At 41.7% G+C, this 288,358-nt stretch overlaps 2 protein-coding genes across 3 annotated transcripts; one reads left to right on the top strand and one right to left on the bottom strand.

Annotated features, from left to right (window-relative positions):
• Positions 1-43,345: 43,345 nt before the first annotated feature.
• On the top strand, positions 43,346-68,057 carry STK24 (serine/threonine kinase 24). The gene is made up of 9 exons (XM_086482047.1): positions 43,346-43,381; positions 46,368-46,476; positions 46,592-46,749; positions 51,962-52,147; positions 52,387-52,532; positions 54,697-54,820; positions 55,759-55,827; positions 62,267-62,403; positions 68,021-68,057. The coding sequence occupies exons 1-9, from the start codon at positions 43,346-43,348 to the stop codon at positions 68,055-68,057; spliced, it is 1,002 nt and encodes a 333-aa protein (XP_086338173.1).
• Positions 68,058-76,330: 8,273 nt separating this feature from the next.
• FARP1 (FERM, ARH/RhoGEF and pleckstrin domain protein 1) lies at positions 76,331-245,518 on the bottom strand. Of its 2 annotated transcripts, none has more exons than XM_086482045.1 (26): positions 245,348-245,518; positions 146,970-147,074; positions 142,328-142,370; positions 141,206-141,284; positions 138,680-138,777; positions 134,736-134,850; positions 132,760-132,907; positions 129,988-130,083; positions 128,351-128,514; positions 126,643-126,711; positions 125,818-125,902; positions 123,379-123,619; positions 109,091-109,278; positions 107,134-107,223; positions 104,812-104,945; positions 94,014-94,095; positions 91,070-91,307; positions 88,644-88,774; positions 85,741-85,809; positions 83,672-83,761; positions 82,469-82,551; positions 81,987-82,099; positions 81,347-81,510; positions 78,751-78,858; positions 77,527-77,678; positions 76,331-76,412 (listed from the first exon to the last, which is right to left on the bottom strand). In XM_086482045.1, exons 1-26 carry the CDS (start codon positions 245,516-245,518, stop codon positions 76,331-76,333), a joined length of 3,138 nt encoding a protein of 1,045 aa, XP_086338171.1. The 2 variants fall into 2 exon arrangements, with proteins under 2 accessions (XP_086338171.1, XP_086338172.1); XM_086482046.1 differs by having other exon boundaries at positions 109,091-109,281; positions 125,827-125,902.
• Between the last annotated feature and the right edge of the window lie 42,840 nt (positions 245,519-288,358).

The following is a 288,358-nucleotide window of genomic DNA, read 5'->3' as shown; positions in this document are numbered from 1 at the left end:
AAGCTCAATGGTATTCATGGGAGAAAGGAAAAGGTTCACTTGTAGCCCACTGAGTTTTTCGCTAGCAAGCCAAAAAAATTTACTGCAGTGGAACAACCATGGAGATACTAAAGCTCTACCTTTTTTAAAAAAGAAGATTGCGAAAATTATTTAGAAAACAATCTAAATAGAAAGCTTTGGTACTGATTCTTGTGACTGTTATTTAATTTGACTTTTGACTGAGGTAAAACTCAAATGAGAGCTTGTACATTTCTTAGAAAACTACATACCAGTAAACGGTAGAAACGTTTTCATACTTCCTGAAGTTAAAACCCCCTAATTTAAACTCCATTCCAGCATTAAGGAAACTAGCAACTCCTTCATGAGCAGCTAATAAAAGAATTCCAGTAGTTCATTTTCTATTCACCATCCTTCCCGTGTTTCATTGTCCTTGAGCTGGTGTATTTAGTCTACTTTCTCGGGGAAGCAATGTGTGTGTGTGTGTACAAATACATGCCTGCATAAGGCTGTTCACTGATGTAATCCAAGTTTGTCTGAGGGGTAGAAATCTCAGAGCCATTTATTTTTCTGTAAGTTCCAGGAAAACAAGATCACATAGCATTAGCTCAGCCTATACTAGACAACAAAGAATATTGCTAAGAGATATTCATTATTTATCTTAAATAAGTAAGTTCTAAATAGACCAAATCACTTAGAGTTAGAGCGTTGTGTGATTTAGTACGCTGTTTGCTTAGCTTTACTGACTTGGCATGAGCAGCTGGATTTGCTGAAGCCTTAGGCCGCAAGCTGTAAACTTTCACCTAGGTTTACAGAACTCAAGCAAGACAAGGCCTCCAGAGACAGCACAAACCTGAAGATAAGGAGCCTTCAAGGCTACAACCACCACCAGCAGCTGCAAGCAGTCAAGATAACGGCCTGCCTGGAGACAGGGGAATAGGAAGCCAGTAAGGAGTCAGGAGGTGTTGGAGGATCTGAGGCCAGAATCGCTGTTGGACCAAAGGGCGCGTGAACAGCACATGAAGATTGCACGGAGGGTGGCTGCACAGCCTGTAAGAGTGTAAATGCCCAGGGATTTCTTTGCTCAGGGTCCCTCTCCAGAGGCACTCAGCTTGAGTGGACCCTGCTGCTGCACCATTCTATTACACTATTTATTTTTGTAAGATTCAACATCCGAAACTCTGCTTCGGGAAACCTAGGGTTTGGGCTGCGCTTCTTTAACAGATACCGTAACTATAGGAACAACTTCAGTGGGTGTTCTAACCATCAACAAGACCATTAGACATTTTAAAGTGTTTGCTGCAGTTAGGAGATTTGTACAAACTCCCTCCTGAATTACCCACTGAAAAGTAATTTATGCTGTGGTGGATGCTCACCCCTTTCTTTAATTCGGTTGAAAAGACAGTGAACCAGTCTCTTGTGGGTCCCAGACCTGCTGGCCCACAGGTTTCAATAATTTGAGTACTTGTGAAATGCTCTAGCTTTTTGTGGGGAAAAAAGGGAAAGAATCTTAGGGCATTCCATAGTGCATTGGAAACTGTGTGACAGAGCTCTTGAATCTCAGCTTGAACAGGTGAAATATGGGGAACACAACATTGCCGAGTTCTTATCTGTTTTGCATGGGTCCAGGGTTTCTGGCCCCACATTGCGTGGGTTTCCCCTCTGCACAAGCACGGGGGACGCTGGACTGCCGACCCACTCCTCTTCCATGTAGGAGGCATTGCACAAACATGCCTGCCATGTCAGTTTAGCGCTTTTGCAACTTCTGACAGGAAGTCAAGTGCTTCCTGAAACCATATACCTCAGCAGAGCGATAGCATTACTGTGACCTTTCTTAAAGTGCCTAAGTGAAGGGGAGGCAGGAAAAGGGCATACCAGAAAGTGTCTAAGGTTTCTGCCATCTTGATCTATCGCCTCACGCCGGTTTCCTTGTTTTAAGCGAGCAGCCTCCCAGCCTGATGCTCCCCTCGCTTCACCTGTTCTGCCTCACCGGCAGCCGGCCCCTCGCCCAGTCTGCGGGAGGGGAGAGGCGGGCCTTTAGCTGTGCGCCGTCTCCATCGAAAAAGCGGAGGGCGAAACCCCACAAAACCCGCAAGGCCGCGGCCCCGGTCCCGGGGCGGGCCCCGCCACCTCCCGCCCGGAGAACGATGCAAGCCCGGCACCCGGGAGCCGGCACGGCCATTGGCGCTCAGGGGGCTCGGGCCCGGGCCGGCGGGTCTCCGTACCCCGAGGTACGTACGTGGCCGGCCGGGCGGTGCTCGGTGCTCAGAGCCTGCCGCTCCCGCCGCCCCCTCCCCGCCGGCCATTAGCCGATGGCGGCGGAACCGGGCGGAGCAGGGCGTGCAGGTAGCCGTGTAGGAGGGGCGGGGCGGGGCGGGGCGGGCGCGCGCGCGCGCTGCCGTTGCCGCCCCTCCTCCCCCCTCAGGTTTGTCATCGTGTCACCGGCAGGGCCCCGCGCGACCGCACTAGTAACGGCCGCCCTTCGCGCGCATCCGCAGGAGGAGAAGGAGGAAGAGGAGGCCGAGGCCGGTGCCGTTGCATCCGTGACGGGGGCCTGAAGTGCCCGAGCCTGGGACGGCTGCCTTCCCACCGCCGGCGCACAGGCGCTGCTCCCTCGGGGGAAGGGCGGGAGGAGGAGGAGGACTGTGTGTGTGCGAGAGTGTGGAGATGAGCTAAGCCTTGTCCCCTGAGGCTGCCCGAGGAGACCCGGCTCCCTCCCCGCAACGTCCGTGCCGCCGCCGCCATGGCTCACTCCCCCGTGCAGACGGGCCTGCCGGGGATGCAGGTGAGGACCAACCGCCTCCCCCTCCGCCGCGGGAGGGATGAGCCCCAAGGGCAGGCACGGACACGCAGCCCCGGCAGCGGGCGGGAGTGGGGGGCGAGGGATGGGCCTTCGCCGCCTCTCCCCGCGAGTGGGGATGTGGGGGGAACGGCGTGAAGGGGCGCGGTGCGTGTTGGTGAGGGAGTTTCCTGGGGCGGAGGGACGGGGTGAGGGAAGAAAACGCTTCTTTGCTCTGTCTCGGCCCCGGGGGCTGGGTTGGGGGGGGGAAGGAGCGGGATCCCGTAACCCGTGGAAACGAAACGTGCTGTCAGCACTTCGCGTAATGCCTAACGAGGTCCCTCCGCCCGCCCGGTGAATCCCTCCCTCCCGCTCTTCTTCCTCAATTTGACCCGCCTTTGCTTTGCTGCAAGTGCGCGGAGCGGGGGGGGGTGTGTGGGGTGTGCGTGGTTTGTCGTGTCGTCCCGGTCCGTCCCCCCCCCGCCCCAGTAGTTCTCGGTGTTTTATTCATGAGGTGAAGGGGGTCTCTTTTCGGTCCCGTTATTTTGAGGCGATCAAGGGAAGCATACATTAAAACAGGGCCTGAAAATGTTGACCTTCAGCGCATGCTGCAGTGCCCATCTCTGTGGTGCTGGCTAGCGGGAGTGCTGAGGTGGGTGTTCGGGGATCGTGTTTGGCTCTAAGAGTTGGTTAGCTGCTGTTGTTAGACGATGGGATTTGCTGGTTCTGTGTTGGAACTATGTTTTTTGAATAGCTAGTGTGATTTTTCTGGTGACTGAGCTGGCTTCCCCCCCTCCGCGTTTTTCTTCATCCAAATGCAAAATACTGCCAGAAAAACATTGAGGTCATTGGTGTCTGTGTGTTGTTATTCTAATGTTTCTCACATCTTATTAGAAACTTCTCTGCCTCAACCTCCAAAAGAAAAACTTATGAATGTCATGTAGAGTTTTCCTCAGTTTATCTCTGAATTGAAAGTTTTTGTGCTTCATTTGGTTTAAGTATTGATTCACTCTGGTTCATTTTTCAATGAGTCAACAAGATTTTAAGTCATGAATCTTTTTTTTTTCTTTGCATAACCTGAGGATTTGACTTTAAATTGTTGTGTGCTTAGGCATAGCATGAATTGTGTGCTCAGGCATAGTACTGGATGCTAAATAGAGTGCGTAGGCCCTCACTCTGAACTGATTAATCTATTGCTCTGTGGTACCGCTTTTGAGCATGTGAGTTCACCTTCCAAATAAGAGCAGTTTGCCTATTGCCAGAGACAGAGAAGTTGGGGCTTCTTGCTTTGGCTAGGGCTAGATTAACGTTGCATTTTTTATCCTTTTGAAACAGGTTAGAATAAAGATAACTGTCCACTTTGAAACAGAATCTGTAATATTTTAGAAGCAAAAAGCCAGATTTGTAGCTTCTCAGAAGTGAGAGAATGGAGATTATTCCAGCAATGTGCATGTACTGTTCATGTGTGTCACTGCATGATCTAAGGACCTGCATTTTTTTTGTTGACTTGATTTGTTATGTAGTTTGTAATACTGTTAGCTGTACTAAATGAGTAGATATTCATGGTTTCTGTTAGTCAACTTAATTTGTGACTTTTTTTCAAACCTCTTTTTATTCTGGACAGTGGTTTGTTTTTTTTTCCTCACAAATTTTTATTGTGTCATTATGAGAGTTTCTTAAGTGTGAAATTTAACAGTGTAAAAAACAAACAAAAACCCCTACCAAAGTGAAGACTTGCTTGATAGGTAGAGGCATAAAGTTTGTCAGCAATGTGAATACTTCTTGCTTTTCTGCACCCGGTTCAAGCTGTCTATATCCATTTCCATTCTGTTAGAGTATGTAACAATTTAATGATGGTCTGTTTTCAGTACACGATTCTCTTTGATTTTACTTGCAGATAAATGTTTAAAGACTAAGGTACATACAATGTGTGACATGTACCTAAATAAGACAAAGGTTATGGTTTGGGACTTTTCAGTATGTAGAAGAGAAAGGAACAGAGCTTAATTCTCTGGGATATAATTAAATTGCCTAAATCACGGGACTATCTTTACTTTTTCTGTAGTGTGATCCCTCCTCCCCACCTACCAGCTTCTGCAACAAATGGTGTAAGCAGTGTCAGTGACAAGACACGCAGATTTCTCCCACATTCTTTGCTGTGCTTACACAAGAGAGCAGTCAGTATCCTGGTGTGAACAAGAGTAACTTCTTGACCCACAAAAAAGTCACGTGGAGGGACAATGCGTTATTAATGCTGTTTGGCCTGAGCAGAGTAATGTGTGAATAGAGCAGAGGAATGAAGGATTGATGTGTGTCTCTGAACAACATATCTGATCGATGTTTGAGGAGTGATGCATAGTGTGAGTGGGTAGAGAGTGAGCCAAAGGAATGAAAAACTGTGGAGGAAATGTAGGATGGTGCTGGAAGGTTGTCAAAACCTGAGATTTGCTGTCTGCTGCAAAGTGGGCACGTTGTAACCTGAATAAAAATGGAGTTCGGTTTTGACCTAAATTTCTATGCGTGCAAATATGTTTGGACTCAAAGTTTGTGCTGCCCTGAGTTGGAGTGTGTGGTGTGAAGGTGCGTCATTACTAAACTGAGAGTATGTTGTCTTCCTTCTTTATGCTGTATAGCCGTGTCTTGGGGAGAAAGCTTGTTTGTCTGTAATGCATGAGATTTTGGAAGGCTGGCTCCGAATAAGCGTATATGACCTTGATTTTCAGACTGGCCTGCATTTCAAGGCTGTGGTGAGGTTCTATACTTCGTTATGGAAATTATATTTTAAATAATACTGTACTTATAAACTTCTGGTAAGGGTGCTTGGTGAACTGCAATGTATTTTGAAGCGTGTTAGGGGTGTGTTGAACCAAAAAGCTCAGCAAACATAGGCTGGCAGAGAAATCTTAAGGGATGAAATGCAGTACTGCAGTACATCAAGCTGTTGGATATGTGGCAGCAGCCAGTTTTAAGGTAATCTTTAACAATGAAATGCTAAAATGAATAGTGATTTAATGTCTTTCTCCTCACTTTCCCCACTTAAAAAGTTTTGAGGTTAAGCTGAGTCTGCTTTGCTTGTATTTTTCTTTTTTTTTTTTCTGAATTTGGAGAACCAGAAAAGCAGTGTTTTACCCTAGCTTTCCTGTGTACTTCTGTGTGAAATAACAGTGTAGAACAGATTTTATTAACTTTAAAATGAGCCTTATATTATGGTAATAACAATAAGAATACTTTAAACTCCTCCTGAGGAAAGAAAAGTGTCTCAGTCAGCTTCAGATGCCAGAGAAGCGAGAAAAGCCCACAGGTGGTTTGCCTTTTGGGAGTTAGCTGTGTTCAGGCAGTAGAGTGCCACAGTTAGAATAGATCTAGGTATGACTTCTAGTTGTAGTTCTAGGTGCTTCCATAGCAAAGGTAATTAAAAGTTTCAGGTGAATAAGAGTTTCAAGTACATTTCTGTGCCATAATGAACACTAGTACTGATGGAGTGCAGAGTTACTGATTAGAAAGAATTATTGTCACCTTCTTTTTCCTGTTTCAGACTCCTAAAGGGGGAAAAAACCAACGAAAAAACCCAACCCCGCCATCCCCTAAATGCCCTGAAGCCCTGAACATTTTTCTTCTCCCCCGAAAATAATTTTCTGTGAAGATTTATTTGTATTTTTAGGTGTATCTATATGTCAGCTTAATAAAATTTCTAAGGTGCTTTTGAAATTCTGTCATCTTTAAGCCAAAGCTGCTTCTGTGTGATAAAAACCTTTCTTTGTCTTCATCCCCTTCAGTGTTTTTGGTAATAATAACAGTGTTTATGCAGCAAGGTATTTTTATGCATTCGTCATTGTTATTTTCAGTACAAGAGCTACAGGTTCTTCATCCAAAATGTAAACATTGACATTCACACTGTCTTGCTTCAAGAAATGTTAAAAGTTTAACTAAATTTAAGTGGCAACTTGACAAATGAACAGAAAAGAAAGGTTGGTAAGTACAAAGGCACCATTTCTGGCTCAGGAAGTGTTTGAACTGTCAGTCTGCTGGAGACTGGAAGAGTGTTTTGGGAAATACTGCTATTCGCTTGTCTGTTCTTGCGCTGTTCCCAAGATGTTCACTTTTGACTGCTGTAGGAGAAGTGTTCTGGCCTAGATGATCCTTTGCTCTGATCCAGCATGGCTGTTCTTTTCTTCTTACACACTGTATGTGTTACTGTCTTCCCTGTTATAACTCATTCTGCTTTTACAATAAACTACTGTAACCACTTTGTGTGTGAGCTCTGTTTTTGGTAATTGCAAAACATTAGGTTGCTAAATCAAAGGCTCTGGAAAGGCCATTAGCCTCTGCTGCCTTCCATCTGCAGCTTCTGTGTAGGAGATTAATCTTCCCCAATTGGAGTGTTTTTGAACGTTACTGTTTTAAGTTATAGTTTGATAAACACTTTGCAGTAACTTTCAGCACTTAATTATTTGACAGATCCTTGGACCATTATGATCATGGCTGATCTGTTTTAAAATATCCTGGGAATTAGATGTCACGCTTCTGTGGCATATTACAAGCTCAGTACTTGGGTACAAGAACAGGAGAGTTTTAATTTGTGAAAACATAGTCAGCATCTTCTTGCTCTGTAGGTCAAAGGCTGTGTCAGGGCTATGCAATAGATGTATGGAGCTGTTTTAGAGAAGTCAACTCTTATCAACAGTGGAGCTATTAAAGTTGCTACACATGACTTCCCAGTATCTAGTAAATATGTGAATACTAAGCTTTTTTTCTCAAACACCCCCAAAATCTTGCTATTAAGCATGTGTGGAGGAGTTTGAGTTGGTTTCCTTTGGATGTGCTACTATGGGTGGTTTCTTGGTGGTGTGCTTTACTAACTTCCTAGGAAGTCGTTGTTGCAGAATTTGGATAATGTTATTAAATCCTGGTGCTGTTAACTCAAACTGTATAGTTAAAATGACTGCAGTTATGTTTTCTCAGTCTTTAAGCTCCTTTGTTCTTTTCTTTCTGTGGCCTTTGTAGGTCCTTTTCTATTAGGTGGAAAAGTAACTGGTGACTAACCGTCGTGTATAGACTGCTCTGGCGAGCATTTTGAAGTACTCAGTCTGTTACTTTTTTGGATTGACTTCATCACTTCATGAATAGCTGAAGGATTTATTAGGACAGCTTTTCGGAATAAGGATTGACAATAGTGAATCCTCATTTTTTGTGAATCTCTGTGTTACACTGTTTCAGCCCTTCTGTGGATTTGGAGCTACGCTTTTTAGACATGCTTTCTAGAATTCTATTTAATTTTAGATGTTTATATAGAGGTAAGGTAGGGTGTTTATACAGAGGTAGAAGAGGTAAGGAAAGGTACTCTTGATTTCCAAAGGCTGAGCTTACAAAATGTAGTTTTTGATTTTTGCTCTGGTATCAGTCATATCCAAAATGGTTGGCTGTCCTTGTCAGTTCCTGAGTGACAAATGTCAGCATTCATCTTCCTGTCTTAACTGTTGTCTCACCATTAGTGTCAACAGCCTCTAAACAGGAAAAACTTATTTCCAGCAGTGCCCTTCTAGAACGGGTAGGTAGACACTGCTTATGGCAACAGTATCTTTCGGGTACCCTAACAGACCACTCAGGCTAGTCACATCTCATGGCAAGTTTCACGTACCAGTTTCATGTTTGAGTAAGGTGCCTTTTTAGTCAGCTGTCACCTTTTTTCCCCAACAAAGAGAGACAAAAGGTTACTGATGCAGTGAAGACATTTAAATACTGGGGCTTGTGTTATGGGTGGTGTACAAGGCTTTGATGGCAACTTTTACATAGCGGCATCTTCTGTGTTTCTGAGATAGGAAATAGATATATGTATCTTAGCTACATTTTAAAAATTTGCTTAAACGGGGGGGTGGGGAGAGTGGTGAATGTACCAAACACTGATGAGCAAAGCCAGCAAGGCATCTAATATAAAACACTGCGTCCTAGAATAGTTTGACCTGGCTATTGCTTTTGTGATGATACACCTGTCTGCATTGGTGGAGCACTGTTTAATTAAGTGGTGCTGTGTGTGGCTAAAAGTAATCATTTGTGTGGATGCAGGTATATAATCAAAGCCTCTTACTTGTAAGCTATTTAAATTGAGGACTTTGAGTTTGTCCATATACATCTGCTAATCTGGGGTAAACTTAAGTATATGTGTATGCACCTGACAATAACAGAGATGATACATTAGGAGACATCACTTCAATGTACTGAATTTGAGATGTAGAGGGAGAAATTCTATGAGACAATGTTTAGTTTTATGAGAAGAAGGTGTAAAGATAATAAAATTACTTTATACCACATGAGAACAGTCCCAGAACAATTTTAATCTTGGGTTTCCTAACCCATCATTAAAATCATTTCCCTTTCCCTGTAAGGAAAAGTTTTTATGGTGGTCTTCAGCTCCTATATTCAATTTATTATTATTTTTTTTGGTACAGAGAAGCTTAACTGCAAACAGAAACTTCATTTTGACAAAATTGCTAACTCACTTAGGCTGATGTGTTTGGGTTCTATGCATACTGCCTCTGTTTTATTTCAGTTTCCCACTAACTGCAGGAAATAAACTTGTGTATTGTATCAGTTATTCATATGTAGTGTATATATATTACTGAAAGCGAAAACATGCAAGCTTCAGAGAAAGATAAAATGCTGGAGAGCAAAATTTGAGGCTTCTCGTTCCTGGAAGTAGTTTCTCCTGATGTGAAACCACCTTGTATGGGTGTTTGGGGAGATTTTTTGTTTGTTTGTTTGTGGGTTTGGCTTTTTTGTTTGTTTGTTGCTTCCTGCACCCCCCACCCCCCACCCCCTGCCTCACCCTGGCTTTAATAGCCCAGGCTTGTGGGAGGGCTGCATGGTTTGAATTTGTGCATTTTAACCAAATTTACAATATATCTCCACTGCTGTCACTTGTGCAGCTAGCTTTGTGGGGGTAAAAGTAAAAATGAAAGCTGTTTAATACTGGACTGTGTTGAGGTGAATAGGCTTTAGATGGTATTTGAAAGATTGCAAGTGGTGATACAGGAAAAGCTTTGCAGTGCTGCTTCTCAAACGGAGAGTTGTGTGAAGAAGGATGACATCAAATTGCCAGCTGTTTACTTTGACTGGCTTTTAGGCTTGAAGTTCTCTGGGTACTTGAGAAAATTGCCTGTATGTACTTGTCTGCTAGATTTCTCTTCTCTGGTCTTTATAGAAATTAATTTAAAATAAAAAAATGACGTGCAGCAATTTTAAAAAGAAATTCATGTATTTGCACAGTAGATTTAGCAGTAAAAATAATTCTTGGTGTGATGGAAATAGTGTGTCACAGAATAGCCGAGATTGGAGGGGACCTCTGGAGCACATCTAGTCCATCTCTTGCTCAAAGCAGAGACAGCTAAAGCAGGTTGCTCAGGACCACAGCCAGCCTAGTTGCACATACCCCTAAGGATCCACAACCTGCTTGGGCAACCTATTCCAGTGCTGGACTACCCTTATGATAAGAAAGGTCGGGGTGTTTTCCTTAGGTGTTTTTTTTTCCTCTTTTCTTCTGAAGTTTAAATAGAATTTCCTGTATCTCAGTTTGTGCCCATTGCATCTTGTCCTTGTGCTGGACACCACTGAGAAGAGTCTGGCTCTGTCTTCTTTACTCCTTTCCATCAGGTATTCACACACAATGAGATTTCCACACACCCCAGCCTTCTCGTCTCCAAGCTAGACAATCCCCACACTCTCAGCCTCCCCTGACATGTCTGATCACAGAATGTTAGGGGTTGTAAGGGACCTCGAAAGATCATCTAGTCCAACCTCCCTGCCAGAGCAGCTTCACCCAGAGCAGGTTGCACAGGACTGCATCCAGGTGGGTTTTGAATATCTCCAGAGAAGGAGACTCCACAACCTCTCTGGGCAGCCTGTTCCAGTGCTCTGTCACCCTCACAGTGAAAAAGTTTTTCCTTATGTTAATGTGGAACCTCCTATGCTCCAGCTTGCACCTGTTGCTCCATCCTCCTGACACTCATCCTTTACGTATTTATAAACATTAATGAGGTCACCCCTCAGTCTCCTCCAAGCTAAAGAGACCCAGCTCCCTCAGCCTTTCCACATAAGGGACATGTTCCACCCCCTTAATCACCTTTGTGGCTCTGCGCTGGACTCTTTCAAGCAGTTCCTTGTCCTTCTTGAACTGAGGTGCCCAGAACTGGACACACTATTCCAGATGCGGTCTCACCAGGGCAGAGTAGAGGAAGACGAGAACCTCTCTCGACCTACTGACCGCACCCCTTCTAATACACCCCAGGATGCCATTGGCCTTCTTGGCCACGAGGGCACATTGCTGGCTCATGGTCTTCCTGCTGTCCACCAGGACCCCCAGGTCCCTTTCCCCTATGCTACTCCCTAACAGCTCAGTCCCCAACCTATACTGGTACATGGGGTTGTTCTTTCCCAGATGCAAGACTCTACACTTGCCCTTGTTGTCTTTCATTAAATTTCTCCCCGCCCAGCTCTCCAGCCTGTCCAGGTCTCACTGAATGGCAGCACAGCCTTCTGGTGTGCCAGCCACTCCTCCCAGTTTTGTGTCATCAGCAAACTTGCTGACAGTGCACTCTGTTCCCTCATCCAGGTCATTGATGCTCTAATCCTTAACTGTCTTTGTGGTCCTTCACTGGTCTCGCTCCAGCATGACCATGTCTTGTACTGGGGAGCCCAGAACTGGATGCAGCACTGCAGATGTGGTCTCACCAGTGCAGAGTAGAGGGGGAGGATCTCCTTCCTTGACCTCCTGGCAATGCTTTTCCTAATGCAGCCCAGGATACTGTTGGTGGTCTTTGCCATAGTGGCACATTGCTGGCTTATGTTCACCTGGATGTTAAGGACCTCTCTTTTAAAGTCACTTGCCAACCAGTCTGTCCACAGCCTGTACTGGTGTGTAGTGCTACTCCTCCAGAGGTTCAGGACTTTGCATTTGCCTTCATTGAATTTCATGAGGCTTCTATTGACCCATTTCTCCAGACTGCCAAGGTCCCCCTGAATGGCAGCACAAACTACTAGTGTATCAACCACTCCTGCCAGTTCTGTGTCATTGGCAAACTTGTTGAGGGTGTGTTTTGTCCAGGTAATGAGTGAAGATGCTAAACAGTATTGACCCCTGGGTAGTGACTGGCTTCCAGCTGGACTTTGTGCTGCTGATTTCCTAGCCTCATCCCTGTACCCTTGGACAATGCTTCTGTATTCCTCCTGGGTCACTTGGCCCTCCCTCTACCTCTTGTATGCTTTCTCTTTATGGTTGAGTTTAGTCAGGAGTTCCTTTTTCACCCATGCAGTCTTCCTGCCATCTTTGCTTGCCTTCCTGCATCAGAAGGATCATTCTTGAACTTGGAAGAGGTAATCCTTGAAAAATCAACCAACTCTCCTTGATCAGTCTTGTCTCTAGGACTGTTTCCCTTGGAATTCTTCCAAGCAGATCCCTGATCTGTCCACACATCCTCGAGCCCTTCAACAGTAGGATTGAGGAGAAAACCACCTGGGCCTACGTGTTCTTGACCCTCACCTTCAGGGCCACGTAGTCATGCTTGATATGCTCCAGGGTTCCCCAGGCTATTTCAGTGGTGCCTGATGTGGAAGAATAGCATGGGGTAATAGTCCAAGTGCTGAACAAACCTTAGCAGTCTCTCCAGATTGTCCTAGGTTGGAGTCCCTGGCAAGCACGAAGCTGTCCTCAACAGCAGGTCAGGTCAGCAGTTTGGGACCTCCATCCCTCACAGGGAGGGAGTCTGCCACTTGTAGCTTCCTCCTGGAGTTGTCATAAAACGAATGGTTTGTGTATCCTGTTTCCATATTAAATAGATTTACTTGTGTAAGTAGTACAAAACTTTGAGCAAGAAGTTGATGCACCTTCTTGTTAAAGAAAAAAGTTGTTTTGTTCCTTAATGTGGTAGGTTATGCACCTAACCTGAGATGTCCAAACTTCTCAATTGCTTCTGATGAATACATATGAAGTAGTTGGTGTTTCTGTTATGATCTTCCAAAACTAATTTCTGTAGGTAGTTGACATTTTTGTGTGAGAGGAACACCAGATAATCACCACATGTTAACCGTGAACAAAGGTGTATTAGTGGTCTCGGAAACAACGTCATGTCTATCTCTTCTGCCTCTATTTTTATCTCTTTATCAGTTGAAAGAAGTCTCAGTATCTTGTTTAGAATGTGAAAGTGTGGTGATGTGCAGTTATGGGGCACGGGAAGAAACCATGAAGACAGGTCCTTAAATGGTAGTGGCCTTAAAGTCTTCCTCTCTGATTTCAAGTGTTTGTAATTTTGTACTATAGCATACATTGGCTGTGCTGTAAAACTTAATTTGTGTTTGAAGTTTTGACTTGGATGCAAATAATTTGGGAACATATCAGCTGAATGGGGTCAGATTATAGGCCTATCTAGTCATGTTTTGTCTTTGACAGCGGTTATTGGAAGATGTCTAAGAAAAAGTGTAAGAAAGCAGTAACTTGTAATACTTCTATGGCATTCTTCCACAGCTTCTGCTAAGTTTTACTGCTCAAGGATTTCCAGAGCCAGAAGTGATTATCTTGCCTCTTTCTTCCATTAGTTCTCCAGTCCTTAATGATTTTTGTAGGGCTTACTGTCTACAACATCCTATTACAGTGTGTATCCAGGTTTATCTGTGTGCACGTGTGTCACGGTTTGAGCCCACCCAGCTGGCAACAAAACCACCCCTCAGCTGCTCACTCACCCCTACCCAGTCCCCTGTGGGATGGGGAGGAGAAAATACAACCAAAAGGCTCCAGGGTTGAGACAAAGGACAGGGAGGGCTCACTCACCAGTTATGGTCATGGGCAAAAGACAGACTCGACTTGGGGAGAACAACATCAATTTAATGAACAACCACCACCATCAAGGATAATGAGAGATACAACCAGGTCTTAGAAACAACGCACTTTCCCCCCACCCCTCTGGTCTTCCCGGGCTCAGCTCTGCTCCCTCTTCCCCCCCAGCAGCGCAGGGGGCAGGGAATGGGGGTCACAGTCCGTCCGGCACAAGGGGTCTCCGCGGCTCCTTCCCCCTCAGGGAGAGGGGCCCTCGCAGCCCTCCCCTGCCCCACCGCGGGGTCCCTCTCCCGGCAGACAGCCCTCCACCCACCGCCCCAACGGGAGTCCTTCCCGCGGGGCCGCAGCTCCCCAGAACCCCCCAGCGCGGGTCCCTCCCGGGGCTGCCACCCTCCCCCCGACGGGCGGCTCCAGCGCGGGCTGCCTCGGAGTCGCGGCTGCTCCGGGCCCGGTCCCTGCTCCTCCGGCCCGGGGCCCTCCGCAGGCTGCAGGCCAACCTCTGGGCCACCGCTGGGCTTCAGGGGCTGCAGGGGCTCAGCCGCCACCCCAGCGTGGGCCGCGGGGGACCCTCTGCTCCAGCACAGCTCCCCCTCTCCTTCCTCACTGACCTGGGTGTCCTCAGGGCTGTTTCTCTCCCATCCCCCTCCTCTCTTCTGCTCACCAACAAAGACAGATGAACAAAGAACTCCCTCAACAGGTTCTTTAACTTTTAAATAGTTACTCGCAGAGTCACTATTGGCCTGGCCTTGCCCAGAGGTGGGTCCGAAATTGGAGCTGGGGGAGCTTCTTGAAGCCTCTTACAGGAGCCACCTCTGTAGCCCCCTCTGCCTCTACCAAAACCCCATCAGACACCAAACCACCACAAGATCAACAAGATTAAAAACATTCTTTTTATCTCCAGTTGCGGTAGCAGACAGCAGGTATTTTATTTTCACCAGAAATCTCTGAACCTCTTCAGATGATGGTATTTTGCGCTCAGTCTTGATAGAGAATGAGGATTGGACTGACTAATTGGAAATTGATTTGGTGAAATAAAAACTGTACAAAACGAGGTGTTGAAAGATGATTGTTTATTTCAAAAGCACAGGCATAGAGAAATTGGAGATCTGCAAGTAAAATCAGTTGCTCAAATAAGCTTGAGAACTTGAATACTGAGATGGCTTGTAATTTATGTAAGTTAAAAGAGAAAAATAGGTTTTTAACCCCTTTTTTCAATAACTGGATGAGTAACCCTTCATAAAAGGAGGTTAGAAATAACCAGAATGAGATGCAGAAAAAAACTTAGTTAAAGCTGTATCTTGGGTCAGAATGCTTGTGGATAAAGTTTGATCTGACTAGTTTGAATTTCGGTAACACTTTCCCTTGAGTTATAGGGGCAGTTAGTGCAGATGAGAATTAGAGTTTCATAAAAACAAAGACATTGTAAGACATGTGTAGTCCTGGCTATGAGGAGAGTACTGGAGAGGTGATGTCAGAGTGGATGATACTGCTGTTTTCTCCAGGATTGTTCTCAACAGCTGGTGACTGAAGTGAACTTAGCATAAAAAAAGGCAATGCGTGCTGATAAAATTTGCTGATGCTACAAAATTTAAAGGCACCCATTTTACTTGAGAGGGCATTTCTGAAGAACTACGTAACCTTGGGGATTTGAATTACTGAACAAAATAGCATGAAGTGCAAGGTGTCATAAGCATGCATTATTACAAAGAACCTTTGCAATAGGCTGGGAGCTCATTAGTTGGAAATGCACAGAATTAGGAAGAGGTGAGTGGGTTTAGTTGGTCTCAGCTGAGTTTGAGCCATGTGGCCGATTTGAACAAATAGGACCTGAGAATATATCGGACTATCTTTATTCTGAAGTGGACGACAGTGATGTTAGGTACCGGGAAGAGTTAATTTTAAGTGCGGTATGTTTTTCTTGCTGATTAAGGTCAAAAGGAATGAATCCAGTGTGGGACAAGTACAGAAAGAGTGAATGGTGGCTCCTCTTATGGTGAAAAGTAGTGGAATTTGTTCTGCATGGCTAAATGAGATGAAGACTGAGACAGGATGGTTGCGACTGGCGTTCAGAAGTCTGAAAATCTATTCAAAACAAAAATCCAAGCCAATTCGAGTGATTGGGAAACTGAGGAAACTGAAAGTTCTGTAATTATTAGATCTAAATGTTCCAGAATTTGTTTTTGATTTGCCACAATATATATTCTGTGACACACTTCGAAGGAAATGTTTTAATGGTAGAGATCTAGCTCCTTATCAAAGAAGGTATGAGGTTTAACAAAGCTTCTGCACTTGGGTCACCACCTCCCCATGCAGTGCTACAGGCTTGGAGAAGAGGGGCTGGAAAGCTGCCAGGCAGAAAAGGGTGTTGGTCAACAGCCGGCTGAACATGAGCCAGCAGTGTGCTCAGGTGGCCAAGAAGGCCAACAGCATCCTGGCCTGTATCAGCAATAGTGTGGCCAGCAGGAGTAGGGAAGTGATTGTGCCCCTGTACTTGGCACTGGTGAGGCTGCACCTTGAATCCTGTGTGCAGTTTTGGGTCACTCACTCCAAGAAAGACATGGAGGTGCTGGAGCGTGTCCAGAGAAGGGCAATGAAGCTGGTGAAGGCCCTGGAGAACAGGTCTTGTGAGGAGCGGCTGAGGGAACTGGGGTTGTTTAGTCTGGAGAGGAGGAGGCTGAGGGGAGACCTTATCGCTTTCTGCAACTACCTGAAAGGAGGTTGTAGTGAGATGGGGGTCAGTCTCTTCTCCCAAGTAACAAGTGATGGGACAAGAGGAAATGGCCTCAAGTTGCACCAGGGGAGGTTTAGATTGGCCATTAGGAAAAATTTCTTTAGTGAAAGAGTGGTCAAGGATTGGAACAGGCTGCCCGGGGAAGTGATGCAGTCACCATCCCTGTAGATGTTCAAAAAAATGTGTTGATACAGCGCTTTGGTACATGGTTTCATGGGCCTGGGTGTGTTGGGTAGACAGTTGGACTTGATTTAGAGGGATATTCCAGCCTAATGGTTCTGTGATTCTATTATTCCACATATGGCTAAAGAGCTGCTGGCAGGTGGCCCTTGTATTTTTATCCATATGAACAACTGCAGTACACTGTGGCTTTGAGTAGTGCTGGCTTTTTAGTGTCTGGAGGTAAAACATAGAAGTTTTTAGGCAGCCGCGAATGGGATTGGTTTGTGACTTACTCAGATGCCTTTGCAATGATGTAATGCTTAAATTCCTGTGGCTAGCAAGTGGAACTAGGCGGCTTGTGTGGATGGATTAGGCAAGCACAGCTCTCTACAGCACATAATTTCAAATTCTAACACAGTATGTATGAAAGCATAGACTAGTTGTCTTCCAGAAGGGAAAATATCTGATGCAAGTGTTAAAGTTATTTTTATTCATGAAGAATTCTCAGAAAAGACTGGTTTTGAATATTGACAAAAGAACATTTTGTGGTGCATGAGGAGAACCACTACAATTTGGTTCCTAGTTTTGTGATCTCTTACAAATGATGCCCCTAGAAGCACTGTTGGGGGCTATTGTGTAGCTAAAGGATGACTTTAGTTGCTGGAAAACATGAAATGCCCTGGTCTGGTTTCTAAGTGGGAGATATATTAGCATATTATGTTTGTAGTATTTAATAGTGTGTAATAGTATGTAATTATCATTATGTTGAAATTAAAGGAGGAAAACCAAGCTGCTTTTGGTTGAAGGGACTTGGATCTCTTGGTCTGCTCCTTTTGATGGCCAAAGGGTAATAAAACCTGGTGTCCTTCTGTTTGTTTCCTGAAACTGACGCTGGATAGAAAAATGGGTCAATAAGATGTACATTAGCCCCTAACATTCTGTGATTCTGTGAACTTCTTGGGGCTGGTGAAGTCTTGTAGTACACTTAGAAGAGTCTTTTTTTCTTCCGTCTGATGTCACCAGTGATCTGTTTCTGGGAGGATTATCTGAAAATGGTGATGTCTTGTAGCTTACTTAAACTATGAGAAGTAGTTGTGTACTCATAATTTGTGCCACGTGATGATAGAATCCAGACCACTCCACAAACACACTGCGTGCAGAATTCTGTGGGTTTATCTCTGGGCTCAGTCAGTCACAGCTACCTGGTCCTCGAAGCACCTAATTCAGCTGTGAAATTCGGATACCTCCAGACAAACTAAAATATGTTCTAGACTATCTTCCTCTCATGGCTGCATGGGTTAATTATGTAACCTTTGAGATGTGAGAGCAGAAATAGACAGAAGTATACGTGGGAGACGCTGTATAAGCTAAATCTAATTGTTAAAGAGAAAATGTTGGCTCAATGCTTTTCAATAGCAATTTAGAAATTTTCATTCCCCTCTTTATGCTTCTACAAAGTTTGGCTGTGTATAAACTGTGTGGTTTTATGCTTATTTAGGCATTACAGAAAAAGGGTCACACCAGAAAAATTCAGTATCAACAATGTATTTTCACTTAGTTAGCATGAACCTCATCCTTTTAAGAACAATAACAAGTCTTTGAAGTGTTTGTTTTATTTCTTAAGGGAAAGGTTCTAAGTAATCCTATCCCATTTTTCTTCATGACTATTTCCTCTACCTAGAACTTTTCCTTTGTAATTGTAATTTATATGTATTTTTGTTAGCTGTAAATGCCCCTTACTGTTAGATGAAGAAGATACCCAATGGAACTTACCATCTGTGCACTGAAAGTGAGATGTCTTAAGAGCAGCAGTAGCTAGCTGAATACTTGGCAGTGGAGAAAACCCAAATATGGCAGTGGTCTGCCAAGTCTTGCATTCGCATGTTTAGGTGAGCACTTGTAGTTTTCATGTGACTGTTCAAATCAAGATGGCTGGGAACAAGATGCTTTGTGGGAGTGAATGATTTTACCCAACTGAGAGAAGAAGAGAAAGAAAAATAAATCCTGTTCACAAAACCTTGGAGTCAGGGATAAAGAGGAAGCATGCAGTTCATGCAGGTGGTCCTTAGGAGAAAGTTGAAGAGGATTGCTTGCCACATCAGAAGGAAATAGTAGTCTGCGCACTGAAGAATGGGAAGAAAATCCTTAAGAGGATGAGATACATGAAAAATTCAGGAAAGTGGGACCCTAGGTTAGAAAAGGTTAGACTAAAGGTTTATATTTCTTGGTAGTGGTATTTGATCTATTTTGGTTTTAATAGAAACCAAATCTTTGTAAGGATCTTTCATTCTCGGTGCCTGGGTACAGTTTATTGGCAAAGAAAAACAAACTGAGGTAGCAGCACTTTCTGATGCCAGATAGGATAAAACCCCCTGTCACAGGGACGGTGTTAAATTTGTACTTCATATACAGGGAAGCATAAATGTTGCAGTGTGTGCATATAAAGGATGTAGGAAGAACATGTTAGTTATAGAGATAGAAAGAGAATATCTGGATAAATAGGAATGTGTAGAATTTGAAGTGTTTGTTGCCTTTAAAAATGCCACATTTCATTTTAACATTACAAATACTGAGAAACTTTTCTCTTATTTTTAACAGACTCTGAAGGCAGATCCAGAAGAACTGTTTACAAAACTGGAGAAAATTGGTAAGGGCTCTTTTGGTGAAGTTTTTAAAGGAATTGACAATCGGACTCAGAAAGTGGTTGCTATAAAAATTATTGACCTAGAAGAAGCAGAAGATGAAATAGAAGACATCCAACAAGAAATCACAGTGCTGAGTCAGTGTGACAGTCCATATGTAACTAAATATTATGGATCCTATTTAAAGGTAAGATGCTCACAGATGATGGTGATTTGATTTGATAAGTCATTCTTTTCCAAGTTATCCCGTCGTGCCTGTTTTCATTGGCAAGGTTTCAGTTAGACTTCAGGTGAAGAAAAATATATTTTTGTCCTTTCAATTCTAAAGAAAGAATGGCTTACTGTATTTTATAAAATATGTGACAGAACTTAATAGGGAAGAAAGCATATGTCTTTTGCTATTTCTGTACAAAAATAAATTAATTTAAATAACATCGATTTGTTATGTTTAGATTCTCTTAATATTAGGAGAATGTAACTCTAGCTGTTGTTTAAATTCAGAAAATATAACCTAACTCTGCATTTGAATTGTCAAAACATTAAAAACAATGTATTATCAGCTGTTCCGTGAAGCTTGAAAGTTTTTGTCAAGGTCTAATTAGCGGCAAAGCTCAGGATACTTTTCAAAGGAGACTGAACCTAGCCTTGATCTGAGTGATTTAAAAATTAAAATCTAAAAGTTAATTTATGTGCCCATTAGCAAACAACACATTAGCTGTAAGTGAAGCTAATGCAAGGGGTTTCCATTGACTGCCTTCTGAATCTGTTTCCCTTCCCTCCCCCTGCCATATTAATTAAGTTTAGAGTTCAGTTTGAATTGTGCCAGATAGAGGTGGTCTTTGGTTTTGGGTTGTGGGTTTTTTTGGTGGTTGTTTTTTTTTTTTTAATTGGATGGATATGGTGATTTATTGTCTATAGAAGGTAGTCAAAATATCTGGAAGCTTTTGGTACTACTTTTTGTCTTTGGTCAGACTTTGTCCCCATCTGGATAGCTTGCTCTTTTGTGACAGTGAGATGGCAATCTAGGTAAGAAGATTGTTCTCTTGACAGGATTTGAAGTTACAAGTAGGCAGAAAATACTTTAAAACTAATTTTCAGGCTGCTTTTGTAGAAGCATTCTATTTATCAGCAAAGACGTGAAGGTTCTGAAAGGGGGACCTTGTTTTATCTCTGTATTTCTGAGATTGCCAGTTAGTTTCCAAGTTAAAAAGGACCTTTCCTGAATCCAGGAGATGCATTACTAAAGGGACAGATAGTTTTTCCTTTCTCCCTTGTGCTCTGAACCAATTTACTTGGACATTGAAGGTTTTGGGAATGCTTTCAGACCTGATAACCTGTCATCAGTACTGGACTTAGAAGTTATGTGTAGTTTAGATCTCAGAAGCATCAGGAGGCACATAATTGAGCGCCATAAATTGGATAAGTTTTTCATCCTGGCTTTTATTACTACTTTTAAAATTTCTCAGTCTAGGTTTGGTAGTTAAGTGAATTATGGCAAAAAGGCAAAAGTGGTATATCTCTTCTGAACTGTCTCTCTGCTTCAGGTCTGTTCATTTTAGAGAAGGAACTGCAAGTTCTTATAGGACAAGATAGAATACAAGAAAAATAGAAGTTGGATGGGAGTGCCACCTAGTAGTTATTAAGAAGTATAAGAGCAATGTGGCTGAAAAAGAGAATTGAGTGTCCAAATTTGAACTGAGTGAATGCCAACATTTTGTGAAGGTAGTGTGGCAACTTTTGCTTTTTCCTAATTCAAGGAAAGGAGACTGTAGGGCTTCATAGCCTGAATGAGTTTAGCTGGATGGAAGTGTCATTAGTGATCTTTGTGCTTATTGTTGTCAGGAGGACCCTCTGAAAATACTTGTGGCTTCTGCATCCCTTCTATCAAGTGCAGTTGCCCATGAATTTTCCAATTTGTGTCAATTTTGTTAAGATACTGCACTAAAAGTGGCTATGTATGACTCAGTTACTTTTGGAGGAAAGATGAGCTCTTTCTACAGGTAATTCAGTTCTTTGTGAATGTATGTTTTGCAAGACACTTGGTACTACAGAACTTTTGGTCTTGAAAACAAAACACTAATTTATTTATGCTGTTAAAAATTAAAATGTGTGGCTTATTAGGTGATGCTGAAGTGACAGAATCTTTGCAAAGGAAACATTTTGCAGTTCTGTTAGCTTTCTAAAGTAAGAGTCAGGTCTTGTAATTGGATAGTAACAATGTGTTATCGTGTATGTGTGTGTATACACACACACACACTTAAAAAGGACCATATTAATGGTTAAATGAATTGGTTAATATTCCTGGCTAGGAATCTAGTTTTATTTTGAAAGAACAACCCCATGTACTAGTACAGGTTGGGGACTGAGCTGTTGGAGAGTAGCATAGCGGAAAGGGACCTGGGGGTCCTGGTGGACAGCAGGATGACCATGAGCCAGCCATGTGCCCTGGTGGCCAAGAAGGCCAATGGCATCCTGGGATGTATTGGAAGGGGTGTGGTCAGTAGGTTGAGAGAGAGGTTCTTCTCCCCCTCTACTCTGCCCTGGTGAGACCGCATCTGGAATAGTGTGTCCAGTTCTGGGCACCTCAGTTCAAGAAGGACAGGGAACTGCTTGAAAGAGTCCAGTGCAGAGTCACAAAGGTGATTCAGGGGGTGGAACATCTCCCTTATGAGGAAAGGCTGAGGGAGCTGGGTCTCTTTAGCTTGGAGAAGAGGAGGCTGAGGGGTGACCTCATTAATGTTTATAAATACGTGAAGGGTGAGTGTCAGGAGGATGGAGCCAGGCTCTTCTCAGTGATGGCCGATGACAGAACAAGGGGCAATGGGTGCAAGCTGAAGCACAGGAGGTTCCATATTTACATAAGAAAAGACTTTTTCACGGTGAGGGTGACAGAGCACTGGAACAGGCTGCCCAGAGAGGTTGTGGAGTCTCCTCTGGAGACATTCAAAAGCCGCCTGGACGTGTTCCTGTGTGATCTACTCTAGGTGGTCCTGCTCTGGCAGGGGGGTTGGACTAGATGGTCTTTCGAGCTCCCTTCTAACCCCTATCGTTCTGTGATTTGCTGCAGATCTTTGTAGTGTTTGCAAGCTAGGACTGCCATATGTAGTTCTAAGGATCTGACTCTTGTAACTCTGTTTCTGATAGTGTGATAATCCATCACTAAGAATGTCAAACACGTTAATTTTCTATGTCTTGAGTGATTAGGAGGCATTATTTCTTCCATGACTGGACAGTTTAGCACTAATTACAAGAAAGATATCAATGTTTTCTCACAGGATGAACTTCTCTGAAGTAAGCCAGTGGGAAAATGATAGGATCTTAGGTTATATTGCCAGCCACTGCAGTGATTATTATTCTCTAACACCTGTGCAGCATGATGTGTGCTGACCATGTGTCTGGTGAATCTTGGATAGAAAGAGGTACTGTTTATAGAGAACTCTTAAATGGATTTTTTCTATAAATTACTTTTGGCAGACAAATAGCAATTCGAATAACAGTTTCAGTCTCATTCTTTTTCCTTCTGGCTCTACATCAGTCTTTGTTTCCCTAGGTTTCTTGCATATCCTTCTGTGAGTTGAAGAGGTGTCTTTTATTAAGTAATAACTTTTTTCCGAAGTACTCCCATGTCAGTTGTTAAGTAGGAGTAAATATCGTCTATGAGAACTTCTTGGTATTTATTTTGTTATAACAAGTTTCAGGATACTGGAAAAGAAAAATTTCTGTCTTATTTGGGACACTGCAGACCTGATGATTAATATTTCTAGAACAAGTTTATGTAATTACAGAATACCTGCTCTTACGTCCTTTAAAATATTTGACAGATTTTGAGAGGCATTCTGCGTTTTCAGCAAAGGTCGTTACAGGCATTGCCATGAAGACTTATACATTTTTGAAGATTCTACAGGTAGCCAGAATGTTTTGGGATTGGTTGGTTTTAGGTTTTTTTTTTGGGGGGGTGGTTTTTTTTGGTTTTGTGTTTGTTTTTTTTCTAAACACCCGAATCATCTGTCTTTGAGAAGTCATTGTATTGGTCTTCATTCTCTCTTATTCCATACCTGCGTCAATTAAGCTACATGATTATACATGACAGTGTGTTAAGGGACCCGTTGCTTGAAATTTTAGAAGGCTTATATAATACTGCTATACTTGCAAGAGAGGCTTCTTGCTGTCTTCAGATGATGTGTGTGAGAAGCTTGTCAAGCTTTTGGTGTCTACTGCATGATATACATGCAAGTACAACTTGAAATGAGTATTATCATTTAATGAGTTAACAACAGTTACTTTGTCCTAGAAATTTACATTTAAAAAATAATAATTTTTTTGGTAATACTTTTTAGAGTAGGGTGATATACCCAAAAGCCTTGTTAAATTTTCTTACTCTTAACGTTTTTTTATATATCCTAACTTCATCTTTTCAGAAATGTGTTTTGTTTTACAGCAGGTTTTTTTTCCATATCCAGAGACTAATCCATATCTGTTCGTTGTGAGGTATGCTTTAACATAATGACTCTTAAATAAAAAGCAGCTTGTTGCTTGCATAGGGCAAATCTTCCATTCTCCCTAAACATTGTTCTTTACATCTGTTGGAGGTTTGTGTGCAATTGCTGTGGTCAGAGTTCATTCAAAGAGAGTAATAAGCAGTATTGAAGTGGGTACCAGTTTAGGTTGTCATCCTGAATATAAATTAATTTGCGGAACATCTTTTTGTCAGAAACCTTAAGGTCTGTATGTAAAAGAGAAATGCAAATACTAATTTCTAAAGCTACATTTTTAAATATGATGTCTTCTGGTTCCCATTCCATTGGGGCAAAGGGCTTTTGCCTGCTGTGGGTGATAGCAAGTAACTAGAATGTTGCTCTTAAAGCATATCGCAGCGACATGGTTTATATGGGTGTATGTATCTTGAGGGATTGCGGTTCTTCATCTGCCAAGTTGTGTTAAAAGCCTGTATCAACATTCCGTAATGAAGTAGGTTTAACAGGTAAGGTAGTCACTCTGTTATCTCTCCCTCTCTGGGAACTGTATCTATCCTGGCTGTCTTCCAAATGAAAGTTCATCTGTTCTATCTATGATCTGATCAAATGCTTCATGGATAGAAGAATGATAGTTCTTTTTAGATCCTTATAAAAGTAATTCATGAAAATTCTCCGGGTCTGTTTACAACTTTAGATTTTAGGTCAGAGCATCCACTGCCTCCTTTGTAATGGAACAGGGATTCTTTGTGTTTCTTGTTAGATTTGTTTTATTTATTTATTTATTTTTTTAATTAAATTGTCTGATGTTGTTTGCTCTCTGTTCTCAGTTTTGCCATACTGTAACTCTTTAAACGTATTGCTATGCTACTTAGTCTAAATGTTTGTCTGTCTAGAAGTCTGTCAGCTCTGCTTGTTGCATCTTATTCTGCTTTACCAATTTTTCAAGAGCTTAGTTAGATTTGGGTCTGAAATTGTTTCTCCTGTCCTTTTTAGGCTGAGTTGTTTGGAATCTGTTTTATTTCCAAGATTCAGATGCTCCTCTGATAATGTCTCTTCAGTTTTGTTAATAATTTTAATTACTGCTTTATTGTAACTTCATAACACTTTCATATTTCTTTGATCTTTTATATAGAAATATATGAGGAAATTAATTTGCCTATAAATGGCTGAAGAATACAGTTTCTTGGCTTTTTTCATGTATGTATGTCAAGTGATATACGTATGAAGAATAAAGAATCTTGGCTTTTTTTGCATATATGTATACATATGCACTCTCAAAGCTGAGTTTATATATGGAAAAAAGCTGAGATCAATGTGGTTATATATGTATGCATACATTAAAAAGTTTGAATTCTTTGTATTAGGCTACTATATGAATATAATGGTACAGCAAATGATCACTAAGTAGTTTCAACATCCAATATAACTAGGTATAAGTGATATTGAACTGGTATTGAGCTAGTATTTTAGAATGTATTTGAAAAAATATTACTTTCTCTAAGCTCATGTTACTTCATCCTTGAGATGTATTTTTCTAGCATACTTTGTAGCTTTTGAGATACCCGCTTTAGAACTGTTTAAACTTCTTGAGCCGATAAGAATCAGACTTCTTGTTTATGTACCCCTGTTGTGGTTTGAGCCCACCCAGCTGGCAACAAAACCACCCCTCAGCCGCTTGCTCACCCCTACGCCATCCCCTGAGGGATGGGGAGGAGAAAATGCAACCAAAAGGCTCCAGGATCCAGAGGAAGGACAGGGAGGGCTCACTCACCAGTTATGGTCATGGGCAAAAGATAGACTCGACTTGGGGGTAACAGTGTCAATTTAATTTAAACACCACCACCGTCAAGGATAATGAGAGATACAACCAGCTCTTAAATACAACACACCTCGACCCCCCGCCTACCTCCGGTCTTCCCGGGCTCAGCTCTGCTCCCTCTTCCCCCCCAGCAGCGCAGGGGGCAGGGAATGGGGGTCACAGTCCGTCCGGCACAAGGTGTCTCCGCGGCTCCTTCCTCCTCAGGGAGAGGGGCCCTCGCAGCCCTCCCCTGCCCCACCGCGGGGTCCCTCTCCCGGCAGACAGCCCTCCACCCACCGCCCCAACGGGAGTCCTTCCCGCGGGGCCGCAGCTCCCCAGAACCCCCCAGCGCGGGTCCCTCCCGGGGCTGCCGCCCTCCCCCCGACGGGCGGCTCCAGCGCGGGCTGCCTCGGAGTCGCGGCTGCTCCGGGCCCGGTCCCTGCTCCTCCGGCCCGGGGCCCTCCGCAGGCTGCAGGCCAACCTCTGGGCCACCGCTGGGCTCCGGGGGCTGCAGGGGCTCAGCCGCCACCCCAGCGTGGGCCGCAGCAGACCCTCTGCTCTGGCACAGCTTCTCCTCTCCTTACTGACCTGGGTGTCCGGATGGTTGTCTGTGTCTCATCTCCCTCCTCTCCTCACCAACAAAGACAGATGAACAAGGAACTCCCTCAACAGATTCTTTCATTCTTAAATGGAGTTATTCGCAGAGGAGCCAATTGGCCTGGTCTTGGCTAGAGGTGGGTCTGAAATTGGAGCTGAGGGAGCTTCTCGAAGCCTCTTACAGGAGCCACCTCTGTAGCCCCCTGCACCACTACTGAAACCCCATCAAACACCAAACCACCACACTGCTGCTCTTTTACTCAGACAACTTCCCATTCTATAGAATATTTTAAGAATTCTTTAAAAAAAAAAAAAGTTTGTTAGAAGGACTGATGCTGGTAAGGTTCATAAAGGATAGCTGCTGATAATTTTCATTTTAGTCTTTATACCTGTGTGTTTTTTTATTTCATGTCTAAGATATACCTACTGCTGTAAGTCAAGCTGGTGTTTGTATAGACCACAAGAAATCAGAAAATAGCTTCTGGTTAAATTTTATGAATGACATGATATACCCTCATGACAAAACACGTGCTACTTCTATGAAGTTTGATTAACGGAGCTCTGTAGAACAATGAGTTCAGGCAAATGAAGCCTAGAAATAAAGATTTATTTTTGAAAAGCAGTGATTCTGAAAGTAATCTTAGTTTATTTTGGGTAATCAGATGAAGATGAGGGTGGTACGTGATGCTGTGGCTGAGTCAAAAGAAATATTGTATTGGCTAGGGCGTTGGTGTACATGGCATCAGTGAGGCTGTTCTTGGAATAATAAGGCCAGTTCATAGTGTGGCTGGAAAACTGTTAATGCATTCAGTAAAGAGCTTCAGGAACAATTTGAGGTTTGGAAAGCCTATATTCCAGAGAAAGACTGAAGTTCAGGCTTGATTTTGTTTATCTAAGAGAAGGTTTGGAAGTCACAGGATGTGTCTGTATGAAAACTTTTCCATGTGAAAGTGTTGATAGTTCAGTGCTTTCTAATCTGTTGTGCCAAAATACGACAAGATGTAATTGCTGAGTGGTCAAGCTAAGCAAATTTCATCTGGTAATCACACACACTTTTTTAAAGGCAAGATAGCTTAAATATTGGAAAAATTTATACAAGGTGGATTTTATGACACTTGCAGTTTGTTTTTAAATCAGTATTTGCTGAATTTAAAGAAGCCTAAGCTTCTGTGCTTTAGGAAACTCGAGGACATTGATGTGGGTATGTTGAATATTCTTGCCACAGCAGTGTAGGTAATGTAACTTTGAATGTGGGTGTTTATATGTGACTTCAATAAGTTTTAAGTCAATGCCCTTTTGCTTCACAGGTTTAACTGGTTTACTTTAATATTTATGAGCATCTCTGGACTGATATAACCTTAAATGTATGCTGTGGGTCAGCCAGAAGTTAATGGACTTGGTGCATTCTGTCATCATTTAATGATAATAGCAGGCAGCCCATGATTGTCAGAGTGGGAGAGCAGAGCAGGGATTCCTGCTTAACATTAGGACTGTAGAATCCACTGCAACAGTGGCTGCTACCTCAGCTCAGGGAGAAGTGAAATATGTCAGTAGTTTCTTTATGTTCCATCATTTGTGTTGCGTGCCCAGCCCCGTGACAGCAGACTTGACTTTTGCAAACTGTAATCACTGGATTTTGGATGGAGGTTAGGCACATGTAAATGAAAAAAAGCTGTAACTGTCTCTCATTTTGTCTGGTACAATTGCAGCCATGTTGTCATCGCTGCATTTTGTGAGGGGCTGAGGCAATGGAGTGCCTTCTCTGTTCTCTTCACCAAAGCCAGATGGAATTACCCTGTCCTGTAGGAATTCCTGCAGCTGAAATGCGAGGGGGTGCAGGGACTGCAAATTCTCTGCTATTGCAACAGTGTTGGGAGCAAAATGAGGCACAGGTTCGTGTGAGGCAGTCCCTATTCTGGTATGCTTGCTTTTCTTCTGAAGCCCCTGGTGACCCACTCTGTTATCACCGGGCAGCACTCGCCTCCAGAGGAGTTGAACACTTGTTGTCTTCATTCGTCCGTAGTAAATGTGAAACCAACATCTGGCTGGGCAGCCCTGAAAGAGGTAGCATGAGAGTTTCTGTCATAGTTCTGATAGGCTTTCAGATTTAGTGGGGTCTACTAATTTAAAGAACAAGTTGGAAGCTTCCATTGGTACCTAACAACCCCTAACAGCCGTAAATAAGACGAAGGTAAAAGGCTGTGAAAGAACCCAGGAACTCATGTCTATCTTTAGCACGAGTGGTTTTGCTGTGAGGCTCTGTTTTCATATTTAACATAGTTTGGTCCCTTCTTGTTTCGGGAGTTTTGCAACTGAACTTATGTTACCCGTAGTCCTTACTACTTGTGTCTTTCCCCATAGCCGTTTCCTGTGCTCTTTAATGAGAAAGGAGTCCCTTGTTTGCGTTGTCTTTATTCAAAGATAATTATTTTGAATGTGAATTTAGAAACTTTTTATTCCATTACTTCTCTTCAGCAACCCAAGGGATTATTGTCACTTTCTGGAATCTGCATCATATTATCCTATTCTTCTGAATCTGTGGAAAAACCTACCTAGTAAACAATGGTTACTTCAAGAATTTTCCTGTTTATCAGTGTAATCAGTTACGCACTGTTACTCTTTTATGGCTAAATAATTCTTACTGTACAAGTGTATCAGGATTAGGAGGCATCACTAGCAGATCTCAAAAAAACCCTTGAGAGTTTGTAATAACTGTTTTGTATTATCCAACATTTAGGTACTTAACCATGTCATGCTATTCTGATCTTGCTTTAAATAAAAATGTAGAAAGCTCAATTAAAAGTGTTCTTTCTTGGAAGTAATAAGTTTGTGTTGTGCTGTTGTTGTGGCCTTAAAAGCTGCCTCTGTATTGCTCTCATTGCTGACTTCTGTATGTTATGGAATACTGTGTGCATAATTTCATGTCTCAGTACCTGGCTTTAGGCGGATCTAGCAAGTAGCTGCTGCTGAAAAAGGCAGCAACAGTGTCTTGTTCCCCATCCTGCTTTCATATTGCTGCCATTTTACTTGTATTGGATCTGTTGACTGTAGAATGACTTGGTTCACCTGGGAAACAAATTTTGCCAATGCCTTCTCCTGCATGCTTCAAAAATCACCTAGCTCTTGAAAAAAGCAAACCCTAAACCCTTATAGATTAGCCAGTTCAGACCTGTGGCTTCAAAATCTCTAGGGTCTGGTGCAAAAAAGTATAAATAATGGTGGAGTCAGATGGTGCCAAAATTGGGAGGTGAGGGGAAAAGAGAAGAACCACGTTTTTTGGTAACAGCTTGCTTCTAGGTTAGCTATAACATGAAGCCTTGTATTTAGTTTGGCCGTACAGATCGGGATGACAGCATTGCTTTATAACAGTATGTAATATTATGTCAAATGTCCTTCTCCATCTTGTGTGTCAACTGCTACGCTTTTTGCTGCAGGCCTGTAAGATATCTGAAAAGGGAGTATTAATATGATGTCTAGGTGCAAGCTTTTTGCTGCTGGTGCTGAAAGGGGAAGTCCAACACTGCCCTGCAACTGGCTGCTTCCTCACCCTAGCAGGAGGGACATTTCAACTTTCAGTGAAGAGGGTCAGCTCACTGATTAGGCAGGGGAGTAACTACCTTTTTTCTTTCCTCCCCCCCCCCCCCCCAAGGATGCGGGGGATTGTGGACTTTCGATTCAGATTGGTCTAAAGTTTTATGGGAGCACACTACCAAATCATTGTTTATTAAACTTCTTTGATCAGACAATTCAGTAATGCTGAAAAAGGCACCTGTTTGTGCCCAGGTTTAGGTGGAGTAGTTCCATGGGCTAATTCCCCATCTTGTTGCCCAAGTAGGCTTCCTGGCACAAGGCTTTTCAGCTAGAATGTGACTAATGGCACTGTCAAACGGCTGCCAGTCTATCGATCCAATGTTCTCATGAAGCTCTAAAACATTTCCCATTTCAGTTGAAAACTTCTTCCTTTACATACCTCTGTCATAATCTTGTGCTCTTACACAGTTACTATGTTTGTGTCATATCTTTAATGTGAACTCTAGGTAGTTTGTATTGCTCAGTTAACTTTCTTTTACTTCAACATACTTTGGCATTTATACAGTTCTTTGTGTCGAATGAATTCTTCTAGGTCTTGATATGGTCTGTATGGAGATAGTTGTATTAAAGCAGAAAAGTCAGCCTTTACACATATAAGGGAATATTATCTTATGGCACATTATAGAGTATGTTAATAAATATATTAAAATGGTTGAATGTAGAACTTTCAGCAATTGTTACTTGAAAAAAGTTGGTTAGACTCAGAAGTATTGAACTTCAAAAGGAAGGTTCTACAGTGAACAGGTTTATGGACTGTATTAGTTCTAAAACATTGTATTGTAGTTCGTGTATTCAGGAGCCATTGTTTTCAATGAAATTCTTAAGGTTCTTTCTGTCTATTTTTTTCATTATACTACTAAATTTATAAGCTGTTGCATAACAGTTGGGATATAAAAATGGTCATTTGGAGGTCCTGAGGCTTTTCCCCCGCTACTTTCTTCAGCAATTCCTTGAAACAGCAATTTGTAAAAAGAAAACAAAAACATAGGGGAGGAAGGCAGTATGGAAATGATGGGTGTGAGTAGAAAGTATTTTTAGCAGTAGAAAGTGTTTTTAGCAGTAATTAGAGGTCAGGGAAAAAGTGGAAAATGATAAGAGGTTTGCAGAAAAATTATGTGTTTTGCAGGGATTGGAGCAATGAGCTGGGAGAAGTCTGAGTTGGGTCATTCTAGGGGCTGATTCATGCAACTTCCTTAGTAGTAAGGGTTTTGAAGAAGGATTTGCCTGTGAATATCCTGTAAAGGAAGGAATGGAATTTAATAGCAGTGTCAATGCAAAAGGTGAAGAGAGAAGAGATTTACAGGCTGCTGAACAGAGATGCAGAAGATCTTGGAAGTTGTATATACAAGTGGTAGAAAAAAAGGATTAAACTGATGAGTGGATTGATATTTGTGCAAAGGAGAAGTAAATTTGAGTTGTACCTTTCGTTTTGAGTTTAACTGGATGTAATGGCTAAACAGGAATAGATGTCAGCATTAGGGCAGTTGGGTTATGGACAGTTGAGGTGAAGGGGTTCTTGTGCTTCGTATTTTCTGTTGAAAGTTTGTTTCTGGTCTAGAGAGGACAGTAATTCATAAACCCCCTGAATGTTATTGATGTGAACTACTCCAGTGAAATAGGTTTAAGATACATAGGTGCAATGAGGGTGGCATTTTGTTAAAAAAAAAAAAGAAAAAAAAGAAAAAAAAATTACTAATCTCAGTATTCATTGGATGCAAGGTTCGTTTGTAAATTGTGCTTTTGTTGTAACGCAGTTTATCTGGACAAATGAATTCTGTAAGCTAATGCTGATTTACTTTTGATTCCAATTTCCCATTTTAGGACTCTGTACAGCTTATTAATAACCTTTTGCTGTATCTCTCAGTAAAATTCAGTTCCATTTGGAGCTTTGATTATAGGTTACATTTTTGTGTTTCTTGCCTTCTTGGTGATAATCCGTAAGAGGTGAATAGCTGAAATGTTGGGGTTGTCATAGAACCACCTAAGTCACTCATTAATTTTCCTGTGCCTCTTTAAATGGGCTTCCTGAGAAAAGATCTGCCACAGGTTGCTGTTAGGGTGTTTTCGGTTTTTCCCCGCACCCCCTCCGTAAGATAATGACTTGATAAGCATGGTTATGAAGTAGTTATTTGCCTGATGGACAGGGAAGGGAGGGATGACTATTGTCAGCCCCACTAGGTAGTAAAAACCTTAACAGTTAAAAGGATGATGGTTGTAAGGGACAGGGCTTTTCACTCTCCCACTGCTGTTTTTGTGTCACGAGAAAAGGGAAAATGGCTGTAGGCAGGTGGGAAGAGAAAGAGTATGGACTCGTGTACACTTAGTGTTCCAAAGAGGTGGTAACCTGCTCCTTTAGGATGTGAAATGTATACAGTTCTTCAGTTGTTGTCTAAGTTTCTTGTGTTTTCTAGCTAGGAACTGGTTTTGCAGCCAATACAAGAAATACGTGTATTAATCTATTTGCTTCTACTGTAATATACTTCGGTAGAAGAGTTGTAAACCAAGATTGCCCATTAGTTTGAAGCTCTGGGAAGTCATGTGCTTGTCATGACGTGTCTAGGCTTATGACAGCTGGGCTATAAAGATTCATTTCTGTGGTGGAAGGGCATGTGCTCAAGAAATGTGCTAAAGGGGCTGTGAATATGGACACTGTTAGAGATGACTCGCACTAAGGAAAACGTGGAGCTCGTGGCTCTAGCATGTTGGCATGCAAACACAAAAGTCTGCTACATGTTCTGCAGAAGGAACCTTTTATCAGTACTTTGACAGAACTTTTTTTCTTTTTTTTTTTTTCCTCCTGGCAAGTGGCTCTGCAAGCTCTGTTACAAATAGCTTATGGCAAGAAGAATACATTTAAGGCTTAATTGTATACTGTCGTGGTAATTGTGAGAGGTAATTGTTGAAAAGTGCTGCATTAGATTGTAGAATACATTGACTAGTATGTATGTCTAGAAATGAAAATGTGGTATTTTTTCTTGTCATCTGGAAAAGGAAGGAGTTTCAGGGTGTTGGAAAAATGATTCCAAAGGCAAATGGCTTTTTTTAATACATATATGCGTGCATAAAATACTGTATACTGAGGTGGTTCTGCCTAGTCTGAAAAATCATGTTGCCTGTGTTTTTCGTGGAGTTGATAGTGTCCAAACTGGAATGAACAATTCTTTTCTTAGTCTCTGTTCTGCGTTGGCTACCCAGCAGATGCATTTATATTTTTTTTTCTTTGTGGTTGAACATGTTAGATGGCTGACAAACCTTGATTAAAGGACATAAATGCGCCACATGCAAAACCACAATGATTTCTTTGATTGCAGGGACCTTTTGGCCAGCTTGCAGTAAGGACTTGTGTTTAGAAGAGAACCTTTGGGCTCATCTGTATCTCCCTCCCCTCAAAGGGATGGCAGCCCGAGGACAGCTAGCATTCATCCTGACGCCAAGAGACTTCAAAGGAGGTAAGCGCCTCAGAAATGCTCCCCAGACAAAATACTTCTCATCAGTCCTGCACTTCAGTGTGGTAATATACTTTAGTACAGCGTTACCATCTCCTAAAGGTTTTTGTTCATGGCTTCCTCGTGAAAATTTCTTGAGAACTCTGTGGGGCCTCATCAGCTGGTTGCAGTGCCCTTAAGATTCATGGGGATGTCCATTGCTGTCAGTAATCCTTGTCCATTTGCTTAAGACTGTGCCCCCAGTGTAAGGGGGAATTTTATACTTCCTGGGTTTGTACGCAGGCGTATGCTCCCTTCCTTCCCATATTTTGTTTTTCATATTTTGGATGAGGTTCAAACTTGAGCTTTTCTTGGTTCTTGATCCTTAAGATTAAAGTCAGGGAAAAGAAACCCCAAACCCTGCTTGTTCCACACTGTTTTAAAAGGCTTTTTTTCCAATGGATCTCTGAATGATTCCTTAACATCCAGATGATTTCCACGTAGTTCTTTGTGTGTTTAAATCTCCAGTGAGCATTATCCCAGAAGAGTTCTGTGGAAATAAATTACTGCATTTCATTTTCCTGGAGGGAAATAAGTTCTTAAGATTTTTTTTTTTTTTTTGTTAGAGATGCCACCTAGATGCAGCACAACTGTTGATGTCTTCCAATGCCTATTGAATAGTTATTTAGTAGAAAGAGCAATTAAAAAAACCCCAGAAGTTTACTTTGACATCAGGAGTTTAAACACAAAAATCTGATGTTAGCTTATTTATTTATTTTTATTGGTTTTATATAAGCAGACTTTTCAGGGGTGATTTCCGCCCCTTCCCCACATACCTTCAGGTCACTTGAGCATACTCAGCTATTGATCTTGCTATTCTTATTCCAGAAATGGACTAAGAATATGACTGGAATTACAAGGAAGAACTTCCTTGTGGTTTGGTTTTTTGTTTGTTTTTGTTGGGGTTTTTTAGATGAGAATATTTGGAGATGTAGTAGACCATTAGTAAATATGAGTTATATGTTTGCTGAACAGATTTTTTTTTTTTTTTTCCCCTAAGAGCGTGGATTTGGAGAGCATAGTTGGCACTCAGACCATTTAAGCTGTCTGTATCTGTTAATAAATTCTGTAAAGTTTTGCCTTGTTTTTTCCATTTATGATGACAGTATATTAATTAGCTATTAGTTTGACTTCTTTAAACCTAAGAGAGAGCTTTTTGATCATGTAGAGTATTTTAATAGCTAGCCTTCTTACTGGGCTCTACTGTGTAAATACAAAGGTTTGTAGATTGTAACTTAAATGTGTTGAGGTAGTAAAGAAGTGGATAATCCTATAAAGTAGTATCCCGTCTAATTCTAGACTTAAATAGCTTTGGAAGAGGTTTACCGATGGATATTATGAACAACTTGCAGATCCTCCAGACTTAAAATGTTTACAGGTCCTGGTGATGTTGTTAGATTAAATTGGCTTGGGTTTTGCTTCACTACGTTCAAATGTTTGGTGATTGTTTTTGGTTTTTATAGGCTTTAGGTTGGTTTGTTTGTTTTTGTGTTTGGCTTTTTTGCTTCCCAAATGCTGAGGTTTCTTTTACAGTAATCAGCTTCCTTAGTTTCCTTGGAAAATTTTCTTTTGTAATCCTCTACACTTTCTATGTTGTTCAACTGTAGGAATGTGGATTTTTTTCTTAATATGTAGTCTTTCCACGATGTGTCCTCCTTCTGGTGTTCAAAGAGGCAAAATGAATACTCAATTTCAAAGAAGAAAGCTTTCAGAAAATGGCAAATCTTTTTCTAGGAGTTATTCTAACACTTTTTTTTTTTTAATCTCTACAAGGTATTACTGAATGTGCCAAAATGAGCGGTACCACACTGCAGCTTGTGTAAATCTTACCAGGTTCATTCTGTTCCTGTAAGAAAAACTAAATCACAAATATAGTTTATTTTTATTAATAGGTTGCCCTCCCCTGTGAGCAAATGAGAAGGAAACAAAGGCATCTTTAATTTCCTTCATTTGAGCGGCCTTTTAGTGTCAGTGAAAGTGGAGGTGGTTTTGTTTGTTTTGTTGTGTTTTGGGGTTTTTTTAAAATAAGCTTGGTCTTATGCCTGCTTCTCTAGGAATTCAGCAAGAAGGAGTAGAAACAGGGCTGAGAATTGCTAGACTGCTTTCTAGTCTAAAATAAAATATCTGTTGATGGACATACATTCTGATAAAATGAGAGACCTAGCTATAGGTGGTAGGTGTTATATTATTAGAGGCTCTGGAATTAATGAAATACTTGAAGAATTCCTTTCAATGGTAAATCTAGTTATTGCTTTGTGTGGTTTTCCTGGAGGGAACCGATACTCAAGCAAGTATTCTTTGTCTTTGGGGCCTTTCAAATTGATAGTAAAATTCAATCATTCATTTAAGAAGCAAAATCAATGTTAACTATTCTCTTTAGTAGTATACCAGATGATCTACTTCAGCATGGCTAGATTTTTGCTTATACTTTCTTGATGAATAGATTATCTTAATCTGTATTTCATAACATCTGCTTTTGCTCCTCTTATACTCCAAAATGTCAAAGGAGGATAGTAATTTCCAAGGTTAAAGATTGCTAGTTCACTGCAGCTGTTGGTGCTATTTTTCACCTTTCTAAGAACACTGGACAGTACTTGAAGACTCTGCTCTAAAACATGGACAGTTAACTGTGACAGGATAGGGGAAGGGGGAGGGAGAGGACAGTTTATCCAGAGGATATCTTTGGTGGCAAAGGCAGCCTGGGTGCCTTTAGCCTTGTTCTCTCTTGTTCTTCAAAGCCAACAGTTGTCTTCTGGTGCCATCTGACTTTCAGGTGCTCTGAAACAAGTGTCTTTAGGAAATACTACAGTTTGTTTTTATTTAATGAAATCTGTAATGACATAAACAAATAGCTTCCCCCTTTGTAAAATGATACACCAATTTATACAAGCTTGTGTTGTAGTAATAGGTGGAAATAGATGGAAGAACATTAGCAGATGAAAAGACTGTCAAACAGAAGTTCAAGTGAAGGATTAACTGCATAATGGAACTCAGTATTCTTCTTAGGAAGTGTTGGAATGATGGTGGCATCCTTTTTTTCCTTGTAATGAGGCTCGAGAATGTTTTGTTCATCAGATATGGAAGAAAAATAGTAGTACTGAGGTTGCCTTTAAGAACAAACTATACTGTCTTAGAAGGGTGGCATGGAATTGGTGCAGAAAGACTTTTTTTTTTCCTGACTTTGTCTTCCCTGAAGGTGGTTCCAAAAGCTTGTAAAAACATTATAGCATTTCTTGATAGCTGTTAAACTCTCATAGGACCCTAGATATGGAGTGGTAGAGCTGGTTTGTCCATTTGCAATGGAAAGGGCTTGATTATTTACTACTTTACACTAACAGAGTTGGGTGCCCATGGTGTTCAGATTTTGGAGAAACTGCAGTGAAAATAACTTCTTTGCGATAAGTAATTCTATCCTTTGTCACATCCCTTTCGTCTGTCAAAAGAGTGATTATAGGACATGGAGCAATCCAGCTGGCATCTGGGTAGGCTGTGTGAAGTTCAGGGGTGCATTGCATACCTCCTGGGCAAGGATTGCATACTGGAAAGAATGGAATGAAAGCAGATAGTGGTGTGCTATTCATTTTGCAATGTTAACATATGGCAGCCCTGGATCTAGTTCTGATAAGTTTTAAATTGAACCAATAATATATATAGATAATATTTATAACTAGTCAAGAAGTGACAAGAAGTGAGGCCATGAGGTAGGACTGGGTGTATTTCTTGCCAAAACCATGTGTTTGCTGAACAGCAGTAATATCCTCCTTGTGCTCACTTTTGGCAAGTGGTATCTGTTTTAATATTAATCTGTGGGTTTAGAAATTCAACAGTCAACTAACAACTGGAAAGTTTGCACATCCTGATGAGTTTCAAGAACCTAATGGCAATGCATCAACTCGTAGGTACCTTCTCTCTAAAGCCTAAAATAATAATTTTCTTGTTATATGTATGTGTTCTTTTTTTGTGAAAGGATAATCTCCAAGGAAAGGGCATTTAAAATATTTCTTGATGTCTTGATATTTTCAGATTTGAGACTGTTGGCAACATTTAGTGGTGCTGTGGAAAGGCTTGAGGTTGTCTAAGGGGAGCAGGAACCACAAATACATAAATGCCATTTCCTCTCACTGTCTCAAAGCATCATTTATGGCATTGTACAAAACTTTTTTTTTTTTTTTTTTTTCTGATCGATCTGTATCTTATCTCTGCGTATAAGCTCACAGATGTCCGTGTGAGTTAGTAAATAATGAGAACTCAAATGCCAGGTTGTGGCTGTTCTTCATCCTGTAAAACAAGTCAGTGACTACTGTTGTGACTCAGTGTTGAAAGGAGATGGTGAATGAATAAAATGCCTGAAGCTGAACTTGATGATTGTGGGGAAAGTGTTTTGAAGTGTTTAGATATATGAGCGACATACTCCTTAGGGTGTATTTCTCTTTGGTTAATAATTTCTTCCTCTTTTTATGAAGGGTGTTGAAGTGATAAATGTTTTCAGATTCGTTTTAAACAGGTGATTTTGTGCTTCTGTCTTCGGTGGGTTGCATAGCTTCTTTTGGGGCCGGGCCGCCTTTGTTGGGGGGTGATGAGAGAGCATCTTTGGCATTATGTGATTCTGCCACCTGGTGGCTTTGACGAGCAGCATGGACTTCAGATGCATAGTTAAAAGCACAAATGTGAAGAAATAATGAAAAAAATTCTTCTATCCTTCCACAACGGGCAACCAGTGGCCAAGGTTGCTTTAAGTAGGTATAGAAGACAAGTTCCATGATCTCTGTGTCATGTTTTTGAAGTCAGGCATCTAAGAATCAGTGTGTAAGTATTTGAGAAGCTTCTCGTTGCTACAGCTGTCAAACTTCCCTGGGTGTTTTTATATATGAAGTTAACAGAAGACAAATCTCCAGGAGGAGTCGTAACAACCTGTAGCAGGAATGCACCTTAGAGAGGTTATCCTGTTGCATACATTGTGCGCCTCAAGGTTCTTTTAATCTGGTTTTGTATGCTGGAGAATCAGTATAAATATTAATACTAAATTTATACCAGTATTGAAATATGTCTCTCTTTGTGGCCTGTATTACTTTGGCATATATTCAAGTTAAACTGAACTTTTTGTTAAACAAGGTATCACACATCGCATTGTGCAGTGCCTGTCAGTTTTGGAACAAATTTGTTCTTTTCAGATTAGTTGAGGTGGTTCTGTTTTTCAGTACTGCAGGTTTTTCTGCTAATCCAGTGATGGTGAAACTTTTAGTATATGGATCAACTTTAGCTAGTTCTTATTTTGGTTAGCAAATCTGTTGTGTTATTTCAATCAAGTATGTATTTTCTAGCTTGTGATTGTTATACAAGTACTTGTAAATATAGATTCTAAGTGGAATTTGGAGATGGCTTGTCTCCATAACTAAACAAGCCTTTTTATACGTATTTATAAATACGTTCTATTCTGCTGCTAATTATGTACTATAAATTTAAGATGGGAAATTCTCTTTCTCACAATAGGTGAGGGGATTGCTGCTAATTGTGTACGATAAATTTAAGGTGGGAAGTACCCTTTCCCACAATAAATTTAAAATGGGAAATTCTTTTTCTCACAAGAAGTGGGGGGATTTTATTTCACTTACGAACAAATGTGTTTACTGTTGTACTACTGTTTTCAAATTGCATTAGTTGACTTCCTTGATTTAAGACTTTTAGTTAAATTCTAAATTACTGTGCAGGTCGCTTGGTGCTGTTACTTCTGAGTCCTTCTAGTCTTTCTCTTTCGTGGCTCTTATGTTTTCCTCTGTAACCTCTCTTTCCCTCAAGAAAGGTGATTTAGAAACTTTTTCATCAATACATACTGTGGCTTGATTGCTTTAGGTCAGTCTCTCCTGTATAATATCACAGGACTAAGAAATGTCGTGTAAGAAATATATAAATACAAAGCATCTCTAAAGATGGGCATCTCCATTGTTTTTGAGATGTTTTAACAGCTTTGTAAGGACTTACCAACAAATGTTCTGATCTTGATTACTTATTTCTGTATACGTCTTCTGTGGTCCTCTGATTTTGGTTAAAATGTACTTCTGAGACTCTAGAGGAGTTTTTTGATGTATGGCCTTTTTTTTCGGTGTATAGTCCTTGATTTTTACATATTAGGAGAAGTTCTTTACCTGCTGTAACTGCACTTATTTTGCAAATACTTTCATGGTATTAACAGTGATTTAGTGGAAAGTCTTTCATTAGAGGTGAAGCTGCTATTGTAAGGTTTCTGTGCAGTTCCAGAGTTAAAAACAGAAGTCAGACCTCAAGAAGAGCAAAGTAGTTTGGAAAGGATTTACTGAAACTCTGACTTTCTGTAACAGAGCTTCTTTTAGATTCCAAAGCTTTTCCTTTCCTCTGTTTTCATGGCATCAGAGTAAACATGTTCCTACTGTGAAAAAGGAGATGTTCCATGTGCCCTCATTAATGTGCTCATTATAGAGAAATAATCCTAAATTTGGATTGATGACTCGCCATGGCTTCACTGTATTTGGAAGAAGACCCAATGCTGTGTTGTGACTGAAGCTCAAAAGAAGAAAACTGGTCTTGTTTCAGATCTTAAAACGGAGCACTGCATGTTGCTAGTCTGCATGTAAGCATAGTATCTTATTGAAAACACAAGTGATTGTGTAATATGTAATTACTAATCTAGGCTGTGGAAGAAAATTTAGTGCTTTCAGCGTTCTGTTTGAGAGGAATAGTAGGGAATATATACAGAAGAATGTGGTAAGTATAAGCAAAAAAAGAATTTGGGCAGCTTTAAAAAGGAAAGTGACAGTAGGTGTTAGGGAATGTTAAGCATGCCGGTGATACTAGGGAAGGAAGGAAAGGAGGAGGCACGTTGCTCTGGTGATGCCAAAGTCAATTGATAGTGGTGCTCTACTTGCGTTATGCTGTTGTTAAAAAGCATAAAGTATATATAGGGTACTGGCTCTAAGGCAGAGTATGTATTAAGCAATTCATTAAAACTCTCTCACCCAAACTAATTACTAATTATCTACGTTTTCTTGTTAAGCAGTGTACGCAGATGTTAAATAAGAAAGCTAAAAAAAAAAAATTTCCAGCAAGAAATGACAGTAAGATTCACTACAATACTAATTGCATCTGTTCAGATACTTCATATGAATGAGGAAAACTTAAAAAAAACCCAAAATATCCATGAAGTTGAGTAATAGTTCTGTGGCAAGGGGGAGGGGGGAACCATAGGGAGTTAAAAATCACCTTGAATCCAGGACTACAGATACGAAGATGCCATAATTGTAATAGGTTGCTATTGCTTAGCTTCACACTGGGATACAGATACAGTGACGTGTGTGTTCCCTAACTACATTTCCATACTTTACTTGTTTTAAAAAGTAGTATTACTGAGTTTATTGGATCCATGGCTTTTATATTGTAAATTCATTCATGGGGCCCCAAGCAGCTGATGATAAAAAGTTTCAGGAGCAAAGACTGAGCAAACCAGGAAAAGAACTGGAAAGGATAAATGATAATTTTAAAAGACCATGAATTGTATAATTAGCAATTGTGTTACATGATTGTGTAACTATATAATTAAAATAGTATTTGTAAATTTTTTTTTAGTTATTTTCTGCTACCTCTAATTTCTAGTTTTCATCTGAAGAATTTAGTAGCTAGTTTTATGGAGAATTTATCTTTTGGGAAATTGTATCGTATCTCAAATTGTTAGCTCTTTAAATCCACAAGGTAATCGAGATGATAGAAAAGGGAAGATGCATCTCTTACTGACTTCTGGGTGAGTGGGTTTGTGTGTGTGTGTGGTCCTATTTTTGATAGTATCAAGGGGTTTGTTTGTCCTACCTTGTTCTTTCTCACCCGGGCATTTGATAGTAGCGATACATTTGACATGCTTGTGTTTAAATTCCTATTAAAATTCAATGTAAGTTTTGCAGGCACACAAAATTTGAATATTCAGGGAATTTCACACAGCTTTAAAAGACATTATCAGGCTGAAGCAAAATATGTATATAGATTTTTTTGATGGAGTTCAGGAAGATTTCTGAAGATGAAATGACTTGTTGTAAGACACTTCTCAGAAGCATACTTGTTCTGGAACTGTTAGGACCTGGAGCCTTGAAAGGACAGGCAAAATCTGAGAAACTCTTAGGAGCGAAACAAGTATTTCAGTACTATTGGGGACTCTCTTAAGATCAGCTGTAGTTCTTGGAATATCTGTGGTGTCTGCAGAAAGTAAGCATTATCAAAATGCTGTATGTAGGCACCAAGACATTATATTTTAAAATTACTTTTTCTCCCTAAAAAATGTGTTCCAGCTCTTTTGAACTATTTTTAACAAGACTCTGTTAACAGTCAAATAATATTAGTTGACTCCGGAAGAAAGGTATCTCAATTTAGCTGGATCTGTGTGTTAAAAGTAGTGGATGATGAAGGAACTCTAATGCAGGGTCTTACCTAAAAATAGTACAATTTGTGTAACTGGAGGCAGGGAGGGAGGTCTATGTGCGTTTACCTACAGAAGGTGCATTCTGAGACCAGAGAGAGGACAGAAGGACAGAGGACAGCTATAATAATGACTAAAAGGCTTAAGTGAGTGCTAAGGGCTAGAATTTTCCAGTTCCTTGGGGGATTTAGAAAAATTTATGTTCTGCAATGCACTTATCACTTGTCTAAAAATTGTAATCCATCTTTATAGGTGAGTATTCAGAGTCTTGCCTGCCCTGACTGCGAGCTGTTGTTTTTACATAGAGTTTTATTTTGCAGGATGAAGTAAATGAATACTGTTGCTAGTATGTGCTCCTTGCTCTGAGACACCCCTATGTTTTTATACTAGAAGTCTTGTTTGGTACATAGACTTAAAACTAGCAAACCATAATACAGCTTGATAATCGTAAAAACTAGAACGAAACCCACTATATGTTCCATGCAGCAATTTCATTTGAATATTGATCTGGTAGATTTATGGCCTTACGTAAAACAATGCTTCAAGGAAAAGGTGGACTAACTGCTTCTCGGGGTGTATTTGGGAATAAGGTGCTGCAAACAGCAGAAAGAAATGATGGGGAGCAGTCGCTTTCCTAGTATAGTGTATAGTATATCTTGTGTTAAACATTCCTATATATGTATCAAGCTTTTCCTTGAGAATATAGTAGCTTGATTTTTGTTGTTGTTGTTGTTGTTAACTTTTGTTTTACTGGCTAAGCTAACAAATTGCTATAGTCATCTTAAATAATCTTTATTACTAGTTTGCTTCATCTTTCTTGAACACAGTTGTCCAACATTCTGTACCATGTATCAGATGTGTAAGCATTAGTGGAGAAAACTTACCAATAGTATTCTTAGGTAGAGACAGATGACTATTCAAGAAAATGAAATGACGGAGAGATGCAAATAATAAATTCTAAATTAAATTCAACCTAGATGGGAGTCAGACTTATTAAAGAAAATATTTTTAAGTATCTGTACAAAAAATCAACAGAATCAAGACTTTTTTTTTTTCCTAAGGAAAGGAAATACATTTTATGTAATGTAGTTATTATTTGGTATTCTGAATGTCTATAATCTGAGTTTTAAAATGTAAGTTTATTCTTCTCCATTTTCATTGAGCGGCCCCTGTCTCTCTTTTGTCTCAGAAGACTCTTTTGCAAAATGTACTAAAGAGTGTGACAAGAACAAATAGGTGGGTGGCTTTTGAGAGTTAATATGCTGGTGAACTTGGGTGCAGAATACTTGTCCAGTTCTAGTTGGCATAAAGGAAAGAGGTTTCCTTCTGCTGCTTGACTCTGACAGGTATTAAAGAGAAGTTTCTTCTTCCCTGGATACTGTCTATATTCTAGTAGTGTTAGTATCAGTACAAAAAAGAGGTACCATGAAATTAGCTTGAGTGTGACATTAAGAGTATGCATCAGTTATTTGGAAGTAATGAACTTCTAATGTCTGTGCTCTTTACCCGTTGGTAGATGTGAAGTAGCTTTCCTTTTGTTAATTTAGAGGAACAGAATTAAACTTTCTTGAACACACACAATTGTGTAAATAGCTTGTGACAGACTAAATTAATTCCTTCTCAGATGTGACTAAAAATAGCACATCTTAAAGTATAATCCAAAGATATTTTTGAGGAACAGCTAAAGGTTAGTGGTGTTTCAAAGCTGTAGATTCTTTCTTTAGCAAAAAGAATGGAACAAGTCCCATTAACTTAATGGTTATATTTTTTTTTAAAACTTAACACTTTTTTTGTTGTTACTGTTTTTGCAGGATACAAAATTATGGATAATAATGGAATATCTGGGTGGTGGCTCTGCCCTTGATCTAGTAAGTAAATTATGTATGTTTTTTGTTATTTTACCTCGCATAATTATTTTCCTATCTTACAGTTCTGGAGACTATAATATGTTATTTGGCCATGACAATGTTTGCTTCCAGTAAAAGAGAAAAAGTATTTGTCAATGCCAGGAAAATGTTATTTTCCATGAGGCAAGACTGATTATTTGTATAGATGGAAGGGAACTAAGCAACATAATATTGGAAGCAGGATATAAACACCTTAGAATGCTAATCTTCAGTCAGCCAGAGCGCACTAGTGGCTGAAAATAGTTATTTCTGTCTCTTAATTCTGCCACTACAACTCCTCCTAGTGTATAAATTTTAATGTATCTTCCCCACCCTCCCCACCCCCAAACAAACAAACAAACATACGTTTCCCTGTTTGAAGTCTTACTGAAGTCTAAATAAACAGAAACATGATTTGGACTGGTATTAAAAGATGTATTTCGGAGAAATAGGAGGAGCTGTGGACTCCCTCAGGGGTAGAGAGGCCTTGCAGAGAGGCTTGGATAGACTAGAGAGCTGAGCAATCACCAACCAGATGGAATTTAACAAGAACAAGTGCCACATTCTATGCCTGGGACAGAGTACCCAGTTTTGAATCATAATTCGAAAGGTTCAGTGCAGATTGTTGACTGGATGCTGTACATTCACTTTAGCTATTAAAAAAACCCAAAACAAAACCAACCCCCCAAAAAATCACACACCATCTTATATTATTGTGGATTTTAAAAATACTATTACAGAAATAAAAATGGATGTTTTAAGTATGTGAAAAGTGTCATACCAATTGAGACAGAATGTCTCTGTAGCATAGTTTGCCATTCTCAACTGGGACAACTAATACATGCTTGAGGAAAGAGTGAAAGGAAAAAGGCCAATGTAGAGGGCTTCTGCTGGTGACATCCAGAAGACAGGAGGGGGTAATAAATGTGCACTTCCTGCAGTTGTACTGCTATATTCTAATTGTAATTACCTTTTGGAACACATTTATACCACATCCTGTTAGAAGGAGTTCTGTGGTTGTGTAAAAGTTGATAACGTTTCCCATAAAGATATTTTTAAAAATGTTTGTTTATTGTTGTGATAGTGTTTTCCTGACCGAGAGCAATTAGCAACTGGGTTTGCTTTTATAAATTAATTACTACGTTCTTTTTGCTTCAAAAAAAGTATGAGAGCAGAAAGAAAACAAATGTTACCATATTTTCTTGTCTTTTTTTTTTTTTTAATCACACGCATTTCACTTGTGTGATGACCACATGTTTATTCCCTAAGTTTGTTGCCTAGAAATAGTACAAAGTCTTTGGTCACATCCTAAAATGTTATTTGAAGATATGTGCCACAGAACTGAAATAATCTTGTAAGCGTACATTAAGCATCTTGTGTGTGTGCTTCATTAATTTTCAGTTTATGTTCTGCTGCATGTTTTCCTGGTTCTAACATGCACATTATGGTTCTCAGCTGGAATCTGGTAGGACAACTGGCACACTTTTTATCATGTTTCTGTACTTGAGGCAAGACTGAATGGGAACCTTGAATTCCATGTTGGAAGTGTATACGTGTCATGTTAGCCTGCTGTTTTCTGTCCTTGAATATGCACTGGCTTTTTTGAAAATCACTCCTCACAAAAGAAAGTACTTTTTAATGCAATTACATGTACGTTCTTGTTTTGAGTGTAATTGAGGTTGTGGCTGAGGTACAAGCACTAATATTCTCAGCCTTAGTCTGTTTTCACTAACTTCTTCCTCACTAAGGTGAGCTAACATCTGACAAAAGAGGTTTTCCCCCATTTGATGTGCTGCATCATGTTACCAAGGCTGGCGTTCGCAGCCTAGCCAGAGCAAAGCCTTGAGAATGTCTTTGTGGGTTTCAGGGAGTGGCAATATCACGTATGTTATGAAAGCTAAAGAAAAGCAAAAAAGATGGTAAGTAAAGCTGCAAAGGTAAAACAAATATGTTGTCTGCATTATGTGAAATCTTACCTCTGTTCCTACCGATCAGCTGAGGATTTATGAAGGATGTAATACTTTAATTTTTATCTGAAATGCTTTCTTTCTCAGAGTGAAGCTTACATCTTTTTGATTGTGTTTCAGTGACTGCTATTGCAGACTAAACTATAATACTGGAATATTTCCAGTATTAATTGTTGTCCACAAAGTTTCAGTGTCTCACTCTCAAAATGCCTTTATTGGTTGAGAAGCCTCCCTGAGTGGTGACCTTTCCTCTGCCCCTTTAGAGTTAGTGACTTACTTTTATAATTCGCATCAGTTGTAAAGAGCTCTGAAATCTTCTATCACTGCTGTTTCTTCTCGTCAGAATTAAATTACTTGGAACCTTTAATTCTAACAGTTTGCAGATTTATACCTTCAGTCTTATATCAAAAAAGTGAACTTTTTTAATATGCAGTGCTCTGTCAGTCCGGCAGTTTGAGTGTGTTTTAGTGAGCTTCATAAAATCCCTTGCAGTATATAGTAATAGGGTATGTGATTGATGCGATACCTTCTATGCCTTAGTTTCCTTCTCAGACTTTGAGATTTGGGTCCACATAGGGCCTGTGGAGTTGCACATGTAAGTTTAGTGTAATTTTAATAATCAGATTACAAGGGGGATGCTTTTCAAATGCAGTGTGTTTAACTATAACCTGACCATAAAGCAATAACTTGAAACCATGTCTTTACGGAGCCTTTAACAAACTTTTAAAAGCATTTTAGATAAATGAAGTATTTCTTTGCCTGTTGTTCATAAGGCCACTGAGTTTAGAACTATGTATTTTTTAGAGAATATTCTGGATTGTATGTCATGTTATGAAATTATCAAATTGGAAGTTTTGAGGTGTGACAGAAGGAGTTTTATAGTCTTATAGTCACAGTGTTATTTCTGCGCTCTCTTTTTTCTCCTTTTTTTATATATATGTATACAGACACACATACACACACACACATGTATATATATAAATGTTTCTTGTGTCTCCTAGTTAGAACCTGGCTCACTTGATGAAACCCAGATTGCTACAATACTGAGGGAGATACTGAAAGGACTTGATTACTTGCATTCAGAAAAGAAAATCCACAGAGATATTAAAGGTAAATTGTTTTCTATTTGTATTGTAATAATATTAGAAGAACTCATGCAATATAAATGAACACCCTTCCAGTGTCTGATCTCTTAATTTCCGCTGTTTCCTCTTCTTTATTCCAGCTGCTAATGTGTTGCTATCTGAGCAAGGAGAAGTAAAACTAGCAGATTTTGGAGTAGCAGGACAACTAACAGATACACAGATAAAGAGGAATACCTTTGTGGGAACACCATTTTGGATGGCACCTGAAGTAATAAAGCAATCGGCATATGATTCAAAGGTAAAATATTTCAAGGCGTTAGCCCAGGTCCATTCCTTTTTTAGCTTGAAGTACATAGGTTCATCTTCAGAATGTAGCTAATAACTTTGGCTGTGTCTAGACAGGTGTACATTTAGATGATACCTAGCAGCTAAAAGCTGTTGGCAAGGAAAGAAGCTTTCTTAATTTATATCCAAGCCTTAAGTTTCTTAGTGTATTAAGCCCATCCAGATGGCAAGGAATATTACGATATTGACAAGTACATCCTGTCGCCTTTTATCCCACTCTGTTGATGAGTATTTTTGATGTTTTTTTAGAAGAGAGCAAATATATACAAAATGTTAATATGCTTCCCCCTGTTTTTAGAAAGTATAGTCAGCAACACTGTTGAAGAATATGGATTTGGTGGGTGTGAAAGTGATGTTTGAAAGTGCCAGTATTCATCTGTGGAAGAATGTGCTGCATAGTTCTGTGCTACTCTTTATGTTCTTTTAGACATTCTGTACAGGAAGAGTTTAATATTTAATATCAAATTCACTTATTCGTAGATATTTACATTACACAGGATTTTGATTTAGCAGAGTGGTTCAGCAACGTACTGAAATCGCAACACAAGCACAATGTATCAATTGTAACATACACTTGGATCACAGTAGAAGTGCGATTCCCATTACCTGTCTCCATAGGCTCACCAGCATGGCACTGGGTGTCCCCAGTTGCGAGGAAGGAATATGTGCATTGAAGCCAGTTCAAGCGCATTGCTTTTTTCAAAATTCATCTTGTTGGTTACGCTTTTATACTTCTATTAGGCTGAGCTAAGGTTACACCTGCTTGCTGCCCCTCCTGCCCCCCTCTCTCATACTGGCCTGGCTAGCTCACTAAGACATTGCGCTGCCGATTGGGTTGGGGAGGGCTATTTGCACAACCAGATAACCCACTGGTGCAGCTGTGTATCTGAAACACAGGGCACCCTCAAGTCACACTTGTGTTGCGATAAGATGAGCTTTCTTTACGGTAATTAGAAGCCATTCCTTATGTTTTTCTCTGAGCTCATCTTTCTTGCCAATCTCCTCTGATCCCCTTGTAGGGATTTGTTGATCGGTCCCATCTCCATGCAATGAGACAGGTTGGCGTGTGTCTCTTCACCCTCATGCATGTAAGGAACTCACCAGTACTGGCCTAGACTGTTTGTAGTATTACTTCCTCCCCTGTTTAATATCTTTCTGTAAAATGACTAGCAGAGCTCTGTAGAGACATTTCTCAAGAGGAATGTATTAAAGTCATAGTCCCAGTGAGGTGCAAGCAATTCCCATCATGTAGTTGCTGTGTCAGAGTTCAGTGTGCAACTGTGGTTTGTTGGACATGTTCATTCATTTTTTGTGGAGGAAGGCCACTAGCAGTAGGAAGTTACACATTTATGAGGAAAAAAAGTAAGTATTTATATATGTGTGTGTGTGCATGTGGATATCTATGCACGTGTACACATATAAATTTATTTTTTATACTGATATATATATATACACACAATCCATCTGTGACTGAAAGTCTGGCAGAAGAAAATCTATCCATTTATATGACTTTAATACATTCCTCTTGAGAAACTGAAATTCAGGATAAATTGGAAATAATAATGCTCAGTTGTTAACATTAAGCCTCATCTTTGCAAGTGACATTTTTCTTTCATAACCAAGAAGAGCTTTCCTGCTAGAGGGAAGTTACTCACAATTAGACTTGAGAGCTTAGTTGATACTGCTGTTATTAAGATAGATGAAACTCAGACCTCATACACTTATGCAATCCTCTGTGCCCAAATTCATAAATTTGATGGTATGCGAATTGACGCAGATTTTTTTTTTTGCCCCATACTTACTTGCAAAATTAAGTAACTAAGCTCTTAACAATAGACTACTGTCTGAACAAGGAGGAAGGAACTTGTTTTTAGGCAGTGTAGCTAGGATAGTGGAATGGGTACATGCATTGCAGCTATCAGCCTGCAGTCCTGTGTTAGTCAAAGATAACCTGGCATTTCAACTGAGCAGACACAGATGGACTAGAGGGTCATTTAGTAAGGATAGCAGTGATCAATGAAATCTCTTTTATATCCAGTACCTGGAAGTAGATCTGTTTATACCGTAGCAAAGTTCCAAATGCTCTGTTCAGAAGTAAAACCAGGCAGCTTGCTTCAGATCTGTCTTCCTGAGAATAAGTGTTCTGCTTTCACTTCGAAAGAAACAGAAAAAAACAAACCATAAATATTTTTAATTTGGTATTTTGTCCTTTGGAACAGACACTTCTGTGAAATTTTTTTCTTTCACCTTTCTGAGAAGTTTATTCATCCATTCTTTTGACTTTTAGGTCTGTTATTTCAGCATAACATAGAGAATTATGATGCATTACATCAGATTACTTGAGGCAGATTTGGCAATAGGATTTGGATCTAGAGAAACAGCATTCCCTAGAAAGCATAGCACATTTTGATGATGGAAACCTATGAAACAAATATTTAAACAATCCCTAATTTGTATTGTGGCATCGAGTAACAATGAGAATCCAATTCGTCAGTGAAATTAAATGGTAGTGGATCTAGCACTAGTCTCTGCTGCATTACTTGATTTGTCCCTCTAACCTGGCAGTGAGCCTTTGCATGTGCATGACTTGGAGAAGTTAGATTTAGATCAGGCCTTCTTGACCTGCAAGTCATGGCTCACAAGAGAAGGTCTACAAAGCATTCCAGGTAGAAAAGTGCTGTAAGTATTTCAGAAGCTGCCTGGACCAAATACTTAACTGGTTAAATCTTATTCTGGAAAAGCTGAATAATACTGTTCTAGACTGCATTTCTCTAGTTGGTGAATAAGAATGATACATAAGACAGTGTTAACCCAGGAAAACTATATTCTAATGTATTAAATTTCTGGTGGTTGTACTACCTTGAATCGAAGAAAACTCAATAACAACTAAGTGTTATTAAGCAGGTATTCTTTATTGTGGCGCCAGGCAGCACGGGGGATAGCTCCTTCCATACGTGTGGGCACAAGCATTAGGATTCTTGCCTTATATTTACAGCTTTTATACATATCTATTACATTTCTAATAAAAGGTTGGGTTATTCTAATAATTTCCAGGAATTCATTAACATAATTTCCTCCCATAGTCCCGCCTCAGTCCACCCAAGTTATGCCTCCATTGGTGGTCATTGGGGATGAAGATCTGAGTCTTCCTCATGGTTAAACTCTTGAACTTGTCCTGTGGTGCATGCCCTGTATCATCCTGAGTCTTTTCCAGACTGCAGAACCAGCTCTTGCTAGCTGCCCTCCTTAACTCTCCTGCTCAGTCCTTTGTGTTCCTTGAGCCCCACAGTCTGATTGGAGGATTCCACTTGGTGTCCTTCACTTGGCTAACTTTGCTTCCTTCTTATCTCTAAAGGCTAGTTAATTAGTCATCAATGGATACATACCTATGCATACTTCAATATAAACCGGCCTTATTCTTTATTACAAGCTAATGCTTGTTGAGGAAAAATCATGTGCGTGTGTCGTGGTTTGAGCCCACCCAGCCGGCAGCAAAGCTCCCCGCAGCTGCTTGCTCCTCGCCTACGCTATCCACCATGGGATGGGGAGGAGAAAATACAACCAAAAGGCTCCAGGGTCGAGACAAAGGACAGGGAGGGCTCACTCACCGGTTATGGTCACGGGCAAAAGACAGACTTGACTTGGGGAGAACAACATCAATTTAATTTGACGACCACCACCATCAGGGATAATGAGAATTATCCTTGAAATACAACCAGGTCTTAGAAACAACACACCTTCCCCCCACCCCTCCGGTCTTCCCGGGCTCAGCTCTGCTCCCTCTTCCCCCGCAGCAGCGCAGGGCGCAGGGAGTGGGGGTTACAGTCCGTCCGGCACAAGGTGTCTCCACTTCTTCCTCAGGGAGAGGGGCCCTTGCAGCCCCATCAGACACCAAACCACCACACTGCCCTTTTACTCAGACAACTTGCCATTCTATAGAATAAGTATTTTAAGAATTCTTTTAAAAAGTTTGTAAGAAGGACTGATGCTGGTAATGTTCATAAAGGATAGCTGCTGATAATTTTCATTTTAGTCTTTATATCTGTGTGGTTTTTTATTTCATGTCTAGAATATAAAATACGTACTGCCGTAAGTCGAGCTATACCAAAACCCCATCAGTCACCAAACCACCACAGCATGTTAAAACATCTTCCTTCTATGCCGATATTTGAGTCTTGCCCTGTATTTATGTATTGTACTTGAATATGGTGGATAAAATGCTAGTTTATAACAACTCTACCATTACTTTTAAAAAATATTTCAATTTCAGGATCAGTTATAACTAGTGGTGTAATAGTATTGATTTTTAAAAGTTTTAAAACTCCAGTAAGGAGAACTGCTTTATGCTGTAGAGTAAAAACAATCAAGGAACTCTGTATTTATAGGAGAACTGCTTTATGCTGTAGAGTAAAAACAATCAAGGAACTCTGTATTTATTTTACGTTGTTGACCACATAAACCAGACCCTGATAACAGAAAAATTTTACATATGAAATTATTTACAGTGAAGTTTTAAGATCTACCTTTGCAAATGTGTTGATTTTGGCTGAGGTAATTTTCTTCACAGTAGCTAGTACGGGGCTATGTTTTGGATTTGTGATGAGAACAGTGTTGATAACGCAGGGATATTTTAGGTGTAGCTGAGCAGTGCTGGCACAGCATCAGGTCCTTTTCTGCTCCTCACCCCACCCCACCAGCAAGCAGGCTGGGGGTGCACAAGAAGTTGGGAGGGGATGCAACTGGGACAGCTGACCCCAACTGACCAAAGGGATGTCCCACACCATATGGTGTCATGCTGAGCATATAAAGCTGGGGGGAAGGTGGGCAAGGGGGATGCTGCTCAAGGACTATCTGGGCTTCAGTCAGTTGGTGGTGAGCAATTATTTTAATTTACATCACTGGTCTGTCTTGGGTTTTATTTCTCTCTTTGTTATTTTACTTTTCATTATATTCTTATTTATTTTCATTTTATTTCAGCTGTTGTTATCTCGCCCACAAGTGTTCTCACTTTTACCCTTGCAATTCTCTTCCACCTTTCCTGCTGGGGGAGGAGTGAGTGAGTGGCTGTGTGGTGCTTACTTGCCAGCTAGGGTTAAACTATGACAGTAAGCAACACTGTTGCTTCTGTTTTTCCAACATAATCTTAAAAGCATTGTTTCTTACAGGCGGACATCTGGTCATTAGGTATAACAGCCATAGAACTTGCAAAAGGAGAGCCACCTCATTCAGAATTACATCCAATGAAGGTTTTGTTCCTCATTCCTAAGAACAATCCACCAACGCTGGAAGGAAACTTCAGTAAATCCCTCAAAGAATTTGTTGAGGCCTGCTTAAACAAGGACCCAAGCTTTGTGAGTTTCATCTGTTTGTCAATGTATGATAGAGAACTTGACTAGTTTACACAAATAACTGCCATTCAGCTTTTCTAATATGGGGCAGCATTTATTTATTTTTTTTTTAAATACTGCATATATTTCAAATCTCATTTGTATCAAGATTGAGGTCTGGATTTCTGAATCTTTTTATAGTGAGTCACTTCTCAGTCTCAAATGCTGTAAAAAATTCTTTTTTTTTTTTTTTTTTTTTTAAGAGACCTACTGCAAAAGAGCTCTTAAAACACAAATTTATTTTACGAAACTCAAAGAAAACTTCCTACCTCACTGACCTTATTGATAGGCACAAGAGATGGAAGTCTGAACAATGTCATGACGACTCCAGTTCTGATGACTCAGATACGTAAGTTTGATGAGTTTGTAAAATATCCTTTCTAGATATAGGAGCCAAGTAGTTATTTTTAGCACATACATTCCTGTGTTCTGTTATTTACAGTTTTTCAGCTTAGCAGCCTTGGTAAACTAATGAAACCTTGATTTCAGTGTTGCAAGGGATTTCATGCAAAGAGCAGTCACTGAGGACTATTCTTCTGGCCCATTCTGTGCTACCTTCTCTTTTATGTAGGGTCTAGGGTCTTTCCTAGACCTAAAGTCAACTGTTACTCCTGTTGTGCGAGCAGAAGGTAGGCCCCACCCTTCATGGCCAAGTAGCAGCGTGCACATGGCCGCCTAAGGAGTGGAGTTGTCTCCTTGGTGGCAAGTTGTCCCTCATTTTGGCTATCTTAGTAAACAGACAGAAGCATATCCTTCTGTATAAGAGAGGGCTAGTGCACAGTGCTTCCGTGATAATGGGGTTTTGGGGTACAAACCATATTACCTGGTTTTGGGGTTTTTTTAATGAGAGGGTTTGGTTAGGGTTTTTTTTAATTATCCTTCCAGGAAGGTTGGGCCATTACAGCATGATAGTCATGAAATGTCAAATTATTTGTTGGAAAAGGAGAAGTATTTTAAATATTTCCGATTTCTTTCCGTTTTTTACTACTTTCCATCAAATTTTGATGGAGCTTTTCAATACGTTCATGAATTGGTTTCCCCAGGAAACCAAATTACGAATAGTTATGACTCACTTAAAAACTTAACTTTGTTAGTTCAAAAGTAATTTCGAAAGCAGTGTGTATCACTGCTTCACTTCTGAAAATCAGTGAAGGGATTGCCACAAGTTATTCACATTTAATTGCCACAATTAAATTCCTCATAATAAAGAAAATGCAACTCTTCCTCTAATTCCAGTCTGTGTGCTAATAGCAAGCGTCAGGCTGGTTATGATTTCTTGGTTGCCATCACAGCTGTATATTTGTCGTGCATTATTAATGGCTTCATGCCTTCCAGCGATCACTGTTCCAGCTAAAACAGGTCTGATTTTGAAGCTAAATTACTAGTCCTAAAACTGATCTCGGATCAGTTCAGTTAGTAACTTTGAGGTTATAGTTCCTTGTTCCTGTGGAATATCAGACTGGCTTTGATAGCTTGGCATAGGAGAGAGGTGGAACTAAAATGGTTTTTGAGTGCTTGTGAGATAGTTTAATGTCTTAAGCCCACTTTCCCCTCCCCTGCTTCCACAGCAGCCCTTGTATTAGATGTGATAAAAGGGTGAGTTGATTTGGCATGCTGGAATACTAACTTTCCAAATTGATTTATATTTTTCTGTTGGATTAACTTACTAGAGCTAATGTATACAAGGAAGGTAGACCTGCCTCTTTCAGGGACAGGCAGAAGTTCTGTGTGACTTCAGGCAGAAATCTTGGACAATTTTCTTACACTGATCACGTGCTTTTTGACTTGGTAGGCTGCACTAAGTACTTTTTCGATGATGGCCACTAGATGCACTTTTAATTGGTTTTCTTGCAAATCAATCGTAATTCACGGATCAGAAAGAAATAAATTTAGAGAAGGATTTTTATGGTAGTGAGAGGAGGAATGTAATGCAGTGGCTGGTTAGCATCAGCGTAAATATTTTTGTTCTTTTAACATTGATTTACGGGGATGTAGTTTGTTAAAGCCAAGCTGAATCTGTACTTTTTTAGCCAATTTTTTTTCAAGTGCGAAATTTACCTTGCTAATGGGCTGGGGATGAACTGTCTTCCTCAAATGTATTCTAAGCTGTTGTCTTAGCTGTTTTTCTAGGAAAAAAAGTGAATTAAGTCTTCTAATTTTTTCCCCACTTCCTTAATGATTTGAGATACTCTGCTAAAGCCAGTTTTCAGATAGCAATAAAACACTTCACGCTAGTTGTTTATATAATTTGGGGAAATGTTTTGAATCTGCAATGCCTCTCTTTTTGAAGTTAATTTAACATTTAGTGAAGTATTTTGGATTCATGTTTTTAATTTCCCCAAAAGATAAATTACATTACTTTTCATACTTGTCTTTATATTATTGGCTCGCACAGTAGTATCCTGATTTTGGACTTGACTGTAGTTACTACGTTTAGCATGTATGTTGGATGAAGATGGACAGTAAGCTGTAGGTAATAAAACTTTTTTTTTTTTCCCCCCCTTCCCTTGAAGTGATCCAGATGGCCAGGCTTCAGGTGGGAGTGATTCAGGAGAGTGGATCTTTACAATAAGAGAAAAAGACCCCAAGAATCTAGAGAATGGAGCAGCCCAGCCTTTGGAGTTGCAAAGAAATAAGGTGCTCAAAATATTGACTGTATCATACAAGGAGATAATTCTTGCTTTAATAATTTAGTGGGGTAATTTTTATTTTATACCTTTAAAAGCATTTAAATTGTAGAACTTCCAGAACTTTTGCTAAAAATTCTACAGTTGCCTTTCACAAAACATTTTGAGTAAGTCTTGAAGTTTGAGTATTCTGTAAATGTGTCCTTTTTCTGTAATTTGTGAAATATGTACAAAAATACTTCTGTAGTTTGTGGAATATTACCCCTAGAGGAAGATCAAGAATATTTTATTTAAAAAATCTTACTTCTGTAAAGTAAACTTAAACCAGTGTAGTGCAAAGCTAGGCTGGGCTTTTGGGGAAGGCATTCTGGTCTTCTAAGAAAAAAAGACCACAATGCAGCAAAGAATAGAATGTGCAACTGTCCAAAAAAAAAAAATCCAACCCAGAATAAGGGATGTTTAGGAGCTGCTCTGTCATATTTTTGTAGCTTGTGTGGCTAGGGCATGTGGTTGCTACCCTGGCTCTGAAAATTCTGTGTGTGTGCTTTTACCAGCCCTGGAGAAATACAAGAACAATATTGTATGATATGGTAGGAACCCAGTAAATATCAGCATGTCTATGATTAGTACATGCTTGTTCAGATGGGGGGGGGGGGGGGGGGGGGATGGAGGGATGTTTGGATGTTTGGTTGTTTTGGTTTTTTTTTAATTTTGAGCTTGCATGTATTTGAGGTGCCACAGCCTCAAATTTTAATTCAGCCTCCATCTTCCACAGTGCTTTAGAGCAGTCTGTTGTAGAACATTTTACATATTTGTACATACATAGAAACAGATTTTTCATAAAGTGTAGCATGTTGGAACTAATTTTTTTTCTTTAATTAGAAGCAGAAAAAAATGAGGATGCTTTTTTCAGAAATAAAATTAGTCAGAATTTTGTTTTCTTTAAAGGGAAAGGATATCCCAAAGAGGCCTCTATCCCAATGCCTGTCTACAGTTATATCACCTTTATTTGCAGAGGTAAGTTGTTGCTTTAAAACTTAACAATCCCAGGATTTATGTCTCTGAAAAACAAAAATATGATGAATAACACCGAAGGTTTCTACAACCTATTTGGAACTTGTCGTGTTATAGTTGTAGCTGTACCCTTTGCTTTCATGCTTGTCTGGTTTCGAGATCTCTGTTTTGCTTCTAACAATACTTTATATGCATGGTAGCAACATCAACCGTGCTAGCCTAAAGCAATGAACACGAAAAACAAAAAGGTATGTAAATGTTTGGATTGCAGCATTCAATTTTTTTACACTGCTTTATTATTTTGTCTGTTGCAAATTTCAAATTTTCATTGTCCCAAGATATGGCTGTGGATCAGATCAGCAGGAACTTAACTTTTGAATTACAGTGTTGAAAACGTTTTTGTGTTTCCATTATGAATTCTGTATTTTTTTGTATTTGTTTTTTCCAAATACTTGAAAAGAACTTAAAAAAAAAAAAATCATATGAAGGGGGAGCCAGGTATTTATGGAGACGTGATTATTTTAAAAAGTTGATAGAACCCTGAGAAACAAAAACGCACCTCTCATCCTAGCTTTGATATGAAAATATTTTATTTAAATAATGATTTCAATCATTGTAACTGTTGCAGAAATAAAGTTAAAGAAATTGTTCTAATAAAAGGTTGTTGTCTTAATTTGTTCTAATGAATAAAGTCCTGCTTCAGAGGATTATCATTGAATTTTGCGTGCTGCTCATTAAGAATACTGAATGTAGTAAAGCAATTAAACATTTAAAGGGGATGACCTCTGTATTAGTTATTTAGACTCTGGTATTAAGTCAGCCTGTCATTCTCCTATGTAAAGTGGAGGAACACTTTAAATGGATTTTTTTTTTTTTTTTTTTGGCATTTTCCATTGCAGTTCTTCATGTATTACGCACTTGCTTGCCTCTGAGAATTTTCAATTCCCTACACTTTCATCTCCCAAATGCTTTTCTGGTTGATATGCATCTCCTTTAGATCTTCCTTCTCCTTTTCCAATACCAAGCATAACAGAGGTCCTGCATCCATTATCTTCCACAGTCCATCCTCCATTTTTATTTTTTCTTTATTTTCTATTTTCTCTCCACCGTGCCCTTTTTTACCTGTCTTATAGATATCTCTGCTCTGGGTTCTTCCTTCCCTTGATAGTGCTGACCAGTTGCTGTGTCATTCTTTGCCTTTCTTGCTTCATGTTTTCATTTTCAAGGGCATTCTTTTAATTGCTACTTGCTAGTCCCTGTGGTTATCTGATTCCCCTTAGCACTGCTGCAGAAACACAAACATTTTTCACTGCAGTCCTTAAGATGGAAGAGGCAGATACGACATTCTGTAAGTGACTGGCAGAAGTCTGTCAATCGTTAGCTCTTGTTCTTGGGGGGGACTTGAACTTACCAGATGTCTGCTGGAAACACAACACAGCAGAGAGGAAACAGTCCAGGAGGTTCCTGAACTGTGTGGAAGAGAACTTCCTGACACAGCTGGTAAGGGAGCCTACCAGGGGAGGTGCCTTGCTTGACCTGCTGTTTACAAACAGAAGGACTGGTGGGAGATGTGGTGGTTGGAGGCCTCCTTGGGCTCAGCAAGCGTGAAATACAGAGTTTTCAATTCTTGGTGAAGTAAGGAGGGAGTTCAGCAAAACCACAACCATGGACTTCTGGAGGGCAGACATTGGGCTGTTCAGGACACTGGTTGAGAGAGTCCCTTGGGAGACAGTCCTGAACGGCAAGGGGGTCCAGGAACGCTGGACATTCTTCAAGGAGGAAGTCCTAAAGGTGCAGGAGCAGGCTGTCCCTGTGTGCCAGAAGACGAACCAGCAGGGAGGATGACTGGCCTGGTTGAACAGGGAGCTTTTGCTGGAACTCAGGGGGAAAAAAAGGAGGGGTTATTGCTCTTGGAAGAAGGGGCAGGCAACTCAAGAAGAGTACAGGGATCTTGTTAGGTCATGCAGAGGGAAAATTAGAGAGGCAAAAGCCCAACTAGAACTCAGGCTGGCCACTGTCATGAGAGACAACAAAAAACGTTTCTACAAATACATTAAGAACAAAAAGAGAACCAATGAAAATCTCCATCCTCTGTTGGATGCAGAGGGGAACTTTGTCACCAACGATGAGGAAAAGGCTGAGGTACTTAATGCCTTCTTTGCCTTAGTCTTTAATAGTCAGACAAGCTATCCTCAAGGAAATCAGCCCCCTGAGCTGGAAGACAGGGTCTGACAGCAGAATAACATCCCCCCGCATAATCCAGGAGGAAGCAGTTAATGTCCTGCTTTGCCACCTGGACATTGACAAGTCCATGGGGCCGGATGGGATCTGCCCAGGAGTACTGAGGGAGCTGGCGGAGGAGCTGGCCAAACCACTCTCCATCATTTATCAGAAGTCCTGGTCAACAGGGGAGGTCCCAGAAGGCTGGAGACTTGCCAGTGTGACCCTCATCTACAAGAAGGGCCAGAGGGAGGATCTGGGGAACTACAGGCCTGTCAGCCTGACCTCAGTACTGGGGAAGATTATGAAGCAGTTCATCTTGAGGGCGCTCACATGGCATGTGCAGGACAACCAGGGACTTGGGCCCAGCCATCGTGTGTTCGTGAAAGGCAGGTCCTGCTTAACCGACCCAATCTCCTTCTATGGCCAGGGGACCCACCTAGTCGATGAGGGGAAGGCTGTGGATGTCATCTACCTGGACTTCAGTAAAGCCTTTGACACCATCTCCCACAGCATTCTCCTAGGAAAGCTGGTGGCTCATGGCCTAGACAGGTGCACTCTGAGCTGGGTTAAAAACTGGCTGGACTGCCGAGCACAGAGAGTTGTGGTGAATGGGATTAAATCCAGCTGGCGGCTGGTCACAAGCGGTGTCCCCCAGGGCTCAGTATTGGGGCTGGTCTTGTTTAACATCTTTATCGATGATCTGGATGAGGGGATTGAGTGCTCCCTCGGTCAGTTTGCAAGTGACACCACGTTTGGTCTGAGTGTTGATCTGCTTGAGGGTAGGGAGGATCTGCAGAGGGACCTGGACAGGCTGGATCGATGGGCTGAGGTCAACTGCATGAGGTTCAACAAGGCCAAGTGTTGGGTCCTGCATTTGGGTCACCACAACCCCATGCAGCGCTACAGGCTTGGGGATGAGTGGCTGGAAAGCTGCCAGGCAGTAAAGGCCCTGGGGATGCTGGTCAACAGCCGGCTGAACATGAGCCAGCAGTAGTGCCCAGGTGGCCAAGAAGGCCAACAGCATCCTGGCCTGTATCAGCAATAGTGTGGCCAGCAGGAGTAGGGAAGTGATCGTGCCCCTGTGCTTGGCACTGGTGAGGCCGCACCTCGAATCCTGTGTGCAGCTTTGGGCCCCTCACTCCAAGAAGGACATTGAGGTGCTGGAGCGTGTCCAGAGAAGGGCAATGAAGCTGGTGAAGGGTCTGGAGAACAGGTCTTGTGAGGAGTGGCTGGGGGAACTGGGGGTGGTTTAGTCTGGAGAAGAGGCTGAGGGGAGACCTTATCGCTCTCTGCAACTACCTGAAAGGAGGTTGTAGTGAGGTGGGGGTCGGTCTCTTCTCCCAAGTAAAAAGCGATGGGACAAGAGGAAATGGCCTCAAGTTGCACCAGGGAAGGTTTAGATTGGCCATTAGGAAAAATTTTCTTTACTGAAAGAGTGGTCAAGCATTGGAACAGGCTGCCTAGGGAAGTGGTGGAGTCACCATCCCTGGATGTGTTCAAAAAACATGTTGATGTAGCACTTTAGGACATGGTTTCGTGGGCATGGTGGTGTTGGATAGACGGTTGGACTTGATCTCAGAGGTCTATTTCAACCTACTGATTCTGTGATTCTAAGATTGCCATTTACATTCATCTCTTTAGCTTGTAGAGGCTACAGAAAAATTTTTCCTCACACGCTTTGTTGTGTCTTTTCATGCAATGGGAGAAGGTTTTTGGTCTGGTATTTGCTGTTTGGTTCATACCTGTGACTCCTCTTCCATGCAACTTCTGGTGAATAGCCACAACTGTCTCAAACTGTTCCAGAATTTCATTGCATGGTTTCCTTTTTCATATGAGCGTGGCTACTATGTGCTGTCTGGAGTGAGCCTTATGTTACATTTCCAGTGTTCCATTTGTTTAGCATTCAAATCACAGATCTGCACCTTCAGGAATTATTGCTAGCTAAATTAGTGAGTTACTCCATGGAACTCCTCCAAAAAGGAACAAAGCTGGCCATTCAGAGCTTTTTGTCATGATGGAGGCTTCAAAGCTTTTGGCACAGAAGACAGGTGTAAAACCCAACTGCTGTCCGTAAATAATCTTACAGGGGAAGGTTGTGTTCTGCATCCTTCTCCTTCAGTTGAACTCTGGTACAACTTCAGAGGCTTGGCTGAAGAGTCTTGCTCCAGTATGGGGCCCTCACACTCTGTGTTGGTGGTAGTGATCTCAGTGCACTTTAGCAAAGCAGTTAAAAGAACAAACAAAACACACACACACTCCAAAACAGAAAACAAAACACATCCTGGAAAAGAACGAAGTTGTCATGCTTGTCAGTTTTTTGTGGTCTTCAGTGGCCAGCTACTACCCTGGTTGTGGGGAGGTTTTTTTGTCCTTATCAGAGGACACTTGCTGAGTACCATATGCAGTGACTCGTGCTGGATTCCTTTTTGAAGGCAGGAGATCCAGAGGCCTCCTTTGTTGTATTGCAATGTAACTATTGTATGCTTCTATCATCTTGTCCTCAAGCTGTGACTTCCCAGTTTAGAAAGGGTTAGTTATTACTGGGAAAAGAAAAGGCATTTGTGTCTTCTGCTACCTATGAAAGATCTCACTCTTGAGCATCCTGGATATAATCAAAAGAGAGCACAAGCAGCAGCCAAAGAAGACAGAATTCTTCCTACTGCTGTGGTTGTATCCCAGCTGTCGTACACACACAGAGTCCTCTTGATTTTCTTTTGCTGAGACCTGAGTAATTCTCAGGAGGGTGCCCTAACATACCTGTAAGCCATCACTAAATGTGGAACCAGAACGTATTTCCTTTATGTTTTCCCTTGCAAGACTCAGGTTCCTTTTTAAAGAAAAAACCTTTCCTCAATGCTGATGGCACCTCTTGAGCTGTAGTTCCTGACACCTGTTGAGGGGCCACTTCAGGAAGTCTGAAAGTTTGCTTGAGTGCTTGGACATCTCTGAAGAACTTGACTGCCACTTTGTTCCCTCTGGAATGTCTTGTACTACACTGAACTCAAAATTGTCTTAATCTATTAATTTTGCTTTCTGGGGATCATGCTTGTTCCATATGACAATCCTCTGTGCCATAAATAAGTAGGGCCAGAAGTTTATGCATGCCCACATTATATCCCAGAAAATGGCACAGCCTTTCCAATGGTTCAAGCTGAGCTTTCTTCATTATTGGCAGTAATGGCATAAAGGCAAACTGGTTATAGGTCCAGCATTCAGAGAAAACTCCTCATTAATTTGAATAATTTTTAGAGAAATATGTAGAAAAATATTTCACTGTTCTTTAGTTCTGTGTAGACAACTCAAACTCTTTAGTCCAAAGCACTCATAAGCCCAGTCAGCTTCCAACTGGAGTATTGTTTTCACCAGTTTTTTGTGGTTTGTTTTTTGTTTGTTTGGTTCCCCCCGCCCAAGAAATAACTTTGATTCTATCTTTCTTAAGACGATGCTGCAAAGCAGCTCTTGACAACAGCTGTAGTGATAAATGTGGAGAGAAACTTGTAAATGCAGACATCCAACCTGCTGGGGAAAGTCCAGTCCCTGAAAGAAGGCCATGCCTTCATTCACCCTTACTGTAGTAGCAGGACACTTTCTTCTAAGGAAGCCCAGACTCTGCTGAGATTTTTGAATGTTCTTTAGTGAGTCCTGAGAAAGAAAGCATTTTACCAGCCATACTCAGCGTGTTATACCTGCTCTTACGTAAGCAAAGCACTGAGACTTTCCCTCTGAGCCCTCAGTTCCTGCCTAATCATGGGATCCTTTGTTTCAGGATGGAGGTGAGAGAGTGCTCAGAGTACTCTGTTGATAGAGTTGACAGGGCAAAACCATCCGTGCTTGCACAAGTGCACCTGCAGTGTATATGTATAAGCTGTAGGTGAACACGTTATGTATACTAAAGCAAGTGCACGTATAAGGAGCACATCTTGAAACTGAACAGCTACAGGTAAATTGAGCATTTTTCTTGGGACTCTGTTGTGATTTTTGAATGGGGACACACTGAAAAGGATATGTGAATGATTGAAGACTTATGAAGATGAATGACATCATGATGACTACTGCAAAGACTAATTTCAGGGTGAAAAAAAGGTCTTCAGGATGTGGGGGTGTATAATGAAAGTCAAATCCTGACATTGTCAACACTGGTGGTCACGTCCTAACAAGCTTTTGCATTATATTGTTTGTGAATATCTTATTAATGTATCTCTTCCTGTTTTTCTTGCAGTTGAAAGAGAAGAGTGAAGTGTGTGGTGGTAACACAGATTCCATAGAAGAACTAAGAAAGGCAATTTATTTAGCTGAAGAGGCTTGTCCGGGCATTGCAGATAATATGGTGTCACACCTTGTGCAGAGGCTTCAGAGGTAATGAGACTATTTCACTAGGTGTTACAGAAAATTGCAGATCTGTTTCTACAAATATTTGACTCATGTTAAATGGAAAGAATTAATTTCTATTTATAATAGAGGAAAAACCCACTTGTGCTTACAGTTAGTACAGTTGTGTTTGCTTAGTAGAAAAAAACATAGTCGGATCAGCAGTTCTAATTTGTAGCTTCAGGTGATAGCCCATACGTACATTCGTCCTGTTGGTGTGCATCTTATGTGTCAAATGAGACTGGACAGCCTTTTCCCTGTGCATTCCTATAAGGGACATTCCCACTTCTTTAGTGTCTGGGTGTATGTTGCAGGGGATGTCCAGTGTCACTCTGTCACTTTTTTTTTTACCCACTTTTGATAAATGGACTTTCAGTCCCATAGTAGTGGTTCCTTGTTCATTCATTAAAGATAGTCTGTATGGACTTTTGGTGGTACCTCCAAATCCAACATTTTGTATTAATTCAAAACGCTGAATTTCACAAGAGATTTTCTATCTGCCTAGGTTAGGAATATGTTCTTAACAAACACTCAATTTGCTATTCTTTTAATGCTACACAAGAAAAGATCAGGGGTATAAAGTTCAGACTCACTGGTTGAAGAGGCTTTAAATGCACCCTTGAATTGAGGAGTCCACAGCTGTTGTGAAACTACACCATCCAGGCTGGATTGCTTGGTACTACAAAAAACTCATGGCAATGATTAATCATGGACTGCTGCCTTGAAAAAGATCACTCTGAGCAGGTGTCTCCGTTATACTGTCTCTAACCACAGCTTGGTAAAGTTTAAGAATTCACATGTCTGAAATTAAAGCAGAGGATTGCCAGGCTGACACTTTGTCATTCAGTAAAAATCAGTGCCAAGAAATCTGTAAGCAACCGTGTTGCTTGCTTTCTGGGCTGTTAAGCATGAAGCTCAGTCAGCATCTCTAGTGCTAAAAGGTCACTCCTTGATGCCAAATGTCCCAATTCTCCTTTCAGTTGATCCTGGCAGGCTTGAAAGAGTTTCTGGAGCATCCATCTCAGTTTGTTTCCATTAGGGATTCCAAAACTGACCTGTCTTTTATCAGCCCAATATTTCCGTGTCAAGTTTCTGTCAGCCTAGTACAGGGTCCTTCTGGAACTGGGAAACTTAAAGACTTTTGATACTGCAGTTGAAGCTGAAAATAACCACGTGGAGACAGGTCTTCCACTGAGTGCTTCTTTGTGGATGCTGGAGATCATCTTATTTGTTCCTGTCACAATAGCAACAGTCATCATTTTTGTCCTAGGAGACAGATTCCAGAACCCTTTATATACCTATTTAGTATTTGGTTTTCCTTCTGTTCTGCTTCCTTGGACTATTGCTTTTTTTTCTCGGTCATAATGTAACAGTGAGGGCAGGCACTTCATTTTCTTTGAAGGAGAGAAATATTCATAAAGAATGTTTGTTGATGGGTCGCATCTGGGTGAACTTTCTCTTATTCCAGGGATGATACTCAGCTAGTATGTGATCGTGACTAGCACTCCTTCCAGAAATTGAGTGAAAGAACAGAATCACAGAATGGTAGGGTTTGGAAGGGACCTCTGGAGATCATCTAGTCCAACCCCCTGCTAAAGCAGGTTCACCCAGAGCTGGTCACACAGGGCTGCATCCAGGCGGGTTTTGAATATCTCCAGAGAAGAGATTCCACAACCTCCCTGGGCAGCCTGTTCCAGTGCTTGGTCACCCTCAAGATAAAGAAGCTTTTCCTCACGTTCAGGTGGAACTTCCTGTGCTCCAGTTTGTGCCCGTTGCCCCTTGTCCTGTCACTGGGCACCACTGAAAAGAGTCTGGCCCCATCCTCTTGACACCCACCCTGTAGATATTTATAAGTGTTGATAAGGTCCCCTCTCAGTCTTCTCTTCTCCAGGCTAAAGAGCCACAGGTCTCTCAGCCTTTCCTCGTAGGAGAGATGCTCTAGTTCCCTCATCATCTTAGTAGCCCTCTGCTGGACTATCTCCAGTAGTTCCCTGTCTCTCTTGAACTGGGGGGCCCAGAACTGGACACAGTACTCCAGATGTGGCCTCACCAGGGCAGAGTAGAGGGGGAGGAGAACCTCCCTCAACCTGCTGGCCATACTTTTCTTAATGCACCCCAGTATGCCATTGGACTTTTTGGCCACAAGGGCACATTGCTGGCTCAGGGTCAACCTGCTGTCCACCAGGATTCCCAGGTCCTTCTCTGCAGAGCTGCTCTCCACCTCGTTTGCCCCCAGCCTGTACTGGTGCATGGGGTTATTCCTCCCCAAATGCAGCACCCTACACTTGCCCTTATTGAACCTCATGAGGTTCCTCTCTGCCCAGCTCTCCAGCCTGTCCAGGTCTCGCTGAACGGCAGCACAGACTTCTGGTGTGTCAGCCACTCCTCCCAGCTCAGTATCGTCAGCAAACTTGCTGAGGGTGCACTCTGTCCCTTCATCCAGGTTGTTGATGAATATGTTGAATAGGATTGGACCCAGTACTGACCCCTGGGGAACACTGCTAGTTACAGGCCTCCAACTGGACTCAGCACCACTGATCACAACCCTCTGAGCTCTGTCCTTCAGCCAGTTCTCAAGCCACCTCACTGTCCACTCATCTGTCCCACACTTCCTAAGCTTATCTGTGAAGATGTGATGGGAGACAGTGTCAAAAGCTTTGCTAAAGCTGCGGTAGACAGGTCTGTAGCCTGTTACTGCAGATACCCTTGCCTCTTCCAGATGGGTGGATACCATCCATCCCTAACAGGTTATGGTTGAGGGAAGTCCTGTTGGCATAAAAACCAAAACCCTCATGATGGCACCAGCCACGTAACCAGGAGATGCTGTGCATTATTCCTCTATTTCCAGCTGCCTCCTTTTCCCCAACTGGTAAGATGGAGGAAAAGATAACCTGTGCACCAGAATTTTTCACTTTCACCCCCAGGGCGTTGTAGTCTTCCTTGATTCTACCCAGGCTGTCACTTGCAGCATCATTCGTGCCCACATGAAACAGTAACAGTGGGTACTAGTCTGTACTCTTAATAAGCTGTGGCACTCTCTTGGCTACATCTCTGATCTTGGCTCCGGGAAGGCAGCACACCCCCCATGACTCTCTGTGAGGTCGGCACATGGGCCTCTCAGTGCCTTTTAACAGAGAGTCTCCCACTATGAGCACTTGTTCCTCCTTCTTCTGGTACCCACCGTGTGCTGCTGGCACGGTTTCTCTATGCAGACCTTGCTTGTGGTTGCCTGTACCTGTTAAAGCTTCATATCTGGGTTCTGTTGTGATGCGGGAGGGCGGGTGCCTCACTCGCAGTAATGGCTGCTACAGCCCCGCGGTCACTATCGCTGTGCAGCCTTTTGACTGCCTCCCGCAGCTCTGCCACCTGACGTGAGGGATCCCCAACCCCTGCACACCCTGTGCAGGTACTTCCCTTCCCACCAGGTGAGGGGTCAGGGCACTCGCCTCAACCCGAAATCTCCTTCCTTCTCCACGCTCCGCCCGGGTGGGCGCTCCAGCCACCTCCGGGGTTTTCCCTGCAGGAGCTCTGGCTTCAGCTCTGAGGCGAGTGCCCGCCATTTTGGCGGAGACCTGGAGCACTGCCCGGGGCTGCTGACCTCCGCGCTGGCTGCCGGGCCCTCCCCGCGCCAGCCGGCCCGCCGAGCCGAGCCGAGCCGAGCCGAGCCGAGCCGCTCCCTGGGGCCGTTTAACTCTCCCGCGGTTGCTCCTGGCAACGCCCAAGCCCCCGTCAGTGACGTCAGCGCCGCTCGCGAGAGCTGCCGCGTCTCCGGGCTCTCCCTCGGGTGTCCCTGGCGCCGGGGCCGCCCCTGCCCGCCGCTGGGTGGGCGCAGCCACCGGGCTCGCCGCCGCGTCCCTCACCGGCTGAGGCAGGGTTCCCCCACTAAGAAGGCGTTTGAAGCGTTCCGTAGCTTAGTAGGAGTCCCTCATGGATAAAGCTATTTTAGAGCTAGTGAGCTTCTGAAAACACAGCTCTTTCTTGGTTGAATGCAAGAAATACGCTCTGTTACACGGTCAGCTGCGATTGAATGCACCCTCAGCAAGTTTGCTGATGACACCAAGCTGTGTGGTGAGGTCGACACGCTGGAGGGAAGGGAGGCCATCCAGAGGGACCCTGACAGGCTGGAGAGGTGGGTCCAGGCCAACCTCATGAACTTCAACAAGGCCAAGTGCAAGGTCCTGCACCTGGGTCGGGGCAATCCCAAGCACAGATACAGGCTGGGGGCTGAGTAGATTGAGAGCAGCCCTGCGGAGAAGGACTTAGGAGTGCTGGTGGGTGGAAAGCTGAATATGAGCCAGCAATGTGCGCTTGTAGCCCAGCAAGTCAACCGCATTCTGGGCTGCATCAAGAGAAGTGTGGCCAGCAGGCTGAGGGAGGTGATTCTGTCCCTCTACTCCACTCTGGTGAGACCCCACCTCGAGTACTGCGTTCAGCTCTGAGGCCCTCAGCACAAGAAAGATAGGGACTTGCTCAAGTGGGTCCAGAGGAGGGCCACAAAGATGCTCAGGGGGCTGGAGCACTTCTCCTATGAGGACAGGCTGAAAGAGTTGGGGTTGTTCAGCCTGGAGAAGAGAAGGCTCCAGGGAAACAGTGGCCTTCCAGTACTTAAAGGGGGCTACAGGAAAGATGGGGAGGGACTTTTTTATCAGGGAATGTAGTGATACGACGAGGAGTAATGGTTTTACATTGAAAGAGGGGAGATTTAGATTAGATATTTGGATGAAGTTCTTTACTGTGAGGGTGGTGGGGCACTGGAACAGGTTGCCCAGAGAAGCTGTGGCTGCCCCCTCCCTGGCAGTGTTCAAGGCCAGGTTGGATGGGGCTTTGAGCAACCTGGTCTGGTGGAAGGTGTCCCTGTCCATGGCAGGGAGGTTGGAGCTAGATGATCTTTAAGGTCCCTTCCAGCTCAAAACACTCTGTGATTCTGTGATCATTAAGTCATTCATTGTCCCACTTACAATATCCTCTCAATTGGATGGCTAACTACTGAACGTGGCTCTTCAACAACACATTTCTCATGAGATTTTCCTTCTCCTTCTGACTGGTTAAAACTGGATTTCCCAAGTTGGTCTGAATGATTTAGTTGGGACCCTTGGAGGAGCTGTCCAGTAACTTGTGTGAATCCATTTACCTTCCCCCTCCAGTTTTTACCTCTGATGTTTTACACAGTTTATTGACACCTTAACATGATTAAAAGGTATGCTTCTTCCTTTGGAAACTGCTTAGACGAAGAAATTCAGGTTTCCTGCCACAGTAATGTTTTGGAAAGGTTAATGACGTAAACTTGGCAAGTAGGAAAGTTGGAATCACTAAATGTTGTCCCCAGTATACAGGATTCTCACAACATCATATATTTCTCAGTAACACACTTGAACACAGGTTATTCCTCTCGATGAGAAAAGCAGCGATGCTCTAATAGCCTGTATTTTATGCGTTGTTCAGCTCTGCGGCTTTTTTCTTGGAAGGTTACAGCAGTGGTGGGTGAAATTCTGCAAGGGAAGAGGCTGGAACTTCAACAGCGTAAAATGGAATAACTTTTAGTTGCTGCTTGTTGCAGAACACCTTTTTAAAAGTTGCGACGACAACTATTTCTTTTCCTCTTCAGATATTCACTAGCTGGAGGAAGTGCTTCATCCTACTGACGGGCTGTTCCTGACTTGTCTAAGACAACAGAGATCCCACCGTGTCTGCACTGAAGGCGTGCACCCTAACGTTGTTCTGCCCCTCAGTCACGGGAATGTCCTTCGGTGGAAGGACATCCCTAAACGTGCAAGAGTGAAAAGGAAGTCTCTCAGATGGAGGCAGTCTTTTTCAGCTCCTGAAAGCTATAATTTTTTAAAATAATAATGCATATATTCCAGGGAGGTGTCTTTTTGTAAAATCTGAAATGTATATTTAGGTTTGTGATAGAGAAATTGAAGCTATTGAGAAACCTCAGGTATCTTGCTTTAAGAATTCCACTGGGAGATGGAGTATGTTTGTGGGAATCGTGTACAGGTATGTATATAATGTCTTTTTTAACGGAAAGCCTTTCGACGTGCATAAGGAATCACTGTGTACAAAACAGTAAAGTGCTTTTGTAGATAATGTTAGTGGGGTAAATATTTGACAGGCCATAACTGAGTATTGCCTTGCCTTTATTACATGTACGTTTTGAATTACGTGATAAGTGAATCTTGGTTTGATCTTTGTATGTGAAGGATTTGCCATTGAAAGAGTTAATCCTGTACTATGGAACCTTCTGTTCGTACCTCAGCAAAGACAGCATTTTGTTCTGTTTCTCCAGTATTTCTTCCTTTTTATCTATATTCTGAGCGTGACTTTCTAATTATGGTACTACTACTGGTTGTTTTAAATTTACTACACCTCGTCTCTCTGAGCTTTAAATTATTGTTTCTCCTAAAGAACGAGCTCTTTCATATTTTCAGTTTTAAATTGTGCCAATGCGAATTCTGAACCCTATGTATTGTTCAGTTTTAGTAATAGATGTTTGTGAAGCTTGTAGTGAAATTCAGATACAATCTTTTTTTCACCTGAACGTGTTTGAATGCTCACACAAATAAATCTTTATTACCTTCATCTATTCTGAAATATCTCATTAAGATGTTGGCTCTGAGACAGTGGCAAGTATTTCTTCATCATGCCTGGTTTTATCATTAAAATTGATGTCTTGCAGCGTAAAAGAAAAATTATCCATAGGTTCAATATTCGGTCTTGCTGCCTAAATCTGTGCATCTCTGTACCGAAAGCGATAGGCGTTCGACAGAAAGACTGCAGCGCTGAGCCCAAGTGGCGTATGCTGTGTCCTGTTACTTGTCTCCCCGGAAAAACGTTACTTCTTGAAAATTCTGAACTTTGTGCTGTTCCTGCGAGCGCTCCTAGGTAGCTGGCTTAAGGTTTTGTAGTTCTTGGAAGCAGTAACATTAGTTACACCCGCAGCTGATTAGGTGGCTTTTTTTTTTTTTTTCCCTGTACTTTGGTTTGTTTCACCAAGGCTGTATTCGAGTGCTGCTTATTCTGGTAGCTAAGAGAGCATTTTTGCATGGTTTTAATGAAGGAATTGATGATTTTGTGTTTTGGATGACAGGTAACGTAGCTGTTTAATTTAAGAAAAATATACAGATATGAGTCTTGGACCAGAAAGGATTAAAATTTTAAAAGTACAGACATGTCTACTTAGCTTGGTACAAAAAAACCCAGGTTCTCTAGCCAGTTTGGAAGCTGGTGAGGTCTCTTTGCAGGACTTCATGTCACCATGGTAGCCCTTATTCTATGCATATTAATAGCCTTAATAATTAACTCAATCATTTAACAGAGTACACTGTCATGCTGACAGAGCTATGGAACTTCTGACCAGGTTCTTGCAACTTCTGCACTCCCCCTTGTAGCCATATCCTTAGACACAACACCTCTGCCAGCAGGATGAGGGATCGGTGTCCCTTGATGGCTGAGGGAATTTGAGGCAAATGGAACAGCGCGTACATTTGAGCACTGGTTTGTGACTCCTCTTTGACTGATAGCTTTAAATATGTTGGTTTGTGTGCTCTTAAACATTAAGGATAGGATTACTTACCTTGGGGAAGCAGACTTAGCCCTGCCATGGGGAAGTGGGCGTCTGAACGCAGCGCGGTGGGAAATGCACCTGTTGACATCCCAGTGTCAGAGCGTGCAGCTGCTCGATAAATGTGTGCTGGTACAGCCCATGGAAATAAACAGCTGTCTTGTTTGCATTTGAAATATAAATGGAATAATGGAAGCTTTTCCCCAGCTCATCTGTTAATGTCAGGACTTGAACTTAAATTACTTGGAGATGCACAGAACTCGGATTTAGTGGGGAAGCTAAATTTACGGTGCTGGCTGGAATTTCAAGAATTTCTCAATATCAGAGAATTAAATGCAATTCTAAGGTACGCTGGTTTTGAACAATCATTTGAAAAGTTATACATACTTATTTTTGAGTTGCATTTTAATGGCATTCCATGACCGTATGTTGAGGAAATACTTCTCTGATTGTGGCAGAATTTGCTTGGTGAATGTGTCCCTTGGTTTAGGAGCTGAAGGTGAGTCAGACCTACAGCAAGGGCACTTGGCCCAAAGGCTGGGGCAGTTGGAAGAAGACAAGACCTCATTTATGGTAGAGATGTGTATTTTTATATGTAACATATAGATTATTTAAATATAGACTTGTGTCTTAAACTGAGATTCACTGAAAAAAAAGTGTGCTGTACCTTGAATGTAAAGTTACAAGCCTTTGCTATTGAAAAGTATTGATGCTTTAAAAATCAGATCTATATTGGTAACAGAAGAGCAGCTTCGTTTGAAAGAAGCATGGCCTGTTTCTGAAAGAAGGGTATCGATGTTTTTGAGAGGTTGTTTCATGCTAAAAACATCTCTGTTATAACGTTGCACTGTGATTTTTCTGCGCAGGTAGTACTTCACTCAGTCTTGAATATACTAAGCAACAAGCTGTCCCTATTTATGCAAACATTTGAGTTAGTGGAACTGCTTTTTTTGTCAGGGATTTCAAGATTAGGCAGTAAATAAACTCACTGTTTAAAAAAAAAAAAAAAAAATCAGTCACTTGAACTGAAGGCTCGCTTTTTCTAATCAGATGTGTGATCTATTTTTTTAACTTAATTTTCCTTGCAGCTGCACTTTGTAGTCGATGACCTGTTTAGTAAAGGACGACGGCACGATCGCAGTAGTGCAGGGCGCGGTGGGTGGCCTAACAGAGCAGCTTTTCTCCCAAGTGCCGCGGCTCCTTCGCAGCCCCCGGCGGTTTGGGTGGGTCCGGGCGGATGAACCGGGGGTACTGCGGAGCGGTGTAACTGCAGGGTCCCGCAGGGGTGGACAGAGGCGGGGAGGTGGGAGCGCGCGCACTGGTGCTGAGCTGCGAAGCGGCTGGCGTGCTGCGAGTTCACGTCCCACGTCATCCGCCGTAACGCCTTCACCTGCCTGCGCTTGTGCTCTGCGTGGGGAGCGTCTCGTTTAGCTCTCACCATGTTACGTGGTGGTCCGTATTATTATTTTTTTTTTTTTTAAACAATGATGTGGTACCAGTTTGTAATGGTTTTACTTTTAAGGAAACATACTTTTGCCTTCAAAAACGTCACCCCTGGGAGATGATCAGAAGTGCTCATAAGCACAGGTATAATGCAGGGATCGGTACAGCTGCAAATTGTTTTTGTAGGTTGCTGGGGAGGAGCTTAAAAGTACAGCACAAATCCGCGAGCTTGCTCTTTTTAGCTGTGTTTTGCAGCTGTGCTAGTGGTTGCACCGAGCACATGCAGTAGGCAAGTTGTATGTCATGGTTTTCTGCCTTCTTTCATAGCTTGGTTACAGAGGACAATTAAAGTGTGTATCTTGTTTTCTGTAATATTGCTGCCTGTTTATAACCGTGTATTTAAACTTTACTTTTGTCACTCTACACCAACATAATAAAACTCCTTGTAACCTACACGACCTAGAAATAAAGAAGGAAAAGTTTAATGAAATTTTGCCATCTGAGTGGTCAGTAAGGTGAGATTCGGGGGGGGTGGGTCTCCTCCCAGGAGGGGATGCTCTTGCGGGTTTCTAGCTCAGTTACTGCCCACGTGTCAGTAACAGTAAGCAGAAAGTTTAATTGTAATAATCTTAGACTTTGTGCAAGAGAAAACTCTTGTTTAAACTCAAGCACCACCCTCTGAGTGGGAAGACTGAGAATACTTTTTTCTGTTGGGCAATTTAGTAAGCTTGTATCTCACAGCTGGCCTAACCATGGGGGAAGTTCCGTTCTTGATTAAGCTTTTTGTTTTGGGTTTTTTTTTTGTTGTTGTTTTGTTTTAATCTATACAAACAAGTGATTGCTAGTGTCGTGTTTGTTTTGGTTACGTACGTGCAGTTCTGTGTCAGTGTGCCCTGTGGTAAGCCAATGTGCCAGTTTACAGATGGCAACGATTTAAAACCCGCCTTGCATTCCTCATGCTGCCAGCCCAGTGAAACTGGGGACGCGCTCACATCCAGCCGCATTAGCTTAACCCCAGCCAGCGCATCCTTAATTCCCCACGTAACCGGCGGCAAGCGCTGCGGCAGCTGCGCTCCTGTAATTGCATTTCATCGCTATTTTCTCCTGTTAAAAAACGTACATGTGCCACATCACCCTTTTTTTTTTTTTTTTTCTTTTTTTCTTCTCTACCAACTTTTCTGTGTCCCTGGGGGAGAGGGGGGGATGTCTGCATGCGCTGGGAACTAGAGTTGTGTATCTGCACACCCGTGATGATGCTGGATGGTCGTGTTCCTGAGGGAGCCCACATAATTGGTCCTGTGTAAAAAAAAAAAAAAAAAAAAAAAAAAAAAGGTCAAAATCAGGCTTTTCAGGTCCTGCTTGTTTCTCTGCTTGGTCTTGGCTGATGGAATGGTGGGATATTGCACCTGGTTTTGTCTCTGAAACAAGTTTTTCTTGCAAGACCTCTTTTCTCTAGTCAGAGACATTTATCAAGCTCTCTGCAGTCACAGCATGTGTTTCCCTACCTGCTCACTTGTCCTTCTGTCTTGTCATTTTTGGTTGGTTTCGGCGGAATTTACAAAGCCATTGAGGTCTCAACAGTGTCTAATGAAAATTTTGTGAAAATAGGTAAGCCTGAGGTAGGTATGTTAATACATCTTAAGGAAAGTTACGTGAGACAGCAGAGAAATGACGGTGATGCTTAGTCTTGTGGAAAAAAATCCACAGGAGTCCAGGCTTTGCTGATCCCGTTGTGCGTGGTGCAACCTCTGATGGCAGTTAACGTTCCCGTTTTGCTTTTATTTTTTCATTATTTGATGCTGGAAACTGATTATTCATGGTGGGTAATAACAGCAATGAGAGGAAACATCTCAGAGTGCCCAGTTTGAAGCTCTGCCACTAGTGAGACACGGGAGTGGTGTACTGGGTCATGGCTGCAAGCCTGGCACACCGTGACACGCCGCCTCTCCACGCATCGCTGCATTAGCTGGACAGCAGCGTGATGTGCATCGGGGTGAAAAACAAGGGGTTGCGTATTGCAGCGTTCTAGTAGCTGTGAGTTTTATTCACACACATAAACTGCAACTGATTGTAAGATACGACTGTCAAGACAGTCGCTCTTATTGTCTTACCATTATTTCAATTTTCGGTTAACCTTGGGAATAAAGAACTAGAAAAATGCTGACCAATGACAGCAGGTCAACTGGTTCCATTTTGGAAAAAAAAAATAAATCACACCGGTAAAGAAGGAAAAAAAAAAATCTTATTTTAAACCTCAAAAATAAAAATATACAAAAAGGTGAAAATGACAAATCAGGTGGATACTCTGAAGTTGCACCCCCAGCCTAGCTAGGTCTCTGCTGCCATGATAAATAGACCTGGATCTTGATCTTTGCTTTAGAAGTTACAGAAAAATTACTTTCTAAACCTACTTTGTATGAAAATGAAACATACCTGGGAAAAGTGTTCTCTGATTTCAGGAATGTAAATAAAAACCTTTCGTTTGAGGGCTCAGAGTAAACTACTGCAGCAGATAATGAAGATTGCAGCCAACAAGCCCCAGTGATCTAAAATAAAATTCCATTTCAGCTGACTGACTTAAGGGCATGACCCTCTATAAATTCCATTAAAAAAAAAAAAAATCCTTTCACTGTTACAGGTAACAATTGTAAAGGACAGATGCAGGGCCCCAGCTTGTAGGGCTTTGTAGCTATTTTATAGCTCAGTAATAATTTGGGGGGAGGGGGAATATGGTCTGCATCCCTTTACTGTGCTTTGTCGTAACATTATGTGCTGTCGCTGCTTTGGTTCTGCTTTTCCAGGCCCATAGGCTGCTGCCGAGGTGTTGTTAGTTAATCTATGCCGTGTTATTTCCCCTTTTCATCACTATATGGATCATAGGTCACATTCCTGGTCAGTCTTGAAGCACAGTAGTTCCTGTACGTTACTGGTTCACTGAGGTTGTCAGGTTGGCTTTGGCCCAACAGAGCAGGGTCATGGGCTTGGAACGGACAAGCCAGTGGGACCTGCAACAGGGAAAAGGTCTTCAGATTCTTCTACCTACTTTCTAAGTTTGTCCTTCATCGTGTCATCATAAATAGATAGCGGTGATGCTGTAGGGTAGGTGTGATTATTACATCTGTACTGATAGTCAGGGGAAATGGGTAAGGAAAAGAGCAACTGCAACAAGTTACCTGCCCAGGGGTTTGAAGGTTTCCATACAGCTGAAGGAAGGAAGTATGCTGAAATCCTTGTTTCCCTTTGGAAATCCAGGGTGGCCTGGATTTGGCCACCGGGACAGCTGCTTGTCCTAAGGGCTTAGGAGCCCGTCCTCTTCTTGGGAGGAGACACGCATGTATCTTTGTTTGGGGGTGGGAACAGAAAGGCTTTACTGTCTTGAAACAGGCAGATGTGATTGATAGTATTGTGAGGTGTTTTATTCCCTTTTGGGGTGAGCACAGCTGTAAGCCACTTTATACATCGCACACAGGTAAGCCATTAACAAAGTGAAGAGCCAGACGAAGGAAAAGGGGTGGGGGAGAATTGTCCCAGCCTCATTTGCCAACGCTGCTCGGCTCAGGCCCCTCTGCCTAACACCATCTCCCTCAAAGGCCTGTAACAGTGACAGATGTGTTTCCAGCACGTCAGACTTCTGTTAACGGAAGTTTTATGTCACCCTCGTGATGAAGCGTTTCTTAAAACAAGGAAAAGCATCTAAGCAGGGTAGACTTAGTGCTGCCAACCTTCTGAGTGGGCCAACAGCTTATCCAAAATACGGTGCTAGCTCACGTTAAAGCCGGGTATATGCAATGGGCATTTCCGCTCCTGGTTGTACCTGCCGCTCTCTGTAGGGTGAGCAGGGGCAGGGAGAAGGAGAGACTGAAATTCCAACAAGAATGTCGGATGAGGAGCAGGCAGGATGGAAACCTGGGGCTTCAGTAGTACCCCCAGCTTGGAGCAATTTCGTCCGTGCTCGTTACCGAAACAGTCTGCGACTTACTTAATCACAAGTAGCTGCGGTTCTCAGAGCGTACAGGTTTTCTTTCAAGTTCGTAAAACAAACAGCAGAACGTCACCACAGCCTTTAATTTCTTCTTGTACATACCATTCACAGTACATTACAGCCCAAATAATATTGCACTGGATTATTTTAAAACCTTTTCATCTGGCAAGTAGTATTCACTTTTCAAAGCCAACAGATGAACAATTTGGTCAACTTGCACCAAGAAAATGGTTAGATAAGAACCCTATACTTTATTTATACCACATGGATTTGTAACCCCAAAGGGAAATGAGAGCGAGCTGTAAACTGTTTCCTTGTTAAAGACAGAAAATAAGTAATTCCTTGCTGATTAAATGTAGAAAGACTGGGAAAAAAAAATGGAATCTGAAAGTTACCTCATTCCTGTTAGACTGCTTGCTGTATATATAATTATATTCTATACTGTGAAAGTCCATCTACATTTAAAAATCCAGCAGTCTACAGATTAACATGGTAAAAAAAAAATAACATATTTTAATGAAAAGATAAGAAATAGTGTTTGCCTCAGAGGAGAAAGTTCAGATTGTGAAGTCAGTTTTTTTTTTTTTTAGGTGCAATCTTTGAGGCAACAAAATATCTTTTGGCATTTGGCACTCTAATAAGGACAATATTTTAATACTGGCACAAGCTAAAAACAGCACAGAATGACAAAATACAAGACATGAAACGAACGCAGCCACTGGGACGATGGTAAGGTAGTCTGAACATATGGAGAACTTAAACAGTTTTGCTGAGGAATTGTGAAACTTTCTGCAAAACCATACTTTTTTTTTTTTCTTTTCTTTTACCAAATCATAAGTTTTACTAAACTTGGAGGGAGAAAAGAGTTTCAAATGTCCTCTAGAAAATCAGCAGCTGCTGGACAATCAACACGGTAGCTTGTTCAGCCGTCAATAGGCGTGAGGCTCTTTATGACTCAGAGCTTGGGTGCGTGAGGCAGAGCTGGTGGCACTTCGGATCACTTCCATCCATCTGTGAGGAGACACAACAGAACGGTCGATTCCTAAGGAAAGACTTCTTGAAAGATACAGCCTGTGTTATCAGCTGGGCAGCTGCATTTTCAGTGCCTACAGGAGCATCTTGCTGGCCACTCTACTCCTAAGTCTACCCAAAGGCAAGAGGCTCGAGATCCAAACGACCGCCAAATGCATATATGGAAGGAGGTTTAGAGAGGATAAATGGCGGGAACGCGACGCAAAATTCAGGAACGTAGTGGGTTTACTTGTTCTGCAGACACCAAATCTCTTTTTTTTTTTTTTTTTCCTGGACGGTGCAAGTGATGAGCGGTTGAGACCGACCGCTCTTAATTCGAGAGTGAAAAAAGGTAATTTAGCTGCAGTTCCTACTTATTTTTCCTAGAACTGAGAAAGGGCTTTTGTCTGTTTTCCTATTCTCATTATTTCATCACCTCTTTCCCACAATTCACTTTCTTTATAGTTTTAAGACTCGTATGGCTAAAACTTAATAATAGCTTTCTTCAATAAGAGAGGACATCAAGATTTTTGATGTGTTAATGCTTCATATAAAAGAGCTGAATTAGTTCCCAGTATGAACAACCTCAGACAACAATTTAGGAGGAGCAGTGCCTGTTTCCTGGCTCCCCGTGTATCTGAAATTCAGTGGGAGGTGTAAAAATTCCATGCTGAAGTAGCATAAATACACAGCAGGAACAACCGCTTCTGTGAAAAACGAGAATTTATTTCAGGGGTGGGTTTTCCATCCAGTTGTATCAGAGGGAGTGAAGTTATTCTGAAGAGCTACTGAAAAGTCCTGTGATCTGTTTACGTGCTTCCTGAAGGCTGAGACATAAAGCTCCCCGTCCAGTCAGCCCGATCAATTTTGACTGGGTAATTCCAGGTTTTGTAGTGATTGCTATTACAGCAACCACATTATCAAAACCAACCCCTTGATTCTACCATTATCAGGGTTAAAACGTCTTTTAAAATTTCAAAGGGTTCTTGCTCTACTTGTGCTGAACTACTTGCCTGTATTACTGAACCAATTTACTAAACTTTGCCTCTATTAACCTTGTTCAGAAAACACTCCTGGAATTTACAAAATTCCCTCTCACAGAAGATCGACTTACCTTTCAAACGTGTATTCACTTTCAGCCCTGAAGTAGTACACGTGGGATTTGAAATGTAGCTTGAACACATAATCTTTGTGAATGTTTTCAGATTCAGAAGGAATGGTAAGTGAATATCCCAGTAAAGGAAGGCTGGCTAAAGGATGATTGTCCTGAGAAGAAAAGATGGAGAATGCTGTGAGACCAAATGCCCTTCAGTAAAGAGAGCCCAAGTAAAACAGAAACTAGATACACACTCATTGAAAGGTCATCATCGTGTTTCCACGTGTGGGTGGAAAAAACCAGCAGCTTTACACAACTGCAATGAAGTTAACTGTCTGGGAGTTTCAGCGTGCCCATCTTTGTAGACCCTTCTCATAAGGATCTGCTGCAGCATTTCCTCATAAGAACATTGTTGGAAATCTTGGGCTTTCACTGCCTCCAAACTGATGAACATAAAGCTCCATCGTTTGGCATCGGCAGAGCGCCATCCGTGTCCATCCTAAGCTTGCAAACACCTACTCCTTTAGAAATGTAACGGCCACCCTGCAGTACTCATTGCTTACGTCTTTTTACTTAGTCTGCTGTGTAGGAACAAATCATTTTGTGCAGAATAGCCTATAATTCATTCTTTTATTATTTTTTTTTTTTAAGTGCAGAAACTCTGTCGTTAAGGATTTCTCTAGCAGTGAAAGCACAACATAGCAACTGGAATTATTTTGTTCTTATGCCCTGCTTGAACACAGAGATTCAAAAGTCCAACAGATTCTAGACAGGAAAGCCCCTACTTCTGCAGTGAGATGTTTGCTCGGGTGGGTTAATCACTGGCCGCTGTTCTCTCTTGTTTGACTTAAGCATCAGTAATGGTAAACAAAGCGTGTACGTCACTGTTAAGTTTTTAATTGTAATAATCTCAGAAATTGTACAAGAGAAAACTCTTGCTTAAACTCGCACCACAATTTCTGAGCCGTAGCGACATCTCTTGTACTTTCAGGGATGACATATACTGTGACCGTGGAAAGTTTCAGGAAACAAGCACGCGCCCTTCGCTTGACAGGCGAGCAGACTGACAACAGGCTCTGCTCCGTGCTCCAGCAGCAGCAAAGGCTGTGCAGCCGTGACCACTGCACCTGCTTCTCTCGCCTCCAGCACGGCACCCGTGACCGATGTCTGCCCTTCTCTCTGCTACTGCTTTGGAAAACCACAAGGTCTTCTCCAGCCACACGCGCTTGTGCAGTCTGTTACCTGGTGCGATTTATAGAAGAACATGCAGAAGTTGGTGAACACCACCCAAAGCTTCTGCCACCCGTTGCTGTTTTTGAATTTTCTTAGGAGATTTCCAGACAGCTGGTTCTGAAACAGATCAAAAGTAGCCAAATAAAGCAGTGGAAGGTACCCGCAGTTTAATTATTGTAAGAAAAAAGTTATCTGCTTTTATCTGGTTGCGTGTGACCTTGTTGTGTGTGAAAATGTTTTGGCTGAATGGACCTATTTTTCTTTTGCATTTTTCTACTACGAAGTAGTACTTAATGTAATATATTTTTTTATTTGTGGCTGGGTACTTCCAAAACCTTCAAGCTAATACGCTTTTTTTTTTCCCCCTAATTGAGGTGGCTTTCAGTAATACATTACTAAACATCAGTCTTGTTATCCTAGTCTGTCTTTGTTCTTTTCAAATGATACTTAAATAGAATAATGGAAACAAAGTCTGACGTGAATTTGCGATGTAAAGAAAAGTTATGACATACTTTAGAATTGCAGACAGAGATTGAGCTCTCAGTACCCAGTGAGTTCACACGGTAACTTTTCAAAGATTTCAAAAGCAAGGACCGTTAACCTTATTCTTAGCCAGATTTTGGATGTTTTAACAAAAAGGAGGAAGCTGTAACCAAGTACAAGTATTTAATGGCTGACAGAAGAAACTACTCTTCACATAGTGATGATGTAAAGTCCAGCATCATTGTGCCTTGCCAATGAAGGGGCGTTCTTAGTGAATTATTAATTACTTCCCATTCCTTGCCAGGGCTCTGACCTAGATCAAAATGGCCGTTTACATCATTCTCATTATACAATGCAGAAGCTAATCACTTACTTAATCCGTAAAGCTTAATAGTCAAAGTCTGGTGGTCCTGATGTATCTACTACAAATGAAATATTCTTGAAAATAGTCTGTTTTCACCATATACTTGGATATACATTAAAGCCTTTGCTTTAAATCATCCCATTCTCTGGTATCTGGACTGCTGCCTCCTTGCCCTAAGTTACAGGTGTACTCCTTAATTTTCTGTTACCTCATTACTCTGGAGGATATCATAAAAGGACAGGCTTTGCATTCGGTACCAGCAGACATATGAAATGGAAACAGGCCGCTGATCACTGATCAGTCCAGCAGGTAGGGAAGTACAGTCACTGACAGAGAGAGGATCTTCTACCATGAGAGAGACAGAAAGGAGGGAAAGACACAAAGAAAATAAACGATAATGCTGAAGTGAGAGCCACCAACAGAATGATGTGAGCATGAGCGTAACCTGCCACGCATGGAACAGCAGTGGAGCTGAAGATGTTTTCACAGAGCATTCACGATATGTCTCCAGGGTGTGTTTGGTCTTCGCTGCTTTATTCGCATTGATTTGAGGCAGGGGGAGGAACAAAAAACAAGGAACAATGAGCACTGATCTCAGACCAAAAGATTTGGTTAACTAAGTGTTTTAACCCTTAGTCACTGGTTTAAATTTTATATCTACTTATAATAAGCTCTCTGCTTTAGGAAAAAATATGAGACCTTGTTCCATGCTGAACTATTCCTCCCTTGCAGGATATGAGGGTATAAAGAGCAGAAAATCGACCTGCATGGAATCGAAATGAGGCTTTACAGTTGGTGCTTTCTAGTACAGAATAATTTTCTTTGTCACATTTCAGCAACAAACTCACCATCTGTTTAAAACCAGAGGCAGTTACACAAACTATGAATACAGCCTGTCCTTGCTCCTCTGTGTTCTGCATCGGTACATCTTCTCTAGAACGAGGGTGGCCTGATGTCCGAGGGCTGCTTCGTGAATGCAAGTCGACTCGGCTTTAAGGTTCCTTTCACCATTTTCACTGAGCATAAATTTCCATTTGATGAAGACTGCGATCAAGTACTCAGAGCTCCCTGGAGACTCTCTCGGGTGAAAGAAGAACACCTAAGCAGGCTCACCACCTCATCCTAAAACCTATGCTGAACGAGGAGTCTCTTTCCTTTTAATCTTTGAAAAGTCAATGTCTGCGCCTCATCTGTCGAGTACAGAATTAAGGAATGTGTATCAAACTGGCTTAGCTGTGATCGGGGCGGGGGGAGGGGGAAAGGATTTTTACACTGAGGTGGAAAACGCAAATAAAGAAAAAGCAGATGAGACTGAGCAATGAGACAAGGTTCCAGAAAAGATGGCTAGGTAAAGAAAGGACGTTAGTAATACACGTAATTAAAACTCTGGCTGCAGCAGCTAAAGACAATATCCTTTCAGCTCAAGCAATGACTTAATGCCTCTGTAACTGAAAGCATTAAGACAGGTTGACCTGCTTGAAATTTTCAAGGGCATCAGCATTTTTTTTGGACAGTTACTTCTACAAAAATTACTGCTCTAACTGATTTTACAGAGATGCACTAAGGGAGCGGATACGTGTTTCTTGACTGATGGTTTATGCCATCATTTGAGGATACGAGAGTCAGCTTAATAGGTGTGCCTGAAACTTCCCCAGAAGGAGACAACAGAATAGTGCACTTATTAAGGAGGAGCAAAAAGGAAATTGTCATTCAAGAGTGAGTCTGGAGCTGCAGTTCAGATCGTTCTGCGGCAGATACCTCCACAGCAATACTAAAGTCGATCATTGAAACACTGGTATTTCTGTGCCAGCAGACGTGCACCGTAGTGTTGCCACGGTGTGGTGACTGACGTTCGAGTGAGGTGCGGGATGCACTGAGGTCGTCCTCAGATTCCTGGTCTACAGTAGTTTCATCAGGAGACTCTATGAAATGCAGGGAAAAAGCATCTTTCTTCCTCTATGCAACAACATATATAATTGGAAAAATTAAACAAATCAATTCTGTCCACAATATTGTGAACTCGTTTTAAAACACACTTTTAGAAATAATTTTGTGCAGATACGAAGTAGGTTTTTTTTTTTTTTTCACGTGTTTCTGCAAGTCTTAGAATCAAAGACTAACTACCGTGCTTTGTTGGTGCTTTTAACGCCTTCCAAGGACAGGCACTGCCCCAATCCAGTTAAATAGTTCCTGCAATCGTTACGCTTAAGTCATTTCTCTATTCAGTGAAACTTTCTGCTAACATCAACAAGAACATTAAAATAGCACATATATAAATATATGTATATTCATCAGCTATCAGTTTGACCTGCGGCCAGCAGTTGTCACCACTTTGCTCAGAAGCAATCACCAATGGTACTGACCGAAGTGAGTAAAACCTACTCGAGCATTTACTTACTATTGTCAGGTGGGCTGCTAGCCAGTAACTCTGGAGCAGGGCCGCTGCTTTTCTCTGCCAGGTCTATTGCCATCTGAATGTCCTCAGTCCATTTGTCCATTTCGGTGCGGGTACTAAAAATGAAAATTCATGTTTTATTCACTTTCATACAGGCTGAAAGTAAACTCTTAAGAAATCATCACAACCTGAGCTTACTTTTCATTGAAATAAATAAATGCACACAGAAGATGCCACGTTTTTTTTCCTAATAACCTAGTTTTGGTTCCGACTTGTACAACTGCCACTCTATTTTGTGTGTCCCCTGTCGTGTCCCCCTCTGCCTTTTTTATTTTTACAAGTGGCTTTCACAGAAGAATATACCTTTGAAATTGTTTTAGGAGCAAATCCAAACAAAATGACGCCTCTCTGTTTTTCTATCTGTCCCACTGTGAAAGCTGCAGAGAAACAGAGTTTACACGTGTATGTTGGCTCCACTGAATTACCTTGCAGCAACAACGATGGACTGGTGTTGACCTCGTAGTGTTAGACAATGAGGAACCCCCCACTCCTCTTCACTTTCTTCTATCTGAGAGATAAAAGCCCAAACGCAGTCAAATTGCAGGAATTTCATATTCCTTAAGGTGAAACAGTGAACTGAACGAGCTCTTACCATTGGAGAAAAGAAAACTACAAGAAAAGTCCACAAATAACAATTTCGAGCTAGGTACTGAGAAAGAAATGGTGGCTTGCAAGGTGCACAACCAGTGAGTAAGTTCTGCGATAACCTTTTAAACCAAAAGCACGGCTTTGTCCGCTTTGCTTCAAAAAAACCCGAAAGGACAATAGTGGTATTTTTATCAGAAGAGTGATTCATCATACAAAAGGATACGTTAAAGGCTGGGAGCGCTCTGGACACCGCAGCATAACACAGTTCTATTGTGAACAAAGGGACATCAATAATTGAGTGGATTCCTAGAAACACTAGATAAAACTTGAAGCCTTGCAGGTGTTCAGAGAAATTCAGTTACTGTGGTAGTGATTACCTAGCTGAATTCTCAGGAAACCGGTACGGAATAGATAAAAACCCAGAAGAAGTTCCAATGAAAATAATGTGGGGAATGAAAGCATTTTGAAACTAGCAAAAATATGTTTGACATCATACAAGAAGAGGTAACTAGGTGCTATTGGCTCAAATTGGCTGTTTTCCAGACGAGTTGCACCAAGTGCTCCAAATGACATATCGCTGTCAGTTTCCCAGTACTTTGGCTTTAAGATACAGAGCTGAAAGCATTCGGAGATGGGTTTTTCTATAGAAACGAGATTGTCACTAATGTTTACTCGCCTTGCACAGTGTGTCTATAAGCAATTGGTGATCAACTACTTGTAAGAATCACGGATAAAGTTACGGTTTAAAAAAACAAAGAACCCATCTCACAAGGAGTTTGCATCATGAGGAAGCCACCCCCAACAATGCCTTTTTCCCCCCGACTTTTGCTATATAATCACCTTTGTGTACAAGGCTGCATGAACACATGCCGAACCCAACACAGCCCCAGCAGGCGCTGCAGAAGGTAACCACAGCTCCTCTGAATCGGAGAGCGGCCCTTTGCTGCTGCTTTCAGTCCAGCAGAAATTCATCAAGCCATTAAGATGGGACCACAGATGGCCATTTAAGCATGAATCCTTTAAGTTCTCACAATACTTACTGTCATGGCATACAGTGGAAGGTGTCCGTGGACTTTAAACTGATTTGATGCTGTCAGGCCTCTACTTGTGTACAACAAGATATCGTTAAACTAAAAAGCAAGAATAAGCATTATTAGAATGATGTTGGCATGTATGTATGTAGAAAAAAAAATCAGAATGGTAAATACAGGAAAGCTAGCCAGTACTGGCTGACTATATGGCAGTCCCAATGCATGAATCCGAAATATCAGCTTCCGCAATACTCCAGTACCTAGTATTAGCACCTGCTATTTTCCCTGCCTTCCCTCCCAGCTAGTCTCAGGCATGTTGCCACAATTTTCCACTGGATATCTTCTGATGCCTTCTAATATTCCCTTTGTGATTTCTGGGTCAGAACTAACAAGCCACAACAGCAGTGAAACCAAGTACTACATTTCACACTCTGCTGCTCTTTGAATCTACAGGAGATCAGTGTGTTACACCAGTATTTTCTTCTGATTTGTCTGAAAAGATAAGCAAGCAAGCCCAAGCGAGGTGTGTCCAACTGAACTCTTACAAAGTAACTGGCTATCTATTACTCCTCATATTCACAAGGAAGCTGAGGGACCTGTTTTAAGGCAGATGGCTTTAGGTTAGAAGTATCAAGGTGAAGAGACTGAGTATCTCCATTTATAGAGCTTTCTCCACGTAACAGCAGTTGTTGAAAGCAAGCCAAATGACCACCTGCGATCTGTTGCCATGAAATGAATAGCATGTTTTCAGTGTGCCACCTGGGTGGGTCAAAGGATATTTTTCTCAAACCAGACAGTTGAATCGAGAAAATGATACTCTGTGGTGTGAAACAGAGCTCTCGCCACGGAGGTCCACAATCCAATAATTCACAAAACTACGTGGATCAGCCACTAGAGGGGGACTGAATTTTGCCAATGATTACACATGTATTAGGAGTCCCAGAATACTGACGCCAGATTTTACCTCCAAAAAGATTCTGGTGCTTGAGACAGACCAAAGACTTCTTTGACAGTGCGAGCAACTGACTTGAGAGTCTAGTCTTAACTTCTTAATTTTTCATACAGGTACGATATCAAGGCATCATCTGGTAACAAGAATTGTGGTGTGCAAGAAAATACACACCATATTTATTAGGCTTCCTCTTTAGTGCCTTTAAAGGCAGAGGATAATCCCACCCAGGCAGATTTCGTGGTTACATCTTTGGCTCATTTGAAAGATTAAATGTGAAACGTTTTGTAAAACCTAGCACACTCACAAGCTTTTCTACACACCCACAGGCTTCACCTTTTGCATACAAGAAGCCAAGGAAGTATTTTCCTGCCACACTGCAATGGTTCTTTAATGTTTTGCCCTGTTAACAGTGGCCCAGAAAATCTATGCACTCTGCTGGGCATCCCAGTGCCTTGGCACCACGGGCTCAGCAGCAGCAGGGTGGGAGCAAGTCAGCTGGCTGGGAAGAAGAGAGAGGAGGAACCATCTGGTTGGCTCTTGTGGATCAGAGACCGAGTGGGATCACTGTGTAACCTGAAAATGCTGCGAGTGATGGTGGGAGGAGATAACCTTTCCTAGTGCAAGAGCTACAAAATGCATCTCCAGGCAAAGGCAGGTCCATCAACATGCTGGGCACTCGTGGGCTGGAACTGGATGGTTTGTGGAGAAACCTGGTTCTGTGATGCATCCTCAGAGCATTGTGTGGATTATCGTTCATATAACCAGGAGTTACTCTTTATCTTATTTTCTGGACATGACCACTAACCTTGGTGCCACTTTTAATTTTATGATGACTCTGCTCTTATTTAAGACAATGTGCTAGAAAGTATTAATTTATCATTATTTTCACAGTGTCATATAAAAATAAATAGTTTTATCTTTGTAAGAAGCAGTTACAAAGAGAATACTGGGTTTGTACAGCAACATAAGTTCGTAACAACCAGCTACATAGGTGGTGTATTATGTTAACTTAAATAAGTCTGTTTAAAAATACTTACTGTCATTCACAATTTGAGTCTAACAGTACGTCTAATAGTTGCCTATATTTACATTTCATTATATAAAGAAAAATTGTCTTCTTGCTTACCAGAAAGAACATCCGTTGCTGTAAACCTTTTCCAGACAACTTACTAAGACTGCCCAGTCTAATGAACTCCTGTGGGAAACAAATACAAACCAAATATGTATCTTCTGCAAAAATTATGACCATTTTTTTATTATGCAACATAAATATGACTACTTGGTCATAGGACTGACTTGACTATCAGTCACCAAGACTTTCTATTTTCTTTATTAAATACGTTAAAAATATTATTTATAGGACAATGTCTTTCCAATCCAAATCCTAATTGTCTTTCATTCATTTTAAGAAAGTTCAGCTAAGCAAAAGTTTCTTTACCTCACATTGACTCCTTCAGATGGCTTCCTCTTCCATCAGTTTTGAATGAGTATTTTTCATGGTACAAATAATGTAAAAACTAATGATAAGTTGGCCTGTATGTTATTGGCTAGACACTAGTAAGCTTCTGTTGTGCATATGGCATACACAGCTCTTCCCTGAGATGTAAAATCAGCTACACAAATCAACATCACCATCAGCAGCAGAAAAAAAAAAAAGGAAATTCATCTGGCAGCGTGAGTTATCCTCGTACCATCCATGTCATGTGATACAGTACATTAATTCAGATCAAACTGTTTAAGAATAAACTGTTTAGACATGGAACTATAGGAAAAGTAGCACATCTGAACTTTCAAAATGCTGGATTTCCTGGGCTTACTGTGAATTATACCGTAACTCACCCTTGCATTTATCTGAAAATATAATTTTTCCAGTCACTCCCTCCAGCTTCTGTCAAGAGGTTTACCGTTATTTATTACAGTCTTTCTAAGGTCATTCTGCTCATAATTGTTCATGTAAAAGGAATATAAAGCATCAGAATCACTGGTTGTCCAAGATTAATCTGTTCAGAAAGACACTCCAGTCACCTTAGGGTTGCTGAGGCGTACGGTCCCCCTAACCTGCACTGCGTTAAGGGCTAAGGGGTAGAAAAAGTGGCTGAAGGTGGTTATCCCTGTATCATGGCAGGCTCATGTTACCAGAGAGGCCACTGGAAGCTGTTGTTGGCCACCAAAGAATATTAATCATAATTACTATTTATACGGTACCACCTAATAGTCATTAGCAGGTTTAGCACCACCACGGCAAGCGCTGTGCGAACACAGCAATCGAGAGCTGCAGGTCGTTGCAATCTGCAAGGACAACCGACCACGGCGTGTTTTAAAGCCCAAGGTAGGAACCAGCTTGGTGGCAGCAGAGATCCCAGTCTGGGACAACATGAAGAGGGTGGTTACCTACAGCCTCCTTTAAGACAGCTGAAATCACTGGCCTCACATGAGACTTCTCCTCTGGGACAAGGAGTTCAGCCACGGGTGACAGTGGCATTTGCCTCCCAGCCTGGCCTGCACTGGGGCAGGGACTTCAGTCAGAGCCAGAGGAGCAGCCAAAGAGCTGGAAGCACCAACACCTTGGGCACATGCCAGAGCATAGTGGCCAATGCTTTTTGCCTTGGCAGGCAAACAACCTCTGCCCCCCGTCTGCCGCCTTCTTGAACTTCCTAGGACAGGAAGACTGCTCGGTCTTTAAATAGAAAAGGGTAGCAGAAACACCCGATGACAGCATCTGATTTCATGTGATAAGAGAGATGCATGGGCTGTGAAATGTCCTGAGGGGTTTGCCAAGGAAGTGACTGGTCTGTGGATCACTGGAAGGAGGCATGAACCACGGCAGCTGCTTGGGAGAGGGGGAAGAGGCAAAAGCGAGGGAGCGGAGAACAGCCACAAATCCAGAAATACCTGTGCTCGGCACTGCCTTCCCAACGGCACATCAGCTTCAAACCCCTTTTTCTAAATGTTTGAATCCTTAACTGAACTAGACCTCAGCAAGCAGCCTCTCTGCCACGACCCTGCTGTGGCACTAGACATGAACAATACGTCACGGCAAGCAGAGCCCAGGCCGTGGTTCTCTCCGAGCGCTGGTCCGGCCATCCAGCAGGAGCGCGTCAGGGCTGGACGGCCAGACTGCAGGGCAAATTCACGTGCTGCTGTATCTGCAGTTCAATGCAAAACTCATCTTTTTTTCCAAGCTGTTTTCCACAAATGCAGAAGGGGCGAGAACAGGCTAGGGATGTATTTTCCCTGGCATTTCAGTTGCCACAAGTACTGTTTTTGTGGATTACACACAAAAGTCAGGGGGATTGGGGAGGAAATTACTTCAACAACAGACAACTCTCAAGTTTGCAGGCACAGATATGTGCACCTAGAAAAGTAAAAAAGGCTACAAATACTACACTGAGGCTTGTTTATTCTGAAATAAGCCTCTGTTCTTAAAAAAGCACAAGAAAGGTGTTGGTATTTTTATAACACAATTAGAAGTATTTACTTAAGGCAACACTGTCTCAAAAAATATTGCCTAACGTTAACATGTAGACTAAAGAGACTGCTTGTCCCCAGGGCCATGAGTTTCAAAGCTAGGCATCATGAAAGGACTGAAGGTCCTCCAGCACAATTGTCTTACTTTCCTTCAAACTGCCATGCTCTAGCATCGAGGGTTGCAAAAAAAAAATTAAAAATTAAGGGCAGCAAGAACTGAGGAAGTATGCAACTGCTCAAGCTCTGAACGCTGTGATAAATATGAGATTTTTACCACCTCTGTTGTATTAGATGTTTGGAATTGCCTACAACTGTCCAAATCTATACAAAAGATAAACCTAATAAAATCAGTAAAAAGCTAATAAAGATGATTACCTCTTCCTGCTTTAAAGGCTGAGGTTTTCTATGGTATTATTACGTTTACCTTTGATAGTTTTTGGTGAGAGAAAAAGGTTTGTATGAGCAAAGGCAATTTCACAGATGTTCCTAATAAACAGGTTTCTAAAACATACCTAATGCTTTGAAATAGTATCAGACCTTGGTCACAACTCTGCTACTTACCCTTCCTGGGATCACCAGATTGTCTATGCCTATCAAGTCTTTCTTGAGTTCATGCAGCTTCTGGAAGTTCTCCATCTTTATCATATTGCCGTGGAGCTGAGCCACCATCTCAGAAATCTCAGCCAAAGCAGCTAGATGGACAAAACCATAAAATGCTTATTAAAAATTTATAAGAACGTTCAAAAAGAAAGATAGCTTTTGTCTGCAGCAGCCAGCTCACAAACATCACCCTTCTTGTGTTACCCTTCTCCTTCACAGTGTAAAGCTACTCAGGCAGACTAAAAACTCCACAACTTCTGGACACCATCTTACGGAGTGGAGGAGAGGGTGGAGCATTGGAATGAAGAGAAGCCTATTTCCTCAACCAAAAGTTTGCTCTATTTTAGCCACAAGAACTTTGTAGGAATAGTCAAGTCAATTCAGAGCACCAATGAATGGGTTCTCCTAAAGGACTCAATTTCCTACACCTCCAATTAATCTAGGGATCTTCTCTATGCTTGAAAAAAAATGCATTTTCCCCCCTGCTTGCAGCACACACAGCAAATATGGTCAGGTCCATATTTGAAAACACCAGGAAATGGCAAGAGTCATCATTTCAGATGGTAAACACAGTAACCTTGGGGTTTGTCCTCAGTCCCAGCAATGAGAACAACTAAAAGGGCTTCACGTCGCTGACTCATATCACAGCTCTACTTCGTTCTCTCCAAAGACACTACGAACAATGAGTGACCTAAAACCTGGGAGTGATTTTTCCTAAGGAGCATCTCCATTGTCGAAGGGGATATCTGCCGTGTGAAGGATCAGGTGGGATACAGGAGGAAGCAGGCACCAGGAAGTCCCACTCTGTGGTAGCAGAAGCCAAACCAAGTGCAGGCTGCCGCCCATCTGCTTCCAGGGTCTTGTATTTTTGCTGTGCCAACAATGCAGTAAGTCAACCCAGAGAACTAAGCTGAAAATCACTTCACCACTTGATCTCTTCTGGGGGACCAGCTCATGGACTGGCTCCCTGTGCCATCGTGTATGTGAGCACCAACCTTGATACATTCAGGCAGTCTCTGAATGGGCGAAACACAATGACTGATTTTCGTGCTAGATGAGAACATACAGCCATTTGTGTTAGAAAAATAAAGTCAAGGGAACAGTAACAGTGGTTCTTTCTCCCTTCTTACAACATCGGTCAGTGCATAGTTCATCCACCTGTTAGTGGGAGACCTGTGCTCTCTGCTGAGATTCACATCCCCCTCTCCCATTTTTTTTTTTTGCTTCCTTTACACTCTGACTTTTCACAAAGATCTGCAAACGCCTTAGTAAGAGACTGATCCCGGAGTAAAGGTGTCTCTGAGTCACACTGCCCTTGTCATGCTCTCTTATTTTCACCCCTGAATCCTGTGTTGGTATCCATTTCAAAAGTGGAGGAGGAATCAAACCTTGATGGCTGCTGCTCTCTCTGGGGAGGTGGGAATGGACACACATCGCCCTCATCATCTAGCCTTGGCTACAAGAAATGAAGGCACTGCTCACTGCGTTCCTTGAGATCATTCAGGCAGTAGCTACTTTTAGGCAAACATCTGTGTCACACACCGCTTCAGTGCCACAAAACTCTGTGGCATTTCCTACCGCCACAGGTCAAGTTACCTCCGCATTTTGTGCATTGCCTGCTGTGGGTCTAATCACACGGCACCTAAGGGAGCTCAGCCAACCCCTTACAGCTGGGAGCAGTCGTGCTGGCCACTGCCCCCTGCCCAAGTCCTTCTGTGCTGCTATCTTTAAATGTAGACAGCTTACAAGGGGGGTGGGGGACAGGGGTAAGAGAGGAGGAAAACAAATCATCAGAAAGAAATAGCAGGCAGTGAGTTCAGACTACAGGAGGGAAATTTCTTTACATTTGGAACACCCCCCCGCCCCCCCATGTAGGCAGCTTTGAGTTCCTGAAACAAATCATGGAAACAGTAACAGAGCAAATTGTAGGTCTGGAAAAAAAAAGACAAATAACATTTAAAGCCGTAATAACAGCAGTCATACTGGGTCAGACCAAGAGTTCACCTGAGCCAATATTCTGTGTTTCTAGCGGACGTCTAGGGAAAGCTCGGAACAAGACAAGCACATATGGGATGTTCCCTGTGCTCTCTCCCAACCTTCCAACTGTTTCCAGGTCAAGCAACTTCCTGAGCTGCATGCCATTTCTGTGTGTTTAATAACCCCCGGCAGATTTCTCTTCCAAGTACTTGTCCAGACTGTGGCACAATGTGTATACAACAGCAACCTTAATCCTATCATTTCTGGTCTTCTGCGTGCTGGATTTTGCAACTCAATCCTCTTTCAATGTAGGCTTATAAAAAAGGTATTTTTTTTTTTTTCCAGCCATGCACCTCTAATGGATTTGGATGCCATTCCCCAGCTCCAGCAATTAGTGTCTTTTCTCTTACCTCTTGAATCCCTGAAGTCTATGTGGCTTGGTGGGTAGTGTTTGCAAAGCCTCTCCATTATCTGCTTGTAGTGCATAAGCCTGTGTAAAGGTCTGAGAAGGAAGGTATTGAGAGGCAAGTAGCAGACCTTCTGTAGCTCAAAATCCCTGCAAAAGGTTTCCAGCTTGCGAGAGTTCTTGATTCCGTTCTCCAGTTCAATTAAAATCTCATTGTGCTTCCACAGGTGAACTGTCAGTTGCTTATAGGCACAAAGAAAGAAAAAGCATGTGGCAGAGCTGTTAGCAATCACTGTGAGACGTAATTCAGCCCAAACCTATTCCAGTGAAAAAAATACAACTAGCACAGCAGTTTGGAATTTGCAAACAAAATCACTGTACAGCACAATGGCTCTGATATTCACTTGAAAAAGAGAAATGGCATTACTCGATGGAAGTACACCCCCCCACCCCCTCTGCATTCCCTGTAAAACAAAAGTACATGAGTTAACAAAACTAAGTCTGATACCAGTGAGAAATCCAAAGGCACAAAGATGACACAAACATAGCTCATGCAAGTAGGTGCAACAAGGAGAGAGCTAGACTATGTGAATGCAGAGCTAGGAAATAAAATGGGATTTTCTAGGAGAATGAAGGGATTTAGTTGCCCCAGTTCCCTTAGGCGCTTTTGGGGAAGTGAAATACAGACAGATGGACTTGTAGCTTCTGCCCCCTTGTTATTAATGAGAACTTGCATCTCCTGGGAATCTGAAACACAAAAACTCCTCTGAGTTGTCCTACATCCTTGTTCTTCATCCTTGGATTACGTCCTCTTCTCCTTAGGGCACTCTCTAAGATGATCCCACTGGCAGCAGGGGAGTTAGGCACCAGCAAGTGAATGAGGTTTGCATGAAATACGTAACTTTATTTAGGTCTCGGTATCTCAGGCATTCACGACTCTCGTTTAAAACAATTCATCAGTAAATTAACACATTTGTGTTTTGCAAAAGGTAAACTGGTTCTTCACGATGTACAGAGCTTCTCTAAGGAGCCAAATAAAGTCTCCCAGTACACGGTAGAAAATTAACCAGCAACAAAATGAAACTGGTAGAATATTAACCAGCAACAAAAAAACCCCGAATGCATCTGCTGAATGGTTTCAGAGGACAGTTTGGCTTAATGTAAAGCTCATGCTTTTCGACACATTTCCAATCAACTCCCTCTCTCCTGTGATTTGTGACGCCCTTACCAGAAATACCTTCCCTACAGCCAAGCTGCTTCCTCCACACACTGCATATTCACTTTACAAGCCTGTAACCAAAGCAAAGACACAGCAGACTCCCTGGAATACTACAGAGGCTGCCCATTAATTACTTGCTCTTAACCTCTTTCCTATGTTAATTAAACAAGGAGTGTCAGCTTTCAGGTCTTTTAACAGGTCTCATGATAAATGTGCAAAGTTTTAACTAACTATATCGTTTCCAGCATGGTTCTTTAAGTCAAACTGGGCCTTGCGTCTTTCCTCCAAGTATCTGTGCTTATCAGTGGTGGTGGTTCCCAAAGAAAAGAGGACAAAAACTAACGGGAAAGGGAGAAAGGCGAAGGTGAAAGCATGCCGACATGTCTAAGTTATGGTAAGGACTGTATGCTGCCATTAAACTAGTGCCACAAAAGGACCTGCAGACAGCGAAGGGACAGACAATTCCATGTTGCAAGGTACTGAGAGAAGAAGCGGAGGCTGTCAGAAGCAAAGATTCTAAAAACTATTTGTGAAAAGGTGCGCGCTTCTGGAGAGCAGGGACGGAGGTAGAAAAGTTCCCCCTGGATTTCTTCTGATGCTTCACAATTGTGTCTTGAGGGGAAAAAACAGTTCCTGCTAAGTACATGGCAGGAAGGGTACTGCTGCCTTATTGGTGACAAAGCTGTCTGTGTTGGGGACTGTAAAGCAAGATTTCTATGTTCTCTTTTTCTGATTTGCTGTATAATCACTTGCATGCCACTCTCTCCATCCCTCTCTGTCCTTCTGAAAGATAAGCCTAGTACTAACTAAGGTCTCAGGAGAGTTGTAAAGATTAAACTGCCCTTTCCTCCAGCCAAGGACTCAAGGGCTGCTCCATTTACTAACTGCAGAATGCTGAAGTGGAAATCGCCACGGAAAGATTTATCAGGTAGTTTCAAAAGCACCTTGTGATCCACGCGCCGAAGCTGCAGTGCCATGTTTTGCCACACACTGACCTGGATGCCTAGCTACATTAATAACGTGAGCTGTGTGTTACCCATCCATACTGTAAATGTCCGTAGGGTTTTCACAGGCTCCCGTGCTTGCTTTCCACGCTCTTTGTTCAGTAACACAATAACATAAAGCATCAAAAATACTACTCTGGCCAGACTAAGAACAGATGCAAAGTCTGCTGAACATTACACCTAAATTTACAGTTCATACATGTATTTTTGCTTTTAGCTTTAAAGGGATCAAAGGCAATTATTCGCATTTATTAAAAAACTTTCAATTAACTTGGCACCATAGTGCACAAATGTAAGTTTCCCAAATCAAATCAATATCCAGGTTACGGTCACTACTCATGCAATATCTTAACACTTACATTTGCATGCACAAGTAGGCACACTTGGTGTTTGAACAGTCTCTTCAGCCATACGAATTCTGATGTTTTGCCTTCTTATTTGAAAGAAAAAAGAACTGGAAATGAACTGTACCTGAACTTTTCTTTTTGTTGTTCCTATATTTGGAGAGGGGACTGAGGAAAGGGGCTGGACAATTTAAAACCAGCTTGCAATTCTGAAATCTCAGGACTCACCAAACGCTTGCTACTTCATCAAAGGAAACTTTTATAGCATAAGCCTTGATTACAACTGGCAAAAGCCAGCACAAGAGGCAACATCACATGGAAACGAAAAGCACAATAATTCTAATCCGTGTCAAAGCTTAATAGTTATAGGATCATTCTTACCTTCATACTCTGAATGTTCTTTAGCATAACATCTCCGATTCTTTGGTAATCTCCTTTAATGTGAGCATTAGAGCGGCCTTCCCTGTCAGCAGCAGAAATATCACACACTTCAGTCACGGAATAAAACCACATAATCACTTACAAGCACAGAAAGGAACTCAACAGCTCATTTCTTTTGAATTCCTGACCCCATGCTCTTTTGGCCCAGGAGTGTGCAAGGAATCTTCCTGACAGACATGTAATTCCCAGGTACGGTACACCCTTCACCCAGCCTGGCTTGCACTTTTATCAACAGAGAGGGCAGGCACTTAACAGAAGGATCAGACCTTTAAAGAAAATTGCAAGCATTTTTAAACACACCAGAGAAGGCTGGAATTGTCTGGAGAAAAAGGAAGACATCAAAATCCCATCACAATATGTGGGCTTAGAGCAGAAGGATAATTCTGTTCAGAAGCAAGGATTGCACTCTGGCATAGGACCCACAGGTGTTCCTCCTCTGAAAAGCTTGCTGCTTGTGCGACGGACAGTGGGCCAAAAAAATAGCCATCTAGCACCTGGGTTTGACTCATAACTTACATACTGGCAGGAATTTTCTCTCAGTGTGTCACTTTTGGTATTAAAAACGCAAACTGCTCCCTCCCACCCAGCCAGCTGCACTTGGGTGGGTGCTCCATTTGGGAGAAACCCAGCTCCTGATGAAAGAGATATTCCTGCTTCTAAACCAATGTGTGAGACAGGCAGGGATACCACACTCTGACTGAATCCAAACACAACTTTTAGAACACACAAGAGGAAAAATAATGAATGTGAGAACCTGTTACAGATCTGTTCCAACCAAGTTAGGTTTTCAAAGGAAAACCACTAAGGGGGGGTGTGGGGAGAACCACCATCCCCCTCCCCTTTCCATTTTCTAATACTGCATCCAAGTCTCCCACCGCATGGCTTTTTCAAAATTTGTCCTCAATTGTTAAAATTCAGTTCAACTCCCACATCTGAGTATTGGGAGACAGATCCAGTCCTGGTGTGAGCAACTGCAACTCAGTCAAAGAAATGCACTACCTTGGAAGAGAACGGAATTATAAACAAGCTCTAAATGAACCCAAGCATAACAGGACGTCTGTTCTGTGTCACTGCTAAATGGAGATACTGTTTTTCAACCACTTGCAGTAATCCACACTTCTAAGAAAATTCTGTGTGCAGTGAAGGAGTAAGTGGACAACCAGGTGGTAAATCTGTCCATTCCTTAGTATCAGCAATTTAGCCAGAGAGGTCCCACACTCACCAAATCATAGAGGATGCAGCTCTTGTTAGGAATGTACTTTCACTGGTAAGACACATTTTTTATTTAAAAAAATCCATGTTATTACATTAACAGATGCATATTCAGACATGCATTTCATTTTGTAAAGTTAAACATGGTTATGTTCATGCTGGGTAATCTCTCTGCATGTTTTTCTAACTGGAAAATGTGGAGGGCACAGCTTATGAATACTACACAGTAACATCTATTTTACCCTTCAACAGACAAAGAGACTCAGCTGATAAACAAGGGATTGCTCCATGTTCATTTGAACAATATTAATTTTCATAGGCTGTCTTTAATTATTTCCTATTATGTTAAGTCTCCCAGGCACTCACATGCCTATTTAAGCAAGAAAAATACAGTTCTCAACAAGATTTTTTAATGTTTTTTCTGAACCCAAAGGTTACACCGGGGTAGGAAGCTGGGTTGTGTCAATGGTAACTTTAATTAGTATTGCCAGTTTTGCAAAAGCACTACATTAGATCAACACTGCCATAGCCAAAACACACCCAAGAAATGGTCTATATTGCAAGGAACTGCAGAGGTATGTATGGACATTACAAGACTACAATCTCCACACTACCTGCAATTTTTCTCTCCAGGAAGCCTCTGCCTGTCAAGTCGTCTCCCCCCTACACTGTTCCCTGCCTTTCCCTTCCCCCATGTCCTATCCATCCAGCAGCTCTCCCCACTGAGAGGCTGTAAAAAAAACTTTCCAGCCTCTAAAGCTCTGCTCAAAGTGGCGCATAACAAAGTGCCCCCGACCGAAAACCACAACCATTTGAAGTCCAAGGCAGTAGCACCGCACTGGCAGGAAGCAAAGGAAAGTCGTCCTCCACCCGTGCAGCCAGCATGCAGCTTCCCACCCCAAATGGTTCACGCTGCGCTGCTGCACACAATCCCAGAAATGTCAAAGCCAGATGAATTTGTGCTGCTGCCAGTAACGACGTGGTATTTGGTAATTATCTCTAGAAGAATTCTTGCTTTATGTGCTATTCTCTAACTCACTGGCATTGCCTTGATCCTTTTTTTATGTCTCTACTTCGGATTTAATCTCATGGACTTCAGCAGTTTGGTACCTTTCTGATTTACTGCCAAGATAAATATTAAGTACATCATTACACACTGCTATTTCTAAATAGCAATTGCTTTTCTGATCTCAAGACTACAATACAGGTTGGCTAGAACACTCATTGCAAACTTCTACTAGCTAGCTAGCTAGTAGAAATTTGACCCCCAGGCTACCAAAGTCATAGTGAGTCCCTGACTTTGTGAACTTCAGCTAATATTTAGGGCAGTTGTTCATTGAACAGTCAGGTCCTTATTTTTCCTGTAAGTTGGCCCCCCGGCCCCTGTTCAGCACAGCCAGCACTGACTGCTTGCACAGCATCTCATCGCATCAGTCACACACATTCCCCTTCATTGGCTTTGGCCACAGACTGGTCTGAGGCTTTTTTTTTTTTTAAACAGTTTGAGGGCTTTCAAATCTTACTCCACATCTTGGCAGAGTGACAAAGAGGGAGAGAAGGGGGTTCCCCAAAAGCAACAGCCTCTCTCCAGCTGCTGACTGAACAGAAGAGCTGAATCACACCAGAGCCCTCAGCCTGGGCCAAAAGAGATAACGTGCTGCAGGCAGATGTGTACTGCTGGAAGAAATAAAACCCTAAAAAGATCCAGAAATGCGATGGCCAGGTATTGCTCCTTGTTCCAGTCAGTCTCCATGCTTTGGTTATTTATTTATACACAAATGCTGTCTCTTTCAACAGAGATGATTTTCCCACTGGGGGTGGTGCATATGCATGTAGGATGTGATGTTGAACAGAGGGGTGGGCACAGCTGAAGCCAGGCACGGGGGAAAACGATAGCTTCACACCTGCCTCCTAAACCCCACCCCAGCTCTCTGCTGGACTCCACAGTAATCCCTATGCTACACTGCCTTCTTCCCCAGCTCCTCAAGATGCAAATCCCAAGTAAACAAGAAGAAGAGACACACCAAGAGACGAGCATCCAAATGCAGAGAATATTAAAATAAAAACCAAACATTGGACCCATCAGATGGTCTCTTACTGCTTCAACAGCAGCAGAGAAGAGAGCTCTCCCTGTGGTGTATGTTTTGAATAACAACACTCAGCTTGCTGGGGGTGGAAGAAGCTGCTCATTTGTTGTGCATCGATGGCTAAATTGTTCTTCTTACTCCTTGTTTTCACGGGTCACTGTTTGAACATGGTATCTATCTGCCAGTGACAAAGGACAGAGCTCAGGGACCAGGTTCTTTTCATCAGGAGCTGATTTATGACCCCCAGCTCCACAGAAGATGTAGGAGGTGCTTTCCCCACACATAATGGGCCCTCACTCCACTGACATTGTGTGGGGAAGTCTAAAGCCACTGAAAACCATGCTGAATAGTGCAGATATTATTCTATAATAAGCTTATTTCCCATTTTTGTCCAAAGAGTCCCTTTGCTTTTACAGTAATCCAAGTGTACAATTACAAACAAAGAGGAGGAGACTGACTGTGGTGGTTTGGTGTCTGACAGGGTTTTGGTAGCAGTGGAGGGGGCTACAGAGGTGGCTCCTGTAAGAGGCTTCAAGAAGCTCCCCCGGCTCCAGTTTCAGACCCGCCTCTGGGCAAAACCAGGCCAATGGAGCCTCTGCGAATAACTCTATTTAAGAGTGAAAGAACCTGTTGAGGGAGTTCCTTGTTCGTGGTTCTTTGCTGGTGAGGAGAGGAGGGAGATGAGAGACAGACAACCCTGCGGACATCCGGGTCAGTGAGGCAGGAGAGGGGGAGCTGTGCCGGAGCAGAGGTTCCCCCGCGGCCCACGCTGGGGTGGCAGCTGAGCCCCTGGAGCCCAGCGGTGGCCCAGAGGTCGCCCTGAAGCCTGCGGAGGGCCCCGGGCCGGAGGAGCAGGGACCGGGCCCGGAGCAGCCGCGACTCCGAGGCAGCCCGCGCTGGAGCCGCCCGTCGGTGGGAGGGCGGCAGCCCCGGGAGGGACCCGCGCTGGGGGGTTCTGGGGAGCTGCGGCCCCGCGGGAAGGACTCCCGTTGGGGCAGTGGGTGGAGGGCTGTCTGCCGGGAGAGGGACCCCGCGGTGGGGCAGGGGAGGGCTGCGAGGGCCCCTCTCCCTGAGGGGGAAGTAGCCGCGGAGACACCTTGTGCCGGACGGACTGTGACCCCCATTCCCTGCCCCCTGCGCTGCTGGGGGGGAAGAGGGAGCAGAGCTGAGCCCGGGAAGACCGGAGGGGTGGGGGGGAAGGTGTGTTTTCAAGACCTGGTTGTGCTTCTCATTATCCTTGATGGTGGTGGTTGTTTATTAAATTGATGTTCTCCCCAAGTTGAGTCTGTCTTTTGCCCATGACCATAACTGGTGAGTGAGCCCTCCCTGTCCTTTGTCTCAATCCTGGATCCTTTTGGTTGTATTTTCTCCTCCTCATCCCTCAGGGGATGGGGTAGACGGGAGTGAGCGGCTGCGGATGCATTGTTGCCAGCTGGGTGGGCTCTAACACCGACTTCTGTACGTGATAAGAACTACAGTACAAATTACTAAAAATGCCCACCAGCTCGACTTACAGGGACTGGGCAAGCAGCTACGTTGGATTTTCAAATTACATAAACGTCTCAGTGGACATAATTGAAAAATAAATGGAAAGAAATCTCAAGTCAGCCCATACTATCCTCAGTCACCCAGGAATGGTAGTAGAAGGAACAGAAATTTGATGGGGATGGTGGGAAGGCAAAGAAGGAGAGAAAGATATCTCAACAGATTCCCCCCCCCCCCCCCCCCAGGTGAATATAAAAAACTTTGATTGCAGCCCTTCAATTGCAGCAAAAAAAAAATGGTTGCCGCAAATGATATTTACAGTGTGTGACCTTCTGTTACATGCTTCCTTCTGGATACTATAGCTTGTCTTTGAGCACTTAGACACTTTTGACTTTTTAAGAGTATTAGTAACTGAAGTTCTAATATTGAGAAATACCTTAAACATTTCCCTTACAACTGCTTTTTAAATAAGAGGAACATTTTGTAAATGGAAGAGAAGAGTCGATAGAAGCAAAACACCCTTTTCCTTGCTCACACCCTGCTATATTACACAGCACCTCTTATTGCCCTGCCCATTCCAGATGATGCTGAAGCTGTCTTTTCGGCAGTACGTTGTGCACAAAACACTGCTCAGAGCCTAAGAAATGTACTGCTGAAACCACCAGAGCTTCCCAGAGTCCCACCAAAACTTTAGGGAATGTGCACACATTTGAAGACTTTGGGCTGGCTATCCATCCCTGTTGCAGGAGAAATCACATTGACTGCGAGCATGTCTCAGTAATGCTTTTAAACGGTAAGAGATCACAGCAAGTAACACCATTGCATGGGAATATACTGAAAACACAACAACATTTCATACTTTGCCGTGGCACCTCCTCAGAGGTAATCCTGGGCACATCCTGCTGGGAGAGCCACAGAGCTGAAAATAACATAGCTCTGGGTGTGACTAATGGATCCTGGACGAGCTATTTCTCTCCCACCATTTCAAATTTATTTGGGTGTAGCACGGCTCTAATCCCCAGAAGTACCCAACAGTGACTTCAGCAATGCAAACTGTCCTCTCAAAAGCGAGCGCAATGCACTGGCACCAAGCCCCTCTTAATGTCTTTGTTTCAGGAATCCACACTGCCTGACTGAAGTTTGTATTACAATACATACTTCATTTCTGTACACAGGACAAAGACACTTTCAAAACTGTTCTCTTCATCCCTCTTCACTAGGCACGAAGGACCAGCTGAATAGTCAGCACTCCTGCATTTGAGAAGGCAGATAAGGATTGCTGCCTTGTTTATATAAACTGTTTATCAGGCTGTTCTTCCTGACCGCAAGTACTACTTCCCAAACAAAAAATGGTTAATAAATCAACATTTAGCTCATCTTTCTACACCTCCCTGAGTGCTTTTTATTACAGGTTTTCAAACTGGCTTCCATGAATCCTGATTGAGCCTCCTCCTTTCATATGCTAAGATCCAAGAGCGTTTTTTGCAAATTACCAGCTGTTCATTTCTCAGCCGCATCTGGTAGTGCTGTGGTAGCAGCTTTCCTCAGAAGTGCCTGTGAACTGGGTGTCAAACTACTCGCTTCCCTGGGAGAAGATGAGTCTGCCTGCATTTCTGGAAAGTACGTCACAGTTTTTCTTCCTAGCACATGGATAAGGCCCAAAATGCAGATTCATACTACCTGATAGGGCTTCCTAGGGCAGAAATAGCTATCCTGACTTGCCCTAGCATTGCTCTCTCCAGTGCTTAGTGGTTGACCAAGGGGGAGAAACTTACGGTTCTCCATTTGCCACCTTCTGTCAGAATTTTCAGAAACCAGTATGGCAACTTGCAATACAAACATTTAAAGGGGTGTGGAAAGATGAGCTCAGGTTTTTTTTGGCTGGAAAACGGTGCTTGTGGCCCAAATGAATAGCCTATTAAACAGCGTAGACAAATGTAGGAGCAAACCCTAACTGACTTCTCAGATTCGACTGTCCGGATGCCAGCATGTCACGCTTTGCCTGCACTACCCACACCTCTTCCTCCTTGCCATAAAATCTCTCAAGCCCTGGGAAATAGGAGCGAGCTTTACGTCACTGAGATATGCCTCTCATATTTCCTCACAGCAAAAAGGGTTGGGAACTCCTGGCCTTGCATCCAAAGCCTTGCTAAGGAGCAACCTGGATGAGTCCTGGCAGCCAGGACCAGGACCTGGATGCCCGGGTTCCAGACACAGCTCTCCTGGCACTTGCTAACAGGACAGCCTGACATGCATTGTTCCCTCTCTCACATCAGGCAGCTTCCAGCTCTTTTTCCCTCCTCCTCCCTTGCTGCTAGACAAGGCAGATCCCCATGCCTGCCTGCATCCACCAAAGGTCATCCTTCCTCTCCTCCAACTACAATGCCTCTACAGGTGTATTTTCACTTGGTCCCAGGAACATGGTCATTTCTCCTGAACAGAGGGCTTAGCACAGTCAGGGCAACCGAGGGGATTCATGGGCTGCTTCACTGGCCCTGCAACAGCACCGGCAGGGCAGAAAACATCGCCCAGAGCATGGTATGACTGCACTTAGGATGCTGTACAGTAAAACTACCACCAGGAACCTGCTCAGTTTCATGGCCAGAAAGAAACTCTGGCTGTGAAAAAAGCAGCAACTTCCTATATTCTGCAGTTGGGTACTGGTGTCAGTATCAGTTTCACGTCTTGTTAAAAACTTTATCACTATGCAGTAGACACCGAGACGTGCTGCTCTTAGGAAATACAGTACTAAAGAGAAAAATGGGTGAATTTTGTAAAGAAACAAATCAGACGTGACAGAATCTAACTGGGTCAAAAGGATACCAGCCCTTAAGGTGTTCAGTAGCAAACAGCCTGCCTCTGATGGCAGATTCAAACAGTTCAGAAGACTTCAAGCAAGCCAGAAATGCTTTTAATAACATGCACAACCTGAGCTTCTTTGAGCCAAATACTAAAAGTCCATAGATGTTTTAACAAATTAAAACCACAGAGACATCTAACAATTGTTACGTGCGACCCTCCCCGGCCTTGCTCTCCTCACAGCTCTTTTGCGGAGCATCAGCTTCAAAGCGACCCAAGTCCTAAGAGACCAGGGAATGGCATCCCGTAAGAGTTTCCAACATGCAGCACAAAGGTTTGAAACAAACCTTAGACAAACAGACTGATGCCTAGACAAAGTGAGCAGGCACATTACGTTGATAAAACCCAGCATCCTTCTCACTGGGAGAACACAGATGACTGGTTGTGGGAGGCTCTTCCTCTCAGACAAGCTCCCACAACACACCTGGGTAGCTAGGGGCTTCCAGTAGCCGGATGAAGTCCACAACGCTTTCGTTCAAAGGCCCTTTTTTTTTTTTTCCCCAGGACATGCCACCCTCTGATGAATGCAGAGCACGCTCATGTCTCAGGACCAGCATCCCACCTTCCTCCCCCCTCCACCTGCCTGGAAATTTAAAAGAGCTGACACAGAAGAGTCAGATTTAAATGAGTTGGCTTGAATCCTGCCCACACCTGCCTGCAGCAGTGCCACCGGCTCAGCCAGGCCCATGAGGAGCTACGCAGCTGATGTAGAGGCTGGGCAGCGCTCTGCACTGCAGTGGCAAACACAGCCAAAGCCCGCTGTCTTAAAACCACCTGGGGCCAAAGACAGAGGTACAATCATGGTAGTACAGACACTGAGCTAAGTGACCTTGGCCACACTGCTGAAGAAATTCCCTACCACATTGCCACCAGCTTCTTCTACATGCTGAGGGGCTGTTAATTTTTGTCACTTACTGTTTAATTAAACAGTAATCTCTATAGGATAAGGTTTATTGCTTGCAGCTTATCTTGGCATCTGTGGCATTATATAAAAACACCAACACCCAAAATAACACCTGCCAGCAAATCTGCCTCCCTTCCTAAGACACGTATTCAAATCTTCCCAAACTTTAAAAAACAAATACCATCTACAACACTGGTATTATGTTAGGTACACCCACGCTGTTGGTTGCAAATTAGATGCAGACCAGAGGCAGGAACGTGACTGCTTTTTTGTCAAGTGAATCAGAGCAGCCAACAGAGAATTCCCAGTGGCTTTATGCTAACTGTGGAAGGACATGCAATAGCTTAGCTGAAGAACAAGGTGCCCAGCTGGGACAAACTTATCTCAGCAGAATATTTTTGAACAAATTTGGATTGCAAAGTAACTTCATAGCAGATCATCACTTTGTATCATAGGTTAACTGCAGTTTAAGTATGATATTAGGAGCCTTAAACTGAGGTTTACTGCTCTGTGAAACCATAGCCTTGGGACACAAGGAAAAGCTGAAAACCAAAAGACTCGCCCAGCTCTAAAAGAAGCTAACTGAAAAGGGAGAAACAAAATAAAACCATGGAAGGTCTAAAAGCCTAAATATTCTTTCTTTTAATGGACCTCCCCCCACTTACTACAATGCCACCTTTCCACAGAAGGCTGTTATTGCAGCATCATCCAATTTCTTAAAAACATCACACCTGAACAGCAGGTTGGCATCCACCTGTACCACCACCAGCAAACAGAAGGATATAGGGGGAAATCTCTATTTCAACACATGCCCCAGAAGGCTCGCTAGATTAGACTGGTCTGATAGACAGCAGAACTCAGCCCTTTACTAGTTGTATAATTTTTTTTTTCTCACCTTGTAGTCGTAACCCCAACCAGTTGAGGATTAACCTCAACTACTGTTAATCCTACACAACGGTTGGAGAAATAATCACTATTTTATAACACTTGAAAGGGCCTTCTCGGAGTACCTGCAATAAATGTTCCTTACTGGAAAGCAATTAATTGCAGTAAGAATCCCGAATGGATTAGAACAGTAGCAGCCCAATGAAAAAAAAGGAAGACAGAGGCAGAATTGCTGTGCAGCACATGCCTTAGGACTAACCTTACATCAAGCATCAACCACAGAGTCCTGGGAGAGGATGTCAGCTCTAAGAGGCAGCATCACACTCCCCTCTTCTCAGAAAATAGCTGCTAATTCTGGAACTGTGCAGGGTGAGTTTGGATAGCACTAGTCTGCAATGTGTTGTGCTCTCATTCAATGACCTTGCTCATCATATCACAAGAGCTAAACTCATGCACTCTAAGACTGTGGTTTGCCTTTTTTTTTTTTATTAATTAAAGAGGCATTAAACTGATTAGTGCTCATCAGGTCTGCCTCCTCTGCTTTCACGTGATATTCCATTGTCAATTTTCTAACCGAGAAGGAAAAGCTGAGATCCCAACACTGAAGATAAGCTACCAAAAAATGCCTACACAGACCAAGACAATCTAGTCCAGACAGGTCTAATCAGATGAAGGACAGAGCTTCTGTCTGCTGCCTCTGCTCAGATATCAGTGGTCAAATGAACGGAGTTAAGAGTCCTGCCAGGGAAGAATTACTCACTTCATAGTAATTTCACAAAAATGCCATGTTTTACTGTCACTACTATGCTAAAGATAGATTATTTTTAAGCCTAGTGTCCTCTTTCAACACTCTGTCAATTTGTAGAGTGCACTGTAGACCCTGAGAGTGTCAAAGCTGCAGTGCTGCAGAATGGGAAGCTGGTCTCTGAAATTCCCCCCAGCCTACATCTACTTGACAGAAACAGGACTTGGTCCTTCACCGCTCCCTCTTTATTACTGACGAGCCTTGCTTGCAACATGTTCTTCGGAAGAGCTACCATATAGAAACACTGACACTTGGCAAGACAAAGCTTCATCCAGAATCATGATTTCATTTGCATATGTTTGTACCTGAGATATCCAAACGACAGTTTGTCAAGTAAACACGAACAAAGCATGATTCAATACACCCAGCCTCTTAATAAACAACACCTGGGACTTTCAGAAATGAATCATTACAGTAGATCACAAAGAGCTAGCAAAAAGAGAATGCAAAAATGCTAAACTGCATGAAATAGCACAGCTAAATAACAAACAACAATCTTACCACAGAGCAAGTCTCTGCTCAATTTCCTTGAGAAAACCAGTGTGAAATTTGTGCAAAGGTTCGAAGTTGGAGAAAATGAGATTTTTCAGTGTTTCGGGCATGCAATCCTCTTTACTCACTGCATTCTGAAACCACTACAAAGAGAAAAGAAGCAAAATTATCAGGGGGTGGAATGCAGTATGGTCATTTGCTGTCTTTATATACCTAACCCAAATATATCTAACACAGTAAGGCTCTTGCTGGCACTAGGAAAACAACCCAGGCTACGCTGACACTCCTACATGCCGAAGTGGTGCTCTTATCAGCAGTCAGGCCCCTCATAGTTAAAAAAAGACACTCCCTTCCCCTTTGCCATCACTGATCAAATCTTGAAAATTCTTTTCAAGCCCAAACTGGTTCATCAATACAAACGGAATTTGCCAATGCTGTAGGTGCAAGAGAATGAGCATTGCAACACTTGCAAATGTCCCAGTAAACCCCAAAAATATGCTCTGCGTTTTCTTTTGCTGAGTTCCGTCTGAAATCCCTTGGACAGGAGTTGGTACAGTAAGCACTCAAGCCTATGTTGCTGTGTGCAGATAAAGAACATCATGCACTTTACAAAGTGAACAAGTAGAAGGACAGCACTTTGCACTTCCAAGGCAAGATGCTGGAGGGTCAGTGCCAAACACTGTTAAGACTGCAACAGGCTCCTGCTCAGTTTTGCTCTGTATTCTCTTTATTTCACCCTAATAGACCTATGGCTGACATAAAGCCATAGGACTAGGGGGCTTGCCAAGGTGGTACAGATTATTCTCTTCAACATGATAACATTACTCCCTCCTCGCTGCCCTGAGGGGTTCCGGCTATCTATGGTTGACTTCCAGCAGTGCCTAGAAGGCCGTTGGGACCACAGAAGGCTGTTACAGCAATCTTGATTGATACTCCATCAGTTGGAGCTGACCCAGATCTGGGATAAAGACAGATCCTTCCCAAGTCTCCCTCTCCCCTGCTTAATCTCTGCACTGAGCACAGCTAAGGTTGAAGAACTGCACACCTACCAAGTCTCAAAATTCATGCATGACACTTTTTCCTTCTACCTTTTCCAGTGATGCTGGCTACTTGTTCACTCTCAGTGTCCTCCTAGGCCAGTCATCTGTGGAGCACAGCTGATGGGCCTGATGATTAGCTTAGAGCTAGTTGTATGGCTCTTGGTGGCACAGAAAAGTCAAATTTGCCTAACCACAAGAATAAAGGCCAGGGTGGGAAATGGGGTTTAGCTCTGAAGAACTATAACTTTCTGTTTCTGCAGCCACTGGGTGAAATAGAAGACAAAAACAACACATCTGCTGTTGAGACTGCAGCAATGAACACCGTCCCACAGAACCTGGCCTCTTCCCTTGTTGGCCTGGTTTCCCAGAAAGCCAGGGAAAGTAGGTATCTTGCTGCCTGTAACCACCGTGCTGCTCCAGCCTGCATTGGATAGCGTCAGATCAACTGCATCTGCCATGCGGTCTCCTGGAACAGATGAGAAGCTGGGGAGAAGGCATCTCTCCCTGGCTCCCAGCTGGTACCAACAGACTCTTCCCTGCAGCACATCCTCCTTACCACAACACTTAACGCAGGAGATGGCAATGCACCTCTCGCAGAGTTTCACACACTGGGCGATTAAAAATGCTGGGAGGTCTGGAGCTGGCAGCCCTGCTGAAATACTGTGAGGGCCTTTGGATCCAGTGCCCTTTTAGAGACGATTGTTATTTGAGGCCAAATCTTGCACACATTACTCCTGGAAGTTCAATAAGATGGTGTGTGCGCAAAGGCAGCATGTATTTGCCTTGGTGATTTTAACAATCATGCTCTGATCAGATGTCACAGATTAATGACTTGTTTAACAGACAGTTTCTCTTACTGAAAACCCAGAATCGTTCAAATAGGTACTCCACAATATTTCATGTTAAATGGAGAGCATTTAATCCAGAAGAAAACATTTGTATGTCCCCCTAGGGAGCTACCTGAGTTTTAAGAGAAGTCACTGAAAACCCACAGGCATTTTTAGTAATTACAACCATGAAGTATGAGAGCAAGAAAAAAAATAACTGAAGTGTGTCCCAAGTTCCTCAACCTGATACAGCTTCATAGTGCATGTTACTAACCACAGTGCAAATCTCTGCTTTCTGCTTTTTGTGTTAGTTCTTCCCTAGAGCTGTACTCCCGTGTACTGCAGAGAATACCTACAGAATATAAAAGTAGCATGGAACAGCTAAGATGTTAAATGGAGCAGATGAAGTACTACTGCTGACGACAGCTTCACATGTTTCATGAGTAATGCTCAAGTAAACATACCGATGTGATGACTTCAAGGTCCTTCAGGTATGTTCGTTCTGTGGTCGCGACTTCTTTAGCAATGAAGTAAGCTTTCTCAGTTGGGAATCTCTGCAAATTGGAAACGCATTAGGTTTTCATCTGCTTTTATGGAGTTGCTTTCTGTAGGAAAAAACTGCAGACAACAATCACCAAGAGAGTTACAAACTAGTGACCCTTGCTTGTGGTTACTGTGACTCATACTTGAATGTTGCTAAGCCCTGAAGCCCTGAAAACAATCCTTCCTCGCAAACACAAGAGAACAAGCACTTTCTATGAGTCTTGAGAGACTTTTTTTCTGCCAAGGTGATTTCTACAGCTCTGGGGTGCTGATGTTCCTTTCAGCTTATTCCATACATCTGGAGCAGGACGTATTCTGAAGTTCACAAAGAAATCCCTTGCAGGCCAGATAACCATTTGAATAAAAATTGACAAATATCAAATTGGATAAAATGACAAAAATTAGTGTCTGATTATTACAAGTTTCATTGTCAGGATAAGAATCCACAGTAAAATTACTCTCAAAAAAAGTCAAATCTGTAAGATTTTTCCAGTGTGGCTGGACAACCTAACAGTGGCAGAGGGGAAGGCTTTCAGGGTAAGCTACAGATTTCAAATTTCAGGAAAAAAAACGCAGACAAATCATCCTGTGTTATCCAAGAGGCAAAAGTAGTTTTGACCTCTTAATTCTGAAGAGCCAAAGGATCCCAACTGATCTTGCTCTGTATTGCTCACGAAGCAAAAAGCAAGAGCAAAACATCCATAGATCTTCTGCTTCACATTTCCTCCCTGAAGATCAATGATGCAGACGATGCACTAGAAAGGGATGCAAGGGAAGACTGCGTGGGCATTTCCTTGTCAGTATACAACCCCATAGGAACCATCATCAGCTGGTATATTGCTGTAACTTGGACTGACACAGATAATCGTTGAGTCTATTAATAGATTCTTGACTTTTCTTCTCAAATTCCTCTCACATATTTTGCTAACTATGCACAGTGGGAAAAGAGATCTTCCTTACACATGCTCCCACTTTCCAGCAAAGCCATCTAAGTTCCTACCTTCTTCTTCCTGAGATGCTCCAAGCTCAGAAGCAGCAGGCGACAGAAGGACAAGAGCAGCCCCCCTCACCCTGCAGCACAGGAAGGATGAGCCAGCAGGCACCCAGAACACCCTGGCTTAGACAGAATCACGTCTACCTTCAAAAAGCGGTTTTGGATGTGATGCTCCCTTATGGCTTTGCTGCAATGATGGGCCTGAGCCAAACACTCCCAGCTGAATGCTGCCGGCTGTGGCTCAGACAGAGCGTTTTCTACTCCCACAACCAAATGCTCCCAGTGGTGCTCCCAGCAGAGACAGATTGGAGAGCCTGGGTTGGACATTCCTGCAGAGGCTCAACACTGTTCCTTTTCCTTCTGTCCCCTGGAAATTTTCCCTCCAATAATATGTTGGAGTTGACAGTTTTGTTACTACAAACTACTAAACTCCATTCCTTAAAAATAAGCTAGAGTTATAGGAGACGCTGTTAAAACAAGCTCTTAAGGTTGCAACCAACAGGACTGGCCCAGATTTATCCCACATTAACCTCAGGGACACAGAGCTACCCATCTTCTCTCTGCTGCTTAAAAAGGAGCTGGGGCCCCTAACTCCTGCACCTCTGTTCAGGAGAATGAATCCAGGGCACTGAACCCTCAGCTACAACAGTCTGTGTTTCCGGCCTGACCTGCTCCAAACTGTGAGTCTGGCCTCAGGAGCACAGGGATGTTCTTGGACACACTGTGACTGAGGACAGCAGATACCAAGCGGCCCAAATCAAGTTATCTGTGTGAATCTATGTTGAGGAAGGTGCAGGGAGTCTAGATATTAGTCACTTTGACAAACAACAGTAGTTGCAACACAACACAGAGAAGAGAGCCAAGGCCAATTGCCTCTACCTTACCTTTTTCTTGACCTCTTCCTCATCATCAGTCCTGATGCATGATGGGTCATTCAGCAAAGGGCTGATCAAGGGAGATGACTGCTTGGCATCAGGGCTCAAGTTTGGAGATAAAGACATATTCGCCACTGATGGTCCTCCTTGGGAATTGATGGAAAGCTCTGAAAGGTGAGGGCTGCCAGTCAGAGAACCTGCTAAAAAAATTGTAAAAGAAAAGTCAGTTAGGACAGGTTCTCTCTAGAAAGGACCAAAAAGAGTTACAACTTTAAGTTGCAGCATGTGAAATTACACTACAAGACACAGCCATCAGGGTCCTCAAACTAGTCCAAATGGACTTGAAGCCAGAGGAACCGCATCCACTTGCATTAACCAAGGGACTGGAGCGTTCTTTTAGCTGATGAAACTGGCTGAAATTAGTGTCTCTGTAGGGAAGGGATCAAGGCATACATGACTGAGCTACAATATTTACTGGTAAACATCAAATTAATACCAAATTTTTCACCATTGTAACCCACTCTATGAAACAGAATAAATACAACAACAAGGGAAGTCATCCTAGGAGTGCCATTCTTTCTAGCAAAGTAGAACTTCAAAGACTCAAATCAGTACTTCATGGGGAGCTACAGGACACAAGTTAGAACAAATTTATCTAGTGGAAGTCTAGAGAAAAAGAAACATGACTTTCTACAGCAGTGTTGCTGCTAAGACCAGTCAAATCTAATGTGAAGGGAGAAAACTACTAGTTCCCCAATTTCTACACACAACACAAGTATGTATATTATACCTTGTAGGTCTTTCCATGCTCCTCTGATTGTTTGGGATGGAAATGCTAGCATTACATTTACATAAGAAAAGCAATACTTTTAATGCACAAAGCATGACAACTTTATATTATCACAGATATAAAGTCCCATTTAATTTTTGATTAAAAATATTAAAGAATTAGACAATTAGTTACACTTCCATGGATTCATATACACTACATCAAATATTACTGAAATCAGCATTTGTCTTCTGGGAGGCAGCCAGACTACTGACTGCACAAAGGAAAGAGTTTGCCAAAAATGCCCAGTGTTCTCCCAGTTATCCCCTCCTCCAAAGCTCTGAAAATCTAAACCTGTTTTGGAAGATGGATCTGTCATGTGGAAGAACACTTACAGTCTGTACCATTTTGGCATCACACATTAATATCCAACAAAAAAAAAATGTGACAAGCTCTTGATTACCACGGCTAATAGGCTATCTAGGATTAAATGTAAAACACATACATTGCTGTATATAATTAAGGTCAAATACATTTTACTATCATGTGTTTATGTCCTCCCTAGATTATGATAGGTAAGCGTTCCTGTTGCTACAACACAGCTGAGATACTCCAGTAAACAGAGGCACCAATAAATATAATTAGGCCAGTAGTAAAACCTATTTATTTTCTGGAAGAACTCAAGATTTATTGCTAGAACATGAATGTTTTCCAATTCCAAATCAGTTCATGTTTAATATGTCATTCCTTTGAAAAGAAAAGGAAAAAAACAATAGTTATCAGTTTACGTAACCATGACAGTTATGTAGCCTATTATAAATCAAAGTCAAAGTAGTATTTGTCTGAAATAAAGGTCTGTATTATTACAGCAAACAAGAAAGGATTTACCAACAGTTTCACACTAAATCAATGTTCAGTGAAATTTGAAAAAATGCCACAGCTTGTTACACAAATGTCAATTTTATTGACACTAGCACACAACTGTATACAGTGTTTTCGGAAGAAATGGAATTCATCATTGAGAAACAGTGAAACAGATTAATAGCAAGGTTGTAAGGTTAAAAGTACTTAACTCTACATTACAAAAGACATAAGAAAAGTGGTATTACCTCAAACGTGGAAACAAAGAAATTCTGGCACTATGCCTGTCATATGACAGCGAATAAATGATTTGCACCTCTGTGAGAAGTTCACAGGCATTATAGTCTAGGAGTTAAATAGCACCTATCTGTGATAGATAGATATATCGACATATCTACCTACCTATTTATAATCCTAGCTCTAACTTCTGATGTACTGGAATTTTTATCAGTACAACTCCAGCATTTCAAACTATAAAATATCAAATAGACAATGAATTAAAAAGACTTCCTAACCTACACTTGGAAGACATGATTTGGGAAAAGTATTATAGAAAGTATCACAATAAAATGTGCCTGGTGGCTCACAGCTTTGAGTATATGCCCCATTGATTAAAGACTTGCACATCAGTACATCAGTGACATTCTGAAAGTTATTTTGCAGCTAGTTGAAATGCTACATCCTCCTTGTGGACATGAGCAGTGACCAAATCCAACCATCACCACCTACAATCAAGAGCTGAGTTACACCCCATCTGTCACTATGCTGAGCAAGTGCAAATTAAAGCTAAGTATAAGAAAGTGGCTATATTACAAAAGGGCCTCAAAACGCCGTTACGTTACCACATTCTGGGGCCTAATTACAATCAACACAGTCATAAAGATCAACACATTGGATGTTGTTCTGGTAAAGGTGGGAAACAAATTCATTCTGCTGTGAGAAAGTCAGTAAATCATGAAGAAATGAAAATGGAAAGTCTTCTCTCCCCCATCACCAATCATGTGTCATGCTGATGGGTCATGGCAATGCTGCAAAGTGCCTGTCTCTTTTTCATGGAGGTGAGGAACAAATAACCTGCATTAACCAAACAGTCTTTTCTCTGTGTTTCATCTGACCTCCTGCCATGAAAGAGTATATTCATACAGGCTCTACTCATCAACTACATACTGCGGAATATAAACAGAAGCAGAAGGGAGAAGACCAATCTCATTTACAAGGTACTAAAATTCCTCACATTTTACCCTAAAGGATTCCTTGATTGACAGGCAATTATTAGCACGTCAGTTGCCAGATATCAAGTGGTACTGCACAGTACGTCAGAGGCCTGAAACGTTTGCAGCTGGTAACATGGAATTGTCTTTGCTCCTACTTCAAGTGACTTTTATTTAGATTCAGATTTGGGCCACCTTTCAAATATAATGGAGCCAGCTATATACACACAAAGCAGGAGACAAGTACAAAAGGATGTTTATCTAAGGATTGCTTAAGCACATACTAAAACTATATCCTTGGTAGAGTGGGTAGGAATTAAGCATGTGCTTCAGTTCTTTCCTGAGCTTGGGTTTAAGAAGAGAAACAAACACTGGTTGATGACAGTGGCAAATAATGAGAATGCACTTTACCACGGTATGCCAAATTAGCTCATCAGTGCCAAAATACCTGGAGTGACTCTTAGTTCCACTGAGCTAATTTACTCTCCAGACATCAGGGAAAGGTGCTGCAGTAGGGAAGGTGACAGAAAAAGTAAACCTTGGTTGAAACCTAACTTTAAAAAAAAAATAATCTATGAAATGACAACAGCATTTTACACAGCCACAAGACATGAAACTGCAGGTTATTGTCCTAGTTTTATACGTGTCTCAAATCATTCCCCATCAACATACATGTTCCATGTGCTAAGTAAAATAAAGACAGTGGCTAAAATCAAATACTTAATAACTATACCTCTGTCAAAACACACATCACAGTGGCTTGCTGCAATTTGGTGGCGGGAATGCATGGGAGTGCTGGCAAGGGGCAGCTGGGCTCTGCGCTTGACTGGCCAGCTGTGATCCATCCCACTAGCAGTATCTGCTTTACTCTAGGCTCCCATCATGCACAGATGTTAACCCATAGGGACTAGTGCTGAGGTTGGCATCTACAGGGCCTTGGGCTGGCTGAGCTTTAAAACACGGCTACTACCAGGGACAACACAGTTCAAATCAGTACTTTTCAGCTGATGAAGAACGTCTCTCCCAGAGGTGAATTCAAATCATAGGTGAGCTGAACTGCCTGCTGCCTCTTTCTTTGTTGACTACATAGACAGCATAAGATGATCTGAAATCCCTGGTTAGAGACTTTAACCTAACATGGGAGGGCTCCCCTTTTTGTGAGGAAGACAAATGGGACTCAGTGTATCCTGAAGATACTCCTCCTCTATTCCTTTTGTCCTGAGACTGCTGAAGGACAAACTCAGGCCATTTAGTGTTCTGCATCTGCTTCAGAAGAAACCGTTCCCATCCCTACACACTGTGTTTTAACAGCAAGGAAGAGTACAGCAGAGTTAAGATGCTCCTGCGTATGTTCCTCCTCTGTGGAATACCAAGAAGTGAAAACGACTCAATTATGGAAACTGAGAGGAAACATCAACCATTACTGAAGGTGACTGAAATTCTGCTGGAAAACTTCACGTACAGCTGCAGTGCTCACTAACTCAATTTTTAAGGGTTATATTGTTCTCATGGTTTATATTTATCACTAGAAATTAAAATGTGTTAAGAACCAGAAAAGTGCCTTTCTCAATATCTGGAACGTTGCAGGGCTTAATCTCTCTTAGGCCTGCTCCACAGCCTGCTCTGCAGTCAGGGGAAGCTTGTGACATCCTGATCCCAGTTACTCTGCTTTAAGGGCAGGTAAGTCTTTTCTAAAGTCCAGTCTGGTAGATGAAACCCAAGCTGTTGCCCCTTTGTCCTTTCCATTACTGAGCAGAACACTTCTGAAGGCTCTTTAATAAGAAAGTATCTGATAGAGCTGCCGCTGCTGTGGCCACACAGTTAGGTCTAGCTTAATTTTCCATAGTCACAGTGGTTGCATACCTCTAACTTCTACCTAAAAGTTTTGGTCAGAGAAAGAGGCATAGTACAAAATGACATGTGGGACAGACAGTACCAGATGAAGTGGCAGGAATTTTCATATGCACCTCACTAATGACTGAAGTACCTTAGATTAGAGCTTAATAAGGGTGTCCATCCCTTCCCTCCCCAGCTGTGAACCAGGCACAGCTGCACTGCTGAACAAACAAGAGTTATGGGACGGAGATTCTGCTCTGCTCTACCTCAATGCAAGAACAAAATCCCACTGACTTCCACGAAAGCTCGAGGAGGACCAGTTCATCAAGTTGCACTTCTCTTCCCTATTAAACAAAACAAGCTGGAGTGCTGGATACAGTTTGTTAGAATTAAAGATCTTGAACAGTGTTATACATCAGCCATAAATTTATGTACAAACATCCCTGAACGCAGTGCCAAAGAATTTGAGGAAGAACGGGAAGAAAAAAACAACTTGGGAAGAGATCCCATGTCACACATAACCAATAACTCTGCCTGGATTGAAGAGAAACATGACAGGGAGAAAGGTTCGCTTTGACTGCACAGCTCCAAAATGTGTGCCCATCGCAGGAGCGGCAGCGAATGACAAGGATTTGAGAGAGTGGTGCACCTTCTTAATGAACCAATTTCCTCATATTTAGGACAAAGCATCAGCCAGCAAATGGACAGAACAATTAAACCAGTGACAGTTTTACAGCAAAATACCAGTTAGAATGAGTAAAAGCCTTCAGTACAGGTAAAACTAAAAATAATTTAAAAAAATAATTAATTCCATGCATACACAGTTAAATGGCTTGACATGCTTATAGTCTCATCAAGCTTGGTGTTGGTTTAGTAGCCAGCAATCTCTCCAGTGGTAAAGGTCCATGCTTTATTGGATATACTGCAGTATTAGACAGTGGTGAGTGTGAAATCAGACAGTAACTGCTGTTGGCCTACATGAGGGTATACTCATATCTTAAGAACAAAGAGTGAACATTACAGCCAGAGAAGAATACAAGGTCACTGGGCATCAGTCCTTTGTCTAGCCTTGATCTTTCCAGACAGAAATAGAGCAACCTATAGAAGGATTCCCTGCTGTACCCAGGGTTAGGGTTGGTTTGCTTTTGTTTTTCTTTAAACCAACATGACATGGTGCTACAATAGAACTGAAAACGTTCAGCCCCCATGTAAGCTTGTGCCACAGATACTGTCCATTTCAACAAGATATCTCCCCAAGACTGCAGCTATGGCAGACGGACTCGATCATTGTTGGGTGCAGCCTTCACTAGGAAATGAAGGGCAATCCAATCATGCTCAATGTTGCCCAAATGCCTTTGAAAACAGATCTTCTTCCCCCCTCCCTCCACTCTTCCACTCCTCGACACGGTGTGGTTTCTCAACTTGAGACTCACAACCTCGTGGGTGGTTTTCTCCAATTCTGAGGTGAGGAGTGCTCTATGAGACAGGATCAGTGTAATAAGAGGAATTAGGTACTCCCAATACAAATAGGTATTTCTGCAGTAAAAGGACATTGAGACAGTGCTCCAAACAATGCAAGGAACAGAAGATACACCATGCTTTGAGGATAGACAGAACATTGAAAAGGCTTTTTCTCCCAGAGAGGTACATGCTGACAAAACAGTGCATACAATGAAACAAAAATGTTTCTCTTTAAACAGTATTAAACAAATGACAAAAATGAGAATGAAGTCCCCAGCATTTTCAATTTTAAAAATTAATTTTGACTATTGAGATTTATTTAAAAAAAAAAAAATAATCTATGCATGTGCACACACAGAAATCAGGAAAGGGCTGGATAAGTGAAACACTGCCAAGCTTATGGACTTTTGTTAGTGGGTCCAGGTGAGCTTTTTAGCAGGAAAGGGGAAAAATAAGGTTTCCACTGATCAAAGATTTTTAAGTACCTCATGGAAAAGCAACAGGCATGAGCTCTAACAGTCACTGAACTAAACAGAGACCTACCTCTGATCTTGCTGTAAACCATCAAAGGCAAAACCCCCTGTTTTCTTCTCAAAACAGGATTTGCAGCATTTTAAAGAAAGCATCTAATCTAATTTTAACAAGCTTGAAAGCTCTTGAATCAGAAAGCATTCATTTTCCTTCAACCTTCCATGTTCAATCAGCGATAGCTGTATCATTACTGGCTTTAGAGTTAATTTGTATCAGCAGGAACTGTGGATTTTTACAGTTCTCAGGGGCCAAAACTATACCAAAAAATCATCAATAAAAATTACACCTTAAAACTCAAATCATTCTAGAGCAAACTAAGTATTTACCATCACATCATGCAAATTTATGAACCTAAGGTCTTTACCCCCTTTACTGTAATAACACCACCATTACTTACACTCATACTTGTGAAAAAATGCCTGTGAATACACAGCTCAACCAGGCACACAGGCTTTCCAGATCTCATAACATTTAAAAGAAAGTGCTCACTGCTTTTAATAACAAACAACATAAAACAAGCTTATTCTACACACTCTTTATAGACCACAGAATTAAAACAGAAAACAAAATGCTCTAAAGAACTGCTACATGTCACCCAAACAAGGCTTTTTATTCATATGATGCCTTTGATTTTTAAGTAGAAGTTCTGTATTTTAAAGTATGAATGGCACCACACAGCCTAACCATATCAGGGAATGCAGAAGATGCCTTTGTTCAGGATCCACACGTTGCACAAGAATTATTTCCTTCATAAATAAGTAAATAAGACACACACCCTTGCCTAGGCATATTTCAGCAACTATAGAAATTACTGAAATAGAAGAGGAAAATGTTTGTTAATTTGAATTTCCCAGGATTTAAATTTCCTCCCTTTCTAGAACCTGACAGCACAGACAAAAATTTTTCCTAATGTAGCTTGACTGAAACCAGAGTCTACTGCTAACCACACCTGAGAAAAGTTACACATCAGTCTAATCTTTGGGCCCTCCTGATATCAACACTGCGTATCAGCCACTTACAATCAGAAACCCCAAACCCATCATCATCAAGTAGAAGACACCAACAAGCAGCTGGGTTTCTTACAAAAGGACTGTTCTCCTACCACTTGTGTTGGACAGCAGCTAACAAAGAAGAAGATGTATATATTAAAAATTGTTCCAGAAGATTCGATTTCCCTCATGTATTTAGGGTCTCTCTTATTTGGTATGGAGAAGAGGAATGATCACCTACACGAAGAGGAAAGAGATGTGCTAAAACGTACAGAAGCTGCCTTAAGAAACTACACTGTTCAGAGAGAGGAAGCATTATTGAAAAACTAAAAGGGCTTCCTTCACTTTATACGTGCCTGAACATGGAAACTCTTTCCTTCACATTCACTACCCTTTCCAGCTGGTAACAACCACACCGCTGAATGGATGATCTCCAGCGGCCCACATCCTTGCGCACAAAGGTAAGTGACGCTCAACTCCTTCACACGGGAGGGGAAGTCAGGAAAAACCTGGGATTGTTAATTTGTTTCTCAACAATTGCAGCAGATAAAATTTCATTCTAAAGTCACCTCTGACAGCAGTCCAATGCCTCATTATGACAAATGAGACTAGTTAAACAAACATGACATTTGACAAAATTTATAGGTCAGACATCCTTTCTTCTGTTGAAGAACTCTTCCAGAAATAGCCACAATTCATGCTAATTGCATATAAGTCATACTGATGAGATCTGAATCACTGGTTTTCAATATTCAAAATCAGGTCTGCTTCATCAGTTCAACTGATCAACACAATTCTTGTTCTACGAGTACCCTAAGAAACTACTGGAGCTTTAAACTCTAAGAAAAAAAAGTGGAAAGCACACCATGCCAAAGAGAACTGTAAATAAATAAGGCTAGACATTTTTAGTGTGCTTAAGACATTTCTTATTCTCCCCTTTTCCTTTGTCTTCCCAACCCTGGAGCCCCCCCGAAGAAATTTCTAGTTGATTATGGAGACTCTGCAAGTGTGTTTACGGTGGGACAGGAGACGACAGAAAAGGAAGAGCTATAAACAGGTCTTAGATCTAAGCCATTTTCCATTTGACTTTCTCTGGTCACCACCAAGTAATTGTATGTACAGATAGAGGCCAGACAAGAAGTTCTGGCATGAATACTACCACTTCAGAATGAACACAGCTTCAGAATGAATTACTTCAACTAATAAAAGTAGCTTCACAAATATCTGTGCCAACAGAAACTAGCCCTACAAATATTCAAGGGGGAAAACACAGTCCTGAAGCAGTCTGGTCTAATAATGCTAGCCCCATTTGGTGATCTGGTTCACAAATCATTGGTTTTTTCACCCTTTGCTGGGTTCTAATGATTATGTTCTGCGTTGCCAATGCTGCTGCTCTGTTGAGGAAATTCTGTCTAATTTTGCATGCCCTTTAATCTTGAAGCAAACTGGTAGATTGATTTAATTTTTCAAATGATTAACATGCAATTCTTTCATTATGCTCATCCATCTACTTTATAACTGATCTCAGCTCTGTATAGCTCACATCATGTACATGTAAACACAGCAAACCTAAAAACTTTCAGTTGCACTTTGACATTTTTCAGCTACAGACATTTCTATTCCAGCTTTTCTTTGATATAATTTATATTTAGCATGCACTACAATGGTTAATGGGATGCTATGTGTTAGACAGGCCTACAAGCTATGGGGGATTAAAGACAACAGCAGCACTAGGAGCAAATCATCTTCAGAGAACACCCCTCTCTGTCATGCACAAGGAATATGGATTTAAACCAAAACCAGTGCAGTCTAGGCCATTCAGGTATCAACCATTCAAAACTCCATACCTGCAATATCCTACGTAGGTCCTGGGTCCTACATCAACTTGCCACTATCCACATTTCCTTCACCCAGCCAAATTTATTCCCAAATTTTATATCCTAGGTCACTGAGGAAAACTAGATTCTAGAAAAGGCTGATATGAAAAAAACCTCCAGGAGAAGATCCTAACAGACCATAGCAAGTTTGAGCTGCTGCTGAGCATGATAAAACTTAAAATTGTCTGACACAACTTTTCTGCTGTCATTGTAGAAGATGACTGAATGTGGTCAAGTACTTGGAATAGCAAAGAAAGAATCAGAATGCCTTTTATCTATAGACTAACTACATCTGCACGTTACTTTGGGACAAACCCCTAAACTGCTTTTGCAACTAGTCTCCATATTCATCCAACTATGTGGACAGAGTTGGTTCAGCACAGTGATAAACTGCCTGAAGAGCCCAACAAGAGGCTTCTTCGACACCCTGTGGAAAGACAGGAGATTGAGTGGCTTAGGACTACTCATTCAGAGTAGACATAGCTGTTCAACGTTGCTGGGATTCAGCTCCCTCCTTCGCAGCAACTGCCTAAGGATATCTGCGAACTTGATGAGTATGGGATTTAAAAATTAATCGTTGAGAATAAAAAATTTATAACGGTGAATCAAAACTACCATCAGCCATGCTGAAAAATGTACTGGAACTGGTGGGAGAATCAAATCTTTTACTTAGTCTATAACTACCTCTGTTAGACTGGAGACACAGGTATGCTTAGACCACTGCTGTTGACCAGTATACGCAGATTAATCAATGCTTCCAATGACTAACTTGAACTGACAGGCTCCTCCTCCCATGTGTGCTTTGTGAACCAGAATAAGAATTCCCCCATCTCATGTAATTCACAGGCTTGCCCCAGAGGTTTCTGTTCTTTCCTGCAAGGTCTCTCTGTATTTGTCTCACAGAAACAAACTCCCAGATGAATTCTAAGGGACCAGATCCTGTATGAAAACATCAATTTAGAAATGCTCACTCATCATTTTTGGCAAGCACTCAGATATGAACCACATGTCTGGTGGAGGAATTTGGCCCACAGTCTGCTTTTAATTAAATGCTTGTCTACTGATATTAAATGGAGCTTCAGTGGCATAAAAACACTGCAAAAATGATTCATCCTAAATGAAATTATTTCCTATGTAATTTACAAACTATTTCCTCAAACTGGAATAATTCCGTATGCGTTTAAATGACAACCACTTAAACATTTAAAGTTGAAAAAATGCTAGGTGACAGAAAATAGAGAAAAATCCTCATATTTCATTTCTGAGGATAATATTCAAAAGGGAAAAGCTGTTGAGATGCTTTATTAGCAACTAGGCTAACTCCAGCTACCAGCAGGTCTGTTCTGACAAAATCATAAATCCATTACCTTTGTAGGCATATGAGAGAAGAAATCAGGCCTGAAAACAGTAACTGAAAAGATGCAAAATACTAGTAAACACCACTTAGAACTTTTTATATTCACTTAAATCCAAACAATATGAAATCTATTCACTTTTAAGTAGCAGAAACGACTGCAAATGCTTTTGTTGAAAATCCACTACTTGAACTCTAATTTTACTGGCTAGCAAAGCAATTAGTTAATTTGTCCAGATTGCTATTTCTTCAATGTGTAACTACTGGTACTTTTGCTGCACAGGCAGCAAAAAAAATCAAAAGGAGACTCATGCACTCACTCCCCATGCTCACACTATCGTCTAACACGGGCTTCAACTACCTATATTTCATCTTAAATATTGAGAAGTTCAAGGCAATTATTTTACAGCTATTCTAAATCCAAAACACAAACCACCTTCTTTTAGAATAATATACAAGCAAGCTTTTCCCTAATGATCAATCTCGCCGTTTCTAGATTCATGCTTTAAACTACAGGAACAAACAAGAGCATTCCCTGTTACCAAAATATCACTGCCTAAAGAGATGCTTTAAATCATTGCTGTTCAAAAATGAGGTATCTAATCTTTAAGAAAACCATCACACTAAAGGAGATGAGCAGATTAAAACCTACATTTACACAAAGATAAATTTTACTGCAAAAAAGTAAGGTATATAACAAGACATGCCTAAATACTGTAGTTATCTTTTTAAATATCCTTCACTCAGATTAAACTCTGTTTAAGTGTGCATAGACCAAGGCATTAGAAAAATTAAAAAGACTTCTTACTTTATTCTTTTTGTAAAAACAATCTTGAAAATTTTATATTGTCTAGATTTACAAAGTCCTGTAACTTGTTCATCAGTACTTATGTGGGTGCACGTACTGCGTGATGCAGACCACTGCAGGTGACCTGCAGTTCAGTCAATGCTGTTGTTCATTACTTAAAATTCTCAGATTTAACTCCCTTCCCCCACAAGAAAAATATATAACAGTTAAAATTAAGGCCAGTGTTAAAGAGCACATCTTGTCTCCCAGCTCTAGTAACTGCGGGACACTTTCCATACAGGAGACCTTTCATCTGTATTTTCTTAATTAACTTGGAGAAACTAGAACCAGATTTTATTACGATACAGCCTTAATTCTCGATACTTTTAGCCTGTGAAAAGGAAGCTTACAAAGAATTGGTCTGTCATTCTGCATGTGCCAGAATCTCACTACTCTACGTACAGTACATAAGACAATGAGCCTGGACCACAGTTAGTTTCATCATTCTCTGTGTCAGGGGATGAAAAATGTATGCGGTGGCACTATTAAAAAAGTAGCCTAGACAGACTAATTGGATCCTGTACAGATAAAGATTTTTCATGATCAAAGCAAAAAATAAAATTAAAAGCCACCATCTCCAAACCCCCCATCAAAAATCACCCACAACAGAACTTTGATGTCTCCATAATAATTCCGCTGAAAGAATAAGGGGAAAAAAAATCTCTTGCAATTAATCTTTATACCACACTGATAAAGGATAGAACAGATTGCCTTGCAAATAATACTCATACCATTCTTCATTAGAGCTGTTTCAACATAAGGTTTTTTTCACTTGAATTGTATCTTTCATCTTGTTCTCTTTCTTGCTCAAGGAAGAGTCTGGAGTTTCAAAATCTCCATCTCCAAATGAGCCTGTTGAACCCACTGAAGAAAAATCTAATATTGCCATTGTTCCTGTATACATGCCTAATTTGTATCCTCGGTTCATCAGTTAAGATTATAAAATGGGTTATGAAGATGAGTAGACCAAACACATTCTTGCTATGAAAAGATTTTCCAGCATATTTCAAGATTTAAACAAGTCTTGGTCTTGAATATCAAGCTGCCTGCATTTGGCTGTAAGTTTGTTGTTTTTTTTTTCTCCTAACTGTTGAGGCACTCATAAATTGCTCTCCTTATATGGGAGAGAAAAATATTTGTAAAAGACATACAAAAGAGCACAACGTACCTACTTAGTTTCGTTTTTGTTTGTTTTGTGAAAATAACTAGGTCAAGCGTCAAGGAAGCTACAATATATACCTAAAATATGACTTCATACAAAGAACAGGTGCGTGTATAAAGTCTTACAAAGGTACCTAAATCAGCAATAATTTTCCTCTCCTCCTGCCTTTCAGAGGAGACACATTACACAGTTAAGCTTCACTGAGACTTATCCTTATTATTGTATTTCTAGCATCCCTTCCCTCTGGCAGGGCAGTACAATGATAACATTTGAAATAGACCATGCACTGAATTATTACCAGTCATTTGTCATGAGTCCCAGAAGATGCAACCACTCTAATGAGCAATCACAGTATCCACTGGTCTCATACACCCCGGTCCCTAGCAGCTGAAGACCTGCACACCGTCTTCATCACTGAGGCCAACAGACACATCCTCCTCTACCTCCTCATCAAGCTGAAGGCTTCCAAAGGAATACTTATTTCTAGGCATGGGAGAGGAACTCAGCACAATGGGATTTCCAAACACCAGGGGGTGAGTGAAGGGGTTAATGATTTCTGAGTCAGAATCGCTAGATTCTGTCCCACTGCTGGTGGAGCCCTCCATCATCTGGACTGCAGCCATGTGATCCATCACGCCACTGGCATGCAGCGACTGCATGACTGGACTCTGCTTTGACTGTGCCCCAGCAGGCATACCATTGGCCATCATTTTGCCTTCTGGAGAAGATATCTTAGCCACCCCACCTCCTTTACAATATCTCTCTGATCTATACTCCTGCCCAGGGGTTGAAGATATCTGGCTTAGGATAAATGGATCTGTAACCGATTTATTGCAGAGATTTGGGGTTTTCTGTGTATGCCGTTGAGCACCCGGAGAATACCTGCCATACCCATGGCAGCTACTGGCATGGCTATCACCCTCCCCAGTCCTCACTCTGCAGTCATGCCCATTTTCTGAGACATAACCCTGAGAGCCAGTTCTAGTCAGGCTCATGTTAGGGCTTGACCCTTTGCTACTGGGAGGCAATGAAGTGGCCAGTGGACTACGGCTCCCTGGCCCTCTAAACATTTCGTCAACCAGCGAGCTGTGCCTTGGCATCCTGGGGCTTCCCCCAGCGTAAAAGGTGAGATTAGCTGGGTTATCATCAAGGTACTCTTCAGAGAGATACTGGGAAGACTTTATAGAGGCTGAGGAATCCCTATATCTAGTTCTATTGCGATTTTCATCTCTGTAGTGAATATAGGCACCACTGGTCAAATCACCCTCATAATTGTCATTTGTTTGGGAATATGACCGGGTTATTTGTCCTCTGAGGAGATCATACTCGCTATCTACATCACTGCAGTCAATGAAAGGAATGGAGGTGCTGCTGCCATGAGCAGCCCTGGAAGCTGGACCTGTGCTTGGTTGCTGTGATTGAGGTCTGTTCTGCTGCATCCTGTCCTTAGCAGACTCCTCTTCTTCCTCCACTGTTGACACCACTGCTCCATCCACCTTTCTGACTTCCTTTGGGCTCTTTTTCAAGGAAGGGCTCTTGTGCTGTCCAGTGTCTTCTGTTGCAGCTTTCAATTCCTTTCCTTGCCGGCAGCTCTGCACTGCTGCAGCATCATTGTCGTCTCCATAGGCAAAGCTAGAGCTCTGGAAAGATAAAAGAGGAAAGGCACAGGGGAGACGAAGGAGGAGGGAGGGGTGGGAGGGGAGAGGTTTGGGAAGGAAGGGAGCCAGAGGGGAAAGGCTACATGTAACTACACACCAGAATTTTGCACTGCATCTGCAGCAACACAGGAGTCTCTCGAAACCAGAAGAGGTAACCCAAGCTTCATAATGAATTAGAATTAAACAAAGAAAAGAGGTCTCTGATCTTGAAGAACAGTAAAATACATCAGCTAAGCAAGGGAAGAGAAAGCAGACAGAATGTGGTGATATGTAAAAAGGGGTATCTGAGGTGTTTCCATGCCCTAAGGCAGCCATCAGCACTCTAAGAACATCAACCTGTTCGCACTACTCTTAAGAAGCTGGAGGAAAAGATAAACACAGCAGACAATTCTGCACAGCCTACATTTATATACGCTAAAAAAGCCACGTGTGGACTTTTGAGCACCCCATATTCAATCCCTGGAGCATATCAGCCACTAGTTCATGGGCTGGCTTTTCTGCACACATAAATATGTCAAATCTGCCCAGTAGCCACGCTCCATCTACCTGAGCTTCTCTTAGCAATATTAAAATGCTAAAACATATTTGAAATGAGCTGCATTTATAACAGAACTCTCTGAAGTTCTTAGATTTGGAGAAATGAGAGAGCCTGTGAGTATCAAAAGGAAGCAATGCAAGGAAGGTGAAGGTTCAGGTAGCATTCTTAAATACATTAACCTAGTAGCTTGCTCCTGCAGTTTAAGCTCTACCTAACGTAAGGTTATGTGATTAAAGGTTTGCCTCCACAAGCACAGATGAGCACAGAAAAACACTGGCAGGTGGAGGAACCCAAATAACCTAGTCAGGAAAATGGAGCTCCCTGACCCAGCTCCTCAGGGGGCTGTCCCAGGAGAGCCACCAGCCCATGGTCTGGGTGTGTCTGGGTCTGGGATGCCAGCAACCAGAGAGACCAGAGCACATGCATATCGGTTGGGTGGGTAGGTCAATGTGCAATTGCCAGCAAACACTAAACTCGACTACTTGATGAGTAGGATAAGAGAGTCGGGAGCCAATTACTGGAGCAGCCATAAGTCAGCAAGACACCGGAAAGACCATGGGGGCTGGGGGTCAATTACTGGCAAGTCCTCAATCTGTACCAGCTATTGCAGAGACACATTTGCATGTGCATGTGTCTGTGCATGGGGTAACTGGGAACCAGAGGATTCAAGTGACAGTTACTGGACAGACTGAGTGTTTAAGGTGAATTACTGGAGGAATCCATAGCGTGTGTGTGTGTCTGTACATCTGAGTACCAGCAACTGGAGTAGGGCCACGTGCCCCAGGGGCTTGCATGTCCAGGTACCAGCCACTGGGAGACCTGGAGGTCCAGGGGCCTGCCACTGGATAGACCGAGTATCTAAGACCAGTTGCAGGAGGGATCCATATTGTATATACGTATATGTATTTTCTACCAGTAAACTTTCATCCTGATCAGCCAAAGAGCAGAACAGAGTGAGGCCACTGGCACTGTTTGTGCTTGTGGGAGTGCTCTTTTCTCTTTGCGTTTACCTGTGTGTATGTGCATATATATTGTTTATGTGCATTTATAGGACTGCCTGTAGTGAATACATGCTCAGACTTAGTACTAGCTGGACCTGGGAACATGCAGCTGCTGCAGCCTCATCATTATTGGGCTGTGGGATCTGCAAACTCCTAACGCATAACAGCTATTAACATAAGACAAATACATTAGGTTTCTACCAGAGATAATCGCTTAGAAGTCCAGAGTTCTAATTCTTCTGAGGAAATAATTCTCCTCACTGCTTAATACAGAAAAACACCTTGTCAGGGGCAACCAAGACTCCTCAGTGAAGGAAAAGAATTAAACTCTTCCCAGATACAATCACCAGCTACAACCTAGGATCCCAGCAGTAACGTTATGGATTGCAGTTTTTCAGATGGTCGTTAGTACAGCTCAGGCAAGCTCACTATTTGTATTTGTCTGGAAGCAACGCTGTTCCACAGCGGAAGTGAAAATGTTCCACTGGCAAAACCTAAAACTTATGACACCTAGGGCTCCTCCGCTCCCAGTTAAATGGAAAGCTAGCAGAAAACTATGCTCCTAGAGTTTCAAAACAGCAATCAGTGGAGGGTAATCTAACAAGAAATGTTTAAAAGGCATGATCCAGGGTTTCATCAACATCACTGACTTGTTTTGGCACCTCTGTATGCTGTTCTGAAGGCTGTGCAGTCAGACTCCTGATGGAATGAATCTTGCTGTGCTTCCTAGAGATAAAAGGAAAATCACAGTAAGAAGCCATTTCATTTTTTTTCTACAAACAGGAATCAAGAGACATATCTCCTTTAAAACAAAACCTTTGAATAGCAGCTTTCATAGAAGTTTGCTCCAAAACAGACTGCTGTTCCTCCTTTCTGTAAAATTTAAATGCGCTATGTGTTGCAAACATACTGTTGTAAGAAAAGGGAGAGGCACTGAAGCAAAAATGGCCTATCACCAGAACGTGAGTCATAAGCAATGAACTGCTGTCACGGTCTTTGTGGCATTTTGGCCATTACTTTCAGCTCACCACGAACAAGATGAGTTCAGACAGAAGAGGCTCTAGCAAGTTGGAAGCTTTGCCTGGAGACCTCTCCCTTCAGGTTGGCTATACCTATTCCTGTTACTTTCAGTTTTATTCTGAGATGAGTATGTCTGTTTACACACATTAACTACACCCCACTGCAGACAGTGCAAATCAGTAACAGAGGAAGTGATCTGTGATGGTAGGACACTCACTGCTGAAAAACAGACTGAAGACTATATATTTTAAGTAAACTATAGGTTATGCTAACTTCTGCCAAAACGTTCAGGACCAAGGTGAAATTATACAAGTGATAAACTGTCAAACCAACAACGAAAGAATTTTTATTTGGACTGGTGCCAAGATCTTAGAATATACCTAACTGGAAATCATGACCGCTCTTTGACTAAAACACATTGGGATAGTTCATTTGTTTCCTCTCACCTTTCAAACTGCACTTTTTTGTGCCCTCCTTCTTTAACATAGTCAAGAACTTGCTTCTGAGTCCGACCACTGGAAGAAAACCACAGTTAAAATATTTAATACAATATACCACTTGGTCATCATAAACAAGTCTGTGGCCTGAATATGAAGTCATGGCAACCAGAAAAGCATTTGTCACTATCAGCAGAAATTCACATAAGATCATAAGGAAGGGGATCTCAACAGATACGGACAAATTTTTATCATTTTGCATGCTACTTGCCTCGTTTTTTTTGCTATGGAGTTACTTATTGCTGCAATTTGAGAATTGCTTAAATTCAGTTGTGTGCCCTTTATAGGGTACTACATTACTGGGAAGTCACCACAATAGAAAGTGAAGCAGGGTTTAAGTTTTCGTCTCACGAACAAAACATATTCTTAAATCCTTTTGAGTCAAATACCAACTTTTCCCGGTATCAGTAAACCCTGGAACCAAGATGAAAACTGCTGAAATGCATTTCATAACTCAGTTGCTAGCATTAAACACATCAACTAAGCATATATACATTTTCTGCAGAGATTTAGGCTGGAAATCCATTTCTCCCCTTCTGCTACAGGCCATGAAAAAGCAGTGAGAAAGTCCAGCATTTTCTATTGTGCAAAGTTATAAACTCTAAAGGGAACTGAGAGCAGTAAAGGAAACCCACGCCTCAAGAACACTCAATAGAGCACCAAATCCTTCCCATTCATTAGAGGCTTTCAACTAACTAAATTACCACAAGGCCTGGAGAAAATTACTGAATTATGTAGCACAGATCACAGTGAGTGAAGGATGTAGCCAAAACCTGCTCCCCAAACCAGGAGTTAAGTTGAATGCACCTACAGTCTTCTATTTACTAAGGCAGAAACTTAACAAGTTATAGCTTGTTTACCCTAACATAGGTCCTTCCATCTTAATTAATTTACTTTGCAGATAGGAAACAAAGTGGGAGGAGACTTAGAATGGCCTTATCTACCACGTTCTTGTGCAAGGCAACTAGAGTGTACAGTTTACAACAGCAAAGACGGTTTCTGGCTGTTCAGCTTATATCAGCTTCGCAAACAAAACAAACTGTATGAATAAAAGGATTTCCCCCCCCCCAGCATACACAATACAATATCTACAATGAGGCTTCTGTCAGGCTAAGAAAATAACCCAACTACTAAAAAACTTCTCTACAGCTCTAACAATATCACAGGTAGACTTGGTATTAGCATAGGTGGTCATCTCACATAAATGCTCTGCAAGCATAAAGACAAGCCATTGGTTTTAACTGCATAAAGATGGGTTTACCACAGGGACATGGAACGAAAATACAAATCTCTACTCTGATACAAAGGAAAGATCCTATCACAGAAGCAGAGGATCCAAAGACTGCAAAAAAGTTGTTAGCTAGTGTTGCTTAGGACACAGATGGATTTTCTTATGTGAAACCAGCTGGAATCTACATACTTTATATCTTATCTCCAGAAAGCTACTTTACAACAGCTACTACAAAATTAATGCAGGCTTTTTCCCTACAGTGTTCTTTGCACTGATCTGGCTGAGAAGATGCAATGGAAAATATAAAGAAGCAAACTACAATGTAAAAAAGGGGAGCTGAAAGTAACAGGTTTAATCCTAGACCATTATGGACGTGATTTTGAAATGGGAAGGCAACAAAAGTGGAAGGAGGAACACAGGTCTTACCTGAACCTAAATGATGAACCTCTAGAAAAAAGAACGGGTTTAGGCTTTGGTTTAGGTTCCTCAAAAAGCCTGAAAAAGGCATGATGCTCCACACAGATCTTCCAGAAAGACTTGCAAAAATCTCGACTGGCCATAAGGAATTCCAGGGTGTCCTGGAATGAACTCTGAAAATTGATATAGCATTTGCAACATAAGCAATCAAGCAGAGATGCATTGACAAAGCAGGCACTACGCTACAAAAAATAGATTTTCCCCAACTCATTTGCTTTCAGGTTTAACAGGCCCTATCCTTCCCACTCTGAGACATCACTGATCTGCCTGGCAGTTATCAGAGCTATTGCTCAAACTTCTTTTCATTGGCAAATGACAGAAATAAAGCAGTGGCCTTAACATTAATGAGAAGAGGGTGATTTACATGCTATAACTTAAGATTTGATGATGTAGTACTACAGACGCAGCAAGCAGACAACTCTGTGGCATTCAGTTTACATTTTCTTTGCTAGGGCTGCACACCTGAGATGCCAGGTTGACGCGTGCAGTACTGTGGTGGTTTGGTGTCTGACAGGGTTTAGGTAGTGGGGAGGGGGCTACAGTAAGAGGCTCCTCGGACCCGCCTCTAGCCAAGGCCAGGCCAATTGGCGCCTCTGTGAATAACTCTATTTAAGAGTGAAAGAACCTGTAGAGGAGTTCTTTGTTCTGGGAGAGGGGAGTGGGATGTGAGAGAAATAGCCCTGCAGACACCCCGGTCAGTGAGGAAGGAGAGGGGGAGCTGTGCCGGAGCAGAGGTTCCCCTGCGGCCCACGCTGGGGTGGCGGCTGAGCCCCTGCAGCCCCTGGAGCCCAGCGGTGGCCCAGAGGTTGGCCTGCAGCCTGCGGAGGGCCCCGGGCCGGAGGAGCAGGGACCGGGCCCGGAGCAGCCGCGACTCCGAGGCAGCCCGCGCTGGAGCCGCCCGTCGGTGGGAGGGCGGCAGCCCCGGGAGGGACCCGCGCTGGGGGGTTCTGGGGAGCTGCGGCCCCGCGGGAAGGACTCCCGTTGGGGCGGTGGGTGGAGGGCTGTCTGCCGGGAGAGGGACCCCGCGGTGGGGCAGGGGAGGGCTGCGAGGGCCCCTCTCCCTGAGGGGGAAGGAGCAGCGGAGACCCCTTGTGCCGGACGGACTGTGACCCCCATTCCCTGCCCCCTGCGCTGCTGGGGGGGAAGAGGGAGCAGAGCTGAGCCCGGGAAGACCGGAGGGGTGGGGGGGGAAGGTGTGTTTTCAAGACCTGGTTGTGCCTCTCATTATCCTTGATGGTGGTGGTTGTTTATTAAATTGATGTTGTTCTCCCCAAGTTGAGTCTGTCTTTGCCCGTGACCATAACTGGTGAGTGAGCCCTCCCTGTCCTTTCTCTCGACCCTGGAGCCTTTTGGTTGTATTTTCTCCTCTCCATCCCTCAGGGAACGGGGTAGGGGTGAGTGAGCGGCTGCGGGGTGCTTTGTTGCTGGCTGGGTGGGCTCTAACCACGGTAAGTACCAACAGTGAACATAAGCAATTAATTAAAAAAAAAATCTTCTGAAGATAATAAAAACATATGTTTGATCTGCGAGTAGAAATTTACCAAATAACCTTTTGTCAACTTCATCAACCCCTGACAAAGACTTACATTCACATCAGGTCGTAGTTTGATAAGAAAACGTTTCCTCTTGAAGCTCAGCTTTCGAACCTTAGCCCAGTTGAAGGCATTGATCTTGGTGTGACCCTACAGAGAACAAAGCCAGCAGAGTTTAAGCATTCCAGATCTAAATGGAGAAATCTAAACTACTAAAGAAAGCTTGTCATAAATTAGTCACCTACTGACTTCACTTTAAATGATGATATTTCTTACCATTCATCCTCTGCTAATGCAAACCATAAGCATCTGGTGCTGTGATTGAAGGCAGGTACTTACGCTTAAACTCTTGCATATTTATAAGACTAGATATACTGAGTTGATGAGAAAGTATCTGACTCAGTACCACTGCACAAAACAGGGTGGCCCAGCTTTTGCTCAGATGATATTATTTTGTTCCACTATGCAGACTCAGTGGACTGAGTTACCTCCCAGATGTGCCTCCTTTTCTTTCCACCAGCTACAGAGAATGCAGGGAATCCAGACACATAATATGTCACCTCACTTTGATGAGGTAGATTTCCGTCCTCTCTGTCTACATGGCAAAATAAACACCCCTCTAAACACTATTTAACTGGAGGAAAAAACCAGCAACTGAAAGTTTTGTATTGGAAGTATAAAATACTGGGAGTATTTTGACTTTTTATAGGCAACAAGAGAAGTAGGAGGGACCTAAATAAATTACTCTCTGAAGAGTCACAAAATGCTTTTCCCAAGAAAAGCAACCAAAATCCAGAAGCAAACAGCAAGCCTGAGAGAAATTATCTTCAAAATACTACAATTCCCAGCCACTGCATCAGCCCCTACCCCTCAGAACCCTCATCCTTAACCTGTTAGAAGGTATTTGAGATATTATTTTTAAATATTCATTACAGCAGTTTGTTCAGTAAAGACTTCAATACAAACAGGCCTACAGCACACAAGTTTCAGAGAGCTACTACAGGATTGCTAAATGCAGAAACCCACGCCGATTTGGGACCATCACCAGACGGATGTAGGAGTAATGACAGTGTGATGATCTCTGCTAACTCAACCTGCTGTCTAAGAATCACATAATTAATCTGCCTTAGAATATTCAGCAGCACTGACAGTGATTTCTAAATAAATGGCAGGCTTTACAAGAAATCTATCTGATTATGCTGTTTGTGAATGAACCTTTATTTTCCTTGAGGTGACTCTAATGAGGTCTTCATATTTCAATTTCTATCAGTTAGATTCAAAATAAACAGATGAATTTAAGGCTCTTGCCCTGTGAAGTGCTTGAAGGAAGCTCTGAGCCTACCGCCAGATGCCAATTGCTGGGCAGACTCCAGCAGGTCAGAGCCTGACTTCCTTTTCAGCATTCAGCCTTGGAGTTTGATCCAGCAAAGTTTCCAAGCTTTTCTGAAAGTTGCAAAAAAAACCCTGTTTTGAAAGTCCCAAACACATTAGGACAAGAAGAGATGATGGAATTTTAGAGCTTTACAAATCAGGCCTTGGGCCTTCAACCAGCAGCTACACCTTTATGGAAGGATCCCAGCTGCCTCCTGGGACTCAGTGAGGTCCATTGCTGTTTTGTGTGGACACGTACTTTCAGCTGTAAGACAGTCTTAATTTATACGGCTTTGCAATTCATTAATTCAGCTGATGAAAATACTGTGGGGGAGCAGGGGAAGGGCCTGAACATACAATTATTTGAGTTATGTTAATTTCTAAGAACACCCTCGTGTTCTCACACTTCAACCTATGCTTCAATTTTAGGGTTTTACTAGCAACCCGTTTAGTTGATCAGACTTTTATAAATTATTATTATTATTATTATTTTTTTAATTTAGATCACAGTGCATTTGGGTTAGACATATTTCTAGGTTTGTTTGTTGCTGTTGTTTTTCTTTATAAAAGGACTCAAAGTATTTTATAAGGTTGGAAACACTAATATTTTAACTATAGTCAAACAGTTAAAACGAACAGTCTTTTTTGACAACTGTAAAACCAGACATTTTAAACAACAGTCACTGTTTTTAACGCAGAGTGAGGTAAGCAGCATTTTTGGATGCTAGTAGACATAAGTTCATCTGAAGCGAAAGCAGTTTACACCAGCTGACTACCTGTAACTTCACAACTGTAAAAGCCCCATTTGCTATTCACTTAAGGGGAACTGCAGAACAAGAATTTGATAAATTTACTAATGATGCTTCATAAACATTTACAAGGCTGACTGGGGTAGGAGACGAGAGGAAAGAAATCTAAGGAAAATACTTTGAATCTTTCAGGGAAAGAAGTAAGATTCAGGGATTCAGCAACAGTAGAATGGCCAAGGCTAGCCAAGAAAATTCTAAGAACTCTGACAAAGTAACGCTACGGAGAGCTTACATTCACTGCCTACATCCTTCTCCATGCACTCCAGCTGTCTGTTGTTTTATGTGCCCCTGCTTCACACCCATTTAGTACGCACCATGCCTGCAAGACCTACCTGCTCCTATTATGTAGGAGGTGTCAGCATGACCGACTTGCAAATTGTGACCTGTGGATCAGTTTGCAACTTGAACAGCACAGTGTGGCTGCAGATAAAGTTCTACCCTGTGCATGCAAATAAGGTAAGAGTCCCTGGAAGAGAAGGACCTAATGCAGCTATAAAGGGTTTAAAGTCGTTGTTAGGAAAAATTTGTAAGTCCCTGAATTTTCTCAACCAAATTATTTTGATATAGCTGAGGTCCTGAATTCTTATTGCTGTAAGAAATCACTCTGCTTTATTAAGTACAAAGTCACATCCTGAGAAGCTCTAACCTGAAAAACCAGAATGCCTGTGTTGGCAACAGCCAGGTTGATTTTTGTCCCTTCCCTGTCCTTGGCTGGATGCAAGCGTATTCCATACATCTCGAGCCGACGGGCAATCTCCAAAAGCTGGAAGTCAGACTCTGCTGGTGTCTGTCCCCTTGAAAAGAAAACAGAGAAGACAGAAAAATTTTTCACACCTTTTAATAGAGATCAACAGGACCTCCAGAGAACAAAGAAATGTTTCATCAAAGTGATTGAAACCTGTCAGAGGTATAATATCCGTATGGTTTTTCTGTCCCCAGATTTATATCCGCTAGAACAACAACTTTATCTTATTCTAAACCAGTAATAAAGAACCCACTGATTTTACACTCTATTAGAAATTTTGACTGCTCCAATTCTGAGACCCGTGATACAACTATGTTTTGAACCATTAACTTTAACAGAATTCACTACTTCTGTTTGTATTTTCCACTGGAAAAACATTCTGTACTCCTAAAAAAAAATAAAAATCATAAATAGAAGTGTGTTAAGGACATTGTTCACTGTAAAAGTGAATGTAATACCAAAATGAAGTAATACAGAAGACGTGAAAACATTAACATAAATGTTGGGAACCCATAAGCACTAAATTAATCGTGATGATATTATGCAAAAGTTTAGATTATTACTGCTATAGAACTCCCTCCCACCTATATCTAATTAAATGTAGCTTAAAATGAAACTGTTCAAGTCTTGATGTGTTCTTGACATCCAAAAAATACCTTTTTATGCCTGTGGTGGTTTGGTGTCTGGTGGGGTTTTGGCACGGTTTTGGTAGCAGGGGAGGGGGCTACAGAGGTGGCTCCTGTAAGAGGCTTCGAGAAGCTCCCCCGGCTCCAATTTCGGACCCGCCTCTGGCCAAGGCCAGATCAATGGTGCCTCTGCAAGCCACTATTGAAGAGTAACAGAAGCCGTTGATTTGGTCTCTTTGTTCTGTTTTGTCTGTGTTGGTGAGCGAAGGGCGATGGGAGAGAGACAACCCTGCAGACACCCCGGTCAGTGAAGAAGGAGAGGGGGAGCTGTGCCAGAGCAGAGGTTCCTCTGCGGCCCATGGTGGGGTGGCGGCTGAGCCCCTGCAGCCCCTGGAGCCCAGCGGTGGCCGGAAGGGTGGGGGTGGAAGGTGTGTTGTTTTTAAGACCTGATTGTATCTCCCATTCTCCTTGATGGTGGTGGTTTTCATTAAATGTATGTTGTTCTCCCCAAGTTGAGTCTGTCTTTGCCCATGACCATAACTGGTGAGTGAGCCCTCCCTGTCCTTTTTCTCGACCCTGGAGCCTTTTGGTTGTATTTTCTCCTCCCCATCCCTCAGGGAATGGGGTAGGGGTGAGCGAGCAGCTGCGGGGTGCTTTTGGAGCCGGCTGGGTATGCTCAAACCACAACAATGCCTTACTCGTAATTCTTTTAACCATCTTACTACTACTACTCTTTTCTCCAGGCCTTAGGATACCAATTGGAATCATCAACTTGAATCCTATTTCCCCAAATCCCTAATTATGCAAGCACTTTGTGCTTCTCCTAAAACTATCATTAAACCCCTTCTTCACCCATCTCTAAATACAGCATGGAAAGGTGAAAAGGCAATATTCAATGTCCTTGAAATCAAAAAGACTGCTGTCAGAAGTGCCTGACTAATCAGTCATCATTTGCAATCATACCTGCATGCACGAAATCAGCAGTGAAGCATTTTGTATGAAATAGACTGTAAAATAATGGCATGCTTGAATGAATATCAAAATCAATTGCTCTTTAAACAGCTTGTTATGATGACAGAAGAAAGGCAGGAGTAACCTTCAGGAAATTCATAGGCTTGAACATTTTTTGAGAAGTAACCTTTGAGAAACTAAGAGGTCTAAATCTCTTTTGTACTTATGATCTAGCATGTATTCACAGTTAGAACTACTCTAAGGAAAAGAAGGCCAGTAACAAGAACCAAAAAGTCTTACATGTGGCTACGGTGAAATTCCATGATTTTGTCTTCTAGTGCTTCTTGCTGAGGTATATACTTGTTCTTCGCTAAGTGTTCACGATCTATGGTTTCATCAAAATCCCCAATCTCAGCTACGGAGAATTTTAAGAAAAATCCATTAAAACATATTAAATCTGAATTATTTGGGCAATCCAAAAGGTGCAGACAGCTGGGAAGAGGGCAGAGAAGCAAACATAGTTCTTGCAAGCTGTGTCATGGTTTTATGATTCAGATTCCCACTACATTATCTTCCACGCATTCCTCCCTTCTCCTCTGTGTTAGTATCCGATACGTGAGAAGGAGCCCAAGGATTCCTCCCATCTGCCACAACCAAGTAAGTAGCTGTTGGATGTCAACTGAACAAGTGAAGCCATCACAGTGCTGCCTTGACTTGTGTGCAGGATAAGTGTGGGGGTGACAGAGAGGACAGCACTAATTCGGAAGAACTCATCCATCTCTCTGACACACATCATGGCACTGAGATGTCTTTCCCTGGAGTGGCCAAGCACAAGCTTCCTCCCCAGGCCCATGCTCCACAGTGTAATCGTTGGGTGAAAATCTGAAAGATGGTTTTGTTTGCTTGTTTGAACGCAGGCACGTATTCTACCCCATGGAGTTATGAAACATTTGTCTTCCTCTAATTTTGCAGCAGTTTTGAGACACATTCTGTCTCCCTCCTCCTCAAAGTTGCTCCCATCTGCTGCAGTTATTCAATACCGTGTGTGCAACAGCGTGTCACACCCACCTTCCATTTTGCAGCCCATTCAGTAAGATTCCTTTTTTTTTTTTTTGGGGGGGGGGGGGGGGGGGGCGGGCAGCAGGCAACCTATGTGTGGGTGCCAGATTACTATCTTGTTACCTGCTATTCTTGGAATGCCTCTGAAAATCTTGCTATTAGCTTTTTCACTGAACAGCGTAGCAGCTTCTGCCCTCAAACCTGCTGGACCAATAGCAACACCACTACAACAAAGGCTACTACCTTCATAATATCAGTGAAATTAAAATGTAGCACCCTCAAAATAAATCCAGGCTGCAGTCAGACCTGACCTAGTGTTGTGGTTTAACCCCACACAGATATTACAGACCCAAGCTCAGATCCTTGCCTCATCCTCCTCCTCAGTTCTGCCCATGTAAATAAACCCTCAATCCAGTTCTGTCCAAAATAAGCTGATTTAGAAAATATAAAGATTTCATATGATGTTTAAAACACTGCAGGTGACTTCTGAGAAAAGTTTGCCTGGGATCAGATATACCTGGAAATGCAGAGGGGGAGCACTAACCTTGCGTAGGCAGGGAAGATGAGGACCAAAGCATCTATGAATGACAGAGCAGTAACCTTTCAGTCCAAATTGCCTGCGGCCGTATGATGACTTTTTCTACTTTGCAGTTCAGAGGTGGAAAAGAATTGATAACTGAGACTGTCTGACTTCCACCCCCTCCCTCATCCCATCTGCTCTGTATCATTCCTCAAGACAGCAGAAATACTACAGAATCTTTGAGAATTCTCAGAAACAGCTCCCTCACTCCAGTTTTACTCGCCCCAGCGTCACAAATCTTTAGGGTCCGTTTTTAACCCTAACTCAAACGAAAGGCAGGTTTATCTTCTTTAATGAAGCCATAAGCCTACCTAGGTTTGCAACACCTCAAATAACATGGGCCTTGATTCTTTAAAATGCAGTCCATACCCTGTACATCCTTGTATACAGATGGACTTAAACCACCTTCTATAGGGCCTTCTTAAGAGCCAAGTGTACAGAAGATGCTTATTTCACCTCTACATGATTTCTAGAATGTTCTCTGCACTTGTCAACTGCAAATCCATTATCAAAATTGTCCTCCTGGCTTTCAAGTTACTTCTGAATTTGTTCTCTCTGACCTCATACTCAACAGCTTTTACTTCTCTCCTTAGCCCTCCTTTTCCACTTCAAATGCCTTTCTAGTAGCACTTCCTCTAGAATGATAGGGAGTTTTGTTTTGAATATTGTGAGCCTCACATATAATTCTTCTTTAAAATCTCATGTGTTTTAGCCAAAAATTGATTTCCACTGATGCTTCCTTTTCTCTTATCTTGCAAGTGCATTACACCACACTGTATTCTGTCTGCATTAGCACTTCTGATATGTCTAATGCTTTGTATTTCAGCTTTTTTTCCTTTAATCGGTCCATCTTCTTACTTCAGACATGCACTTCACTGCATTATTTGCAGTATCAAAGTGTCCTCTCACTTCTAAACACCTTCTACAATACTTTTAAGGTATTTTTAAATGGAATGTTTCAAATCTAAATTTAATTCTGTAATATACATGTTAATTTAACAGAAACTTATTTGCTGTCATATTATGATTTCATATAAATAACATCTATAACATTGACATAAGCTTGTATACATAATATAAGGGCCTCCTGGAATCAGACATCCCCCACGGAAACCGCTTGTAGGCACAGCTTCGATAAGGCATACAATACCTAGCCTCCTGCATTTTCAATCTTACCATTTTGATACCATTACTCTTATCAGCTGTCTAGTTTTATTTTTGTTGCAGACAAATACATAGTATTTTTTTTTCCTACTGAATAATAAGCTAGAGAGAAGGCAGCCATGTGGGTAAGATACAGCTATAGTCTCTTACCAGAGAAAATTTTTACAGATGATGTTTGTGAGATACAAGATGGATAAACAGATGAGACAGTCACAAACTTCTAGCAGAAGTTTCTAGCAAACACTGTTACACAAAAAAAGGGAGAGGGGAAAAATCATGAACAGCAAAAATGGTCCAGCATGCAGTCAGGAGATGGCGAGGGGAAGCAGCACTGCAGGCACACCATGAAGCACTTGCAGTTCAGATTCTGTTTCACTTCTGCATGATGAATCTCGCACCTCTCTCCTCCTGACGTGATGGAAAAACTCCATTTTTCAGTACAGAAGTATCTTACCTTACTCTCCCTGTAAGGGGAATACTACTTGATTCCTAAAATCCCAGTTCAGAATCACTCTGCACCTCAAGCTTACAGGTAAAGCTACTCAGTCACACTGGGCAATGATGACCATGGCAAACAGGAAACCATACATTACCCGCCTTTCCAATAGCAATTGATGAGAAACTGTCCTGACACTTAGGCTATGACAAAGCATCATGAGATATATCCGTTCATCACTAAAGAGCTTCTGAATGTCTTTGTTATCTGCAATTTCTGTAGAAGCATTTCAGTGGAAATATGCAATACTGAATTGTACAATGACCATTCAAAACAATGGTCTGTTATGACCATTATACATGCTACTAAGTGGTTTTTCCTAACGTTATTCTCAAGGTGAGTATCCATAAAAGCTTGAAATAGAAACATACGCTGCCTTTCAAGTGAGCTGGAAGCTAAAAGAAGCTTTGATGTGATGAACAAAGTTAATGTATCATTCTACTCAACGGTCTTATTGCGCATACTTTGCAATTAAAAAAAAAAAAAAAAAAGCTTAAAATCTGTTGTTTTTTCCTTCCCTATCAGTTTCCTCTTAGGACTGTGATTTAGTCTGGCATTCTAAGCATGTTTATTTACTGCATTCTCTAGACAGCATACAGATCTCCTGGAATTTGAATGCTCTGCTGACATGATACAAAGTGTAATAAAACAGGAATTCAGAAGAATTCAACCTGTCTGCCCCTGCCTGCAAAGTTTGCTTTTTAAATGATCCTAGGAAGACTATCAAATGCAATGCTTTATAAATGTAAATTCAATGTCCAGGAGCAGATTTTTATTTGAAAGAGTAAATTATCTGTATTTGAATGCCATTATAGAGAAATACAATAAATTGTCCATATGGCTTAAACCTGTCCCTACAGCAGCTACTAACAGGTAACCCAGCAAAGCATGTCCAACGAATCATCCTGTTTATCCTCCTGGAAAGGAGAAAAAAAAGGAACTTACACTGTACTATGTGTGAGATTAAGAGGGCAGTGCTGGTATCATTACACGTTAGCCTTCCCTGTGCCAGGTCCTGCTTCACTTGCAATGCAAATAGGTACCTGCAACACAAAAATGAACAAAGGAGTTACACAAAGCACAAGGGGAAAGAGGGAAAAGTATTTCAACGCCAACTGTGGTTTTGACTACATGTTCCTTTCACTTTTTGGAATCTACAGAAGTGATCTGTAGTTCCTAAGTTTAGAGGCTAAATAAAACATAACAGATACTCTATCACAGCCAGTAGAGTCTTACATGGTGGCTGCTTTGCAGGACCAAGATATCCTTCTCTCTCCTTCCCTCCTTTGGAACCAGAGCAATGAGGTATGACAGTGGAAGCAAATGTGACAGCTATTAAGTGCTCAGCAACTGCACAGCAAGCAGCACTAGATAATGGAGTTGCTTGTAGCTATGAAGAAACGCCAGATAAACCAGTGATTTAGAGCTATCAGTTAATTCTTCTAGAATACAAGGAGAAGTCTAAACTTCCACCTTGGCACTCGCCTGAAAATGAGAAGCAAGATCTTGATCGAACAACTCTAGCTAGCTCTGATACTTTTGCGGCCCCATTACCTGCACCACCTGTGCACCATTTTCAACATTGCCTCCAAACCATCTCAGCCACATAGGGCAATTCCGCATTGACAGTTTAAATGCAGAAACAACATAGGTCCACGACATTATTTCAACATTTAAATTTCTTTGAGCTTCAACGGGAATTAAAATTCCTTAGTTCCACTCAGCATCAAATTATTCCCCAGAAAAAAATGAGCTAGCAGTGGGCATTTCTCCTACAGCTGGTATGAAACCTGAACTAGTTAGACATGTTAACAAGTCTTCCAAAGACTGCAACTCCTCTGGAGAACTCATACTAGGATCTCAATAGTTTTTAACATGACTAGATTTTAATAGGTTCAGTGAAAAGCTTTCATTCGAAGAGTGAATTTCTGAATAAGGAGATGTAGGTAAAATAAATGAAAAGGGCAAGCTGATTTGAGGAGTATGGAAACATACACAGCACATGAAATAATATAGCAGATCTAAATAGTGTCCTTTTGAAACCTGCAGACATCTGCCTATCCATACAAAATTCACCCTAGTAGAAGAATTTAGCACAAAAGTGTTGTATTCCCTGCTTATGAAAGTGATGAAGCCATTCCCTGTGGATACACTTCACATCCTACACACTGCTGTGTACATATATTCAAGTTCTCTAGCATACACATCTAAAATCTAACCAAGTCATTAGGATTCAGAGACACGTCTTCAGGTGCAGAAAGAGATCACCAAAAATCAATTTACAGCACGCATACTAAGCAACTGATATGCAGAACATATATTCAGAAACAGAAATGTTTCATTAGGCACATCATGTTGAGAGTTTTCATTCATCACTTTATTGTTTTTACTCAGTCTTTTAAGTAAATATTCCTTCTTCCTACCCCACTTTTCTCTGTCCAGGCCAGCAAGAGATATCAAGAATTTCTTGTTTTCCATTCCATTGCTCAATTACCAAAATAAAACAAGACAGAGAAAAACACAAAACATCACAAATGTGGACCTGCTCTTTATAAAGCAGGTCATAAGGACACAAGAGGTCTTTGTAAAAGAGGACTTCATCTTGTGGGAAGATTGAAAATAAAAACTAATAGTGAAAATACTGAACCAGAATGGAAAAATTTAATTAAAAATAAAATTGTAGATCAGAAAAGAGTTTAAAAGTTGCAGTGATAAAATACTGCAACAAAACAACGCTTCTGACCATAAAGGAAGGACCTGTTAATGAGGAAGAGCCTTAATAGGTCCCTCATACACATATTTACTCACAGAGAAACACGACTCTCTATGACAATGCAGTGTGAAATTCAGAGCTTAAGTGAAGTTTTTGAAATGCGCTGAAAATAAGCACACCTTAAAGGTTCTCTTTCTGTATGTGTGTATCTTTCTCTACCTTCCTCTTTTCATTTTATCCCCTCTCCTTTCTATTTCCCCATCTCCAAAGTCACACTTTCCCCTGTACAAACCTTCAGCATTGGCTATACAAATAAGGCCCAGTGCTGCTGCAACTTTGGCAATTCAACATGCAAAACAACTCTCTCCCGAACATGGGTGCAGAGTCACACATGCCCTCAGCAGCGGAGCACCCCAGAGCGCCAACACATGCCTTAGTCAGGTCCCTTCCCACACCACTGCCAAAGAGGCTTGGAGAACTCTGTTGCCGAATTGCCTTCTCTTCAGGGTGAGCAAAGCTCTCCCAGGACCCCAAATGCAAGGTGGCAAAAGACCCCTGCACTTTGCAGAACCTCTCTCAGCACAGACTGCAACCAAATCTTACGGCCTATTTTTCAGGTGCATTCAAGGCTGGGGCAAATAACATCAAGCTAATACTAAGAAGCAGCCATCCATCCTCACCCAATCATCTCAAATCCATCTTCTCCTCTCTGTCCACCAGAGATTTAATAAAAAAACAATAGTCACGCAGCTACTAACCTTGTCAGTTCCTCCTGCAACTGAGCGTGGTCAGGTGGGAAGAATTTTACCACAAATTTTACAACAACATGCTTCGGTCCTAGTGGAAATGTCAACGGAAGTTAGTGAACATCAGTAACACGCTGGCCAAGTTTTATTACACAGCATCATGTACAAGGGATGATTCACAGAACCTGCAGTGCATACATACATGCTAACCTCCTGTCCTTTGTTGGTTTTCAGGTTATTCAGAGATTGCACAATAAAATTTACGCACAATAAAAGACAGCAGTAACTTGGTTGAGGGATACTGTGCCAAAAACTTGAGTCTGTTTTTAGTAATAACATCAGTATTGACCCAATAAAATATGTGTGTCTATTTTCCTTGCTTCAGAACAGGAGGGAGCTAAAATACACTCTATTTTTCAAGTCCACTAGCAAATACTATTTCTGTTTTAACAGCAGCATATCTGTTCTGACTCTTAGAAGTATGACCAATACATCTCTCTTTCCCGAGAGGGAGAGGTGCCAGAGCATACACTCAGACTAATATGACCAGAGAGGCACCTAGGAAAACTTAATCTCAATGGCAAAGCTCAATAAATGAAGAACTTTGCTGATATTTGACAGAGAAACAGAATCACCAAAACCTTTCCTGTCAACTACTACTCTTCCCAGAGCTGATGGCTATTTACAGTTTCCTGCCCTTTCCCAGCACCCACCATAACTTTCCCTGATGGCCCTATCCCAACTGCTTCCTCCTCCTGGTCTCAGACAGATTCCAAGTTCTGCAGCAATCCTGATTACTGCTGCCTCTTGGCAACGTGTCCTTCCTTTAATCCTTCTTTTACGGTACTCTTTTTTTTTTTTTCTTTACAAAACTGTTCCCTCCGTTGCCATCACTGCCTCTTCTAGTGACTGACTAAACTTCAGCCTCCTCCTGGGTCAGCCCCTTCACATGTTCGTGTGACATAATTTCACAGCACACACAGTACATCTTTTAAGGACAGACCAGAAATTAAAAATAAGCCAAACAAAATTCAGTGAAGAAAGTTGAGAAGATAAAGATCCCAACTGACAGAGTCTTAATTTATTCAAGTACTCTCAGACTGACAAAATAAATGATAGCAAGGAAGTACTTACTTCTAATCTGTTTCATAACAGGCTTCAAAAGATCAAGCCACACCTGAAAACAAAAGAAAGTGGTGTCATCATCTCTGAATAAACTACCACTTGCAGAGGAGCATTTTTCACTGCACTACTTAGATTGTCAGTTACTTACTTATTTTTTCTAGCCTGGTCATCATGCTCTCCCTAATTATATGTAGTCGGTTTTCTCCCCAAAACTCTGAAAGATGCTCAGGAAACAGCACTGTTAACAGGCTGTCACCATGGCAAAGCTTTTGAAGCAGTACAGATTCAGAGAGCTTGGAAAGGAGTGAGGAAGTCTCCCCCTCACTTGTCTCATGTACCAACAATGACAGCATGTTTGGTCAGGAACCATTCATTTTGAGGAAAGAACAACTGAAACAAGGAGTTCAGAAAAAGACAGTCCTATATTGCCATTGTGGTCCTCACCCTAATTAATCGTGCCTTTGAGCTGGGAACGCTGGGCAAATGGAGAAACGAGAAGAATGCAACCTCCTTCTTGGGAGGTTTTGGGGACCTAACAGGAGTACTACTGTGAGGCCTGGGCATAAATGTGGAGCTCCCTTGCTTGGCCCCATGGAGATTAATGAGTCTTACCACCAGCACCTGGGGGAGGAATGTAATCTTGGGTCAAGGTCGTGAGGCAGACAACAGCATAAAGCACAGGTGGGAGGAAGCTTACTTTTGAGCTGTGTAATATTTTCTCTTTTCTATAAACCAGAGAAGCTCAGGCCTAGGCTTTTTTAGTTGGGGGCAATGTAACTTCTGCATATAGTTTACTTTCATCTGTTTTTTAACAACCCATTTTTCAAGATGGTGTGTGGGTCTTCAGCTTTCAAAAGAGAAGCAGTGGATGGAAATACAGTTTTCAGAGCCTAAAGCCCTGTTCTGCAGTCTCAGTCACAAGGGCCTGGGCAAAATGTGATGAAAAGCCAAGGGACAAGCATGCAGAAGGTAAAAGCCAGATGACTTGCAGGGCCTGGAGAAGTGTGACAGCTCACAGTCCTCGGACAGTAACTACCTATGCTCAAAATTCATATTTTGTTATCTCACTAAATTGCATGGAGCCTCCCCTGGAGATGTCTGGAATTTGTAGAGGAACATCCTACAACCATCACAAAGGTTAAAGTCCTTAAAAACCAAATGAACAGTTGTCTTTTAGAAAAAGATTATGTATTGAAATGAATACATATTCAACCTTTAATAATTTTAGATTATACAGAGACTGAAACATACTTAAAATATTCATCTTAGAAAATCATTTGAGAGGCCAGGCAGGAACAGGCCTGCATTGCTGCTGTAACTGCTCCAATGCTGTTCACTGTTTTCATCATTAACTAATATGAGTGCTTCCAATTAGCAAAGACCTCACATTACTCCCCTGTCACACTTACTAATGTTTCTCAATGGAATTCTTTTTATGTTTCTCAGCTTATGGAAGTCTGGGTTTTTTTTTTGGAAGGGCTAAAGAAACTTGGTTAGCCAAGAATAGGAACACAGTGTTTATCACACGTTAAACTGGTCCTGACACTTTTTGGCATTTCAGTAATTTAAAACTGGTTTGTTTCAGAAAGTTGGCAGGTACATAATCTGCAATGAAGGTCAGGGACTTTGCCAAGTTTAGTGGAGGAAAAAAAAATCTTGAATATGATACAGACAGTTTACAAGAATATGGGAGCAATGTATTTTACTTGACACCAAAAAAAAGAAAAAAATCTTCTCTCTCTCTCTCTCGGGAGTTTATGATACAGCATGAGCACACAAATGCACCATTCCTTTCTCCACCTTCCCAATCATCCTACAAGCAAGTAGCAACATCCTTGACTGGACTGCTGGATACTAGAAATGCATGTTTTGAACATGCATAGGGAGAAAGGTGAGGCAAAATGAAGACCTTATCGCTATCATCAAACCCAAGCAACCGAAACTTTTGTATCATGTAACTCCCACACTGTATCTAAACACAGCCAATCTGAGACTGGTTTATAAACTGGGAATGAAAAATAACGTGAGGATTCAATTAAGATTCATGTTTTCAATTTTCTCCAGAACTACAAAGGCTAGATTATTTATTTCTTAAACGAAGTCTGGCATTCCACAACAGTGACTAGATTTCAGCAGCTGGAGAACTGGGGCAGATATCAAATGTAATGAAACTCCGTGAAACCCCAGACTGGGCAACAGTGCCTCATTTCTTCTTGTCCCAGCAGGAAGCGCAGCCCTCAGACCCCACGTTCATCTCCCATGAAGATCTTGTCTGCTACAAGCACAGCACACTTGAATGTATACAACTGCCAATGTGTCAGATATGAGGTCTGGAGCCTTGCATGTTGAAACAAACACAGCTGAACTGTGAATATATGACTTCACATACATACAATTATATCCAAACAAATATGCTCTAAATATTTATTTTTCCTTTTACATCGCACTCTACATTGGAAAAGCAACTTCAGACTATATGCATGTAAAATATGAGTGTGTTTTATTTCCCAGACACACCATTAACTGCAGGTTTTTTTATCTGCACAATGCTTGAGTTCTACATTATGGCCATTATGAAGCTCAGAAAGTTCTAAATCCCACAGGAACATTCAACCTCAACTGCACCATATAAACTGGTTACTATAATTTAAGTGTAAATATTACTCTCAGAGTGCTGCTCCACATCGAAACAACAATTCATAATCAAATCTGCTTCAGAGTTTCTGCGAGTTGCTTTTAGTTGGTTGAAGGCGTTACTTCCACTGAATCTCACCATTCTCGGTGGTGTGACTAGATGTGAGCAAGACCTGGGGATCTCCCCCTTTTTCAGAAGCAAAGACTGGAACAAGCAGAAACATGGACCAGAGTTCTCATATACTTGGCTAATATTTCCCTTTGCAAGAGTAAGGGCCAGGTGAGTTACCATGCTCGGATCCACTGAGGCATTTTGCTTTAGGTCAAACTGGCAATAGCCATAGGGGGTTTTCTCCACCTTCCTCTTCATCAGAACCCTGGCTCCCCCACTGTGATCGTCTGGATGTATTTCCAGCCAGTCAATTCCTGCCTCTGCAAGGGCCTCAGGCACTGGCAGCACCTCAATCTCTCCTGTGTTCAGTCTCAAGCAAATAAACCACTTTGTTTTCACAAGACTGAAAACTGTTGGTTTACTTCAGGTCTCTGAGCAAAACACAGAGGGGTCATCTATTTGAAACTTAATGACCTGTGAAGTAGAGAAGGTTGATCAAATGATCTTCTCTATTTTCCAGAAAACTTAAACACAGTTGTATATACACAAGATTTTAGGATTTGTGTCAGCTTTACATACATAAGGAATGTAAGTATGTCATTATTAACATGGCTACATGGACCCTCTGTTGTAACAGTACTGTACAGTTGCACTGTTTTGAAGAGTTATGTTAAGCTTTCAAGTTACCTAAAGCATTAGCCAAAGTTATCTGGCAGAATACGAAACTTTCTAGTAAACTGTGTTTCATGTGAATCCAAGAGGAAATTGTGAAGTGGATCATTTTTAAAGATCTATGTCCATTTAAAAAAAATTCCTCTTTAATTATAGTTAGCCTAAAACATTACGACCACCAGTGTTCAGTTTTAGTGTCTACGTAAGCCTGCACTAAGACATGACAACAGATTAATGCAGCAGCAGATAAATTCTCTTTTGTTAAAAAATATTGCTCCTTACAAAAATTTTACGTAGATAGAAAGAAAATAGGTTTTGGTGTGTGGTTTTTTGGTTTGTTTTTTTGGGGTTTTTTTGGGTGTGGGGTTTTTTTTTTTTTTTTTTGGTTGGTTTTTTTTTTTTCCTCAAGTTGCCCAAAGTCATCTTCTTTACGTCAGCCAGGTTACTGGTGCAGAATTCACTGAACAGACAAGAAATCCAGTATATACCAGAATATACCGGTCAAACAATCCAGATAACCAGTACACATGCCAGTAGGTCATACAGTAAGTCTAAAGTAAAACAAACCTCACAAAGAAAGTCATTAGAAGCTGAGAAGTCATTAGCCTTTGGCTTTCTCTGCTACACGATACTGTTTCCATGCTAGAAGTATTAGCGCAATGCCCAAATGCTGCCAGCAGCTGTTTTCAAGAGCCCAAAGTGTCAGGACCAGGATGTGTGCCTGTGCCACACAGCTCCCCAGACAGGACTTCCATCAATTTATTTGAGTTTTTTGGTTTTGCTTTCCTTTTTTATTAACCTTGTTATATTTCATCTACCCATTTTCTTGCCCCACGATGTTTTTCATGGAACCATGTCACAATCACTGCAACTTCTCTGTCTGCAGAGAAAGATTATTTCCACACTCCAAATTAAGCAGGACTGTAAAATCAGAGTTCAGACTCTGCAACAGTCCAGCCTTTGGCTCCTCTACTGGAACTGATAAAGAGAAAATGCTTTTCCAACTTGCGTATGAATTGGCTGTTACTTTCAACACAAATGAAATCTGACAGGAGTAACCAGGTTTTAAAAACATTTCTTCAACTCCAGCAGGCAATAAAACTTTTTTTTAAAAAAGTCCTTTTTTTCTTTTGGAGATTGGGGATTAAATATACCTTCTAAGCAAGGAGCAGAAGGAGAGAATACAGTGTGTATGTAGAGGAAAACCAGCTGAAAATTAATCCTGTTACATACCATCATCTTTTTATGATCTGGAAATTCAAGGCCAAAGTAGTCGCCTTCAACAAGATTCAGGTGGTTGCAAACAGCATCATGCAAAACTTTCCCTGGAGCTCTTTGCTGTAAGAAGAAAACAAAGCCTAGGGTTACAAAGATGCTTTTAATTAGTGGCAGAAAAATTATTACCCTAAGAAATTGTCCAGCAAACAACACTGTCAAAACAGTTTATAAAATCAGTGGATATTCCAACCATACCCATAGGGCAGCTGACAATAATTACACCAGTTCTAAAGCTACAGAAAATATCCATCCACCCCTGAGTGGCAGCTCAGAATCCATCTTTAATCCATTTTTATTTTTGAGGGAAAAATACCATGAAATAGAAGAGGCAGAAGAGGGGATATAGTCTTCTTATGTCTGCCAAGGCTAATTTCTACTGTGAATTTCACAAGACAGCTATTTCATCCCATGGCCCTTCAAGCTGTGTCAGGAGGTGCTTTGTACCTCTGTGTATAACATACCGAAAACAAAACGTTCACCAACAGACCTGTCATACAGAACACAAGGGTCTGAGGGTTTGCTGGACACCACTTGATAGGCAACAGGCTCAAGTCCTGGTTTCTGACTTCATATGGGCTTATCCTGAGCCTCCTGCTGTGAGGCACTGAGGCTGGTCAAGGCCCATCTGTGCTACCCTAACAGAGTTGTTGAGTGATTTGGAGAAGTCAAGAGCAAGCATTTCCTTCCACACAATGAAAGTCTTCCCTCTATAAAGACCAGATGTTCTAGCCCAATATTAGCTCCCAGAGCTGCCACTTTACTGATTGTAACGATTCTTCTCATCAGCACGTCAGTTGAATCCACACCTGCAGCAAATACTGTAAATCACAGCTCACCAGCAAGTCTTCAGGAAAAATCACTATTTCTGTATAAAAAGGCCAATCACTGAAACAAAATATTTTTGTTCCTTGGACAAATGCACCTATTTTAACTCAAGAGGCACTGAAAAACAGATCTCCGCTCACTTCAGCACAAGTAATAACCCATTAAACTGCACAAACTCCACCATTACAAGAGACTCATTTGACCCTGGTCAAATGCCCTTGCACTCAACCTACAGATTGGCCCTTTCCCTTTCTGCCCAGTAAATGATTACTAGAGCAAAACAAAACAGCAGCAACTGAGCGAAGAAAAGAAAACCATTTGAGATGGGTAGTCCAGACAACCTGGCTCAAACCTGAGCCTGAGGCCAGGTCCTGGCATCTCCAGGCAGTGCTTGTACCAACAGGCTGCTTTGTGAGAGGGCAGCTGCTCAATCCTGCCTCCTCCCAGACGTGTCACCATGCAGTTTAGTCTCTGTTTCACCAGGATACCAAAAAGTAAATTCCCAGGGTTTTTCCACCTAGGGTCATACTTCAGATGAAGTACAAAGCATCTTTCCAAAGGCAATTTATCTAACATTGTCTAACATGAATTTGAAAAGAAAATACCCAGTAGCGTGGCTTACACCAGAGGAAATTAAAAGGATGACTTTTTCTAGGGAAGGCACAGGACGTATGTGCCACCACAATAGTGCTGTCATCTCGGTGATGCAGGACACGATGACCGAACCCTTCAATGCTGGCTGGTTTTGAAAGCCAGAAAGGAAAAGCCAAGCTCACCTCCCCAGGAACTTGCTGAGCAGGTTTTTGCCCAACATACTCCCAGTGCAGTCTAACAGACCTATGCCACCAGGAAGCAATGTTCACTTAGATTATTTCATTAACTGTTTGTTACTGTTAGCTGTAACAAGCATTAGCCTCATGAAAACTGTCAGAAAACACATGAAGAACAATTGCAGACAGAAGTACTAATTTTTTTAAAGCATTCATCAAAACCAACTTTGCAGTAACTAAAATAATTCATACCAAAATGCCAAATAAGACGAGATAGAGAAGGCAAGGAAGAAAGGAACTAAAAAAGGAACATATTTTTCTACACGGAGGACTTTTGATCTGATGCCATGCCATCCAAAATAAGGCTCAAGTGCAAATATATTTGAATATGCTCACTTCACGTTCTCCAGCTTCATTAAACCAAAAACATCCCCAACGACCACTGCCCAGCCCACACTGGTCATTTTGCGTTGCATGTCAGTTCTAACAGAAAGCTTCCTATTATTTTCCACTCCATCTATCACTGTATGTAGTCACACCCAAACATACATTGTCTCTTAATGAAAGAGCTTCCCAGTAAGTGCATTTCATTGGAGGCAAAAGACTAATATTAAAAAGACATTAGATTGAGTATAATAATGGTATTAGTTTACTGCTCCGAAAATACACCTACAAATTATTTAGAAACTTCAGGGAAATGCTCCTGCTCCCAGACTAGTCTCAGACCTCCACAGTTCGGCAGGGGCTGCTAGAGAGCAGAAGGACATGTTTATCAGCCACCGTCACAAAAAGAGGCACAGGATGTTTGCTTTCATCGTCATGCACAACCAGAAAAATGGAAATGTGCCTGTGCATATGTATGTATATGTCTTACTAAAGTCTCTGATGGACTCCTGTCTGACAAAGACAAAACTCAACGTTCCTCCTGGGGAAAAAAAAAAAAAAAGCGCACCTCTGGGAGTGTGGAGATTTTTGACCAACAAGAAAAAAGGCAGAGCGCCCACCTACATTAGCACACTGCCCAAGGTTAGCTGAGGAAAGCAAGCCTGTCTGATCTCAGGCCATGAGTAAAAGCATCTGATTAAAACCTGCTGAGTGTTTTCATAAAGTTTTTTTTGTTTGGTTGGCTGTTGTTTTTGGGTTTTTGGGTTTTTTTGTTTGTTTTTTTTTTCCTTACAGGCATTTAGACGATGGAACGGCAGTCTTGTAGCATTTATGTCACTTGGCATTTTGTCTGAAGTGTGCCTCAGTAACATGAAATGCTTCTTACTCAAGTAGTTGTAAATAAGATTATTATTCTAAACTCATCTTAGCTTTGATCAGTCTACCTCAAAATAAAATCTGACAGTTTATTCAATGGAAACAATGTGCATATAAAATCTGCTAAGATTTAGAGCCTGATGACACTCCAGTTTTGCAGGACCAGAAGGAGAAGTACAACATCCACAAAAGCAGGAACTCTCAGGTCTCACAGAGATGTTGATCCAGTGCAGTTCCATGACATCCCTACTAAAAAATTTAAACACAGTAAATCAGAATCTCAGTCTGCCGGGTATGGAAGCAAACCAGCAGTCACTCAGTGCGCAGCAAACACAAGCTGACAGAAGAACCATTCAGGAATGAGTGTGCCACACCGATGACATCATCTGTAGCCAACAGTTGCGTCTGACTTGAACGTGGTTACACGGCCTATGGGACAACACAAGTCTTCCACAGAACTTGGAACTGTCAAGCACGGCCCTGCTGCCATGCCTCAGACAAGTACTAAGCAAGTTTCATTGGCTCCCATCCCACAGCCCTGCGGCTGCACCAGTGGCCAGAGCTTGGCCACTTTCCCTGCTCCACGCCAGCACCAGTCTGATCCATGGGGGCCTACGAGCGCCCCAAAATAGCCACGCATGCATGTAAGGGTGGGGAAAGGCTGCACTATAGCTTATGTTATAGGAGGGCCTTTCCCTGCTACAGTGAGAAAGCACAGGCCCATTGCACGACCGTCATGAAAGCCTCATACACTGGAATGAGGGAAGGACATCAACGTGGCCAAACGTAGAGGACATGAGAAAGGAGATGCAGACCTATCTCCTGCTCTCCCTGAGCATCATTGAATGAGGGAGGTAAAGAACTGACACAAAGGTGAAGATCAAAGGAAAAGGACAACGCATGCAAGTGGGACATCGACATGGAAACTGCCACAGTGAAGGCTGACAGCAAGACTCTATCTTCAGACCATTCACTACCACATATGCCAAGCTGTAAGGCAGTGAAGGAAAGGAAACAGAAGGGTATGGTATACTGGTGGATACAATCGGGGGAAGGTCGCATGCAACAGCAAGGAGACGGGAAGCAGCTGCAATGGGTGGCAGCCCTCTGCTCCTGTTTCTGTTAACAGCCAGGTTCTTGTATAATCAATGAAGAAATATTGCAGCTCCAGAGGGCAGTTCTTCCTACCCCAAAACAGCCACCTGAGCACTCTGGCAATGAACTTTTCCTTACCAATACAGTTGTACTCTCTTACTTTTCACAACAAGGAGCCCAGACACCTGTGGTACAGGGTTCATTTTAGATGAGGTGAATCACAGCCGTACTGACAGCAGGGAATTACTATTATTCTCTTGAGGTGGTATTTAGTTACACCAAAATAACATTATAATTTTATTGCAGTGAAAAGAAGCTCACTGATTTCCAGCTACATATCCTTATTGCTTAATGCATTTTGAACTGGCCTTTCATTTAGCTCTGTGAAATCACATTTTAAGAGTCACTTTACATTTTCAGGGAACATCAGGCCACAAAGTTCTAAATTATGAATAATGTGCAACGCCACATTTAGCTGCAAGCTATGAAGGTACCCAGCCAAAGTAGCCTGCTTTACACATTATGCATTCAACATTTTCTGTCTGCTCATTATTTTGGTCTTACTCAATTCACTCTCCCTCTACTCCCACCAAAATCCAAAACAGTACGTTGCTTATGATCTTCCAATGGTGAATACTTTAATAGGTTCAACAATTCTTTGATGTTCCAGCAACCACCAATCATTTAAAAAAAAATAAAAATCTCTTCTACACACTTGTTTAGACCATTCTTTGGCACAGACTGCAGTACAGATTTTTTTAAAAAAGAAAGTGCATAGCAATATCTGGAAGATATCCAGGACTTTAGAAGTAGTGACTTTGGACACATTCCCTCACCCCCAGTTAATTTAGCAATTATTTCACTAATAATCTACCAAAAAAAAAAAAAAAAGTGTCTGTTTAGGATCAAATAGTGATTTTACCATTTTTTATCTGTCCAGCCAACTAATCTCAGATCAAGCAGATCTTTGATTAAAAGGTTTTTGCTTGTCTGTTTGTTTTTATATTACTAAGCTGTAATACCAGGTTAAACAACAAAACAAAACGAAACAACACAAGACCAAAATAAAATAAGCACTTTCTTCTCTGAACATCTGAAAAATAGAAGTCCATCAGTGTTTTGGTCAAAGCAAGAGACAGCTTCAGGTGGAAGCACAGACTACTCTGTTTTCCTTCTCTTCTTCCTCTAAACTGCTGCAAATGGATTAGAAAAAAGTTTGTTTGTTCATTTTATTTACAAATACTTAAATATTATATTGCACAAAATTTAAACACAAAGATTAAAATTTTATTTGTTCTTTAGTAGGTAATCACCCAGAAACCCCCTCATACTTCAGATCAGTCTGATTCCCACATTATTTTTTATACCCCAGTTTAACAACTGCACTGAAATTATAGTGAAAACTTCATACAGTATTTTCATTACTATTTCTGAAGTCATACACAGTCCTAATCAATACTAAAAATAACAACCCCACACTCTCATAGCATAAATTCTCTCAGTTAGTCAAAGCTGTCAAAAATTATATATGTATCTACAGCTCTGAAAGAAAACCAACCAACAAGTGTTCATGATAAGCAAATAGTATAAAAATAACCTCAAAGATGAGACTGAGCAACAGGGTTCTTAAATAACCCTGCCAGAAATTTATACTTCAAAGAAGGCTTGAAAACTACTCAGAGGAGAACAATGCTGTCAGCATCCAAAGACAAATTTCGTATTTTAAACAGTTCTCCTTTCTGGCGTAAAATGAAATGCATAATTCATATTTAACAAAGTCTATTGCTTGAAGGGTAGGATGAAAGCAAGAAGCACTGGTCTGAGTGCTGCTGCTCTGGACCTAACACTGCCAAGACACTTGGAGATCCTCTACCCTTTTTCTCCTGTCCTCCCTTTCACAGCGTAGATGTTAATCCTATAGGAAGGATTAGGTGACTATAAAAATAGCTTCAGAGCATAAAGATAGCCCTTACACCTGGGTTTTCTAGCTTTTACTTTGCTGTTCAGCTTAAACTGGGTAGTTAGGAGGTGTTGGAAGAAGCATGATTTGTCATCCCTACATATCAGGTCAAAACAAAGAAGTGACACTTTTAAACACAGCAGCCACACACTCCCACGACTACTTTTAAGCATGCAGATCCCCACTCTGTACCTACAGCCACCAAGTATCCCCCCCGCCCCCCCCATTTGGAGGGAGGGTGTAGAAGAGACAAATTTTCATGATAACCCAAAGGCACCTCATTCCTTTTAAGATATTTTCCATTTGAACGGAGTTGAATGCTCCACTTCTGGCACGTATCCCACACGCTTTTGCACAGACTGAGCACATACCATCAAAGGCAGGATCGAGGCCAAGTGCAGTAACAGAATAAGTCTCTTATACTGCCTTAAAAACAGGCGATTGATCATCTGCTCTGTGTGTACAATAAGACTATTTAGTGTTCCTTTCTTTCAGGATTTTAGCGGACTGCTTTCCCACTTTACACTCACGACATACGCTGTATTCCCTTTAATGCCAGTGCTTGCCTTCCACAGTGCCTGGTGTACAGTTTTACCCTTCAGTTGATTTTGCTGGTGGTGGCAGCATCTTTTTTAAACAGTGTGATTGTAAGGTATGGTGCTTTTTACTTCAGATGTATTTTACTCCAAACACCTGCCCTTAAAAAAAAAAAAATGCAGCAGCAAAGTTACACTTCTTTCCCCAACCTGTCAGCTACAACAAACAAGACTACTTCAAAACTGACTATTTTAGGAATGTGACTGCTAAACAAAAATCCACACAGCAAACAATTATCGGGGGGGGGGGGGGGGGGGGGCAAAGAAGGATTTTAATAACCATCTCATTTACTTGCATTTCTATCACAGTCTCCAAAAGAAACTTGCAGTTTTCTACAGTTGAACAGACACAGATTTGTTATTGTAACCATGCTCTTTGATTTCTGATCATGACAAACTGGCTTATGTCAAAATATTTTCTACAATAGGCAAAAGCAGAAAGATTGCTCGAACTAGACTTTAAACTCTCTTCCAATGCCCAAAATCAACTTAAAAATCAACTCAAAATTGCCAACAGTAAAATTCAGGTGAAAATTAAAACACTTAGCGAGAAAAGAAATAGCTAACTAATCTTCTTAAATAGTGTGGAAGGAAAAAGAAAAATATTATCTAGGAAAGCTAATGTAAAGTTTTATGATGAGGCTATTTTCAGAAGTGCTTGGCTAAACTTTTTCTTACAGCAGAGTCAGACCAATACAAAATTCAGCTATAGTAAATCCTGATGTAACTGTACCTCTCCATAATTACAGTACAGTAAAGCTACTGGAATTGGAAGCTCTGCTTGGTCTCTTTTCACTTGGCTCATAAAATCATAGCTTTATAACTCAATGGGCAAATACCACCTGTGCTGTATTATATATGCCATTCCAATGTGCAAGTGAGAAAATACAAAAGGAGAAGAGATGGGCTGGGTACCTTCAGAACTGAGCCTTTCATACGCCAGACCAACCTGTCATCTTCAGGTGGAATGACCCAACAATTTGATTTCTTTGCAGTTCTTACAAATGCAAACTGATATTAATACTGATTTTATTTCCCACCTTTAAATTACTCTAATTTCTAGTTGACAAGGAGTTTGTCACTGCAGAGCCAGCAGCAACCACCACAAAGCTAATGGAGCCCTTTGTAAAGAAGAAGAAGGGGGAATAAAGAGGCAGATTCTTCTAGTCCAGAGAATTTTCCCCTCTTGTGGTTGTAGGGACAAAATCCCACAGGAGAATTTATTTTGCACATCCATCCCACTGTCATCAGAGCCGAAGGAAATCTGGAACATCCCATTAGCTAAACACCACGAACCCTATAGGCCAAAGAACATTCAGCCTTTGGTCACTGTAGTCTAAGTACACATCTGTTTATTACAAAAATGTTATTCATGGTGAAAAGCATTAACAAAAAACTTCATGATTAGTTTCCTGATCCACTGGTTCCTTTAGCTGTATTTACAGCATTGTAACTAGCTGTCATCTAACTCTCAGTTAGAAAGTATAACTGACCCTGTCCTAGCTTTTCTGTACTGATTTTTAAAAAAACTACATTTGATACAAACACACCTAAAAATCACTTTATCAACTTAAAATGGATGCTCTGATCCCCTCTGCTAATGAATCCAGATTAAAAACTTCATTGTTGTCTGCCTAACAATCCTCTAAGAAATTGTCCAGATGGGCACAATGCATGCCTTCATGTGAAATGCGAATGCTGATCTTAGTAACTCCCCAAAAACCCTAACCCCAAAAAAACATCAAACTGTAACAGCAGGTCTTTGCACAAATTAATTAGTCCTCCTGAAAAAAAAACTAAACCTTGTTTCTTGTAGTACAACATTACCACTATCTTCCTTCAGATAGGTGTAAAATATTGGTGGGAAATCAGTAGTGGCACAGCGAGTCCTTTGAGTAACTGCTAAAGGCTGCAAAATTTCACACACCAACCACTCAGTTCTTGGAGACTTCCAGCAGGAGACTCTTGCCAGAGCCACTGTTACTAAAACAAAATTACTTTCCTTGAACATTGTTTCAAGTGCACAGCGTGGACAAGAAAAATGAGGCATCAAAAGAACAATGAGAAAACTTACTAAAATGTCATCTTACTTCCTAAATTAGCTCCTGCAAATGCTGAGTCATCCCTGCCTAATGTTACCAGCAAAACTAAAAAGTGGTTTATGGCTGTTCTTTATGCCAGTAGCAAGGCAAACATCCACTGCTGGAAGAGACTATTTTCCTTTCTGAAGAGTATCACTGGCATGATGTATTCCAGCTTCAGAGCCTTGACGCTGAATGGTGATGACTTGCAAGAACCAGAGCCAGCTCATCAGGAATTTCTGATCTTGAAGTGAGTTGCAGGGCAGATGCATTAAACAGTACTTTCCTCACAACTTGAAACAAACCACTTTGCAAATCAGCACATAAGAGAAGTGGAGGGCAACAATACTTTCGTGCTACGTGGCTTTTCTAAACCAGGCGCATGCTAAAAAAGCTTCCCTGAAAAGCTATGTCTCACTGAGAGGTGAGAAAAGGGAGGGACTCACCCCAAAGCCATCACAATTATGACACCAAAACCCTTAATGGAGACCCAGGGATGCCAGCAAGCACCTCTCTGACAAAGATTACCTCTGAACTATCTATGTTTAATTGACAGCCAAGTGTAACTGGGCAGATATCCCCATCTGGGATAAGCTACACCTCCACCATGAGCCTCTGCCCACAGAGATGTGCCTAACGGCTACGGGCATAGCATCCTGCAGCACAGGGATGCCCACAGCAGAAGCTCAGCCTGTGTACTGTGGGCACGGGCTTTGGAAAACACACCACAAGATTAATTTTCAGAAACTAGATGGGAGTTTGATGTGAAGCTGATAGAACCTCATTTTTCAGAATGTTTGCTTTATGGAAACCTGTTTTACTGAAGTTCAACTCTGGAAGCAAGTATATACCTGTCAAATTAATGTTGGTATTACTTTCCCTCCCTGCAAGCAAAAAACTGAATGAGTTTAACCCCCGGCCTCAGCGCTATTTAGCAGCACACTGTGCTCCTTGTTTCTTCAGAAGAGGTGCAACTGAGGCTCAGAACACTCATTAAAAATACCTCAGATTGAATTTCATAGCCCACAACTTTTGAAAAGGAATATAATGGCACCATTCAGTGCTTTCAGTGAAATTCAGCAGCGTAGCAGCCAGCGTGTAATCAGGGATGGAAACCCCAATCTCTGTGACAGCCCGCGCCCCTTGCCTCCCACTTTACACTCCTCTCTGTTTCAAGGCAAAAATCGTCTAACCCCCTTCTCTAGTTTTCTTTTTTTAACATTAAGTAGTGCTTGAGAAGCAAATAAAATCATTTTATTATTCAGACCACTTTCTTCTCTGGTCTGTTTTCTTTGCCTGCTCATTTTCCCTCATTTTGTTCAGCCATAAGCAAACACTTCACTAGAATGAAAGAGTACACAATTTTAAGGTCATCAAATGTGAAAACAGATCCCTTATATGTAGACTGGAAAAATGTAAATACGGAATGTTATGACTGTATGCGAGTTGTTAATTATAAAGCCAGATTGAGATGCAGTTATTTACTATTTTTATTTGGATACATTTTAATTTAGCCACAGTTCTAGTAAACCCTTTCAAGAAAATAATTTAAACACAAGAACTGAGACCTGAACCACTCCCCCTCCAAAAAAAAAAAAAAAAAAGAAAAAAAAGAGAAAAAAAAAAAGTTTGGGCAAAATATTAAATCCTAAACTAAAGCAAAATCCTAAATCTAAAGCAAAATCAAACGTAGCAGGAAAAAGCTTCTGATAATCCCTGTTCAGCCCTACACCAGTCTCAACATCCCTATTAATCTGAGCAAGAGCTGACACCATCCAGGATTGTATGTATTTTACTTTTTACTTTACTAGGGGAAGGAAAGCACATTTTAACAAGAGGATACAGAACTTTCCATGACCAGAGTGCTAACTTGAAAGGACACCCTTAGATGAAGCCTTCAGGCCGTGGCTGCTGCTAACCTATAATGTACTCGCATTATACCCTAACTCTTGCCTTCTGCCAGGCCACTGCTCCAGCTGGATCTAGTGCTCCTACAGCCACAATGCAAGGCAGAGTAAAGAAGGCAACTGTGCATGAAATTTAAAGAATTAAGAGTTTCTGTAGGATCTGCTTGGTACCAGCCTGTCTTGCAAAACCAACGTGGACTGGCTAAGGAAAAGCTCAGCTGCAGCATCCTACAACTACTCCAGACTGGATGGGGAGTAATCCTGTATTTTACATATGAAACTGAAACAGAGATGAGCAAAATTCATACCCATGAAGTGTTTTCATGGAAACAAACCCTCCAAGTGCAAAACATTAGTCTCAAAAGCTGTCTCATGTTTAAGTATCTGAAAGGCAGGAATTTTGGGTTGGGTTTTGCCAGCCAGGTTCCCAATATGCCATAGTTTCTTGTCCAGTCATGCAAGATCTGCCACCAACCTGACAGACTCAAACAGCTTGGTAACCTTTGTATCATGGATGTATAGGAAACATATTCGACATTTCTCTAAGCAGCCTCAAAAGACCTTAAGACTGAATACACTGGGAATCTGAACTGTGTTTTAAACTTGCAAAGGAAGACACAGGAGAAAAAGTGAGAACTGTCTACACACTTACAATATTTGCACGGAAAGCTCTGTGCTTTGTACATGAATGCAAAGTACTACCTTTGGTGGGACACAAACCTGAGTGTAAAAAGAAGAATAAGGGCTATTGGTGTAGTGGGTGTTACGATAATGGCTGCTTCTACCAACAGATTTCAGAGGCACTTTGTAATGATGTAGTCAAGTCCAATTTTCAAGGAAAGATTAAAAATAACCACATCCCTTTTTAATACAGCTACACAGTTTTTCAGAGAGATCCTCAGGAGCTTTTCTGTTCATTCTTTGCAGGCTGCGTGCAACTTGCCCTATCTCCTAACACAGCAGACGCTTTGAAAAATCCACCCATGAGTCATTCCAGCTCTCTGAAAGATGAAACTGCTTCTGGATTGTAGAAGTCTGATGAACAGTTATGTTAGCAAACAACACTTAACTGTAGCAATCATTGGGGAGCATAGAAGAGTGATGCTGGTGTGCACTGGAGAAACGGTGACTTAGCCTCCAGTCACTTCAAAATCCAAAGCTCCTGGGACTGACCCATATGTTGAATCTAGCATTAAACAGCAGAGCAGCGCAGAGCAGCACAGAGCAGAGATCTGCTTATACATTTGTGGCAAACCAGGGAAAGAAGGGATTTGTATCTGCAGGGCAGGGGGAGGTGGAAGGGGAAGAAAGGCCAGCAGGACTTCTAAGCTGCACATGATGTCTGTTAACAGCATGTGGTCTGAGCTGGGTAAAAAGCCTCTGGTCGATCTTCAGAGTGCTTCCTCCTGACTATGAGCAAGGTTTTACTCTTACCTGCATTGAACTTGGGACATTCAACTTTCACCCGATTTCCCAGCCCTCCTTCTGCGCATGTGTGTTCACATACATGCATGTGTACCTTATAGAACTGCCTGTGCCTGCAGTCAACATGCAATACTTCAGAGGAAAACAGCTTACACCCTTCTGCTACATTGCTCATTTAACCATACAAAACGTTCAAGCTAAAGAAATTCCTAAGAGATCTGCTTTCTGTCACTCAGGTAGAGGCCTCAAATATCAAAGGAAAGCAACACCGTGTTATTATCACAAATACATTAACACAGTCTCTGAAACACAACATTTATGGCTTCTATTTTGTTTTAATGTGCAATACTGTTTTCTTTTACGCTCCATTTAAAAACATGTGTTGTACAGGCTTAGTTATTGTGATTTGGGTTTTGGACAGAATTGTTAAAATAAATTTTTAGGCGCAGCAGATTTACAAAGGCAAATGAGCCGCTCGAACGTTTTTTTCTTAAGGCTCGAGTACAGCAGCGCCATACTAGATACCACTTGGATATAGATGAGCTTTATCAGCAACAACAGGCTCCGTGGGAAACAAACGTTCTCTGTTCAAGACACATCAAAGAGAAGTCTTTGGGGATGTGCTATCAGAAGTCAAACATCAGGCTGACACAATGTGACTTTTTGGACCACATTTTCAGTCTTAGGTTTTAATTCATTTAACCTTGAGGATAATCTGTGTAACTAGAAAATGATCTTATTTTATCTAATTCGTGGTGTTTTGTTTTTTTTTTTCTTAGTGCCAAAAACTAAGTCCTTATGTGCTTAAAGACGGTATGTATCTCATTTTAAATTTACATTTACAAATACACTTTATTTAATGTTAACGTTCAGGTAATTTCTAGATTTCCTGGGCTATGCAAGAGCAATACTTTTTTTTTTTTCCCCAATGTAACAACATAATTGGATGCTACAAAACTCCCCAACAGAAAGCAAAGGGAGATAAAACTAAGCAAAACCACACACAAAGACAGCAAACCACTGCTGAAGGTGCCTCCAGACGGAGGCTGAGCCAGTGGAAGGATGGCTGCACCTCTAACTGCCAGAATTCAACACCACCCACTGTTGCTTACCTGAAAGCAACTACCCTTTCCTGGCCAGGCACATAAGCAGAAAAGGCAATGGGCTTCTACAAAGCAGCAAGGGCCCACCTGCCCAGTACTGCACTGGTAAGATTAGATCTGCCAAAGCACTGAAAAGGAGGACATAATTTTTTTCTAGGAACAGTTTTAACAGAATATAGAAAACTTATGATAAGTATCAACAGCTGCTTCTGTTAAATGTTAATTGTTTAAAAGGCGACAAATATCTGGAGACAAAAGTCAGCAGTGTGTTGCTTAGAATTTACTACTGATCATCTACTATATTAATAGACTTATCAGAAAGTTGCTCCAGATTTGTTTTTTTCCAAATTGGAAAATACTTTTGTACCTATTACAAGACTTAATAAATATCCTTCATCTTTGCCTATTTATAAAATGTTCGGGTTATCCACATTCTGATCAGCACTCAAGTGAAGTTCTGGGCCCGCATATACACATACTTCAGTCATCTCCACCCAAACACTGTCTTGCTACCAGCTTCAGAAATTATCTTTCTTCATCATAATTTAACTTAAAGAAGTCAGACTACCCTGTCAGACTCAGAATAAATCTCCATAGGGAAAGAACTTCTACATACAGAAGACCACAATGACATTGAACCATGATCACTGCTTGCATACTTCTTGTACTGGCCTTTTACTCACTTTTCATCTCAATGTCTCCTAATGCTTGACAAAGAACACCATGTGACTAAAACAGGGAGAGCTGTAACCCTGATACAGCATTAAGGAGCCAATATTATCAGACCTTGCTTTTTTTAAACTGTAAATATTTCTTAAATTGTTGGTACCAAACAGCTTGAGACATCCTGTCTACTCTTGAACATCAAACAAGGTCTTGGCCAGGAGCATGGCACAGGCTTTGCAGGATGAGAAAGATATGTGGAGCCATGTGTCGCTGGCATCCTGCTGGCTTTTTCATTCTTATCAGCTTATCAACACTCCTCAGCAGGTTCATACAAGCTGAGCAAAGGCAGTGACTTCCGAGTCCCAATGGGAGACTCCTGCAGAGCACACACTGGGGGAGCTGAAGAGGTTGACCATCACGCCCCAGGTAGGCCTAAGACCTGGCGACCAAAACAAGGTGCTGCAGTTCTGCTTCTAGCCATCCAGAGATCACACCAAGAAAAAAGTCTTCATGTTTGTAGTGAAATAACAGGTCTAAAACCACGCTGAGGAAGTGCAAAGACTAACAAATACAGAGGCTTGTCACCACTGGAATTTAGATCTCATCACCTCTGCTGGTACCAAAAATCTGAAAAAGCAATCAATATGTATTATGGGTATTTAACAGCACAGACAATTTGCTCCAAGAACAAAGTGAGGTTTACTCAGGGACAGTATGATATAGACATTAGACCAACAATGGGTTTAGTGTGTGGCTTTTGCCTGTGGGACTGTTGTACCCGGACACAGTCTTTGCCTTGGAGAGTACTAGTAGTTGCTGTTAAGAAAGCAGCAAATGCCAACAGCCAATACCTCCTGTTGCTCCCATATGCTGGCACATGCCTACAGCCACAAGCTGCCCCTATTTTCTCTCTGTAGCCTACAGGCAAAGGGGAAAGGGCTGAAAACAAGGATGTGATCCAAAACAAGAATTCAGTCCCCTCCCAGATAATTCCTTCCATCCAGTGTATTACAACTGTGAACAATTAAGGCCAGGAAAAGCTGAGTTATGGTGACCACTGTTGGAAACCATCCATTCAGAGGGCACACATTTTCTTCTTGAGTATAAAGTAACATGATTTCCTGGCACGAAAACAGTGTTCTCCCCCTCTGGTTACATCCTAACCAGGAGACATGTTTTCATGTTATCTACTAGGATAGATAATTTCCCCCATGACCCTCAGAGCCTTGCTTGGGTTGAGATTCATCCCTTTATAACTGCAACTAAGCATCCAGTTGCCCCAGACTTCCTTCACGGCAAAAACGAAAGAAAGGGTACTTCCAGAGAAACACTCAGGCCAGCCAAAACTGAATAGACGAACTTGGCCTTCCTCTCTTCATTGCTACTTTGCTTCTTGCTCTGGATCACGTGATCTTTAACATGGTGGTGTGCTTATTTCTTGTTATCATTAACATTCATGAGGTATTTTGTCTACTGTGCTGTCAGGAAACAGGTAAGTGCTTACACAAAAGATACTATGCATATTAGCTGACAACATCAGCATATTTTAAACAGTCTCCTGATACTGAACTCAAATGACCAAACTACTAAAGACAAACATTTCTAAATAAATAAATAAATAAATAAATAAATAATTTTAAAAAGTAATTCATACCCATTAAGCAGCTCTCACCACCAGCTATTTCAGGATATCCTGACATTAAATCAGATATTTAAGGAAGAGTTTACATTTCTTTTTAAGTGATGCTGAAAATATCTGGCTATGTGCCCTTGCTGGAGATTTATAATTAGGGTTAGCATTACACTGAGTAGTTTTAAAAGCTTGAGAAATCACTAGATCTATTAAGGTCATTTCCCTGACATCACATGTGGATCCAATACTGAACATAAAAATTCCACAGACCACATGTTTGCCGATGCGCAAAAAGCCACTCATCCTGAAAGCAGCGGAGACATGAACTTACCCCATCAACTGCACTTCAACAAAAGCATGACCGACTTTCTTCCACTCCCAGTGATTACAATCAAGAGAGGACACTATTAAAATCCATTTCGCTCCTCATAACTGCTGGCAACAGTGTCCCCAAATGTTCCTAAATACACTTTTAACTAAGGCAACACGTGCATTAAAAGCAACAGATTTCTGTCAGGGCTGAGCTGTGGGTTGAGTGGGCTTATGCAGAGCACTCCCACAGCTGCACCAGTGGCCACGGTGGAATTCAGCTGTCGAAGTTGTGTGTTTAGTCTAAGCTCATCATCCGGGTTGTCTCTCTGCAGTCAGACAAGAGAGAGGTATTGTAATAGAAAACTGACCCCATCTGGAGACAGATGCATCACACTCAGAGGGTGAATTGCCCACTGAGGGCACCTCTCATTCCACTGACAACTGGGGAAGCCTTTCCTGCTCCCTGTGAATCTGATGTTCAAACAACTAAAATCAGGTGAGATCAATCTTACTCTAAAACTTCAGCACAAGTGAGGCTGTATGGTCTGGCACACTTTTTGCTTGCAATCTTTCCACATGCCTGAGGTACAATACACATGGCATTTTCTTTTGGGGCAAGAGGGGCAAATAGAAGATACATTCTTACAAAGCTGTGTATTTATTTTAAGCAAGATAATGGTCTCGAAAGAGCTTAAGGCAACAACAGCAGACAAAACAGAAATTAAAAGAGCAGCATTGAGAACGTACTACAAGAAGGACAGGTCACCAAAGCTGAGCTACAGCGCAGGCTATGAGCAACAGTAAAATCCTCCATTTTCTTAATGTGTTGCCCAACACTTATGAACTAGAAGCAAAACATAGGTCTCATGTTTTCTCACAGTAAACATAACTAATTCCATTCAATATCATGTTCAGTCCTATACTGAAAAGGAGCTCCAGTAAATTTGTTACCTAAACACACACACTGAGCAGTTTTCTACATCTAGAGCACTGATGAAAGGAAACTCGAGACTCAACGACACATTATTCAGTAGCACTATCCCAATCAAAAGAAGGACTTCCATCTTCTTTCAGACTTCAAGTGATGGCTATAAGAAGACTCAGAGTCCAACAGTAGCCTAGTGAATAAGGATTGAATTTTGACTTAGCAGATCCATCCTGTAAGCTGCTGAGCACCTGCGCTGAGTGACCCCCCCCCCCCCCCAGCCCTGTAGACCTGTGTCACTGCTCTTCAGGAACCGAGCTGCCTGCAAGGCCAGATGGCTGGAATGGCTCACTATTTCCCAGAGCACACGTGGTCCCACAGGCAAAATTTTGCTAGCTGAATATTCCTCAGCAATGACCTTCAAGACAATGAGGAAACTCAAATAGGAACAATGTAAATAAAGTGCTTTATGTGTAGGCTGCTGCTTAAGGTCTTAAAATAGATGCCAAATAATGGAACAACATGTCTGTCTAATAGCCATACTTTTCTAGTTATGAAATCTGACATTATCAAGTAAAAGAAACAGTTAAATAACTGATTGTCTCTGATTCCAGTTATCTCCATACTGACAGATCAACAAGTAAATTGGAAAAATACACCTTCTAAAAACCGTTAGATAGCTATATAGTTATATTGAAAATACACATATGCATGTTTTTTTTTTTTTTCCTTCATCACTTAGAGCAACAGACTGAAAAACACCCATGGCACGTACAACGCATGCAGTTACACAAGGGTTGATTTATAGCCCTGTTTTAATGACTGTATTTGCCAAAGGCAAAGATCTGCTTACTGTTATTTCTAGCAATAGTATACTTTACTAAACAGCCAGTCTTGTGTAAAAAAACTAAACAAAATACAACAAACCCAGCATAAAACGTTGCTTTTACGTTGCTGCTAAGTGGTTTGTGAAATCTGTTTTTGTGATTACACTTAAGATGTTTTATGCGGTCACTATTAGCCAAGTATCCCACACAGGGGTGGGAAGGACCTTGAAAGTACTCACAATAGGCTTGAAATGCTACACTGTAAATCAGGGCTCCAAGGATCACATAAGTCCATATACCATAAATAAATAAAATCAAGCAAACAAAACAAAGCTTTGCTTTCTTTGTTGAGAATGTCTGAAGCCGTCCAAAGGTGACAACCAAAATAGCCTAAATATTCAGATCCCTACAGCAGTATGTCTTTAACAAAACTGCACCTCTAACCTCTAAATATTTGTAGAAATAACTCTCTAATAATGCAGTAACACAGTTGCATGCTAGGATAGCAAGAACCATGCTTCAGAAAGAAAAATACCACTCGCTAAGTTTTCAACAGGTGTCATAAGCTACAGACTTGATTCTGCAGTTAGAGCAATCAAGGTAATACACCACATACATGATATCCTACTATTTCTGCTGGCTTTTACATGGAAACAACAGGCACTATTCATATAGAATCACAAGCCACTGCTACAACACCAAATATTTTCAAACTGTCAACCACCTCTACAAACATGGACAGAAAATTTCAACCAAAATTTCGTGCTCAAACTCACCTTTCAATACTTACTATTCTCCTTTACTTTTCTTTCACTTCTCTTATTAAAAAAACCCAGAACTACAGGCATTGGTCCCTTACAACCCTGCACCTTGAACTAGGAACTCTTAATGTCTTCACAGTGTCTCCTAACTCAAGGAAAGGCATCACCATGTCTGAATTACTTTGTGAGTTCTGTTCGCACCAAACAGCGGGTTCCTTACACTCAGCAACATAGTCTTCTCTTGTATTTTTTTTAAAAAAAAAGCTTTGCAATGGTTGCGCTGTTCACTACACAGCTGTTTTTTAAACCCGTGGTTTCTGGTAACAAAGGCAAGAGATCACTTTGTCCATAACTGGAAGGCTAACCTACTGTAGCCATTGCAACCCCAGCTACTGCCCCTTCCAACACACGGGTGCCCAGGAGGCAGCACATGCCTGTGCTCACCAGTCAAGCTGGGGAAAGCCTGCCCCCAGGGCATCAACCGTGCTAGGGGCACCAGCCTTCACATCAAAACTCTGCCCAGAAGTTACTTACTGTTACTGTAAAATTGGTTTGTGTCCTTAAACCAAGAATGAGCACAGGGGAGGCAAGAGGGCAAGGCTCCTAAAATCCACTAGGACTTGGTGGCAGCCCTCTCTTTGGAAATTCCCCCTACACTATCACAAGGCCAAAACCACATCTGGAAAAGGTTGTTCTACTTACTTTCTGACATCTGTACATTTATGTTTTACCCATAGTCAGTGTTGTTACAGAAAGGCACACACTATCACAGACAAGCACATTCCAAAACCACACAGAAATAAAAAGAAGAGGCAGCCTCTCCCACTCCATAACACTTTATTTGCAGTTAAAAGTTCACATCTAGTAGAGTAAAAATTGATCTCTGATTACGTCAGGACTGAAACAATAAATATTACATTTCCTCAGCCTTGGAAGCATATCTTCTTACTTTCTTGACATTTGTTTATACGGTTAAAACAAAGAAACAACAAAATCCCCAACCTTTTAGCCAAGCACTGCCACAAAAAGAGAGAACAGCTACAGCTGCTCTGAGTTGAATCCGAGTTTGCCTAGTGTTTGCACCTCAGAAGTATGAATACCTGTAACAACAACAATAAAGCAACTTACTGTAGATTCCCCAAGAGATGAACAGAAGTCCAAGCAGAAGCTCGGATAAGGGATGAGAGCTAATTCACAGCACTCAGTTTCTGACCTATCTTCATTTTTTCATCTTACAAAAAGGTGAAGCCTAAAAGCAGAGCCAGGCACAGGAGTGGCAATAACCTTCCCAGCTAATCCCAGGTGCAGGGACTTAGGTAGGTGATAAATTTTTACAGGCGCTGCTGGGTAGTAAGTGGATGTCACCTTGCCACCCTCTCCCACTAGGGCTAGCAAGCCTCAGTGGCAGAAGCACCCCAGATTCCTTTCCCTACAAGGTCTAGTGACCCATACATACCATAGCAGTGTAAAAGTAATGAAGGTGTTCCTTCACTGAAGGTGGAGGGGAGAGGAGAAGGTGTAAAAGCATTTCAGAGACCTGTGCTGAACATGAGAGCTGAACACCAAACAAACTGTATTCGGGGTGGAAGGCAAACAGAACAAAACAAAAACAAGCATGCACAGTATATTTTAATATTCCTTAGTTTGCCACTTTATCTTCAAAGCAGTAAGTCTTTTCTCAAAGAGAAAAAAGATGCCTGAAAAAATTAATTAAAAAAACCCTTTATGCCTTTTTAAACAAAATTTCCAGATAGCTATTACCATCTTCTATGTGCAATTCAAAATAGAAGCAATCCCCCCAAAAGTAAAACAAATTCTTAGAGAAATAATTCAAAATATGGTAGTCAGTGAGACCAAGATATCCCAAATGAATATTTTTGACTAAGGCAGCAGTACTTTTCTCAAATGCAAGTGAAATCCAGCTTGTCTGTTCACATACTAACGTTCCTAAATGTAGTGATCATCATCCAGAAAAACACACAACCCCCCACCCCTCACTATTATTATAGGTTTGTTTTTTTTTCTTTTTTCTGTAAAACCTCAGCAAATCAATTCCAGAAAATCTGTTACTGTGAACTGTCATGCAACTAATCTAGGTATAGTCAAAATACACCAGACTGGTGAACATGGAATAACATTAATATAGATATTTAAATGACTAATTATCTGCATAAGAGATGACTCCTTAAGACCTTGCAGTTACCATCTAGACACGTAGTAACACAAGCAGCAGCTGGCCACCTGGACTTGATGATATTAAGGGTCTTTTCCAACCTAAAGGATTATATGATTCTATTATATGATCTTTCTTCATTTTGCCATTTCAAACTTGTGTCTTCAAAGTCTTTCACTGTGGACATCTTATTCTGCCAACGACCAGCAATCAGGAACCAGATTATCAGAAGTCTGTTATTAACAGAGAACAAACAGCCATGTGAAAGGTGTCTCACCCTCAGGCATCTCACTTTTCACCTTCCTTGTCCAAAACCGAATTTGAGACATACAGCTGAAAGTCTGAGATGGAGGCAGAAGCCTGCATAGAGCTAATCTATCAGAAACCTAACTGCAAAGGATCTGACACAATGCCCCATATGTCCACAGGCATTGCTTTAAGTGCATCAAACAAGCCCAGGACACTGACAAATTTCAAACAAAATCTTTCAGGCAATTGAGGTGCAGGTCTTCAGCTCAATCAGCATTCAAATCACCACTGAAAGCCCCAAAATGTCAGCCTAATTTTCTTACTCTTAGTATTCGAGTTTGAAAAGCCTGTTCTCAAGGTAAGACTGAAATGTGAGGTAATATAATCTGCAACGATTAGCTGTGACAATCTCCAGAGAATGCCCATTCTGCCTGAACATTTACATCATTTCCACTATAACTTGGCATACATCACCAGTTAAACTAGTTACACGCTAGGTTAGACTACACCACCTGGGAGGTAACCAGCATACCTTCCCCACTTTATTCTCATACTGCCATTAAATCGCTTTACATATTAACTTCCATTTAATCTTTAGAATGAACTGTTAACCAAAAGCATATGCATACTTTTGATTGCACTGCTTCCTAGGGGCAGCGTGACCTTATCTCATTCTAGACAATGCTACTTTTACTGTAACTGAATGAGTCAACATTTCAGCATTACACATGAACGCACAAAATCCCTAAAATTTGCTCACATCAAAGATGTGAAAGAAAGACAGGCCTCTGTGTACTGGGGGTGGTTTACAAGCTTAAGATAGCTGGAGGCTATACTGATTTAGTGCGATTTTTCTCACAGTTTGCAATGAAGACGATGATGTTGACCACACCTGAACAAAAGCTAGGTGTCCGGAAAGAGAGCAAAAGCAGAAATAAAACTCAAGGAACATTATACACTCCCATCAGCTGCAGCATGATGTTAAAACAAGAACAAATGGGTATTAGCCTGGCTATGAATATGTTTAGACTAGAAATTAGAAGAAATTTTATAACTGGTTAATTAGTGAGGTTCTGGAAGAGTTTTCCATAGGGAATACAGAGGGCAGTAAAGGTAAGTCCATTTAAGATGGAGCCAAAATAAATTTCGGATGGGATTATATAATATGGCTGCTTGTAATAAGAGAAGACTGTGCTCAGTAATCCAGAAAATCAAGTCCCATCCTATATTCCCAAGGACAACATAAAGGAACCAAGAAATGCCAACTCATGATTTTGTCATGAGCATGGAATTTTTCTTCTTTAAGCTCCCATTACTACTGCTGATGGGAGAATCTGTTTTAAATTTAAAGACTGAATAAATAAAGTATTAGCCTGGGGTTTGACGAAAAACACTTTTAAAATATGAACTCTGTAAGCTCAAAAACCAGAAGGCAAATAAAAAGAACAAAACATCTGTTACTTCTTAAAATCTCGTGGTTTCTAAGCCACTGGGGGCAGAGGGAGGCTGATTCATGATTTCTGAACGCTTAGGTTGACAATTCAAAGAAGCAAAGTGTGGAGTCCAAAACTTAGCACACAAAAGCACTAGGATGCCTAAAAATGGAAGAGTGTAGACACCTAATTTAAACATTCAACTTTCAAATAGGACTTCTTGAACTTCTTCACTGCTGCTTCTGAGCAGGAAGCAGCTATGAGCTTTGACCACAGCCCTCTGGTTGCTCAAGAGCTCGCTCTCTGCCTGTTGTCCTGGCCACAATGTTTTTTGTTTTTCAGCTGCTACGAGGTCTTCTCCCTTGGTTTTGCCTGATTCTCTGCCAGCCACAGTTCCTCCTCCTCTAGAAGCTGGTCATTTCTAAGCAGAAGTCAATGGTCCTATTAAGGAAAACCCTTTAAAATTATGCTGATATGTGAGGCAAACCACGGCCTCAATCCTGTTACTAGTAGATTCATAAAACTCCAGCTAATTTTAATAACTCCAGCACTTTTCAGGGTTAGGATCTCCGTTTTTAAAAGACAACTTACCTCTCAAATGTTTACTCACATTGTTTCTGCATACCTGCACTCAAATTATACCAATGTAGTGCAGTAATATTACAAATAATTATTAGTTACAATTACAAAATTAATTTCTTTTATTCCCAGCAGACTCCTCAGAGCAATTTGTTCAGTCTTCAAGGCAGGATCAAACACAAGTATTTGGCAGAAGTAATGAGGATGACTGAGAGTTCTCATTTGTTTTTCAAGATGTGAACAGACACAAGTTTCAAGCACAAATGGTGGGTTGCTGAAGAACTCCTTTCCCCTGTATGCTGTCCTGCCAGCAGCACTTCCACAGCTGCTGTGGCTCTCTGATCTCATCCTTTCACATTTCCCTGATACTTTTCCAGCTTTGACTGCTCTGTCTCTTTATACCATCTGCTACCTTTGACATGACACATCAGAAGAAGCAGGAATCTCTTCCTAGGGTATAACATCAGGACACAGTAAGACCTTACCACCACCTTGACAGCCTAAAAAAAAAGTGCAGTTACAAGGGAAAAAAGAAAACGAATAAAACCCAGCTGTGCACTCCGCTACACTAACAGCAGGAAGCCCTGCATTATTTACAGAGCAGAACTGCTTCAACAGTTGATGAGATTCTTGATGGGGAGATCAAACCTCCAAGACTCTCAATCTCTCTTGTGCCAAACAACTCCATTTTGGTTTGAATACAATGCAATACAGGTGCCATGCCGTAGGCTTTGCACTCAAATTACACTTCATGAGTTTGAAGGCACTTTGGACTCATGTCCAAGGAGAATGTTTGTCTAAATGAAAAGAGCAGTTCAGGTACTGACACCAAGCATGGGAACACATTCTTATGTACTGCAAAAAGAAAATTTGGGGAAGATATTTCAGGCAGCTTTGATAAACAGGGGCACTAGAAAATTCCTTTTAAAAATGGGCTACATAAAAAGATAACATTGCAGTGCGTCAGTGGTAAAAGAATAAGCTTGTTTTACACTTGTTTTCTTTTTTAAAGCTGCCAAGTCATACCCAAACTTTCCACCTTTTCCACCTTTACCCTACCTTATGTTAATGGGCAATATGAGTCAGGAGGTAATGAGTATCAGCCTCTAAACCCCTTCACAAATACACTCCACCTGGGTGCAGACCTTGGCTTTGGTCTTCTCCATCCTAACACAAAGTACACTTCATGCCAAATTCAAGTTTAGTGAGAACATACATCCATGACCTCTGGAGCAGGGAGGTGAGCTCATGACTGCAACTGAAGCATTTTCACCAGCAAAGTCCAAAGACAAACCCCTCAGCCTGCTCTCCCTGAGGCCACAAAAGCACAGACGAGCACCTAAAACTGTCTTGGTTCTTTCTGTTGACCGGGTTCAGGGTCCCCACTCAGTGCAAGGAATGACACTTAACTAAAGCACTCTGTTCTTGCTGGCCAACATTTCACATGGCTAACTCCAAGTGTTTATTCCTCTCCAGGTGCCTAATGCCCAGCAGAGCAAAGCCAAAGCTTCTCAATGAATCTGTAACACGGATTTGTTAACTAAAGAACCAGCAATGAACAGTGTCACGCCTGTAAACAGAAAGATTTACAGATTTACTTTCACCTTTCGGCTCCCTTCTGTATTTTCAAAGGTAATTATAAAAACTGAAAACAAGATAATTTTTAAACTTCTTGTTAGTTGGTATTTGCTGCTTACTGCTTGTACATGAGTGAAAGGTGGCCATTAGGACATGGTCTGAGACATCCATTCCCCTCAAGCACTGTGGCTGCTATAGCAGAATTGCTGCTTTAGACGTTGGAAGCAGTTGCTGACCTTGAATTTGCAGGAAAAGGTTAAATATTTTAGTAGTAACAAAACAACTGTTCCATGAGTAATAGTTTTATATTATTCCAAGGGCCATGATTTTGTTTATAATTACTCAGAAATAACTTTTTCATAACATAAACTCTCTTACTTGTGCACATCTCTACAGCTGCATTAGCCTGTAGTGCCTGCAATCCAGAAGATGAGAATTCAAATCCCTTTCCATATTTTTTTTTAAACATTGTTTCTGAATGCAGTTGGAAGAAAATTACACAAGCATAACCCTGTCTGTCCTCCTTCCAATCCGATAAGCAAACTACAATACCTCTAGCAGAATAACAATCTGCTAACATCTTCAAGAAGTCCTTAATCTATAATTAATGTCAACAACCTTTAAAGTCTGTAATTCTTGCATCTCACATTCATATTTTAAAGGCACAGTAGTTCTGAGTTACGCTGGGTATGGAGACAGTTGAAAAATTAATGAAATAGCATGACATTCAACAGATAGGAATATAAATAGCATTGTTTTTCATAAGGTAGGAACTAATTTTTTCTTTAAAAATAAGAAAAAAATTGTTAAACACCACTTGTTAAAGTTACAATCTCTAACCTTTTAATTTTACTTTGTCTGCACATCTATCATCATAATAGTTTGTATGCTAGTGTTCCTCAACCCATCACAGGCATTGGATGATGCTGTGAATTAATTTTTCTCCATCAAACCTAATATCCAGCAACGCATTGGTGTGCTGTGAATTTTTAAACACACAGAATGACTTTCTGAGTCATGCCCACTCACTTTAAAAATGCAGTCACATTTAAAAAGGAACTAGTTAAGCGCATTTCAAAAAATATTCAACTTGACATTGGCCACTCTTTCTGCAACTAATGCCTACAGCCCATGAAAGTGTTGCTTTGGTAATGAAACCATCAGTCTTTCTCTACCATCGTCTTTCTTCTGAACTCTGTTTACTTGGAATTATGTTGTATATGTAAAATCTCTGCAACCCAAAAGTTCTTCAATAAAATAATCTTTTTGTCCCTGTTTGAATCTGTGTACTTCTAAGGAAGACTCGGGTTTACTCACAATGCTTGCAGGACTCAAAGTCCTTACAAGAACGTTCTATCACTGAGCACAGGGCTCTCTTGCCATCAGTTAAGAGAGGGCAGACACTTCAGCTCTGCTATGGAGAGCGATACTCAAATCCCAGTAAAATATAGCTTTCTCACTGGGGTAAGACACACAAAAGGACAGCACTATATTCCAGTCAAAGAAGAGGTATCAACATTGTCGTAGCATTTGTTGTTGAACCATCAGTACTGGAAAAAATAACTGGATACGGCCAGCAGCAGGCAAATTTTTTAGTCTTTACAATACTCCATCACGAAAATTTGAAGATGGCAACTCTAGGTAGCCACTACCACTGAAGGAAACCGGAGACAGATGAAAAGGGTTAAGTGTTAGCAATTCAGTTTGGATTTGGTTTGGATGCAATGACACTTGCAAGCAAAGGCACAACTGGCAGGTATACAAGCCGTAAAGCCTCCAAATGCTTCTACATTTATTTGGATAACTTATTTTAAGCAGTCAGCACATGAAAAACATGCTATGTGCCATAGAAATAGGTAGTGCCATCTACAGTTGGGTTTGTCAAGCACTTTCTGTTATTAAACACTGTTTTCAGTTACTTTTAAAATTTTGCTAGGTCATGGTCCACACTAAGCAGATTTTCTTTGGGAAGTTTCAACCACAGCAGTTTAGGCAAACTAGTAAAAATGAGAAAAGGGAAACATCCACTGTTTCCTCATCTTAACCAGTCTTGCAAGTATTTCTTCAGTTGGTATCGAGCTTCTGAGAAAGGGTTTGAAATCTGGACAAGGAATAGCCTAAGGTCAGAACCGCTCCAGGAAGAAGTATACTGTTTTGAGAAAGTCTAATTTATGGAATAATACACCTGTATCAGAACCTGGAATAAGGCTGCAGACTTAATCCTACAATGTGCTTATGTTTGAATGCTCAAGTTAAGAATGGGAATATTCTTTTAGATATTTTTATTCAACTGTTTCAGCTTTATTTTTTAAAAAATCACTTTTGTGAAAACTCCATCCCAGTGAACCAAAATGCCTCACAATAAAAGAATCAACACAAACACACATCTGCCTCCTCCCACCAGAAAACATCCAAAAGATTGATTGAGAGCTGAAGACAGTGAACAGAGTGAAAATGATTATCATATGATCGTTTTCCCTTTGACTCCAACATTGTCTTCTGGAAGGACTTAACGATCTCAGCTTCTTACAGTCTGAAACTAATGTAGGATTTAGCTTTATGACCGTGGAATCTACTGCATCATCAGATGTTTTGGCAGTAGAAAGGGGCACACACTGAAATGATTCTGAAGCTGTCATTTGCATATACCCAGACAAGCATGCAAAATCAAACTGCGATATTGTTCAAAATCCCCTAGGAGTTCCCACATTTCGAACTCTCTCTCTCCCTGCAACTGCACTGCTGTGTTCCATCAAAAGTTATCTCGATCACAGAGAAGCTTGCATCAGTAATTCCCAACAGGGACTGCAGTTTGTTGGTGTATCATCTCTTGAATGCCCAGGAGAGCTGTGCTGGAATGCCTCACACCTGAACATCCCCGCACCTATGGCAACTGAAGATCTTTGTGTGTGACAGTCACCCTGAAATCAACCCTAAAACCAGAAAAGGGTGAGAGTTGAAAACTTCCTTATACAATCTGAATACAGAGAGATTACAGTGACAACGATTTCTTTAGCAATACGTGAACAGGAGACCAAAATTAACTTTAGCTGTACTGCAGATCAGAGCCAGGAAGTTTTCCCCTTGTCTGCGTGCCCCCCAGCTCTGAAGGCACAAGCTCTGCCAGCTCCTAGGCTAGCCCCAAGTCCTGAGGCTTGCCTACCCCAGGGACAGCATGTGTTATAAAAAGAGCCTTCCTGGGGGTTCACCTTCATTCAAACTTTCCCAAATCTTCCACTCCTCAGAAGGACAGCAAGAATATGAATTAAAATGTTCTTTTCCTGATAGATTACACCCTGCTCTCAAAGAACTTGTAGAAATGTTAATGCTCCTTGGATAGGATTAAACTGTCTAGTCGCTTCTTCAGAGGTAAACTGAACAAGATAGCGTCTGCCTGCTGCTTAACCAAGAAGAAACAATCTGTCAGGAAGAAAATGCTCCTTTCCCTTTGACAGGATGATGTTCAAATCTGAAGGTGAAGCCTTTTCCTGTGCTGAAATAGATCTCAAACACTGGCACTTGACAAGTGTACTCTATCAAAGCAAAGACCATTACTGAATGCAGTTCATTGCTAGTTCTTCTTTGAGAGGCAGCGATGATCATAACTTTGCAATAAAAACAAGAGTCAGAAACCATGATCCCCAGCGCTAGCCTCTAGGAAAAATCGTGGTACCTACAACTAGGCAGAACCAAAGCCAGGCAAAAAAGAGCGAGCTTCTGAAACGGGCCTTGAGGTTTGCTCTGTTCTTACACCTGTGCTGGTGGCAGCACCTCTCGGGAACAGCTGGATTTGTGGCCACTATCATCCCCAAGCTTCTGCTCCAGGCCACCTCCGTGCACAGTGCCTGTCCCCAGTGCGTCCAAGTGGGTTTGCTGGACGTGGGTGCTGCTTGTAACAAGCAAGCTTTCTTGAAATGAGTTGGCCCTTTTAAGCGTGTTATACCCATTTCTTTCTGCTGAACCTTCTGCTTTGTGGTGGGGTGACCCCAGCTGGTAGGTAAAGCCCCACCCAGTCGCTCTCACCTGAAGACAAGAGATTTCTTCTTTTCCTTCTTAGGCTGGTACTTGGGAGTTAAAGATACATAGTGGCGACACGCAGAGTTAAACGACTGAGTTGAAGTATAGAACTCCCCATACCTTTTGGAGCAAAGAACAATCTCCAGAAATCTGTAGTGTATTTTATTTGTTGGAAACACAGATCCATATTTCTCTTACATCAAAACGTTTAAGCATAAACAAGATACAGGCTTGTTAAGTCTCACATGAAACTTGCAGTTGGCCTCCCACAGCTCTCCAAGCCATGCTTTTTACATAGCGGCAAAACTATCATTTCCCTTCTGCTCCACATGGCTGCCATTTGGGCTGTGGCTCCTTGGCAAGGCCTTCACTGAAGGAGGTATTTTCTGAGCAACATACTCTCTGTTGCCATGTGGAGCTTCTCTTCTGCAATCTTATTGTGCCGAACAGCCTCCCTGCCTTACTGTATGACTCTCTGACCTGGATTCTCTCAAACTGAATTTTAGGCAAGTTCATCAGTCTGAAAAAACACTCCTTTGGAGCCCAGAAAAATAATTCACTTATACTTCAGCTGTGTTTGAAGCACTGCTGCCAAAGTACAGCATCATGATTTTTATCATACAAACCAACTGCATACTCAACCATGAAAAACTATAACATTTCTGCAGCATTACACTCTACTTCACAAAAATACATGTATTTTTTCCTACAAAGACCCTATTTTTAACTGGGTCTACAAGTCATTTTTCCTCCCTTCTCTACTGTTCCAAAAAAAGAAAAAAAAAAAAAAAAAAGAAGTCGTCTGCAAAGTCTTCATCAATACAAATTCTGCCGATAAGGACTGTAAATTGCTAATTAATCTGAGGACTGCAACTTCTTTTCCTATTGGACAGCAATCACAAGCAGCATAGTATCTGCGTGCACTTCTGTTAATTCATCAAGAAAGCCACCACATACGAGAAACAAAATTCCTGGGTTGAACAGCTTTGTCATCCCTATTCTACTACTACAGGAGGAGGGAAACTGGCAAAGAGCCACATTTTATGACTTTTGGGGCCCTAAGCCCTTAAGTGTGCACTAGCAAGCTTTGTGGTATTCAAAACTGCCACCAAGGAAGCAGTTATGCGTTTATTTTCCTTTCTCTTTCAAACATTCATCAGGTCTCACTGTGCCAAGGACAGAATCAGGCACAAAAAGAAACATCTCATATTCACCTTTATCAATATCACATGAATCTTTCTAATGATAAATTTAACATAATGAATGAGATAAATGTCTTATTCCTCACTCAGCCGTCAAGATGAAAAAAATTACTGTCAAATACTTCACTAAGATGTATGAAGATCGCTCAGGTAGGGTGCAAAGAAGATAATATGCCATGTTATCCAAGCAGAAATGAAGAAGATTGACTGGGAACATTTCTGAGCCTGGATTATGCTAGACTTTTCTTGCCCCTGAAAGTACTCTGAATGGCAAACTAAAACACGCATAAATATTTAACATAAATTTTGTGAATGGCACATCAGAAACACTGAAATCTCACCTTCCTATCAAAATAGGAAAGAAGTAACGTGTTCTAGAAAGTCACCTCAGTTTCTTTCCTTGTAATCTACCCCTCAAAAATAAAAGAATTCTGCTAATCAAATAAAAAATTCAGAGTTCAGACTTATCCAGATTAAGCACTTTTTTTCTCCATGGTGTTTGAAAACATACATCAAAATGCACTCTTTCTTCATTTTAGGATTGTATTGCCAAACACCCCTGCTGCAGGCATGTGGTTCTCCCCTTTCTATCTTGCCACCTTGTCTCACCACAGCTTGTTAGAGAACCTTCCTCCAGGTTCCCTGGTGGAGGCTGGGAAGTGAGACACAAACGCAAGGAAATTCTCCTTTATTATGGCTTAAACACACTTAAGATTGTTTAAAGGGGTTGTTTTGAAACCTACACAATAAAAAATCAGATTAAAGTAAGGATGAAGCTGTAAGTTAAAGAGAGTATTTTTAGCAAATGTAGATGTATACTTTTCACAATTTAAAGCAGACAAAGCTTTCCAGGTAAGCTCCAGGGACAAAAAGAAAAGCAAATGTCTTACGTCTGCAGAAAATACTTTCCTTCTTATGCTTTGATCAGTCTATTTGCCTCCCTTGCCACGTAGCAACTACCACTTTCTTGCCCTTAATCAAGCCATTGGGGGACAGCTGCCAAGCCCAGATCCACCTCCCCAGTGGAGGGCAGGCACTGCCGTTCTCCAGAGCACATTTCTCTGGGCACATCTGCTCTCCGAATGGGCAAAACAACATACACATACACCAGCTTTGTACGCACTGGGTTTTTTTTCTGATGGGTTCTGCCCTATTCTTTCGAAACAGGTAAACCAGCATTCTCCTTAGCTCCTCAACACCTTCAGCTTTTCTCAAATAGCAGAGACAAAGCACCAGAACTTCTGCCCCAGATGAAACCTTTGCATCCCCCTTTGGAAAAGTGTACCCTAAGAATTTCCCTTTCCCCCTCAGCTGGCTGGAGTAAAGGCAGCACAGTCCCAGTTAAATAAACACTCTGTACTTATGTGTAACCAACGCACAGCAGCTCCAACTCAAGGACAAGTTACACTTCTCACAACAGCAAGTTAGCAGAGATCAAAAGAGATGATAAAGTACTTAACTTTGCCACACTAGCACTTGCTCACTAAAGCTCATAAGTTACTGAATTATTTATTTGAGACAAAAAAAAGCCCTTTACATTTGAAGGTGGCAAATGGCCTCATTTCCCATGCTGTTAATTCAACACCCCTAATCAGCATCTCAGAGAATCTTTATCGACCATAAAATGAGGTTTCACAGATTTTACTTTCTCAACTGAGTATTATTCCTACTATGGGGGATTAAAAGTATGTAGCACTATTACCCTTTCTTTTCCCACCCCAAAAGCTCTTGCAATTCACTAAACTCCTTATAACTTAATTTCAAAACACAGTATCTCTTAATTTTGTTGCATGTTTTTTCCTTCCTGGTTCTACCACATTTTCTTTCTAGCTTCTGTACCACATTTCCGAATGGCTTTGTATTTTGCATTACTCCTTTCCTCCTCCACTGACGCCTGTTATTCCACAGGCTGTGCATTCCTACCTATACCGTGGCTCCTGCTCCTTTCTACGTGTCCCCTGTAAGAGGGTTCCTCGCGCAGATCCACCAGGCGAGACCCCCTCACGTCTCCTCTCTCCCCCATGCCTTGGCAGGCACAAGCCTGATCCATTCACACTGGCCAAGAAGCAAAATGCAGATACTGCAGGCAACTTAATGGCTATTCCTACAAAGCAGGCAGCTGCCAGGCAGGATGTTTACCTCTCTCAAAAGGAGCTCCCTGCACATTCCCAGATGGTGTGGGCGTCTGGAGGAGGAAGGGGAAGGTAGCAAAGTGCAGCACTGATAACCACAGGCTGAAGCTTTTAGAAGAACCTGGGCCAAAGGATGAGGCAGTACCAGGCCAACCAATGGACCACAACAGCTTCTGAGCATAATATAGCAACAGAAAGATGCAGTAAAGGCAAGCCATGAGATGCTGCAAATCCTTGACCACCTGAGACACTCAGCTGTGGCTCTCATGGACCTTTCCATGTGAATCCTTTTGAGTTCAGAATGGCGCCACCCACTTGGACACCACCAGGCTGTCCAGACACCTTCTCCAGCTGTCTGAAGGAGTGCTAAAATCAAGGGCCTAACGGCAGCCGAGGTTAGGAGGACTCTAAGGAAAGCCAGTGCCTCTGCAAGGGCACCACTCCATTCCTGGCAGTGATCTCCTCCTCTTTTCTCCTCTTTGCTTCTCCCAGCGAGGTCACACCTAGGCAAATGGGAACACATACAGTCTTCCTCATGCCATAGTTGCACTGCTTGAAAAATACCAGACATCTATGAAAACAGGGGAGTAAATTCATATTTATCCACCATCCAAGGGAGTAACAGAGGAAAGAAATCAAGTCTTTCCTCCTCACTTAAAGGAATCACTATGTGGATGCCCCTGGTGAGCCCTATCCCACTCTGCCAACTCTCATCCTTTTAAACACGTGTCCTGGTGATTTTCCTAAAACTCCAGGATGTGAAATCATGTGTCGAATACATTGATACTTCATTCAGAAAAAGAACAGAGTCTAGCTTGCACAGTTCCATGTGGAAGATTAAAAGCCAAATCTAAAAATCTCCAAAAAACACAGATAAAAGGGGAATTACTTTTCCTGCTTTTTACGTTTTTAAAGCTTATTTTCTGACGATTGAATATAACAATATCATGTCCTTTAACCGACCATGAGAACTCTATCTCACATGGCCTATGACTTGCACATACCTGCTCAGAAGTTTCTCTCCACCAGTGCTCAATCACCCCATGTTCCCCACAAGCTCTCTGAAGAAAGAAAGGTCACTCTTTCCACGCTTGCTCTAACTCACTCTAGATTTGCCTTCTGAAAGGGATAAGAGTAATAAAGCATGACATACCAGGCTCTTTCCTATACTACCCTCCGCCCCAACTGACTTTCATGCTCTTCATCTGTAAACAGATGCCTCTTCTCCATTTCAGGTAGGATCTTACGTTTTGATAAGAAGGAACAGAAGTTGTCACATGGTGAAGCAGAAAAGAATTTCTTCCCTAGCCTTCTCAACTTGGCTGAACCTCAGTGTTTTAGAACTTCCCCTGACTGCTGTTCCCCACACAGTGCAAGTCAGATGCAGGTCAGCAGACTGGGAAAAGTCACATCGGAAGGGAGATTATTGGTTATCCTACATTAACTGCAACAGCCCTGAAACTTTCCAACACAATTCAATCTGAATTGAGTCTCTCGATTAAAAACAGCTTCATTGTGTCCTCTAGCACTTGACTGAGATTCATGCAGAAGCATTGCAGGATGACACCTTTCAGAGTAACACTTGACTAGATGCAAACTTTGATGAATCTTGTTCACATAAGCTAGGCTCAAGTGGCCTAGGGGCTGGTGCAGCACAGCTGAGACAATAGCAGTACTGTGTATCACAGTTCTTAAGCTCCTGCCCGCATTTTATACTGCAGCCATTTGATTAATTTCACAAAGGAATTTTAAAATATAAGTGGTGGACATGCACAGTAGTTTATTACATATCACTTATAATCCTCCACAAAATACACTGCCTAATATAACATTATGAATCTCCATTATCTGTAATGGCAAAGTTCCTGCACTAACCCACTGAGTACATGCTGATTTCGATCCAACAAGGAAAAGAAGTTAAATAGCCAAGCCAAAGAAAAACTGGAAAGCCTAAACAACGCATCATAAAATCAACAATTACCAAGTCAAACAGCCACTGACAAAAAAAAAGGGCTGGGAGGGGAGGGTGGCAGCGTTCTTTCTTTTGTTTTCTTTTTTAAAACAAGGAAAGAAAAAAAAACCTGCTTAGAAAACTGACACCTACACGCAAACGCTGCTTCAAAGCTTTTAGCACAGTCTCCCAGGGCAGAACAATAGCGGCTCTGTGCTCATAACCAGCTCAGGCTGTTCCAGGCAGGAAGAGGGTGCCCTTGCCTTTTACAGCAAGTGTATTTCTCTCTGATACTTGGGTCTATGAAATCTGGCTCAAGCTTTTGAAAATTCATAGTCTCCAAAGCAGGACAATGGGCAGCAAGTAGGTACTCCAGTGACAGAAGCTGCGGTTAGATGTTTTAGGAACATTTGCCTACTCCAGTCCTGCTTAGTTTCTGCAGCAGTCAGGCTGGGAAAGAGGCAGAACCACATAGATAAGGCTGCATTTCAAAGTACCCCTTGTTCCTCCAATGTCCTTACAGCGCCTGCAAGTGAGCGAAAGGATAACTGTGAGCAACAGGTACTCTTTTATCTTGCTAACTAAGAGGAAAGCACGGATCTGGCATGAGAGCTGTCTACCTGTTAAAATAAAAAATAAATCAGCTGTCTGCTTCCAGGTCTATTAAAAAAAAATCTTAAAGTAGGCCAGTTACAGAGGGTTGGCTTATTCCATTCAGGGAGCTGCCACAGGATCTAACATACTCCTCTCCACAGGTTGCCCCAAGGAGGCCTGACCTAAATAAGAATTTATCAGATGCCCCAAGATCAGCATTAATCCATTCAGAGCTTTAAACATCACTCTTGAGCTCTGGGCTCATCTCAGCAACAGAAGTCAAAAATATCAAATGTTCTTCTGTGAAAACCAGTTGCTCTCAACCAGGAAAATAAAGAGCAGGGACAACAATTATGGCAAAGAGCTGAAAGCATTTCTTGCAGTGAGCTAGGCGAGCTGCTCTGGCTTCTGCCTCATTTTATGGCATGATCAGAGAGGTGCTTGTTGCCTGACCTGCATCCCTGCCGTGCACCTTGGCAGATATGGTCCCATTCCATGACTTCTGGTGGAAAAAGCCCAGGGAGAGGACTGCAGAAGTCTATAGCTCCACAGCTCCATCCCTACACAGGTCTGAGCAGCCATGAGAAGAGGGCAGATGAAAGCAAGCCACTGGCTGGATGAACTCTCCAGGCAGAAAGGTACTTGGTACCATTGTTTTAGTCTGGCATGCTGTGTAACATATATAAAAGTTCACCACACGATTATTTCAATCAAAAGCGTAGTTTATGTTCTCACACGAAGAAATACCTTGTTTCCACATATTGCCTCCACACCCAGAATGATTAACTGTCTGAAGTAAAGTGCCTAGGCTTTAATTCTCATGGTAGTTGGTTTTTTTTTTTAAAGATACCCAGTGACCTCCGGTAGTCTTACAGAGCACAGTAATGCTCTTCCATTTCTTAAAGAGGACGGTGGGAATACAACACAATACAACAAAGCTGTTTACATCAGTTGTAGAAGTTGCATACAACCATCCTGTTTGCTAGGCTCTTCAAATCTCAGAGCACTGTGGTTGAAGTACTCCATCACATTGGAAATGCACCTTTCTCTAAATAAACTCATGCAAGTGTTTTCCCCCAAAGTAGTAGATAATTTTAGGGTTGTAAAAGACTTCCAGGGCTGTTTCTGTACCACAGTGTAAAGAGAATTGATGAGGAAATGCATATTTAGAAGATTTTAATGCAAGTTTTGCACTACTGTACAAATAAAAGAACTGTAACAGTTAATCCGTAAGGGTCCATGACTTGCATGTTAAAATGGAAAAAGTTGCTAACAGGACAAAAACATGATCAAAATCCTTCCTCCCAAATCTAAAACCCTCAGGGGAATGGAAGATCTATGTCAAATAAGTTATTCTAGACACATACTTCTACACCTTGCAATGTAAGTGGAGATTATGGTGTGATACTATGCTAAATGCTCCAAAAGGGATATTAAGTTTTGACCACCATCTACAGAAAGTGTAAATGATACCAAAAAAAATCCCCACCAAACCAAAAGAAAAAAAAAAACAAACCAAAACAAAACAGAAATAATGGTTCACCAGAAATATTCTGAAATTACCTCTTTTTCAAAAAACTTGAAATCTTGTTTTAGTGAACAAAATGGTAATGAAATCCACTGAATTTCTCACTAAATTTAAAACATTCATTTGCTCCTGACTTACACCCATGCTGCCTACTCTCCATTGGGATGCTCCTTGCCTCCATATTTGAGAAAGAGCAACTGGCACAAAAGAAAGTGATTCAGTTAAAACCCTATTTGGAAAAAAAAAAACCAAACCCAACAGGTTGGGCTTTCTGCCAAATGCCCATGGCTTCTCAGGACAACTAAGCAAACAGCCTTATTTCTGTTAGGACACCTGCAACAGCAGAAATGTCATCAAATCCATAAACAGTTACTGACCTGCCAGAACAAATGTCATAAAACAAAATTAAGGTCCATCATCCCAGTTAAAAGGATTTCTGAGAGCGATTTACAACGGCAATCTATATACGCTTACTCGGGGCTATATGTGATTAGCAGCGCTCTGTCACAGCTGATCTGGTATCTTACAGCCCTCACTGTGCCTAGGGCTTCACAGGGTGGGGAGCACATCTGCAGGGCGAGCAACCTGCACTCCTGTTAATAAATCCCATTCCAAACAACAACTTCAAAGTGCTGCTTTACGTCTCCTTGGAAAGAAAAGCTGAGTGACTTCCCTTCAACTGTACTCATCTGCGGTGAATTTTGCTATCAGTAAGTCAATGTGTAATTACAATCACCCATCCATAAAAGCTGGAGGATGGAAAGAGAAATAGGGACGTGCCCTTCTTTCTCAGGTGTTACAGAGAGAACTGGGGATTTTCCAAGAATCCAGACACCAGAGAGCAAGAGCGATCGAAAACCTCTGGCCGTCATTTCTACCGATATGTATCTGGACCCACACATACATATACATGCGGATGGTACACTACGGCTTCAAATGATAAAAGGGAATTACCAGATCAAGATGGCGTTCTGAACACAACAGCAATTGAAGCACCAGAGGCATCTCAAGTGATGCAGTCTGGACTCGGCTCCATTTCTTGGTCTATTCACCCAGGCAAAATCAGCTTCTGGATAAACATCAGAGAGATGCTTATCGCAGGAACTCACCTACTTTACCACTTCAATGGAAAATCAGTTGCCCAAAACCGCTGGCAGTTTAGGAAGCAAAATTTCCCTCTTCCCCTGGATTTAGGAGAACCATATCATTGTCAAACACCTTCCAAAGACTGGTATCTCTCATTTAGAAGCCTGTAAAGGAAACTGCAAGGAGCTAGTAATTAGCTCGTCAGTGTCAAAAAAGCCCAAAGGCTACAACCCAGAGATTTCCAGAGGAAGTCATTATCCAGACATTCACAAGTTATGCAGTCCACCTTCACAGCAAAAGCTGAAAAATAAAGGCTGTAAGTGAAGTGAAGGAAATGAAAACAAATTAAAATAGTTTAGAACAGAAGTGCTATAAAAATGTGAGATACAAGTTGGCCAAGTATTAATATTTTTAAGGTGATAAAGATAATACTGCAAATTTATCAACAGAGAAGAGAATCATCCTATTTCAAAAAGTTCTCTCAGCATGAAAAAATTTTACATGGCCCATCAAGCAAACACTAAGTCATACAGATTTCTCCAGACTGGAAAAGTAGGTGTCTGTTCGAGGATAATCTGTACAAAACCTGAAATTCAAGTGCACTGATTTGATCCCCTGCAGATTTAGAAAAAAGAAGTGAAAAGCCCAAACAGGAAACTGAAAACACCTTTATCTTGAATTGAAGAAGCAATTCAAACTGAGCACCATGCCAAAACCAAATAAATACTATTAACAATATAGAAGGTTTTGTTGTCTAATAGTGACAACAAATGCAAATAAACTCTGTAAAAGCAGAGCAGATTATTTTAACACTTCACCACACTTAAATTGCCCTAGAGTCAAGGGTGAAGGAAGGAGAATATGCGCATCAATTAAATTCCCCCTTATGCTATCAGCCAAGAGCTTGTGGTTTCTCGTTTCACCCAAATCAGAATTTTTCTAGGAAAGAATGTGGAGGAGTCATTAAAGGAGAAAGGTCAGTGGTACTGGCAGAAATGCAGACAGAAGGAAATGGAAATCTCACGAGGCAGATGTAGCAATGATTGTAAACGGGTGGCATTCTCACCACTGTCTCATCTGAAATGACTGTTTCCTTACAATTCAGTAATACCCAAAAAGCATTCCTGGGAGAGGTGGTATGGAATCCATACACGTCACTTCCTTGACATCTTTTATATCCAATCTACCCTGTGTACAAGCTAAGAAGGTGTTTCATCTGCTGATCTGGGAAAAACCGTACTGTCTTTAAATTAGGGTTCTTTTTTTTTCCCTGCCCAGCACAGCCAGTAATAACAAAAATTTTTTTTAAAATTAGGATTTATATAGACTTTGCAAAGTGCTTAGATCTTTGAAGAACACAGTTCACTCACTAAGCCATACAGACTAAGAAAAATAAGAAGCAGCTTAAGAGAACATGAACTCGCAATTTTTAGTAATGCCTGCTGAAGCTGCCACACAGGACAGCCTTTTCAGCACTGCAGTTGGGTTTTAAAAATGCAAAGCTACATAATTCCAAATGAAGACAAAACTCCAGGTATCAAACAGCATCTTATCTCAACTCCACAACTTTCTTTCCTAAGGCAGAGCCTAGAAAGGACCAAGTAAAACATCCCTGTAAAAGAACACAGAAATTTGGTTCTTATCCAAGAGCTGAGGTACCTGAGAGATCAAAAGGAAATCTCTCAGTGTAAAACATGATTTGCAGACCATGTCACCAAGGTATATTTAAGTAATTATTTCTTCTGAACAGTTTGAATACACAGAACAAGAACCTCCCATCAAAAAAGCGTTCCATAGTAACTACACGCACAAACTACTTTACAAACCACAAGCTGGAAGGTGAGCGGGGTGAGAGGGAACAACTTCAAAACAGAAGTGGAAGAGGTGGCGAGATTCTTCGCTTCCCTCCAAAAGAAACCAAAGCAGCTGGAGTGAAGGGGGGTGGTGGTAGTAATATCAAAACAAGTACATAGTGCTAGCAAAAGGTGAAAAAAATGCTGTCGATTAAAGCCAGTCCCTTTGCAAAGCGCAGTGCAGCCGTTTTCTTCTACCACAACCATTTGAAGCAGTTATGCTATGAGGAGAATGTTTTCCGCATCCCATTCCTGTTCTCACAAGCTCTGGGCAGTTCAGCAAACACTTACCTGCTCCGAGTAAACATAAAATAAAACTGATAAAGGGTTTGTTTGATTTTTGCTCTGACTAGCAACATCGAGTACTAATGAAGTACTAAAATAGTTGGACCACCTCAGTTTACTTCTCCATGTTAATTAGCAGTCGAGGTCAACACAAGAAATCTTTCATTAAGGATATAATACCATGTGATCTGACCCACTCTGGATGTAGTTACCCATATGCTTTCACTGATGACAAAAATCAATCTCTCCCCTCACATGCTCGCATGGCCCATCACCATCCTCCCCAGGCTGAGTCTCACAAACAGCCGCCCAAAGCCCACCCTGACCTCCCGCAGAAAGGAGCGGGCTCATCCTGGCTGCCCCTGCCGCTGGCACCTACACCCACAGAGCAAGTCGGTGTGCTGGGACAGGGCGCCAGCCTAACGAAAGGGAGCTCAGGGGCAGGAAAAGCAGGGAGGAATTAAGTTTTATCCTGATCAATTCTCTGATCAATAGGAACAGTAACCAATTTACAGAATGAGTGCACTGGTAATTGGCCTGTGTAAACGAAGGGAAGAGAAAGGGGAAAAAAAAAAAAAAAAACAGAAGGGTATAATAGTAGCTCAAACAGGCTGCAGCAGTTGCAGGCAATCATCAGTTGCTTGAATTTATATGGCACACTTTCATGCAGAGGCATGATCCGTAGGAGGAAGAGGAGGTGTTTGTTTTTTAAATTAGATGAAGTGATACAGTTGGGGAGTATGAGGGGAGAGAGAGCCATGGCTTCCCCCTTGGTGGGGTGGTTGCAACAGCCAGGGCTGAGCAGCAGCAGTGGGCAGTCATGCCAGCAGGCTTGAGAGGAATGGAGGTATCAGGGGAACTGCAGCCTCACTCAGTTTTCATGAGCACAGCAAAGTGAACGTTCCCTCAAGTCACAGGCTCAGATCTCAAACAAAAAAAGCCCCTGTTACGCGGTCTTTTTGCAGACCACCATAAGCACCCTGTTTCAGTTTTAACATAACAGTTTAGCCCATGTGCAACAGGTTGATGTACCAGGGTTACACACTGTTGAGAGGCACTGAAGCCCAGCAAAACCGTGCCTGGGACTATACACCCATCAGGTTTTGTAAACTCAGGCCTGCAACAGTGTGTCTGCTATTCTAAGGCATGACTCACCCACCAGCCATGCAAGGAGCTGAGCTTATTTGTGTTCCCCATCTCCTGGGAAGCGGGATCCTGGCACATCCCAGCAACTTTTCCACTCTGCTCCCAAGGTCAGAGCTGGCACGCCAAACCAAATGGCATGCCTGAAAGCACACAGACCCGGGGGCCTGCCTTTCCAGTCCCTAGAGCAACAGGTATTTTCACCTGTTTGAGCAAATCCCCACATGGCCTGCAGCAGAGGAGGCACGTGGACTCTACCTCCTCCCCTGGACAGGGACTTGGGTACACAAGCTACCCCGGGGTGCCTGTTTTCTCAAGCACACCTCCCTGCAAGGCCGAAAAACTGTTCTCACAAATGTAACCATCCAGCCTACCTGCAACCAGGAAGACGCTTTCTAACTTAAAAACGGTTTATCAGCTGTACTTAACCACTCTGACCACTGGGACAAAGCCGTAACTGTGCAGCTGCGATGCTGTGCAAACTCATTTTGGAAGGTACAAGTACAGAGAAGGGGGTAGCCTTCATAAACCCAAGTGAGATGTCAACACAGGAGAAAGTGCAGATTTTCTCATGCTGCGTTGCCATTAATCCACAGGGACCAAATGTGAGATGGAAAGAGAAAATTTAGATGGTGCTTACAATACATACTTACATATCATGTCTTGAATCTTCCACCAAAAGTGCAAATCCAAAAAGTAATTTATTCAAATTTTTTTTTAAACTTACCAGGCAACTAGGATGGCAGCAATATGAATCATATTTCACCTAATGACCATGTGACAAATAGAGTCACATGCTATTGTTAATCTGTGGAGCCTTTATTAGTTCTTTGGACAATTTTTAGCAGCAGAGGAATCTAGAAACTACCTGATAAATTTTGACCCACTCTGATGTACCTGCTTACTGCTCTGCAACTTTCATAGTAGTACTAAGGTATAGCCTACATCATTGTTGTAAATTTACAGGCACATTTTATTCTTTGATAATCTTTAGACTTATTCTAAGCACATTTTATTTGTGACTGCAATGGAAGTAAGCAGCTGAGCTAGCAGAAAATAAATCGGACCAACTGTATGAACTGATCCAGCAGCTGAGCTCAAATGAAAGTTCTGCCTTCTGCTTAAAACAACGTAGGAGATGGTGAAAATCACTTGTAAATGTGCAGCAAAGCAGAAATTATCTAAATGCCAACTATGTGAGATTACCTGTACTACCACAGGTATCTTCTGCTGAACAGTGTTTGCATGATCAGTTTTTACTGTAGCAGATCACACTGGCATTGCTCTGACAAAAACCACTCAAGGTGCATGGGAATTCAACACACGAGGAACATCCGAGAGGCTTGGCATGCTGTGTGCATGGACCGAATACGCTTATTTCTACAGAATCTAAGATTTCTCTTGGTTTCTCACGACTGCAAAAATACCTTCACTAAGGTATTCAACTAAGCGTATACCAATGCAATGCCATATTCCAGAGTCTGAGGTAAATGGAATGCTATGAGGCTTGTTAGGTTTTGTTAAGTAACTACGGTACGGAATTATCAAAACACCAAGTAGCATAGCTGCAGCTACGCTGACACACCACTTGGTCAAAACCAAACCAGTTAGGAGTTATGTCCACTTAACACTGATAGCTGTGTGACTGAAGTAAGAGCGGCCAGTGGCAAGACACTGCTATAGGGGTAAGGACTTATGCAAGTGAGAAGAAAACTAGAACTCCTGCTGGCCCCCTCAACAATAAGGAAAGAGAGACAGAACAGCAGCTAGAGGGGAGTAGAGCTTCAAATTTATCATAAACCTGTAAGAGGAGAAGGAAGGTGGCAGTTCACCATCATCTTCCCAATCTATCAATATCTAACAGTTCCACTCTATGAAACTTCATAAATCTGAACTGCTGTTTTACAGTATGTTGAGTATGTATATTATGGTGTTAGAGCTGTTTTGCCAAATACAATTTATAGAAGGGCGAGGAGCCCTTCTGAAACCATCAGATCATTAGGTTATGATACATGAGTTGGGCGTAAAATAAGCAGGTGTTTGACATCAGGTACTGTGCTTTTGGGAAATTCAGCAGTATGTTTGAAAGGAAGACTTAACTTGCATTCACAGCAATACAGTACTACTTTTAACAAATCAAGTAATTAGCAACTCTATATAAAGAAGGGTATCCCTAAGTGTTCAACATCAAAAGCACTCCATTCATTTGCAATTTAAACACCAGAATTGGCAAAATCCTGTGCAATCTCTGCTCCCATTTGGAGTCAGTGGAAATGACTGGTGCATAACACCTTTCAGGGTCAGATTCAAAGGAAAAAGCATTCATCTGATTTATGTTACCACTTTGCTTGGAAAATACTTAAACTTCGGAAACGACAGAAGGAAAACCAATACCGAATTCATCGCAGAACTCCTCATTTTCAGGAAAGGTGTTCTGGGAACATAAAGTGAAATGCCACAAAAAAAGCTCCTCCACATTTCCAACATGCTGCTGTAAACTGCAAGTTCTTGTGCAAATCAAGGGAAATCTTGAAAACTCTTTGAAACTATGAAGATTCTCTGCTGAAGCTCCTATGGGTCAAGCATCAATTATGTACCTTATTACTGACGTGGGTCCATTATTAATTCCATCTGCAATATCCCATATGCTCATTTCTCCCAACTTCTGCTTTACCCTTTTCACTCTTCTTCATGTAGACAGTGCCCACCTTGCCTAAGTCTCCGGAACAACCATTTTTAATACAGTACATAAAATAAGAGAGTCAAAGATATAGATTTTTAATTTCTTAATAAGTTAAAAATTTACACCAGCAACACAGAGCCATTCTTTTCTGTTTGGAGTACTTACTTTATATCTGACCTGTTTTAACTATGGTTAAAATCAGGCTGAAAAGTCTTACATAGCCTTTTCTGTTTTGGGAGGTGCTTGGCACACCTTTCTGCACTATAAAAGGCAACAATAACCATATGAGTGTGTTGTATATCAACTTGGATCCTAATGCTGTGGAATACCACCAGGAATACTTCTTCAATGACCTTAGCAAGTAGATACAGTCACAGAAAAACTCGAGACTAGCAAAGCAACACTTCAGTCTCTGTACAGGCTCATGAGACAGCAAAAGGAAGGAGCCAGAACGGTGCAGGTCAGCAGGTCCTCCATTATACCTCTCCAAACTGCAGGGAGAACAAACCAGACAGCAGGAGTTTTATTTTAGAAGACTTTTTCTGACAATCAGGGCATGTTATATATTCCAAAAGGAAAGGGTCCAGCTTTTCAAAGAGTGAAATTGCCAGAAAGGGAACCCAATAACACTTCCACTCTGAAGGGATTTATCCTGTTTCCATCGTTAGTATTCCACCCCTTCCTTCAAAGACCTCAGAGATGGCAGAACAACTTGTGACGCCTGCAGCCTGCCACTGAACTGCTAGGTTTGGATTCATGCCTCAGAGGCTCAGGACTGGCGTAACTGAGTCTTCACATTTATATTTAGCTGTACAACGAAATTCAGCTGCAAACCCAGAATGTGAAATCACCAATGCAGAGTCTACAGACCTCTCATTCCTTACAGTCTTCACCTTTACACCAGTGGTTATTATTTCCATGGAGGACAGCAATAATAATAATTAAAAAACCCTTCTAGAACAAGACAGCAACATCAAGAATTTCTGTTATTGACAGAGTATTTGTCCCGTCTCCTTCATCCCGGTTTTGAAGCCAATCTAACTTGCTGGGATCTTGCACTTCAGGTTGCCTGGCAGAGCTGATGGAAAAACCCCCCACAACTTATCTACCATTGTGTAAAACTCAGTGATTCCCCTCTGCTTCTCACAAAAACATCTGGAAAGCAACACCATCCAAGAAGATTGCTCGAGGGTAGGAGGGCATGAGAAGGGAAAAATCCTACTGAATATTTGTGCTATATTTAAACTCCAGACCAAAGCTTACACTTGGAGTGAATGTCTCTCTGCTGTAGGAATGCAGAATTCCAAGCACTGAACAAGGATGTGCTAAGCTGTTCACAACATGCCCCTAAGCAATGGCATTATTGCAAGCTTGTAAAAATGGAAAGTACAGTGCCTCTATCTTCCATTGCAATTGTTGCAGGATCAGAAAACAGGGAGCAAAAGGAAATTTCAACAGTGCACTGGGGGAAAAAAAAAAATCTCAATTTTCAGCATAGAAAGTTCATCTGTTTGGCAGAAATACCTCCTACAAAGAAGGTGCAAGCAGAGCAGGGAGGATGCAGTAAAATCAGCGGAACTCAGACAAAATTTCAGAAGATGTCCTAGTTTGGAATTCAAAACTCACATAAAATCAGAGCAATATCAGAATCAATTGTCAGTGAAGGCAATAAGAGCTACAGATACTTATCTAAGTCGGGGAAAGAACACCCAATACATGTGGTTACAATCATTTTACTGTTTAGGTCCATAAATCTATGCAACCATCTTTTGAAAAACAAACTGGCTTTATTTTCTTAGTACTATCTGACCTCAACATGTTATTTGTCCAAGGTGCTGTTTCCCTCCCTCAGCCTAGCAGGAGCAAAGGTTTTGTTCACGCTCTGTACAAAGTGGCACATAGGAAAGGTCAAGACAGATACAGAAAGCATATTCCCAAAATGAGTAGTTCAAGTAGTGAAAATCCTTGTGGGGACTAGTCACCACATCTAAACTCATTAACATTAAAATTAGGTCATTACCAAAAGAGCAAAGAGCTTCTCAGTCTGAACTGCCAGTACTACACATTGCATCTGAGACTAACAGCGGCCCAGCCTGTTCACATGAAAGATAAGAGAAGTTAATGCAGCTTATTACATGAACCAAACAGGTGGGAGCTACACCGACTCTCAGGATTAGGGACCCTGTTAGGAGTTAACCAGTAAAGTTACTGCCGGAGTTAATTGCCTTTTTGTTTTCCTGTATGACTGGGAGGCAATGACTTTAGTCATTGCCAATTCAAGATAAAGATATGTCTGTGAGACACCTACACGATACCCCAGCTAAATAGGGTACCAGAAGGGATGTACCACTGGGAACACAGAGGTGTGGGCTGATGTTCTCTACTGAGGAGGATAAACTCTTTTACACAGAGTTCCTTGCTGCTGCAGTCACAGTGCTATTGCTATTTTCACATCTAACTAGGCTACACTATGCTGTCAGATGCAGCACAGACACGCTCTTGTTCATACCAAGATGACTATCCTTACAGCAACGCAAAAAGTATTAAACAACCACAGATATCCTATATGCATCAGAACTCACACTGTGGAAAGTGAAACAGCAGATTGTTCTGGTTTCTTTTGCCTCTCTGTTTTTGCAGTGTCTCAAGTAGTGCCTAATCTGAGGTCAGAGGGCTTAATGTGCAAGTTCATACGTAAAGACAATGTTTCTAAAACGTGCCTCAGATAAAGGAGGAAATACAGGATAAAGCTGTATGGTTTAAAACACCACACTTTCTTCTTCCTTTACTACTTTTCACATCAGCAAACAATCATTACAAAATTATGATGACATCTGACACTTGGTATACACTAATTGTGGCCCATTATTAATTTTAAAATTCATTATCTTCATAATTTACAGGACTTTACTCTTACCCAAACTCGTAAACACCCGATTACCTTCCAAATCAAAAGCCTTCTTGCCTTAATGTGTCTAGTGGTGTCTACAGAGTCACTCACACACCTCCCTCTGTTGGACTTAAGCTTGTTTGGTTTTACTGAAAATAGAAAAGGGAGAGAGTAGTAAAGTCAATCTTGCAGGCATTCTGGTCAAGGTGGGAAGGTTTTACTGGACAGAAAGGTTGGGTCTCATGCTAAATTTTGGGGGCTTAGAGCAGTGTTCAGGAATTTGTTTTCAAATGAGTTCCACAAGTTTGCTCAGTTTGAAATACAAACTATCATGAGAGACACATCCTGCTTGCTCGATTCACTTCTACAGCTGGTTGAATAAGCCCTTCCAGCGCTTATAAGATTGCATGTTTCCAGTATATAAAAAGCTGGCTCAAAGGTTGCCTCTTCCCAGTCACTACGTGCACTGCACACCCAAATAATATTTCTAATCTCACATCCAGTTATACTGACACATAACGTTCATCAATATCAATTATGCTGTACAGAACTTGTACAACAGTATCTAACTTCTATTAGAGTTTTTCGGTGAACCATGTCTTTCGGAGCATTCCTAGGTGAGGCGGTGTTGCTTTCTGCTGTATTTGTTTTCACATGAAGTCTCTTCTGAGCCACATGCTAAACAATTAGTGATGTGAGTTTTCCTGGTGTAGCAGGGAGAGTTTTAATTAAAACCTGCCTTTCTACTCCTTACGCCAGTAGTGTACATACTATTCTACTGCAAAGTCTAGTAACGACAAATGACAAAACCTTCCTTTTGTTTTCTATATATAACGAGAGAGAAACCACAATTGCTATTCATGATTATTACTGCAATAACAGGATGCAATGAGTTAAGTTGGTTCTATTTTGTTCATTCTTAGGAAGACATGCCATTGATCAACCTATTGCAAAGACAACTAAATTACCATATTTATTTCCATATTTAGTAATGTAAGTAGTGTAACATATTGTGTCATTCATAGCTGGATTTCATGCAGCTTAGAAGTTTAAGGAAAGGACTCACCTGTACGCGGAAGATTAGTTTACATTAAGACTGGCCTAAGTTTGAAACACATTAGTTGCGAGTAATGAGTCAAAAAAGTCGAATTCCTAATATGTTATCAGACTAACAGGAGCCACAAAAGAGCAATACAAGATAGAGAGATATCTGGTCTTTCATTAGAGTAAAAGTTTTCAGCTACGTTTAACTTCTTCAGATTCAGAGAGGTTTACAAATGATGAAGGCAAACACGCCCTTGAAATCCTCCTTGACCACAGCTTTAAAAAGTATACCAGAGCAAAGGCATCCCATTCTGTTTCAGTGATGTTTTTAACTTGGACCTTTGCACAGATAGTCTAACGCATTTACATTTCAGACAGTGGAAGAAAAATATGTGTAACTCATAAAATGCTTCTGTGGCAAAGTCACAGGGGAGGTGCCAATAAAACACTTCTCCCTACCTCCCCTGGCAACGTAGAAAAAGTTGAACAAAACAAAAGTATGTCAGCAATTTAGTGTCAAGCAGTTTGGAAACTACCTGAATCGGAAAGAAATTCAGAATGGCTGCTCCAAAACATATGCTTCCCCTCACCCTTAGATTTAAGGGTGCTTATTACTTTATGCAAATTTTTCTTTTGTTAACTAGCTGCACGGGCCTTAAGAGACTGCCACAATACCAAAAAAATCATAGTAAGGTGTGATTTGACAGTATGATGATATGCACACTCTGTCGTGAGCAGGAGACAGCAGTTTACCAAGTCATTTTCTGATGAAAAAAAAGCTTGGCCACCAAGAAAGGTCTCAAAAAACAACAGCCAGAAGCAGATTTCCAAGGGACAATCACCATCTGCTTCCAGCCAATATAGCCAACAATAATTTACATCATTCTGCAAACTGTGTCAACTCAGCTACTTTTACAGCATTCTGATTTTTTGTAAAAGTGCTGGATTTTGACTTGGTTTGCTCCTCCAGTTTATCTTCTCTGAAATGTTCAAAGTCTGACGAAAAAGGGCTGGTAGAAAGGACCTACATACATGGAAGAGTGGACATGAGAAGAAATACCACGAAGGAGGCTTCAGCTGCCAATATTCTTCAGCTGCCAAGCTTTTACCTTAGTACTTTCCTTTATTTCTCTTCTGCATAGTGAGCAGATGGATTCACACTTCAGTATCTGGTGGTGTCACAAATCAGTGAATCTCATCTTGACTGAAGTCTTGGAAGCAAGAAACCAATTAATTATTTAAGCTTGCAGAAGCCAGACAACCCAGAGAAGTTCTGCCAAGCAAAGATGGAAGAGAATTTATGGATGTAATTGTGAACTTCTGATAAACTGACACTGGTTGGAAAAGGTCTGGTTTGTTTCAGTGATGGGAACAGGTTTCAAACAAGTACCAGGAAAAATTGTGATGGATGGCTGGAATAATATTCAATTCCAGCTTCTTTCTACAGGTGTCTCAAATCCTCATCTTTACCTCCAATCTTGCTGTTGAGTAATCCCTGTGCAACATTTAGGATAGGTCCACCTGCTGCTTGTACTTCAGCTGCACGCCAGCACTTTCTCTCCTTCACTGCAGTGTAACGCTTCGCACTGTGTTGTTTCTTCTGTTACCACAACTCAAACATCACTTCAAGCTTTGTCTCCTAAATGACCTCCTGTTTTCCACAATGAGCTTTTTTTATCTCTTCCTTTTATTCACTCTTGCAGCTCTTTTCCGAAATGTCTGCAAATTAACCAGCTAATTTCTTCAATGCTGTGCACAAAAACCAGCCTGTACAACATTCCAGTGGTATTTCTCCAATGCCAAATGCAGATATAATACAGCCTTGCAAGACCTGCCTAGCATTATCTTGGTGATGAATCCACGGATCCCATTAGGTATTGTGATGGAAGAACAACACTTGCAGCTTCTCCTCATCTGACTATCAACCATGATTCTGCATCGTGTCACACTGGCTTTTTGTTTTCTACAGACTATAATGATGAGGGTAATATAGTGCTTAAGTTCTATATAGCAGACATCTGTGGAATGAGATAGCAGGTTGCTGCGAAACCTTGGGCCAACTACCCCACATCTGCTGTGCAACAGGAGATGACTGACCAAATCGTAGACAAAGCTAAAGATAAAACCAGTTTTATTATTTACAGATGCCCAAAACCAAACCTGATAAGAGTCCATAATGATTAACAGCCAGCTGCTGAACAGAATCACAGCAGTCCATAGTTCATAAGGACCAAAACCGCAGTGCTGCTTCACTGGGAGATCAGAGCAGCAAACAACAGCTACCACAGGCTCAGCTTCCAGCAACTTGTGCAGAGGCAGAAACCCCAAGTCCTCCCTCAACGGAGCTGGCTAATTCGAGTTCACTTCTACTATCTGTGCTTTCAGAGTCCTTGCCTCTACCCTAAAATGCCTTTTCCCATCTCTTCCATCATTTCATTTCATTTCATTCTGTTGTCTATTAGCTTCTCCTTCATCAAAGTCAAGAAATACAAAAGGGTTTTGCAAAGAAAATGTGAGCACACTAAGAAATAATTTACGTAATCCTAGCATCACTAAACAAAAAGCCCCCTGAGGTCCTGTTGATACATTTCAAACCTTTTCTGTGTCAAAGGTGCTTACTGAGATTGCTCCTGCACCTTCCAACAGGTGACTTAACTAATACCTACCAAAAGTGTGCTGTCAAGTAAAATTCAAAGACAGATGGCCCCCGACACTACTAAGTCTCATCTGGAGCAGTTTAATGGTACAGCTTCTCATGGGGAAGACATCAAAGGAGAGATTTCACCTTCTGCAGGTGCAAATTTCATACCTGTCATCAATGCAGCTATCTTGAAAACCTACTCTCACAAGCTACAAAAGTCTTGCAAGTTTATGCAGTGTACACATAGACAAGAGACATGAAATTCTGCACATTAACAGAAAGAAAAAGCAGCTTCACAGCAGTCACCACTTATAGGTCCTAACTGATATAATTCACATAAAAAGTAAGAACATTAATATTACAGAGGTTTGGTTCCCCCCTGTATATTAACAGCATGTGTTATGGGTTTGCTACAACCTTATTTCAAAATGTTGAAGGCCCCATTGCCAAACTGTTTCTCTGCCTAGCAGTTCGGTTCAAGAAGAAAGCCTAAAAAATCTTCTGTTATTATTTGCAGACACAAAAAGGTTTTCCTGTAAGCTGTTTCTAATACTAATTTGTGCCTGCGGACAAATGCCTATAACTCTGTACCATAACATACCATAAGTCTGTCTATTTAATTGTGATGCTGATCTGCTCTACAAACTGTTCTCCTGACAAGACAAGCATCCAGTTTAAACATGGGTGGCACAGCTCCTGAAGAATGCTAGAATGGATGTCCTCTTTATATGGAGAAGTTAATGGGAAGAGGTATTGAATAATAAACAACATTGGAATAGCTCCACTCTCCCTGCAGACACACTGATCTGAAATAAAAGTCACTGTATTTTGAAAATAATTATTTCCCTCACAAAGCTCAGCAGTAAATCTGGCCTTGAAAGAACTGACTCTTCTCAGCTCGTAACTCAAAGAACTACAGAATATGAACTTCATGCAAATAAGTTGCTCAAAAAAACCCTAAAAAGTTGCTTGCCTTGGTAGACACGCAAAAAAAAAAAAAGTCTTCTTTTATCAAAATGTTAACCCAGACTTTACTTTGTCTTTTTACAACTAATGAGCAAATCCTTTCAAGACTGATTCTGATATGGTGGGCTTCTGAACAAGAGCTGTAAGTAGCCCCTTTCTGCTCCTTGCTGGAACACAAGCATGTGGGGAACCAGGGACAGGGAACAGGTCCCTGTTTGCTTCTCCAAGGACAGGTAGCTGGAGAACAGCTAAGGTTTAGAACTAAGCAAGTATTGGAAAAAAGCTAAGCAGAAGCAGTTTATTCGCAACAAATTGCTAAAACCCTTGAAAAAAAATGAGTAAATTGTGGCTCCCTAAGCACAGTTCATTCCTTGGGAGTCCTGCAAGGTTGCTCAGCAACATACCACAATTACTGTGGGTCAAGTCCTCAGGACATAATCTAGCCTATTGACTTTAATTCAACTACCTCTGGCATAAGGTACTGCCAACTGTGAGCAAGAAGAAAACAAACAATGCAGACTGGAGAACCCTCAAAAGATGTTAGGAGGAAGTTTCATAGTTTCCAAATGTTTTATCCAAATTGTTCTGATCGGGTCAATTCAAAATCTGTGTTCTACAGTCCTTCTTTGAAAGAAATAATTCAGAAACAAATTCTACTTTAAATTTTATAGGAAATCCAGAACCAAAGTCTACTGATGCAGCGAGACATTTTTGAGTTCAAACGATTTTCCAGTACTCAGAGTCCTGCTACAGATACTCTGTCAAAAAACCCAATGCCTAATCTTGGTGGAGAATTCTTAATAAAAATACTTTCCAGTCTATCAAGCACAGTTGTTCATCACAAGCTTGACCACAAAGTCACCCTTCCCTCTTGTGGATAACTTGACCCTTCCAAAACCCATTCAGCTAACAGACTATTGGTAAACCTCCTGTAAATCACAGTTTGAATATATCACACATGACTCTCCAACCTTTCAGGAGGACAGAACTGTTTTGAGATGTATTCATATGCTTTTTTTAGGGAATGACAGCTATAAATAGGAGCTTAGGCCTTGGGATGGCATAAAGTTCCACTGATTATTCAGCTTTCATATGTAGAACATATATATCAGCTTTCTGATCCAAGCTGCAGCATGCACAGTGAAAGCAGCAGTAGTCAACAATCCTTCTGCACAAGCATTCCTGGCAGAGTCCTGAAAATATTAGCTTTACTATAAAAGAGGGAAATCATACCAGTTGGAGGAAAAGAGATTTCTTCAGAAAACATTTTCTCTCCCACAGGAACTGCAGTATGATTCTTAAGCTCAGGCTTATAAGGAATATTAGTCCACCCACTGAAATCCAGGGGTTGGAGGCTGGGGTGGAGGATGTTCCCCCTCAGAAATTTAAGAGTCAATTTTAAACCTATTATTTTATTACAAATTCACTTCCAAATACTTGCTATTTTGCTACAAAACCTTTCTTTGGGATGAAATCTGGGTTTGAAATTCTCTATTTAAACCATTGACAAGAACACTGATCACAGGGAAAACAAACCCACCACCTTACTGCATTAAACTAAGTGTGTAGTTGTGGATTCAGGGTTTTTGATGGATACACGTTTAAAACCAATGGCCTCAAAGCTTGAATAATCCTAGACCATGGTATTTTACACGGGCGTATGTAATAATAACATTCAGCACAGTCCCCTGGACCTGGTAGACCATGGATACTGCACCCCAGCCTGCTTATTGACAGCAGCACGCTGCCATATGGCTGCTCCCTATCAAACCTCAGTTAATTACTAAATGACATTCAGTTTCCTTAACAGAGATGTTTTCAGAAGAAATCAGCAGAAGCCATAGAGAAAACTTTGAGTATAAACTCATAGCAGGATGCACAGATGCACAACTGCACATATGTACAGCTGTAAACACATACCTATTTCTGCCTTGGCCCACAGGGAAGAACCACAAACATGTAAAATGCGAGCTTCAAAGCACAAATCAAGTGACGAAAGCAGCATTTTGTTTGTGTCATTACTAATACAGGCATTTAATTATCTAAACTAGTTTCTATGAGGGGCTAGCTTGCCGTTTGAAGTACATTCCTTTCAAAATGTATCCCCAGTCTTTCTGTGAAGGCTAATGGTAATTTTATCTCTTCTGAGCCTTGCGGTAATAAATGTTGACAGCCCCAGATGCCAGGTCCTTGGTGAGAGCATCTGTTTGTTTATTCAGGATTAAGTTAAACTACTTAGCCACCATTACAGTAAATCCACCTCTCCTACAGACCTTCTTAAGAGTACCGAAGAAAATAATGCAAAACCACACACTGTTGAGAGATCAGTCGCCTTCAGAATGCTGAGAAATCTATGGCAATTTATTCTTGGTGTGGAGGGGTGAGGAACAGACCGCACCAAACATCAAGTGCTGCTTGAGCAACACTGAATCCCCCGCAAAACAGAAAAGAAAAAGGCAGTGCGAGCTACTCTTTGTCTTGATTTCATCACATCACACCTTGATACCGTGGCAGACTTTCAACAAGGGACTGTAAAGCTTGATCCTGCAATATTTGTCCAACAAGGAATGGGTTTATATATCTAAATAATTATGTTCAGTTATATGAAAAAAGGGCTGGATGCCTTTTTTTTTTTCCCTGAGGCAATTCACAGTAGACCTTTACCATCTTTCAATATTTGAAAAGTAAAGACTTTTAGATTTAATTTCCTCTTCTTTAAGGGTGTGAAGGAATGTTGTGCTCTTACTGACAGGAATGCAATTTGAGACTCCAAATTACCAGACCTGTAACACAGATGCCATTGCTTCACACTAGCAAAATATTCTCATGTATCGTATAAAGATCTAAAGCTGTCAGCGCATCAACATGTAATAAGACTATGGGATACATATTAAGCAGTCAAACAGCAAAGAACATATTTGAAAAGGGGATTTTCAAGGCATGCTGCACTGTAATCTATTTAACTAAAAAAAAAAAAAGGCTGAAGATGGCAGAGTTAGCTTCCATTTTGCCATTTAAGGCAGTTGTAAGATTAGCCTTTAATTACTAAATGATGGTGTAAAAGCATGAGACAGCTCCTGCTCACCAGTCGTTTCTGCAGCACAAGCAGAAAACAGTCTCTGGCTACGCTTCAGAGGATGGGGGGGCGAGGGGGGTGGTAGGCAAGAGTATCTGCACACTACTGGGTTGGAGTGCTTTTAATTGTACAAATAGATTTTGAAGGCTTTTATTCCTATGAATAGGCAATGGATGCTTTACAGATACAGTAGCATGGGCTGCAGGATCAAGAGAATCTGAGTTTGATAAGACTGCAGCTTGGGACCTGGTTGAGGTACCCAGGGACCCCTGACCATACCGGTGCCTCTCTGGATTACTGTCCTCGCTCTTCCCTGCCTCATGCCACCAGTGTTTCCCCACCCTGAGCGGGAGCTGATGTGCGAGGAGTGGCTGGCTGGCTCATGGCCAGCTGGGTGTTCTAACACCAAACACACAGCTAGAGGTGGGTGGCAAGACCACCAGAGGCTGCATCTCTGTGCTTGGGAACTCATCCTCAGCCCTCCGAATCAAAGCAGGGAAGCCGCTACACTGATGCTGCTCAGCAAACAGCTAAAAATCTCCCGGGCTGTGCAGAGACTGAGCAGACTTTGTGCATCCTGAGGCAGAAGCTGCATCAGCTCCGTGTGCTGCTCGGTCCCCAGAGGAAGGGCTCTGCAGTGGGAAAAGCCGTAGGAAGCGGGCTGAGGACCTGAGGACGGGCTGTCAGGAGACGCTCTGAGGTCATGGCGGCAAACGAGCAGCTTCCTCTCCGCAAGATGCTGCGCAGCGCTTCCCCCGCAAGTTCACTGAGCAAAAAATGATCGCAGGCAGGAAAAACACGTGACATTTAGTAACATAAATTGACAAGTTCTCAACAGGAATGAAACTATTTTTTCCACTTTGTTTCTTTATATAAACAGTACTTGATTTTTAACGTGCAAAAGACTGACAGTGCACAAAGCATAAAACAGATAGCGATCTCCGTAAACCAGGATGGCTGTTATCAGATTGGCAACATAAGAGGCCATTGTTTGAGCTAAAATTACCTCCCAGGTCTTGCGATACGATCCAGCAAAGGACACTGTGTCCCACTGCAAATAGACACTGCCTACACAGACATCCACAGGGCCAGGAGACAGAAGTCTGAGAGAAGTGGAGACTGGACCACTCACCAGGTTTACAGAGCCAGGCTGGCTTATCCTCAAGAGACTGATTTGCACTCCAGACATGCAGCAAACACTCAGGAGAAAGAGAAATACTGAATACTTCTGGATTTAACTATGCTTATGGAGCACAGGTTGTTGATACTCTCTGATGTTCAAAAAAGACAGCATTTTGATTATCAACACCAAGTATGGCCTTGAAAGCTTGAAGTACCTGCAAGCCCTTATTCCAACAGGTAAAGGAGCACCAGTGAGGATGCCACCCACTATCCATTGATTTCACAGTACTACTCAATCAGAAACCTGAAGGACGGGGAAGCTGTTAGCACTTGCATACAGAGGCCAATTACTTCTACAGTCATCCTTTTCTGCAGCACCATTCAAGACTTTCCTGTAGGCTCCAGAAAACTCTTTTTTTTTTTTTCAATACTTGTCTCACATACAAATGTTTTTGAATGTCACATATCTTCCTTGATGCTTTCACTGTCAGAACAACTTGACGCAAATCCATCAACAGGTGTCTGGAGTACCCAAAGTAAGTTGTAATACACAAGGTCTACAATTTTGGGAGAAAACCAAAAGCTTAAACAACTTTCTTTTGTTGAGTTTGCCTTTAAAGGAAGAACACTGGAAATTATTCAGGACCTTCTATTTTTAAATTACACTTTAAAACCATGTAGTATCTTTGAAAGAAATCTAACCTGATCTGAAAACAACTTGCAAAACACTTATGACCCCCTTAAGTACAACCTGAAAAAGAATTGCTGCTTATCCCATGCATTGACAGCTGGGCCCTGGAAGCAATACAAAATACACTAAGGAAAACCATTTAAAATATAGTTTGCAATGCAGTATTGGCAAATTGCATTATACCACCCATGTCTAGGCTGAGAGCCAGCAGTGGGCAGCGGACAGGACAGAGTTAGGATTGCTGACAGGAGGGGAAAGCAAAGATGGGATAGAAAGAAGGTGAGCTGAAGAAACCTGGAAATCTGAGCTTGCTGCTGAAGGGATGCTGCTACTGCAGAGATGTGAAGATGGGAGCCAGGGACTGGTGCCTGTGGGAATGGCAGCTATGGCTCACACACCCTAATAATTATAATCATTAATAACAGAAGGATTCCAGGCATAGATAAAATTTGCTACATAAATCTTATGCACAACAAAGTGTGCGTTCCTTATGTTGGGATCTTATGCATGCATTACGCCCTACAGGGAGGCAAAAGGAAGACAGCCATATGCAGAGGGTCTTTTCTCATGGCAATTTAATGGGCAAGCACATTATTTGCGACCAAAATGGTCATTATTCCTACTCCCATAGACTGAACAATGGGGAAGACAGAAAGGTTTGCAACAAGGTGGTCACTCACAACACATCTTGTTCATTACTTGTTTTGAGTTATGTCACACCACAATATTTAAATGTACAGTATTGTGGCACGTTACATTTTTCATTACACAGAATCCATGGAGTTTTGGCAATAGAAAACTGAACAAGGAACATGAATAAGCAGTTTATTGAAGATATGAGTGCCTTGCCATGTAGGAAGTAGCTTGTTTAATGACCATAAATGCAGTTTATTCTAAAATAACAGCTTTTATTAGCAGCAGATGGTAGTGCTCATAGAAGTCACTGACTTCTTTTAATTTGCTTTATTTGAAATCCACACAGCATTAATTTTTCCACACATGAAATGCAAGTTTTTTACTCACCAAGGTTTAATTCTGCTATCAATAATCTCTGTTATTTACTGCAGCACATCTTCAGTAATTAAGTGTCTTAAACTTCTCTTTGTTCTGCTAGGGATGGCAAGCCAGTGAATGAGTTTTCATTTAAAGTGTGCGTGGGAGGTGAGTAGCGGAGGAGAAAGACAACTTCTTCCTGAAGGTTAGGGGAGAGGATTAAACAGAAAATGCTCAGGAGAAAGTCAGACTTACTCAGAGTAATTGAAGGGAGTCAGAGCAGGGCTCCTGGCACTGAAAGCACTGTGTGACAACAGAAAACCACCTCAATCCCTTCTACTCCCACTGTGCATTAAAGAAGTGAAATGATAACAGCTTCTTCATCAGTGCTTGAGAGATCTAGCGGTGAGAAACACCTGGAAGAAGTCAGTGGTGAGGCTGCAGAGGGCACAACAAGGAGCAGCCCGCTCCATTGTCCCCTGTCCCACCGCAAGCTGTGGACAACCTTCGGCAGGGGCACTGCACAGAAAAGCAGGGTGTATCCCTAAGCTTTGTGCTGCATTTTGCTTATGAAACCCTTCTTGCCCTACTGGCTGCAATAAACATTAGCTGTCTGATTTGAAGACAACTCACACTCTCACAGTGTCAGGGAACTGTATTGCCCAGCAGGCCTCAATGGGTTGGGACACCAGGAGAAGTGGGGGCTCCCTATGGGGCAGCAGGGCAATGTCCAGCAGCCAGGGCCTGTCCCACCACCCCAGCCAGGAGCAGGGCAGCCAGCGGGCACCATGGCAGCCTCAGTCAAGGCTGGGCCAGGACATGGCCTGGGCTCACAGGGGCCCATGGCCAGGCCAGGCTTCGGGAAGAGGGAGACCAGCCCTGCTGGGGCATGGCTGGGGCAGAGGCTGATGGCCTGGGCAGCTGACATGGGGTCCTGGGCCATGAGCAGGGACAGCCAGGTCTGGCAGTGCCCTTGGGGCCCTGGCACACAGGCAGAAAGGAGGCACCCTGCCCTGCTGGGCCAGCCAGGGCTACAAGATGGAGACGGCGCAGGGGCCAGGCCCAGGCAGGGTGGGAAGAGCTATGAGATGCTTCCCAGGCACTGAGAATATGGACAAGGCTTGAGATGCCACTTGGGCTCACGCGGGCCGAACACGGCTGCCCCTGCAGTCCACAGCAAACCAAGCTCAATATTCTTCCTATTTGCACCAAAAGAAAATGCCAACGGGTTGTTTGTTTTTTAAACTTAAAGTCACTTACATTTATTTCAGAGCTAACGGACAACCTGTTCCCCAGGCCCTGATTCAGCAAGGCCTGTCCGTAATGTCAGAGGCCTCTGCATTTTATGGAGCTACTAACGTGGCCACATTTATGTTCGCGCGTCAGCACATGCAGCACACCAGCATTTAAGAATGTCTGTGATATCAGTACTATACTACATAATTATTTAAATATGTAGTAAAATAGGTCTTGCATATGTAAGGAAATACTATAGATGAAATACGCCTCCTTCCTGTCAAAGGCAACAATTTCTAGAGAATAAATTAAGATAACTGCATTTTTTAAATGCATTTGCTGCATAAACGGAACATACCCATGGACAGCTCAATTTTTAACTGTTCAACATCTTTTCTCAGTTAACAGCGAGTCGAAGGACAAACTTTCTTGACTGTTAATGACGAGAAAAACTAACAACCGCTGTCCTGCCTCAAGACATCCACTCCTCCAGCTGGCCACGAACTAAGCGGAAATTCCAGATTGGGAGGCAATTATTTATATATCTGTCTCCATCCAATCCCCCCTCCAAACCTTAAATTTGCTTCTGATTAAGTGGGAATTAATCCTGCCTGGAACACTTTAAAGACTGCTGTATCTTTACACTAAGGCTAACACCAGCTTTTGCTTCAGCCAGACTTGCAAGATTACTAGCAAATTTAATTTTATTGTGCTTGAGAGAAAACAATTCTCTAGTTTTGGGGTGAGCTTTTTTTAAACACGCCATAGCACTTAAACCAGAATTCACATTCCTGCCTACTATAACCTGCTGTTGCAAATTTAATGAAAGTTTTTTCATGTTTAAAAAGACATTTTTGCTACTAACCATTGAAAAAACCGACAAGTACAAGAAAATGGCATTTTCACTGTAGGCTTTGGCTCAGTTCTCCATGAGAAAAGGATCTCACTAAGAAGCATTCACTATCACATTTTTCCCCTCAAGTCTTTTATGTGGATAAACAACAAAACTCACATAATCTACTAACTAGATCTTATACTTTCGGACTGAAATAAATGCTCCTTCTTGTGTAATGGATTAAGATAGACCGACCAAAAAAAAAAAAATCTCTTCTTAATTCGTTTCCCTTGTTGATACAGAACAATTCCTCATTTCATGCAGAAAATGTTTCTTAAAGTGATCCAACTTCAGATCAGAACAAAGTATCATCTTTTCATACAGCTCTTGAGAAAGGCTTCAGTATGTACAGTAACATTTGAAACAAACGATACTTAACCAAACAGCGGTTATGTTCCAACATAGGGTTTTTTTTTAAAAAAAAAAAAAAAAAAGTCTATCTGGGGCTTTAATTTGAAAATACCTCTTTTCACCTGGTGGTTTTGCGAAAGAGAAACATCTCTTAAGCCTGTAAACATCAAGCATTCAAATGCAATTAGGTGGTCTATACATAACAACAGGACACTGTAAGTCACTGCTGTAATACTTAACTATTGCAGTTGAATCCCTCAGGACCTATAATACACAACGTGCAGACAAGAGAGGCCTCTTATAAAGCATGCAGTATTTCTTACTTGCATTGAGCAGAGCTCCCAGAGGAATCCTGAAGCAGAGAGAAGCAGCCACAGCTCAGGCAAGCAGCCATTAAGTGAATCTAAATAATCAAGAGCTGAGATCTAAGCAGGAGATAACAGGTGAGAAATGCCAGACTACTCTGATTTAGCTTTTTTCAAAGAATGAGCTACAGAGGATGAAAGTTGCCCCCTGTGTTCAGCCCAGCAAAGCAGTGTGAATGCTTACAGGGCAGACATGGATGAATGATTTTCTAAGGCTGTATGATAGAGCTGGACAAGACATGGCCCATCAACAAGAGAACTTGCCCAAAGAACAACAAGGGTCAGACCTGGCAGCAGCTGTAGGGACCTGGCAGACATGAGGCAGGAGCTAACAGGTACAAACTTCAAAATATCACCCTGGATCTGAAAAGGAAGCTTTTGGAGACACCAGGGACAGAGCGCGCTTTGCAGCTATCCAGTGACACAAGTCACCTCAAGTAACAAATTATTTCTATGAAAAAAGGTGGGTGTTTTTTTGTTTGGTGGGGGGTTTTGTTTGGTTGGTTGGTTTGGTGGGGTTTTGTTTTTGTTTTTGTTTTTTAATTATCTGAGGCAAATGCATGTGTCGAGTCATATATTTGGGACAATCCACAGACGGTGACAATTGCAATTTTCCGATGCTACTATATGCTTTCGCCACAGGGCAGGAACGGCGATCAGATACCTTCACTTCTTTTACAGACCAGAGCTTTGCTCTAATACACGCAGAAGTGTCACTGCAGATTTCATGCTCCTCCCTGAAACCATCCAACCTAGTGGGCATGTTGTGTGCCTCATTTACTGTGTCTGCAGCTGGTAAATCTATGCAAACAACTCTACTTGCTAGAAGAATTATCATGGTAACCCAAACAGCTTTGTCTTGGAACACCATTACCATTCTTTTTTTCTCCAGTGGGCAACAACTCAGTCGTGCTCCCGTATGTCTCAACAGTCCTTCATATTCAGCTGTTAGTTTATGTAGGCTAACAAAACATGTGAAGGTCTTTCTAGTTTTTCAAGATGGGACCTACTGTCTTAGAACAAGTCAAAACCTAAAGCTAGACAAAGAAGTATAAAGAATTTAAGTGAAGTGGAACACATTGGCAATATATGTATCATTTGAAGATTCATTTTCAATGAACCAAGTCAAGAGATTTAAAACCAGACAGAGTAAGGGCCCTGCAGAGAGACTGCATTATGCATGTGAGTTTTGAAAGGAATGGAAGACAAGCTAATAAATAAAGCTAATAATCAAAACGGTGATAATGAGACTAAAGAAAGATTGAAAAGAGGTTTGGGGAAAAAAGGATGGTAAATAAGTAACAGAACCTGCTTATTGTATTTTTATTTTCTGTCTAATCTCTGAAAATGAAATGTTCTGTAAGACAAGGCAGCAGATGCAGAAAGGAAGCAGATATGCAGACAAAAGTAGCAGATGCATAAAGGAGTTACTGATGACTTGTTCTTTCTCATCTATACTGCTAGCATTTGGTTCTCCTAAAAACAAATAAAACACTGCTCACACTAACACAAACGTTTAGGACAAGAGATGTCTTCTTCCTTGTCAGGACTGAGTTGTAATGTCTTTAGAAATCTGGCCTTTAAACATTCCCTGACTGAGAGCAATTTGCTCAGTTTTGTCACTCTGCCCTCTGGTAAAATAAGTCACACGCAAACAAGAACATAATGCTGAGTAATCAAAGCATTTAGGGTTGTGGCATGCAATCCTTTCCTTTCCATGATAACCTACACCTTTTGATTTTATCTCTATACTCTTGTTTTCTGTATCCCTTCCTGATATGCTATAGGCTACCTCTTCCTCTTTTAGTGACTAGGTATAACAAAAGCAACTGCTGGAAGCCTATTATCTAATTATCTTGTTAGATCCTGCAAGGACTGTGGTGCTCCATATAAACAGATCACATAGGTTTTGGCCTCTCGGATCGCTATTTCTTATCTAGCACACAAAACATACTGTCATATGTTCTCTAAATGTGCTGGGTGTTTAAGCGAGTTGTCAGAAAAGCCTGTTCTTTGTCATTGTCATCACTCAGGTTGTTTTCAGCCAGAAGTATCTCCCAGTTTACTAAGAGCTGCAGCGTTAGAGTGCCTCACCAGATTGGGGCCAGGATGCAGCCCTGTATCTCAGCAGCTCTTCCAGGTGTCGGTGGCCACTGATGACACCAGGATGAAATCACTGGTTTCCAGTGTTGGAGCTGGCAAGGCATGTCCATTTCTACTGGTGGTCACTTGCTCCTCTGTCTTTAGCTTAGCTTCTTGCTCTGAGCCTCAAGAATCAGAACACATCTGGATCACCATCAAATTACTTTGGGTTATTGACTATTTTGAAAAGCACATCTGAATTTGGTCACTGATCATCTATCAGAAGACAGAAGAATTATAAGGTACAGGAAAACTGCACCCAGCACACGGTGGTGGTGCCCCTACACGCATGGACAGAAAACAGAGAAGCACTCCATATGGAAGAGCTGTCATTTGTAAAGAGCCTCTTATAATCATCCCAGGGAGCTCTACCCTTGAAATGCTGACAACACAGGCAGCACGAATATAACACTCCAGTTCAAAACCTCAGGGTTGCTACCAGATCAACATGCTCTCCCATCGCTCTGCTAACTCCAGCTTGCTTTGCCATGCTGATATTCTTTGAATTACTGAACTAGATGAAGCTGACCAACAATGTAAGGTAGTTGAAAGAAATAAAATCTATCATCTCTAAACTCTATGAAAGTGCCAGGTCCTGGATTTTTTTGAAAGCAAATCCAAAAAGAGTTTGAAAGAATCTGAATGCATTCTATCAGCTTTTAAATCTCTAACCAGCAATTTATTGTCTCTCCAGAAGGATGAACTAAGTAAAAGGAAGGTTGGTTTTGGGGGTTTTTTGAGAGAACAATACAATGTGCTATTGTTTTCTCCCTTCCATGTACCTCATCTACTCTCCAGCGCAAAAGAATAAGCTTCAAACACTTAAAATGTATCTATTCAACCTTTACGTTTATGTCGATTCTATTCTTAATTTTCAGAAATACTTGGAAAATACTTGTGAAACATCCCAATACAAATTCTGAACAGGTAATTGTTGCAGATAATAAAAATGACACTATTGGACTGTACTTCTCATGAAATAGAGACTACTCTATTGTACTATATATAAGCTAACCTATATTTCAATACAGCCTTTGTGTCCAGTCTGCCTGCTTGTAATAGGCTAGAAGACAAGCACACAGTTCAAAGCATGATCCAGTATGGCAAATCCTATCAACAGTCAATCCATTTCAATGCCCTGGCTCTGATGTGACCCTGCAGAGGAGAGCAAAGTCTTTAGCCACCTCCTAGCTAGTTATGATCTACCGAGCTTGGAGTCCGAGAGAACACAGATTTCTTCTCAGCCTCCTTAACAGAACTACTTTATGCCCTGGCATATTTTGATTAAACTTTGATTTTTTTATTACAATTATCTCAGCTTACATAGCTCTTGACATGGTAAAAACACTACCTAGCTGTTAAAAAATCATTCTTGATTTCTTACCTTCCTGTAGCAGCAAGTATTTTAATGGAAAAAAATACAGTAATTTTGTCAGCTGAGCTTTCGATTAGCTAAAGGATTTTTAAAAGCCTAGCTATGGCCTTCAAATATGAATTCTGGGCCAAATTACAGTTTAGGTAAATGCATCACTAGAAATTTAGCGCAATGGATTTAATGCATATCAAACACTGGAAACACACAAGGCTCCTTCCAAAGCAAAGAAACAATGGTATGCTTAGACACTTAATTAGCAAGAAATGTCAAGGTAAGACCATTAAACCTTCATACTCTCCATCCTTGTTTCTGCTTATTTTTGTGTTAAGTGCTAAATGTTTACAGCCGATATACATTGCTAACGTGACATTAAGCTTTGTGGCAAATGCACTGCTACTATCAGCACGTACTTAGCACTTGGTTCTCAGCATGTCTTTAAATATCATTTTCTGCCCATGCACCTGCAAGTCAGTACATACATCTATTATTATATGGAACTGCCAATGTATTTGCACATAATTGCATTTATCCTCCTGTAGTAATATTTATCTGACAAAAATGTGAAAAACGCTTATCTAAGTTCTATATGTAATCAAGCAGCCCAGGAAATACTAACATGCTCAGCATATCCAATTTTCTTTAAAAAATAAAGTTGGTACACTTTGATCAATGAACTCTCAAATAGGCAGTTAAATATAAGTTTCAGTTAACTGAGTTTTCACAAGTAAATGATGGGAGAAATTCTGTTATGACCACAATATGGACTTTTTTAATACCTGTTGGTAAGGAAAGTGTTTTGAAAGCAGCACAAGGCAAAAGCAAAAATCCCAGCCTCACCCCTTCAGGCTAAGCTATCTTCTACACTGAAAAAGCCATTTTTGTGGAGCAGAAGTACATCTGACATAGGCATGGACGAACAAACAGTTTTTACATGGGACATTCTCATTTAGCACTTTTGTCTGATCTTCCCCTGCCTTCCTTTTCCTCCAGAGTAATCCTCCTTTCCTGACTGGTGTCCTCATTCCTTTTGCTACATTCAGTATCTTCAAGAACTGCAGTGTGGCTGTAGCTGAAAATCTGTCAGGAATAAGTTTCATAGTAAGGCACGGGTTTCTCTGGGCTTAAAGCCATGAACGGGATAGAACTGAAAGCACAGCATACTGTATTGTTAATACAGGAGAAAGAAGAAACAAAACAAGTAAAAAATTAATTAATAAATATCTTCTACTCTTCTCCTTACTCTGTTCCACAGCTGAGCTCTTCATCTACACAGGCAATGAGGATCTCAGACTCTTCCCTTACCACACATCCACCTGCCCTTCATCCCACTGGGTGCTGCCAGCCTACTGACTACAGCAGAATGGGGGACCACAGCACATGGATGCAGAAGCGCTGCTCAATCCAAAACACAGCACCACGACAACTGCTTGACCCTGTAACACCCCATGCATAACCCCACTCCGAACTACCGTATTCAGTGCCTGTGCCTCCCTTCCTTTCCTCCGGAATAGCAGCCAGACAATTCCAGGGTAGGCAGTTGCAGATACTTTTCTGGGTCCAAGCAGTGCCTCTCAAAGCTCCCCTAGCTTAACCCTGCTCCTCAATCCTTTCAGTTCTTGCTGCTCTCCCAGGCAGGTCAGTAACAACCTCCAGGCCCAGCAGAAGGACAGACAGATGTTCTCCTGGAGAAGGAAACAAGGAAACGAGGAGGAGAGATCTTCCAAGCATAACTATCATCCAGTGGTAGTTCACTCAACAAGTCAGGCTACACAATGGCAGAACAAACTTTCAGCACTGAGAGGACAGGCAGTAAAAGCCATGTCTCCTAGGCTCTTGGAGCCCACTTCTCACTAATTCTCAAGTTTCAACATTGCAGATTAACCTCACCAACTTCACATGCACGGCAGAAACTCTCTGGCCCGTAAAGCAATTCAAGGAACTGATTCAGCTTAAACAAAAAAACAGCCTGACAAAAAACAAGGGGGGAGTGCATTATTATTGGGGTGGATTAAATCCTGATCTGCTTCATTGATGAAACAGCTTTGCTGGCACAACAGTATAGGTAGTGACCCCAGAAACTGGCACACCAAAAACATAGCTCCTAAGATATCGTCACTACCAAAAATGGGAAGCTTTTCCATAAGACAAGCTCACAAATGACAGATCTTTACTGTAGACAGATCTGTACAGCAGATCGATTTGTTAATATTTTATAGAATCTGTGTTTGTACATGAGGTACACGTAAAGGTCAATTAGGATAAATATCCCAAATGTGACTGCAGAAATAAGCAGTAAAAGAAAAAAATTATAAAAACTCCAAACACTCGAAACTATACATGCACTGGATTTTACTAATGCTTTTCAGTGATACAACAGGGCAATGCAGAATCAACTGTAGGTCAAAAAACATGACCTCATTTTCTGCATTCCAGCTGACTACTGCGTGATCCCTAAGTTTCTGTTACAAATTATCCAGCCCTTCTTCAAGTTGAATGGATACACAAGCCGACTTAAGGCTTATAAGCAGGGGTTTTGATTTGGATTCTGAAAATTGAAGAGGTAATCAGCTTTAAAGAAGAGAAACTGAAACCTAGTTTTATCTTGCTTTTCTAGTTTGTTATAGCCAAAATCTGTTTTCTGTTCCTTGAGAAATTACTTCTGTAAAGCAAAACAAAATTTATCAAATCAGATTGAAACACAGTGTCTACCTGTCATGGAAGCTTCTCTACGAGCTTATCTGTAATTAGACAGGTAAGTGCATACATGCTTTATACAGGAGAAGGAAACAGAAAAACACAATGTAACATTCTAGTCCTGTGTCATGCTTTTTGTTTATAAGGATTCACGTAACTGGAAAGCAGTGGCAAAACCCAAGAAAGTCTTTTAGAGATTTAAAACTGAACAGATTTTGCTGGTAACACAGCTTACGAAACAGAGGATCAACAGCTGACAGGCATTTCAACAAAAATCACATCCTATATGTTACGATGAGCACAATTGCAGAGGCCATGTGATGATTCTCAGTGCTAATCCTTCCTTCATAACAGCACGTGGAACTTACTTGTTTTTCCATGTAGAGGAAATGTTCTTTTAACAAATATCACAAATATTGATTATCTAGACGCTAAGCTTCTCAAGAAGAAAAGAAGGTAAACTCCTTCTGAAGAACTAAAATTCTGCTTTATTTCAGCACATAAATACTTTAAGTTCAATCACTGAAATCAGAGAACTGTCTTCTGGCAGTAAACTCTATCGGCACAACCTTTGCTGGGAAATGTTGGGGGGTTTTTTTAAGTCATCACTAGGCGTGGTGTCTTTGAGAGCTGACTTTAAGAGCTCAGCTCAGAGCTTGTTTCCACAATCATGTTACCATTCATAACCAAAATTCCTGGTCTTATTCCTTCCCTTGTTCCCAGTTTCCCAAAGAGAAATAAATCCTAACTTCATTTATGTAGGGGCTAAGGAGAAACAAAGCCCAACTTGTTTCTAAAGGACTTTGAGATAATTTGTTTTGTAGGTGCAAATTCTCCATGTAAAATACTGTGTGCCGTGTCCAAGAACCCTCTCCCAACATGAAGAATAAGCTGTATGACTTTTACAGGCTTCCCGGAATATGAATAGTGTCCACAGATACTCTTGTTAAAGGCAAGCAGTTTTCAGAGCAATAGAACTGATGCCCTACAGACTTCTTGCTACATACTCTCACATTCTCCTCACCACAAAAACACGGGGCCATAGAATCATAAAATGGTTTGGGTTGGAAGGGACCTTAAAAATCATCTAGCTCAAACCCCCCTGCTATGGGCAGGAACATCTTCCACTAGACCAGGTTGCCCCATCCAACCTGGCCTTGAACACTGCCAGGGAGGGGGCAGCCACAACCTGTCTAGGCAACCTGTGCCAGTGTCTCACCGCCCTCACAGTAAAGTTCTTCCTTACATCTAATCTAAATCTCCCCTCTTTCAGTTTGAAACTGTTACCCCTCATCCTATCACTACAGTCCCTGATAAAAGAGTCGCTCCCCACCTTTCCTGCAGGCCCCCTTTAAGTACTGGAAGGCTGCTATAAGGTCTCCCTGGAGCCTTCCCTTCTCCAGACTGAACAACCCCAACTCTCTCAGCCTGTCCTCGTAGGGGAGGTGCTCCAGCCCCCTGATCATCTTTGTGGCCCTCCTCTGGATTCACTTCAACAGATCCATGTCTTTTGTACGCTGGGGGCCCCACAGCTGGACACAGCACTGCAGGTGGGGTCTCACTAGAGCAGAGTAGAGGGGGAGACCTCACCTCCCTCGACCTGCTGGCCACGCTTCTTTTGATGCAGCCCAGGATGCAGGTGGCTTTCTGGGCTGCAAGTGCACATTGCTGGCTCATACTCAGTTTTTCATCTACTAGCAGCCCCAAGTCCTTCTCCGCAGGGCTGCTCTCAATCCACTCATCCCCCAGCCTGTATCTGTGCTTGGGATTGCCCTGACCCATGTGCAGGACCTTGCACTTGGCCTTGTTGAACTTCACGAGCTTTGCATGGGCCCACCTCTCCAGCCTGTCCAGGTCCCTCTGGATAGCATCCCGTCCCTCCAGTGTGTTGGCCACACCACACAGCTGGTGTTGTCAGCAAACTTGCTGAGGGTGCACTCAATCCTACTGTCTGTCACCGACAAAGATGCTAAACTGCTCCGGTCCTTTATGGGTCTTGTCCATAATCTCCATGTATCCCCCCAACGGTGATAACCCACAGCCTATGTCTCACAATCCAAGTATGTCCAGTTCACCCCCAGCCACAGCAACCTCAGCTCTTGTTCATGTTCTCTCACTGCCTTGTGAGTCAGAAGCAGCACTGAGTTGTGGCTCAACTGGTTTCCCGCCAAATCATACACAACACAACTTCTGAGCTTATCTTACACCTTTTTCCTCAGATGGGGTAGTCATTTATGTGTCTCTCCTCCTCCAAACCAAGGTTATCAACGAAACTGGCCAGAGCTTAACTGCATTGAGACCTCACTCTCTCCACCAAATCAAGATAGTTGATCATTGGCATCAAAAAGCTCACTGGAAGACAGATGGATAGACAGAGAAACCCTATAAGCTTCAGTTCCTTGGGAAACTAGGCTAAAAATAGCTGATCTCAAAATCTCAGGGAACAAACTGAACTCAAATTAACATAAATACCAACTGGAATTTTAAAATGTATTGGCTCTTGAATATCAGCTTTTAAAAAATGGTGTCTCAAAGGGTCAAAATTAAAACAGTGTTTATATATAGCAACAGAAGAGCATTAATTGACTTAAAAGGTCCACAACCAGAACAGGTTACAGTCTAGTGTGGCATCAGTGCAGATAAATGTAGGATGCAATAAATTACATGACTGAGTAGGGACGTTTAGCACGTCTCCTGCTCATTCCACTGATCATTAGCTAGTCAGAGTGGGTACAGAAAACATACAGACTTCAATTCCCTTTAAACAAAAGTGGGTACTTTTTTGGGGTTTTATCACTTGCTTCCTAGATTTCCAAAAGGTTTTTAAAATTTCTTTCAGTTCAAAATGTTAGAACCTAGTAGTTTTAACCACAACAAATTTTGTCCCAGATCTATCAAAGAGTTATGCATGACGCTGAATTTATTTTAAAGCAAAATGTTTCACAGGCAAAGACAATCTTTGAGTTAATATTTGCCAAACTTGGGGCTTGGTTTTCTTACTGACAGTGGATGACTCCACATAAGACTTGAGATTCACAGTGTGGGGAACACCAAACTGATGTTTCTTCATGGTGATGTTTCACGGCAAAATTAGTGCCTACTGCTTCCCAAACATCCTCATTTCATCTCCTCTACTAGGGTAATTTCAAATAAAGTACATCTAGAATCCACACGCCGAAACCTTCTTTCCTCCTCTTCTCTTATCTCAACAATAAAATAGATCAAGCCTATGCAAAGTCCTCACAACCCCTTCCTCCAGGCACCTCAGGAATTTTGATGTTATTTCCCATCAAAACAAAATAATAAGCACATTGGTCTAAGTCAAATGAAACATTAATAATTCTAACTTGACCAATAGGAAATTAGGACCTTAAATACTTCTTTCTGGCTTAGTCATTTACATCCAGCTCTCAGAAAGACCAAAACATATTCAAGGTATCAGTAGGTATCCTGATCGAGACTGCCTAAAAGTTTGTCAGACCAGGGGTGTTCTGAATTAAAACAAACAGCTCAAGCTTGGTTCTGACTCAACAAATGTAGTGTTTTCCACAATTTTTCTTTGCAAAACTTCCAATCTACTCAAATATCTAGATAACCAAAAGTGAGAACCGCACGCAAGCAAAGATCTAATATTACTGCCTAAGACTTCATAGATTCAGAGAACAATAATTTTATGGTGAACTGAGAAGAATTCTATTTCATACTAAAAGTAGGCTCCCCTGCGAATAAATATGCCTCTTCCCATCTTTTTCAGACTCAAGTCAACTGAATGTCGACTTATTATCTGGAATTAATTTTCACACATTAGATGGTTAAAGCAGGATCAATCCAACTTCACTGAGGGAGGGGGAAAAAAAGTGGTGAAATAGAAATTTTGAAATTCTGCTATTCTCCCCCATTAAAGTCACAATGAAAATTCAGGGGAGCCTGGTATGCAACATCTTCAGCAATGGAAGCACTGCTGTGCCTTTGTACCTGTTGAAAAGGAATTCCAATAATAACTCAAGTGATTGTGTCCTGGAGAACCTTAACACTGAATTCTTCCAAAGAGAAAAATTGACAGGGGAAAAAAGAAAATCACACTGTCCATGAGAAAGGAAAAAAGTGACTTGGAACAGCACTTGGCACAGTTTAAACAATAGAAAGCAGCAAAGAAACTGTATAACATTAAAGATGACACTGGAGTAAACTGTACATTTTTAGTTTAAATACATTCAAAACGTGGGAAAATCATTATTAAACTATAAGTCACAGAAACATGTGTTTTGATTTAGTTTGTGTTGCAGTATACAAACATGAAAGACCATTGCCTGTACTTTCCCCCAGGGCTTTTCTGGAGGAAAAAAGTGCTGTTTATAACATTTATGCTACAATCAGAGAATTACAAAATAACTTAGGATGGATGTAAGCTCTGAAGATCATCTAGTTCAGCCTCCCTCCCACCCCATCAAAGCAGGGCCAACTTCAAAGTTAGATCCAATTTCAAAGTTTGGTCAGGTTCCTTAGGGCCTGTTCATTTAAAGCTTTGAATATCTTGTCCGAGGATGGAGACACCACAGCCTCTCTGGGTAACCTGTTCTAGTGTTTGACCACCTTCATGGGGGGAAAAAGGTGGGGTTTTTTTTGTCATGTTCAACTGGCTCATGTTCTCATGTTCGTAACACTGGTTCATGTTCAACTTGCCATCCATCAGGATCCCCAGGGCCATTTCTGCAAAACTCTTTCCTATTCCTTGCAGGGCCCGGACTTTGTCCTTGCTGAACTTCATGAGGTTCCTGTTGGCCCATTTCTTCAGCCTGTAAATGTCCACCTAAATGACAGCACAAGCAACTGGTGTATTAACCACTACTCCAAATTTTGAACTGGTTTCAGACTTGTTAAGGGTGCGTCATGCCCCATCATCCAGGTCATTAAAAAGGATGTTCAACAAGTCAAATGGTGACTTGGCTCTAGCTGAACTCTGTGCTGCTGATCTTTGAGCACTTTTGAGCACAAGTAGTTCAGACAGGTTTCAGTCCTTTCAGTCCAACCGACCATCTACCTAACTTGCACTTCACCAGTGTCTCTGAGAACGTTACGGGAGACAGAATCAAAAGCCTTGCTAAAGTTGAGATAAACAACATCCACTACTTTCCCCTCATCCACCATGCTAGTCATCTCACTGTAGAAGGCTATCAGGTTGGTTAAGCTTAATTTCTCCTTTATAAATCCATGCCGACTACTCTGAATCAACTTCTTGTCTTTCACCTGTTCAGAAGGGTTTCCAGAATTATGTGCTCTATCGTCTTCCCAGGGATCAAAATGAGGCTGATCGGCCTGTAACATCCCAGATCTTCCTTCTTACCCTTCTCAAAGGTAGGAGAGACATTTGCTTTCTTCCAGTCCTCAGGAGCCTCCCCTAATCACCACAATCTTTCAAGAGTGGCCTTGCAAAGATATTGGCCAGCAGCTTCAGAACCCATGCATGCATCCTATCACGTCCCATGGACTTCTGTATGTCCAGCTTGTTTAAATGTTCTCTAAATTGATCCTTCTCTAGTAAGGGTAAATCTTCCTTGCCCCAGATTTTTGCACTGGTCTTAGGGGCCTCACGGACTTCCCAAAGGCAAGTCTTACATCAGTGAAGACTGAAGTGAAGAAGTCACTGAGTACTTCAGTGTTCCCCATGTCTATTGTGATCAAGTCTCCATTCCCATTCAGCAGCAGGTCCGTATTTTCCCTAGTCTTCCTTTTGCTGCTGACATACCTGGAGAAGCACTTCTTGTTGCCCTTCACATATCCTGACAGATCCAGTTCCAGGTGGGTTTCGTTTTCCTTAAGCCCATCGCTGCATACTTGGACCATGTCTCTATATTCCTTCTGGGTCTGCTGCATCCGTCCCTGCATCCAACTCTTGTGTGCTTCCTTTTTTATGTTTCAGTTAGTCAGGAGCTCCTTGTTCATCCATGAAGGCTTCCTGCCACCTTTGGTTGATTTCCTGTATATTGGGATGGATTGCTCCCAATCAGGAGATCTTGATTTTTTCCCAAAAAAAGCAACTAGGATGTTCTCCTCCAAGTGTAAGAATGGTCAATGCCAATGTGCAGGAAATCCAACAAAGGTCCTACTAATTCAAGGACATTAAAACCACAATGTTTGCTTTCTACTGTGCAACTGAATTTTTGGAAATATCTATTAAGATTCAGGGCATTATCCAGTGATTGTTTAAGACAAAATGTGCTCTGGCAGAAGGAACCAAGAACTGCAGATTCCCTTCTCTCAGTTACTTAATTTGTTTTGCAGCATGTGGGTTTTTGTAGTGGTGTTGTTTTAAATGTTGCACAGACCTTGAATATCTTCCTAGAGTGCCCCATCCCATCCCAGCCCCTGCCCAGAGTTGAGAGAAGCTGTCCTGAGAAAATTGAGATGCTAGTGTAAAGCCTGCCCAGCCAAGTCAAAAGCAAAGCTGAGAGCTCGTGCTTGTGAGTGTGTGCTCTCATATGGTTCTCCATCCACAAAAAAAGGGAAGAATAACAATCCCTCATGCCACTTAGGTGATATAATGATAAATTAGCTGCTAGCTCTGAAACAGCAGTCAACCCTTTATCCAAAATGTGTGCCCTCCAATCACAAACTTCATGACTCTGCTCTAGAGCACTGTGACATTAGGAGCTTTCAAAAGAAATGTTAACAGGCACAGTAAAGCTGTGCTTAGAAAAGCTTTTTTTCTAGCTCACAACTCAGAACTGGTATCTCAGCACAACCAAAAAAATAACGGAATAAAATGTGTTAGTTTAAAATTCAGCGAGGGCTCTGTTTTTACATCACATTTTGAGAAGCAGGAAGATGAACAAGAACATGATTAAGATGATGCACAGCACCTCATAACACAATTTCTGCAACTTCATGAACTATTTTTATTGAAAAAATTCAGAGACAAATTCAGGGTCAGGCAAACACCCTTAATGAAAAGCACTGTGCATACTGTAAAAAACCCAGTACAGTAACAAGCGAATTAAAATGGTATCATTGTGTGAAAATATCATGAAACTTCAATAACAGGTGGAACAAACGTCTCATTTATATAACCATAGATCATCACTCTATGCAGGCCCTCTTTTTTTATGTAAAAGCTTATGTTCTTTGCTCTAGCTTACGTCACCCAGCAAAGGATTGAAGGGAAAAAAAAACCCAACCAATCCAGCCCTGTCAGAACGTAATAGGACTGTGATCTACTTGCCTAACAGGTACCAGTGTAAACTGCTCCTGTGTAACCAGAACAGCTTTCCCATGACTATCACTTCCAAAGGAGACACAATTCTGAACTTGGTAGCAGTAACCCGAACTACTTCTCACCCACCATGTGGAAGAAGAAGAGTCAGCCCAGTAACAACTCCTTTCACAGGCAAGAGGCAGAAGGATGCCATCACTTTTGGGACCCTTGACAAGGTGGGAAAGGCATCTGAGAAAGGTGAAGAATCTTCATGTGAATACACTGCATGTACTGCAAGTTGAGTTTTTTAATTTTTAACTGTCATATATGCATGCATTGCCAGGAAGGTTGGAGAAAGTTTAAAAGCTGGAAGAAGAAAGATTTTCATGAACATAAGAACTACCAACATCATTCTTAAGTCTTTCCCACTGGATGTTTAAACTCCTGGGTTTGCCAAATCTGAAAATATTTCTGCAAATACTTCCTGGCCAGAACATGATCTTTGCTTAAATGATACTCAGATGCATTTCCTTAGAGGGAAGTTCCTCAAGTGGTTAACACGCACTTAATGGATAAATAGTTCTTTTCTTTTTCTTTCCTTCTCATTTTAAGCAGTGCAAGCCAGATGAACCTCTGGAAAAACCTACTATACAATACAGACACAAACCAGGGCAAATGAAGAAACTAAACCCTTCAAACAGTATGACAATGGAAAGTGATGAAAGACTATACTGCTGACATGTCCACAGTAAGACTTTATTACTTTAATCATACAATCCTTACAAACAAAACTAAACTTGATTGCTCATGACTATTCTAAGTTAATTGGTAGAGTTGGAAGTCCTAAATATGGCCTAAAACTCATACCAAAGTCAGAAGAAAAGTAAGGTGGCTTGAGCAATAAAACATTTTAATCATTAAGTGGGTTTTTTGTTGGGACTTTTCTGTGTTTTTTTTTTTTTTTTTTTTTTTTTCTTTTTTTGAATAGGACCCTTCTACTTTGCTAAACCCACTGCGTGGCTTGGGTTAACATAGTTTAGCTCTCATACAAGTTTTAGAAGCTAGTTCATGAGCAGTTACAAGAACACAGTTACAAAGAGCAGGGACTGTATGCTTGCAGTTGCAGTTTATTCAGGGCTGAATATGTAAAAGTTTCCTTTTCTACAGCATTTAGTTGGCAGGCTCAGCAAACAAGAAATCCAATGTGCTATTGAGTTGCTGCCATTACCAATATGGTGTTTAGTTCAGAGAGCTCGCTGAAAGGTTGGCAAGCCTCTGTACAAGAACCACGTTAGCTTTGAGTTCTGCTTGTGGTGAAAGTAGGGACATAAAAGCCTTTACATTTACTCTTTCTGAAGAGTCATTTAATTCCTTCTGATTCATGGACTATAAGATACTGAGTATTAGCTGGGATTTTCCATAGAGAGCTTTGACTCTGAGATTAATTTACTGTCTCTATTCCTGATGGCCATTCAAGTCACACTGCATGTACCAACTACTGGGTTCAGAAGACAAATCACTCTGAACGTCCACTGCAATACATTTCACTACTATCACCAAAAAGATATAATGGTACAGCAGATTTTCACTTAGAAGTATTACTCTCTCCATGCAGCTTGGAGAAACAGTGCGGCGGAGGAACACTGGTAACTATGAATATACAGTAACAGTTACAACACACTCACTTTCACTTAATAACTTTTTTCATGTTGTTTTCTTTATTTATGAACTGGTAATCTAAATTTTATAATCTCTTTTGTTGAGAGCAGAGAAACTGAAGAGCCTGATACCGTGGGAAAATAATCCATTATCAGGTACAACCTTCTGGTAGCTTGCTGTAATAACATTCTGTCCGGATACTGGCTATACTGGCTGACTGAAGTTCCTGTATCTAACCTGTGGCAGAGAGAATACTAAAACAAATATGACCAAAACCATCTAACTAGAATATTCAGATAGATTTGTATTGGGTAGGATAAAGATTACTTGTGTATTTTGAAATATTAAGAGCCCTTTCTGATGACAAGCTGTGAGTGCTCCAATTTAGTTTGTATTTTTAAAGCAAATCTTATGGGAAATGACATTTTGGCCTTCAGGCACTATACTGAGTTCAGCTAATTAATAGGCTAAATTGATTTTTCTTTTTAAAGGACGCTTGATTTGATTGATTTGGAAGAAAAAAGTGACATTGCTGATAGCATTACTAGGGTGAGATTTTAACTTTACGAGAGAAACAATGCAGTGGTGTACTGAAAAGAGCAGAGCTTTTTTATTGCTACGTTGAATGCTTTTTCACTTAGATGTTACATCTGCTAAGTGTTTTTCAGAAGTTGGAATCTCTTCTAAATCACAGTGGTAGCAGTAAAAAGACCGACTCCAACAACACAAGGGTTCAGAACTGCTCCATTCATGTGTTGTTTCCTAGATAGGTGCATTGAAATGAAATGTTTACGTAATAGCCACTGAAAAAAAAAAAAATCAGAAAAGCCCTTTCTGCCTTGATTTTTAGTTTCCTGATTAGAAACAAAATTAGACTTAGCAAATAAGAAGTAGGGCATTTAGCCTTTAATTGGTGGGCAAACAATTGATGCTTTTTACACAGAGCTGCCTAGGGTCATTCCTCAGTTTCATGAACACACATTTTTTCCCAGCCTGTTTTCCCTTCCCAAAGTATATGGATTAACTAGAAAATTGTAAGAATACAGAAGCTTTCACAGATACTGATTTCAGAGATATCTATAAGAGAATATTTGTATTGCTTTTTATACTTACAGAATTGTATCTACATTTGAAATCTAACAACCTACTGTGGGAGCCTTCCCCTGTCCCACCCTCAATACATATTTTATAAACTGGTAGAAAAACAAAACTGACTTCTCCAAATAACCTAATTTTGCTCTGTGTATGTTCTATATTGTACTGCATCTCCAGGCAGTAATTTAGTATGCCCTGCATAAAATGGGAAGATAGAGTCTAGTGGCATTCCTGCAGAGACCAGAAGAATCAAAGAGAACCTCAGGAATCACTGGGAACTTCTTTATTTATTTAAAGTCTTACATATACTTCCCAAGAAGTCACTGCATTAAATATGATAGCAAAAAGAGAAGATGGCTACAGAACCACTTAAGGCAGCGTGTAACTTTACAGAGCTTCTGTTCAACTTTTAGCCAGGAGTGATGCTGCAGCTTTGCAAGGGAAAGGAAGGACTAGGCACAAGTAAGGAACTCCTTACTTGTAACCTTGCCACTGAACCAGCCGGGCATGCCAGCAGCACATGTCAGAAGTTTTCTGTGAGATTGCAGCGAGTCTGATGAGTATTCTCAAAATAATTTGTATGGCTTTATCAACATGCATCTTGTACACACACATCAGGAAAAAAGTTATCCTAGTGTTTCCCTATCAAAACAACCATATAGCGTCCTTTCTCTTTACCACTTACAAAATAAAACTGCATGGGTTTTCCTCTTCTTTGTATGTTGACTCAAGATAGAAGAGAATATTCTGATTGAGACTGATCTGGGAAACACATTTCAACAGAGATGCTGCCCCTTGGACACAAGGGATTACAAAAACATTCCTCATGCATATATTAGTCACTAGATAAAAAGAATTTGTAAAATCAATATAGTGAAAAAGAAACCAACGAATCACTTTCTAAAACAGATATTTTCTAATCCTCTAGCTATGCATACTCTTATTAAAAATGCTGAATTATCTGCATGTATTCAAATTCACTTCCTGCATACTTCTTTGCAAACAAACTATGCAATTATTTACTAACACTTCAGAAACTTTTGATTCCAGGCATGTTGTTATCTTTAAACATAGTCTGCTTTTTTCGAGACCGCTACTAAAAGTAATACATCATCATCAGTGAATTCCCAGTACAAGTCTTTGAGAGGGAAGCAAGACTAGTTTTAATGCAACCTCTGGGAAAAAAGAGCCCAGTGTATCTATCATCATAAACCCCTTCTTGTCCAAACAGGAGAAACTGCTCAGTGTCAAGAACTGTATCACCCATGAATTAATTACCAAAGGCAATCTGCAAATCAGGTACTTCTTGTGGCAGAGAGAGGCAGAGATTTTCACTACTACCCACTCTGTGCAGTTGCTGTTTAGTTCCAGCAAGAATCACTGAACATTACAGCTAAGACTAATATCATGGGGACATGCTTAGCAGGGACTTAATATAATCCTAAAGAAATTATCACTTTCTCCAGTTTTTGCTATGCAATTCTCTCAAAGTGCACAAAAACAAATCAAGCATTGAGAAAAAAAAATCCTTCAATTTTTCACTTCACTTTAACCTTCAATCTTAGTGAAATAAAAGAGATAATTACAAACAGAAGTTGCATTTTAAGTGAGCTTCCTCTTAAAAGGAGCAACCTAGTTTGAAGAAAATTGATTGGGTAGTTTAAAGTGCTTAATATCTAACAGAAGCAAACTTAAAGCTTTTTACTTTCTTCTCTCCATGTAAAACGCAGTTCAGGACTAAACCATTTCTTCCTTGAGCCAACAATTTTGAATATTCATTGGACATAAAAAGTACAACCCTGCTGAGTATGAATTTGCAGCTTAGTAACAGGCTTTGCAAGTTACCTATAAAGTCTTAACTCCCCTTCAAAAGAGCTTATCTAAGATGTCATCTGGATATTTTGTGATTTTCATTGTTGGTGAAATGGGACCACAGGCTAAAACAGCAACAAGTTACTAGATTTTCATCTTCAGTGAAATTTTAAAATGAGTCAGATCTAAAAATTGTATACAGTGTGCCTTACTTAGGATACTCTAGTAACAATATATTGCAGAATTGTATTCCTTGATCCTGGTCATGCTTGAAATCATGGATGGAAATGACAGAAATACAAGCTATTTTCAACCATACAATGCTGTATTTCCAACTGCATTTACTGAGTTTTCCCATCCTGCAGTTGCATTCTGCTGGCTTTTCACATCCAATGGGTAATAAAAGACGTAACCACAACCACCTGGTTACATATTCAAATTAATTCAATCCAGATATAAATAGCCTCAATGTAAAAACATGAATTCACAAACTGCTGAGAATTCAGTATCTCAGTTCACTGCTGGGATTAATTTCTTTTCAACAGACTGGTTGTCTAGAGAATACTCGTAATGCAGTAAATGAAAACATGTGTGTTGCTGCCAGCAGTGAGAATTCATGAAATTGTAACTGATGGATATTCAAAAACCAGAACCATGGTGGGAAACCAATGGTTTGGCAGTCACTGGGACAAAAATGATAAAGCTAAAGATCCCTGTTTACGGCTGTATTTTCCTCTCACTTAAAAATGAAATAAACATTGTCTCATATGGAGTTTAATCAGTGGGATATTTCCAGATGGAGATGCTTCAAAAAAAGAAGATTCGGATTTTTGCCCAGTTGCAAAAAATAGGCAGTGGATTAACTATAAGGAAAAAAAATCCCTTGCTTGTCTCTTTTATACAACGAAAAAGTATATACATCAGTGTTTAGAACATAAATATTTTGGGGCACTTTTAAAAATGACAGAAGCAGTCTGACTATTTTATATTACCCCGTTCTACAGACAGCTCAAAAGAATTATATTTGAACTTAATACTTTTAACAGTAAATTATTCAGGTAAAGGGATACAGGATGCTTTATAAAAACACTTAACTGAATAACTTGTCTGACAGAAGTTGACAACAGCTGCTAATAGTATCAAGTTATACAGATAATTTGTCTTGGCTTTGCATTTTAGGTTCCCTTTCCTTATAAGGCATTTAAATATGATCTTCATTTCCTAAGTTTGCACACGCACATTTTTTACTGTCAGAGTGCACCTGCCATTCAAGAATTTAGGTCTGTAAATGCCAGCAGGTACCAAAGTGAAACAGAAGAATCTGACTACAGACAGAGAATACAAAATAGCACAATAGCTGCTGACATCAGCTATGGTTCTGCTTGCATTCAAAACAGCAACTAATGCCTGGTTTAGCAGTTCAAGGTCAATGTGACAAAAATAATCAATGAAGTTAGTAACCCAGTATTTCTAACTTACTGAAACCATTATTTGGAGTGTTTGCAAGAAAAATCTTGGACCTGGGCTACTCTGGACTCTTGGAAAAGAATTTGTGCAGTGAAGGGGCACTTACATCCCTACATAGCACTATGTTCTTGCTAGCTGGGAAAAAAAAAAAAAACCCAAACATAAAGGCACATTAAACAGAGTGGGTCTGAGCAAATGTTATGATTAATCAGAAACAGTTTATTGAATAAAAGCATCCCAAACAAATGGCACATGAGATAAACCCAAGCTTAGTATGGCTCTAGGGGACAAAGTCCTAACCAAGCCTAAATATCTATTTATCATATGGTCTTGCAGCTTATGAAGCCTCATCCCATGGGATTACACTAGTTTTCCCAGATATCTTTAACTGTTAGAAATGAATGAAAATGCTTAACCTTTGGCAAATAACTCTGCTAAAATATTCATAATTTCTTATATTAGAGAAAATTGTTCTTTTGTGATTACTGCACTCAGCTTAGACCCAAGAAATCACTTCTTTTTCACAGTTCTGGTACAAAACTCATGTCACCCCTCAAATCACACCCCTTGATCTCTCTTCTTTCGCACAGGGTGAATGGAAGTAGAGAGAAAACAATTTTCTTTTCTCTGTATATATTAAAAAACTGAAGATTAAGCAGGAACTTTCTATCTGTAGCTACTGTGTCTAACACTACAAGTCAGTGAATTCCAGGGGTTGTATGATATGCATTATTGATTAACTCCAAAATGCAAACAATAATTTCCAATGCTAGCACATATATGTTGAAATATATTTTGTAAAACTTATATTTTATAATAGCAGGAACACTGAAACACTAGTCGTGCTAGCTGAATCATCAACCTTTCTTTCAAGTAGTTTTAAATTGCAAAATTTAACATTAATTTCTCCAATGACTTACATCAAGTCCTGTAACAAAATCACCACTCAAAAGTAAAAAACAAAAGAAACCTCCTAAGACATGTAAGCCTGTAGAGACTTCGGGCAGTAATTCTGTTTTGTTTCAAAACATGTGCATGGCATCCAGCCTACCTAGTTTCACGTACGAACTGGCTCATGTGTAAAAGGTTTCTATCCAGTTGATGATAGGTGCCTTTGAAGCTTTCCTGATAAGAGATCCTATATCTTTATGTTCCACACGTGGCAGAAGTTCAAATGCAGTTGCATAAGGGTGAATTGTCCACTTCTAAGAATTCACCAGCTAAACAGCAGAAGTAACCTAATGCACTTGGTGACATTTCCTTGACGACACTACAGCCTTCATGCCCCAAAGTGACAAGTGTATACATGGGGCCCTGCGGAGCAATTGTCAGGACAGCCACCAAAGATCTAGAAATTGTGAGGGTGACCGAGCACTGGCACAGGTTGCTCAGAGAGGTTATGGAGTCTCTACCCTTGGATGTTTTCAAAAGCTGCCCTGGACGTGGTCCTGGGCAACGAGTTCTGGGTGGCCCTGCTTGAGCAGGGGGGTTGGACCAGATGACCTCCAGGTATCTCTTCCAACCTCAACCAGTTTGTGATCCTGTAATGCCAGTACACATACACTCTCACTTTCTCTTCAAACAGTATATTAATACAACACCATTGTTTGATTGATATAAAATCTAACTACTTCTGCTAAGTGATCTGGAATTTGAAAGAGATTACCTAACTGTAGGAGAGAAATGAGACATTTTAATAACTGTCAGGTTTATTTTGCCTATTAACAGTATTCTTTTAACGCAACCCACAGAGCTAGATTTGTTGCAGAAGTCTATAGCAGAGCCACCTCCCTCTCAAAACCAAGCAACACTTTTAGCTCCAGTACTCGTTACTCCAGTACTGAGTGCTTCTTCAGGTCTCTTGAGTTCCTCTGCCCCCATGCAAAAGCGGACAAAATAGACTACTGCCAAAATTTTTCTCTCTGCTCCTGAGCTTTTCCCATGTGGTTAGCAAGAGTTTGAGACAAACTGGCACACATTCCTGCTCTGCTTCAAGTAGCTGCCCTGTTGTGAGAAAGTGACACTGTACAAAAGAACAGACGGAACTGGGATTCCAGCTTAATTTCCTTTTTCAGCTGGAGACATTAGAAGTCTGACAACACACAGAGTAAAAAACAGGAGACACACACATTTAAGTGCTCTCAGCACTTGGACCAGAAGTAAAAACAAGCAACTAAAGCTTCCTATTTTCTTCCTCCAAATGAAACTAGAGGTAATTTTTTTTTTTTTTAAAGTTAACCTCTCTCCTTATATTTGATTCTTCAATGCATGACAAATTCTTTAAAATGTTCTCCTTATCATTGATTACACAGAGACTGCTGGTCAAATTTTGTAATTAAAAATATACTAGTTAGCTTAGAAGTAAAACTGAAAAAGAGCTACAGATTTTTTAAAAAATTGAATACAAAATAAATCAATCAATATCCTACTGAACAGTATTCCAAGGTCTTTATGACGTGCTACCTGTTTTTGAGAGGACCGAATGCATGTGTTTTGAATATCCCCTCTGCTACTGCAGATATTTTCTTACAGCTGGGGTTTCAACCCTTACATTTATGTTAACATAAGATTAGCACTGTTATGTATTCCTCCTTCCCTCTTCTCCTCTCTTTCACACATATATGGCTTTGAAGCCTCAAGCAGTTGCGTGTCTGAAAACAAGGGCTGAAATTCCTTCAACTTGCTAAGAGAAACCTGAGCTGTATCCATTCCCTCTTCTCTGAACAACTGAAAAAGCACAATAAATTCTCAACCTTTGCCCACAGAGCTCTACTAGTAGCTGAAGAGGGTCTGCAAGCTGCAAAATAAATCTGCAAGCAAAGACTACACATTATGCTTGACAAAGAGTCAAAGTTACTTTCAACATCTCAATTAGCAGTTACATCTACATTATACACATAAAGGATTCCCATATTTTTAATTACTTCCAGTATGACTGTATTTGCTGCTAATGAAAGTTAAAGAAAAACAAACTTCAGATGGATGTACAACACAGCTCACCCACCTCTTTATGGCTTTGCTATTTTGAGGCAGATTGGTTATTTGCATCAAACGGTGCCAGATAATCTTTAATCTTGTGAAGGGGACGAACAGTAACCAAGACAGTGCTAAAACCAGCACCTATTATAACAACCTGTAATCTTAAACCAGAGCCGTAACCAGTTCATTCACGGGTCAAAAGTATTTTTTTTCCTTACATTAACACATCTGATTCACTGTGAATTAGCACAAAAGTATCACAACTTATTTTAATTTTGCCAGTTTGGAAATGGAGAGTAAACAGATACCAGCATTCAAGGTTTTTTCCCAACCCTGCCCAAGAGCTCAATCAAAAGAAAACTAGTGGAAAGCAATTCACAGCAGTATTTCCTGCCTTTTGAAAGGTCAGTCCAGACCACATGGGTATTTAGTCACCTTCATAAATGGTGGGTCTTGGACACGGAGGCTCAGTGTCACTATGTATTCAAAGAACTGTATTATCTGAATGCATATTTATAACGGTTGAACCTCTATGACACGTTTGTTTCAACTATCTTCTGAGTACACAAAACTCCATCACCAAAAATCTGTATAGGCCTCTGCAGTTATTTTTAATATTGTCTTTATCTTCAGTCCTTGTGAAAAACCTGGGAGAAGGTCTGTTCCAAAATACAGTGGTTACTAAACAGCATCTGTGAACACAGAACCCAGAACCCAAAAACCACAGTTTGTGCTTTGAGCCTATATAAGCCAGTAGATTTACATTTCTGAAAACATCTCCTGGACTAGCAACTTCAGTGCTTAAATGAGGAGCTTCACTTTATCAGTCAATGGAGCATCCACACAGCATTTCTTGGGAGAGTTTATTCAAGCAAATGTATAGGGAAGAACAGGCTGGAAATCAATGACCTCAGGCTTGGTTTGTTTCAAATGCTTGTACTTCAGCACATTGGGTCATCCACCCCCAAAACATGTATCTATTTCCATGCTACTTGGTTGTGCCTTAAAAGCTCTTTTCCCCTGCTCACTTTTTGGAAATGGACGATTGACTGGATACTATGTCACGTTGTTTCAAAACTTGGCATAATGAAATGGTGAGCACTGTTCTAGTGCTCTCTCTTTTCTGAACTTGCCAATTATAATGTGAATTCCTTTCTTTTCAATTATCTTTCTTGGTAACCCACACTGACATCTTGACTTGAACTGTACTCATTAGGACAAGAAAGGACAGTCAAATAATCTCTCCAAACTCCAGATTTTGCAGAACTGTCACATCACTATGTTAACCAGTAAGACACCACCACTCTGCATGCTGTTACAAAACGGACAAATACTGGTGTAGTCACTCTACTTTGTTTGCAGCCTCTAAGTAAGCAGATTCTTAAGCTACCTCAAACCATGGAGGCTCTCGGTGGGTAACTACTCATATTAAAGTCAGTCTTTTACCACTTTCCAGTTGGTCTGGGCAGACTTGAAATGTGTGCTTTCTGCTTTATTTTTTTGGTTAACGGCCCACCTAGTTAAAATACTGCAAGAGTCTCTGCCTTCCCTCTTCCCCAGCAAGCTCAGCAGGCGCTCTGCCAACTCTTCCTTTTCGGTTGTGAGGGAGAACAAGAACATCCTGCTGCAGCAGCCAGCTGGCTACCTTCTCCTGTCAAGGACTTAATATACTTCCATAAAGTATTCAGCTGTTGCTGGATGAGAGACAGTGCTCTATAGTGCCGCCTTCAAACAGCCCTCCTCCTTGACTAGCACAGACTGAATGGATGAAAGAACCATATGCAAAGGAACAGGAATGAGGGTCTGAACACAGCCTCCATTCGCTGGATAATCAAAAGTCACCTAATTCATCTTAACCTTCAAGCTAAACATTTTCTGTCCAGGACAATGGCTCACCAGACAAAAGCTCATGAAAACTTGAAAAACCTTCAAGCTACTTACAAGTTTTATTGACTTCTCATCATACTTAGCTCAAGCCTGGCTCAATAAAAGCTTTCTTGTACAAAGGATGAAAATGTTTCTACTCTCTTAAAAATGAAAGAAAACCAAATATTTCCAATTTTGTTCTAAACATGAATATTCCCTTTCACTGTCTCCATCTCAAATGCTGCATCACTGAGAAACTGAAAATGAAAGCATGGAAGAATAAACTGGACTAGCCTTGCCAATTCTTACCTTATTTTCTCCATGAATCACAAATTCAGCCAGGACTGCAACTTCTGTTGCCATGGCAGCAGGAAGACGAGCCTTCCGGTAATCTGGAATTACCTCATTGGTCATTTCAGCCGGATGCTGGGAAACTTGCTCCAACTGCTCTTGCCTCACTTCGCTGCCCTTCTGGAGAAGACAGCCTGTCCTAAGGAGCCAGACTGCACCGTCCTCCCTCTCGTCCCCAAGGGTCAGCACTCGCACTGCAAGCAATACTCGGTACCGGCAGGTCTTTCCTGGGCACCTGGCAACAGGCTGAAATAAGGGCAGGAGCCTAGGAAATGAGAAGCTGAGCCCTGGAAATGCCAAAAGGGGCGAGGAGACCCACAGGGCTCCTGCTCTGGTGTCAAGATGACGGCAGCAGGTAGAGACCATGAGCAGATGTGAAGCCAAGTAGGAAATGAACTTCCTCAAGCAGCTGAGGCAGGAAGTTCATGCAGGGCATAGAAATCCCCCAATCTTTCTACATTCTGAGAACTCAAAACATTAAACTGCCTCTCAGACAAACAGGTTCAAAAATCAAAAAACCCCCAAATCATTCTTTTCTCTATCACCTGAATTTTCAGAAGCCTGGATTTCTTTTTAAACTGCTGCAGCTTACAATGTTTAAAAGTATGGAACTGGCACAAGCTGATTTGCACCACCTTACTGTTAAGTTTACCACTTAGGTTTCGTTTTGCAAGTCAAGTGTCCATTGTTTTGGGATATCTTAACAGCCTGTACTGATCTGGTTATTTTGGGTATTTTTATTGAAGGTATTTTCTCCACTAAAATGTATTTTAGACCCACTGTAATTTGGATTCGATATATATTATTTAAAAGATCATTCTCCCCACATCTATATTGATACTGCCAAAAATAAAATCAACAGATCAGTCCCTTTCTGCCATTACAGAACACGGAGAGAAAGGAACAGGCAGTTATGCTATGGCTCCACATACTTTGCAGATCTATAAGCAACTGTGCCTTAGCAGTATTTTTGCTACAACTTTTAGTTCAAAGTAATCACGTTAAAGTAACCAACTTGCAATTTGCAATAATTTTTCAGAGCTATATCATTAACTCTCTGCTATGTGTAAGCATCTGATAGGAGGCAATTAAACAGAGGACTGAGTGAGGGATTCTGCTTCCAATTCTGACACTGACTGTGCTGTGTGGTCACTGGTATTTTCTAGTGCTTTTCCTTTATGCGACTGTGTCATGCTGTGATGTTTAAGACACAAATGCATCAGACCACCAGTGTTACAAGTACAGTCAAAAAAAAAAATTCAGGAAAGTTACAAATGTATACAAGTCCATAACAATTTTTTTCCCCTTCTCTTAATGTGGTGTCTTAAACATTTGCATCTTCAGATGCCCCTTTTTCCATCACTCTCTTATCTGCATGTGATCTGTCACCAAAGTAGATTTGCACCCCCCTAAACAGACCCATCTTCTTCATCTACCACTCCTCTAGTCAGTCAATGACCCAAGAGATTATTCTTCACTAAAATGTAATCATTCCCAATAATAATAATTGGTCCATTTTTGTGATGCAGTTTAAATAGAATAGCTCAAACCTTACAAAGCAGAGATTAGGCGAACAATTCTTGAAACTAATACATCAGTTTAGAGGAAGTAAAAGAAGGAGCTTCTTCACATAAGCAGCAGCAAACTGCTAGAACTTAATGCCACAGAAGACTGGGGAGGTAGGAGGCATCAGCAGGTTCAAAAGGGACTTTGGATGCTGGGGAATAACAAGAGAAAGGCAGAGGGGCCAGCTCACATGCCAGGGTGGGAGACAAAATGTTAAGCCAAACGACCACCAGCCTTACTCAGCAGGGTGTTTATGTTTCCATGAAATTATTTTATCAGAGAGGGTCAGGGTACACAGAAATAACCTAAGAAGAAAAATAAGTCGACAAGCTTGCTATCTGGCATGCTAGAAGAGTTGCCACATCTTCAGCTGTACCCCAGGGCTATCTTATAGTTGTAAATAAAAGGGGATGAGGGAGCAACCCCAACCCCAAAGATTAGAAATGCATGTACTGACTTGCAGGTCAGGACAAGTCCTCCCTCAAAGCTAGAATTATCTCAGTGAGATCTCCTTGGAACGGCCTAAAACACAGCCAGAAACCCAGCTAACAACTAAGGAGTGTGGAAAATCATGGGCCTAGTGCTCCAGCTTATTCCCCTGGCCCTCTGAGCTACCAGTATAGGAATGCAGAAGGAACCCACTCCTGGACTGACGCATGAAAGCAAAGGCAAAGGCATTCCTTTTACAGAGAGGGCTCCACTTGTTGCTCCAGTGCTCTTCAGGGCCAGAATACTGTGTATAATTATGACAGATGAGGAAGACTAAAAAACAGCTTATATGCTGAGGTAACAGAGCTACACAGGTACCCAAGCACTTCATGTCCTTGTGCAGTGGTTTTCAGCCCATGGCAACAAGCACCCAGGAATCCATTGACCCGACTCCTTACAAGGAGCAAGTTCATTGATATGTTATCACCTTCCACAGACATAACCTTTCCAAAGGAAGTTGCACCACCACTAGACAGCCTTTTGGGGCCTTCAGATGCCCCCAGATGAAAACAACAGTAATTGGTAACATCTGTTCACCTAGGAAATATCAGTGGGAGGATCTGATGGCTGGGAAGGACAAACGAATTAGATGTCTGCAGGAGCAGAGAAAAAGTTATTCATCTTCAGGTATAGTCATAATTCACAGTCAAATTAGCCAGGCATCTCCTGTTAAAATATCTTGCTAATGTGAAATAGAAAATCTAAATGTTAACACCTAAGCTGTCAACAGATTCAAAAACATCAGTTTGTGTTAATTGTTTTGTTTAAGTCTTTCATGCTACTTTATTGTTGAGTGAAGAAGTTCCATTTTCAAGTAATTATTTAACAAGCAGTGGCTAGTGAATTAATTCTGAGAGTGCTGAAGGAGTTAACTTTGAGTAAAATATTAGCACAGATGCTGAGGACTTGAGTTTTGGGTTTTCTTCTTCCCCCACAGCACCCTAAATAGAAGAAGCTCAAAGTGGAAAAAAACCCACCAAATCCAAAACACATACAACCAATTTACTTTACAACCTTACCTATATGGGAAATCAGTCATTTCAGTGCAGCTAGCAACAACAGTGTTAACTGACCCCTCAAAGATTTGTTCCCTCAGCCCAAGAAAATGCTGAACTGTTTCCTCAGTAACCTTTTGGCACTTCTCCTGCCTATGTTATGCGTATACGATCTTCCCTGTAGTGAAACGTTAAGCAGTACAGATCTGAAATGCTCTGCAGAAGTGACCTTTCCACTGAAAGGCACATTATCTGTTGAAAGTTATTTGTTTCATGGAACAGATAAAAGAAGAAATGGCAATGGCTAGATTCATTTATGTTAGTGAAACAAAAAGGCTATCTGCTCCTAATTCTGTTTCTATAACAAGAGCAATCCAGTTTGACTTGACAGAGAAAAGTCTGAAAACTTAGCTCTTCCACAGCTGGTGTGTATCTAGAAGGTTTCCACGAGACTGGGGGGGGGTGGGGTTGACTTTTTTTAAGCAGCTGCAGTTATGAAACTCTCCCCGGTTCACCAAGTCTGCTCTCCTGCAGCCTGATACTTCTACCTTGCTCTTCCTCAGATTGCCAAAATCACAGATTTGAACATGTTGTGACACAATCAGCCATTTGAAGCAGCTGCTTTTCACTTGAATTTTATTTTTAGAATCTTCCATAGTCTTTCAAAGCACACAAACCCAAGGTTAGACTTTGACACGCAGTAAAAACTAAGAAGAAAATCTGAAGGGTTTGACAAACTCTAGAGCATAAGCAAGCTTATGAAATGTCTCTCATTTATAAAATCACTACTGCCTCATTTCTTTTATAAGCCCACAGATATGGCTGCAAATGCCCATTGTCACACAGAAACCTGAAGCTTTCTACCTCAGAGTTGCCAGTCGCAGGTTTAAAAGTGGCAGATCTTCAACTAGTAACGCCGAACTTCAACTAAGGCTCTCAAAGAAAAAGATCCTAAACACAGTAGTCCTGAATCCTTACAGTCAGTGTTTCTTAGGGACGTTGAGTGATCTGCTCACTGCTGGCCCTGCCTTGTGTGAAGAGCTGGACCAGACTACCTCCTGAGGTCCCTTCCAATCTATATCACTCTACAAGTGAGTATTCAAGTGCTTTCGTGAAAAGCATTTTCTTTTGCCAGCCGCCAGTGTTTGTCCCTAAGTGCAGAGGTGTTTCTGAATTACTCTGGAACATTCAAGAGCATAAAACACCGGGCTACACTTATTTCTGGTTGCAGCATTAATCTGTGTGAATCCAACAGCAGAAACTACTTGATCAGGTCCTTTTATAATTCCTGTAAGATATCTTTTTATATAAGGCTTGACAAAGCATTCTCTTTCACATCAGTTTACATGTATTAACTTACTTAATTCTGCAAAATCCCTTTTATTTCAACTCCATTCACCAAAATTCTGGTATCTGAGATCAGTTTCAATAGGCAACGCTTTCAGAGTAGACCTCTGGATCACATCATCGCACAACGTAACCCAGCTTATTTCCAGTAGCTCCAGTCAACCTAAGACAAGGCACAGTGGCTGAGGATCTGGCTTATCCCTGCCAGTAATCAGAAAGGGAAGGTGTTCCCCTAAGTTACAGTCACTCCAGATCCAGTATCAGCTGCTCTGCCCAAAAGTGCTCCTTGTAGAAGTCCAGAAACAGAGCTCTGTAACAGTATGATGAGGAGCTATACAACTTGTGCATACTGAGCGTATGAAGATGGATGTTTTCTAAGAAAGGACAAAACTGAGAAGTTAGATGGGGGTGAGATGACAGAAGGGAATAAAACTGAGCATCTGTACCAGGTAATGAAGCAAGGAAATGTGAAGTCATCTAAGAGCAAAAGATGTCCCCCGCTTTGTATACAAAGAACTAGCCTCTGAATATTAAGCAGCATCTACACACAAATTCCGTCCACTAGCTACTAAATGGGGAGTATTACAAATAAATTCAGCAAGAACCATATGAAGATATCATGGCATGAGAAGAGGACCAGACTTATAAAAGCAAGGCAAACTGGAGAAAAAAAGAAGAGAGGACTCCAGATTCAATCAGAAAACCAGGTGAGAAGGTAACAGTGAAAGAAATGAGGAGAAAATCTGCCTGCTGCTGTGCCCTGCATGAATATTTGCATCTGCCAACAGGCTATCAAAAAGCAAATTGGAACTAAGTCATAACTCACCATTTGCTATTTATATTCTGGCAGCATTATGTTTGTGCAATTTCTATCAGTCAAAGCCTCCTTTTTGGGGATGGGGTTAAGAAAAGAAGATACTGTGATCTACTTCTGCTACTGCTGTTTGTATTCGCTGAGCTATCTGGTGCTTGATGCCTGCCTCATGCATCACTTTTTATTCAAAAATTGACATATTTACCCAAGAATGGGTTTAACACACTAGCCTTATTCAAACATGTACAAATGCTTTGGCAGACATTTTCATTCATGCATTTTATGTGATTTAGACATTGTCATGCAAAAGGCCACATTTAATTTTGCATGCGTATTGTAATCATAGCCTTGTCAAGGCACCTCGTTGGAGCAGTGGAGACAAGTTTACAGGTAAGACTACTACTAAGTCTTTCTGAAGGGTTTTAAACCTGGGAACTGGTGGAGCCCCTTTAGATTGTACCAAGACTAGACAAAGACGTACTGCTTTAATCACTTTATCCTAGTTGTAGGGTTTTTAGTTTATTTTAAGCTGGTCAAATTTCACTTTAAAACCACAAATTATCTCAGGTAAAATTTGGATAGATCATCCCACTTGCAGAGTTTGGGTACGAATGAGAATTTGACTATGCCATTGCAGAAAGCTTCCCTAGTTCTGCAACGAAGATACAGCCTTTGAAAGTGATGAGCGCTTTCTCCCCTGTACAGCACAACACATGACTTGCAATACCAAGACCTGACACTGCGCTGAGGAAGATCATCATCAAAACGAAGTTGCTTGAAGACCTAGGAGACACACCCAGGACTACTGCATCTTTCTGCATTGCTATCTCCTGTTTGTTTGAAGAATACCAATAGCAAGGAATTGAACCAGCAGTTGCAAAGGAGCTGTGGAGAGGCAGAGAGGACGAGGAGGATAAGCAATATAAGGTGGTATGTTCTAGTGCCAAACAAGGAAGGAACAAGAGATACCAAAGAGAAAACCAAGGAGCACTAAAATATGAACCGATATGAAGACATATTCTTAAGCTTTTTAAGGTTTGGGGGAGGTTCCTAACATTTATTCTCTCTCCCACCTCTGCAGCTGTGTACTTCCACAGCAGCTTTACCCAAGTTTGAACCACTGCTAACACAGTACCGTCACTTCCCTCCCCTCTGTTGCACTCACATCAGCATCTGTCCAATTTTGTAGCAAGCTCATGGTTGTAGCCAAACTGGTGAAAACCAAAGCTTTTTATGCAGGGATGCCCCCATGGGCTGCCTTTCCACAGAGTCAGACAAGCACCCTTGCCAGCACAGAAGAGCAGGTGGGACCATCACCTCCAGAAGCTGCTAAAGCTGTGGCTCCACTGGCTGAGCAACCCAGGCATCCTGCAGAAGCAGGGAGGAACAGAGGGCTTGTGGCAAACTCAAAGTTTGAGGAAAGAAAAAGCAGAGGTGATGACCCCTGACAAACATACGGAGATAAATCCCAGTACAAAAAGAGAAAATCAACATCCCAAGCTAAAAGGCAAATCAAGGTTGGATGCAGAGCCAGGAATCTGTAATAGGCAAATAAACCTGGAAAGAGGCATTTCAACAGGGGGTGTCACTACCAGGCAAAAATTGTTAACACATGACCATATTCAACTGAGAACGAACTGAAAGGGAAATGAACGGACAATTATAACATGTTGCTATTCTTTTATCCTGTACTGCTTAAGCATTTGTTTACACACATAGCTTTCCATTCTGATCAAAACAATGGAGGAAAGCAACTGCTCAGGGATACCACAATAAAGGTTCCTTCATCTCTCAAACAGGTGAAAGAACAAGTTACAGGGAGATATGCTTTTACTTGCAATTTAAGTTACTGAAATTCACAATGCTCTGAATTGCTATTAATCATGTTGTGAGACATAATCACACACTAATAGTGCTTTACATAGGAGCCCAAGTTTTCTGATCTTTTGCTCAGTGCAGGACTGTAAGCTAGGTGTGCTTTGAGGTGTCTGAAGTCTAACAGGAGATTGTGCTCTTGGCAAAGCATCACACTTATGCTGCATTTCTTTAGCTATGGACAAGATACACTTAGTTTGTTCAGGAGAATGAGGAAGGCAGCTATTTTCTCCCAGAAGCTTATCCTGCTTATTTATTATGCCCCTCCAGAGCATATGGCCAGAAGCAGACACAACTGTTTTTCATACAGAGCTTAAGGAAAGTAACTTAAGCTCGACCACCTTGTGCTGACAAAGAATGGGCTTAAGTAAATCATGGCATGCATGTGCACCACTGCAGCAAGCACCAACGCACCGTTCCTCTCCAATGCGCTTTATTTTGCAATATTCTCTGTTACAACTAGGACAGAGAAAAGCAGCACTGTGGCAGGTATCATTCACCCACCGCAGCACATCTGAGCTAGACAGCACTGCCAGCCAGCTATAGGGTGCAGTGAAGATTCACATATCGCTTGGGCACAGTTGGGAACTAAAAGGAAACAAAGACATTTCTGTGTAACATGTTAGGTGCCTAGATGATAAATGAACTCTAAGCTATAGCCCTATGCTCTCCTTACATGCTATCCTTACAGGGATATACAAGCACCTCCAGAGAGCAATTAATCTCATCCTAAAATACCTGTTCTAAACAGGTGTGATGAACAGCCTGTTGAAGGTACCACATTTTCACCCTAACTATGAAGGAAAGAGTGATCAGCTGAGGCTTTGCCACCTAGTTTTAAAATTTTAAAGCTGAAAGAGATGAACCTCAGTCTCAGGGGGAAGGAAGGAAGCACACAACAGGCAGTTCAGCTTCCCTCCTTCCTCTGACCAGAGGCAGAACATCTCTCCCATTGCCCCTGAAAAAGGAAAATGTAATCCTATCAGAACCAGCCTCCATTTCTGCCACTAGCTACCCACTCACTCATACGTGTACACTTTGATGAGGAGAGATGGCAAACACCTCCCACTGTTCCTTGGACAGCTTCCACCTCCAAACAGGGTGGCCAAGGGGAACACTCCATAACCGGGGAGGGAGCCCATGCTCCCCCCACAGAGCATCAATCCAGCCTTACCAGCACTGTGCAAACCAACTCACAGGCACAGACATGGTTACCGAAATTAACAGCATAATTTCACTGACCCCTTCAGTCAGGGCAGCTGTATTCAGAAATGCTCACGCACTGCCTCTTCATCCACGGCTGCCCTTCCCTCTGCCAGCTCTGTCCTCTGCTTTGTGCCGGCTCACGCATTGGTGCATGACTTGGTGAGTCAGCTGAACAGAGAGAGGTGAAAAGGCATTACTTGAGAAGCCTTCCCTGATTACAAGTTAGGCTAATTCCTTCAAGATAATTACACTCATTTCCCAGTTATCTTCAAATACATCAATCCAGTCTGAAAATGGACTGGATCTGTTGGCACTTAAAATTATGTTCCCACTTACTCTGTTCATTCTACAGAATACTGTAACAAAGAAATCAGCAGTTTAAATGGCCTGCTGCCTCGGGTTACCGAAGTTTGCTTGTGGATTGGTCTCTCTTCTGTTTTGAAAAGCACATAAATTATTAACACAGGTCACTAAAATTCCCTGTCTTTCAACAAGGCCATTCTAATCATTCGTCAACAAAAATCATAGTTTACTGGATATCCACTAATAATCTTCTGCTGAGAAAAACACAACTGATGAAAAAAAAATATTTTCTTCTTGTAATTTCAGAAGAACCAGCAGAGTTGGTGTGTCAATTAGTGAATATTTAAATGCTTGATATTCATTGGAAATAGTCTGACAGTGACGGCGAAATAATTTCAGGCACAAGAAGAAAAGAAAGTCTCAGACTGATGAATAACTGACATTTGACCTGCTGTTCACTTCCTAAGCTGGAAAAATATGCAATTCACAGTGAATTGAAGTTGAAGTTGGCTAAGAAAGCATAAAACACTGTTTCATGCTTCTGCATTGCCTTACTGTCTAATGCTCTTTTTACAAAATTGTTTTATTCACTGGTTATAATTGCATATTGAGGAGAGGGGAAAATACCCAGGACAAAGCAATTGCCGTAACCCACAAATGTAACAAGAAATAATTTAAACATTCATAAAACCGTGGCTGAAATTTCTGATTTAATAGAGTAGCACAATGCTTGTGCAAACTTATAACAAAGCACATATAATCTTTGTTGTTAAGTATCAAGACTTTCTAATGTTAAGCTTTTTCTGGCACACTTACGCTGGCCTGAAGTTGGTGGGGAGTACACTTAACAGAAGGCATTTTCCCTACAAAGGGAATATGAACCACCATTATACGGCTGCTCAAACAAACAAAATCCGTCAAGCAAAAAAACCTACCCAGAATGTTAGGCTTAAGAAACAGTAAATTTCTCTCTGAAAACTTGGGACTTGAGGCATCTAAGTACTTCTCTGTGAAAATTTATGACTTGAGGCACAGAAATTCCCTGCCAAGGTACTACATCCAAACTCCAGTGGAAGAGAAATAGTGTAGACCAAGACCATTTGGTCTTTATTCTCTTCATTCTCAGATAACCTAAAGATGAGGAAGCTTTTCTCTTCTGAGAGAAAAGCAAATTGAAATGAAATGTTTACAACCAATGTTTACTAAGGATTATACCCTCACCCTGCTTTCTATTAAGAGACTCCTGTTGCTTAAGAAACCCGGTGTTAATCCCTCAAAGCGGATGACATTTTCCAACCCTGCATATTTCACAAAGCTTGAACACATTCAGAGGGAAAGAAAGTTTACATAAGACACAAAACAGATGTTTAATAAACTTGAGTAATTTGACAGGCAAGTATGTTTTGGTCTTTCCAAAAGACAGCCACAAAAAAGAAGCAACTATTTTCTCCCAGACACAATAAAGAGAACTTCGGTTTGGTTTTAATTAAAGAGACCGGATCCTAACTGAAAGAAGAATCCTTACCTCCTGTGATATACTTTGATCTCACCTTTGATGCTAACAGGACAGAAACAACTCTAACTTTCTATTTAGCATCAGTATTATCATTCCAGTCACATCAGCGTCACTCACCCAGAGAGTAGGATATGATCAGTGACAAGCATCATGTCAGTCAGAGTTAAACCTGGTCTGAGTCACCAAATCATCCCAGCAGTCTAACATGAGAATCAGTCATGTCTTCAGCATTACCTAGAAAGGAACAACACTGACTCTTTCTGCTTAGGAGTAGTTTTAAAGCCGATTACTCCTGGCACTGAAACAACTATAGAAGTAAATATAATATAAATGGTACAGACACTAAGCATTAAGGGGTTTTCCATCCCAGAATGATCTACAGTAGATGCAACCATCAGCTATTTTTACTGTTCCTTAAAAACTGTATTTCTTTTTTAGTTAAACTGGTTTGAATCTATAGCGAGACTGTATTGAAACAAATAGAAAATCCTTAATTTTTACAATGGTTTTATGGAACCAATCCCATTCTCTTCCAACTAGCTTAGGTGAGACTGGTAGAAATAAAACCAGAGCAAAATCAAGCAGAACTGTACATCTCCACCCTCTCTTGTATAATACACAACTTCTATTTGGCAGTGTTGGGTTTCACAAGTCTTACAGTAGAAGTGTCAACCTTTCAAAATGCCCAAGATCTATATATATATATATATATATATGATTATCATTATTTGTACAACGGTGAAAAAATGTTCTTCCTCCTTCACATTAGTCATTTTAGCTAAAGCTACTGTCCTCTTACCTAGAAGAAAGGGACCATATTTGCTCATTCTGTCACACAGTCATAAGCCTACCAAAGACTAGCTGAAACAGACTGCTGTATTTTAGACCTCTGTGGTCTTCAGCTAGCATATCTAACTAATTTTTCAGTAAATACAGCCAAACTAGAAATTAGAAACAAAAAGCAAGAGACAAAAATCTATTCCACACTTGCATGCAACCCCTCCATGAAGCTATGAAGCTAACACCACGACTAACAGCTGCAAGTGCTGAATGACCATGAACTTTCAACTCACGGCATTAATCACCTACAACTGCAGCTGAAGCCAGCTCTTGTCTAAGAGTTCACGACAGACTCAAACTAAAGCTACAGAAATTCAGTCATAAAAAGCTGAATAACTTAAAAGAGGGAAGGATATTCTACATAATTTATCTTCTCATAGCAGAACAGACGAAAATGTGCCCGAAAAGATAATTGATGAATTTTATACTTTCTTTTTATGTTAAAGGCAGGAAATACAAAGTGAATTTTTTTTTTTTTTTTTGGAAAGCAGCAGTGCCTACCTTTCCCCTGCCTTCCCCATGTATCTATCTTTATTTGCTTGAAAAAGTCACGCAACCAAGTAATTGGATGCATGTAAAAGAGCCGGGATTATCTATTCAAACTTTCATTGGCTTTTTGGAATACAGGTACATTTGGAAATTCTGCAATGAAATATTGTTTGTTAACAGCAAGCGGCATATAAGATTTTTCTTATGTAGCCTTCCTTTCACAATACTGCATTTGCAAAGATTGACGAAAAGGCCTTCATTATGGCTTCTGTTTTTCAAGTCTCCCATATAAACTGTCTTCATATCTTTTACAGGTTTTTTATGAGCAAAGAAATATCATTTACAGGCCCATACAAAGCCATGTGAATCTCTCTTTCCTTTTTTTTTTTCTTTTTTTGACTCATGAGAAGCTAATACAACGAGCTGAACATGGTATGATTATGTAGCATCAAAACACTTAACACCTCAATTAGAAGGACAAATGACACAAGAGTTACTTCACTTTAACAGCCTGAAGAGCAGCATCACTGGGGGGGGGGGGTAGGAGGAATGGAAGTAGGTCGCTGTATCCTGTTATTGTTATATACAGAACAGACACAGAAATCTGAAGGATTTTGCTTTAATAAAAACAAGTAATCTGCATGTGATAGGAGAAAGGGGATTGCCTAAGCGCAAGGGTATTGAATCTTGTCTCCTGGAAGGTAATTTAAAAAAAAAACCAAAACCCAACAAATCAAAAAACCACAAAAACCCACAAAACCACAACAACTCCAAAGTGAAACAAAACAAAAACAAACACAAGAAAAACACCACATGGATAAGACCGTTTGGTTTTAACTAATAGGGGGGGGGGGGGGGGCCGAGGTGGTGGTAAACCTGTAAGAAAAGAAACTGCAGGAGTGGTAAGGAAGGAGGACTAGACAGATGGACAGTCCCATCTACTTCACTACTTCCCCCAAATTCATGAAGAAGTAGTACCAGTATCTGTCTTCTATTTTGACAGACTTCATGAGCAAATAATAAACTGGCATAACTTAAACTTCATACTGTCCTACAAGGCATGTTACAAGCAGCAATAAAACCACTCAAAGTTTGGCCCATTTGCTAATAGAGAAAAGATTGTCCAGCAAAATTCCTGAAACTGTAGGAAACACAAAACTTTTTCAGTTTATACTTGTATCGTATTTGGAAGGTTACATTCATAACTATGGCAGCTCCAGTTTTGGAAAGAGTAGTTCAGACCTTCAGCCATGCAAAAAGCCTTTCATTCTCCACTGAAAAGCAAGCCCACAGATGTGCTTAGGCATGTAGGCTTAACATCCTCTGCCCACAGCCACACTTGCTGCTCCTAAAATATTTTGTTGAAACGGTGTCACTTTCTTTTTCTGTGTATACTTACCAATCTGGCTAAAACCAGCAACCTTATAAATGGGAACATGGGGTTTCCAACATGAATAAACACCTCAATTTAGAGGTATTAAAAAATTTTCAGTTTTGTGAGATGGGACTAAACAATTAGTGCCTTTTAGAGCAGACTGAAAACAGTGTGTATTGCTCCATTTGACTATGCATACCTTAAAGACAAAGGCTTTAGGAATCTACTCTAAGAGACTTTATAATCTAAGCATCCTGCAAATTTCACCACAAGATTTGACTTTAAAACCAGCTGGGCTTTCCTTGAATACAGATAGTTATAAAACAAAAGCCTCAGAAAATAATCACATTGAAGTGATCTGAACAGAGCTGATTAAACACCCAGATCTTCCAGGTGTTGTTGAAGTTTAAAAACAAAAAGTAATGTTGATGTCTTCTAATATCAAAGATCGAAAAAATACTGTTTTCTGAAACTCCCAGAAGCAAAGCAGGAGTTATCTGGGTGCACTGCATCCACACATTACTCATGGTTGCTTCTAAACAATTTAATGAAAGGGACCTGATCTCAAAATGGTTCCTACTAAATGTTTGTTAAACAGATTATTAACTCTTATAAATTGCACATCATCTCCAAAGTATGGTGAAGTAGCAGCTGTGGAGGGGAAAAAAAGGTTGTATCTGGGATAACAGGGATATTTGTACCACCTAAGATAAGCAGGGCAACTTTTACTAGCATTTGATAATTTAAACTAGAACTACACCTTTGAACAATGATGATTACCTAAAGACTGCTAATTTTGGTCTGTTTGCTATGGATATTTAACAGGCATACTGAAGGACACAAAAGCATAACAAGTTGCTATGTACATGAGCATTTCACTTGATGACAGTTCTGTTCACACATAGCTGCCCATCCAGAAAACTTACTTTCTACTACAACAAAATCTGAGACTGAACACACAGTCGCAGTTGGGTCACAAACAGCAGCAGAGAGCAGACCAAAAAGCACGTGCGTGTACACACACAAAACAGACGAACAAAACCTTGGGTTTTAAATTATTTTTAAAATGAGAATTTTCCTAATCAGAATTCCTTCATCTTTTTCAGTGACCATAAGCATTTTCACAGAGCACTCACTATACATCTGAGATCTACGTAACTCACTGGTAATCCCCTATTTCACAGAAGCGAAAACTAAGCCAATGAAGGCATGTACCATAGCTACATAAAATGCAAGTAACAAAGGATGAAATTTGAACTCAGGTTTCCAGGTTCCTATTCACTGAACCCTGAGGACTTTGAAAAGTATAGATTCCAATACACTTTCATAACAGCAACAGTGTTCAACAACCTTACATGTTCATTACATAAGCATGACACGTTAAAATCATTACACACACACACGCGGTACTAACTTTGTTTCCTTGGCAAGTACAAACCTAGATTAATTTCAGTGGGATATAGAGAAACTTTAGATGAGATTGCTTTGAGTCTTTCTTTGTACTCAACCTGTGTGACAGCACTTGGTATCTGTAAGAGTGATATAAATTAGTGAAAACATTGATGATTTCAAGTTACTATCCTAGGGACATGCCAGAGGAAAACAAAAAAAAAAAATCTGTATAGATCTATGGTTTACTGGATCAAGGGAAAGACAGCACCAAGCAAACACACCAACTGTTCAGAAAGTAGAGGAAACCACTGATGTAATATTTGAAAAAAAATAAAACACAAGGACTTTCACCTCTTCTGAAGCTGTTCAAACAGAAACAGAATAATAACTGTAATTTACAATTCACTTCACTGTTTAATGTTATTGTATTACACCATCACCTAGCCAATGCTGATATAACAGCCATTTTCTTCACAACATTAATTCATTAGCCAAAGAATCACAGTTGAAATAAAAAGAGAACTGGTTTGAAAACAGGCATTTTTAGAAATGCCTGAATAATCTTTAGCCACCCTAATCTCCACATCCTTACCGGCACATCAAATGTTTCTTGAGTGTCATCCAGCATCTGAATTTTGATGGAGACAAGTTTTCCTGGAGGTGTCATAGGTGGTTTCTGTCCATGCTCCAAGGTACTGATCCCAGCATTTTCCTGAGCTCCCAAGCGGGATCCTGCTGTTGGTCTCTGCTCTGTTTCACCCATATTTAGGGAAACACGTTTCTTATATCTGATAAAAGAATAAAAGCAAAGACGATCATATCACTTATAAATAAGAGGTTTTGCACATAAGCATTATAGTATATATACTTACAGCTAATGGACCATATGACCATTAACACAAAGTAATAACCATTATGATTTTTTTTTAAATGTCTCATATGAAGACAAGAAAACCAGGCAAACTTGCTACTTTTTCAAAACACACAGGCTAATCACCTGCTGGGAATAAGGCTGATAGACTGGCTACAGTACTGCACAACAGGAAAATATTCCTTTTCTCCTGGAAAAGGAAACAAGACCACACTGGAAACAGCACGACAGAACCCAGACTTCAATTAATCATGCTAATTTTTATATATTTTTATGTTATCAGCCACAGCCAGGGCTTCCAAAGAAGGGAGGAAAGTGAGGAGAGCAGGTGAGACAACTCACCACTTGCCAACCATTATTCCCTCCTGGCCATATCAGCATTTTTTTCCTTTGGTCCTTCCAGCCTTCTCTGGCCCTTTGTAGCTGCCACCTTGCTTAAGGGTCTGCAAAGCAGAAAAGCCAAAGGGGTACAAGATGACCCCAATTACACATCCTAAATATTTTTGTTTCCTTTGAGGACCAGAGCTGCTCTAGAACCTGAAGCCTGGTCTGATTCTGCTGATGGGCCAATGACTGTGAGGATGTGCTACCGGGAAGGTCAGAAAAAGTGAGAGCAATAACACTGGTTGGGAAAAGCATGGGAAATCTGATTTCCCACAGAGCCCCGCAAGCAGGAGGGGAACATCAAGGAATGCACCTTGCTCGCTGTGCAGGGGGAAGGCTACATCTGCACCAGCTCACCTGCACTGCTCGCTCGAAGTGGATGTCTACTTCATATCCATGGAAAGTAACCTCAGAAACTAGCTTGCTAATTTTGTTTCCGTGCAGCACATTTCTCCTAAATAATTATTCTATCCTAAAAAGGGAGCAGAGCTACAACAGCGATTCAGTGTGATATTCCATTAACTAGCACAACTTTGAGCCTTCTTTTTTAATTCAAGGACCATTAGTTTTACCTGTCAAATGTCGCACATCATACTAGAATTTTATTTTAACACACACACCCTCCCTCCCTTTTGACACTCTAGCTGGGTTTCTGATGAAACCTGCTGCTAGTGTCTATCTATCTTTCTTGGTAATTGCATTTTCGTTCTGCATGACTTTTATATGCTGATCAATGACCATCAAAAAAAAACATGTAGCACACAGAAAGAATAGAAACATAACTTTCCAGCTGAACAGAGGCACAAGAAGAGTACTGCCGATCATTGCCTGGCTTTTACTCTGAGGTCACAATTATTGAGAAGACTACAGGAAAAATAGCCTATGTATTACTGAATGCATCACCGGCTCTACAGTATACTATAAAGAACAGTGCCAGGTAAGAAGACACCAGTTTCCTCCATAAGGACAGAATAAGCACAGTTCTGTCTTCAGAAAGATATACTATTTACTACACATCACTCTTCCATGTCCTTACTAATCTGTTCCCACAGATGGTTTACACAGCAAGTGGCTTGGAGCAAAAATTTTTAAATGAGCACTTTGATTAAAAGAAGTGTTAGCTGAGAAAGAAGGGAATGAAAAATTAGGGATTGCACACTTCTACATAGCAGCTCAACAGGCAAAAGTGAAAGAGAACAAAAAACCGCAGGCAAACTTTTGCAATGCATCAGCACTATCCCACCCATCAACGCTGGAGAGATACTAGTGAAACCTATGCAAGCGCATGCCAAACGCTACTGGAGAGGCAAATTTTTCCTCAATTGGCATCGTAATCTAAAACCGTAAAAGGAATCAAATTTATTTTACTATTTAAAATTAATTAAATTAAATCTTTTTATGAAACAAGAAGTGCCAACAAGAAGGCTGCAGTTGGAGGCAGGAATTCCAGAAGAAAAGACACCAAGCTCTATACAGCAACACGCGCACCCTGTCTAGAAGTGTCACCACAACGAAGATACCGGTCCATGTCCTTATTAATTCAAAAGCTGTTTTAAGAGCTCTTCTGAAGTCACCATATGCAGACAGCACCAACACGGCAGAAAGGACCTCTACAATTGCTGTGTCACTACAGCAGTTTTTGGCTAGGTACAGACATTTAAAGCGGATGAAGAAATCTGTTCCTTCCATTAAATCCTAAACATAGGAATCAACCCCGTCAGTTCAAGTGATACCATTAAATATTCAACACAAGGAAATACTGCAGTGCTTGAACCTTTCTATAAGTGTTCTTCTGCCTAGATGATCTAGTGGCCCATACACACATTCAGGCAGGCAAATAAACTTAGCGAAATAAGGAAAAAAGGCACCCAAATTTAGGCTCCAAAAAAGTCATGGAGTAAAGGTGCAAGCCAAACCACTCCATATATACAGCTGAGAGGCTTTTTATTGTTATTAACAGCTAGTAATACAGAAACTCTTGTAATATATTGAACTATTCAGCTATACACACACAGTTCCTTTGGAAGCCAAGATCTAAGAAGTATTGGCCACACTGATCACATGCATCTGCTAATGACAAAATTAAAAGCAGACCCTCTTTTAATTTATACATGTATCTAAACATCAGCCTGCTGCACCGGACAGTTTTTTTCAGTATGACACTAATCTCATTCACTATGGTGCTGTCATAACATCAGCATAATATCTTTATTATGCCTTTATGTAAGAGGCCCTAAACATTATTACAATTGCCCTTCCTAAAATAACGCGGTGCATCAGTCAAGCTGCATACCTTTAAATCCCTTTGATCTAGAAGACAGTAAACTAAGGTCACAGAATGAAACAGAAGAGTATTAAGCAAATATCCACAGTATCACAGAATGGTTTGGGTTGGAAGGGACCTTAAAGACCATCTAGTTTCACCCCCCCCTGCCATGGGCAGGGACACCTCCCACTAGACCAGGTTGCTCAAAGCCCCATCCAGCCTGGCCTTGAACACTGCCAGGGAGGGGGCAGCCACAGCTTCTCTGGGCAACCTGTGCCAGTGCCTCACCACCCTCACAGTAAAGAACGTCTTCCTAATGTCTAATATAAATCTCTCCTCTTTCAGTTTGAAACCGTTACCCTTCATCCTATCACTTCACTCCCTGATAGAGAGTCCCGCTCTACCTTTCACATAGTCCCCATAAATACTGAGCAAACCTGGGGGGACTAAGATACTTAATATCTGTCACGATGAGAAGGATCAAGTTGGAAAGAGGATGGTGAATTTTAAAGACACTGTAGTAGAAATTCGACAATCTTGATGAATTGGGGAGGTTATTAATGGAGAAGAAAAAGCAGTGGCCACCAGACTTCAACACATGCAGCTCTAAGCAAAACATAAGCGGTGGCAGACAACCAGTACAGAAGCAAAGAACGTGGCAAATAAAAAAGACTCATCTGAACTCCGAAAATTAAGAGTTTCTGCCTGCTCTTTTTGACAGCTGGTAAAACCCAGGGCCAAAACTGCATCTGTCGTTCCTGCTACAGATTGCTGGGTGCCAGTGCCCTTCTCAGTACTGCTGTAGCATCTGCAAAGATGGAGAGAGACCGCTGCAGAGAGCTAACCTGCATCCTAACCTGCACAAGGGGAGAGGTTACCTGAGACAGCAGAGCTGCCCACGGAGAAGCCTCGGCCCCTCCTGCTCCTTCCCAGCTCCCACCCATGCAGTCCTGCCTGATGCTGTGCACTGACTCTCAACCTCCTCAGACCCTTCACTAAGCCAATGCACCTCCCTAACCCAAAAGAAAACAAATGCAGTGTTTTGCTCTTTGCTGGGTTAGCAAATTAAACCAGCTCTCGGCAGGCTGGCAAACCTAACGCCAGTGTGAGCTACCCTCAGCCAGCCACCAGCATACCACTACACTGACTCGAGCCTCCTCACCTAACTCTACCTAAAACATCTGGAAGGCACAAAAAGCTACAACTACCATTAGATAGATCAGTAAACATGTTTTTGTCCTAATCACACGTTAACAATCCTTTCACACAGATACTAAACACTTAGATGAAAATTTTAAGTTCTGTATGTACTTTGGCAGTAGCTGGACAAAGGCCACGATGTGGTTCAGTGTAAAGCCATTTTAGTTCTCTATGTTCAAAACAGGTGCATTTTATAGCACTGTAAAGGTTGAGGCCAATTAAAATTTCCATGTATTTTTCTTTGGCAGGATGAATAACCAGTGAAACCACCTCAGTCTAAAGGGAGCCAGGAGTATAAACTGCACTTTTTTTTTTTTTTTTGGGGGGGGGGGGGGCAGAGGCAGGCGGATGGAGGAGGTGGCAATAAAGGGTTACAAAATACTGAGGAAAAGAGAGGTAATAAGCCACTGTTAGACATGTAAGTAGAGCTCATGTTGGAATAGATGCTCATCTGATCTGTTAACTACTCTGCTCTTCTAGATTAATGAGGTTTGGACATTTGATGCATGAGGTTCCCAAAGCCTGAAGACTTCTATTATAGGGGGAGAATTGTACCAGGTATGTAGGCCTTTTCCACTTCTTTTGTTTTGCTTAAATACATTTCCACAGCATGGAGCAGAAGGCTGCACACTGCTCACTCTTTGCCTTTTAAAAAGCGGGGAAGCCTGAGGCACAGTGGATGATGTGACTGGGCTGTAAAGTCACCAAGCAGAGCAGCCACAGAGCTAAAGCTGCAGTCAAGACCCCTCAGATGCTGGCCCAACACTGTCTCCCAGATCATATGAAACATTTGAAAGAGGTTAAAATCATCAATATAATAATCCAGACGACATGATCAAACTGACTCAATGGCTTATAAACCATCGGTAAGATCTAGGAAGGCACCAGAGGACTAGAAAGGAACAAATTCCATCCAGATCTTCCAAAGGATAATAAATGTGAAGCAGCAAGGAGAAAGAGGGGCAATCGAGGCAAACTGCTCACACATGCTTGTAACTCTCAGCTTCTTATAAAACTTTTGGAAAGCCTCAGCTGTGGAGAGGACTGCAGTGAATACTGCTAGCTAATACTCCTGTCAAGTACTCATCTTCAGTTCTAAGCACTTTCCTATTTGCAGAAAAACATAAAACTTGACAAATTGGAGTAAGTTCAAGGAATCATAACAAATACATTATAAGGAAAGACACAGTAATATGCACAGGTCACACGTGGAGCACTCAGAGAGTGTAACTGTGGCAAATCTAACTGTGAGGGGTGAAGATGCCACCTCTCTCCGAGGCCCAGTCCACCACTGCACCAGACATTAATGCTCCAAAGCAGAGGGAGCAGGACATGTATGCACCTCAGCTGCCTCACTGCAGAGGCTAATTTATTAAACAAGCCCACCTCCCACCTCTCATATGATGTGCTGATCCTTCCTATTTCCCTCCCCATGGACAACAGCAAAGCAGGCATAAATATATAGCCCCGGCAAAAGCACATAGCAGACCTGTACACCTTCGGTACGGGAAAATTCTATACCCACAGCACAAATTGCCAAGGAAGTTGCATTTTCATTAATATACCAGAATTATCATAAACATGAAATCAGAGAGCAAGTTTCTTGAACCTGCATTAAAAAAAAATAATAAAATGATATAACAAGGCAAGAGGACCAGGAAGACTGAAACTGGATTCAATCTAAAATGATGGGGAGCAGGCAGGCTCAGGTTTTTATATTTTATGAAACATTATCCCAGTTAATTTCCACAAGTCCATGGCAGACTTGCACAAGGCAAATACAGCAATTATAAAAATTTAAGTTATTCATCTAAATAACGCTAATACGATTTCTTTGGTAAAAAACACCATTTTTAAAGTTACGACGAATCAATGCAAAAGAAAGAAACCATCCCCAGCACTTGTTCAGCAGAGAGCTCATGTGCACCAAGCGCAGTACTGGTGAAAGCCAACCTGTGAGGCAACAGACACGAAGCACACAGCTAGCCATCGCAGCAATAAACGGCAAATTTTCAAGTCATGCTACGTAACTGACTGGATCAGCGCTGTTCCAGACAAACAACAATAACACGAATTAGTTTCTTGAGCAGGAGTCACCACATGCCACATGGGAGAGCTGTGTGGGAATACCTAGAGGAGACAAGATTTATCCTTTTCACAAACACAAACCAAATACCTTTGACAGAGAGAAGTCTGCAACAGAGGAGATCAGTTTTTTTTGAAAGTTTTTGTCACCATCATCTTATTAGTCTTTAGCAGTTTCTCATGGGAGAATATCGAAGGTTTCTTGGAAAAATCTTCTCTTTAAAGTCTGATTTTCTCAAGGAACTACCAAAACCCACAAACAGCTGCCTCACTAATACATCATGCTTCACATTATTCCACACAGATCTCATATACCCTTAAAATTACACAAAAGTCCTTACAAAGAAAAACATACATTAGAAATCTGACATAAATCCAGAAGTTTTTCATGATGCTAACAGACCAGCATTTTTGTGGAAGTAAAGAAATGTGACACCAAAAGCTCTTAATCGAAAAATTGCTCAAGCCTGAAGGGCAGTAGCACAGACACAGGTGCTGGGTGTCTGCTTCTCTGCTTGCACCCAGCAAACTAAGCTTGGTTGCTCAGCCTCTAATGGAAATATTGCGACTGAAGGTCGTTTATGGATTCCTGTTCAGACTCCTGTCTGCCCTTTCTGCTCACATCCGCAATATTCAGATAAAGAAAGAAGTACTGTAAAAAGCCAATTCTTCTGCACTATTGGTCTGTCTCCTGGAATTAAAAAAAAAAAAAAAAAGTTAACATTGTAAATTATGGCTCCTTCATTAAGTCAGAAGTAAGGAGGGTCTACATGAGTTACGGTCAAGATCAGCATTGTAGGCTCATGTCTAGTCTCCTGTACAGTCAGGGGAGAACAGGATGGAGGGGGCTCTCCTTAACTGGTCTTAAATCCTAAAAACAGATTTATTTTTTCTTTTTGCTGTCCCTAAAGACAGCGAAAACAAACCTCTTAAAACCTGCCTGCCCCAGAAAACACCATGGCTGTCTACTTTTTGCAAATGTCAGAACTGGGTACTTTAGCGTTTTGCAGACTTCCTAAAATTTGCAGCACTAAGAAATGCCCTCCATTAAGGCAGAGCATCCATAATACCGAGAAGAGTATCCACGATACCTCCGAGAAGATCAGCTCCAGTGGCAGGTAAGCTTTCTAGGGCTGGGAAAAGCGGCAGCCTGTGGCGGGCTGCTGAGGCGGCGCAGGCGGCGCCAGCACCACCGACGGCAGCTCTGGACGAGCCGTAACCGCGCCAATGGTCACTCGCCCAGATCACACACTCCCCACTCCCCCCCCCCCCCCCCCCCCCAAAGAAGCCCCTCGGGATCGCAGCCACGGAGTAAACGGGCACCGAGTGGGCGTCCCCCAGGGCGTCCCCCGGGAGCGCCACGGCAAGGGCTCGCTCCCGGGCGAGCGGTCGGAGCCGGCACACGGAGCGCGGCGGTTCGCACGGGAGGCGCGGGGGGTCTGCCGGCTCGGCCGGGGGGCGACGGGAACCGCTCGGCAGAAGCCCACGGCTTCCCTCGGCCCCGCACCCGCCAGCCCTGACGCCGCTTCCCAGGCGGAGCTCTCGGGGGAACACGCTGCCCCCCCGGGCCGTCGGGCTGGGGGGGGTGCCCGGCTCTCCCGCCGCTGTCCGACGGCAGCGGTGAGCACTCCCGGGGGAGGGGGTGGTGTGCCCGGGGAGAGCAGCTCCTCCGCTTCGTGACGGAGCTCAGGGGGAGGTCAGCAGGTTGAGGGCCGTCAGGGAGGGCGGGAGAGAGAGAGATGCTGGGAGTCGTCCCCTGACTGCCGTGACAGAAGCCCGGCAGGCGGACAGAACCCCCGCTGCAGAGAGCTGCCTGTCCTCTCCCTACCCGACTGAACGGGGGGAGTTGCAGGATGGGGGGCAACGGCAAAAAGTTCCTGCCCGGCGCAACAGGCGCGTCTGCCCAGTGACTAACCCCCCTTCCCAGGTGCCTTTGCCTAACAGGTACGATGTTCTGCGAGGGGAACCAAATAATGACAAAGAGGACAGCTGCCTAGCTTGGAGATGTCACCCAGGCTAAGACTGAGCATGCCTTGCATCAAAATGTCTGATAAAAAGAAAGAAAGATGGGCCCTTGTTGTGGGGGACTCAATTCTGAAGGGAGCGAAAAGCCCGATATGCAGGCCAGACCTGCTACGTGGGGAAGTCTGCTGCCGACCTGGGGCCCAGGTTAAGGATGTAAAGATGAAGCTTCCTTCCCTAGCACAGCCCTCAGATTACTGTCCCCTTTAGATATTTCAGGCAGGCAGGGACGAAGTTGTGAGAAGCCATCCAAGGGCAATGAAGAAAGATTTCAGGGCCCTGGGACAACTGGTCAATGAAGCAGGAGCACAAGCTGTGTTCTCCTCTATGCCTCCAGTTGTGGGGAATGATGAGGTGGTAAACAGGAGGAGCCAGCAGATGAATGCCTGGCTTCAAGCCTGATACCAGCAGTAGGACATTGGGTTCTTTGATCATGGATTGATCTACAAGACACCAGGCCTGCTGTTAACGGATGGGAAAAGCTTATCTCACAGGGGGAAGAGGGTTCTAGGATAAGAGTTAGCAGGGCTCCTTGAGAGAGCTTTAAACCAGATTCCAAGGGGGATGGGGATGTATCTGGGCACCTGGGGGTAGTAGCTCAGTACTTGTGGGGCAGCATGCTAGTATTTTTGAGAACCAAAAGGGCTACCACCCCTCGAGGGAGAAATCTACATGCTCAGCCCCCTCCCTGAAATGCTTATACACCAGTGCACACAGCATGGGGAATAAACAGGAAGAACTGGAAATCTGCGTGTGGTTGCAGGACCATGATCTTATTGCGATTACTGAGACATGGTGGGACAGCTCACATCACTCAGGTGCTGTCATGGATGACTAAGCCCTTTTCAGGAAAGACAAGCCAGCAAGGTGAGGTGAGAGAGCTGCTTTTTATGTGACAGAGCAACTGGAATGTGTTGGGCTCTCCCTGGGGGCAAGTAAAGAGCAAGTGGAGAGCTTGTGGGTAAAGATTAAGGGGCAGGCTGATATGAGAGACACTGTTGTGGGTGTTTATTTCAGGCCACCTGATCAGGATGGGGAAGTTGATGAGACCTTCCACAGACAGCTGGAAGTAGCCTCACAATCACAGGCCCTGGTTCTCATGGGGGACTTCAGTCACCCTGATATTTACTGGGAAGGCCACACAGCCACGCACACGCAGTTGAGGAGATTCCCCCAGTGTATTGATGATATATTTTTGACTCAGGTCGTGGCGAAGCCCACAAGGAGAGGTGTGCTACTGGACCTAGTACTGACAAACAAAGAGGGACGCGTAGAGGACATTAAGGTTGGGGGCAGCCTTGGCTGTAGTGATCATGAGAAGATAGAGTTGAGGATCACGGGGACTAGGCACAGTAGGACTGCAACCTTGGACTTCAGGAGGGCTAACTTTGACCTCCTGAGGTCAAAGATATCCCATGGGCCAGGGGTCTAGAAGGTAGGGGGCTCAAGAGAGCTGGCTGATATTCAAGTACCATTTCACAGAATCACAGAATGTTAGGGGTTGGAAGGGATCTCAAAAGATCATCTAGTCCAACCCTCCTGCCAGCGCAGGACCACCTAGAGTAGGTCACACAAGAATGCGTCCAGGCGGGTTTTGAATGTCTCCAGAGAAGGAGACTCCACAACCTCTCTGGGCAGCCTGTTCCAGTGCTCTGTCACCCTCACAGTGAAAAAGTTTTTCCTTATGTTTTCCTTACTTAGTTATTAACAGCAAACTAGCTAGATCATTAAAACAATGTCGAATTTAGGGACCTAAGCAGTAAGTAACACAAAGCTTTACAAACTCAAACCATTCAGTACATCGATAATGTAGCCTGCAATCCAGAATAATGAACATTTATGTACGTACAAGACAAAAAACACCTGTTGCAAGACTATTGACTATCAGTACAGCATTCAGAGTGCCCACATTCATCTTGCTTCTACCTTTAGGGCCATTCAGCTTCCAACTGGAGCTCATTTATCTTTATTCCATTCAGGTCCTAAAGCTGTTTGCAATTCTGTGGCCCTAGCAGCTGTCTCAGACTCCAAGTCTTCTGCCAGATGTCACAAGAGCAGTCCCATCCCGCACAAACCTGATGCATGCTATCTTTTTTCCTCAACCACCCACCTGTCAGTAGATCTATCAACAACTGCAGTAATAGATTTCTGTATGCTTCTGCAATTGCCTCTGTGAAAAAAAGTCATCCCTTAAGCATAAATACAGATTGTTCTGTGAATCAAGCCAGTCTAGTCTATGATTTTTTTTTTTAAACTCACAAAACTAAAATTACTTTTGATGACTGTCAGTAATATTAAACAAGACAGTAAGCATGTTGATTCGCTGCATGCTATGTTTTGCAAACAATCTTGCATTAGAAACTTATTGCAGGCAAGGAACTTTTCTTTTTCCTCCCTGCATCTCACACAAGCAAGCAAAGCCATCGTATATATGCAAGTAAGCAGTTACGTCCGTGAAGCCTGCATATGTTCACCCTCTCGAAGGAACCCCTTGGAAGCCTCTTCATACAAGTTACTCTTTGGGACTGGTTGCAACTGTTTCCCAACCTCTAGGGACTTGTCTTCACTATTTGTTCTTCTCTACTCCTTCATGGTATCCTTGTACCATGATCAGGAATGTCAATATGCTATAAAAACCAACACAGACAATTTAAAAGTTTTTTCTTCAGGTTTTAAATCAGCCAGCTTGAAGGCACTGTACAAACAGGTAATTCTGGCTATTCCTGGAAGGAAAATTAAGTGTCTCATCTGCTAAGACAAGGGCATGATTAATTCCAATCACTCAGGTAGTGATTCTCCCTCAACAACTGTTTTCCTTTCAAATCCAAAGGCACAGTCTAAGCAAAATCAAGAGCTCCTGGAGCCATTAATCCTTTAATAGCCCAGACTGAGATACTTCCCCTCAAATGCTTTGTTTGTTATTAGACACATTAAAATTTGAATTAAATGTTGCCCATTTACTTTGCATTTATTGTATCACTATTTAACACCAATGTATGTGTTTATAACTTACTTGTACCTGAAGTTCAACACAGTGTTTTTCTTCGAACATATTTTCCTGCCACTTCCCCAACTGAACAGACCACATCTTTTCTACAAAATTTCTGCTTCATCTTGGGGCAAGGGGAGGATATTTCTTCTTTACTGTGAAACTCATAACCTGCTTTCTGAGATGTTTTTCAGTCTGTTGTCAAAACTGCCTGCATAAGAAATGATGCTCAGGAAGAAGCTGTAAGTTACTAGTATCATATACTTATACTCGATTTCATTGACACTCCTTCCATTTTTCATAACCTGTTTGTGCCAATTCCATCACTAAAACCTATGAAAAAGTTAAACTCAGGATGCTTGCACAAGTGACAAAATGCAATTTAAAAAAAAATGCCTCATGGGGAAAAAAAATTAGGAGTAAAGGGTGCATTAAATATTTGTTGAAGTCACTCAGCTAGTCCTTTACTTATGATAAAATGTGTTGTAGAAGTGACAAAGTACATGTTATCATTTTACGAAGACCTAAAGCATTTTGAAGTTGAGATATAAAAGCATCATCATGTGTGCAAAAAGCTATTTCACATTATGGACAGAAAGACTGTGGAAGCTTTATTGCCACATAGTAAACATTAGGAATATACAGAGTTTAAGAAAACCTCTCTTGTGTCTCCAGCCAGCACAGAGTTTCATGATCAACTGAGTCATCACCCAAGCCCATAGTTTGTCACTGGAAAACACAAGCAAAGTGGGTAAGAACTTAAAAGGACTTTGGTGGTTCAATGGTAGTACAAATCACTCCTGAAGCCATTAAAAGCATTTCCAAAACCCTTTCATGCCATCACTCTGCATAAATAAAGCTGTTGCACCAGCTGGAGTGCTCTGGGCTCCTTCACCCGTACAACACCTCATGTGAAAGCCAAGCCGAATGTGCTTATAGTAGAAGAAAGTAATCTGATTTACTTCCAGATTTAACGGAATTCTGAAAGGGATCCAGAAACTCATACCCAGCCTCAAGCATAACCTAGACATTTTCCATGAAATAAAAACATGTCATAAGAATAAATAACACATTACATTAATACTACTGTTCAGCAGTTGGGGGAAAATCCGATACAGCCCTGGTTTTGAGAAATAAAAACAGCTTGGGGGAAACACTATTTCTCTGAACCAAGTATGAGTATATAGTAGAGGTATTTACACTGCCTAAATGCAGGCTTGCTCCTCCAGAGAGCTGTCAGATACCAGAGCCTAATTTGGGTGTTCAGTGGCCCTTTGGAGGACCTTCTCCCTTCCCTGAGCACATGGACCCCTAGCAGAAGACCAAAATGCAACAGTCAGCATGCTGAGATGCCTTTTCTCTCTCCTGTTGAGAGAGACTGGTTACAATTTGTTGTGTTGATGTTACGTCATGCAAGTATGGAGCAGAAGCTAGTGAGCTTGCCAGCACACACACTGCGCTGCAAGAAAGGGGTACCTTTATGGTCCACTGGCTCAAAACCGCAGAGGAACATGACATCAGTGTTCAGCATTATGCACACACAGGGAAAATGCCTACCCCAACATGTTAAACTGAAGCCATAATGGCCTTGACTAGTTTCCCTTTGGCCCAAAGGTTGTGATTAGACTCCCACAAAATTATTACATAGGTCTTCCACCAGGAAAAACATATTTATGGCCACAGTTGTATGCTCAGTATACAATCCACTATAAAACCATAAAAAATTCCTGCAAGCTTTAAATATTTAAACATCTGTTCCCAAAACAGACTTTTTATTGAGCAGTTTTACAAACTTAAATAATTGAATATACAATGATTTTTTTTGATTAAGTCTTTCACCAGAACCCTTTACTACGTTTGACGAAGGAAATACGACACTTGGTAACGACAGTTTCCAGTAAGAAATTACTTTATGTACTGCTGTTTAGAAAACAACTCAATAGATTCCTTGGCATCCTGGTGGAGATATAACAGATCATGGGGTGTAAGCTATAAGCTCTTCAGACGGGACAGGCAAGGAAGGAGGGGCGGTGGGGTGGCTTTGTATGTTAGAGAGTGTTCTGATTCTGTAAGAGCTTAACGATTGTGAAGACAAGGCCAACGGCTTATTATGGGTAAGGATGAGGGGGAAGGCCAAGGAGGCAGATCTCCTGCTGGAGTCTGTTACAGACCACCCAGCCAGGAGGAAGAGGCAGATGAAGCATTCTGCAAGTGACTGGCAGAAGTCTCACAATCATTAGCCCCTGTCCTCGTGCGGGACTTCACCTTACCAGATATCTGCTGGAAATACGACACAGGAGAGAGGAAACAATCCAGGAGGTTCCTGGAGTCTGCAGAAGACAACTTCCTGACACAGCTGGTAAGGGAGCCTAACAGCTGAGGTGCCTTGCTTGACCTACTGTTTGCAAACAGAGAAGGAGTGCTGGGAGATGTGGTGGTTGGAGGCTGTCTTGAGCTTAGCAACCCTGAAATGACAGAGTTCTGTATTCTTGGTCAAGTTAGGAGGAGAGTCAGCAAAATCACAACCTTGGACTTCCAGAAGGCTGACTTTGGGCTGTTCAGGACACTGGTTGAGAGAGTCCCTTGGGAGACAGTCCTGAAGGGCAAGGGGGTCCAGGAACGCTGGACATTCTTCAAGGAGGAAGTCCTAAAGGCACAGGAGCAGACTGTCCCTGTGTGCCATATGACAAACTGGCAGGGAAGACGACCACCATGGCTGAACAGGGAGATTTTGCTGGAACTCAGGGAAAAAAGAAGGGTTTACGACTCTTGGAAGAAAGGGCAAGCAACTCAAGAAGAGTACAGGGACCTTGTTAGGTCATGCAGAGGGAAAATTAGAGAGGCAAAAGCCCAACTAGAACTCAGGCTGGCCACTGTCATGACAGACAACAGAAAAATGTTTCTACAAATAGATTAACAACAAAAAAGAGAACCAATGAGAATCTCCATCCTCTATTGGATGCAGAGGGGTACATCATCACCAAGGATGATGAAAAGGCTGAGGTACTTAATGTCTTCTGTGCCTCAGTCTTCAATAGTCAGACAAGCTATCCTCAAGGAAATCAGCCCCTTGAGCTGGGAGATGGGGACAGAGAGCAGAATAAACCCCCCATAATCCAGGAGGAAGGAGTTAATGACCTGCTTTGTCACCTGGATATTGGACAAGTCTATGAGGCCAGAGGGGATCCACCCAGGAGTACTGAGTGAGCTGGCGGAGGAGCTGGCCAAACCACTCTCCATCATTTATCAGAAATCCTGGTCAACAGGGGACGTCCCAGGTGACTGGAGGCTTGCCAGTGTGACACCCATCTACAAGAAGGGCTGGAAGGCGGATCCAGGAAACTACAGGCCTGTCAGCCTGACCTCGGTACCAGGGAAGGTTATGGAGCAGTTCATCTTGAGGATGCTCACACGGCATGGGCAGGACTACCAGGGACTCAGGCCCAAGCCAGCATGGGTTCATAAAGGGCAGCTCCTCATTAACCAACCTGATCTCCTTCTATGGCCAGGGGACCTGCCTATTTGATGAGGGGAAGGCTGTGGATGTCATCTACCTGGACTTTAGTAAAGCCTTTGACAGTGTTCCCCACAGCGTTCTCCTAGGAAAGCTGTCAGGCTCATGGCCTAGACAGGTGCACTCTAAGCTGAGTTAAAAACTGGCTGGACGGCCGAGCACAGAGAGTTGTGGTGAATGGAGTTAAATTCAGGTGGCGGCCGGTCACAAGCGGTGTCCCCCAGGGCTCAGTATTGGGGCCGGTCTTGTTTAAAATCTTTATTGATGATCTGGATGAGGGGATTGAGTGCTCCCTCAGTCAGTTTGCAGATGACACTAAATTGGGTGGGAGTGTTGATCTGCTCAAGAGTAGGAAGGTTCTGCAAAGGGATCTGGACAGGCTGGATTGATGGGCTGAGGCCGATTGTATCAGGTTCAACAAGGCCAAGTGCCGGGTCCTGCACTTGGGTCACAACAACCCCATGCAGCGCTACAGGCTTGGGGATGAGTGGCTGGAAAGCTGCCAGGCAGAAAGGGCCCTGGGGGTGCTGGTCAACAGCCAGGTGAACATGAGCCAGCAGTGTGCCCAGGTGGCCAAGAAGGCCAACAGCATCCCGGCCTGTATCAGCAATAGTGTGGCCAGCAGGAGTAGGGAAGTGATCGTGCCCCTGTACTCGGCACTGGTGAGGCCGCACCTCGAATCCTGTGTGCAGTTTTGGGCCCCTCACTGCAAGAAAGTCATTGAGGTGCTGGAGCATGTCCAGAGAAGGGCAACGAAGCTGGTGAAGGGCCTGGAGAACAGGTCTCGTGAGGAGCGGCTGAGGGAACACAGGATTCGAGGTGTGGCCTCACCAGTGCCGAGTACAGGGGCACAATCACTTCCCTGGTCCTGCTGGCCACATGATTTCTGATACAGGCCAGGATGCTGTTGGCCTTCTTGGCAAACCTGGGCACACTGCCGGCTCATGTTCAGCCGGCTGTCGGCCAGCACCCCCAGGGCCTTTTCTGCTGGGCAGCTTTCCAGCCACTCATCCCCAAGCCTGTAGCGCTGCATGGGGTTGTTGTGACCCAAGTGCAGGACCCGGCACTTGGCCTTGTTGAACCTCGTACAATTGGCCTCAGCCCATCAATCCAGCTTGTCCAGACCCCTCTGTAGAGCCTTCCTACCCTCGAGCAGATCAACACCCCCACCCAATTTAGTGTCATACTATCATATAATGGGTTGGGTTGGAAGGGACCTCAAAGATTTTCTAGTTCCAACCCCCCTGCCATGGCAGGGACACTTCTCACTACACCGGGTCGCTCAAGGCTCCATCCAGCCTGGTCTTGAACACTTCCAGGGATGGAGCATCAACAACTTCCTTAGGCAACCTGTTCCAGTGTCTCACCACCCTCAGGGTGAAGAACTTCTTTCTTATATCTAGTCTAAACCTGCCCTCTCCCAGCTTCCAACCATTACCCCTTGTCCTAGCACTGCAGGCCCTTGTAAAAAGTCCCTCCCCAGCCGCCTTGTAGGCCCCCTTCAGAGGTACTGGAAGACTGCTGTAAGGTCTCCACAGAGCCTTCTCTTTTCCAGGCTGAACAAGCCCAACTCTCTCAGCCTGTCCTTACAGGAAAGGTGTTCCAACCCTCTGACCATCTTGGTAGCCCTCCTGTGGACTCACTCCAACAGCTTCATGTCTTTCTTCTGTTGGGGGCTCCAGAGCTGGATGCAGTATTCCAGGTGGGGTCTCATGAGGGCAGAGGGGCGGAATAACCTCCCTCGACCTGATGGCCCCACATCTTTTGATGCAGCCCAGGATACAGGTGGCTTTTTGGGCTGCAAGCCCACACTGTTGGCGCATGTTCATCCTATCATCCACCAGCACCCCTAAGTCCTTCTCCCCAGGACAACTCTCAATCTACTCATTTCCCAGCCTGTATCTGTGCTTGGGATTGCCTCGACCCAGGCGCAGGACTTCTTAAAGTTTGTGAGGCTGGCCTCGGCCCACCTCTCAAGCCTGTCAGGGTCCCTCTGGACGGCCTCCCTTCCCTCCAGCACGTCAACTTCACCGCACAACTTGGTGTCATCTGCAAACTGACTGAGGGAGCACTCAATCCCCTCATCCAGATCATCAATAAAGATTTTAAACAAGACCGGCCCCAGTACTGAGCCCTGGGGGACACCGCTTGTGACCGGCCGCCACCTGGATTTAACTCCATTCACCACAACTCTGTGCTCAGCCATCCAGCCAGTTTCTAACCCAGCTCAGAGTGCACCTGTCTAGGCCATGAGCCGCCAGCTTTCCTAGGAGAATGCTGTGGGAGACACCGTCAAAGGCTTTATTAAAGTCCAGGTAGATGACATCCACAGCCTTCCCCTCATTGACTAAGTGGGTCACCTGGTCACAGAAGGAGATCAAGTTGGTACAGCAAAACTTTCAAACTTGCTTAGGCTTCTATCTCTTTTTCCTTTGTGTGAATACTTGAACCACTAAAAGACCCCTGGAGAAACTCTACCTGTGCTGAACAGCACAGTCTAGACACTGTCTTCCCTTGTTTGTCTGATGACAGCTCTCCCAATCTTTCAAGATACAGTACTTCTCTGTCTTTAGATAATTGATATCACCACTTTTATTCTATGAACAGCTATCAGAGATACTGTGAGACAGAGCTACAGGTATCTGCTGCCACAGCTAAGTCCTCATTTTATGTCTAGCTAAAATGTAAGTATTATATACACTGCATGAAGACAGACTAGAGTTGGTCTTCATACAAGACAGATTTAGACCAAAAAAGCTCTATTAGCTGCTGTTGTGTCTGCAGAATAAACTGCTTTTCCCACTGTAACTTACTTCACAATCAAAACTGGCATAAGTTACTCAAAAGCAGAACACTATTAGTGCAAGCTTTAGAAGCTGTACCTAGAGAAGGGCTTGCCTCTTCAACCACCCCATTGTCCCTTTATCAACAAACCTGTTTCAGTACAGATTACATCCCTGTGGCTTCTGTTACATTTCAAAACTAATTACTCACCCACTTAGAAGTGTGAAAAGGATCTGTGGAATCTGTAGTTTTTACTACTAAAAGGGACAGTGGAAAGCATCAATTCTCTTGTTCTGTTCTCTTCCTTGCAGTGTTTGCAAGGAGAGAAAGCAGAAATACCACCAAAGTGGCCCAGTGGTCTGCACTGATCTCCTCAAAGTATCATTGGAAGTAACACTCCAAGACAGCCTTATAGTGGAAGCAGGATGAAGGGACATAAGACCCAGATCCTTTTTTAAAATTAAGATATCAAGAGGTAGAAGTTATCAGTGAAAGATAAGCAGAGAGAAGGATAGAGTAAATAATAAATTTCAAATCATTCAAAGCGAATGCTGCCTGAAAGATTTTGATGGGACCTCTCACTAAATACAAGGTTCCCAATAAAGCAGCACTGCAGAGCGCACTGCTGTGCCAGGCAAACAGGGAGACTGGGTATTAGATTGCTCTTCCCTTGGAGAACATCCTATACTCCTCATATTCCTTTCTTGGCTCCTTAGTCTCAAGTAACTTTAGATTATGCTGAACGTGGAAAGCAGCTCTTATACCCATATCCAATAGTAGTATACAGCATACCCATGGCAGGCAAAGACCTCTAAAGAGTAAATAACTAGTATCTCCCAGGAGTTTTTTTTTGCTGAGCATGCTCAAACCTCACACACTTCCCCAACAGCAACCCAATGTCTCCCCACAGAGCAGATGAGCACACGCCAGCCTGGGAACAGAGGAGCCCAAGACGTCTCTCATTTCTATGTCTACCCAAACTGGAGCAGACCCAAGCCCTGGAGAGGATGGAGCCCATCTTTCCTGTGCTGGCTGTGGCAGGGCTGCCGGTACCCGGGCAGCGAGGAAGCGGAAGGCATGCATGTGGAGCACAGCAGGGACAAGTGCCAGACTCAAGGGAGGTGAAGGAGCAGACCGGGACAAGGGCCCAAAACAGGAGGGGAAGGGCATAAAAGGGGCGGGGAAGGGAGCCAGGGATCCCGAGGCATTGCACAAAACAAGGCAGGAAAAGGGAAAAAGGCAACTGCATGCGAGAGAAAAACTGGACAAGGATGGGGAAGGGGGGCTGGGATAGGCAAGGTGTCTGGTCTCTAACAATGAGTCTGGCAAGGAGGAGAAACTGTAGGTGAAAGATAAGAGAATAAGAAGCCAAGAACTGGAGACAGGCCCCAAAAAGTGCAAAAGGATTGTCAGGAAGGGCAAGACAAATGAGAGAGGAAAAGAGTGCTCTTTGACAGAGGACCAAGTCCATTTCCTTCCAGAGCTGGGACCTGAAATCAACAATCCTGTCCTGCCCATGCGCAACACCTCGGGGGCTCCCTCTATCATGGCAGAGAACTGCACAGAGGAGCATGACTGTTTGCTACCACTGCCACTCATCTCTCACCCCAGTGCCAGAAGCCTCCAGTGAGGGCATAAAATTTACAGCTGCTATGGCAGCTTTCATTTTCAAACAGAATGGATTTTCATTTTTTATTAAAGTAAGGGAAAATTGCACACCTTACAGGAAGAGTCAAGGATCAGGAATTATTTGTGCTTAAGCATAACATCAAACCACAAGTTACCCCTTCCTGTTCTTGCACACCATATCCTTCACCGATTTCCCTCCTTGGTCCTGCCAAAGACCACCATGCCTCTTTCACTGCACAGGGGAGCACAGACAGTTACAGGGGAGGCACTAGGAACTTCATTTTTCCACCCTGTTCTATACTTAAGGCTTATTAACTACTTGAACTCCGCTGTTAAGACAGAATTAAGAACTATCTTTCTGTGCTTTCTGTATAGCAAGCTGATTTACCCTCTCAAAAAGTACTTACTCTAACTTGACAATACCCTTGTGAGAGAAGGAGGCATCACATTATCCTTACTTCCTATATGGGGAATTACAGACCAAAACTCAAGACACGTAGGTAGTGGCTCCACGGGGAGCTTGGAGTCTAAATCCATTTATTGATCTAGGTCAAACAGACTCAAGTCCAAAGCAAACCCACTGATTCCGTATTCCCAAAGTGTGACTCTTAGGGCAAAGTCACTCTTCAAGTATTTCATATCCCACAGCTTTCTTTACACATGGTTAGGGATCCTTTTACTACAGGCTGCATCCAGGAGGATGAAGCTTTCTGAAAATTAGCTCATTGATCTCAAGTTTATCAAGAGTTTGACCATTTTCTGGGTGTTTAAGTCACTTCCTAACAATGCAGTGAACTCTCTCAAGAATTGAATCCAGTTTCTTAAAAGCAGGCAGCCATCAGCTCTCTTCAGCCACCCTCCTCTTCAAACATCTGCAACAGGCAAGGAAGACTTCTTCAAGATTTCTTGAGTGAACTTTAAAGAAAGCAAATAACATGACTGGCACTACCTTGAAAGTCCAGAAAACAGTATCCTTAATTTTCATACCTCCTCAATATGAATACTCCAATTCCTGCAAAGTCAACAAATGAAGCATCTGCCTTCAAGTAACACCTCATTACCCAGACAAAACAAACAGCATACAGTTTGATGCTTTTGGCATTGCTTTCACCTCGCCCCCAACATCTATTCCTGTAGATGCACACAGCAACCCAAGAGCTCCACATCCCCTATCTCCACTTCTAGCCATCCACCACCCCCACCCCCAGATACATACACACACACACCCCCAGTCTCTGCATCTTTCAACAGAGGAGGTGAGCACTCATGCAAAGCTCTGGGCACATTTCAGGAGCGTGCACACACAGAAGCATTCCCCACGTGCAGCGTGCTGTTGCACAGTGAGCAGAGCAGGGAAGTGGCTGGAAGGGTTTGAGGGAACAAAAATGGATGGAACATGGCAGCATTTTAAACACAAATGTCAGACAGATGGGAGGGGAAAGAGATGATCAAGTATTGTGCATTGATATAATATTATGCAGGTTGATTTTTTTAATGTAAATTCATGCATAAAATATTTCCAGGGGTTTAAATCATTACAGCAGAAGGAAGGTCCACTTAAAGAATATGTAAACATCTGCCAGGTATGGAAAATTTTCCCCTCTAGCATCAGACAGAATTGTATTTTCTTAGGGTCGCTAACATGGCCTGGCTTTGCAATCTGGGCCGGCCTGCATGAAGCAGTCTGCAGTTCTCCCCAGGAAGCACATGACCGAACACAGATGGTAGTCATCCTCTCATCCCTGGGGGCCCCTAGGAACTCCTTCAGCTTCAATTTGGCTTGGGAAATTGAAAAAAATCACTAAATGTGAAAACACTGCATTGCTACTCCTTCAGCCAGGAAGTCCTGAATTTTGTGGAAATCCTTCAAAAGGATGGCAAACTCACCTCCGCTTCAAGAGGAACAGAACAGTTCTTCAGAACAACAACAGAACAGCCATCCCTGACCTGCCTGTGCCCCTGCCCCAAATACTCTGCCCTATACTGGTGATGAATAGGCCAAGGCAGGTCCTTGCCTCCGTGGAAGGCTGAGAAGGGACTGAGAAGTTTCCCTCATGTTTCTCCCGTGGGCTGCTTTTCTCCTGCTCTCCAGCTGCCCAAGTTAGGCACAGAAATACTGCAGAATATTATGCAGAAGAGCAGGAAAGCATAGGCACATGTTGCAGCTACTGAATGCAATGCAGCACACAAGCCACAGAAAAGACTCCATAGCAAAACATCAAAAAATTAACTGCCAGGCTGTATCTGGCCCTTCTACCCCTACATACACATATACTCCTGGATAAGGTTGATTCTCTTCTGAATAGCAGTCCTCCCTCAAGTTGTCTGATGCACAGTCCTATCTGTCTGACCTTCTTCCTAAATATACAAATTTTGTCCAATATGATATATAGAAAAAGAAGCCGTAACTCTGATCAGTTCAGAAACATGGGAAAATATGAAAGTATTTACAACCAGTAAATAAGCCAAAAAAGTGAAGTAAATAGTGATACTCTGCAGCCATTCACTAACACATTTGCACCCTGACATCACATCAGCCCTTCTGCATTTAGTCCCCAGAGAGAAAGGTTAGGGCACCCTGACTACAAAAGCACCAGCAGGAAGAAAGGAAAGGCCTAGTACCGGTAGCAACACATAAATATCAATAAACTTACCACAGCTTCTCTTGGGCGGTCAGAGCCCAGGGTCATGAAAAATGGACCAGCAGAACCAACATCTTTTTTGCTGTGCATTCCACTAAGAGACCACACAGGATTTTCTCCCCCTTTGCAATTCAACCCAGAACACTTTCCCTTTGCTCCAAAACCTGTCACTAGAAGACATGAGTTGCTAAGTTGGCCGTAGGGCTATTTACTTGCTTTCCAACATAAATAGGCATGCTGCAAGCTTCAGGAACTGCACACTGAACACAGGCCCTGAAACACAGTATCTCCCCTCTTAGCTTTTGGCCCATCAATTCAACAGGAAGCAATGCAGGAAATCCAAGGCATCGGTGTTATTCCAATCCATGCCCTTCCTGTCTGGGGAGAGAGAGCTAAAAGCATCTGGGACTCCTGCTAACAGAAACAGTCAACACCTCCGTTGAAGGCGAGGGGGAGATAAATTAAACTACCCAACCCAAAGCTAAACATAGTTTGGCCAGTACACATCAGAAGAGACCGTATTAACCGCCAAGCAGCGGTCCACCTCCATTTTTCTGACGTACACCGACAAAAACCACTGCAGTTGGGAGGTTATGAAGCCATGCCCAAGCAAGCCAGCCAAGGCTGTGTAGCTGTGCTTACTCAGCGAGGATGCTGGGAAGGGGAAGCAGTGGCCACCTGGTTTGCCTCCCCGAGCTCCTTGCTGCTGCTGCAGCCCCAGCACCATTGTACACAAAGCAGTAGTTTAAAACTTACCCTGCTGCAGTTATAGCCATGATCCTTAATCTGTTTGCAACATCCTAGTTGCAGGGTTGCAGGACAGACTTAGCCACTCATTAAAGCTGGCAGCCTGACACTGGAAGAGAAGCCTGCTCAGGCAACAGCGCAGGCTGCTAAAGGCACATCATTATGTACTCTGTACATTTCCCCTGCTGAGCCCAAGGCAACGTCAAAGTTATCATTTTCAAAGGTATCCCCAGGATGGTTCCTCATACAGCTTGGGCTATTGCACCGGTCTGTAATAAGTTACAGTCTACCAGAGCAGTGTAAGAGTGTAAGAGACAGAAGCAGGAGGTAATAGCCTTGGCGTACAACCAAGGAAGTCACTCCCCAATGTATTAGATACTATGATGAACTTTCCTCTTTCAAACAAAACATCAAACAAATTTGCTTGACCTGTCAGTCGGTCAATCCATAACAACTAAAACATACAAACAAAAAATGAAATTCCAATTAGTTAGAGAGCTGGGGGAGGGAGAGGAAGGGAAGAGAATATTCTTTCCTGTAGCTATTTTTAGGCTACATGAGGCTGTCTGAAACCATGGCAATGAACCTGCTATAAATCCCCTCACCAGCTCAATGTTTTGTTTCATTATAGACAAGGATAAATGAGTGCATACTACAGATTAAATGGTCTATATCAGAAATTAGTCAACTAGTAGGCTACTGGAAATGCATTAACTACTGGTTAAGAGAGGCAGGAGCAGCTGATCAGAGAGACCAACCACTCAACAGTCTCATACCTGGTAAGAAAACCTTTACAGACCTAATAAACAGCACTGAAGTGGGATTAGCCTCCAGACTGCATCTCTCCACCACCACCCCCATCTGCTTCTGGGTGCGTTTTGACATCAATGGTTGCACCCTCAGTGCCCAGATTTGTTCTTCAGGCCAGGCCCCCCTGATCGGGCTGCAGAGATCCATGCCTCCACAGAGCTGTTTGCCAGGTTGCTCTAAGGCAGTCTGGCACTGGGGTCCAAGCTCAAAGGAACAGGTGACCTGGCAGCACTGAGACAGCGGGTACCAGGCACCTGAAGGCTGTGATGGCTTACTCAATTGCTTTGGCTAACCATACACAAAGTTTGCAAGGAGTCTGCAAGCCTCCCTACACCGAGGGAGAGTTTCTGAAAAAGAACAGCAGGCTTGAACTTACTAAAGCACAAACATTATTGCACAAAACGAACAAAAAAAACGTCTGATGAAGTTTTTATACCTGCTATACACGTATACACTCACTATAATTGCCATAAAAGAAAGAAAAGATGTCAAGGTCCACAACTCCTTCCAGGCTGATGGGGAACACGCCTTCAGTCTCCCCTCAGGACTGTGAGTAAAAACTTGGGTTTGTACTCTGAGTGGCTTAAAAAGGGAAAATACCACCTTCACATTTATCCTACCCTATGACTTAAATATGGGGTTATCCCACGCTGTTCGATACTATGTGAAGAATGAGAGCAACCACATGGTAAAAGTGTGGCTCAGTGATATTTGATTCACCTATATGTAATTTTTCTAATGCTTCTTGTTAAAAAAAAAAGATCAGGGAGAGAAGGGAACCAGCAGGGTTTTTTTAATTATTATTATTTAATGTATATTCCTTTGGCTTTGGAAAAACAACAAAACCAGAAAGTGGGGGAAAAAAAATACTTTAGTTCTTTTCCATATAAATGAGACTAAAACCTATCCACAGCTGAAAATGTAGAGATTTCAATGCAAGCATCAACAATTTAAAAGAAATATTTCAGAGCTAATAACTTCCACTAACACCTTTACATCTGCTGCTGAAATAACTCATTCTATATTCTTACATGGATGGAGGTATCAAATTCATCCTGGTTTTTAATCCTCTGCCATGCACACTAGATTGGTTGCCAGTCTACGCTGCTTTAGAGGACTGAAACATCCTGCAAAACTCAGCTCTGTCTTTGCGACAGCTTTGTTTGGTATGTGGGGGAGGAAGACAGAAAACATACCTATCGCAAGACAGTTAATTAGATACCCAGCTCTTTAAAGATCAACATCCTGATTATATTTTGATTCTACATGCTATGAAGTATTTTACACTTGCATGTATCAGGAAGAAGGGGGGAGGAACATCTGTAAGTCTGTAAAACTGTTATTCAGCAATATTAAAGGGAAAAAAACCCAAACAAACCCAAACACGTAAAGGCAAGAATGCTGAAAACATTAGAAAATACAAGATCCGTTCTCTGCATGAACTGCAGAGGACAGGTAGTCTCTACCACCCAGGCAGTATCAGCTTCCAAGCATTGCTAAGCAACACCACATCACATTACCTCAGTTGATTCAAGGGAGGCAAGTTGATTCAGAAGCCATTGAAAAAGCCAGAAACTAGATAAAAATGGTTGTGCAAACCTCACACACAAGCCAGGATCCTGCACAGTCAGAGCAAAAAGCAATTAAGGAAAACTGCGGGACACGGACACACACACACACACAGACTGAAGCAGAATAAAAAAATATCCTCATATCTAAAGACAGAAGAAAGGGGGAAATGAAGCAGGTAAGAGAAGAAAACAGAACCACTGTCTCACCTCAGGTATTCTGAGACTAGAACAATGAATTTCATCTTTCTTTCCAGGGAGTAAAAACCAGAAAAACAGCCAGAAAGCCATTAGAGACCTAAGTCTGATCCATACCAAAAAACAGATCCTGCACACAATTGAGGATCTTTGTTACAGATCTTGAAGATCAATGGCAGGAATTAGTCTGAAACACTGAATTTTGATCCGCTTCAAAATCAAAATGCACATTAACTCTTCTGAACAACAAACATCTTCCCCTTCATTCTGATCCTAAATTCTGTGAATGCCTTACACATTTGAAGAATTGCATTAAAATAGTTATGACTACAATCCAAAACAGAACAGTATACATTAATATACTAAATAAATCCATCATCTATGCAAAAATTTGAAAAAGCTCATCTGTATAATTTTAATTGAAATTGAGATTTGTTCTGGGTGATAAGGACAGGAAAAAGTTAGATTCAACTACACCTTCCATGCAAATAATTCATGCTATATATATTTTTAAATATAGAATTATTTTATATATATAAAATATAATTACTGCCATGGTTTCTGGAGCTGCTTAAGCCAACATAAACTAGGACTGAGGCAGAAAGAGGTGCTCCCCTATGGCTGCATATTCCTGCCTTCCAGCAGCTGCCTCCTTTCCAGCTCCTGTTTCACACCTAGGAAGCACTTGCTGCATCAACACAGGAGAGTGAAGGTCTGCTCGCCTACTCAGCAGGGCCAAGGGACAAAAGACACTCTCCTGAAACCCAGGAAAATGAAAGGTGTATACACAAGCAAGAAGATGGTACAGGTGCAAGAAGACTGTCAAAAACACAACATCATTAGATCAGGCTTTAGGACCAACAGCAGGCTACCAGAATTAGATGCTGTTCACTCAGGAATTTTACATGCGTTCCAACATACCACCACAGAACTATTAACCATGCTGCCTAGCTTACCTCTAAGAGAAACTTAACAAACGAGATATAAAAAGCTGAGGATGTGCTGCCAATTTCAATAAAAGGGCTCCAGGGAACTACAGGCTGAGAGCTATAGGCTCACCCCTACACTGAGAAAATGGATAGAAATTGTAAGAACAGATTAGTAGGCATGCAAATAAACATGATATAGTAGCACCACCATGGCATGGCTTCTTTCACCACAAACTTCCCTTAACATGTATGTATAAGTGTGGTATGTATGATACATATAGTGTACTTGGATCTTTAACAAACCTTTGTCTCTCACCAGGCTTTTAAAGAAATTGAAGTGTCATGGGATAAGATGGAAGGTCCTACTGTGAATTAACAACTGGTCAGATGAGAAGAAACAGCGCAGGAATAAACAGCCAGTTTTCACAACAGCTCTGGTCTTGCATTTGTGCTACTCAATATATTCATTATTTAAGTGGAAAATGGAACAAGCAGTAAGATAAAGTTTGTTGGTGATTACAGAATCAAGAGAACTAACTGTGAAGACCTGCAGATAGATTTCTCAGGTGTTTATACACACACAACACAAAGTAATAGCCAATACAGTGAATGGAAACCCTGGAGCCACCACAGTTTATTTGAAGTGAGGAACCACTCACTCACAGGCAGCAAAGCTCAGTGCCACTTGGGAGAGAAAAGGAAACGTCGGGAATGAGCAAGCCAGGATACCCAATGCAACAGGGAACACCACTGTACCACTGCAGATCCTTGGTACAGCCTAGGGCTGTCGCTCTGAGCAATTTTCAGAGAAAGATACAGCAGAACAAGAAAAGGTTCAAAGAAGGGTGACAATGATGGGAGGTCTGGAGCAGCTTTAACCTAAGGAGAACTAAAAAAAAAAAAACAAGTGCTTTTAGTTAGAAGGGGAGATGGATAAGATGACAGACATAAAACCATGGTAATACATGAATGGTACTATAGAGAAAGCAAATAGGACACCATGCCTCAGAATAAATGAATTAGGCAGTATAAAATGAAGTTTATCAGGCAGCTTGTTTAAAAACAAGAGGAAAAGGAGGTACTTTTTCCATACTACAATTAATTGCAGAACCCATTGTCACAGGATGTTGTGAAGGCAAAAAATTTAAACTGATTTAACACATGATTAGATGTATTCATAAAAGAAAGTCTATCAAGGTGCAGACATGACTCTTGCTCAAAGTCCTTGCACTGCAGCCTGCCAAAAGCTGGGAGGGATCACCGCCTTTACAAACACTTTTTCCCGCTAAGCATTACTACTGGCCATTATTCAAGGCAGGACGCTGGGCTCAACCAGTTCTCCAGCGGGAAGTAACAGGGCTAAATCCAGTGTTACAGGCCAAGGATTCTTCAGCAAGATGTGCAGTGCTGGGAAGCCCCAACTTTTTATGTCCACCTCCTAAAGCATTACCTCTCTCCTTGAGGGAGAAAGTTTCCACTCTCTTCTTGAGGGTTGGCCCCAGGCTGTGAGGGAACATCCATAAGCAGCACTTGCTGAAGCCACAAGACAGACAAAGATTTGTTTTCTATTGGAGAGCTGCAACGTGTTCCTGTTACATGAACACAGCTGGGTTTCTACATATTTCTAGACTGGGTTAGGTGTGGCCAACCTGTAATTTTGCCCACATTAAACAATTGGATTTACCTACTTCTGTTTCATGGCCTGGTACTAAAAACCTCATGAGAGCCAAGTTATACAAGAAGAGCTCCTGTCCCCTACTTTAGGTGGCTGAGCTCATTTACGGTGCTGTGCTAGTGAATTTCAAAGTCATTTGAGAAGTTGCATAGTTTCTGAAAGGCTGTAGCAGGAGGGAATGAGGAAGGTGAAGGAGGAAGAAAGAGGCCACTTCTGCAGGGATTCAGAAACTGATCAAAAAGGAAAGGCACTACAGACAGCATTAAAGCTTATTCTGCCTTCATGTCTCCCTACCACTCACGCAGCTCTCTTCCCAAGAACCTCCTAAAATGGCTGGCAGGCAAACTATGAATCTGGGAGATGTTAAGAAAATGGCCTCTTGATGAGATTCATGAGGCACTAACAGATTTATGCAGCCACTCATAAGGTGAGATGTATGTCCACTTGCACAGCCTTACCACCCCATTATACATACAGTTATATTTTGTGTCTAGGAACCAACCTGTTGGATTTCTCACCTATTGTTAAAAATATTCTTGAAGTGCCTTAAATATAAACTTCGGTTCCCTTCCCAAAATACTAAGTGAGCTTCCAGTGAGAAGTGAATTTGCATTTCTCAGTAGCACCCATTTTTAGCTCAAGTACCTAGAAAATATGTAGATCTTAGGTAGGTTATTTCTCTTGGGAGAAACCAATAGAGCTGAAACCCAGAGAAAATCCTCCCTCTGCGAAGTAGGAATCAGTCATGTGGAAACTCAAAACTTGCAATCTCTTTCCAGATAGCAGCAGCCTGATCAACAAGACCTCTCTTGCCTCACGTACTCTCTCTGCTTCCACAAACCACCACTTACACTTTTCTATTATGCACACAGTTTCACAACAAAAATCCCAAACCAACCAATAAACTAACACTGTATTGGGCTCAGCTGCCACTTGAGCTGCCCCACAACTTCTACAGTGGGTGGTGGCTTTCCTGTTCTGCACAAATCCCTCAAAGCCACAGCAGCTGGAGGAGATCACCTTTATCCACTGTCCAGGCTCTCAGCTGAACACTGCTGATCTCACAAACCTCCACATAAAACCACAATTGATTCCTACTATTAGAGACTTGCAACAGAACAGTTGCCCACATTTTCCTTCCTGCACCAAAGATAGTACTAACAATAACTCTTAGCATCAAAATACATCTAAGCAGCTTGTTAAACAACAAAGCTTAGTCATTGACGTGCCTTATGCGGTTGTGTGAAGAGGTCAACTCTTCCTTGAGATATTAGCACTACTTGTCAGATGGCAGTAAGTCTGTTAGTGCTTATTTTATCACATTCTTGGGCTTACTTGTCTCAGCTCAGTGATTATCCCACAAATTTCAGTACTGGCACTAAGATGACCAATTTGGTCACTCACCTCTGCTTCTCCACTGTGATTTCAAAACAGCACTACTTATCTCACCGAAGTGCAAATCCATCCAGAGCATCAACATCACATAACTGCTTCCCCACCTCTTCTGATAATGCTGTGTTCCCACAGCACTCTGCCTTATCTACAACTTCTGCAAAACTGTAGAAGCATTTGGACTACAGCTCTAGTCTAGTTCTTGGTACCTCATTTTTCTGTGCATGCCTCTGAGCTTCCACTAATTCTGAGACCATTTCTTGAATAAAAGCACCATTGGTCTGCTTTCAAATAGACAAAACCAAAATAGGCACATCTCCATGAATGTTTCACTGGTACTTCTCTGTAACTTACCAGTGCTAGACACAGATCAGAATGTATTACTTCAGATCATTTAATAGCAGTTAATTTATTATTCTGGGGCCACTTTTACCAACCAGTCCAACTGGACAGAGATTGGCCATCAGAAGCCCTGACCAGTACTTCCCTATAAACACCCAGAATCATGCTGAGTCAGTCAGGGGATCCATCACCGGGCACTTTTACAGCAAGTATAGCAGATTCAGGAAAACCAGACCTCATTAGTATGGTCAACTGTTTAGTCCAAACAGAAGATATTTCAAAACTATCTTAGAAAAGGAAGAGGCTGTTTTTTACCTCTCAAGCCAGAGGTCAGTATTACCTTGTTCCACGCTCTTATGCTTTCAGCACTAACTCTTCCCCTTTTGTACTAAACATATAGTCAGAAACCAGCCTTAACAACTTCCTCCGTATTACAGATCCTTTGAAGTTAATGGAAAGATATATTTGTCTGTCCTGGGTTTTTTCAGCCCCTGAAATTCCTTTCATGTTTCCAATTTCAGCAGCTTATGATCCTGGTATTTTTCAAACAAATCCTATAAAGGAATGGAAACAATGCTGCACCAAGCTTCACAGCTTTCTGCAAGACCTCATCACCAGCAGGAAACTTTGCCATAATAATTCACACTTTGCCCAATATCAGACATATTCTTGACATGTTGGTTTTTTATGTACCACTGCCTGAAAGGAGTATTTTGGGGGTAATTCACTCCCTGCCCTCATTTGTTTCTACATATAGCCTCTAGATGTTGCTCCTCTAAACAGCTAGGTGCTCCAGACAGCTTATGTATAATGTGTCTCAACAATCACCCAGCCTTTCCTGTATTCAGGTTCAATTTGCAAGCTGGACTGCTGTAGCAAAGAAAGTTTTCCAGAGAAATCTGCTAAAATCTTTCGGTAATAGTAATACAACATTCACTGTCGTGAAAGATGTGACTTTTAACACGCTTGTGTTCTTCAGGAATCATTCAGCGTCAAGGAGTCAGACAATGAAGCCAACTACCAGCAGTGCTCTAACTGCTCAGCACAAACTCCCCTGTTCAGTCTCTTAAGACCATTATTCATTAAAAAAAAAAAAAAAATCTTTCTGAAACTATTGTCTCACTTAAACAAAAGGGTATTCAACTGCTCCCTCATTTAACCCAAATGGAAAGCTATTGTCATTCCATTTGTCTTTGGGAGGGTCTGTGACTACCCACAAACCAAACACGAATATTCTGGGAACCACTGCCACCAGTATGACTATCCCTCCTAGATCCAGCTGCAGAAACAGTAAGCGCTTAAGAAGTTTTCATACTGTTAAAAAAGAACAGCAGGTGTATCTATGCAAAGCAGCCAATTTCTGGTATCAAGTAGCAATCCAGGTAGCATCCAAGCAAAAACTAAGTAAGTCTCATGCAGGATCCCGAACTCCACCATTTCATGGTCACCGCAGCCAAGGCTGTCCCCAACCTTCACACCCCTGACAAGGCCTTCTTCCTTTGTTAGTACAAGGGCCAGCAGTGCACCTCACCTCACTGGCTCCTTCACCACCTGTGTCAGTTATCATCAATGCTCTGCAGGAACCTCTTGGACTGTGCGTGCCTCGCTGTGTTGCCTTTCCTGCAAATATCAGGGTGGCTGAAGTCCCCCATGAGAACCAGGGCCTGTGAATCTGAGGCTACTTTCAGCTGTCTGTAGAAGGCCTCATCGACTTCTTCCTGATCCAGTGGCCTGCAGTAAACATCCACAACAGTGTCACCCATATTAGCCTGCTCACTAGTTCTTACCCATAAGCTCTCGACTTCATTGCCCCCTAGGCAGAGCTCGTTACATTCCAGATGCTCTCTCACATAAAAAGCAACTCCACCACCTTGCCTTGCTGGCCTCTTTCCTAAAAAGTACACACCCATCCATGACAGCATTCCAAGAACATTTCTTTAGCCTCCAACTTCACTAAGACCTGAAGACAAAACAGCCTTGGACTATAAACAGAAATGGAGCCTGAACCCTGGACAGAGCTCCTGATCACTCTGAAAAGGAAAGTTCAAGTATCGCCCCTTTCAATTTCTTTAAGCATATACGAGATTGAGTTTTCAGTCTTGCCTTGCTGAAGAAGTCTCTCTAACACTACAGGGTAATGCAGCTCTAGACTCCAGGCGTCCTTTAATCAGACTCACAGAAAAAGTCATCCTAGACTCTGTGAAGGAAAATAGAGTTCATGATGCATGAAGGCATCTACTGCTGCTTATGTAAATGACATTTTGCTATAACAGGTTTTTACATAAACTGTCTGCTCCCTTCCTCAAAAAGCTGAGGTTATCACAGCAAGGAGATAAGTAGAAAATAAACATGCCCAGAACAGCACGGTTTCCAGGAATTGTGCTTGGAGGATCTGCTTGTAGGTTATTTCATTGTCCCGTCAACATGCAAAACGCCAGTACATTCAAGTTCACAGGTGCAGGGGACAGAAGTCTCACCTGAATATACAACCAGGCATGCACAAAGTAGTCTGCAGGGTAAAATGAAGTGAAAATCTCTCCGAGATAAGCACATGGAAAGTATAGCTGAGACTCATTCATCTCATAAGCTGTTGAACTTCCCAGCTTAGGACTAGTACCAGTAGTATCCCAAGCCCTGCTTGGAAAGAACCGGTTATTTTTCTGCGGCAAAGCAGAAGTACTAAAAACAACCAAAACAAAATCCACCACCAAACCCAAACTTTCTATGCATGTGTCCCTCATTTAAGAAAGATGAAGTTATGTTTCAGTCTGCACCTTGGCCGTGTTCCTTTTAACTTGTCTTAATACGTACTCTGCTAGTACATGAAACCTGGGGAATTTTAAAAAAAAAAAAAAAAAGAGCATAAGACTATTTTTGAAGTATTTTTAGATAAATTCTATGGTCCAAACGAAAGGAAGATAAAACAGATGACTTAAGTCATCACTGGAAAGTAAACACATTTGTAAGGGCAAAACCTTACATTGAAATTGCTTTTATCATTTTCTAGAAGTAAATTTCTGCCACTTGATACATCTCAAAGATTCATTTGCAATTAATATAGTCTTTACATTTACTTTGGTACTTCTTTTTTCCATAACCAGCAGGTTAAACAACATTTACACACTTCTCTAAGTGTTACAGTCTTATTTATATTTATTGTTTTTACACCTTTTGTCTTAGAAATTAGCAGTGGATTTGTTTCTTTATACCAAGATGCCAATTTTACTATGGCTTTCAATACACTGCATTTGGAAGGAACTAAACTTAAACCACTAAGATGTCTTAAAAGTCACCCTAAAAATGCATCAGAAAATGAAAAAAAGCTTTACCACAAACAAGACTTATTTAAAACAGAATTATTTATTACACAATAGAGAGATTAAGATTTGATGACTACAGTTAATTTTTCAATTTACTTATAGTCAAATTTACTGAAATATGAAGAAATTATATTAGGTATCTAAAAACCACTATACCTGTGAGATATCTAATTTGCATGATGCCTTCACTTAGATACCTGAAGCTCTTTGTGCGCTTCAAGCTTTAATGCACATAATCTTAATTTTCTCCCATCTGATTATTTTGTTCATAGATTAAAAGTGACAAAGGAAAAAGAATAAACTTCCCTGCTTTCTGAGCTCCCAGATGAGTTCTCAGTCCTGAGTTTATTCACAAAGAAAATATTCCCTCTGCATCTGGTAGCTAAATTGAAAGCAAATACGTAACACAAAAGCTTTTCTGCTTGTCAAAAAATGAAAAGTACTTACACTTGGAAAAATGTAAAAAGCAGAGCTTTATCCAGTGTAAAGACATTAAAATAGAGATCTAAAAAATTTAAAGAGTAGCTCCCCTTCGGTTGCCTTGCATATTTTAAATGACTGTATACAATAAATGACAATACCAAAGTCACATTGTTTGACCTCCTTAGTTTGAGAATGCACTGATACCAAGTGTTTTATTTAAATGAAACTAGTAGGTACAGGTAAGGCCTATCCTAGAAGGTTCAAATTTAATTTGCCAATTTTATTCTGGATAGGAAGTTTCTTTAAAAAAAAGGTGTTTACATTATTTTTTATCCATCCTGATGTCAACCTGCTTATCAACCACAGCTTTGCTACTTCACAAGGTCTGTATTAAACATTGCAGACATCTCACTTTACAGATTTTAAGTTAATGTTTCCAAGTTGTTGCTTTCACACTGAAATAATTTTACTCAAAATCTTGGTGAAATACTAGCAGACTGCTGCCAGCATTTGGGATCTGACCTCTCATTACTATTTAAAGAAAACACACCCAAGAAGTCCAAAATTCTCCTTGCCAGTTTCTCAGTGCTTTCAGTTTCTTGTTTCAGTTCTCTCCAAACTCATGCTGCCGCAGCGGGGACACCACAGCAGCCTCCAGGCTGCCCCAGCAGAGCCCGCAGACTTTCAAGGGGCTCCAGAGAAGTGCACGCAGACACACGACATGCAGCAGCCATCAAACCAGCGCTCTGACTCAACTAGGCCACAGAATAAGACCATAAATGAATGTTTTGTGTTACGGGAGATTCCCAACCCATCTATGCAAAAATAGCCCTTAAGCATGCTGGAATGCTTCAGAAAAAGGGATGTTTTCCTCCTGCTTTGGAGAGAAATCTTAATGGTGTCCATGTTTCTACATCTGGTTGTTTTGCAAGGTTACAAAAGTGAAAATATGGCTCAGTTCTCCTTTCCTGTCAGTAGAGGCTAAATTTCAAGTTGCACGTAGCTAAAGAACACCAACATTTCTGGCTCACTGTGCAGAGAAGGATGCTCTCAGCAAGAGGATTACCCAGGAATCAATCACAGAAGTAGAACTTGTTGGAAGAGAGCCCATTTACCTACCGAGAGGCGTGGAAGCCCTTCCTCCCTCCTGCCCCTCCAAGACATGCCACCTGGAATATTTCTCCCTGAAAAAAAGCAATGTTTCTGCAGAAACCGAGAGAAGGCTGTACAGAAGCAACTTATGTCAACTTTTCAAGTACTTACAGAATGGTACCAAAGAAGAGATAGCGACTGTGGTACCAACTGCAAGTTGCTAGAGTAACACTTCAGAGGAGGTATCAGCAATCCCTGCAAGGTGTACAAACGGCCCAGTTGCACACACCAACTCATAAGGAGAATAAAAGGTTCACACCAGAAAGGACCTGAAGTTCTAACTATGTTAAAATAAACTCCAAATACAAACCAGTCTATTTTCTAGCCTCGCAACAATTTTGATAAGCTCTACTTGCTATTAGAGATTACAGAAATAGAATTTATTTTGCTCAGTAACTGTATCACAATACTGAAAGGCTACCAAGAAACAATCTTTGCAGTAAGGGACTACAAGGGGAAAGAAAAAAAAAGTAAAGAAAAAGGCCACATGCAACACTATATGCTGGTGTCTAGCAAACCTTAATTCTCCCCTTCTCCCAGTAAAATTGCCCCAGATCACCTCTGGCATGCTTGGGAAAACTGCACAATTTTCAGCCCATGCAATGCAGCAAGGTCAGCAGGAGCATCCCACAGACAGAAGATAAACTGTTCCTACCCTTCAGTTATCAGCTGTGTTCAAGGCAAACCCTGCAGTTTCACCATTCATATTATCTCCTGGGTTTGCTCTGGTGGATCTTGGGTTTCATCCCTATTTACCAAACCTACACAGTCCTTCCTGTATCACTGCCTCAGAAAGTTCAGCCTAGAAGTTAATTACTCTTCTGTGTTCACCAAGTCAAGTTTAAATAAAACTGCTAAAACACTAAGGCTGTTACTAAACAAAGCAGATACCCAGCTGTGAACCTGACATTTCCACCCTTCTTGCAGCAAAGTTTGAGTCTTGCAACTGCTAGAACTAGCTAGTAGTCAGTTAGGGAATACTAACTATGTGACAATTTGGGAGGCTTATGGCTTGATTCTCATCTGTCTGAAGTGCTTAAGATGGGGAAATGGATAAACAACAACTCCCTATGAAGTTGTTAGATCTTGTAAGTTAAGGAAAAAAATGGGATTTTTTTTTAAATGGAAGACAACATAACGGAAAAAAAAAAAAAAAAAGAGTATGGGGATGATTATTCAATCCTTTTAAAGTCTTTTCCCTCAATTAGTAAATTCTGAGCATCACAAACCAGCAGAACAGCCGAATGCAATACTGCTTTGAGGGAAAGAAATAGTATGCTACCACAGCCCTCAGCTTACAAAGTGACTCTGACTTTTTGCATGCTCTGCAAAAATAAGATATCCTTTAGGCAGCTCCCTTAATGGATTTGTTCAGTGAGGAGCCTTCAAAGTTGCATTCATCTAATAAAAAAAATTAGTGGCTGTCTCAGTCAATAAGGGCTATGTACTGCCAGGCAGCAGCAAACCTCTGTAACGGATGTAAGGCATAATGGCACCTTACTGTATTCTTGTAGCAAAGTCAGGCTTGCTTCAAGGGTCTTAGAATGATCAGAAGTATATAAATGAACTCCTTATTAAAGACAGTTTTTAAAAACAAGAGTGATGCTTTAAAGCTTTCGTAGTCTAACATGCTTCTAATATCTTATGGAACAGAATCCATGCTGCACTAACATTTCTGGTATTTTACTCCTCTTTTCTGTCTCTAGCATACCCAAGAAATTCCAAGATACACTTCCACTATCACCCTTCTTCAAAGAACATACTAACCAAAACAGGTCATCATGCCTTACTAACACAAATTAAATTACTAAGTATATGGTAACAAAAGAGAATCTTGAGGTTATTAATCACAAACTGCTTTAGCTCAGCATGAAAATAATGAATAATTACATTTCAAGAAAACAAATGTATGCGGTATTTTATATAACATGGAAGATAGCAGTTAGAGAAGAATTATTAAAATTCAGAAGCAGAGAGACTGACAGATCTACTGGTCCAGTAACTAGGTAACTACTCCATGCTCTTTCTGGAAAGTCAATTGCCATGAAGACAAATCCCTGCACAGTGGGTCCTCCTGAAGGGCTCTGTCCCACAGGTAACTCTCTGTACTAGAACTGGATGACCCGGAGCAGAACAAAAGCTTCCCAGGGAACCAAGGAGACTGCCACAGCCAAGCAGCAAGGGAAGGAACTGTTTGCACGATAATGAAGTGTAGGAGCATGCAAGAGATGTGGTCTGCAAGCTGAGTGGGAAGTTTAAAGATTTAGGAAGAACTAGAGCAGTTTTACACAGGCCAGTTTACCAGCAGCAAAAATTCCCAACAGTAAGATCAAAAACTATGGAGTAGATTTTTTTTTTCCTCTTCTTCTTTTAATGGAAGCAGTGGTATTTAAGACATCTGAAAGAAGCCTGAACAAAAACATCAGTCCTTATAGGGAGCACCCTTGAATCAGATTATAGATACAGAACAAACAATTTAGGACCACTGCCAAGATTCCTACAAACACTGGTTCAAGCTCGTAGTCACCTGAAACTTGTCCTTCAATCACACACACTCTCAGACTTAAGGGTTAAGGATTTTAGCTCTGCACAGTGTAATACTGCATCAGGCACCACCAACACAGCCCTCAAATATAAGCGCTGTAACACAGCACACTTAAACAAGAAGTGCACCAACAAGCAGCGAGCCAAGAGCTTCTAAAGGCTATTCTGTCTATTCCAAAATAGCGGGGACATGTTATTTACACAATTGTATTCCCTGCAGTAACATTCAAAGGACTCGGTTCACCTATGTGGCTGTTTGACTTTAAGAGAAGAGCTCCTCTCTCTTCATACTTTAAAAGCATCGACGGGGGACAAGCCTTGCCCTACTGAAAGCACCCAGTCAAGAGACAGCCCCTGTGTCCCTATGCCCAGTTACAGAGGAACCACTCCAGCCACTGCACCAGGTATTAAAAATCTTTCTTTCCCAAATGCAGAACTACATATATATAAGTTAGAGTCCTCAAAAGAAGCACCCGAATCGTTGCTATTCCTCCCTGCAGTCCCCCACAGCAGGAGGAATTTGATTAAGCTTCCTCAACGGGAGAGCACTAAATAAACACTGTAAATTAAACAAAACTATGCTGATGATCTAGTTGCAATTACTTCCAATTGATTTGAGTCTTTATTGTTCCCTCAAGCTTTAAACTTCGTACATTAAAAAGGATCAGGCCTTACTGGAGGAATACCAACAAAGGAGTTATAAAACTTTCCTTAAACACATTCAAAAGCACCCAGACTAGCTTGTCCTCCTGACAAAATTCCTGGAAATCGAATGGAAAAAACAGGCTATTCCAGGATTTGCCATAAACAAGCAAGTTAATGCTTAGAATAAATTCACTCATTGGTTAATAAACACACATACAAATTATAAATTGCTGCAGCATATTTTATTTCACAAAAGTCAGACACTGCCAAAAGACTTAGGAAACTTTTACCCAGTTGATACTGTACAATCCAGCTTTCAGGCATTTCAGCCTTTTCCAAGTTGAGCCAAACTGTCACTCGAGTGCAACAGGAAACATATGCACATGACTGAAGTGGGGTTGCTTACTGCAATTCAAACATTCTACGGGAAAACAAAAGCAGATATTCTTATTCCACTCCTGGGAACTCCTCTGCAGAAAAATCCTGGAGTTACTTGCAGATTTTAAAACATCCTGTTATATTAACAGGCTGGTTCTATAATTAATTTTCATATATTAATTTCATTAGGCTCAATCTACTTGCAAGGGCCAGACCTATTCTTCTGATTACTTTTCTCTTCCATGTCTCCAAACTATATTTTCCTTGCCAAGCTGGAACTGTTCTCAGATCGCCATTCTCTGAAATTCATTCTGCTCTGAGGTTAGCCCAGAACTGCCGCAGATACAAGGCTTTAAAAGTTCTAGAAGCATTTTACATTTTTCTGTAGACATTTCTTAGATGTATAGCTAGCATTTTCCCTTCACAGCACACATCCAAGCTTCAGTTCCAATCTTAGCGTGCTTTTAAGTGGAAAGAACTTTGTTCAGGTTGAAGCAAGCATTTTGTTTTGACAAAAAAGCAGGCAGAAAAGCAGAATATAGACTCTTCAGGATTTTTTCTATCGAATTATGTTTACACTAAAATGGAAATTCTTTGAGCTTTCTTGAAGGACAGACATCATCTAATCCTGCAGCTATAAATATATCACGCTGATTTTGCAGAGAATCCCAATCCAAAGATGAAGGGGCATACCTAACTCTGTTATTTTCTTTATGTGATAGCTGGGAGGGAAAACATCCATCTTTTGTGGTACAAACTCAAACAGCTAACTACTTCAGCTTTAATTAGGTTATTTGTTGTCTGTGTATTGGCTGTTCTCATCACATCACCTATTTTTCGCTTTAAATATTTTAAATAACAACATAAATTATGTATTTTCAAACATTACTCTCACTTTTAAAGAAAGGAACTTCGATGGAAAATTTGGTAGGTTCACCTACTGCCTAAAGAAATTTTACCAGCAGACCTAAGGGAGTCAAAGCAACCCTAGGAAATACTTGATTAAGAACAATACTGCATTCAGTTTTAATGCTTTCACATACGTGTCTGAATTTTCTTAAATGCATATATAGACTGTTAGGTTTGTTTGGTTTTCTAAATCAGAGGAAAATTAAAAGTCTACAACTTGGTTCCAGAAAAAGAAAATGCTTCTGAACTCCATCTTCTCATCATATGTATAAACACACACATACATGCTACTCCATCACAACAGTGATCCAATTTTTCAGTCACACACTTGTAGCATGCTGCTATTACTCCCTAGCTCACCTCCATCACGTACTTTCTCTTCATTCAGGATGGGAATGGCTTCCCTGCGTTGGGTTTTCTCAAGCAGAGAGCTCCCATCAAGTGCCATTTGCTCGTCCATTGCTTCAAGTGATCCTTGAAGCGTTATTACAACTAAAATTGTTTCAACAATTTCTCTGGTGCCTTAGTGTGCAGTCACTGCACACAAAATTAAGGCAGAAGTGCTCACGTTCAAGGTATTGCCTGACTGATAATTCCTTGTTTCAGAATCTGAACTAGTCCTTGATTTGCACTTAAAAAGCTGGACAACTGGAGATAAGCTTCATGCAGATACCGTTCTCTTGCACCATCGCTTTCGTACTTCGTTGGATAAAGGCGCACTACTTCATGGCTACAGGATGCATTTCCAGACAACTGTGGGAAATTGCGCTTAGTGTCAATGTGGCCAAGGTTTTTGATAAAGATTTCACTTTCTGGACAGGCTCCATTAGTGCTAAGTTTGTTTCCTTCCCACTAAGAGCCACTATGTAAATGTGCTCACGTCTGGTGACCAACAGAGCTAACAAAAATTGGTTTCCACCCAACTGATACTCTTTCCTCAGCCTCTGCGTGACGAAAAGCCAGCTGCTGCACAGCTCGCTCCACCACACACCTCCTGTCTTGCCAGCCTTCCTGACCCCTCTCTCAACACTGTCCTATTTACTCACTGCTAATTAGATGGCATGAGGCTGTATTTGCTTTGAGCAGTACCTTTGTGACTACCCAGCCAACACATGTGCCCATTGGGCAGCTGACAGACAACACATGACCTCCAGCAACAGCTGCAGTGATTTGAGTCTCTCCTCTATTCAGCACTTATTTTTTAACTAAGCTTCACTGTTTGTCTAACATGGTTGAGGTTGCCCAACAGTTTACAGAGGTATAGACAGTGAGTAGTCAGAAACAAAGAGGCAGCGTTACCATTCAAGCCTTAATTATAAATAATATGAAAAGAAATTGAGATGGAAAAACCTGCCCCATAAAGTTTCCATCAGCAACTTCTCCTCTCCTGCAGGTTTATTTGGAAATTCTTCTCTTAGAGGTTCACTTCCAACCCACGTTTTAGGCAAATGGATCCTATAGCCTTGGAATTGTGCCCTGTGTGACTTATCTCAAAATTCAAATATTATTAGTAAACGCAGAGCTGTGAGCAGCACTTAATTAGGGTGCCTTTTAAAACCTTTTTTATATTCAAATGGCAGAGTCATTTGCCCTTCTCTACACTGCAATACTATGACACCATCTGCTTTGTCTATTTTATTTATTTATTTGCTATCAAGGCACTTTGAGGATATTTTCTGCTGGCTTCAGGTTCAATAGTTATTGAGTGTACATTCTATGTATCTTTTCCTTTTTGCTTGTTTCGTATTCCTTTTCATGGTTTCTAGTACTTTATTTTTCATAGTACTGAAAATTATTCTCAACATTTTAAAGGACATGGGAGAAAAATGGCGGTCTGCACCAAAACATTAAACAATTTTATTTTCCACATTACACCAGTTAATTCAGCTAAGCTGTAAAAAAATGGCTAATGAACAACACAGGTTACAGCGGTACAACCATACAGTTGATCTTTCTACATGTACATACTGATAAGTTTGTCTAAAAAGCAACAAAACTATGGAATGTTTAATATGTTAAAGGTAAACAATTCAAAACAGATATTTTCAGGAGGAATTTCCACATAGAAGCCAAGGTCTTCAAATAAAAATTCTGAAAATTACCTCCAAGGAGGCTAATCTTACATATTCACAAAAAGGAAGTTTAACTTTTATAATGCATTGAGACTACTTGGTATATAAAGTTATATACACTCTTAACTCTCTAAAAGATACAGCAACTGAATCCCCCCTCCCCATTCTCCTTTTAATAGATTTCATATTGTTAAGGGCCTGAATACGAACCACACCCTGGAAAATAGGAAACTCCTGAGAGAAAACACAACTTCTGCAGATTCTTACTTTTACAAGAGCTTTACCTTCCTCTTTAGCCTTGATGTTTGAGAAAATAACCTCAGGCGGGAAAAACTAAACAAACAATATTTTTCCTTAATCTGAAAAAGACACTACTGTTATACACCACAGCAAGAGCTAGCCAAACTACTCAGTTGTAATCACTGTTACTGCAATCATAAGACTGGAGAGAATTAACAAAATAAAACCAAATCAAATTCATTTCACTTTGATGGTTAAGCCATATTCATCAGCAAACTCCAAGATAATTTGAGAAATTTAAGAGATGAACAGAAAAAAAAAAAAAAAAATCTCGACCCTCAAAAGACACCCCATCCTCTTTTCCCATAATTGTAGGAAGACCAGGTTGGCCAGGGAAATGCTCCAAATTCATCTGATACCTGCTGTGTTCCCAGAGCCTCTGCATGATGGGAAGCCCTGTTCCAACCAAATAGTGGTATCACCACATCCTCTTTTCCTCTTAAAAGAGATTTACTTTTTATTTTCATTTATTTACTAACGCAAGGGAAAACACCTCCTATATAAGCAGCATGAAAGTCTGCTTGGCACTCCTGCCTCTCTTTGTGCAAGACTGTGTTTCAAACCCACCTCATAATGGAAAAAGGCAACTACCAAAGACACACTTGCCATTTCATATAATTTAATAGTAACCTTCCCCTCCCCTGAACTTTCAGGCCAAAATCAATGCCACACAAACCTGCCGAACAGGAAGCCTAATTATTCTAACATGTGCAACCAAAGCGATAGGGAGTTTCACAGTAAAACTGATAAGGAGAGACATAAAAGACTAATGAGCAGCCTGCTGGTGCTCCATTGCTGGGCTGGCAAAGGTCCCCCTGGAACACCTTTGGTATTGTTCAGTGGGAAGACAGAGGTTGGGACATGTCCAAAAATAACACTCAGAGATGGAAGAAATGAACACACAATGTCTGCAGCTCAAGTGATTAATCTGGGCACAGAAAAAAATTATTTGAAAGAGTGCAACCAACAGAAAAATGCACGATGGCAGAGCAGAAAGAGCCAATTAAATGTACACAGGTTACTGAGCAGCTAACCCTTTGTGCCACATTTGCTATTTGAATAAATTGCCAAATGTCTTCTCGACCTGTGCCTGTGGTACAGGTGACTGAAAATAAGGGTCCTTGATTAAGGAGACAAAGTCGTCAGTATTATTAGTGACCAGCGATCAAACAACTGGTCCTGCAATAATCAGGAGTGAAAGATGCAGAAAGGCCGACTGCAGCCAGCAGAAACAGCAGCCCTAAACCAGAGAAGGAAGCATCCAACAATACCAACTCTCTCCTATTACTGCTAGGTTTTCTAGTTTACCAGCAAGTTATCTTTTGACCTATAAAAATGTGTGCTCCTCCCTAGCAAAGTTTTCTACAAGCCAATCCAGGTACCCGAGCAGCTTGTCCCATTTCCTCTATGGATACAGAGCATACTGCCTGCACTCAAACGCAGTTGTTTCAAGCAGGGATGGCTTGCTACTAATATCTCTGTTCAGAAAGTCATAGCTTTTCCTCAGACAAAACTGTCTGTGTGACATGTGCAGAATTTCTATAATACTCTGTGTATTATACACCTCAATACCTTGTGTATTACAGAAATAGATGCTTTGGGGAGACCTGTACCTTGGGGAAGGAGGGGAAGGTCCCCTTCTGTTGCACGACTTACCCTTTTCACTTCTGTGTTAACATATCCAGTGAGGGAGAGAGCTTGAACCGACAATTTAAAAAGCCTTATAAGACCGTAGAATCGCATGTCAAATTGGAGTGTAATAGTCTGTTAACGTACTTTCATCATGGCAAATTCAGTTACCTTGCAAGGTCCA

This window comes from Leptosomus discolor, chromosome 1 (genome assembly GCF_034619465.1).
Source record: "Leptosomus discolor isolate bLepDis1 chromosome 1, bLepDis1.hap2, whole genome shotgun sequence".
Taxonomy (NCBI): domain Eukaryota; kingdom Metazoa; phylum Chordata; class Aves; order Leptosomiformes; family Leptosomidae; genus Leptosomus; species Leptosomus discolor.
Note: the sequence above shows the minus strand (reverse complement) of the source record. Positions and strands in the feature narration are given on the sequence as shown.

Bases quoted from the DNA above. Each gene is read 5' to 3' on its own strand.
- STK24 (XM_086482047.1), top strand. From the start codon at position 43,346: ATGGAATATCTGGGTGGTGGCTCTGCCCTTGATCTA. The intron at 46,750-51,961 runs GTAAAATATTTC...TGTTTCTTACAG, and splicing joins AATCGGCATATGATTCAAAG to GCGGACATCTGGTCATTAGG. The intron at 55,828-62,266 runs GTAAGTTGTTGC...TTTTTCTTGCAG, and splicing joins TATCACCTTTATTTGCAGAG to TTGAAAGAGAAGAGTGAAGT.
- FARP1 (XM_086482045.1), bottom strand. From the start codon at position 245,518: ATGGGTGAAACAGAGCAGAGACCAACAGCAGGATCCCGCTTGGGAGCT. The intron at 128,515-129,987 runs GTAAGTCTTTGT...ATCAATTTTCAG, and splicing joins AACTACGACCTGATGTGAAT to AGTTCATTCCAGGACACCCT. The intron at 82,552-83,671 runs GTAAGTATTGTG...TTTATCTCTCAG, and splicing joins TTCCACTGTATGCCATGACA to ATAGAAGAAAGTGAAGAGGA.